Genomic DNA, 259,885 nt, shown 5'->3' on the forward strand with positions numbered 1-259,885 from the left:
ACATGAATGAGAGCATCAGCTGTTCCGGACGACTGTGTGATCACGTTCTCCACAGCTGTTGTGAGCAAGACCTTGAAACAGGTCAACATTCACGAGGCCGCAGGGCCAGACGGATTACTAAGACCTGTACTCTGAACATGTGCTGACCAACTGGCAAGTGTCTTCACTGACATTTTCAACCTCTCCCTGTCTGAGTCTGTAATACCAACATGTTTCAAGCAGATCACCACAGTCCCTGTGCCCAAGAACACTAAGGTAACATGCCTAAATGCCTATCGACCCGTAGCACTCACGTCAGTAGCCATGAAATGCTTTGAAAGGCTGGTCATGAGTCACATCAACACCATTATCCTAGAAACCCTAGACCCACTCCAATTGCACTCCACACTGCCCTTTCCCACCTGGACAAAAGGAACACCTATGTGAGAATGCTATTCATTGACTACAGCTCAGCGTTCAACACCATAGTGCCCTCAAAGCTCATCACTAAGCTAAGGACCCTGGGACTAAACACCTCCCTCTGCAACTGGATCCTGGACCTCCTGACGGGCCTCCCACAGGTGGTAAGGGTAGGTAACAACACATCCGCCAAGCTGATCTTCAACACGGGGTCCCCTCATTGGTGCGTGCTCAGTCCCCTCCTGTACTCTCTGTTCACTCATGACTGCATGGTCAGGCACGACTCCAACACCATCATTAAGTTTGCCGATGACACAACAGTGTCAGCCTATAGGAAGGAGGTCAGAGACCTGCCCATGTGGTGCAAGGACAACAGCCTCTCCCTCAACGTGATCAAGACATAGTAGACGATTGTGGACTACAGGAAAGGGAGGACCGAGCACGCCTCCGTTCTCATCGATGGGACTGTAGTGGAGCAGGTTGAGAGCTTTAAGTTCCCTGGTGTCCACATCAACAACAAGCACACCAAGGCAGTCGTGAAGAGGGCACGACAAAACCCATTCTCCATCAGGAGACAAAAACTATTGGGAATGGGTCCTCAGATCCTCAAAAGGTTTTACAGCTGCACCGTCGAGAGCATCCTGACGGGTTGCATCACTGCCTGGTATGGTGGTCCTGGAGCGTCAAGTCTAGGTCCAAGAGGCTTCTAAACAGCTTCTACCCCCAAACCATAAGACTCCTGAACAGCTAATCAAATGGCTAACCATACTATTTGCATTGCCCCCCACCTCTCTTTAACGCTGCTGCTACTCTCTGTTATTATCTATGCATAGTCACTTTAATAACTATACCTACATGTACATATTACCTCAATTACCTCGACACCGGTGCCCCCACACATTGACTCTGTACCGGCACCCTCTATATAAAGCACCGCTATTGTTATTTACTGCTGCTCTTGAATTATTTATTTTTCTTATCTCTTACTTTTTTATAGGTACTTTCTTAAAACTGCATTGTTGGTTAGGGCTTGTAAGTCAGCATTTCACTGTTGTAGTTGGTGCATGTGACAAATAAAAATGTATTTTATTTGAGTACTTTTCCACCACTGTTTACTTTATCCACGTGACTGGGGCAACATTACAGTCAGTCAATGTAAAACAACCCCATGAGGCCTGTTGTGTCCATTTCTTACCACAAGGTGTGAGTAATAGACCCTGTATGTACCTACACTGTGTGTATGTGTCTCTGTGTGTGTGTGTGTGTGTGTGTGTGTGTGTGTGTGTGTGTGTGTGTGTGTGTGTGTGTGCGTGCGTGTGTGCGTGCGTGTGTGTGTGTGTGTGTGTGTGTGTGTGTCATGGGGATTTGTCCTGAGCTTTTTCTTGAGTGATTTGTAAAAATGAAAAGGCCATTGTGAACACAGCTCCCTCCACAAGTAAATACAAATTAATGGCACTCTGTACAAGTGCATCAGGCCGTTATGTCAGGTGTCCCCCCTCTAATCTTTTTGCGCTCCACACGGGAGCTTTCTAACCCTGGGTATTAATTCTGAGTGGCAGGGATCAACTGAAATCCGCCCCTCCTGAATCCTCACAGGAGCGTGGGATTAAACCTTGTCGTCTCAAGAGTCCCTCCATCTCTACTCTACAACTTCAATATCATAAAGAAGTAGAGTACACGCACTTCTACTTCTACACACATGCAAGCGATGCACACACACGCACATACAAACATATACACACACACTCTCACACCTGGATTTGTCATTAATGTCTTTAGATTAATGAATGCAAGGATGACATGGATTCTGATAAAAGCTTTCAAAACTGTCTCTCTAAATTCCTTTCTGAAGTCCTTCTGTCGATATATTCCTAGACATAGGGAGACAGCTGACATTAAGAGATGTTCAGCCACGCCTCACTCCGAGCTACTCGCATTAGAGAGACAAGTAGTGGAGAAGCTCAGTATTTGACATAAACGTTTGCGGTATGCTCTTTCAATTCTTTGCTTGAGGTTTTCATCACCTTCTGTGAAAGTGAAGCATGCATAACCCCACCTATATCTTCACTTCTCGATCATTCTCATTATTTATCTATCTAAATATTATCATGATATTGCCTCCTGACCCAGAATGGCCAAGAGGTGACACTGGTAGGGATGTCCTGTTCTGGGTCATGTTCATTAGGGAAACGTCAAAACGTTATGCAAGGGAAAACAAAAAAGAGCGTTTGTTATTGGACGAATTCAGATTGTACCTTACCCTACTTCAGTCCATCATGCCTAACAAACACGACTCCGGTGTATCACGAACACACCTGCCGCCCGCTCTGCCTTAGGCTGCTGGCTGCAAGTGGCGAAGCATGTCTTGGTGCAATGGCAGGGTAGTAAATGCTCTCATAAAGGCCATTACCTTAGCTCCATGCCTCTGGGCCCACCTTTATTACACCAATTCCTATAAGATGGTAATTACACTGTCTCCCTGGCAACGCCTGGGGTCTCAATGACTAATGCAGAAATTAGGTCTGGCGAGTGTGGCATTTTGTTTCTATCCAGAGTGTGGTAGGCTTGCAATATTATGGGGGCACAGGGATGAGAGTGGGAGTGATAGAGAAAGTAGATCCATTTGCTCTGTACTGGGGGTTGTGTCACGGTAACCATTAGTTTCGCATGACTGGCTGGGTCCATCCAGATCAGTGGCCAGGAGCCGCCCCGGAGGCAGCAAGGCCTAAAACTAAACACTAAAAAGCATTCATCTCACTGACTCACCAGGCTGAACCAGATAGAGCCAAGGTGAACCAGACATGACCAGCATGACTCATGGGGTTTGGGTTGAAAAGGCATTCGACTAAGATTCTGTACAGAATGAGCTATAGTTCGTTCTTCAATTGATTCAGTAGTCAGTGTGCGTTATCAAAGGAGCCACTCACTCTGCATTCATTTAGTTTTATTTGAGAGCTTTCAAGTCTTAAAGAACCAATCTGTTCCACTGTGAGTTCAGTGCTATACTTAATTACTTTTATTATGTATCTCCGAAGTAGAGCTATATACGAACATGGTCTGAGGACTACAGAGATTAAGTCAGCCATAGCAGTAAAGTTTATCATTAGCTCCATTAGGTGACAGGGGATATAGCACTGCCACTGCCTGATCGGCACATCACTGATCCACCTGATCCACCTCCCTAGGAGAAAGTAGAGGAGACTCAAGGTACTACCCACCTACCTCCCACTCCTCCATCATACCTCACTGCTGAATGTTGCATTTCCATCACCCGCATGCACGCACACATGAACGAACACACACACACACACACACACACACACACACACACACACACACACACACACACACACGCATGCGCATACACTTACTGTCACTCAAATTATGCCCCATCCAGACCCACCTCAGACCGTACCCGGCTCCACGAGGGGCTAAAGAGGGTTTAACCCCCTCAGTTCAAACTTGTCCCTCAGTTTTAGTTTTATGTCCCAATATAAAAATAGCAAAAATCTATTAAACCTGAAAAATATGGCTGCTGTAGAGGGCAGGCAGTGGGCCCCCGGTGGTCAGACCTCACCACCCTCTGGAGAGCCCTGTGGTTGCGGACGGTGCAGTTGCCATACCAGGCAGTTATACAGCCAGACAGGATGCTCTCAACGGTGCAAATGATTGGGGGGGGCGTATTGAAAGCCACTGGGGTGGTTTGGTATGACTCCTTTGGGGTTCCATAAAAAGCGGGAAAAACGCTTCTAAGTGAACAAGGTGATATGCCTCCACCTGTAATATTTTATTTTGATTTAAAATGGTGGGGTCAAGTTTACCTGTCGGGCCCTGGTGAAGACGTTGTGTTGGAGGCCGCACTGTCTCCTTCCTACTCCTCTGCTGTTCCTATAGGGGTCGCTCTGCAGGAGTGTCTGCCCTATGATGGGGTGTGAATTTTTCATCCCATTCATGACTGACACTGAATTGACTATGACTGAGCTCTCTCCGGATCCTGGAGCAAAGAGGGTGTGCTCTGACCCTTTCCCGGGGCTTGGAGAGAAAATTATTGCACCGTAAAATGTTCCTGGGTGTGGCATGGAAGAAGTGTCACTGCTGGGGGGTCTGGAAACCACCCCCAGTCTCTACTGTGCATCGTTTGGGGGAGAATACTCCCTTACCTGCTTCAACTAAGACCCATGCGGGGAGGTTTATGCCCCCACATCACCAAAAGGTTAGTGGACAGTGTTTAGGGCCTGGGCAAAATGTTTATCTGCCTCGGGGCAACTGCTATGATGTTCCTTTATTTGCTCTGCCAATCTTCATTGGAATGTGCCATTTTGCCTTGCTGTCACATGTACATTTAAGGGGGGTGGTTAGAAATACTGAACCGTAATGATTTCAGTTGAAGTCAAAAGGACCACTGCTACTTCTTGACAATGTTTGTTATTACTGCTTATGTGTGAGGAATGTGCCTCGAGCATCATTGTCAGGCTTAGAAGAGTGATGGGTGTGGAGTCAGGCGCAGAGAGCAGAGGATTCGGAAAACCACTTATTCCGGACCAACAACAGCGAACAAAAGAGGGTAACGCTGAACACAGGCGTAAAACACTCCTAAATGTACAACACCGGTACACACGCTGTAAACGGACATAAATGAAAAGGACACTCCTGAACTAAAAACAGCAAACCAGCCCGCACACACACAGGCGGGCCAAGAGAACTTAAATAACCCAACCCAAACCCCCAAACAAGGAACAGGTGAAACCAATTAGACCAAACGAAACGAAAAGGGGAAAAGGGATCGGTGGCAGCTAGTAGACCGGTGACGACCACCGAGCACCACCCGAATGGGAAGGGGAGCCACCTTCGGTGATAGTCGTGACAATCATTTAAAATGTTGTGACCACAATAAGGGGAGGGTGTGTGGTAGTGCTGAGTGATTAGTGCTTTATGAGGTTGGTTTGATTATTACAAAATAATCACGGTTTTCGATTTCGGTTTAGATTATTTTGGTTGAATGATGTAACAACACAGAATAAAACAATGTATAAAAGTCTCATGATGGTCGTGACCGCCCATTACTGCTTATCACTTATTAAACATATATTCACATTACTTTAGTTTAATAAAATATGTCAGTTGTGTGTATTACATTTGTGTTATTTAATGACTTTATTATTTCAATCATCTCTATGTTTATTCCATGTGTAACTCTGTGTTGTTGTTCTTGTAGCACTGCTTTGCTTTATCTTGGCCAGGTCACTGTTGTAAATGAGAACTTGTTCTCAACTGGCCAACCTGGTTAAATAAAGGTGATATAAAAATCACTATTTTGTACTTCTTCAACAGTAAATAAGGCACGACTGTGCATTCTTCTGCCTCCTCTGTAGCAGGCATAAGACAAACACAGACCAGACAAGTAGATGCGCAATGGATTAAGCAATTGTATTTCATTCCCATGTTTTATGCGCTAAACTATGTAGAATATTGACCTGTTGGAAAATACAACTCCCTACTACATCTCACAGTTCAGACTGGCTCTGATTTATCTCTAGAGAACATGTGCGCATTGAGCTCACAGAAAAAAAAATGAATAAAATGCTTTTTAAATAATTGGACCGACTTTGGTCAATTAGTTGTTTAAAAACCGCAAAATAACAGAAATGTTGGTTAATCGCTCAGCACTATGTGTATGGTGAAGACTCGCTGTAGGCACGCCTCTCTCCACTATTGCGCTCGGACTCCTGCCAATTCGTGCACACTATTTGTCTTTGTTAGGAAAGCATGTGTCCGGTTTCTCCGCAGTGTTTAATGTTGTGTGAATGCTCACACGTTAGCGTGCATAGCACAGGAGGCAGATGAGGGGAGGAGGGCTCATAACAATGGCTGGAATAGACTGAATGGAATGGTATCAAACACATGGATGTGTGTGATGTGTTCCATACCAATCCATTAACTCGGTTCCAGCCATTACTATGAGACCATATTCCACAATTAAGGTGCCACTGGGCTGGCTTCCGCCAAGAATAGGTGTTGCCAAATGTATTTAATTGCCCATTTGGGGATGTTCTAGTCTAGTTAGTTCCCTTTTGGGTAACTCAAGGGGCGGCTGTATCTGAGCCTGGTAGACCCCACCTGTTCATTATTGGTTAAGACAGGTGTTGCCTGATGAGAGGCTTTTTCTTTTGAATGTGGACATTTTGAAGTCAGAACTTTGTGTATATATATATATATATATATATATATATATATATATATATATATATATATATATATATATATATATATATATATATATATATGTATTTATAAATATATATATATGTATTACCAACATCTTTGAAACACCAGCACTGAGTAAATAAATCCAACACTCATCAGCACCTCTACCTGCCTTCCTCCTGCTGAATCTTTGTCCTTACGACTGCTGCTATTTTACACTGATACAGCTCAGCGGAGAGAAGAAACAGGCTGCATCACATCCATTTGTGATTGGGAGTCCCAGAGGGTGGTGCACAATTGGCCCAGCGTTGTCCGGGTTTGTTCTTAACTGACTTGCCTAGTTAAATTAAAAAAATAGTGGGTGGAGAGGAATGGGGTTTATTGACATTTCTGTGCCCTTTTCCTCAGCTTTATAGGGAAGTGGAAGCGCATACATGTACAATGCCTTCAAAGTATTCACACCCCTTGACTTTTTACACATTTTGTTGTGTTATAGCCTGAATTTAAATTAAGCATTTTTGGTCAATGCACTATACACAATACACCATAATGTCAAAGTAGAATGATGTTTTTCAACCTTTTTACAAATTAGTTAAAAATGAAAAGCTGAAATGTCGTGAGTCAATAAGTATTCAACCCCTTTGTTATGGCAAGCCTAAATAAGTTCAGGAGTCAAAATGTGCTTGACAAGTGACATACACAAGTTTCATGGACTCACTTTGTGTGCAATAATATTGTTTAACATGATTTTTGAATGACCACCTCATCTGTAATGCACACATACAATTATCTGTAAGGTCCCTCGGTTGAGTAGTGAATTTAATGACACAAAGACCAGAGAGGTTTTCTAATGCCTTGCAAGGAAGGGCACCTTCCATGTAGATTAGTAAAAATAAAAAAGCAGACATTGAATATCCTTTTGAGCCTGGTGAAGTTATTAATTACACTTTGGATGGTGTATCAATACACCCAGTCACTAAAAACATGCAGGCGTCCTTCCTAACTCAGTTGCCGGAGAGGTAGGAAACCACTCAAGGATTTCACCATGAGGCCAATGGTGTATCCTGCTTTTGTGTGAAAATGTTCTCGGACAATCAAACCATATTCCAATCCTCTACAAAGACATTCTGAGATGCAGAGATTCAATGTGGACGAATACAATGTGGATGAATTGTGCAATAGTTGTGGAAAGCCTAATTTATTTGATGCATTTATTCATTTTTATAATTTGATGCTGACTCCCGGGCTCCTGGGTGGCAGAGTGGTCTAAGGCACTGCATCTCAGTGCTATAGGCATCATTACAGACCCTGGTTAAATTCCAGGCTGTATTACAACCAGCTGTGATTGGGAGTGCCATAAGGAGGTGCACAATTGGCCCAGCATTGTCTGGGTTAGGGTTTGGCCAGGGTAGGTAGTTGTAAATAAGAATTTGTTCTTGACTGACTTGCCTACTTAAATAAAGGTTACAGTGTTTTTCGATCAGTTCAGCATAACGTGAGTCTCTGACATTTTCAAGCCAAATAGATGAAGAAGGAGAATTGTAGCTAGATGTAACCTATAAGTATAGTGTTACACCCTGGCCATAGTTTGCTTTGTATGTTTCTATGTTTTGGTTGGTCAGGGTGTGATCTGAGTGGGCATTCTATGTTGGATGTCTTGTTTGTCTATTTCTATGTCTGGCCTGATATGGTTCTCAATCAGAGGCAGGTGTTAGTCATTGTCTCTGATTGGGAACCATATTTAGGTAGCCTGGGTTTCACTGTGTGTTTGTGGGTGATTGTTCCTGTCTCTGTGTTTTGCACCAGATAGGGCTGTTTTTGGTTTTCCATGTTTATTGTTTTGTAGTGTTCGTGGTTATCTTTTTTTATTAAACATGAATCAATATAACCACGCTGCGTTTTGATCCGCTTCTACTTCACCAAATGAAAACCGTTACATATAGCGTGTTTTGTGGTTCCTTGAAAAGCAGACGTTAGCATCTTCTAAGCCCTAATGCATAATTCAAAACCAATTATGAGGACAGAGCATCTCTAATTCAGTCATGCTGCACTGCGTTTATGTCTTCGCCTGTTCCCCCTGTTTGCGGTGTGTTTGATGCCTTCCTCTGTAGCTGTTACGGGAACCCAGCCCTGTGCTGTTTGACTGAACACGCAGCTAATCTTTGCATAGGAAGGCGGCCATCGATGACACAGCAGGTTACATTACCCGTTTTGTCTCTCTCTCTGGCTGTTACCTTTGTGTCGGGTTGTAATGATAGTAAATTGACTCATTTGGGTGACAAATTAACATCTAAATTATTTGAAGTGTTGGAACCAGCCCAACTAATTTTCACTGGGTAAGAAACTTTTGGTTTGTCTTCAGAAAGAAAGACAAGAAAGAGAGGTTTCTCTCCTCTCCCTCTGGCTCTCACCTGCCTTTAAAGGGGAATTGCACGCGGTTGGAGAAAAAAAATCTCAAATTTCGACTCATCAGACAGATTTCCACCGGTCTAATGTTCATTGCTTCTGTTTCTTGGCCCAAGCAAGTCTCTTCTTCTTATTGGTGTCCTTTAGTAGTGGTTTCTTTAAAGTAATTTGACAATGAAGGCCTGATTCACACAGTCTCCTCTGAACAGTTGATGTTGAGATGTGTCTGATACTTGAACTCTGTGAAGCATTTATTTGGGGATGTAATTGCTGAGGCTGATAACTCTAATGAACTTATCCTCTGCAGCAGAGGTAGCTCTGGGTCTTCCATTCCCGTGGCGGTCCTCATGAGAGACAGTTTCATCATAGCGCTTGTTGATTTTTTCGACTGCACTTGAAAAACGTTCAAAAGTCTTGAAATGTTCTGGATTGACTGAGTAATGATGGACTGTCGTTTCTCTTTGCTTATTTGAGCTGTTCTTGCCATAATATGGGCTTGGTCTTTTACCAAATAGGGTTATCTTCTGTATACCACCCCTACCTTGTCACAACACAACTGATGGGCTCAAACGCATTAAGAAGGAAAGAAATTCCACAAATTAACAAGGCACACCTCTAGTGACACCCCATCCCGGATCTGGGAGCGTAATCATCGACTGACACTAATTAGCATAATGCAACGGACATAAATATTACTAGAAAATATTCCTATTCATGAAAATCAAAAGTGAAATATATTGAGACACAGCTTAGCCTTTTGTTAATCACCCTGTCATCTCAGATTTTCAAAATATGCGTTACAGCCAAAGCAAGACAAGCATTTGTGTAAGTTTATCGATAGCCTAGCATAGCATTATGTCCAGCTAGCAGCAGGTAACTTGGTCACGAAAAGCAATCAAGTTAATCATTTACCTTTGATGAGCTTCGGATGTTTTCACTCAGGAGACTCCCAGTTAGATAACCAATGTTCCTTTTTTCCAAAAATATTATATTGTAGGCGAAATAGCTCCGTTTGTTCTTCACGTTTGGCTGAGAAATCGACCGGAAATTGCGGTCACGACAACGCCGAAAAATATTCCAAATTAGCTCCATAATATCGACAGAAACATGGCAAACGTTGTTTATAATCAATCCTCAAGGTGTTTTTCAAATATCTATTCGATAATATATCCACCGGGACAATTGGTTTTTCAGTAGGACTGATTGGAAAAATGGCTACCTACCGTATTTTACGCGAGAATCACTCTGAGAGCCATCAGGTGACCACTTACACAATGTAGCCGCTTACGGGTATTCTTCAACATAAAGGCGTAAAACTACGTCACAATGCTGTAGACACCTTGGGGAATACGTAGAAAAAGTAATCTGGTTGATAGCCCATTCACTGCTCAATAGGGCCGCATTGGAATGCAGAGCTTTCAAAACATGAGGCACTTCCGGATTGGATTTTTCCTAGGCTTTCGCCTGCAATATCAGTTCTGTTATACTCACAGACAATATTTTTACAGTTTTGGAAACTTTAGAGTGTTTTATATCTTAAGCTGTCAATTATATGCATATTCTAGCATCTTGTCCTGACAAAATATCCCGTTTACTTTGGGAACGTTATTTTTCCAAAAATGAAAATACTGCCCCCTAGTCACGAGGTTTTAATTGAAATGCATTCTAGGTGACTACCTCATGAAGCTGGTTGAGAGGATGCCAAGAGTGTGCAAAGCTGTCATTAAGGCAAAGGGTGGCTACTTTGAAGATTCTCAAATATAAAATATATTTTGATTTGTTTAACACTGTTTTGGTTACTACATGATTGTATGTGTTATTTCATCATTTAGATTTTTTATTACATTTTTTATTACATTTTTTTATTGAAGTTTTATGTAACTGGGCAAGTCAGTTAAGAACAAATTCTTATTTACAATGACGCCCTACTAAAAAGGCAAAAGTCCTCCTGCGGGGACAGGGGCCTGGGATAAAAAATAAAAAACAATATAAATATAGGACAAAATGCACATCACAACGAGAGAGACAACACAACACTACATAAAGAGAGACCTAAGACAGCAACATGTCAAGGCAGCAACACATGACAACACAGCATCGTAGCAACATAACATAGTGGCAGCACAAAACATGGTACAAACATTATTGTGCACAGACAACAGCACAAAGGGCTAGATGGTAGAGACAACAATACATCACACAAAGCAGCCACAACTGTCATTAGGGGTGTCCATGATTGAGTCTTGGAATGAAGAGATTGAGATAAAACTGTCCAGTTTGAGAGTTTGTTGCAGCTCGTTCCAGTCACTAGCTGCAGCAAACTGAATAGAGGAGCGACCCAGGGATGTGTGTGGATTGGGGACCTTTAACAGAATGTGACTGGCAGAACGGGTGTTGTATGTGGAGGATGAGGGCTGCAGTAGATATTTCAAATAGGGGGGAGTGAGGCCTAAGAGGGTTTTTATAAATAAGCATCAACCAGTGGGTCTTGCATATACAGAGATTACCAGTTTACAGAGGAGTATAGAGTGCAGTGATGTGTCCTATAAGGAGCATTGGTGGCAAATCTGATGGCAGAATGGTAAAGAACGTGTAAGAGCACCCTTACCTGCCGATCTATAAATTATGTCTCTGTAATCTAGCATGGGTAGGATGGTCATCTGAATAAGGGTTAGTTTGGCAGCTGGGGTGATCAAGGAGCGATTACGATAGAGGAAACCAAGTCTAGATTTAACTTAAGCCTGCAGCTTTGATATGTGTTGAGAGAAGGACAGTGCACCATCTAGCCATACTCCCAAGTACTTGTATGAGGTGATTACCTTAAGATCTAAACCCTCAGAGGAAGTAATAACATCTGTGGGGAGAGGGGCATTCTTCTAACCAAACCACATGACCTTTGTTTTAGAGGTGTTCAGAACAAGGTTAAGCGCAGAGAAAGCATGTTGGACACTGAGAAAGCTTTGTTGTAGAGCATTTACTACAAAATCTGTGGAGGGGCCAGCTGAGTATAAGGCTGTATCATCTGCATATAAATGGATGAGAGAGCTTCCTACTGCCTGAGCTATGTTGTTGATGTAAATTGAGAAGAGCGTGGGGCCTAGGATTGAGCCTTGGGGTACTCCCTTGGTGACAGGCAGTGGCTGAGACAGCAGATGTTCTGACTCTCAAAACTGCACTCTTTGAGAGAGGTAGTTAGCAAACCAGGCCAAAGCCCTCTTAAAGACACCAATACTCTTTAGCCGGCCCACAATAATGGAATGGTCTACCGTATCAAAAGCTTTGGCCAAGTCAATAAAAATAGCAGCACAATATTGCTTAGAATCAAGGGCAATGGTGACATCATTGAGGACCTTTAAGGTTGCAGTGACACATCCGTAACCTGAGCGGAAACCAGATTGCATACCAGAGAGAATACTATGAACATCAAGAAAGCCAGTCAGTTGATTATTGACAAGTTTTTCCAACACTTTTGATTAACAGGGCAAAATAGAAATAGGCCTATAACAGTTAGGATCAGCTTGATCTCCCCTTTAAGTTAAGGACGAACTGTGACTGCCTTCCAAGCAATGGGAACCTCCCCAGAAAGGAGAGACAGGTTAAAAAGGTTGGAGATAGGCTTGGCGATGATAGGGGCAGCAACCTTAAAGAAGATGTCTTCACTAATGTACTACAATGTAGAAAATAGTACAAATAAAGAAAAACCCTTGAATGAGTAGGTGTGTCCAAACTTTTGACTGGTACTGTATACAATACATAGCCTACCGCATATTATACATGGCAGAAAAACCTAAAAAAGATCTGATTTAAGATGTCTTTGGTACATAATTGGTCTAGCCTATGTAAATTCTAGTAATCGGCTTTGAGTTTGGACTGTATTATTATGCACACTGCATGGAATTGTTACCTTATGCTATGCCCCAAACCTTTATTTATTTTCTTTTGCATGACAATAACCAGCTGACAAAATTTCATGGCGGCCACAGCCCTAATGTCACGACTTCCGCCGAAGTCGGTCCCTCACCTTGTTCGGGCAGCGTTCAGCTCAACGTCACCTGCCTTCTGGCCATCGCTGATCCAGTTTTCATTTTCCATTTGTTTTGTCTTTGTCTTACACATCTGGTTTCAATTCCCCAATTAGTTGTTCATTATTTAACCCTCTGTTCCCCCATGTTTGTTTATGAGTGATGGTTTTTATGTAGTACGGTCCGTTTGTGGGCTCGCTTATTTTGTATTGTATTTGTCCATTTTGAGTAAATAGGTTGATCTACTCATATCTGCTGTCCTGCGCCTGACTCCTCTACACCAGCTATACACAGACTACATTACACCTAATAAATACACAATGAGTAACATTAAAAAGTAACAAGAAATTCTAAAATACTGTAAGAGTTTTGATCATTTTCAAATGTAGGTACATAGAATAAGCAACCCTACATTATACCATAGAAGCAGTGTTCTGCCAATATAACAATGTGCACCTTTCATCTTTCATTGTCATTCGATAAAGATACTGTGCCTATCGACATTTTGTCGGGTTACCTTGGCAAACATTTCAGAGCGGTCATACCTTCCTGTGTGGTGTCCTGTATAAAACAGCAGTTTTTTATACAGTGCATCTCCCTCCGCATATTGACTGATACCATTTTTTTACAATTTTTTTTAAAGATAATACAAATAATAGTTGTGTCTGGTAAAATTTTACTACGAAGTAGAGGTCCCTCTCCATTCAGCGAAATCCATATCAAGTCATTCTGGACTCACATCATCTTGCAAGTCTCCCTGTGCTAGCTTTAACAGGAACATACGTGTTTTCTGTTTTAAAACACAAACAGTTATGTTTTAGGGACTGTGTGTTATATTTGCCAAACACTAGGCAGAGCAATCCTCAGTCTCAACACAAAGCCTTGATACTGTAGGCTTATGTTCATTGCAGGTTGTATGAACTCTGGGCCGTGTCCTTCTCCATCGTTTCATGGTCAGCCAGGATGTAATGTGGACGAAGAAAGGATTTGGGTGTGTATGTGTTTCTGTGAACACATACACACACATAGTCACTGTTCTATTACCAATGGCAGTTAGGGATAGGTGATATCTGACACAAACATATACTAGTAAAACTAAATGTACTTAGCTCTGTTCTCCACAATGATGTTGGTGACCAGGCAAGAGGTGATGCTAGAGGTGAGGTCTTGCCAGATCCCCATTAATTCAGCCTATATCATCTCCTGGCCTCTCAACAAAGATACTGGTCGGTCACACAAACCCACACAGATGCACAGAGCACTGATTACATTATTAATGGTGGTTATGATTAGCCTGGTGGAACCAACCTGATCTCTGCATTCACCTTTCTATTTCACTTCAGATATCGTAAAATGTGAAGTGAAATGGAATGGTGAACACGGCGATCAGGATGGTACCACCAAGCTAGGTCATGCCCTGGACATTATATGCATCTAAGACGTAGAAAATAAGCAACAAATAATGTCAGTTCACATAAATTATGTTTCACAATTGGGTTATCAAATGTATCAAAATAATGAAGTGGGCTACCTTCTGTATTTGTACAAATGATGAGTCTGTGGAAGCTGTTGTCGCTGACAGGTGAAGGTTGCTTGCCGGATACTTGCCAACATGTGGCTGACTGTTCCATTCATAGGAACACTTTCAGCGAGGGCATGTCTGCGCGATGCTAATGAGGGTCCCCTTGCTGGTGTCGTGTCTCGGCTATGCCGGATTAAGTGATATGACATGCTATTCTATAAAATCCTTTCTCCATAATTAATATTACCTGATTGAGCTAATCATGTAAATGTAATTAACTAGATAGTTTATAGAGCTGTTATCTTCAGAATAAACTCTTAAAGACCTAGTAATATTTTATATCAATAGCAGTCAATATTAATCGTCACCTTATTTCAGTCTCATCTGAAAGTTGTACATTTTTGGTTATCTTCACGAACTCTGGCTAACAAGTTGAATCAGCAATACAACATTGTGTTTAATCATTTATTTACTAAATACCTAACTAATCACACAGAATTACATGTACAAAGAATGAATCATACCTTGATTACAAATGACGTCATAATGGAAAACGTCCCTAGCGGGTGGAACAGATATGACAGCTGGTTACACAAAAGAAAAGGGCTGGGTTTGAGTGAAAGAGCGGGAAGACTGAGGGACAAAGGGAGAAGCTGTGCTATCGTAAATACAATATCTTATGCATTCTAAATTACCGCCCATTTGGAAAAGGAAAATGCAATAAATATTTACTCTGAGCTGCCCTTCGGTAGGTTGGTGGTAGATGGAAGGCCGTGTTGCCCAACCGAGTCCTTTGAAGAATGTCTCTGGTGGTCAATTGAATACGTTGTAGTAACGTCATTGTGTGGTAGACGGGATACTGTCTGTTCTTTCCTAGACCACGTTTGCAGCTACTGTTGCTAACTCAACGGCTAGGAGGTATCACTTCTGTTGTGAATAAGAGTTCAAAGTTCATACCATTCGCAACCATAGCTCACGCTGAGGTTGGCTTAGTTCTGTTGTTAACATGTTAGTCCTTTTAACGCAGAGGCTGCAGCCCTCAGGTACTTGGAACAGGAGGTTACATTTTCGGCAAGGCTTTATATAGTGGAGCGAGAAGGGTGTGTCTGATAAGTTTTATAACCCATGTCTCTTCACAGGGGCGGGCCACTGATTGTGCAGAGCCCTAACCTTAAGAAAACCCAAATCTCTCATTTGGAAGCTAAAATTATATTTAATCTTTTCACCAATAATTTTAGATTCAAACATTTAAATTGAACAACAATTCCATGTGAATCCGATAACTCGGATGTGTAGACTTTCTACTGTAGAGTTTATGTCATCCTATCATCGATGAGAATGTCTCAGATGACAACCGAACTGACATCATATTCATTAAGTACCACCGCATATGTACAATTGGTCAGATTACCAGAATATAGTTCATTTCCCCCCACCTTCTGATGTTCCCAGAATCTCCATGTTAACCAAGGGATTTTCAAATGTCACATCAGTAGGATAGAGATAGGAAAAAGGGGGGAAGAGGTATTTAAGAGCGTCAGCTAAATGACTAAAATGTAAATGTAATGTTCTGCTGCAAACTGTACATCTCTCAAACAAGTGTAGCAGGCAATCTTATGAGCTGCTGTTGACTGGGAGGGCCTGTGACACAGGGTGATAAATAGCCAAGTGGTAAATTGCATTTTTTCTAAAGAAAGGACAAAGCTTTTTGCTAATGCACTTCACAACCAAAATGACTCTACTAGTTGTATCTGCTTGGCTTGGGAATTAGCCTACTATTTTGTCAAGCTAGGTATTTTTCACATAACACAAACTACCTGTTGTTGTTGATGAAGCCGTCTGTGTCATCGTTGCAGTAACTAGAGGCCTCATGTCGAGGGAGACTCTGGCAACATCGGAGGAGGTGTCACAAGCGTGAAAATAGCAAGTGAACAGTGAATTAAGTTATTTTTGGAGGTCTCTAAAACCATCGCAATTATATTGCTGGACATGTTAAGATACACACCTTTGCTCCTTCTGGTAGGTCCCGGCATGCATTCATGACCAGTGGATCAGTCTGGTACCCAACTGTGCACTTTGTCTAACAGAAAAACAGGGTCAACTATTGTCATCATCCGTCAATTATAAACATAGCTCGAGAAATAACGTAATCTCGTTTGGAAGATAATTCTATGCTTTACAAATGGAGACTGACTGGCTCCAGATTGGATTAGATTCAGGTCGGGGATGCCGTTACACTATGCAACCAACTGGCCCTGGGTTAGTTTGTGGTTGTTGCTACTAGTTAGTACACTTTTGTAGTCAGACTTGAGTTAGCTAGTACCACCATAGCTACGTCCAATATTTATTTGTGCCCAAGACATGGGTTGCACCTCGGAGGTTACTGTGACTGTTTCGTCTAAATAACGCTAATTTAGACTGGCATGGAAATACGATGACATTGCTAAAGTTGGCACATAATTAGTAGGAAACAACTTTGCCATATTATGGTGTCATCGAAATTATTTTAGAGATGGCAATGTTGCCATTACTGTTACTAGCAAAGTTTTTCAAAAATAGCTTGCAATGCAAATGTTAGCTAGCTAAAATCACATGCTGTTAGCGAGCTAAAATGACACGCTGATTCATGGGCATCCGATTTATACGGACCAACATCACATGCGCACTAGCACATAGTGTGCACAGCTAGCAGCACGAGCAGCGACGATGTTTTCACGTCACAAAAAAATTGTGCAGACATTGGATGAATATAACATGTTAATATCTTCTGCTGTGAGTGATCGGACTAAGCACAAATTATTTGAATAATTCAATTAATGTTTTGTGACTAAAGTGTCTTATTAGGTATTTTCAAATCTGACTTCTCTATGTGGCTGTCTATGGAATTTGTCTTTCTGGGTTAGCTGTCAGTTAAACTGCAGAAACAAAGCAAAACTGTTGAAGTAGCCAAAATTGTGCTAGACTGGAAACCTGGTCCCTTGTCCCTCACTCATTCACACACATTGTTCAAAGGTAAATGACCCCAGACAGAGTAAAATGCACATTATTATCTTACTTAGTTCTTTTCGGGTATCATTGAAATAGGCTAATAAATAGTTTAATGCATGGCTGATGTAGTGGAAATTTCCTGTATTTACCAAATCATGAGAGCAAACCACCACACAAGTCAGAATTATCATAAAGTCCATCTTTAATTATTATGAGCTCCATCACAACCCAGTGACTCTCAGATCAATCCAGTGTCTATAAATTAATTATCTGAGAGTCCTTACACATTGCAACTGAGATCCATAGCAAAGACACACATAGCCAGACAGCATTGGCTATAAATTATCGTTCAGCTTTGGTCTCCTAAACTATGTTCTTATCTCGCTCTTGGTACCACTCAAGACCAACACCATTACCTCACCCAATGGCATATATCAAATACACCCCCTCCTGGACAAGATCACAGAGACAGTGATTGGCACACAGACATTGTGGAGCCAAGAGATAATTGGTTCCCCCCCAATCATCCCTTAACATGGTTTAAAAGATATGTTTACATATGAAGACAAGCTTGACCTCTCCACTTTCTGTGGCCCAAGTAACTGAACCCTGATAGAGAACAGATAACTGCAAACAGCCAACAGTATTATCCAAAAGAAAACATTTTAATGACAAATATCTCACATAAGCATGCAATAAAATGAATAAAACATTTTATTTATAAATGTTACCTAAAGAATTTTGATTCTGCCACGACACTGACTACTACTGTCACGCCCTGACCTTAGAGAGCCGTTCTCTATTTGGTTAGGTCAGGGTGTGATTTGGGGTGGGCATTCTATGTTGTCTATTTCTTTGTTTTTTGCCAAGTATGGTTCCAAATCAGAGGCTGCTGTCTATCGTTGTCTCTGATTGGGAATAATACTTAGGCAGCCCTTGTTTTTGCACAGTTGCTGTTAGCCCTGCAGAACTTTACGTTCGTTTATATTTTGTTGTTTTTTGGCGTCATTTTTAATAAAAGAAAAATGTACGCCTACCACACTGCACCTTGGTCTCATTCTAACGACGGACGTAACAACTACTGCCTGCATTTAATCCAGACACAGATTTTTAAAGTTAAGCGAATTCACTTGCCCCATATACTGTATTGTTTCACTTTCAAGAGGAGCAAAACTACATTTGTAATTTTATTTTCAAATGATCTGTCTGGGCAAGAATAAATAATAATAGCCAACAAGCATGGGCTTGGATCACTACATAACAGACTTCGACAGCAATGTAATAATTATATGGACAAACAAAGTCAGCCTACTTAACAACTCCAAGTAGACATAACAACCATATGGACTCAACAACGATGACAGGAAATAATTAGATTGAACAACAATGACTAGCTACTGATTGTGATTCATACACAATGTTTGGAGAAGGGGAGACTTGTGCCCTGAGACGAGTGAATGTTAGTGAGTTCCGTGCGTGTATCTGTCTGGGGAAATGGGAGCAGATGGAGAGCGGCTTGTTCCAGTGGAGGCTCCTCAGAGGAGGAAGGGGAGGACCATCCTCAGTGAATTTCATAAAAATAAAAATAGTGAAACATTAAAAAAGTTATCCTTTTTGTCACCAGTGAATTGAAAAAAACACACACTGTGTTGCAATGAAGGTCTTCTGTAGCCTCAACAGCACTTTCCATGGTGCAGCCATTTCCTTACTCTACACTGTACTGCATGAATGTGGTGGCTTCAATAACATGTTAGTTCTCGTAGCTATGTTGACTACTTCCTTAATATGGTGACAATGATGTAGTGTCACACCTGCTCCCGCTCTTTCCCCCTGACGCTCGAGGGCGCCAGGCTCCTCAGCATTGCGCACTCCTGCCATAATCATTACGCCCCCCCCCCTGGTTGTAATATGAAGGTTTGGCAAATCAAGTTTTTTTTCCTGGACAGCTGATGTGTTGGGCACTGAAGTCCACAAGTGAAGGGAAAATGTGAGAGGAGGAGAGCGCGTAGATGCGAGAAGGAATTATACAACATCCAAAGGGATCATGCTGTTTGTAAGTGAACTGTATTTGCGTGTGATCAGGGGTGTATTCATTCTGCCGATTCTGTTGAAAAACGTTTCTTGAACAGAAGCAAACAGAACGAAACAGGAATGAACACATCTGAATTTGTCCAATCGAAACTTGTTTACAACTGTTGGACTAATGAATACACCCTAGATCAGCTAGATGCAGGCAAGTGTGCAAGGCGGTATGGAATTTGTCAATGTCTGTCACCTTGATTACTAAAGTTTCTCTCGACCTGTGCACTGAATTGTAAACATGAATTCATAGGCTAGGTTGTAGCAACCTCATGATTAGTATAGGGAAAATGTTTGAGTCACGTTAGCAACCTATTGCTGTTACATTGAGCTGGGTGAATGGAGTATGAACGACAGTCATCCAATATGCTGTAATAGAAAAAAGACCTTGCTCATAAAAAAAAATCATTATTTTCCCTCAACTTAAATGGCACTGACTGCAACTGGCTTGTTCTAATCCAATCATTGCAGTAGGCTCAACTGATACCCAGGCCGTTTATTTACAGACATAAGAAGTAGCAAAAAGTTGTTTAGCTCACACAGTGCTTCACACTGACAGTGTCTAGGGTTTACAGAGAATGGTACAACAAACAAAAAACATCCAGTCAGCGGCAGTCCTGTGGGCGAAAACAGCACGTTGATGAGAGAGGTGGAAGCAGAATGGCAAGATTCGTGCAAGCTAACATGCAGGCCACAAACAAGGCAAATAATGGCGCAGTAAAAACAGTGGCATGCAGAACGGCATCTCGGAACGCACAACTCGTCGGTCCTTGTCATGGATGGGCTATTGCAGCAGGCGACCACATTGGGTTCCACTCCTATTAGCTATAGTCATCAACACTGGACAATTGAGGAGTGGAAAAACATTGCCTGGTCCGACGGATCCCGGTTCCTAATTGAACAACATTTGAATGCCACACCATATAGAATCCATGCCCCAAATAATTTAGGGTGTTCTGCAGGCGAAGGGGGCTCAGGAACAACTCCAGGTCCCAGAAAAGACACATACACATTTTGTCACATCACTTTTGAACCTGTGGTGCCACCTCTGCTAACAGCAGACTACGATTCTTCATGTTGAATCAGGAAAGACAGACACTACTCAAGTTGCAACCACCCAGTAGGTGGTCCCTGGACAACACTACAGGGACAACAGGTGATGATTGGCCACTCACTGATGTTTGGTTTGTTTGGACATTTAGGTCAACTAGTGACCTTTTTGTATCTGCCCGTGTTTACATCTGACTCCTGGTTATTCTGATATGAGCTGTGCTGACACACCTGGTTGCCTCTCACAGGTGACCTTTGATGATGTCACAGTGGTCGTGGTCCCACATGCCCATTTTGATGAAGTCAGTGTGACAGAGCATGCGAGCCAATAGAGGTTGATTCAGTCCAAATATCAATAGGAGCTATGTTATCACAGATCACTGAGCCTTGCTATGCCAACCCTGCTGTATGAGGAATAAGGCCTGCCAACTATCACTATAACCAAGCCTTGATTACTTCCCTGACAGACATTCACTGTGGGAGATGGCTACTGTGGGAGAGGCCTAGCACTGGCAAGGCATGACAAGTCTGACAATCATTCAAATCAGGGACAGAGATGATGGGAATGCAGTGATCTCTGGAGGTAGGAAGATGAGGGGAAGGCAGATATATCTGGAGGTAGAGAGAGAAGGGGAAGGCAGAGATGTCTGGAGGTAGAGAGATGAGGGGAACGCAGATATCTCTGGAGGTAGAGAGAGAAGGGGAAGGCAGAGATCTCTGGAGCTAGAGAGATGAGGGGAAGGCAGAGATCTCTGGAGGTAGAGAGATGAGGGGAAGGCAGATATATCTGGAGGTAGGGAGATAAGGAGAAGGCAGAGATCTCTGGAGGTAGAGAGAGAAGTGGACGGCAGATATCTCTGGAGGCAGAAAGAGAAGGAGAAGGCAGAGATCTCTGGAGGTTGAGAGATGAGGGTAAGGCAGAGATCTCTGGAGGTAGAGAGAGAAGTGGACGGCAGATATCTCTGGAGGCAGAAAGAGAAGGAGAAGGCAGAGATCTCTGGAGGTTGAGAGATGAGGGGAAGGCAGAGATCTCTGGATGTAGAAAGAGAAGGGGAAGGCAGATATCTCTGGAGGTAGAAAGAGAAGGGGAAGGTAGACACATCTGTAGGTAGAAAGAGAAGGGGAAGGCAGATACATCTGTAGGTAGAGAGAGAAGGGCAAGGCAGAGATCTCTGGAGGTAGAAAGAGAATGGGAAGGTAGATACATCTGTAGGTAGAGAGAGAAAGGGAAGGCAGAGATCTCTGGAGAGAGAAAGAGAAGGGGAAGGCAGATACATCTGTAGGTAGAGAGAGAAGGGGAATGCCGAGATCTCTGGAGGTAGAGAGAGGAGGGGATAAAAAGACAGGGAGGGGTTGATATGTCATGATGACCGTCAAATACCATTTTCCTCACCTGTTTGATGTGGATGCTGTATCAGGCTTAAGTGTAAAGTGTTCATTGTTACTGAAGTTTAGCGGGGGGAAATGGTAGTGGGTTGTTGCCATGGAGACCAGGTTCCCATTTGACACACCACTGGTAATGACTGTTATCTGTATGTTTTTTTTTTGCGATCATGTTTGTGTTTGTCAGGTTGTGTGGGTGTGTATGAGTTTATTTGTGTTGATATCATTGTGATTTAATCATGTTATTATGGTCAAATTACCTGCTGGGGGGCCCCCATTGATTTTGTTAGTCAGTCTCACTCAGATAGCATTTCTCTCTGCCCCATTGCAAAATGAGAATAATTGCATGAAATTAGTTGTTAAATCTTATCTCTGCCCCATGGAAAAATGTGTAGAATTACAGCAAATTTAATTTAAAAAAAAAATTCTATACACTCCATGGTGAAATGTGTAGAATTACAGCAAACTTAATTTAAAAAACATTTTCGATACACTCCATGGTGAAATGTGTAGAATTACAGCAAACGTAATTAAAAAAGCATTTTCTATACACTCCATGGTGAAATGTGTAGAATTACAGCAAACTTAATTAAAAAAAACACTTTCTATACACCCCATGGTGAAATGTGTAGAATTACAGCAAACTTAATTACAAAAGCATTTTCTACACACCCCATGGTGAAATGTGTAGAATTACAGCAAACTTAATTAAAAAAACATTTTCTATACACTCCATGGTGAAATATGTAGAATTACAGCAAACTTAATTTAAAAAAATGTATTCTATACACTCCGTGGTGAAATATGTAGAATTACAGCAAACTTAATTAAAAAAACATTTTCTATACACTCCATGGTGAAATGTGTAGAATTACAGAAAAGTTAATTTAAAAAAAACATTTTCTATAAACTCCATGGTGAAATGTGTAGAATTACAGCAAACTTAATTAAAAAAGCATTTTCTATACACTCCATGGTGAAATGTGTAGAATTACAGCAAACGTAATTAAAAAAGCATTTTCTATACACCCCATGGTGAAATGTGTAGAATTACAGCAAACTTAATTAAAAAAGCATTTTCTATACACCCCATGGTGAAATGTGTAGAATTACAGCAAACGTAATTAAAAAAGCATTTTCTATACACCCCATGGTGAAATGTGTAGAATTACAGCAAACTTAATTAAAAAAGCATTTTCTATACACCCCATAGTGAAATGTGTAGAATTATAGCAAACGTAATTAAAAAAGCATTTTCTATACACCCCATGGTGAAATGTGTAGAATTACAGCAAACTTAATTAAAAGAGCATTTTCTATACACTCCATGGTGAAATGTGTAGAATTACAGGAATGCTGCTATCAAGAGGGGGACCACTAGAAGGGGGGGTGGGGGGGTGGGGGGGGGGATTGAACCGCAGTCTCCGGGGTCGTAATGTGCTTGGAGTTAGTAGTGTTGACACTCGACCACAGGTTCTGCACATGCCAGTGTTTATTTGGTGCAAGCCTGGCTGTTGCAGGCCCATGCCACTTTTGAATGCCGTGTAATAGAAGGGTTTGTAACAGGAGCTTTGTCCTGGGGGCTAATCACTCCATCTCTCCAGATGGAGAAAACCAATCCCAGCAGAGGTCTTCCTGCCTCAGGGTGAGAGGTGCATGGTACTGGGATCTGAAGGAAGGGGTGCAATGAGGGCTGAAAGAGCAGGTTAGCGTTTTTCGTCATGAATCTTGTTCTGGAGTCAGCTCTGCAGAGTGGTCACTAGCTGGCCCAGGCACAGTCATAAAATCAGATTTTAAACTGAACCCTAGCCTTAAGCCTAACCTTAACCACACTGCTAACTCTAATGCCTAACCTTAACCACACTGCTAACCCTAATGTCTAACCCTATCCTTAACCCTTAACCCCACTGCTAACCCTAATGTCTACCCTTAACCCCACTGCTAACTCTAATGCCTAACCTTAACCACACTGCTAACCCTAATGCCTAACCCTATCCTTAACCCTTAACCCCACTGCTAACTCTAATGCCTAACCTTAACCACACTGCTAACTCTAATGCCTAACCTTAACTCCACTGCTAACCCTAATGTCTAACCCTATCCTTAACCCTTAACTCCACTGCTAACCCTAATGTCTAACCCTATCCTTTACCCTTAACTCCACTGTTAACCCTAATGTCTAACCCTATCCTTAACCCTTAACTCCACTGCTAACCCTAATGTCTAACCCTATCCTTAACCCTTAACTCCACTGCTAACCCTAATGTCTAACCCTATCCTTTACCCTTAACTCCACTGTTAACCCTAATGTCTAACCCTATCCTTAACCCTTAACTCCACTGCTAACCCTAATGTCTAACCCTATCCTTAACCCTTAACTCCACTGATAACCCTAATGTCTAACCCTATCCTTAACCCATAACTCCACTGTTAACCCTAATGTCTAACCCTATCATTAACCCTTAACTCCACTGCTAACCCTAATGTCTAACCCTATCCTTAACCCTTAACTCCACTGATAACCCTAATGCCTAACTCTCCTTAAAGGTGCTTCACTTAGAATTTCGCAGAATGTCTCCCCTATGTGGAAGCTCGGTGAATTGCAACAGCACAAGGTTATATTCAAAACAATTCTCCCCCCTCCCCACATCCAATTTCCCGCAAAATGGATGACACTCACACTTGAGCCTTTTACTTTCGGGTTTAGACCACCAGCAACACAGCCACAAAGTAAATAATATATAAAGCCAATTTCGACTTTGCAGCTGGTCTATCTAGCGGAAATCACTCCGTTCTGCCTCAAGGACAAGACTCATCACAATAAATGTCAAACTGTGCTGAAAGAGAGGTGTGAGGCAGGGCTATTTTCACAGAGCAGCTCAGAGAGGAGTGCAGAGACAGGTTGGCCCAGATCTGTCCATGTGCTCAGAGTACACATACACATGCATGGAGGCGTGCACACAGAACATGCGCACACACAAAAACAAGCAAACACACAATGTACACAGATATATACACTTTCAATTATAGAGTGCATTTGGAAAGTATTCAGACCCCTTCACCTTTTCCACATTTTGTTACGTTACAGCCTTATTTTAAAATTGATTAAATAGTTTTTTCCCCGTCAATCTACACACACTACCTCATGATGACTAAGCAAAAACAGGTTTTTAGACATGATTGAAAATGTATAAGAAATTGAAATCTGAAATGTGATATTTGCATAAGTATTCAGACCCTTTACTCAGCATTTTGTTGAAGCACCTTTGGCAGTGATTACAGCCTCAAATCTTCTTGGGTTTGATGCTGCAAACTTGGCACATCTGTATTTGGGGAGTTTCTATCATTCTTCTATACAAATCCTCTCAAGCTCTGTCAGGTTGAATAGGGAGCATCACTGCACAACTGTCACTGCACAACTATTTCCAGGTCTCTACAGAGATGTTCAATTGGGTCCAAGTCCAGGCTCTGGCTGGGCCACTCAAGGACATTCAGAGACTTGTCCCGAAGCCACTCCTGCATTGTCTTGGCTGTGTGCTTAGGGTCATTGTCCTGTTGGAAGGTGAACCTTTGCCCCAGTCTGAGTTCCTGAGCGCTCTGGAGCAGGTTTTCATCAAGGATCTCTCTGTACTTTGCTCCGTTCATCTTTCCCTCGATCCTGACTAGTCTCCTAGTCCCTGCCACTGACAAACATCCCCACAGCATTATGCTGCCACCACCATGCTTCACCGTAGGGATGGTATTGGCCAGGTGATGAGCAGTGCTTGGTTTCCTCCAGATGTAACACTTGGCATTCAGGCCAAAGAGTTCAATCTTGGTTTCATCAGACAAGAGAATCTTGTTTCTCATGGTCTGAGAGTCCTTTAGGTGCCATATCAAGTTGTAGAAACATCTCAAGGATGATCAATGGAAACAGGATGCAATTTCGAGTCTCATAGCAAAGGGTCTGAATACTTACGCATTTTTATTTTGAATACATTTGCAAACATTTCTACAAACCTGTTTTTGCTTTGTTGTTCTGGGTGTTGTGTGTAGATTGATGAAAAATTATTTATTTTTAATCCATTTTGGAATAAGGCTGCAATGTAACAAAATGTGGAAAAAGTGAAAGGGTCTGAATACTTTCCGAATGCACGATACCTTTTAAAACACACACACGCACGCATGCACGCACACGCACACACACACACAGGAATGCCATGCTGCATAGATCTGCTGTGTTAACATTTGCCCCTCACACACATCTCTAATGGGTTTGCCAGAGGATGTGCTCGATACTGACCTGATTATCTTCTCCTAGACTAAAGTAGGCCTGCACTGTAGTATGAATAGGAGGAAGAATATTTGGGGATAGGGTTAGAAAAAGTGCTCAAAGGTGCAGATCTTGGTACTAGCAAATATTCTTGTTCACTCCTGGAGAAGGTAGAACGTGTCAAAAACATTTTGCAACATAGATGTCTTCTAAAATGGTGTGTCTCAAATGTTGTACTAATGCAGGGCCTGGAGCCCACTATCCTCTTCAAAATGTTGTACTAATGCAGGACTCCAGACTATCCTCTTCAAAATGTTGTACTAATGCAGGGCTCCAGACTATCCTCTTCAAAATGTTGTAATAGTGCAGGGCTCCAGACTATCCTCTTCAAAATGTTGTATGAATGCAGGGCTCCAGACTATCCTCTTCAAAATGTTGTATTAGTGCAGGGCTCCAGACTATCCTCTTCAAAATGTTGCATTAGTGCAGGGCTCCAGACTATCCTCTTCAAAATGTTGTATTAATGCAGGGCTCCAGACTATCCTCTTCAAAATGTTGTATGAATGCAGGGCTCCAGACTATCCTCTTCAAAATGTTGTATTAATGCAGGGCTCCAGACTATCCTCTTCAAAATGTTGTATGAATGCAGGGCTCCAGACTATCCTCTTCAAAATGTTGTATGAATGCAGGGCTCCAGACTATCCTCTTCAAAATGTTGTATTAATGCAGGGCTCCAGACTATCCTCGTCAAAATGTTGTATTAATGCAGGGCTCCAGACTATCCTCTTCAAAATGTTGTATTAATGCAGGGCTCCAGACTATCCTCTTCAAAATGTTGTATTAATGCAGGGCTCCAGACTATCCTCTTCAAAATGTTGTATTAATGCAGGGCTCCAGACTATCCTCGTCAAAATGTTGTATTAATGCAGGGCACCAGACTATCCTCTTCCCACCTTTGCACAAAAATTCTGTCACGGATGTCACACAATAGAAAGAAAATGTTATTTCACTTGCCATTGCATTCAAAGATTTTGTATAGATTTGCTATCAAATGTCCAGTCTTGTACGAAGACCAATTACCATCTGTACTTTTTTCACCTCAGTGTGACAGTAAAAGTGTGTGGTGGGCGATTGGCATTCATTGTGATGTCTGTACACTCACTGCTCTATACTAAAACCCTCCAAGGTCATTCCCTGTAAATTGCATCACAGGTTTCCTCCCTCATTCATACTCGAGGTCCCTTTAGAGAAATAAATCTGAGATGAGTCTAAGTCTGAGATGGTAAAGTTCGGTCTTGTCCGGTATTGTTCATTCTGTCTTTTTAATGTCTTCGGATTGCAGTGGTAATTGGGTTGTTGATGGGCTTCGCTCCTCTTTCTTACAAGAAGCTGAAAACATTGAATGAAACACAGTGCACTATATAGTAGTGGACTGCTAGTATGTTGGACTGAGGCCCTCTGGTGGCCAATGCATGTGCTGCAATTGGATTTAGACAAGCGGGAAAGTGGTGCAGACTAAATCCACTTCTCCAATGCAAAGCCTTCTGACAGAAACATCGTCATTAGGAAGTCAATATGTTCTCAGGAGCTCAGTGATGAGGATTGTTAAGTGATCAAAGAACAACATAGTGTGCTATTGTTATTTTACTGCTGCACTTTAATTATTTGTTACTTTATTTCTTATTTTTTGGGGTATTTTCCTTAAAACTGCATTGTTGTTTGGGGGCTTATAAGTAAGCATTTCTTTGTTCTATTCGGTGCATGTCACAAATTAAATTTGATTGGATTTTGATTTGAAAACATAATGAACATGAAGTAGTGGGGCTGGAGTTGGTGATCTGCATTAGAGGGTTGCCATCTAGTGCTTGTACAGGGGCAGCACAGTGCAGGACCGTGACCCTCATCTGCTGTGTGAGGTGAACAACAACAGAACTGGCTGCCGCGAGCTAGAAAAGCAACAGGTTCACAATCAGGATTGATAGAGTGAGGGAGTGATCAAGGGGAGGGAGAAGAGGAAAGAGAGGATGAGAGAGAGTGTATGACACCTCTCTGTTGGTGGTCACATTGCCGTACACACACACACACACACACACGCACACACACACACACACACACACACACACACACACACACACACACACACACACACACACACACACACACACACACACACACACACACACACACACACACACACACACACTGTGTTAGCCTACATGGCGCTGTGCAGTTGGATCATACTGTAGAGGTGTGCTCTTCACTGTCAAAAGTAGATTTGACATCTGAGAGATTGGCTGAGGTGACTGGAGTTAGCGCTAAAGGTTTTATCTTGTTTTTTATTTATTTGATTTATTTCACCTTTATTTAACCAGGTAGGCAAGTTGAGAACAAGTTCTCATTTACAATTGCGACCTGGCCAAGATAAAGCAAAGCAGTTCGACACATACAACAACACAGTTACACATGGAGTAAAACAAACATACAATCAATAATACAGTAGAAAAATAAGTCCATATACAATGTGAGCAAATGAGGTGAGATAAGGGAGGTAAAAGGCAAAAAAAAAGGCCATGGTGGCGAAGTAAATACAATATAGCAAGTAAAACACTGGAATGGTAGATTTGCAGTGGAAGAATGTGCAAAGTAGAAATAAAAATAATGGGGTGCAAAGGAGCAAAATAAATAAATACAGTAGGGGAAGAGGTAGTTGTTTGGGCTAAATTATAGATGGGCTATGTACAGGTGCAGTAATCTGTGAGCTGCTTAAAGCTAGTGAGGGAGATAAGTATTTCCAGTTTCAGAGATTTTTGTAGTTCGTTCCAGTCATTGGCAGCAGAGAACTGGAAGGAGAGGCGGCCAAAGGAAGATTTGGTTTTGGGGGTGACCAGAGCGATATACCTGCTGGAGCGCGTGCTACAGGTGGGTGCTGCTATGGTGACCAGCGAGTTGAGATAAGGGGGGACTTTACCTAGCAGGGTCTTGTAGATGACCTGGAGCCAGTGGGTTTGTAGGGAGGGTATGAAGCGAGGTCCAGCCAACGGGAGCATACAGGTCACAGTGGTGGGTAGTATATGGGGCTTTGGTAACAAAACGGATGACTCTGTGATAGACTGCATCGGAAGGAGAGTTGTATGGCATTGAAGCACGTCTGGAGGGTTGTTAACACAGTGTCCAAAGAAGGGCCAGAAGTATACAGAATGGTGTCGTCTAAGTAGAGGTGGATCAGAGACTCACCAGCAGCAAGAGCGACATCATTGATGTATACAGAGAAGAGAGTCGGCCCAAGAATTGAACCCTGTGGCACCCCCATAGAGACTGCCAGAGGCCCGGACAACAGGCCCTCCGATTTGACACACTGAACTCTATCAGAGAAGTAGTTGGTGAACCAGGCGAGACAATTATTTGAGAAACCAAGGCTATCGAGAACTTCCCGATGAGGATGTGGTGATTGACAGAGTCGAAAGCCTTGGTCAGGTCAATGAATACGGCTGCACAGTGTTGTTTCTTATTGATGGCGGTTAAGATATCATTTAGGACCCCGAGGTGCACCCATGACCAGCTCTGAAACCAGATTGCATAGTGGAGAAGGTGCGGTGGGATTCAAAATGGTCGGTAATCTGTTTGTTGACTTGGCTTTCGAAGACCTTAGAAAGGCAGGGTAGGATAGATATAGGTCTGTAGCAGTTTGGGTCAAGAGTGTGTCCCCCTTTGAAGAGGGGGATGACCGCAGCTGCTTTCCAATCTTTGGGAATCTCAGATGACACGAAAGAGAGGTTGAACAGGCTAGTAATAGGGGTTGCAACAATTTCGGCAGATCATTTTAGAAAGAAAGGGTCCAGGTTGTCTAGCCCGGCTGATTTGTAGGGGTCCAGATTTTGCAGCTATTTCAGAACATCAGCTGACTGGATTTGGGAGAAGGAGAAATGGGGAAGGCTTGGGCGAGTTGCTGTGGGGGGTACAGTGCAGTTACCCGGGTTAGGGGTAGCCAGGTGGAAAGCATGGCCAGCCGTAGAAAAATGCTTACTGAAATGTTCAATTATAGTGGATTTATCGGCGGTGACAGAGTTTCCTCTCCTCAGTACAGTGGACAGCTGTGTTCTTATTCTCGATGGACTTTACAGTGTCCTAGCACTTTTTTGAGTTTGTGTTGCAGGAAGCACATTTCTGCTTGAAAAAGCTAGCCTTGGCTTTTCTAACTGCCTGTGTATATTGGTTTCAAACTTCCCTGAAAGTTGCATACCACGGGGGCTGTTCGATGCTAATGCAGAACGCCATATGATGTTTTTGTGTTGGTTAAGGGCAGTCAGGTCTGGGGAGAACCAAGGGCTATATCTGTTCCTGGTTCTAAATTTCTTATTTAAGATGGTGAGGAATGCATTTTAAAAAAATAACCAGGCACCCTCTACTGACGGGATGAGGTCAATATCCTTCCAGGGTACCCCGGCCAGGACGATTAGAAAGGCCTGCTCGCGGAAGTGTTTCAGGGAGCTTTTGACAGTGATGAGTGGAGGCCGCTTGACCGCTGACCCATTACGGATGCAGGCAATGAGGCAGTGATCGCTGAGATCTTGGTTGAAAACAGCAGAGGTGTATTTAGAGGGCAAGTTGGTTAGGATGATATCTATGAGGGTGCCCTTGTTAACGGCTTTGGGGTGGTACCTGGTAGGTTCATTGATCATTTGTGTGAGATTGAGGGCATCAAGCTTAGATTGTAGGATGGCTGGGGTGTTAAGCATGTTCCAGTTTAGGTCACCTAGCAGCACAAGCACTGAAGATAGATGGGGGGCAATCAGTTCATATATGGTGTCCAGAGCACAGCTGGGGGCAGAGGGTGGTCTATAGCAGGCTGCAACTGTGAGAGACTTGTTTTTAGAGAGTTGGATTTTTTAAAATAGCAGTTCAAGTTGTTTATGTACAGACCTGGATAGTAGGACAGAACTCTGCAGGCTATCTCTGCAGTAGATTGCAACACCACCCCCTTTGGCCGTTCTATCTTGTCTGAAAATGTTGTCGTTAGGGATGGAGATTTCAGAGTTTTTGGTGGTCTTCCTAAGCCAGGATTCAGACACGGCTAGAACATCCGGGTTGGAAGAGTGTGCTAAAGCAGTGAATAAAACAAACTTAGGGAGGAGGCTTCTAATGCTATTAACATGCATGAAACCAATGCTATTACGGTTACAGAAGTCATCAAAAGAGAGCGCCTGGGGAATAGGAATGGAGCTAGGCACTGAAAGGCCTGGATTCACCTCTACATCACCAAAGGAACAGAGGACGAGTAGGATAAGGGTACGGCTAAAAGCTATAAGAATTGGTCGTCTAGGACATCCTGAACAGAGAGTTAAAGGAGGTTTTTGGGGGGCGATAAAATAGCTTCAAGGTATAATGTACAGACAAAGGTATGGTAGGATGTGAATACAGTGGAGGTAAACCTAGGCATTGAGTGATGATGAGAGAGATATTTCTCTAGAAACATCATTGAAATCAGGTGATGTCATCGCATGTGTGGGTGGTGGAACTGAAAGGTAGGATAAGGGGCCAGTTGGATAACTCCCTCGGGCAGATAACGTCGGTATTCCAGTCGTGAAGGCCCGGCGGGGCTCTGCGTTGGCAGTAAAACGGGTATGGATAGGTGATTGTAAATGGAACTCTTCAGCTGGCTAGCTCCAGAATAATTGATGTTTGCTCCGGGACCGACGTAAGCCAATAGTCACTTGAATAGCAGCTAGCTAGCTGCAAGATCCAGGTGTAAATGTCCAGAGGTTGTGGTAGAAATCTGAGGATATGGAGAGAAAATAGGTCCGGTATGCTCTGGTCTGAGTCGCGTTGTACAAAACTGGAGATAGCTTTTCGAGCTAAAGGATAGCTGATGACCCCTAGCCGTGGTTAGCTGAATACTAACGTTAGCCAAAACTGGAGATAGCTTTTCGAGCTAAAGGATAGCTGATGACCCCTAGTCGTGGTTAGCTGAATACTAACGTTAGCCAGTGAATTGGCTAGCTTCTGTTGTGGATTTCAGATTTGAGGTGTGAATAGTACTTTTTTTATATAAATTGGTGAGGCGGGTTGTAGGAGAGTGTTTTGAAGTTGAGTTTTTAGAAGAAAAAAAATATATATATTTGAAAAGATATGCGAAGAAAATATGTAAATATATATATACACGGGACACGACAAGATGAGGACAAAGGACGTCTGACTGCTATGCCATCTTGGAGGTTAAGTGAGAATGTGAATGGGGAATTGTGAGAATGAATGGGGAATTGTGAGAATGAATGGGGAATTGTGAGAATGAATGGGGAATTGTGAGAATGAATGGGGAATTGTGAGAATGAATGGGGCATTCAATTAAGTGATTGTCGTTGTTGTTTCTTTCTGTTTTCTTTCTTTAAAAAACAAACAAAAGGAGATCGGAATACCAATCTGACAGCCTGTATGTTTGGACTTACCTGTGGGGAGTAATAGGTTCTGTGTGGTGTGTGTTTTCAATGGTGTAACTGGGGAATAATACTGTGTGCGTGGTGTCTAGTTGTGCTGGGGTAACCTGTGGGGAGTAATACTGTGTGTGTGGTGTCTAGTTGTGCTGGAGTAACATGTGGGGTGTAATACTGTGTGTGTGGTGTCTAGTTGTGCCCGGGGTTAACCTGTGGGGAATAATACTGTGTGTGTGGTGTCTAGTTGTACTGGTGTAACATGTGGGGAGTAATACTGTGTGTGTGTGGTGTCTAGTTGTGCTGGGGTAACCTGTGGGGAGTAATACTGTGTGTGTGGTGTCTAGTTGTACTGGTGTAACATGTGGAGAGTAATACTGTGTGTGTTTGCTGTAGTTTAACGGGTAACCTGTGGGGAGTAATACTGTGTGTGTGGTGTCTAGTTGTACTGGTGTAACATGTGGGGAGTAATACTGTGTGTGTGGTGTCTAGTTGTACTAGTGTAACCTGTGGGGAGTAATACTGTGTGTGGTGTCTAGTTGTGCTGGGGTAACCTGTGGGGAGTAATGCTGAGTGAGTTTGCTGTAGTTTAAAGGGTAACCTGTGGGGAGTAATACTGTGTGAGTTTGCTGTAGTTTAAAGGGTAACCTGTGGGGAGTAATACTGTGTGAGTTTGCTGTAGTTTAAAGGGTAACCTGTGGAGAGTAATACTGTGTGTGTGGTGTCTAGTTGTGCTGGGGTAACCTGTGGGGAGTAATACTGTGTGTGTTTGCTGTAGTTTAAAGGGTAACCTGTGGGGAGTAATACTGTGTGAGTTTGCTGTAGTTTAACGGGTAACCTGTGGGGAGTAATACTGTGTGAGTTTGCTGTAGTTTAACGGGTAACCTGTGGGGAGTAATACTGTGTGTGTGGTGTCTAGTTGTGCTGGGGTAACATGTGGGGTGTAATACTGTGTGTGTGGTGTCTAGTTGTGCCCGGGGTTAACCTGTGGGGAATAATACTGTGTGTGTGGTGTCTAGTTGTGCTGGGGTAACCTGTGGGGAGTAATACTGTGTGTGTGGTGTCTAGTTGTACTGGTGTAACATGTGGAGAGTAATACTGTGTGTGTTTGCTGTAGTTTAACGGGTAACCTGTGGGGAGTAATACTGTGTGTGTGGTGTCTAGTTGTACTGGTGTAACATGTGGGGAGTAATACTGTGTGTGTGGTGTCTAGTTGTGCTGGGGTAACCTGTGGGGAGTAATACTGTGTGAGTTTGCTGTAGTTTAACGGGTAACCTGTGGAGAGTAATACTGTGTGTGTTTGCTGTAGTTTAATGGGTAACCTGTGGAGAGTAATACTGTGTGTGTTTGCTGTAGTTTAAAGGGTAACCTGTGGGGAGTAATACTGTGTGAGTTTGCTGTAGTTTAAAGGGTAACCTGTGGAGAGTAATACTGTGTGTGTGGTGTCTAGTTGTACTAGTGTAACCTGTGGGGAGTAATACTGTGTGTGGTGTCTAGTTGTGCTGGGGTAACCTGTGGGGAGTAATGCTGAGTGAGTTTGCTGTAGTTTAAAGGGTAACCTGTGGGGAGTAATACTGTGTGTGTTTGCTGTAGTTTAACGGGTAACCTGTGGGGAGTAATACTGTGTGAGTTTGCTGTAGTTTAACGGGTAACCTGTGGGGAGTAATACTGTGTGAGTTTGCTGTAGTTTAATACGGGTAACCTGTGGGGAGTAATACTGTGTGAGTTTGCTGTAGTTTAACGGGTAACCTGTGGGGAGTAATACTGTGTGAGTTTGTGTGTTTGCTGTAGTTTAAAGGGTAACCTGTAGGGGTAACCTGTAATACTGTGTGTGTTTGCTGTAGTTTAACCTGTGGGGGTAACCTGTGGGGAGTAATACTGTGTGTGTGGTGTCTAGTTGTGCTGGGGTAACCAGTGGGGAGTAATACTGTGTGTGTTTGCTGTAGTTTAACGGGTAACCTGTGGAGAGTAATACTGTGTGTGTTTGCTGTAGTTTAACGGGTAACCTGTGGGGAGTAATACTGTGTGTGTTTGCTGTAGTTTAAAGGGTAACCTGTGGGGAGTAATACTGTGTGTGTTTGCTGTAGTTTAACGGGTAACCTGTGGGGAGTAATACTGTGTGTGTGGTGTCTAGTTGTACTGGTGTAACATGTGGGGAGTAATACTGTGTGTGGTGTCTAGTTGTACTGGGGTAACCAGTGGGGAGTAATACTGTGTGTGGTGTCTAGTTGTACTAGTGTAACCTGTGGGGAGTAATACTGTGTGTGGTGTCTAGTTGTACTAGTGTAACCTGTGGGGAGTAATACTGTGTGTGGTGTCTAGTTGTACTGGTGTAACCTGTGGGGAGTAATACTGTGTGTGGTGTCTAGTTGTACTGGTGTAACCTGTGGGGAGTAATACTGTGTGTGGTGTCTAGTTGTGCTGGAGTAACCTGTGGGGAGTAATACTGTGTGTGTGGTGTCTAGTTGTACTGGGGTAACCTGTGGGGAGTAATACTGTGTGTGTGTGGTGTCTAGTTGTGCTGTCGTAACCTGTGGGGAATACTACTGTGTGTGTGGTGTCTAGTTGTACTGGTGTAACCTGTGGGGAGTAATACTGTGTGTGTTTGCTGTAGTTTAACGGGTAACCTGTGGGGAGTAATACTGTGTGTGTTTGCTGTAGTTTAAAGGGTAACCTGTGGGGAGTAATACTGTGTGTGTTTGCTGTAGTTTAACGGGTAACCTGTGGGGAGTAATACTGTGTGTGTTTGCTGTAGTTTAACGGGTAACCTGTGGAGAGTAATACTGTGTGTGTGGTGTCTAGTTGTGCTGGGGTAACCTGTGGGGAGTAATACTGTGTGTGTTTGCTGTAGTTTAACGGGTAACCTGTGGGGAGTAATACTGTGTGTGTTTGCTGTAGTTTAAAGGGTAACCTGTGGGGAGTAATACTGTGTGTGTTTGCTGTAGTTTAACGGGTAACCTGTGGGGAGTAATACTGTGTGTGTTTGCTGTAGTTTAACGGGTAACCTGTGGAGAGTAATACTGTGTGTGTGGTGTCTAGTTGTGCTGGGGTAACCTGTGGGGAGTAATACTGTGTGTGTTTGCTGTAGTTTAACGGGTAACCTGTGGAGAGTAATACTGTGTGTGTTTGCTGTAGTTTAAAGGGTAACCTGTGGAGAGTAATACTGTGTGTGTTTGCTGTAGTTTAAAGGGTAACCTGTGGAGAGTAATACTGTGTATGTGGTGTCTAGTTGTGCTGGGGTAACCTGTGGGGAGTAATACTGTGTGTGTTTGCTGTAGTTTAAAGGGTAACCTGTGGGGAGTAATACTGTGTGTGTTTGCTGTAGTTTAAAGGGTAACCTGTGGGGAGTAATACTGTGTGTGTTTGCTGTAGTTTAAAGGGTAACCTGTGTGGAGTAATACTGTGTGTGTTTGCTGTAGTTTAACGGGTAACCTGTGGAGAGTAATACTGTGTGTGTGGTGTCTAGTTGTACTGGTGTAACCTGTGGGAAGTAATACTGTGTGTGTGGTGTCTAGTTGTACTGGTGTAACCTGTGGGGAGTAATACTGTGCGTGTTTGCAGTAGTGTAGCGGTTAACCTGTGATTCTGTGGTGTGATGCGGGTGGCTCCGTGTGGGTGTGTGTCAGTCTGCATGCAGCCACGACCCCGATGTGGGAGAGGCCGTCAGGGCTCAGTGCAGCAATCTCGCTCTCCAAATAGATTCCATCTTACCAGTCACCACGGTGACCACAGACACTACTCGCTGTTCTCCCATTAGCCCCGGGCATCTTACTGGGAACCAGTCACATGACGACGTACCTGTCGAAATGTAAATCACTGCACTGATAGTATTGACATATATGGTAGGACTGGTAATATTGCTATTGCTAATGCCATCCCTTTTGTTCTTAGCTAAACTCCTTGCACAGTAATGACCTCCACTGATACATTAGCCATCAACTCTCTTCTACAGATCCCCCACGGTTTGAAGTGTATTTGTCACTGTATATACACACACACACACACACACACACACACACACACACACACACACACACACACACACACACACACACACACACACACACACACACACACACACACACACACACACACACACACACACACACACACACACACACACACACACACACACACACACACACACACACACACACACACACATACACACACACACATACACACACACACACACACACACACACACACACACACACACACACACACATACACACAATCATTGAATCACTGCTTATTGAATCTGTCTGTACCAGTCTGAACTTGTGAAGGCTGCTGCTTGACAAGGGGATCCATCATTTGCATTAGCATGACATTTTTTATCAAGGTTTTAATTATTGGGTACTAAGAGGTGTTTGCAGCTTTGTTTCAGCATGTTGTTGTGGTTATGGGGTCCTTCACTAGGGAGGGGCTAGAGTAACCCAGACAAAAAAAACTGTCTGTCTTGAGCTTTCGCTAGCAAACTTGTATCGACTGGGTCCAGCCCTCTAGCAAATTTGCAACATTATCGAACTGGGTCCAGCTCTGTAGCGAATTTGCAACATTATCGAACTGGGTCCAGCCCTCTAGCGAATTTGCAACATTATCGAACTGGGTCCAGCTCTCTAGCGAATTTGCAACATTATCGAACTGGGTCCAGCCTGCTAGCGAATTTGCAACATTATCGACTGGGTCCAGCCTGCTAGCGAACTTGCAACATTGTTTCAACTGGACCCTCACAGTTTCCATCGCCGATGAGTTCAGGACAGACACAGCTCTAGTTGGGTCCTGTATGTCAGCCCCTTTTCAGGGGTCCGGACTTTTCTTTTTAGAAAGAAGGTCAATTTTTCAGCAAGATGCATCAATTAATTAGTGTAGTGTAGGTGTAATGACAATCGCAGAATGACATCACACTTTCTGGTGTTTTGTAACAGGTGTGTCTTTCCCTTCATCAAATGGCAGGTGCACAGTGCACTGTTTGGAATATTTTGGAGTGGACCAACATGTGCTGGTAGCATACTTTTTGAAGTGATTTGTTTGACAATCAGATGAAAACATCTTGACTGGTTCATGCCACATTTAAAGGTAATCCATGTTGCCTGTTAAAGCACATGTCTTTGCTATTAGGCCCATCATTGTGTTTGTGCAGGTGCAAGAGTACGCACAAATAGGTGCGGGAATGTGTTGCTGTGAAAAAGTCCTATGAAACAAAAATAGACCCCTGAATGTCACGGTATAATTTGCACTACACACACACACACACACACACACACACACACACACACACACACACACACACACACACACACACACACACACACACACACACACACACACTGGAGAGAGTCAGTGGAAAGGGCAGAGAGAAAGAGAGGGAGGAGAAAGGGGGTGGGGATGGAGAAGAGGGACACTACAGAGAGTGAAATGGAGCAGAAGAAACATAGGTCTTTAGAGTATGGACATTTTTACTCAATATTTTTAAGTGGGTGTTTGCCAGCTTTAGCATTCTGGTGGTTTTATCAATATGGATGAGGATGACATATGCATTCGGTATAAAAATTATACTGATTTGAATGCCATATCAGTTACATTTCTCCATATTCATCTCCATTTCAAATGAAGGGGGCTATATCTGTGACACTCACTCCTCTCGTTGCATCTTTCTTACGCGCCATACCTCTCTCCATCTCTCCCCTCTTTCTCTCACTTGCTCGCTCGCTCTCTTCTCCTCTCTCATCTCCTGTCCTCTCTCTCCTCTTTTCGCATTGTGCTCAGGCTCTCTCATTCTCTAATTTATTTATATCTTCTCTCTTTCAATCTGCCTTATCCATTCTCTGCCTCATCCATTCTCTGCCTCATCCATTCTCTTTCCTTCTCCATTTCCCCCTCTTTCTCTCTCTCTCTCTCTCTCTCTCTCTCCCTCTCTCTTTCTCCCTCTCTCTCTCTCTCTCGTCTTGGAGACAGTGCTGTGCTGCTCCCTGTCACTCTGCTCAGTTGACGGGCTCTGCTCTGCTCTCCCGTGCTGTGCTGCTCTCCTCTCCTTTCCTCCTCTCCTTTTTGCTGCTCTCTTCTCTCTCTCTTCCTTCTCCATTTCCTTTTCTTTGTTTTTTACTCTGTTCTGGAACGTATGCTCCGGGTGGACTGGCAGACTGGGATACTGGGATACTGCAGGTGGAGAGAGGGCTGGATGCTCCAGGCGTTCAGAACTCGGCCATCGGACCCTGTGGATCTGTGGGGAGGGGAGGGAGGGGTGGGGGAGAGGGAGAGTGGAAGGATTGCACCCAGGTGAAGGAAGGGCTGAGCTGCCGGGGGACCAAAACAAAGGTGGTGGTCTGGTGTTAGGGGTCATGCTCTGCCGGGATCTGAGTTGTTCTATTTGGCCGGAGACTCTGCTGCTTTGCCCCCTCCAAAGGGCTCTTTTCTTGGAAAAGCCAGGCGGGAGGAGCGGGAACCATGAACCAGCAGCTGGATGCTCCGCGGCCAATCAACTGGACCATTAGGAAACTGTGCGCTGCAGCCTTCCTACCATCTGTACGCCTGCTCAAGGTATGGGTACCAGAGTGGTCTGGAGTGGGGAGGGAGAGTGGGAGGTCGAGGAAAGGTGTAGTAGGAGAGAGGGAGGTAGAGGAGATATGGGACAGTGAATGGAGAGAGGATTAGGAGCAGAGCAAGAAGAGGGGTTGATATTGACTTAAGGTGGGTAGTTTTTTTTTTTTTGCTCCATTCGGTATACAGGTAACTGCTGAAGCCACACAGGAATACCCTGGTCACAGATCTGTTTGTGCTGTCTTACCAATTCCTATTTGGTCATTGACAAGATGGGCCAAACAGATCTGGGACCAAGCTGACACAGGATGGGGTTGTGAGGAAGAAAGGCCAGCAGAGGATTATACTGTGACTGTTTGGTGAAGATATCTAAGCAGTTAGGTTCAGATGGTATTATAGCCAATCCACACCTTCCTGTTTTCTGTCTGACAAGTGTTTTATTCTGGATGTGACTTCCCTGAGGTTGTCCTTGTTGGGTGCAAGAGACCATACAGCCTTCTCTGGCATTGGGCTGTGTGTGTGCACTGAATGTGCACATGTGTGTGTCCACTGCATGAGGGGCAGTGAGAAAATGTACGAGGAAATGTATTGGTTGTCACAGGATATTTATAGACCTTGTTATAAGCTGGTTTTATTTATTGTCTGGTATAAACACATGACTGGTTGTTAGGGGCGGCAGGGTAGCCTAGTGGTTAGAGCGTTGGACTAGTAACCGAAAGGTTGCAAGTTCGAATCTCCGAGCTGACAAGGTACAGATCTGTCGTTCTGCCCCTGAACAGGCAGTTAACCCACTGTTCCTAGGCTGTCATTGAAAATAATAATTTGTTCTTAACTGACTTGCCTAGTAAAATAAAAAAAAATAAAAAAATAACCAGGCATTTGATACACAACATATTACAGGTTGTTAATAACCAGGCATTTGATACACAACATATTACAGGTTGTTAATAACCAGGCATTTGATACACAACATATTACAGGTTGTTAATAACCAGGCATTTGATACACAACATATTACAGGTTGTTAATAACCAGGCATTTGATACACAACATATTACAGGTTGTTAATAACCAGGCATTTGATACACAACATATTACAGGTTGTTAATAACCAGGCATTTGATACACAACATATTACAGGTTGTTAATAACCAGGCATCTTGTCTTGGTTCTCCCCAGTCTTCTTTTAATCACGCAACATCAAAGTCTCAAACCAAGTGTCTCTATGATGTTAAACCAGTCAAGATGTGTGTGTGTGTGTGTGTGTGTGTGTGTGTGTGTGTGTGTGTGTGTGTGTGTGTGTGAAACATTTGCATGTGTATGGCTCAAATAGATGATATTGTAATCACTGATGGTTTCTGTGTGCATCAGTGTAAGGCATTGACAGAGAAAGGGAAGTGTGTGTGCGTGTTGATGTGAGAGGATTTCTAATCACTGATGGGGCTAGATTGTGGGTCTGAGCCATCTCAGGAGTTGTCACAATGGCAGTGTAAGTTCATACATGTTCTGTATGCCTCTGGTTCTGTGTGGGTGTCCCCATATGAGGCTCTTTGATGCTACAGCCAAACTCTTGGACCTCATATCTCTCCCCCACACAAGCACCTTCACCTTCTTTCAACATATTTTAGAACAAATAGGGAATTATTTAAGAAATTTGCAAGGGTGCCATTATGCTGTTGTGTTGTCCATGGAGGTTCTTTCTCAGTGGTTGTAGATGGCTTTTGGGATTCACTACTTGATACTCTTTGCTCATGATGAAACAATGGTTAGAGGTTGTGATTAGAAATATTGGTTGTGCTTCTTTGGAAGTACTTCACTAGAATACAGCTCTTCTGTATACTAGTGCTTAATGTAGATAAATCATTTGTCACTTCACATTCCCTCAGATTCCAATAGTCCCATCATGTCACAGCCACAGTCACACCTCTAAATGTCACACTCACAATCCAACCTGCTGACACACCATGGCCAAGTGTTGATTGGTCGGCGCAGTTAATCAAAAAGCCATTACCACTCTCACCATGTGTTGCTACGGTAACAGCCCACCATGTGCCCTTTCACAGCCTGGGAGAGTAGCAGAGTGGATGATGTGGATTAGGTAGGTGACACACAGATACAAACCGATCGATTAAAGATTGATCATCTGGGGGACGTCAGGGGTTTTAACCTCACGGTGATGCTACTGGATCAACTGTAGGTCACCTGATCCTTTTAAAGGACAGCAGGTTATGTGGTGTGACAGGTTAAATTCCCTGGTGTTTGATTGGTGCTGTTATTGACCTATCATGGTACGTCTTCTAACCCAATTGTTCTCTTTGTCAGCACCCTTGCCCACATGGATTTACAGATCATTCAGAATAAGGATGAATGTCTGCCAGGGTGGATGTGAACAGTGAAAATAAAGCGTTGGACACTCATGGAGCCAGCGTGCGATGGTAATTCAGTGAGTCTGTGCCATGATTCATTCCCGAGACATACTGGCAATGAATCAAGTTCTCTGGCAGGTGTTTTCAACAAGTAATTAAATCCCCCATTATAACAGAGTTTCCTCTCGACCTTCCAGATGACAAGCAATTGGTCAAGTGTCGGCCCCCAAGAGAATAATGTCTCCATTATGGTGGGAAATAAGTGTTTGCTGAATTGGTGACTGAAATGATATCGTCTAGAGAGGAAACACCCATTAATGTAAGCTGCTGGACAGCACTCTCGTGAGCAATCACAATATTTTCATCTCACGCTTTTTTGGCATATTCTTTGGCTTATCGTTACAGATGACTTTTTGCTGAAAGTAAAAGGTGACATACAAAAAGACAGTTGCCCTGAAACTGAATACCTGTCCCCTTCAATCTGCTGTTGCTATTATATTCTTCCTCTTTCTATATTTAAGATTTCAGTGCTTTCCTCTCCTCTTTGTATCCCTTCTTCCTCTGTCCCTCTTCTGGGAGAGGTTCTTTCTTGGCACCTTTCTCATCCTCTCTGTTTCCTCTCCCTCTGTAGGAGAGAGACTCAGATAGTGAGTGTGTTATTCATTACTGAATTGTCTTCATGCCCCCTGGAGTTGCACAAGAAGTGTGAAATGCTCTCCTTTTATTCAGTCAATGTCTCCCACTCTCCCCCTTCTCTGTCTCTCCTTTGGTTTGTCTCTCTCTCTCTCTCTCTCTCTCTCTCTCATCATGCTCCATGGGTATGACGCCTTCCAATGCCAATTTTAATGCTCCATCTTATGCAAAGTGCATGGAAGGGAGAGACCGCCAAAGAATCCATTTGAGTATCACAGTAGCAGTTATGTAGCTACAGCTCCTAGGGTGAGGAAATGGAACTGCAGGATAGTCTTATACAACAGCTCCGGTGTCTATTTATCATTCTCATGTGCTATTTTTACACGGTTCATATACAAATGTACTTCTATACTCAGTGTTATCTATAGGTGGCACTCTTACTGAGTTGGTATTTGGAGTGGATGGCCTCTACAGTTTAAGTTAACCTTAGACAGACTGATCAGTTCAGGGGAGAAGGGTGTCCAAGAAATAGACAATTTGTCAATTATTGTAAACAGTTGTGGAATAGCTGGCGAGAATTCTGCATTGTTGTTGATTTTGTTGTGGACTTGGTTGTAGTCTAAACCCAGCTAACAATTTCTGTTTACCCTAAACTCTCTGTTTACCCTACTGTTTGCAAGGACGTTTTGAGAATGTTGTAATATTATAAAGTTTTCTAAAAGTTCCCCCGAAAGTTTGACAGAGGTTCCCTCGGATGTTCCCATGACATGGCTATAATGTTTTCTCAATGAGCGTTTGATTAACATATTCTAAAAATGTCAAAAACAAACATTCTCCAAATGTTATGAGAACCATTATGGCATGTACTTCTACTAATGTTTGTCATATAATATTACCCCGGGACATTTTTTAAAAATATTCATGGGATCTTGTCAAGCTAGTTGGAAACCAAATTGGGACCCCATTGGAACGTAAAGTTGTAGGAACATTCACTGTTTGCTGTGATTGTTTAATTCTTCAAAATTGCTGTCTCATTTATGTTGGGTAACGTACAGTGCCTTCGGAAAGTATTCAGACCCCTTGACTTTTTCCACATTTTGTTACATTACAGCCTTTTTCTAAAATGGATTAAAAACATAAAAATCATCAGCAATCTACACACAATACCCCATAATGACAAAGCAAAAACAGGTTTTTAGAAATCTTTGCAAATGTATTAAAGAAAAAACAGAAAACCTTATTTACATAAGTATTCAGACCCTTTGCTATAAGACTCGAATTTCAGCTCAGGTGCATCCTGTTTCCATTGATCATCCTTGAGATGTTTCTACAACTTGGTTGGAGTCCACCTGTGGTAAATTCTGTCTATATACGGTCCAACAGTTGACAGTGCATGTCAGAGCAAAACCAATTCATGAGGTTGAAGGAATTGTCCGTAGAGCTCCGAGACAGGATTGTGTCGAGGCACAGATCTGGGGAAGGGCACCAAAACATTTCTGCAGCATTGAAGGTTCCCAAGAACACAATGACCTCCATCATTCTTAAATTGAAAAAGTTTGGAACCACCAAAACTCTTCCTAGAGCTGGCTGCCTGGCCAATCTGAGCAATTGGGGGAGAAGGGCCTTGGTCAGGGAGATGATCAAGAACCCGATGGTCAGTCTGACAGAGCTCCAGAGTTCCACTGTGGAGATGAGAGAACCTTTCAGAAGGACAACCATCTCTAAAGCACTCCACCAATCAGGCTTTTATTGTAGAGTGGCCAGACGGAAGCCACTCCTCAGTAAAAGGAACATGACAGGCCACTTGCCAAAAGGCACCTAAAGGACTCTCAGACCATGAGAAACAAGATTCTCTGGTCTGATGAAACAAAGATTGAACTCTTTGGCCTGAATGCCAAGCGTCACATCTGAAGGAAACCTGACACCATCCCTATGGTGAAGCATGGTGGTGGCAGCATCATGCTGTGGGAATGTCTTTCCGCGGTAGGGACTGGGAGACTAGTCAGGATCGAGACAAAGATGAATGGAGTAAAGTACAGAGGGATCATTGATGAAAACCTGCTCCAGAGCGCTCAAGACCTCAGACTGGGGCGAAGGTTCACCTTCCAACAGGAGAATGACACTAAGCACACAGCCAAGACAACACAGGAGTGGCTTCGGGACAAGTCTCTGAATGTCCTTGAGTGGGTCAGCCAGAGCCTGGACTTGAACCCGATCGAACATCTCTGGAGAGACCTGAAAATAGCTTTGCAGCAATGTTCCCCATTCAACCTGACATAGCTTGAGAGGATCTGCAGAGAAGATTGGGAGAAACTCCCCAAATACAGGTGTGCCAAGCTTGTAGCATCAAACCCAAGAAGACTCGATGCTGTAATCGCTGCCATAGGTGCTTCAAGAAAGTACTGAGTAAAGGGTCTGAATACTTATGCAAATGTGATATTTCCATTTTTATTTTTTTTAAATGAGCAAAAATGTCTAAAAACCTTTGTCGTTATGAGGTATTGTGTGTAGGTTGATGAGAAAAAGTAACAACACTTTCTGAATGCACTGTAGTTAAAAATAGAAAAATCACTTTGATATGTGTGTTAGGCCTTTTCGCTCTAGGCTTATCAGTAATCTGTATACTGCATTCATCAGGGTTAAATCAAATAAATGAATAGGTTGGGCTGAAGCCTCTCCTGCAGATTTCTTGACTGCTGCACAGAACAAATGTTGTACTTCATTACCAACCCAGATGAATAATTTAGATTGTGAGAGGGATTGTTTCAATTGTCGTGGCTTTTGGAAAACTAGTGGTTATCACATTCAATTAGCCATGTTGCGTGATACTGACACGAGTCACAATGCATGTTATGTTCTCTCTGTTTGTGTTCCGAGAACACTCACAACAGTGTCATTTCTGAGTCAGAGCAATCTATTTGTAAAATGATTTGAGTGAAGGATGCTTTACCGCACTATGTGTGGTGCTCACATTTAACAATGCACAATTTTTCTGTTTTGGATGGAGGTTTAATTAACCACATTATATCTCACTGTATCAGTCTTTCTCCTCGTCTCATTGGAGTAGCCTATTCCTTCATCTCTTTCACTCACTCTCTCTTGCCTTCCTCTACACATCCATGTTCTTATAACCTAAATAAGTAGGTGCAAATGAGAAATGTTATTTGAAAGTCAGTGAAGTGAGAGTCCTACAGGTGTGAACTTAGCTAGGGTATGTGAAGAGTGTTGTACAGAGGACATGTAATCATGGAAACGTCTCTGTCACGACTTCCGCCGAAGTCGGTCCCTCTCCTTGTTCGGGTGGCGTTCGGCGGTCGACGTCACCGGTCTTTTAGCCATCGCAGATCCACTTTTCATTTTCCATTTGTTTTGTCTTTGTTTTCTACACACCGGGTTTCTATTCCCCAATTACATGTTCATTATTTAACCCTCTGTTTCCTACATGTTAGTGTGCGTGTTTATATATTGTTCATGTCGGTTCTTGTCGGCTGGTTATTGTTTGCCGGGTTATGTATTTACGCCCGTTATTTTCGAGTGACTGGTATTTCTCTGCACCGTGAGTATTGTCTGTATACTGGTGCAGTCGTGGAATTAAATACCTTGTACACTCATCTCTGCTCTCCTGCGCCTGATCCACCTCCTGACAGTCTCTAACTTCTGTGCACTTTGGTGTGTAAACACACTTCAGCCTACTCCAGGAGCCTTGGAAAGCTTTCACCTTCATGTCTAAATTAATCAAACGCTACACGCATGAAATTACAATTAAGACATTATTTCACTAACTAGGCAAGCGAAGAACACAAGCTCGCAATTAAGACCTCAGTCGTTTGTTTTCACTCTCAGACGTTTATTTCCCGTTGGCATGGCTCCCACTAGGCATCTGAAATGAAAGGGCCCGTTCTCAGACAGTATTTGCTTTCAGATTTGAAACGCTTTCTGAGAAAAGAAAGTAATAGTTGGAAATAAACAGTCTGAATAAGATGTTGTGCCACTTAAATATGGGCTTACTGTAACTGTGTTTTGTCTCTATTTCCAGTGCTGTATATCACCTGTCTATCATGCTCTGAAAACTTCCAAAACAGAAGCACGGTAAAGATGATTGCTATTGGGGCACTGAGGAGGGGCCTGGGTCCGATGCTTGGTGAACCATAATAACCCCAATGTGCGCATGTTCAAATCTCACTCCTGTGGCCCTGGAAGAAAGTCATTTTCAAGCCCCTGCCCACGCTCCCTCTACACTCTTAGAAAAAAGGCTTCCAAAAGGGTTCTTTGGCTGTCCCCATAGGAGAACCCTTTTTGGTTCTAGGTAGAATCCTTTTTGGTTCCTTGTAAAACCCTCTGTGGAAAGGGTTCTACATTGAACCAAAAAGGGTTCTTCCAATGGTTATCCTATGGGGACAGTCAAATATCCTTTTTAGGTTCTAGATAGCAATTAGTTTTTCTAAAAGTGTACCAATCCACCCCCACTCCAACCCCTAGCCCATTATCCATGACATCGGCAAATGTATGTCTCTCTGTGTGGAACTTTGACCCCAGGACTGTCTCTCTGTGTGGACCTTGAACCCCCAGGACTGTCTCTCTGTGTGACCTTTGACCCCAGGACTGTCTCTCTGTGTGGACCTTGGACCCCCAGGACTGTCTCTCTGTGTGGTCCTTGGACCCCCAGGACTGTCTACCTGTATGGACCTTGGACCCCCAGGACTGTCTCTCTGCATGGACCTTTGATCCCCAGTACTTTGTCTCTGCTGCCGTCAGTCAGCGGGTGGGAAGTTATGGGTCTTTCTTGGGATGGAAGACTATTTGATCATGTATAAGGAGGAAGTAATGTATCTGCCACCAGAGCTGTGCTTTATGGAATCTCAGTAGACAGTTCAACATGTAGTACGGTACCCTGCAGGGCAGTTAGAATAAAATGTACTTGTGTTTGTTTTTGAATGTGTGTGTGTATTTGTGTTGTGTTGTGTGTGGGTGTGTGTGGTGCCTGCGTGCATGTGGTACGTACATGCGTGAGTGTGTGTGGCCTGTTTGGCCACTGGTTCGTGGTCCCAGAAGTCATCGCCCCTTGTCATGACTCTCTTATGCACCCTCTACACACACACACACACACACACACACACACACACACACACACACACACCCTATGCACACACCAGGGTTTCACACACACACACACACACACACACACACACACACACACACACACACACACACACACACACACACACACACACACACACACACCCTATGTCACACACCAGGGTTTCATACACACGCTCACACCCTATACACACACCAGGGTTTCACACACCCTATACACACACCAGGGTTTCACACACCCTATGCACACACCAGGGTTTCACACACACACACACACACACACACACACACACACACACACACACACACACACACACACACACACACACACACACACACACACACACACACTATTTCATACCCCAGGGTTTCATACACACACACACCCTATGCACACACCAGGGTTTCACACACACCCTATACACACGCCAGGGTTTCACACACCCTATGCACACACCAGGGTTTCACACACCCTATGCACACACCAGGGTTTCACACACCCTATGCACACACCAGGGTTTCACACACCCTATGCACACACCAGGGTTTCACACACCCTATGCACACACCAGGGTTTCACACACCCTATGCACACACCAGCGTTTCACACATAACCTATACACACGCCAGGGTTTCACACACCCTATGCACACACCAGGGTTTCACACACCCTATGTACACACCAGGGTTTCATACACCCTATGCACACACCAGGGTTTCACACACACACACACACACACACACACACACACACACACACACACACACACACACACACACACACACACACACACACACACACACACACACACTATTTCATACCCCAGGGTTTCATACACACACACACCCTATGCACACACCAGGGTTTCACACACACACACACACACATACACACACACACACACACACACACACACACACACACACACACACACACACACACACACACACACACACACACACACACACACACACACACACACACACTATTTCATACCCCAGGGTTTCATACACACACACACCCTATGCACACACCAGGGTTTCACACACACCCTATACACACGCCAGGGTTTCACACACCCTATGCACACACCAGGGTTTCACACACCCTATGCACACACCAGGGTTTCACACACCCTATGCACACACGAGCGTTTCACACATAACCTATGTACACACCAGGGTTTCATACACCCTATGCACACACCAGGGTTTCACACACCCTATGCACACACTAGCGTTTCACACACAACCTATGTACACACCAGGGTTTCACACACCCTATACTCTGGACCCTGATCTCTCTTTTGACGAACATATCAAGACTGTTTCAAGGATAGCTTTTTTTCCATCTACGTAAACTTTTCTACTATGGGGGATAGTAGATTGGCATAGACTCATAGGCGGCGCATCCATAAGTCTAGGGGAAGCTAAGCTTTCCCTAAGTAAATTGAATTAAATTGCCAAGATTATATAGCCTAATTAGCCTACTCCTGTCTAAACTGAAATAAATCTAATCATTCTAAATAGGCTACTAAAGCATGACTTGGCCACAGAGGATCATTAGCTTCCCCTTTTCATGTCCTCCTCCAGTTTAGATGGATGTCATATTCTGTATGTCTCCCCTTCACCTTCTCATAGGCCTATTATACGGACAAGGTCGTTTTTATTGATCTGTTTGTCAATGTCAGCAGAGTAGGCTACTAAAAAATATTCTGCTAATGTCTTCAATCAGATAAAGTGTAGTAGAATTGCATGAAATGTGTTTTCCTGAGCAAAGAGAGATGAAGCTTACCTGATTTAGCCTATAGCCTGTTCTGTACGTGCTCAGCCATGTGTTTTCCTGAGCAAAGAGAGATGAAGCTTACCTGATACAGCCTATAGCCTGTTCTGTACGTGCTCAGCCATGTGTTTTCCTGAGCAAAGAGAGAAGAAGCTTACCTGATACAGCCTATAGCCTGTTCTGTACGTGCTCAGCCATGTGTTTTCCTGAGCAAAGAGAGAAGAAGCTTACCTGATACAGCCTATAGCCTGTTCTGTACGTGCTCAGCCATGTGTTTTCCTGAGCAAAGAGAGATGAAGCTTACCTGATTTAGCCTATAGCCTGTTCTGTACGTGCTCAGCCATGTGTTTTCCTGAGCAAAGAGAGAAGAAGCTTACCTGATACAGCCTATAGCCTGTTCTGTACGTGCTCAGCCATGCATTGAACGGTATTTTTTGCAAATAGTGATTTACATTATTAGCCTAAATTATGAATATCAAATCTACATAAGTCTGCAAATGTAATGATGCATGGAATGCTTTAATATGAAGGTGCATTTTTATGGTGAAAATGTGTTTCCCCAAACCTGAAACTCACGCACCTCCTATGATTAGGCTAGTGATGTTGCTGTTTGTTACTCATCTTGTTGGCTGAGCAAACGTACATGTGGACAGCTATTCTAACATCTTCAAAGTGCGCGGTAAGGAAGCACATCATTGCATCCTCGACTTGCATGTTCTGTTAAGATGATTTACCATAATATAAATATTATTTCAGTCATTCTGAGCACCGTGGGTGGACGCCCAGTGTCATTCTGAGCACCGTGGGTGGACGCCCAGTGTCATTCTGAGCACCGTGGGTGGACGCCCAGTGTCATTCTGAGCACCGTGGGTGGACGCCCTAATCTAGTTACACACCCAATGCATATGGGTCCGGTAAACTTCTCAAATGTCTGGTAAATGTTTTATTTAACCTTTATTTAACTAGGCAAGTGAGTTAAGAACAAATTCTTATTTACAATGACGGCCTACCAGGGAAGACTGGGTTAACTGCCTTGTTCAGGGGCAGAACGACAGATTTTTACCTTGTCAGCTTGGGGATTTGATCCAGTAACCTTTTGGTTACGCACACACTCACTCACACACACACAGGCACCCACCCACAACATACTTACATCTAGATGAAAGTGCCTCATTCCACATTCTAAGCACACAGTAAGAAGGTAGCACTTAGACTAATCGATTAGACTGATTTAATAATGCTCAGTGCACCCAACCAAAACCTTTTCCCTCTACAAGATTTACTTCCATCAAGCAGCTAGCTCACCTCATGTTGAAATACAGGGGGGCAGGGTGTGTGTGCGTGTGTGCCTGTGTGTGTGTGTGTGCCTGTGTGTGTGTCTGTCTGTCTGTCTGTCTGTGTGTGTGTGTGTGTGTGTGTGTGTGTGTGTGTGTGTGTGTGTGTGTGTGTGTGTGTGTGTGTGTGTGTATGTGTGTATGAAACCCTGGTGTATGCATAAGGTGTGTGTGTGTGTGTGTGTGTATGAAACCCTGGTGTGTGCATAGGGTGTGTGAAACCCTGGCGTGTGGATAAGGTGTGTGTGTGTGTGTATGAAACCCTGGCGTGTGCATGGGTGTGTGTGAAACCCTGGCGTATGGATAAGGTGTGTGTGTATGAAACCCTGGTGTGTGCATAGGGTGTGTGTGAAACCCTGGCGTGTGGATAAGGTGTGTGTGTGAAACCCCTAGGGGTGTGTGCATAGGTGGTGTGTGAAACCCTGGTGTGTGCATAGGGTGTGTATGAAACCCTGGCATGTGCATAGGGTGTGTGTGAAACCCTGGCGTGTGGATAAGGTGTGTGTGTATGAAACCCTGGTGTGTGCATAGGGTGTGTATGTATGTTTTCTACGGTGTGTTTATTCTTGAATGTTTAAATGTTCTTTGTGTTTGACATGCATGTTATTGAGTGTGTGCATTCATAGCTTTCCAATTGTCCATAGTCAAATCAATTTATCAATACAATTCTGTTTGATGATTTATCTATGTTCATGTGGTATATTACACTCAAGGCTGTTAGAATAAGGAAGATTTAAGGGAAGCAAGAGGATAAGTAGAAAACTGTACACATGTCCAATTTACACTTTTAGCTTGTACCAAAGGTTGTTTGCTCTCTCTGGGTTATAAAACACCAAGAGCGAAGTCAAGTTGTATTGTGATTCTAGTCACAGATAAGGGGTTTCGTTAGGTCTAATGAGACAAAGCGAAGTGCTTTTTAAGGAGTATTACCGTTGGGGAATGTCATAATGGGACAAACTTTTAATTTCATCACTCTGGACAGCGAACAGTGCGGTAGAAGTATGTACTTTAGCCGTTGTGTGGAATGACTCTGAATAGCCTTGGTCCTCTATGACAGGCTGGCCATTAGAAGCCTGATGGAGTCCGTGTTAATAATTGAGGTATCTTTGGTAAGCTCAGTATGAAACACTTAAGACCGGGACTGGTTCATGTCATGATCTGACTGCTGTAGACTGATTAAAAGGCTGGAAACGAAAAGGGAAACGGTGGCAGCGTCTGCTAGCTGGCTTCGCTTCTTGACCCAGTTTAATTAACACTACAGCTCAACTGTGGGGGGAGAGCTCGACTCCACTCCACGTACAGAGTGTCATGCATCTATCATACAGTATCTAGGGGCCAGGAATGGTTTTTATCTAGGGGCCAGGAAGGGGTTTTATCTAGGGGCCAGGATGGGGTTTTATCTAGGGGCCAGGAAGGGGTTTTATCTAGAGGCCAGGAAGGGGTTTTATCTAGGGGCCAGGAAGGGATTTTTCAGTCTATAGATAGGGCCCATACAACCCTGTCCCTTTGTATCATGTCAATATCATGGTCATCTCTATTTCTATCTCTATTTTCTTTGCCACTCCCAGTGTTAGGAGCCTGGTTTAGTACTGCAGTGTGAAACCCAAAAGCAGAACACTGAGCCAGATGGGTTTTCAGTGTAAGGGGGTGTGAAAGAGAAAAGGATGTTTCTAGACAGACATACTTGGCTTTGATCTGAGAGCGCTTAGCTCTCCGCCTGCTCTCTCGCGCTCTCTCTCTCTTTGTCTTTGTCTCGCTCTCTCTCTCTCTCACTCTCTCGCTCTCTCTCTTTGTCGTTGTCTTTGTCTCTCTCTTTCTCGCTCTCTCTCTTTGTCTTTGTCTATCTCTTTCTCGCTCTCTCTCTTTGTCTTTGTCTCGCTCTCTCTCGGTCTCTCTCGCTGTTTGTCTCTCTCGCTCTCTGTCTTTTTCTCTCTCTCACCCTTTCTCGATCTCTGTCTCTGTCTCTGTCTTTGTCTCTTTCGTTCTCTCTCTCTCTGTCTTTGTCTTTGTCTTTCTCTCTCTCTCTCTCTCTCTCTCTCTCTCTTTCTCGCTCTCTGTCATTGTCTCTCTCGCTCGCTCTCTGTCTTTGTCTCTCACTTTCGGTCACTGTCTTTCTCTCTCTCGTCCTCTCTCGCTCTCTCTCACTCTCTGTCTTTGTCTCTCTCTCACTCTCTGTCTCTGTCTTTGTCTCGCTCGCTCTCTCTTGCTCTCTCGTTCTGTGTCTTTGTCTTTTTCTATCACTCTCTGTTTCTGTCTTTGTCTCTCTCTCTCACTCTCTGTCTCTGTCTCTCTCTCTCTCACTCTATGTCTTTGTCTCTCTCTCATGCTGTCTTGCTCGCTGTCTCTGTCTTTGTCTCTCTCTCATGCTCTCTCACTCATTGTCTTTGTCTCTATCTCTCGCTCTCTGTCTTTGTCTCTCTCTCGCTCTCTCTCGTTCTCTGTCTCATTCTTTGTCTCTCTCGCGCTCTCTCTCGTTCTCTGTCTCTGTCTTTGTCTCTCTCTCGCTCTCTGTCTTTGTCTCTCTCGTGCTCTCTCTCTTGCTCTGTGTCTCTGTCTTTGTCGCTCTCTCTCTTGCTCTGTCTCTGTCTTTCTCTCTATCTCGCTCTCTGTCTCTGTCTTTGTCTCTCTCGCTCTGTCTTTGTCTCTTTTGCGCTCTTTGTCTCTGCCTTTGTCTCTCTCTCTCGCTCTCTGTCTCTGTCTTTGTCTCTCTCTCTCTGTCTCTGTCTTTGTCTCTCTCTCTGTCTCTGTCTTTGTCTCTCTCTCTCGCTCTCTCTCTTGCTCTCTGCCTCAGTCTTTGTCTCTCTCTCTCGCTCTCTGTCTATGTCTCTGTCTTTGTCTCCCTCGCACTCTCTCTCGCTCTCTGTCTGTGTCTTTGTCTCTCTCTGTCTCTGTCTTTCTCTCTCTCTATGTCTCTGTCTTTGTCTCTCTCACGCTCCCTGTCTCTGTCTTTGTCTCTCTCTCTCGCTCTCTTTCTCTGTCTTTGTCTTTGTCTCTCTCTCGCTCTCTGTCTCTGTCTTTGTCTCTCTCTCTCGCTCTCTCTCTTGCTCTCTGCCTCAGTCTTTGTCTCTCTCTCTGTGTCTATGTCTCTGTCTTTGTCTCTCTCGCGCTCTCTCTCTGTCTCTGTCTTTGTCTCTCTCTGTCTCTGTCTTCGTCTCTCTCTCACTCTCTTTTTTTTTCTCTGAGATTAAACATGCAAATCTCTTTAATGTCTAACATATGTTTGACTCTTCACATTAAGGCTACATGTCTATTTCTCTTCCTAGGTTCGCTCTTTCCCTTCCAAGGTCTTTCTACCCATATATATCTCTCACATTCTGTCCATTCTGCTAATGATGTCCCACTGTGATTGATGTCACATGCATCGTATTACTCATGTGCTCTCGCACCCGTAAGTGCACTAGAATGGTTTGAGATTGTTCTACCATGGCAACTATAGACATCCTCTGTAGGGTTTCCATCCTCACTTGTGTATATTCAGCTTAGAGTTTTTCAGACATTTTGACAATGTCAACCACAGAATAAGAAATGATATCTAGCATTGTAACTCTTTGATGTCCAGTCCGTCTCAGTTGTGTGCATGTTCGCATAGTGATTCAATGGAAACAGATATTGTAGTCTTTTCTTCCTTCAAAATATTTTTGTGTAATCCAAGGCTTCTGTGAACTGTTTATAGGGAATCAATACCTTGATCTTTTTTGGTCCCAAGCCTGTAGAATACCTGAAATCTCTCTCTCTCACTCTCACTCTCTCCCGCTCTCTCGCGCACTCTCTCTCTCTCTTGCCCACTCTCTCGCTCTCTCTCTCTCTCTCTCTCTCTCTCTCTGTCTGTTTCTCTCTCTCTCTCTCTCTCTCTCTCTCGCTATCTCTCTCTCTCTCTCTTGCCCACTCTCTCTCTCTCTCTCTCTCTCTCTCTCTCTCTGTCTGTCTCTCTCTCTCTCTCTCTCTCTCGCTATCTCTCTCTCTCTCTCTCTCTCTCTCTCTCTCTCTGTCTGTTTCTCTCTCTCTCTCTCTCTTTCTCTCTCTCTGTCTGTCTCTCTCTCTCACACTCTCTCTCTATCTCTCTCTCTCTCTCTCTCTCTCTCTCTCTCTCTTGCTCTCGCCCTCTCTCTCTCTCTCTCTCTCTCTCTCTCTCTCTCTCTCTCTCTCGCTCTCGCCCTCTCTCTCTCTCTCTCTCACCGCTCCAGCAAAGCGTATTGTCTTAGTGGTAATTGTTTCTCTCAGGTCATTAGCAGTGATTCCTGTAGAGCAGCTTTATTACTGTTCTGCTTCCTCCTATATATTTCCCAAATCGAAAAACACACACACACACACACACACACACACACACACACACACACACACACACACACACACACAGGAACAGTAGTGGAGAGGGTAGCAAGGGTAGCAAGTTTTAAGTTCCTCGGCATACACATCACAGACAAACTGAATTGGTCCACTCACACAGACAGCATCGTGAGGAAGGCGCAGCAGCGCCTCTTCAACCTCAGGAGGCTGAAGAAATTCGGCTTGTCACCAAAAGCACTCACAAACTTCTACAGATGCACAATCGAGAGCATCCTGGCGGGCTGTATCACCGCCTGGTATGGCAACTGCACCGCCCTCAACCGTAAGGCTCTCCAGAGGGTAGTGAGGTCTGCACAACGCATCACCGGGGGCAAACTACCTGCCCTCCAGGACACCTACACCACCCGATGCTACAGGAAGGCCATAAAGATCATCAAGGACATCAACCACCCGAGCCACTGCCTGTTCACCCCGCTGCCATCCAGAAGGCGAGGTCAGTACAGGTGCATCAAAGCTGGGACCGAGAGACTGAAAACAGCTTCTATCTCAAGGCCATCAGACTGTTAAACAGCCACCACTAACATTGAGTGGCTACTGCCAACACACTGTCAATGACACTGACTCAACTCCAGCCACTTTAATCATGGGAATCGATGGGAAATGATGTAAATATATCACTAGCCACTTTAAACAATGCTACCTTATATAATGTTACTTACCCTACATTGTTCATCTCATATGCATACGTTGATACTGTACTCTATATCATCGACTGCATCCTTATGTAATACATGTATCACTAGCCACTTTAACTATGCCACTTGGTTTACATACTTATCTCATATGTATATACTGTACTCGATATCATCTACTGTATCTTGCCTATGCTGCTCTGTACCATCACTCATTCATATATCCTTATGTACATATTCTTTATCCCTCTACACTGTGTATAAGACAGTAGTTTTTTTTTGGAATTGTTAGTTAGATTACTTGCTCGTTATTACTGCATTGTCGGAACTAGAAGCACAAGCATTTCGCTACACTCGCATTAACATCTGCTAACCATGTGTATGTGACAAATAAAATTTGATTTGATTTGACACACACACACACACACACACACACACACACACACACACACACACACACACACACACACACACACACACACACACACACACACACACACACACACACAACAATATAAACACCCTCAGTGCAGACCCCAGCTGGTTTTTGAAAGCTGTGTTGCAGTATTAAGCCTTCATTCTCCTTAATGAAGCTGTTGTTCATGAGACGTTGTTCATTTTCTCTCACTCTTATCTCTTCTCCTGTTTGGGGAAATGGTGCGATAGGACAGACCATTTGAGAGTGCTGTCAACGACTATGTAGCATATGTTCATATCTGTGTGTGTGTGTTTGTTCTCAAGTGTGTGTGTGTGTGTGAAACTGGCTCTCATGAGGACCGCCACAGGAAAAGAAGACCCAGAGTTACCTCTGCTGCAGAGGATAAGTTACCAGCTTTAGAAATTACAGACACATCTCATCAACTGTTCAGAGGCCGAATTGCTGCAAAGAAACCAACACGAATGGACACCAATAAGAAGAAGAGACTTGCTTGGGCCAAGAAACACGAGCAATGGACATTAGACTGGTGGAAATCTGTCCTTTGGTCTGATGAGTCAAAATTTGAGATTTTTGGTTCCAACCGCCATGTCTTTGTGAGACACAGAGTAGGTGAACGTGATCTCCACATGTGTGGTTCCCACCGTGAAGAATGGACGAGGAGGTGTGAAGGTGTGGGGGTGCTTTACTGGTGACACTGTCAGTGATTTATTTAGAATTCAAGGCACACTTAACCAGCATAGCTACCACAGCATTCTGCAGCGATACGCCATCCCACCTGGCTATTTGACCAAGAAGGAGAGTGATGGAGTGTTGCATCAGATGACCTGGCCTCCACAATCACCTGACCTCAACCCAATTGAGATGGTTTGGGATGAGTTGGACCGCAGAGTGAAGGAAAATCAGCCAACAAGTGCTCAACATATGTGGGAACTGTTGGAAAAGCATTCCAGGTGAAGCTGTTTGAGAGAATGTCAAGCGTGTGCAAAGCTGTCATCAAGGCAAAGGGTGGCTACTTGGAAGAATATAAAATATACTTTGATTTGTTTAATACTTTTTTTGGTAACCACATGATTTCATATGTGTTATTTCGTAGTTTTGATGTCTTCACTATTATTCTATAATGTAGAAAATAGTTCAAATAAAGAAAAACCCTTGAATAAGTAGGTGTCCAAACTTTTGACTGGTACTGTATGTGAGTGAGTGAGCAGAGCGAGAGAGAGACAGATGGTGTGGAGAAGGTAAATGAGATTGTGTGTCATGAGTTGTAGGCCACGCATAAAAAAGTTGGTTTGAGTTGGTCTGTCTGTGTGTGCGTGAGTGAGTGAGACAGGGAGGTAAGTGGGATATTGGAATGTGGAAAATGAAAGTGACTGCCATGGAACAAGGCTATTTCTGTCCCCTGTTCCTTCTCTCCTCCCGTTTCCTGTTCGTTTCCCACACCCATCTCCGGTGCTGTGGTTACATCTATCCACCTCTTCAACTCCTCCATTCCCTCGTTCTCTCCCTCACATCTCTCTTCTCTTCTCTCTCTCTCTCCCTCTCCCTCGCCCCTCTCTCTTTATCTCCCCCTCTCTCTCTATGTTCCTCTCCTCTCTCAATACAATTCAATTTAAAGGGTTTTATTGGCATGGGAAACATATGTTTACATTGACGAGGCAAGTGAAGTAGATAATAAACAAAAGTGAAATAAACAATCAAATGAACAGTAAACAATTACAACATTACACAAGTTTCTAAATAATTACTATGTACAGTGTTGTAACAATGTGCAAATAGCTGAAGAAAAATAGGGAAAAGAAATAAGCACATATGGGTTGTATTTACAATGGTGTTTGTTCTTCACCGGTTACCCTTTTCTTGTGGCAACAGGTCACAAATGTTGCTGCTCTGATGGCACACTGTGGTATTTATCCAATGGATATGGGAGTTTATCAAAATTGGATTTGTTTTCAAATTCTTTGTGGGTCTGTGTAATCTGAGGGAAATATGTGTCTCTAATATGGTCAAACATCTGGCAGGAGGTTAGGAAGTGCAGCTCAGTTTCCACCTCATTTTGTGGGCAGTGTGCACATAGCCTGTCTTCTCTTGAGAGCCAGGTCTGTCTACTGTCAGCAGTGTGTGCAACTGGTTAACTGAAGTCAGGTGCAGGAGAGCAGAGATGAGTGAACAGGCACACTTTATTTGGCAGAAGGAAAACAGTCGGACGCAACTGCGTAACGACACACCCGCCAAAGGCAAATGCGAATAGCGCTCTCGTCACACAAATAATGTACAGCATACAATACCATGGGTTCCAAACCCGTGGGTTCCAAACCCAAAGACCCATTGAAAAACCAGCATGAAACGTCACACATGACACATAACGAACAATTACACACACAGACATGGGGGGAACAGAGGACAATATACACATAAAGTGATGAGGGGATGTAAAACAGGTGTGTGGAAAAACAAATGGAAAATGAAAGGTGGAGTGGCGATGGCTAGAAGACCGGTGACGTCGACCGCCGAGCGCCGCCCGAACAAGGAGAGGAGCTGACTTCAGCAGGAGTCGTGACACATACTGTATGTGTTCAAGGCTATGTTCACTGAGACTGTACATAGTCAAAGCTTTCCTTCATTTTTCATCAGTAACAGTGGTCAGGTATTCTTTTTAGGGCCAAATAGCACTCTAGTTTGCTCACTTTTGTTGTTAATTCTCTCCAGTGTGTCAAATAGTTATATTTTTGCTTTCTCCGAATTTGGTTGGGTTTAATTGTGTTGCTGGCCTGGGGCTCTGTGGGGTCTGTTTCTGTTTGTGAACAAAGCCCCAGAGTCAGCTGGCTGAGGGGACTCCTCTCTAGGTTAATCTCTCTGTAGGTGAGGGCTTTTTGGTGGAATTTGTGGGCATCGCTTCTTTTTAGGTGGTTGTGAAATTTAACGTCCCTTTTCTGGATTTTGATAGCGAGTATAGTCCTAATTCTGCTCTGCATACATTGTTTGGGGTTTTGCTTTGTAGACATAGTATATTTTTGATGAATTATGCATGCAGAGTTTCAGTTGGTTGTTTCTCCCATTTTGTGAATGAATGGTTTGTGAGTGGACCCCATACCTCACAACTAGGCCTGTTGCAGTGACCATATAGCAGCCACACTGGCATTCATGAGTCATGACCGCAGTCAAATTCAACATGACCATTGATTCATGGTAATCTCCTTTTATGCACTCTGGACATATGTTAGTAGTACTGAGGGCTGTGGCAGTCATGACATTTTGTCAGCAGGTGATTGTCAAGCAAATAACTGCTGGTCTCACGGTAATTGACCGTTAATTAACGTAAAGAAGTTTAGCACATCCTGGCTTTTCACACATAGCCTACAAGCCACTGATGCAGACCTTGGGAACATCTGCATTTTAAAAAGTCTAATAAATCAATGTAATATAGCCTACACCATCACAATAAATCCACTATTTATTTTAGACAGGTCTAAAGAAACATGATATGAAGAAAATGTAGTCTATTTCAGAAGAACAGAGTAGCATACTCTGAGTTGTCCTTATGTTAGCGTTTCACTGTAAGGGCTACATAAATCAAATTAATTTTTATTAGTCACATATTAGTCACAAATACCTTCCAGTGAAATGCTTACTTACAAGCCCCTAACCAACAATGGGGCTCGCAGTTTAAAGAAATACGGATACACCTGTTGTATTCGGCGCATGTGACTAATATAATTTGATTTGATTTGATGTTAGGCCCTGATCTGGCTATGCCATATGGTTGTGGGCTGTACTAGTTCATTTAGCAGACAAGATTTGCTTAGAATTCCATTGTATTATTTTGTATTATTTTATATTATGATTGAATTCCATGCAATTGCATTGCTGAATAAAATAGAAAGCATATTTTCTCCAAGGGAAGTGTGCACATGCTGCTACTTTATGTTGAGAGGATAACAAACAAACAGGTTCTCCTATATGCTTCATTTTGAGTTATTAATACAACTTTAGGCTGCATGATGCGACTCTAATGATGATATGAAAAAAGTTTCATGAAAGGAATGAGCTCTGATTTATTTATTGTGCAGGCTCCACACACTTCATCAGTCTCTCATTCACAATTTGACAAGCACTAGATAATATTCTCACCAGGCTTCGAATTTCCCGGCGGCATCCGGCTTGTGTGGTCATAATGCCGCAAATAAATCCATGCCTTTTGCGGCCAAATTGGACGTTTTGCCCTTGGGCTAAATATAATAATTATAATTCCATTCTCCTAGCTGCGGTGCTCTGAAGCACTTCCCACTCACATGGCTCTCTCAGATATTTCATTTCTTATTAGCCAATGCCCGTAACGGGATCGGTTCCTTCTCACAGGCATCTCAGCTAAGAAGTTGGCTAAGTGAAGACAAACATTCGGGACGCAACTGAGCGCGTATTGGAAGAACTGTCCACATTTCCTTTTCGTCAGCCAACAAGATGAGTTGACCTAAAGAACAGCAAAAACACTAGCCTATGTCAATCTAATATCCCCCATAATGCAAAAGTTGACCTATTATATTGGTCAACGTGTCCTTCTGTGCAAGAAAATAAATATTCCAAACTTGCTCTGCGAGAGTTGTAGGATACGATAGATCCCAAATTAATACAACCAATCGCATCAAAAAACCTTTTCAAAGCAATGAAGCAAACGCAACCAATCAAAATGTTTAGCTTATAATGTTGATAAACTATTAGGCTATTTCTTCATATTATAAGCACAGCAATGCTCACACAGCAGTAGGCTATAAGCGTGAATGTTCCAAAATGCAATTAGAAAGAAAACACTGACCTCATATGCGATTATTAATGTAATGCTTTATTATAAAGGTGCATTTTTATCGTTAAAATTATTTTCTCCAAACTTCCCCAAATCTCACACACTTCCCATGTATGCCAGTTAGGCTCTACTCTGGTTTTAATGTGGATTAATGTACTTCATTTGAAGAAGTTATTTGTCCACTTTAGTTGTGGTACAAACCTCATCAAACATATGCCTGTGGGCTAGGCTACATGAGGAGTGCGACTATGATTTGAAAAAGTTGCAAAAAAAGCCTTGCGTAGTTTCTTGCCTTTACTGCACAGGCTCGGCATCATTCACAAGTGATAATACATCATTCACAAGTGATAATACATCATTCACAAGTGATAATACATCATTCACAAGTGATAATACATCATTCACAAGTGATAATACATCATTCACAAGTGATAATACATCATTCACAAGTGATAATACATCATTCACAAGTGATAATACATCATTCACAAGTGATAATACATCATTCACAAGTGATAGGCTAATATTGTCACCCACCAGACTATTCTTAATGTAATGTTGTCTTTACATATACTAAATAATATACAGTGCATTTGGAAAGTATTCAGACCCCTTGACTTTTTCCACGTTTTGTTACGTTACAGCCTTATTCTAAAATGGAATAAATAAATAAAAATCCTCATCTACCTACACACAATACCCCATAATGACAAAGCAAAAACATTTTATTTACACATTTATAAAACATTTAAAACTGAAATATCACATTTACATAAGTATTCAGACCCTTTAGTCAGTACTTTGTGGAAGCACCTTTGGTAGCGAATCATCTTGGGTATGACGCTGTTTGGGGAGTTTCTCCCATTCTTCTCTGCAGATCCTCTCAAGCTTTGTCAGGTTGGATGCGCAGCGTTGCTGCACAGTTATTTTCAGGTCTCTCCAAAGACGTTTGATCGGGTTCAAATCCAGACTCTGGATGGGCCGCCCAAGGACATTCAGAGACTTGTCCCGAAGCCACTCCTGCATTGTCTTGGCTGTGTGCTTAGGGTCGTTGAATCTTTTCCCCAGTCTGAGGTCCTGAGAGCTCTGGAGCAGGTTTTCATCAAGGACCTCTCTGTACTTTGCTCTTTCCCTTGATCCTGACTAGTCTCCCCAGTCCCTGCCACTGAAAAACATCCCCACAGCATGATGCTGCCACCACCATGCTTCACTGTAGGGATTGTACCAGGTTTCCTCCAGACGTGATGCTTGGCATTCAGGCCAAAGAGTCTTTCGGTGCCTTTTGGCAAACTCCAAGCGGGTTGTCATGTGCTTTTTACTGAGGAGTGGCTTCCGTCTGGCCACTCTACCATAAAGGCCTGATTGGTGGAGTGCTGCAGAGATGGTTGTCCTTCTGGAAGGTTCTCCCATCTCCACAGAGGAGCTCTGTCAGAGTGACCATTGGGTTCTTGGTCACCTCCCTGACCAAAGCCCTTCTTCCCCGATTGTTCAGTTTGGCCAGGCGGCCAGCTCTAGGAAGAGTCTTGGTGGTTCCAAACTTCTTCCATTTAATAATGATGGAGGCCACTGTCTTCTTGGGGTGTCACGCCCTGGTCTTAGTATTTTGTGTTTTCTTTATTTATTTGGCCAGGCCAGGCTGTGACATGGGTTTATTTTGTGTTGTGTTTATGTATGGGGGTTTTTCGTAGGTTTCGGGATTGTGGCTTAGTAGGGTGTTCTAGCAAAGTCTATGGTTGCCTGAGGCGGTTCTCAATCAGAGGCAGGTGATTCTCGTTGTCTCTGATTGGGAACCATATTTAGGCTGCCATATTCTTTGAGTGTTTCGTGGGTGATTGTTCATGTCTCTGTGTGTGTTAGCACAAGATAGACTGTTTAGGTTTTCACGTTACGTTTGTTGTTTTGTTCATTTTTTTCTTTGCTATTAAACATGTATCTAACTTACCACGCTGCATTTTGGTCCGACTCTCTTTTGACGGAAGAAAACCGTAACAGAATCACCCACCACACCAGGACCAAGCAGCGTGGTGACAGGCAGCGGTAGCAGGAGCAACCAAGGTTGGAATATACGACTTGGGAGGAAATAGACAGGTGGGCGGTCGACCCAGAGAGAGTGCCGGATCCCGCCTGGGATTCGCTGGAGCAGTGCGAAGAGGGCTATAGGAGAAGGGAGTTGAAGAGAAAAGCACGGCGGCGCAGAAGGAAGCCCGAGAGTCAGCCCCAAAAATGTCTTGGGGGGCTCAGGGAGAGTGTGGCAGAGTCAGGGTTCAAACCTGAGCCAACTCCCCCTGTTTATCGTGAGGAGCAGTGATCACAGGACCTCTGGACTTGGGAGGAGATATTGGACGGAAAAGGACCATGGGCACAGCCTGAGAATATCGCCGCCCCAAAGAAGAACTGGAGGCGGCGAAAGCGGAGAGGCGCTGGTATGAAGAGGCAGCACGGCAACGCGGATGGAAGCCCGAGAGTCAGCCCCAAAATGTATTGGGGGGGGCTCAGGGAGAGTGTGGCAGAGTCAGGGTTCAGACCTGAGCCAAGTCCCCCTGTTTATCGTGAGGAGCCAAGGAGGAGACCAGAACCAGAGCCGGTGTTGGAGGTGAGTGAAGCAGAGACTGTGAAGGAGTTAATGGGGAAAGTGGAGGAGAGAGTTATGAGGGAGTTGCTAGTTTGGTGCTTTAGGTACGATATTCGCCCGACGGAGCGTGTCGGGGATTTGATGGCACATGGGTCAGCGCTCCATACTCGTCCTGAGGTGCGTGTTAGTCGGCTGGTGAAGATTGTGCCAGCCTCACGCACTAGGCCTCCTGTGTACCTACCTAGCCTTACATGTCCTGTGCCAGCCCTGCTCTCAGGCTCTCCAGTACACCTTCACGGTCCGGTCCATCCTGTGCCACCTTCACACACCAGTCCTCCGGTGGCAGCTCCCCGCACCAGGCTTCCTGTGCGTGTCCTCGGCTCAGTACCACCAGTGCCAGCACCACGCACCAGGTCTTCAGTGCACCTCGCCTGTTCAGCGGTGCCAGAGCCTTTCTCCTCTCCAGCGCTGTCGGAGTCTCCCGCCTGTTTAGCGCTGCCAGAGCCTTTCTCCTCTCCAGCGCTGTCAGAGTCTCCCGCCTGTTTAGCGCTGCCAGAGCCTTCCTCCTCTCCAGCGCTGCCGGAGTCTCCTGCCTGTTCAGCGCAGCCAGAGCTGCCAGTCTGCATGGAGCAGCCAGAGCTGCCAGTCTGCATGGAGCAGCCAGAGCTGCCAGTCTGCATGGAGCAGCCAGAGCTGCCAGTCTGCATGGAGCAGCCAGAGCTGCCAGTCTGCATGGAGCAGCCAGAGCTGCCAGTCTGCATGGAGCAGCCAGAGCTGCCAGTCTGCATGGAGCAGCCAGAGCTGCCAGTCTGCATGGAGCAGCCAGAGCTGCCAGTCTGCATGGAGCAGCCAGTCTGCATGGAGCAGCCAGAGCTGTCAGTCTGCATGGAGCAGCCAGAGGTGCCAGTCTGCATGGAGCAGCCAGAGATGTCAGTCTGCATGGAGCAGCCAGAGCTGCCAGTCTGCATGGAGCAGCCAGAGCTGCCAGTCTGCATGGAGCAGCCAGAGCTGCCAGTTTGCATGGAGCAGCCAGAGCTGCCAGTTTGCATGGAGCAGCCAGTCTGCATAGAGCAGCCAGAGCTGCCAGTTTGCATGGAGCAGCCAGTCTGCATAGAGCAGCCGGAGCAGCCAGTCTGCATGGAGCAGCCGGAGATGCCAGTCTGCATGGAGCAGCCGGAGATGCCAGTCTGCATGGAGCAGCCGGAGCTGCCAGTCTGCATGGAGCAGCCGGAGCTGCCAGTTTGCATGGAGCAGCCAGTCTGCATAGAGCAGCCGGAGCAGCCAGTCTGCATGGAGCAGCCGGAGGTGCCAGTCTGCATGGAGCAGCCGGAACTGCCAGTCTGCATGGAGCAGCCGAAGCTGCCAGTCTGCATGGAGCTGCCGGAGCTGCCAGTCTGCCAGGATCCGCCAGTCAGCCATGATCTTCCAGATCTTCCAGTCAGCCAGGATCTTCCGGATCCGCCAGTCAGCCAGGATCTTCCAGATCCGCCAGTCAGCCATGATCTTCCAGACCCGCCAGTCAGCCAGGATCTGCCAGAACCACCAGCTATTCAGGATCTGACAGAGCCAACTACCTGCCTGAGCTTCCTCTCAGTACTGGGCTTCCTCTCAGTACTGGGCTTCCTCTCGGTACTAGGCATCCTCTCAGTACTGGGCTTCCTTTCAGTACTGAGCTTCCCCTCAGTCCCGAGCTTCCCTCAGTCCCGAGCTTCCCCTCAGTCCCGAGCGTCCCCTCAGTCCCGAGCTCCTACCTCAGTCCCGAGCTGCCCTCAGTCCAGTGGGGTCCTTGGTGAGGGTTATTAGGCCTAGGTCGGCGGCGAGGGTCGCCAATCAAAGGACGCGTTACAGGGGTACTAAGACTTGGTTGGAGTGGGGTCCACGCCCCGAGCCGGAGCCGCCACCGTGGACAGACGCCCACCCGAACCCTCCCCTATGCGTTTAGGTGTGCGGCCGGGAGTCCGCACCTTGGGGGGGGTTCTGTCATGCCCTGGTCTTAGTATTTTGTGTTTTCTTTATTTATTCGGCCAGGCCAGGGTGTGACATGGGTTTATTTTGTGTTGTGTTTATGTATGGGGTTTTTTCGTAGGTTTTAGGATTGTGGCTTAGTAGGGTGTTCTAGCAAAGTCTATGGTTGCCTGAGGCGGTTCTCAATCAGAGGCAGGTGATTCTCGTTGTCTCTGATTGGGAACCATATTTAGGCTGCCATATTCTTTGAGTGTTTCGTGGGTGATTGTTCATGTCTCTGTGTGTGTTAGCACAAGATAGACTGTTTAGGTTTTCACGTTACGTTTGTTGTTTTGTTCATTTTTTTCTTTGCTATTAAACATGTATCTAACTTACCACGCTGCATTTTGGTCCGACTCTCTTTCGACGGAAGAAAACCGTAACATGGGGACCTTCAATGCTGCAGATTTATTTTGGTACCCTTCCCCAGATCTGTGTCTCAACACAATCCTGTCTCGGAGATCTTTGGAAAATTCCTTCGACCTCACGACTTGTTTTTTTGCTCTGACATGCACTGTCAACTGTGGGACCTTATATAGACAGGTGTATGCCTTTTCAAATCATGTCCAATCAATTGAATCTACCACAGGTGGACTCCAATCAAGTTGTAGAAACATCTCAAGGATAATCAATGGAAACAGGCTGCACCTGAGCTCAATTTCGAGTCTCACAGCAAAAGCTCTGAATATTTATGTAAATAAGGTATTTCTGTTTTTCATTTTTAATAATTTCTATAAACCTGTTTTCGCTTTGTCATTATGGGGTAGAGTTTCCTGATTAGCAAGAGGCAGTCTGTATTTAGCTTCATTGTTTATTGGAAACACAGTTTGAGATCATTGTGAAGGGATTTCGCCAGTGGTTGAATTGGGAATTGGGCTTCACAGGAAAATGTTGTCCAAGGTTGAAACTGTAACTGCACATACATTCTAAGTGGGATGCTTTGTGTGGATATTCGAACATACACTATATATCAAAGTTAGTGGATTAAAATTAGCGGATTCGGGCTAATTCAGCCACACCCGTTGCTGACAGGTGTATAAAATCGAGCACACAGTCCTCGGTTGCAACAATCACTTTCAAGTTTCAAACTGCCTCTGGAAGCAATGTCAGCACAAGAACTGTTCGTTGGGAGCTTCATGAAATGGGTTTCCATGGCTGAGTAGCCGCACAGTGTAACGTCTGCTTCCAACTCACCCTCTCAAACACATAGATCCCCTGAACGCAGCTCAATCTCCAGATCCCCATCAACTGAATTCTGATCACCTGTTCAGACACTTGTATGTCATTTTCACACACTATTTAATTCAGTCCTTTGCATCCCATCATTGTGAGGTATTGTTTGTTTTGTGACACACTTCTATTCAGAGCTCTATTTTCCTGTAATTTACTCCTCCTGTGTATGATAGTTTTGGCCTGCCTCACTAACGAAGCCCTTAGTTCCAGTAAAGGGAGATCTTAACGTTACAGCATACAATGACATTCGAAACTATTCTGTGCTTCCAACTTTGTGGTTACAGTTTAGGGAAGGCCCTTTCCTGTTTCAGCATGACAATGCCCCTGTGCACAAAGGGAGGTCCATACAGAAATGGTTTGTTGAGATTGGTGTGGAAGAACTTGACTGGCCTGCTCAGTGCCCTGATCTCAACCCCATTAAACACCTTTGGGTGAATTGGAACGCCGACTGCAAGCCAGGCCTAATCAGCCAACATCAGTGCCGACTTCACTAATACTCTTGTGGCTGAATGGAAGCAAGTCCCAACATCAATGTTCCAACGTCTAGTTCAAAGCCTTTCCCGAAGAGTGGAGGCTGTTATAGCAGCAAAGGGTGACCAACTCCATATTAATGCCCATGATTTTGAAATGAGATGTTCTATGAGCAGGTGTCCACATACTTTTGGTCATGTAGTGCATTATAGCCAAAGATTGGCAGAAAGAATGGCCCTATCATTCAGGAGCTGCTAACTAATCTCTGCCATTACACACAGGGGTATAATCCTGTTGATGTGTTGCCAATGCACATTCACACACACACACACCCAGTGTTGTATAACTGACCTTGTGGGGACACACAATTCAGTCCCATTCAAAATAATATTAACCTTTACCCCAAAACCCAAACCTAACCCTAGCTCCTAACCCTAAAACTAACCCCAGCTCCTAAACCTAATTCTAAACCTAACACAAATTTTAACCTTAACCCGAGTGGTGCAGCAGTCTAAGGCACTGCATCTCAGTGCTAGAGGCGTCACTGCAGACCCTGGTTCGATTCCAAGCTCTATCCCAACTGGCTGTGATTGGGAGTTCCATAGGGAGGTGCACAATTGGCCCAGCGTTGTTAGGGTTTGACCGGGGTAGACCATCATTGTAAATAAGAATTTGTTCTTAACTGACTTCACTAATTAAATAAATTAAATAACTAAACCCCCTAGAAATAGCATTTGGCCTTGTGGGGGACTAACAACATGTCCCCAGTTGGTCAAATGTTTGTTTTTTTACTCTTCTTGTGGGGACTTGCCCTTGCTCTAGCCTTCTCTTTAAGACTAGCTCTAGCCTTCTCTCTAAGACTAGCTCTAGCCTTCTCTTTAAGACTAGCTCTAGCCTTCTCTCTAAGACTAGCTCTACCCTTCTCTCTAAGACTAGCTCTAGCCTTCTCTTTAAGACCATCTCTAGCCTTCTCTCTAAGACTAGCTTTAGCCTTCTCTTTAAGACTAGCTCTAGCCTTCTCTCTAAGACTAGCTCTAGCCTTCTCTTTAGGACTAGCTCTAGCCTTCTCTCTAAGACTAGCTCTAGCCTTCTCTTTAAGACTATCTCTAGCCTTCTCTCTAAGACTAGCTCTAGCCTTCTCTTTAAGACTAGCTCTAGCCTTCTCTTTAAGACTAGCTCTAGCCTTCTCTTTAAGACTAGCTCTAGCCTTCTCTCTAAGACTAGCTCTAGCCTTCTCTTTAAGACTAGCTCTAGCCTTCTCTTTAAGACTAGCTCTAGCCTTCTCTTTAAGACTAGCTCTAGCCTTCTTCCATGCCATATGTCTCTTCAAGGTTTCTCTAAAGTCTCTACAGTCACCACAGTGTCTACTGTATTCATAGTCCCTGAGGATCTGTAGTCCGTGAGCATCTATAGTCCCTGAGCATCCATAGTCACAATAGCATCCATAGTCCCTATAGTTATAGCGTCTATGGTCCCTACAGAATCTATAGTCCCTCAGCATCCACAGTATCAATAGTCTATATAATAGTCATAACTGCTGTAGTCTCTATAGACTCTATAGTCTTGCCGCTTCTCATACATATAGAATAGCACCTTGTGCTATTACTTAATACTATATTTATTGGTTTTATAATATTTGTATTTTATTTTTTATACAAATGATTTCAAATTGATTTCAGTTGCCACCCCACAATTGTTTGCGGACGATGTGTCTCCTCCTGGGCAGCTAACAGTAAGGGGCAGGTCTGAGCAGATCTCGTGGTCTTTTGGTCGGTCGGGAATTTCCCTCATGCTTCATAAAATGCGCCACTGGTTTTAGTCAAAGACCCCCACTGAAAAGCTCAGCAGGCAGAATCAATCATACAGTTTGTGACACCAAATTGTTGTGGAAATTCTTACACAGGCACACTCAAAGTCAATCTTAAATGAATCATTGTTTATTATCAGCGCGCTGGAGAGGTTCCAACCATCTCGATACACCATGTACACATGACGATCAGGAGCTCCAATGGGGCAGTCCCATTTAGTTCTCTTATATCCTGCAGATAATTCATATTTGCATGATTTATCTTATTCATAATTAATGAATCATTAACATTTGCTTCATTCATGTGACCAACCAATACTGGGTCATGCATGTGACAGACCAATACCTCACGAGGCTTCTTCTCTCCAAGCTCAGATCTTGAAATTGAGATATCCTTTTCTCTAAACAAGGTTTAGAGAAAATTACAGACACTGATAGTGAGGATTCGTTCAATTTATAGAAAATCACAAACAGGGAACACAGAAATGTATACATAGAAAAGCACCAACATAAAATGTTCCATCACAATAGTTAAACATATCTACACACACACACACACACACACACACACACACACACACACACACACACACACACACACACACACACACACACACACACACACACACACACTGTACTCTGTACTGTAACACTGTTAACATATGGAAGTCATATTTCATCTGGTTTCATGCATTGCAGCAATAGGCAGAATTGATCTGAGCCATAACTTCTAATACGGTCATAATTGCAGGGATTTCACTCTATCCCAACCTCTCTCCCCCTAACTCTCTCTTTCTCTTTCTCTCCCTCCCAACTCATCTCTCTCTCTCCCACCCTCTCTCCCACTCTATTTCTCTCCCTCCCAAGTCCTTTCTCCCTCCTACCCTCTCTCCCTCTGTCACTACATTCAGACACTTGCAGCAACTTAGCAAGTAAACTGGTAGATTGCCATTGGGCATCATGGGTAAATTCCCAGTGCCTACACTGCGTTTGCTATTGCAGAGTGCGAATGAGTAGAAAATAGGACAGTGCTCTATTTTTTTCTTCTTCTGTTAAGCGGTGAGCCAATCAGAGCAATGCAGGAGATCCAATAGGATCGCTCGTAATATACCACTGGATTTGTCCTTGAATATAGCTAAACCCTAGAAATATTGGGGAAAAAATAAATGTTGCAGCTGGCTATTATAGCTATTTATAGATGATGCAGGATGATCTCTTATGTTTGGAAGTTAATGAGTTGATGATTATAACCTATTCTAGTCCTCATTTAAATCAATGTATCTAATGTTAGTAGTTGCCTCCCGCTTTAACTTGTGGAATCAGAAATGGAAATCCTGCGGATGTGTGATCATGGTCTCTCTCAGTCTCTCCCCCTTCTCTCTCTCTCTCTCTCTCTTTCTCTTTCTCTTTCTCTCTCTCTGTCTCTCTCTCTCTCTGTCTCTCTCGCTCTCTCTCTCTTTCTCTCTCTGTCTCTCTCTCTCAGTCTCTCTCAGTCTCTCTATGTCTCTCTCTCAGTCTCTCTCTCAGTCTCTCAGTCTCTCTCTCTCTCTCTCTCTCTCTCTCTCTAAATGGGCAGCCTTGCCATCTAATCCTGTCACATTCTCAGCCTGTCAGCCTGGGAGCCAAGCTCCTGAGCGAGATGGAGGGCGAGAGAGCCACAAACCAAAGAAGGAGGGAAATGAAGCGAGGGAGAAAAATAGAGAGAGAAATGACAAGGGGGGAAACGCAGGACAGAGCGGTCTTGGAACCCAGAACCAAATCTTGTGTGAGCTGACCAGCTATTCAGTTCAGGATTTTAGGGCTGAGATGTTCAAATCTGCACCGAACAGAGGTAGCAGACAAGTAGCACTCCCTCAAAAAGCTCTGCCAAAGCCCATCCCCAAACACCTTCCAATGTTTTCACCACCACAAAGGTGGTGCTTGACACAACGCTAACATGAAAAAATGGTCAGCGTCGTGTCAAGCACCACCTTTGTCGACCCTAGGAAGAGCAGATGCTGCTTTAGAAGTAGCAAATGGGGATCCTAATAAAATATGAAATGTCACTCTGCACGGTGAGGGACAGAGGACAGGAGAAGGGTGGTGGGGGACAATGAACAAAAGCAAGAAATAAAGGTCAAAAAGACAGAGTAGGAAATGGAGAGAGTGGTGAAGAGAGATGAGGAGAGAGGCAAGGAGTGGTGAAGAGAGATGAGGAGGGAGGGAAGGAGTGGTAAGAGAGATGAGAGAGATGAGGAGGGAGGGAAGGAGTGGTAAGAGAGATGAGGAGGGAGGCAAGGAGTGGTGAAGAGAGATGAGGAGGGAGGGAAGGAGTGGTAAAGAGAGATGAGGAGGGAGGAAGGAGTGGTAAAGAGAGATGAGGAGGGAGGGAAGGAGTGGTGAAGAGAGATGAGGAGGGAGGAAGGAGTGGTAAGAGAGATGAGGAGGGAGGCAAGGAGTGGTGAAGAGAGATGAGGAGGGAGGGAAGGAGTGGTAAAGAGAGATGAGGAGGGAGGGAAGGAGTGGTAAAGAGAGATGAGGAGGGAGGGAAGGAGTGGTAAAGAGAGATGAGGAGGGAGGGAAGGAGTGGTGAAGAGAGATGAGGAGGGAGGAAGGAGTGGTAAGAGAGATGAGGAGGGAGGCAAGGAGTGGTGAAGAGAGATGAGGAGGGAGGGAAGGAGTGGTAAAGAGAGATGAGGAGGGAGGGAAGGAGTGGTAAAGAGAGATGAGGAGGGAGGGAAGGAGTGGTAAAGAGAGATGAGGAGGGAGGGAAGGAGTGGTGAAGAGAGATGAGGAGGGAGGAAGGAGTGGTAAGAGAGATGAGGAGGGGAGGCAAGGAGTGGTGAAGAGAGATGAGGAGGGAGGGGAGGGAAGGAGTGGTAAGAGAGATGGGGAGGGAGGCAAGGAGTGGTGAAGAGAGATGAGGAGGGAGGGAAGGAGTGGTAAGAGAGATGAGGAGGGAGGCAAGGAGTGGTGAAGAGAGATGAGGAGGGAGGGGAGGGAAGGAGTGGTAAGAGAGATGGGGAGGGAGGCAAGGAGTGGTGAAGAGAGATGAGGAGGGAGGAAGGAGGAGTGGAGAAGAGAGATGAGGAGGGAGGGAAGGAGTGGTAAAGAGAGATGAGGAGGGAGGGAAGGAGTGGTAAAGAGAGATGAGGAGGGGGGTTGGAGTGGTAAGAGAGATGAGGAGGGAGGGAAGGAGTGGTGAAGAGAGATGAGGAGGGAGGAAGGAGTGGAGAAGAGAGATGAGGAGGGAGGGAAGGAGTGGTAAGAGAGATGAGGAGGGAGGCAAGGAGTGGTGAAGAGAGATGAGGAGGGAGGAAGGAGTGGAGAAGAGAGATGAGGAGGGAGGGAAGGAGTGGTAAAGAGAGATGAGGAGGGAGGAAGGAGTGGTAAAGAGAGATGAGGAGGGAGGGAAGGAGTGGTAAAGAGAGATGAGGAGGGAGGGAAGGAGTGGTAAAGAGAGATGAGGAGGGAGGGAAGGAGTGGTAAAGAGAGATGAGGAGGGAGGGAAGGAGTGGTAAAGAGAGATGAGGAGGGAGGGAGGGAGGGAGGCAAGGAGTGGTGAAGAGAGATGAGGAAGGAGTGGAGAAGAGAGATGAGGAGGGAGGGAAGGAGTGGTAAAGAGAGATGAGGAGGGAGGGCAGGAGTGGTAAAGAGAGAGAGGAGGGGGTTGGAGTGGTAAGAGAGATGAGGAGGGAGGGAAGGAGTGGTGAAGAGAGATGAGGAGGGAGGAAGGAGTGGAGAAGAGAGATGAGGAGGGAGGGAAGGAGTGGTAAAGAGAGATGAGGAGGGAGGGAAGGAGTGGTAAAGAGAGATGAGGAGGGGGGTTGGAGTGGTAAGAGAGATGAGGAGGGACAGAAGGAGTGGTAAAGAGAGATGAGGAGGGAGGGAAGGAGTGGTAAAGAGAGATGAGGAGGGAGGGTGGAGTGGTAAGAGAGATGAGGAGGGAGGGAAGGAGTGGTGAAGAGAGATGAGGAGGGAGGAAGGAGTGGTAAGAGAGATGAGGAGGGAGGCAAGGAGTGGTGAAGAGAGATGAGGAGGGAGGGAAGGAGTGGTAAAGAGAGATGAGGAGGGAGGGAAGGAGTGGTAAAGAGAGATGAGGAGGGAGGGAAGGAGTGGTAAAGAGAGATGAGGAGGGAGGGAAGGAGTGGTGAAGAGAGATGAGGAGGGAGGAAGGAGTGGTAAGAGAGATGAGGAGGGAGGCAAGGAGTGGTGAAGAGAGATGAGGAGGGAGGGGAGGGAAGGAGTGGTAAGAGAGATGGGGAGGGAGGAAGGAGTGGTGAAGAGAGATGAGGAGGGAGGGAAGGAGTGGTAAGAGAGATGAGGAGGGAGGCAAGGAGTGGTGAAGAGAGATGAGGAGGAGGGGAGGGAAGGAGTGGTAAGAGAGATGGGAGGGAGGCAAGGAGTGGTGAAGAGAGATGAGGAGGGAGGAAGGAGTGGAGAAGAGAGATGAGGAGGGAGGGAAGGAGTGGTAAAGAGAGATGAGGAGGGAGGAAGGAGTGGTAAAGAGAGAGATGAGGAGGGGGTTGGAGTGGTAAGAGAGATGAGGAGGGAGGGAAAAGTGGTGAAGAGAGATGAGGAGGGAGGAAGGAGTGGAGAAGAGAGATGAGGAGGGAGGGAAGGAGTGGTAAGAGAGATGAGGAGGGAGGCAAGGAGTGGTGAAGAGAGATGAGGAGGGAGGAAGGAGTGGAGAAGAGAGATGAGGAGGGAGGGAAGGAGTGGTAAAGAGAGATGAGGAGGGAGGGAAGGAGTGGTAAAGAGAGATGAGGAGGGAGGGAAGGAGTGGTAAAGAGAGATGAGGAGGGAGGGAAGGAGTGGTAAAGAGAGATGAGGAGGGAGGGAAGGAGTGGTAAAGAGAGATGAGGAGGGAGGGAAGGATGGAAGGAAGGAGATGAGGAGGGAGGGAGGGAGGGAGGCAAGGAGTGGTGAAGAGAGATGAGGAGGGAGGAAGGAGTGGAGAAGAGAGATGAGGAGGGAGGGAAGGAGTGGTAAAGAGAGATGAGGAGGGAGGGAAGGAGTGGTAAAGAGAGATGAGGAGGGGGGTTGGAGTGGTAAGAGAGATGAGGAGGGACAGAAGGAGTGGTAAAGAGAGATGAGGAGGGAGGGAAGGAGTGGTAAAGAGAGATGAGGAGGGAGGGGTGGAGTGGTAAGAGCGATGAGGAGGGAGGGAAGGAGTGGTAAAGAGAGATGAGGAGGGAGGGAGGGAGGGAGGGAAGGAAGGAGTGGTAAGAGAGATGAGGAGGGAGGGAAGGAGTGGTAAAGAGAGATGAGGAGGGGGAGGGAGGGAGGGAAGGAAGGAGTGGTAAGAGAGATGAGGAGGGAGGGAGGGAGGGAGGGAGGGAGGGAGGGAGGGAGGGAGGGAGGGAGGGAGGAGGGAGGGAGGGAGGGAGGGAGGGAAGGAAGGAGTGGTAAGAGAGATGAGGAGGGAGGGAAGGAGTTGTAAAGAGAGATGAGGAGGGAGGGAGGGAGGGAGGGAAGGAAGGAGTGGTAAGAGAGATGAGGAGGGAGGGAGGGAGGGAGGAGAGGGAGGGAGGGAGGGAGGGAGGGAGGGAGGGGGAGGGAGGGAGGGAGGGAGGGAGGGAGGGAGGGAGGGAGGGAGGAGGGAGGGAGGGAGGGAAGAGGGAGGGAGGGAAGGAAGGAGTGGTAAGAGAGATGAGGAGGGAGGGAGGGAGGGAGGGAGGAGGGAAGGAAGGAGTGGTAAGAGAGATGAGGAGGGAGGGAAGGAGTGGTAAAGAGAGATGAGGAGGGAGGGAGGGAGGGAGGGAGGGAGGGAGGGAGGGAGAGGAAGGAAGGAGTGGTAAGAGAGATGAGGAGGGAGGGAAGGAGTGGTAAAGAGAGATGAGGAGGGAGGGGTGGAGTGGTAAGAGCGATGAGGAGGGAGGGAAGGAGTGGTAAGAGCGAGGGAGGAGGGAGGGAAGGAGTGGTAAAGAGAGATGAGGAGGGAGGGAAGGAGTGGTAAGAGAGATGAGGAGGGAGGGAAGGAGTGGTAAAGACAGATGAGGGGTGGAGTGGTAAAAGAGATGAGGAGGGACAGAAGGAGTGGTAAGAGAGATGAGGAGGGAGGGAAGGAGTGGTAAAGAGAGATGAGGGGTGGAGTGGTAAAAGAGATGAGGAGGGAGGGCAGGAGTTGTAAGAGAGATGAGGAGGGAGGAAGGAGTGGTGAAGAGAGATGAGGAGGGAGGGGTGGAGTGGTAAGAGAGATGAGGAGGAGGGAAGGAGTGGTGTAGAGAGATGAGGAGGGAGGGAAGGAGTGGTGAAAGAGATGAGGAGGGAGGGAGGGAAGGAGTGGTAAAGGGAGATGAGGAGGGAGGGAGGGAGGGAGGGAGGGATGAGGAGGGAGGGAGGGAGGGAGTGGGGAGGGAGGGAGGGAGGGAGAGGGAGGGAGGAGTGGTGAAGGGAGGAGGGAGGGAGGGAGGGAAGGAGTGGTGAAGGTAGATGAGGATGGAGGGAAGGAGTGGTGAAGAGAGATGAGGAGAGAGGTAGGGAAGGATTGGTGAAGAGAGATGAGGTGAGATGGAAGGAGTGTTGAAGAGAGATGAGGAGAGAGGGAATTAGGGAAGGAGTGGTAAAAAGAGATGAGGAGGGAGGGAAGGAGGGAAGGAGGGAAGGAATGGTGAAGAGAAATGAGGAGGGAGGGAGGGAAGTAGTGGTAAAAAGAGAGGAGGAGAGAGGGAAGGAGTGGTAAAGAGAGACGAGGAGAGAGGGAGAGAAGTAGTGATGAAAAGAGATGAGGAGAGAGGGAGGAACGAGTGGTTAAGAGAGATGAGGAGGGAGAGAGGGAAAGAGTTGTGAAGAGAGATGAGGATAGAGGGAGGGAATGAGTGGTGAAGAGAGATGAGGATAGAGGGAGGGAACGAGTGGTGAAGAGAGAAAGGATAGAGGGAGGGAAGTAGTGGTGAAGAGAGATGAGGAGTGGTGAAGAGAGATGAGGAGAGAGGGAGAGAAGGAGTGGTAAAGAGAGATGAGGAGAGAAGGAGAGAAGGAGTGCTAAAGAGAGATGAGGACAGAGGGAAGAAGTGGTGAAGAGAGATGAGGAGGGAGGAAGGGAAGGAGTGGTGAAGAAAGATGAGGAGGGAGGGAAGTAGTGGTGAAGAGAGATGAGGAGGGAGGGAAGTAGTGGTGAAGAGAGATGAGGAGAGAAGGAAGTAGTGGTGAAGAGAGATGAGGAGAGAAGGAAAGACTGGAAGCAGAGGATTGCCCCCACTAATGCTGTGCCAGCTCTCCCTTGCCTTTTCTGACTCTGCCAGACATTGAAGACGCACATGTACTCACAGTGTGCCTCTTACCCCGTGAGCATGGTCAGAGGCCCTATCCCCATCTCATCAGCGAGACGGGGTTGCCTGCCAATGCACAGGGTTCTCCAATTCTTGTTCCAATGGTCTAAGAGCTTTACATGCCCTACAGATACATGGCTTGTTTCGGATGTGTGTCGCATCACAATTTGCGTCATTATCAGCATTACACTTCTAACCACATTCCACAAGGAAGCACCACTACTGCCATCAACATAGTTCATTTCATTAAGAGACATCCAAATGTGTGGCTAAATACTGTAAGGTTTGTGTTAACAGGCGGGTCATGTTGTAGGCGCCGCGTTTGCATTGTCAGAGGTTACGATGTGTGACACAATAACCGATGCAGATTAACCCGTGGGTTGATGAGTTTCAGAAGCCGTTCCCTAGTTTCAAGGGGCCAAAGTCACTGGTGTGTGTGATGTCATTTTGCCCACCACAGGCGTGAAAATGGTCATAAAGTGTTTTCAAATCGTTTGTTTTCCATTTGAAATTGGATAAATGGTTTGAAATGTGTTTGTGAAAGAGCAAGAGAGAAAGAGAGAGATAAAGAGTTAGAGAGAGTTATGCTAATCCACTGTTAAATTCCCAGAGGAAATTACAGAGATGAAATGGATTCTCCCTGTTTCAGCAGGATGCTAATTGCTACGCGAATCAAGGAAGCAGGAGTTCCCCGGAATCAAAACATTGTCCATGTGTCAACATGTCTCACATTTGAAGCTCAGAGCTGTGGACACGGTTTCATTTCATTCTGTTCAGTACCTGATGCAGCACCACTTGCTGAATTGCTGCAAGTGTCTGAATGTAGTGACAGAGGGAGAGAGAGGGTAGGAGGGAGAAAGGAGTTGGGAGGTAGAGAAAGAGAGGGGGAGAGAGGGTAGGAGGGAGAATTTCAGTTGGGAGGTAGAGAAAGAGAGGGAGAGAGAGGGTAGGAGGGAGAAAGGAGTTGGGAGGTAGAGAAAGAGAGGGAGAGAGAGGGTAGGAGGGAGAAAGGAGTTGGGAGGTAGAGAAAGAGAGGGAGAGAGAGGGTAGGAGGGAGAAAGGAGTTGGGAGGTAGAGAAAGAGAGGGGGAGAGAGGGTAGAGAGAGAGAGATGAGTTTGGAGGTAGAGAAAGATAGGGGAGAGAGGGTGGGAGAGAGAGAGGAGTCGGGATGTAGAGAAAGAGAGGGGGAGAGAGGGTGGGAGAGAGAGAGGAGTCGGGATGTAGAGAAAGAGAGGGGGAGAGAGGGTGGGAGAGAGAGAGGAGTCGGGATGTAGAGAAAGAGAGGGGGAGAGAGGGTGGGAGAAAGATTTGAGAGAGGAGTCGGGATGTAGAGAAAGAGAGGGGGAGAGAGGGTGGGTGGGAGAGAGAGAGGAGTCGGGATGTAGAGAAAGAGAGGGGGAGAGAGGGTGGGAGAGAGAGGAGTTCGGGATGTAGAGAAAGAGAGGGGGAGAGAGGGAGGGAGAGAGAGAGAGGAGTCGGGATGTAGAGAAAGAGAGGGGGAGAGAGGGTGGGAGAGAGAGGAGTTCGGGATGTAGAGAAAGAGAGGGGGAGAGAGGGTGGGAGCGAGAGGGTGTGAGAGCATGAAATCCCTGTAATTACTACCATATTAGCAGTTATGTCCCAGATGAGTGTAGGTATTTTACTATGTCAATAAAGCAGACAAATAAATATCAGATCATTTGACTTTGACTCCACTTTCACTAGTTTAGCTGTGTATTAGAACACATCTACTAGCTCACTTGGTTGGTTTAGTAGACAGCTGTGCATTATGGTAATTGATTGCGCTGTCCAAACTAGAGTTTAGCTGAATCGCTGCTTAACTGTCTATAGTTTGCCAGTCAGGTGTCTGTCTAATAACCGGCCTCTTATGGCCAGGTGTCTGTCTAATCACCGGCCTCTTATGACCAGGTGTCTGTCTAATCACTGGCCTCTTATGGCCAGGTGTCTGTCTAATCACCGGCCTCTTATGGCCAGGTGTCTAATCACCGGCCTCTTATGACCAGGTGTCTGTCTAATCACCGGCCTCTTATGACCAGGTGTCTGTCTAATCACCGGCCTCTTATGGCCAGGGGTCTATCTAATCACTGGGCTCTTATGGCCAGGTGTCTGTCTAATCACCGGCCTCTTATGACCAGGTGTCTGTCTAATCACCGGCCTCTTATGACCAGGTGTCTGTCTAATCACCGGACTCTTATGGCCAGGTGTCTAATCCTCTTACGACCAGGTGTCTGTCTAATCACCGGCCTCTTATGGCCAGGTGTCTGTCTAATCACCGGCCTCTTATGACCAGGTGTCTGTCTAATCACCGGCCTCTTATGACCAGGTGTCTAATCACCGGCCTCTTATGACCAGGTGTCTGTCAAATCACCGGTCTCTTATGACCAGGTGTCTAATCACCAGCCTCTTATGACCAGGTGTCTGTCTAATCACCGGACTCTTATGACCAGGTGTCTAATCACCGGCCTCTTATGACCAGGTGTCTCTTTAATCACTGGCCTCTTATGACCAGGTGTCTGTCTAATCACCGGCCTCTTATGACCAGGTGTCTGTCTAATCACAGGCCTCTTATGGCCAGGTGTCTAATCACCGGCTTCTTATGGCCAGGTGTCTAATCACCGGCCTCTTATGACTAGGTGTCTGTCTAATCACCGGCCTCTTATGACCAGGTGTCTAATCACCGGCCGCTTATGACCAGGTGTCTAATCACCGGCCTCTTATGACCAGGTGTCTGTCTAATCACCGGCCTCTTATGACCAGGTGTCTGTCTAATCACCGGCCTCTTATGACCAGGTGTCTGTCTAATCACCAGCTCCTTATGACCAGGTGTCTTTCTAATCACCGGCCTCTTATGACCAGGTGTCTGTCCAAACACCGGCCTCTTATGGCCATGTGTCTCTCTAATCACCAGCTTCTTATGACCAGGTGTCTGTCTAATCACCGGCCTCTTATGACCAGGTATCTAATCACCGGCCTCTAATACGACCAGGTGTCTGTCCAAACACCGGCCTCTTATGGCCATGTGTCTGTCTAATCACCAGCTTCTTATGACCAGGTGTCTGTCTAATCACCGGCCTCTTATGACCAGGTATCTAATCACCGGCCTCTTATGACCAGGTGTCTAATCACCGGCCTCTTATGACCAGGTGTCTGTCTAATCACCGGCCTCTTATGACCAGGTGTCTGTCTAATCACCAGCCTCTTACGGCCAGGTGTCTAATCACCGGCCTCTTATGGCCAGGTGTCTAATCACCGGTCTCTTATGGCCAGGTGTCTGTCTAATCACCGGCCTCTTAAGGCCAGGTGTCTAATCACCGGTCTCTTATGGCCAGGTGTCTAATCACCGGCCTCTTATGACCAGGTGTCTGTCTAATCACCGGCCTCTTATGACCAGGTGTCTGTCTAATCACCGGCTTCTTATGACCAGGTGTCTTTCTAATCACCGGCCTCTTATGACCAGGTGTCTGTCCAAACACCGGCCTCTTATGACCAGGTATCTAATCACCGGCCTCTTATGACCAGGTGTCTAATCACCGGCCTCTTATGACCAGGTGTCTCTTTAATCACCGGTCTCTTATGGCCAGGGGTCTATCTAATCACTGGGCTCTTATGGCCAGGTGTCTGTCTAATCACTGGACTCTTATGGCCAGGTGTCTAATCATTTTATGACCAGGTGTCTGTCTAATCACCGGCCTCTTATGGCCAGGTGTCTGTCTAATCACCAGCTTCTTATGACCAGGTGTCTGTCTAATCACCGGCCTCTTATGACCAGGTGTCTAATCACCGGCCTCTTATGACCAGGTGTCTAATCACCGGCCTCTTATGGCCAGGTGTCTGTCTAATCACCGGCCTCTTATGACCAGGTGTCTGTCTAATCACCGGCCTCTTATGGCCAGGTGTCTGTCAAATCACCGGACTCTTATGGCCAGGTGTCTAATCCTCTTATGACCAGGTGTCTGTCTAATCACCGGCCTCTTATGGCCAGGTGTCTGTCTAATCACCGGCCTCTTATGGCCAGGTGTCTATCTAATCACCGGCCTCTTATGACCAGGTGTCTGTCTAATCACCGGCCTCTTATGGCCAGGTGTCTAATCACCGGCCTCTTATGACCAGGTGTCTGTCTAATCACCGGACTCTTATGACCAGGTGTCTAATCACCGGCCTGTTATGGCCAGGTGTCTGTCTAATCACCGGACTCTTATGGCCAGGTGTCTAATCCTCTTATGACCAGGTGTCTGTCTAATCACCGGACTCTTATGGCCAGGTGTCTAATCCTCTTATGACCAGGTGTCTGTCTAATCACCGGCCTCTTATGGCCAGGTGTCTGTCTAATCACCAGCTTCTTATGACCAGGTGTCTAATCACCGGCCTCTTATGACCAGGTGTCTAATCACCGGCAACTTATGACCAGGTGTCTAATCACCGGCCTCTTATGACCAGGTGTCTGTCAAATCACCGGTCTCTTATGACCAGGTGTCTGTCTAATCACCGGCCTCTTATGACCAGGTGTCTAATCACCGGCCTCTTATGACCAGGTGTCTGTCTAATCACCGGTCTCTTATGACCAGGTGTCTAATCACCGGCCTCTTATGACCAGGTGTCTCTTTAATCACCGGTCTCTTATGGCCAGGGGTCTATCTAATCACTGGGCTCTTATGGCCAGGTGTCTGTCTAATCACCGGCCTCTTATGACCAGGTGTCTATCTAATCACCAGATTCTTATGACCAGGTGTCTGTCTAATCACCGGACTCTTATGACCAGGTGTCTAATCACCGGACTCTTATGGCCAGGTGTCTAATCCTCTTATGACCAGGTGTCTGTCTAATCACCGGACTCTTATGGCCAGGTGTCTAATCCTCTTATGACCAGATGTCTGTCTAATCACCGGCCTCTTATGGCCAGGTGTCTATCTAATCACCAGCTTCTTATGACCAGGTGTCTGTCTAATCACCGGCCTCTTATGACCAGGTGTCTAATCACCGGCATCTTATGACCAGGTGTCTAATCACTGGCCTCTTATGACCAGGTGTCTGTCTAATCACCGGTCTCTTATGACCAGGTGTCTAATCACTGGCCTCTTATGACCAGGTGTCTGTCTAATCACCAGCCTCTTATGACCAGGTGTCTGTCTAATCACCGGCCTCTTATGACCAGGTGTCTGTCTAATCACAGGCCTCTTATGGCCAGGTGTCTAATCACCGGCTTCTTATGGCCAGGTGTCTAATCACCGGCCTCTTATGACTAGGTGTCTGTCTAATCACCGGCCTCTTATGACCAGGTGTCTAATCACCGGCCTCTTATGACCAGGTGTCTAATCACCGGCCTCTTATGACCAGGTGTCTGTCTAATCACCGGCCTCTTATGACCAGGTGTCTGTCTAATCACCAGCTCCTTATGACCAGGTGTCTTTCTAATCACCGGCCTCTTATGACCAGGTGTCTGTCCAAACACCGGCCTCTTATGGCCATGTGTCTGTCTAATCACCAGCTTCTTATGACCAGGTGTCTGTCTAATCACCGGCCTCTTATGACCAGGTGTCTAATCACCGGCCTCTTATGACCAGGTGTCTGTCCAAACACCGGCCTCTTATGGCCATGTGTCTTTCTAATCACCGGCCTCTTATGACCAGGTGTCTGTCCAAACACCGGCCTCTTATGGCCATGTGTCTGTCTAATCACCAGCTTCTTATGACCAGGTGTCTGTCTAATCACCGGCCTCTTATGACCAGGTGTCTAATCACCGGTCTCTTATGACCAGGTGTCTGTCTAATCACCGGCCTCTTATGACCAGGTGTCTGTCTAATCACCGGACTCTTATGACCAGGTGTCTAATCACCGGCCTCTTATGACCAGGTGTCTAATCACCGGCTTCTTATGACCAGGTGTCTGTCAATTCACCGGTCTCTTATGACCAGGTGTCTAATCACCGGCCTCTTATGACCAGGTGTCTGTCTAATCACCGGACTCTTATGACCAGGTGTCTAATCACCGGCCTCTTATGACCAGGTGTCTCTTTAATCACTGGCCTCTTATGACCAGGTGTCTGTCTAATCACCGGCCTCTTATGACCAGGTGTCTGTCTAATCACCGGCCTCTTATGACCAGGTGTCTGTCTAATCACAGGCCTCTTATGGCCAGGTGTCTAATCACCGGCGTCTTATGGCCAGGTGTCTAATCACCGGCCTCTTATGACTAGGTGTCTGTCTAATCACCGGCCTCTTATGACCAGGTGTCTAATCACCGGCCTCTTATGACCAGGTGTCTAATCACCGGCCTCGTATGACCAGGTGTCTGTCTAATCACCGGCCTCTTATGACCAGGTGTCTGTCTAATCACCGGCCTCTTATGACCAGGTGTCTGTCTAATCACCAGCTCCTTATGACCAGGTGTCTTTCTAATCACCGGCCTCTTATGACCAGGTGTCTGTCCAAACAACGGCCTCTTATGGCCATGTGTCTGTCTAATCACCAGCTTTTTATGACCAGGTGTCTGTCTAATCACCGGCCTCTTATGACCAGGTATCTAATCACCGGCCTCTTATGACCAGGTGTCTGTCCAAACACCGGCCTCTTATGGCCATGTGTCTGTCTAATCACCAGCTTCTTATGACCAGGTGTCTGTCTAATCACCGGCCTCTTATGACCAGGTATCTAATCACCGGCCTCTTATGACCAGGTGTCTAATCACCGGCCTCTTATGACCAGGTGTCTGTCTAATCACCGGCCTCTTATGACCAGGTGTCTGTCTAATCACCGGACTCTTATGACCAGGTGTCTAATCACCGGCTTCTTATGACCAGGTGTCTGTCTAATCACAGGCCTCTTATGGCCAGGTGTCTAATCACCGGCCTCTTATGACCAGGTGTCTGTCTAATCACCGGTCTCTTATGGCCAGGTGTCTGTCTAATCACCGGTCTCTTACGGCCAGGTGTCTGTCTAATCACCGGTCTCTTATGTCCAGGTGTCTGTCTAATCACCAGCCTCTTACGGCCAGGTGTCTAATCACCGCCTCTTATGCCTCTTATGGCCAGGTGTCTAATCACCGGTCTCTTATGGCCAGGTGTCTGTCTAATCACCGGCCTCTTAAGGCCAGGTGTCTAATCACCAGGGTCTCTTATGGCCAGGTGTCTAATCACCGGCCTCTTATGACCAGGTGTCTGTCTAATCACCGGCCTCTTATGACCAGGTGTCTGTCTAATCACCGGCTTCTTATGACCAGGTGTCTGTCTAATCACCAGCTCCTTATGACCAGGTGTCTTTCTAATCACCGGCCTCTTATGACCAGGTGTCTGTCCAAACACCGGCCTCTTATGGCCATGTGTCTGTCTACTGAATCACCAGCTTCTTATGACCAGGTGTCTGTCTAATCACCGGCCTCTTATGACCAGGTATCTAATCACCGGCCTCTTATGACCAGGTGTCTAATCACCGGCCTCTTATGACCAGGTGTCTGTCTAATCACCGGTCTCTTATGACCAGGTGTCTAATCACCGGCCTCTTATGACCAGGTGTCTGTCTAATCACCGGACTCTTATGACCAGGTGTCTAATCACCGGCCTCTTATGGCCAGGTGTCTGTCTAATCACCGGCTTCTTATGACCAGGTGTCTGTCTAATCACCGGCCTCTTACGGCCAGGTGTCTGTCTAATCACCGGCCTCTTATGGCCAGGTGTCTAATCACCGGTCTCTTACGGCCAGGTGTCTGTCTAATCACCGGTCTCTTATGGCCAGGTGTCTGTCTAATCACCGGTCTCTTATGGCCAGGTGTCTGTCTAATCACCGGCCTCTTACGGCCAGGTGTCTAATCACCGGTCTCTTATGGCCAGGTGTCTAATCACCGGTCTCTTATGGCCAGGTGTCTGTCTAATCACCGGCCTCTTACGGCCAGGTGTCTCATCACCGGCCTCTTATGGCAAGGTGTCTAATCACCGGTCTCTTATGGCCAGGTGTCTAATCACCGGCCTCTTATGACCAGGTGTCTGTCTATTCACCGGCCTCTTATGGCCAGGTGTCTAATCACCGGGCTCTTATGGCCAGGTGTGGGCCACATGACCAAATGCGGCATGCTTTGGTATATGGTAAAAATACTTTAGTTCTCTGATTAGAATTTACACACAACCTGTGACACGGCATTGGAAATCAAGGTCAAATGCAATGCGCTCTAAACCACAGGTGCTGAAGACACGTTTGCACAGCGGTGAGGCTTGTTTCTCTGTAAATATTTTTTTACATTGCTTCCCATATTGCAACGAACATATGCTGTACAGTCAAGAGACTGCAGCACTCCATGCTCTTGTTGTTTCTGTCCATACTGTCCATATGGATCTAACCCAGGCCCACCTGCCAGAGCACTACCACATCCAGGCTACGTTGTCTGTTTGGTTGATTTTGAGATCCAGACAGTTATTTGTGGGGTCACAATAATAACAGTGTGAATGACTGTTCATTTTGAATGCAGAAGGAAATGCCTGTGTGTGTTAATGTTTTTGTGTGGGTGTGTTGGTACAACAGTGTGTGTCAAAGAGAGCTTGTAAGTCTGTGCTGACAAGCGCGCGCACGTGTGTGTGTGACATTGCGTCTGTGTGTCTATTTGAGTCTGTACGGATGTGTGTGTGTGTGGGAGTGTTGTGTGGTCCCACTGATTGGCCGAGGTGATGGTGCTGTCTGCTGAAACCTGGCAGGGCTGACAGTTCATTTTCGGGGACACAGCGTCGGCGTCACACTGCTAATCTGGGCAAATCAAGTCACCCAGCGATACACAACACACATGGGAGGAGGGAAGAGGTGTCAGTAAACAGCCTCTCTTCATCCTCCTCCTCATCCCTCTGTCTTAAACATTTAAAGGGCAATCTGGGATTGGTTAACTTTGGTGTTCTTTCAATCCCAGATTGCCCCTTTAAAGCAGATCATTGCAGTACAGGATGCTTCACATTCCAATGGACATTAGAGGTAAAGCCACAGGATAGGAACAGCCAACATTGTTCTGTGATTATTCCACCACTGTTCTGTTATTCCACAACTGTTCGGTTATTCCACCACGGTTCTGTTATTCCACAACTGTTCGGTTGTTGCACCACTGTTCTGTTATTCCACCACGGTTCTGTTATTTCACTGCCATTATTTTAGTCCACCACTGTTCTGTTATTCCACAACTGTTATGTTATTCCACCACTGTTCAGTTATTCCACCACTGTTCAGTTATTCCACCACTGTTCAGTTATTCCACCACTGTTCTGTTATTCTTCCATTGTTATAACTGTTTTTACAGTAGTAACAAGTAATCTAGACAAGTTGGAAACACAGCAATGTTTCCTTGCCGTCTTAAGTTCATCGATGCTTGATGCATTCTGAAATGTGCAGTAAAATCATACACCTGAAATGTAGCAGCTGAATCATACTGATGTAGAGCGTACTGATGGCAGATTGCAGGTAGAGTGAGTGGTAATATCTCCTGACAGGGACATGGTGAGGTGTTAGCTCTTTTCTCAACAAAGGTCATTCCCACCAGTGGGTGATGTCATCCATCTCTCACTCCTCCAGATCTCTCCTCTGACCTGCATGGCCCGAACCTTTAAAAAGAAATGCTGTGAAAACCTCTGTGTGTGTATGTGTGAGTGTGTGTGTGTGTGTGTGTGTGTCTGCATGTGCCATTGAGTGCTGTCCTCACAGCAGACGTGTCAACGGAGCTGGCAATTTTTATAGATTTATCAAAGGATCATATAAATCATGTAAGGGTTTCTCTCTCTTCTCTGTCTCTCTTCTCCCTCTCTCCTCTACCTCTCTCTTCTCTCTCTCTTCTCTGTCTCTCTTCTCCCTCTCTCCTCTACCTCTCTCTTCTCTCTCTCTTCTCTGTCTCTCTTCTCCCTCTCTCCTCTGTCTCTCTTCTCCCTCTCTCCTCTACCTCTCTCTTCTCTCTCTCTTTTCTCTCTCTTCTCTCTCTCTTCTCCCTCTCTCTCTCTCTCTCTTCTCTGTCTCTCTTCTCCCTCTCTCCTCTACCTCTCTCTTCTCTCTCTCTTCTCTGTCTCTCTTCTCCTCTCTCTCTCTCTCCCTCTCTCTTCTCTCTCTCTTTTCTGTCTCTCTTCTCCCTCTCTCTTCTCTCTCTCTTCTCTGTCTCTCTTCTCCCTCTCTCCTCTACCTCTCTCTTCTCTCTCTCTTCTCTGTCTCTCTTCTCCCTCTCTCCTCTACCTCTCTCTTCTCTCTCTCTTCTCTGTCTCTCTTCTCCCTCTCTCCTCTACCTCTCTCTTCTCTCTCTCTTCTCTGTCTCTCTTCTCCCTCTCTCCTCTGTCTCTCTTCTCCCTCTCTCCTCTACCTCTCTCTTCTCCCTCTCTCCTCTACCTCTCTCTTCTCTCTCTCTTCTCTGTCTCTCTTCTCCCTCTCTCCTCTACCTCTCTCTTCTCTCTCTTTTCTCTGTCTATCTTCTCCTCTCTCCTCTCTCTCTTCTCTGTCTCTCTCCCTCTCTCCTCTACCTCTCTCTTCTCTCTCTCTTCTCTGTCTCTCTTCTCCTCTCTCCTCTACCTCTCTCTTCTCTCTCTCTTCTCTGTCTCTCTTCTCCCTCTCTTTTCTACCTCTTGCTGCTCTCTCTCTCTTCTCTCTCTCTTCTCTGTGTCTCTTCTCCCTCTCTCCTCTACCTCTCTCTCCTCTCTCTCTTCTCTGTCTCTCTTCTCCCTCTCTTCTCTACCTCTCTTTTCTCTCTCTCTTCTGTCTCTCTTCTCCCTCTCTTTTCTACCTCTCGCTGCTCTCTCTCTCTTCTCTCTATATATTTTCTGTCTCTCCTCCTCTCTTCTCTACCTCTCTTCCCCGTGCTGTGAAAGTCTTTCAGTGGAGTTGTGTAAAAGTGTGGGAGGGCACTGCGTTTTAATGAACCTTTAAGTGTGTTGTGTCTCCAGCACACGTGAAGAAACCACCCACAGAGAAACACTACACGCAATAAAACCACCCACAGAGAGACACCACACGCAATAGAACCACCCACAGAGAAACACCACATGCAATAAAATCACCCACATAGAAACACCACACGCAATAAAAACACTCACAGAGAAACACCACACACAATAAAACCACCCCCAGAGAACTACCCACCCTTCAAGTATGAAGAGAAAGTAGTGTGTGTGTTGGTGTGTGTGTGTCCGCAAACGGAGAATGAGTCAGAAGATCTGCAAACAAGATGTGCGAGTCATGTTAAGCCCCGCCCCCTTTTTTACTCTATATTTCCTCTGTCTCTCTCTCTCTTTGTCTTTCCTCTGTCTCTCTCTCTCTTGTCTTTCCTCTGTCTCTCTTTCCCTTGTCTTTCCTCTGTCTCTCTCTCTCTTTGTCTTTCCTCTGTCTCTCTCTCGCTTTGTCTTTCCTCTGTCTCTTTGTCTTTCCTCTGTCTCTCTCTCTCTGTCTTTCCTCTGTCTCTCTCTCTCTTTGTCTTTCTCTCTCTTTGTCTTTCCTCTGTCTCTCTCTCTTTGTCTTTCCTCTGTCTCTCTCTCTTTGTCTTTCCTCTGTCTCTCTCTCTTTGTCTTTCCTCTGTCTCTCTCTCTCTTTGTCTTTCCTCTGTCTCTCTCTCTTTGTCTTTCCTCTGTCTCTCTCTCTTTGTCTTTCCTCTGTCTCTCTCTCTCTTTGTCTTTCCTCTGTCTCTCTCTCTTTGTCTTTCCTCTGTCTTGTCTTTCCTCTGTCTCTCTCTTTGTCTTTCCTCTGTCTCTCTCTTTGTCTTTCCTCTTCCTCTTTGTCTTTCCTCTCTCTCTCTTTGTCTTTCCTCTGTCTCTCTCTTTGTCTTTCCTCTGTCTCTCTCTCTCTTTGTCTTTCCTCTGTCTCTCTCTTTGTCTTTCCTCTGTCTCTCTCTTGTCTTTGTCTTTCCTCTGTCTTTCCTCTGTCTCTCTTTGTCTTTCCTCTGTCTCTCTCTCTTTGTCTTTCCTCTGTCTCTCTCTTTGTCTTTCCTTGTCTTTCCTCTGTTGTCTCTGTCTCTTTGTCTTTCCTCTGTCTCTCTCTCTCTTTGTCTTTCCTCTGTCTCTCTCTCTTTGTCTTTCCTCTGTCTCTCTCTTTGTCTTTGTCTTTGTCTCTGTCTCTCTCTCTCTTTGTCTTTCCTCTGTCTCTCTCTCTCTCTTTTCTTTCCTCTGTCTCTCTCTCTCTTTGTCTTTCCTCTGTGTCTTTCTCTTTGTCTTTCCTCTGTCTCTCTCTCTCTTTGTCTTTCCTCTGTCTCTCTCTCTTTGTCTTTCCTCTGTCTCTCTCTCTCTTTGTCTTTCCTCTGTCTCTCTCTCTTTGTCTTTCCTCTGTCTCTCTTTCTCTTGTCTTTTCTCTGTCTGTCTTTCTTTGTCTTTCCTCTGTCTCTCTTTCTCTTGTCTTTCCTCTGTCTCTCTCTCTCTCTCTCTCTCTCTTTGTCTTTCCTCTGTCTCTCTCCCTTTGTCTTTCCTCTGTCTTTCTCTCTTTGTCTTTCCTCTGTCTCTCTTTCTCTTGTCTTTCCTCTGTCTCTCTCTCTTTGTCTTTCCTCTGTCTCTCTCTCTTTGTCTTTCCTCTGTCTCTCTCTCTTTGTCTTTCCTCTGTCTCTCTCTCTTTGTCTTTCCTCTTCCTCTGTCTTTCCTCTGTCTCTCTTTGTCTTTCCTCTGTCTCTCTCTCTTTGTCTTTCCTCTGTCTCTCTCTCTTTGTCTTTCCTCTGTCTCTCTCTTTGTCTTTCCTCTGTCTCTCTCTTTGTCTTTCCTCTGTCTCTCTTTGTCTTTCCTCTGTCTTTCTCTTTGTCTTTCCTCTGTCTCTCTCTCTTTGTCTTTCCTCTGTCTCTCTCTTTGTCTTTCCTCTGTCTCTCTCTTTCTCTTTGTCTTTCCTCTGTCTCTCTGTCTCTCTCTTTGTCTTTCCTCTGTCTCTCTCTTTGTCTTTCCTCTGTCTCTCTCTCTTTGTCTTTCCTCTGTCTCTCTCTTTGTCTTTCCTCTGTCTCTCTCTCTCTTTGTCTTTCCTCTGTCTCTCTCTCTTTGTCTTTCCTCTGTCTCTCTCTCTTTGTCTTTCCTCTGTCTTTGTCTTTCTCTCTCTTTCCCTTGTCTTTCCTCTGTCTCTCTCTCTCTTTGTCTTTCCTCTGTCTCTCTCTCTTTGTCTTTCCTCTGTCTCTCTCTTTGTCTTTCCTCTGTCTCTCTCTTTGTCTTTCCTCTTTCTCTCTTTGTCTTTCCTCTGTCTCTCTCTTTGTCTTTCCTCTGTCTCTCTCTTTGTCTTTCCTTGTCTTTCCTCTGTCTCTCTCTCTCTTTGTCTTTCCTCTGTCTCTCTCTCTTTGTCTTTCCTCTGTCTCTCTCTCTCTCTTTGTCTTTCCTCTCTCTCTCTCTTTGTCTTTCCTCTGTCTCTCTCTCTTTGTCTTTCCTCTGTCTCTCTCTCTCTTGTCTTTCCTCTGTCTCTCTCTCTTTGTCTTTCCTCTGTCTCTCTCTCTTTGTCTTTCCTCTGTCTCTCTCTCTCTTTGTCTCCTTCTTTGTCTTTCCTCTGTCTCTCTCTCATTGTCTTTCCTCTTTCTGTCTGTCTCTCTCTCTGTCTTTCCTCTCTTGTCTCTTGTCTCTTCCTCTGTCTCTCTCTCTCTCTTTGTCTTTCTCTCTTTGTCTGTCTTTCTTTGTCTTTCCTCTGTCTTTCTTTGTCTCTCTCTGTCTCTCTTCTTTGTCTTCCTCTCTCTCTTTGGCTTTCTCTGTCTCTCTCTTTGTCTTCCCTCTGTCTCTCTCTTTGCTTTCCTCTGTCTCTCTCTCTCTTTCCTCTTTCTTTGTCTTTCTGTCTCTCTCTCATTGTCTTTCCTCTGTCTCTTTCTTTCTCTTGTCTTTCCTCTCTGTCTCTCTCCCTTTCTCTCTCATTGTCTTTCCTCTGTCTCTCTTTCTCTTTGTCTTTTCTGTCTGTCTTTCTTTGTCTTTCCTGTCTCTCTTTCTCTTGTCTTTCCTCTGTCTCTCTCTCTGTCTCTCTCTTTGTCTTTCCTCTGTCTTTGTCTTTCCTCTGTCTCTCTTTCTCTTGTCTTTCCTCTGTCTCTCTTTCTTGTCTCTCTGTCTCTCTTTTGTCTTTCTCTCTGTCTTTCCTCTGTCTTTCTCTTGTCTTTTCCTCTGTCTCTCTCTCTCTCTTGTCTTTCCTCTGTCTCTCTTTCTCTTGTCTTTCCTCTGTCTCTCTTTCTCTTGTCTTTCCTCTGTCTGTCTTTCTTTGTCTTTCCTCTGTCTCTCTCTCTCTTGTCTTTCCTCTCTTTGTCTCTCTCTCTCTGTCTCTCTCTATTGTCTTTCCTCTGTCTCTCTTTCTTTGTCTTTCCTCTGTCTTTCTCTCTTTCTCTTTGTCTTTTCTCTCTCTGTCTCTCTTTCTCTTGTCTTCCTCTTGTCTTTCTCTTCTCTCTTGTCTTTCCTCTGTCTGTCTTTGTCTTTCCTCTGTCTCTTTGTCTTTCTCTTGTCTTTCTCTCTGTCTCTCTCTTGTCTTTCCTCTGTCTCTCTGTCTCTCTCTTTGTGTTTTTGTCTTTCCTCTGTCTCTTCAAATCTTTGTCTTTCTCTGTCTCTTTCTCTGTCTCTCTCAAAATCTTTGTAAAATAAGAAATCCAAATCTGTCTTTTCTCTGTCTCAGTCAAAATAACAAAGTCAAATTGTAACCGTCACATGTTAGTTGAGGAATACAACAGGTGTAGACCTTACAGTGAAATGCTTACTTATGAGCCCCTATCCAACAATACAGTTGAAAAAAGAGAGAACAGTCTATGACTAGTGTGGCTGGAGTATTTGAAAATTTTTAGGGCCTTCCTCTGTCACCGCCTGGTATAGAGGTCCTGGATGGCAGGAGGCTTGGACCCAGTGATGTACTGGGCCATACGCACTACCCTATGTAGTGCCTTGCGGTCGGAGGCCGATCAGTTACCAGGCAGTGATGCAAACAGTCAGGATGCTCTCGATGGTGCAGCTGTAAAACCTTATGAGGATCTGAGGGCTCATGCCAAGTCTTTTCAGTCTCCAGAGGGGGAATAGGTTTTGTTGTGCCCTTTTCATGACTGTCGTGGTGTGGTTGGACCATGTTAGTTTGTTTGTGATGTGGACACCAAGGAACTGAAATCTCTCAACCCACTACAGCCCCGTTGATGAGAATGGGGACGTGCTCGTTCCTCTTTTTTATGTAGTCAACAATCATCTCCTTTGTCTTGATCACGTTGAGGGAGAGGTTGTTGTCCTCCCACCACATAGCCAGGTCTCTGACCTCCTCCCTATAGGCTGTCTCGTCGTTGTCGGGATCAGGCCTACCACTTTTGAATCATTTGCAAACTTAATAATGGTGTTGGGGTCGTGCCTGACCGTACAGTCATCAGTGAACAGGGTGTACAGGAGGAAGCTGAGCACGCACCCCTGAGGGGCCCCTGTATTGAGGATCAGTGTGGCGGATGTGTTATTACCTACCCTTACCACCTGGGGGCGGCCCGTCAGGAAGTCCAGGATCCAGTTGCAGAGGGAGGTGTTTAGTCGCAGGGTCTTTAGCTTTGTGATGAAGTTTGACGGCACTATGGTGTTGAACGCTGAGCTGTAGTCAATGAATTGCATTCTCACATAGGTGTTCCTTTTGTCAAGGTGGGAAAGGGCAGTGTGGAGTGCAATAGAGATTGCATCATCTGTGGATCTGTTAGGGCGGTATGCATATTGGAGTGGGCCTAGGGTTTCTGGGATAATGGTGTGATGTGAGCCATGACCAGCCTTTCAAGCACTTCATGGCTACAGATGTGAGTGCTACGGGTTGGTAGTCATTTAGACAGGTTACCTTAGTGTTCTTGGGCACAGTGACTTTGGTGGTCTACTTAAAACATGTTGTTATTATAGACTTGTACAGGGAGAGATTGAAAATGTCACTGAAGACACTTACCAGTTTGTCATCACATGCTCCCAGCACACGTCCTGTAAATCCATTTGGCCCTGTGGCCTTGTGAATGTTGACCTGTTTAAAGGTCTTACTCACATCGGCTGTGGAGAGCGATTTCACACAGTCTTCCGGAACAGCTGGTGCTCTCATGCATGTGATAGTGTTATTTGTCTAGAAGCGAGCATAGAAATAGTTTAGCTCGTCTGGTAGGCTCGTGTCACTGGGCAGCTCTCCACTGTGCTTCCCTTTGTAGTCTGTAATGGTTTGCAAGCCCTGCCACATCCGACAAGCGTCATAGCCGGTGTAGTCCGGTTCGATCTTTGTCCTGTATTAAGCTTCCGGGTTCTTGAAAGCTCCTTGAAAGCGGTAGCTCTAGCCTTTAGATCAGTGCGGATGTTGCCGGTATCCATGGCTTCTGGTTGGGCTATGTACGTACGGTCACTGTGGGGATGATGTCATCGATACACTTATTGATAAAGCCAATGACTGAAGTGGTATACTCCTCAATGCCATCGGAGGAATCCCGGAACATGTTCTAGTCTGTGCTAGCAAAACAGTCCTGTAGCTTAGCATCTGCTTCATCTGACCACTTTTTTATTGATCGAGTCACTGGTGCTTCCTGCTTTCATTTTTGCTTGTAAGCAGGAATCAGGAGGATATAATTATGGTCAGATTTGCCAAATGGAGTGCAAGGGAGAGCTTTGTATGTGTCGCTGTGTGTGGAGTAAAGGTGGTCTAGAGTTTTTTTCCCTCTGGTTGCACATTTAACATGCTGATAAAAATTTGTTAAGACGGATTAAAGTTTCCCTGCATTAAAGTCCCTGGCTTCTATGAGCGCTGCCTCTGGGTGAGCATTCTCCTGTTTGCTTATGGCGGAATACAACTCATTCATTGTGGTCTTAGTGCCAGCATCAGTCTGTGGTGGTATGTAGACAGCTACGAAAAATACAGATGAAAACTCTCTAGTTAGATAGTGTGGTCTACAGCTTATCATGAGATACTCTACCCGAGGCAAGCAAAACCTCAAGACTTCCTTAGATATATTTACAAAAATACATAGTTCGCCACCCCTTGTCTTACCAGACGCCGCTGTTCTGTCCTGCGGATACAGCATATAACCAGCCAGCTGTATGTTGATATTGTCGTCGTTCAGCCATGACTCCATGAAGAATAAAATATTACAGTTTTGAATGTCCAGTTGGTAGTTTAATCTTCCGCGTAGGCCATCGATTTTATTTTCCAAACGTTGCACGTTTGCTAGCAGAATGGAAGGAAGTGGGGGTTTATTCGATCGCCTACGAATTCTCAGAAGGCAGCCAGGCCTCTGGCCCCTTTTTCTCCACCTTCTCTTCAAGCAAATGACGGAAATCTGGGCATGTTCTCGGGGAACCAGTATTTCATTCACGTCGGGCTAGTCGGACTCGTTAAAGGAAAAAAAGGATTCTGCCAGTCCGTGGTGAGTAATCGCAGTTCTGATGCCCAGAAGTTATTTTTGGTCATAAGAGACGGTATCTGCAACATTATGTACAAAATAAGTTTAAAAAAGTTACAAACAACGCAAAGAAAGTAACAAAAAAAACACAATTGGCTCGGAATACGTAAAACATCAGCCTTGTTCTCCGGCACCATCTGTCTCTTTGTCTTTCCTCTGTTTCTCTCTCTCTTTGACTTTCCTCTGTCTCTTTCTCTCCTCCTTCTCTCCTCATTACTGCAACCGGTAGATTCGGGGCGATCGGTACATAGCATGCTTTTCCATATGGGAGGACAGAGAGAGAGGACAGCAGATCAATACCATTCGCATGTCGGGATGGATCTAAGCATGGATAAGTCATAGCAACGTTGAGCCAACGCAGACAGAGCGGAGCTCTGATGGAGAGGGATCGAAGCAACGGACCTCACTGTCTATGGGAGTTCCATGGGGAGATCACACACATTACTGTCCCCAGAAGTCCTCTACAATCACCTAAAACCATGTCCCTTTTCAGAAGGGACTTTTAGATTTGAATGACATTCATCAATTATGATTGTCAGATAATTTGATTTTGCCTCACCACAAATCAAATCAAATCAAATTGTATTGGTCACATACACATGGTTAGCAGATGTTAATGCTAGTGTAGCGAAATGCTTGTGCTTTTAGTTCCGACCATGCAGTAATATTTAACAAATAATCTAACAATTTCACAACAACAAAGGAATGAATAAGAATATGTACATATAAATATATGGATGAGCGATGGCCGATCGGCATAGGCAAGATGCAGTAGATTGTATAGAGTAGAGTATATACATATGAGATGAGTAATGTAGGGTATGTAAACATTATATAAAGTAGCATTGTTTAAAACTTGTTATGGCTGCAATCCCGATATCGGGATAAGTGTCATCAACAACCGCTGAATAGCATAGCGCTACATACAATAAATATTACTATAAATATTATATTCATGAAATCACAAGTGCAATATAGGAAAACACAGTTTAGCCTTTTGTTAATCCACCTGTCATGTCAGATTTTGAAATGATGCTTTACAGCGAAAGCAATCCAAGCGTTTGTGTAAGTTTATCGATCGCACGATAAAACATTAAGTATACTTAGCATCAGGTAGCTTGGTCATGAAAATCAGAAAAGCAATCAAATTAATTGTTTACCTTTGATGATCTTCGGATGTTTTCATTCACGAGACTCCCAGTTACACAACAAATGTTCCTTTTGTTCCATAAAGATAATTTTTAGATCCAAAATACCTCTGTTTGTTTGTCGCGTTATGTTCAGAAATCCACAGGAAAGAGCAGTCACGACAACGCAGACGAAAATCTGGTTCATATCTCTTTAAATCCAGCAAAGGAAGGCTATGGAACATGGAGTTTTCAAAATAGAAGCCACTTCCTGTTTTGATTTTCCTCAAGGTTTCGCCTGCAATATCAGTTCTGTTATACTCACAGACAATATTTTGACAGTTTTGGAAACTTTAGAGTGTTTTCTATCCAATACTAATAATAATATGCATATATTAGCAACTGAGACTGAGGAGCTGGCCGTTTACAATGGGCACCTTTTCATCCAAGCTACTCAATACTGCCCCTGCAGCCATAAAAAGTTAAAGAGGCATTTTTAAAAAGTGACTAGTGATACATTTATTACATCCAATTTGTAATTATTAAAGTGGCTAGAGATTTGAGTCAATATATTGGCAACAGCCACTCAATGTTAGTGATTAACAGTCTGATGGCCTTGAGATAGAAGCTGTTTTTCAGTCTCTCGGCCCCAGCTTTGATGCACCTGTACTGACCTTGCCTTCTGGATGATAGAGGGTGAACAGGCAGTGGCTCGGGTGGTTATTGTCCTTGATGATCTTTATGGCCTTCCTGTGGCATTGGGTGGTGTAGGTGTCCTGGAGGGCAGGTAGTTTGCCCCCGGTGATGCGTTGTGCAGACCTCACTACCCTCTGGAGAGCCTTATGGTTGTGGGCGGAGCAGTTGCCTTACCAGGCATTGATACAGCCCGACAGGATGCTCTCGATTGTGCATCTGTAAAAGTTTGTGAGTTTTTGGTGACAATCCAAATTTCTTCAGCCTCCTGAGGTTGAAGAGGCGCTGTTACGCCTTCTTCTCAACGCTGTCTGTGTGGGTGGACCATTTCAGTTTGTCCGTGATGTGTACGCCAAGGAACTTAATACTTTCTACCTTCTCCACCATTTATCCCGTCGATGTGGATAGGAGGGTGCTCCCTCTGCTGTTTCCTGAAGTCCACGATCATGTCCTTTGAGGGCCCTCACCTCCTCCCTGTAGGCCTTCTCGTCGTTGTTGGTAATCAAGCCTACCACTGCAGTGTCATCTACAAACATGATGATTGAGTTGGAGGCATGCATGGCCACGCAGTCATTGGTGAACAGTACCCAGTACAGGAGAGGGCTGAGAACACACCCTTGTGGGGCATCATTGTTGAGGATCAGCGGAGTGGAGATGTTGTTTCCTACCCTCACCACCTGGAGGAGAACCGTAAGAAAGTCCAGGACCCAGTTGCACAGGGCGGGGTCGAGACCTAGGGTCTTGAGCTCAATGACAAGTTTGGAGGGTACTATGGTGTTAAATGCTGAGCTGTAGTCGATGAACAGCATTCTTCCATAGGTATTCCTCTTGTCCAGATGGGTTAGGGCAGTGTGCAGTGTGATTGTAATTGCATCGTCTGTGGACCTATTGGGGCGGTAAGCAAATTGGAGTGGGTCTAGGGTGTCAGGTAGGGTGGAGGTGATATGATCCTTGACACAATGGATAGAATCTAGTTCTGTTCTGTTCTCACAATTCACAGACTGGTGTTGATGAAGTGTGGTCTGACCATGGATATAAATGAATAGGCCTGGGTCATTCCAGTCAATCACTGGTGTGCACACACTGCTGTGCACACACAAACACACAGACACACACACCACGTACACACACAGATTGGTCCATTTTCGATGTGAAAAGAGGCAATGAAACGATCTTTGCTCATAAAATCTCAAACATCATACGTTGAATGTGACATCATTGTAAGATTATTTTTGATGATAAGTGACTTAAAGGACATTATTGATTAGGTGCTGATGACACATTGATACAGTGTTGATATAGCGCTATGGCCCTGTCCCGCCCACAGCCAGATTGATTGACAGATTACTCTTTGCTTGTGAACCAATGATTTGATGCGTGTCACTTTTCTGGTGTTCCAACAGTTAAGTCTGTGCATGTGCATGTAGTTTATTTTGGTTTGACCCTTTTTTCTCCCCAATTTCGTGGTATCCAATTGTCTCATCGCTGCAACTCCCGTACGGACTCAGGAGAGGCAAAGGTTGAGTGCCATGCATCCTCCGAAACCCAACCAAGCCGCACTGCTTCTTGACACAATGCCCACTTAACCCGGAAGCCAGTCGCACCAATGTGTCGGAGTAAACACAGTACACCTGGCAACCTTGTCAGAGTGCACTGCACCCTGAAGTCGCTAGTGCGCGATAGGACAAGTACATCCCTGCTGGCCAAACCCTCCCCTAACCCAGACGATGCTGGGCCATTTGTTTGCGGCCGCATGTGTCTCCCGGTTGTGGCCGGCTGCGACAGAGCCTGGACTCGAACCCAGAATGCCTGTGCATAATTGATCAAGTCTGTGCATGTTTGATCAGGTCTGTGTATGTTTGATCTGGTCTGTGCATGTTTGATCAGGTTTGTGTATGTTTGATCAGGTCTGTGCATGTTTGATCAGGTCTGTGCATGTTTGATCAGGTCTGTGCATGTTTGATCAGGTCTGTGCATGTACACGTGTGTATGTTTCTGACATGCTGTGACATGCACTGCCCCCATTCCCAGCTGTGTCAGAGTGGGTTTGGGAGGAAAGATGGCGGTGAGCCTCCTAGTTTTCAGTATCCATAGCAACACACCAGCACATGGCAGGACAGGAGCTATGTCAGTGGTTCTGACACTGGTTTGAGAGAGGGAAGGGAAAGTGGGAAGTAGGGGAGGTGGCAGGTTGACAGAGGAGAAGAGCTGATAGAGTAGTGGAGATGAGAGGAGAGATGAGAGGAGAGAGGAGAGAATGGTGGGCTAGGAGGGTTGAGTGTATTATATAATATGAGATCACCCCATCTGCTCAGGGATTTGGTCCAGACAGACACCCTGAGGGCTGGGGCTAGGCCAGTACTTAACCTCTCTTGCTCTCTCGCGCTCTCTCTCTCTCTTCCTCTCTCTCTCTCTCTCTCTCTCTCTTTTCTAGCTCCCTCTCGTTCTGCTTTCTCTCTCTTACTTTCTCTCACTACTCACATTCCCTGTTTCTCCTCCCCGTGTTTTTCTCACTTCTCAATTTACCTCTCCCTCGCTTTCTCTCACTTTCCCTGGCTCTCTTTCTCCACCTTCCTTCCTTCCTTCAGCTCTCTCTCTGTCTAACTCTCTCTAGCAGAAGGCTCAGAGTGTTAGCAAAAAACAATGTTTACACAACTTAGAAATTCACAACTACGAAGGCAAAAAAGTAAAAGTAAAATGTTTCTGTAACCATTACTGAGAATGTCATTGTAGTTAAAGTGGTCTGTTGGTTGGTTGACATTGCTATGTGCAATGCCAGTTTTGGCGAAACTGGCGAAAAAGCTCACACAGGAGCAAGAGACAGATGGGAGCATAATGTTCCTTACTGAATTCTCTATTATTTCATTGCTTAGGTTGGGGTTGTTTAATCAATGTATATGTAATCTACTTAACTTGATAGTAAGTTAGACTAATTCAAAATATGAAGTCATTTCAAAAGGGAGGCTAGTTATCTCTACTAAAACATACATTGACTCAACTAAAAATAGTAGATTATACTGACTTAACTATCTTTAATTAGTAAAACACTTGTTGTCAATTATGAAAGCTTGAAATATAAAGTTGCCAAAGCTTGAAAAAAGGCCATGTAACTTCATGCATGGAAATAACACGTTGAAACAACTAACCATTTTTTACATTGTAGTGTGCTCAAGTGAGTATTTTAGCAAAGATTCCTGGCAGTGGTCAGCCAAAACCCAGCAGTGGCTGAATGTCACCCAGTCTTTTTGATGTGCTCAAGGCAAGCCCTTAAGAAACACACCAGTTCAATAGACTGAATGTTATAGATTTATTAGCATTGAAACATGTGAAACTCCTTGGTTATTACTGTACAACAGAAGAAGTGAGCTGGTATAATGTCAATGGGAATACAGTAGTTAATAGAATTGTGAATGTTGTAGAGTAGCCATCAAGGTCTAAGATGTGATGTGGTATTTCCCGTGAATGGCTACTGGTGCTGATGTAAGCAGTATGAAATGGCTATCTAGTTAGCGGTGCACGCTAGTAGTGTTTCAATCGATGAGGTCACTTGCTCGGAGATCTTAAAGTAGTTGTTTCCGCGGCTTTTGTGGAGCAACAGGTAATGATGCTTCGAGGATGTCTGTCGATGTGTTCAGAAGGTCCCTGGTTCTAGCCCAGGTTGGCAAGGAGTGGGACGGAAGCAACACTGTTAAATTGGTGCCGTGACCCGGATCAATGGTTGCTTTGGAGAAGAGGGGGTCAAAGGGGGTGAAGTGCACCCCGTCTGAAATGGCTAGCTAGTTAGCAGTGCACGCTAGTATTGTTTCAATTGGTCACGTCACTCGCTCATAGATCTTGAAGTAGCTGTTTCCCTTGCTCTGCAAGAGCTGCTGCTTTTGTGGAACGAAAGGTTATGATTCTTCGAGGGTGACTGTTATCAATATGTTCAGAGGTTCCCTAGTTTGAGCCCAGGTTGGGGCGAGGAGAGGGGCAGAAGCAACGCTGTTACATTGACAGTGTCATTTCTTGAAGGCTGTCTGGTCTAGTCTCTGTGGCACTTTCAATGGGGCTAATTATGATGTAATTTGGTTGGATCCACTGTGGTGTGAGATGCTTTCCATCTGTCAGTCTCCACCCCCAGGGTCTCTAGCACAATGATATGGACATTTCTGTGAACGAGGGATAACTCATCACTCAAGACAAACCAAGCTTATTGATTGGATGGGCTCCAACAAGAGCAGAATTACAATGAATTCAATGCTCAATATTTTGCCTTTGATTATGTGATTAGAACAGGTTGAGACTTGCATTATTGAGTTAGTGTATGAGTGTGTTCACGGGGCTCTCAGACAGTGTGTGTGAGTGTGTGTGCCTGCGTGTGGGTATCATTGACAGTGTGCCAGAAGAGACCTGTTGGTGTCAGCTGCTCTGCTGTGCCAGAGAGAAGACAGGAAGAGGAATATAGAGGAATACGCATGATAATGAATATCCCAGGGATGTGTACAGTAGGACTGTGTATGTATATGTGCGTGTGTGTATACGTGTGTGTGTATAGGTACGTGTGTATGTGTGTGGTAAATTGATTTAGGCCTAGCTCTTCATCTCTCCTTTTGCTCGGTAACTCCAAATTCTAGTTCCATTAGGTCCACGAAATTGAAACTGCACTTTCACTTTTGTCCCCAAAATGGGACGTGAGATGAAGACCGTTCTGTGTTTTTCCTGGAGAGACCCAGAAATAGAGCTGTTGTTTCAGAAGACAGCGAGTATTTCTGATGCACTCTATTTTGTCAGTAATGATTTCCCTATGCTCCAGAAATAGCAATGATTTCCTACATTTTAAATTGACAGATTCTGATTATTCTATTGGACTCAAATGACTCATAAAGGGCTTTTTGATAAAGGCTATTCAGTGAGATTCACCTGAGAAATGTGGTGCTATAAGGTGTTTGTTTTACCTGTAGCTTCCTGAAGAACATTGGATTTTGTCCCAGTGAGATTTGTGACAGCTGTTCTGCCCAGAGGCTACGGACAATGGCGTCAGATGCGAATCGCTGTGTGTGTCTACGGCTAAACGTGTGATGTTTAAAATGAATCACCACCATGTGCAATTGAGCTGCACCAGTACATTCACCACGAGAGAGTGAGAATCAATTTCGCAGCTCTCACAGCCGTGCCACGTCAACACCTGAAACTAAATTGCACACTATTCTATAAAGCCATAGAACAGCACATCAGAGCACACAGAGACCCATAACACAGACTGAAGCTACATCAACACACGGCTGTGCAGAATACATGGTGTAGCACAGCCCAGTGGTTAGTGTAGAATCTCTGGTTGTGTGGTGTAATGCTGGGGAACTGTGGTGAACAATTCAATTGAAAGGCCATCAAAGGAGAAAGGAGCATTTGTCCAGTGGTGTAAAGTACTTAAGTAAAAATACTTTAAAGTACTACTTAAATTGTTTTTTTAGAGTACCTGTACTTTGCTTTACTGTTTATATTTATGGAAACTTTTACTTTTACTTCACTACATTCCCTGACTCCCAAAAGTACTCGTTACATTTTGACAGGAAAATGGTCCAATTCACATACTTGGTCCAATCACTAAACACAAATGCTTTGTTTGCAAATGATGTCTGAGTGTTGGACTCTGCCCCTGGCTATCCGTTTTTTTATTTCAATGGTGACGTCTTGTTTGTTTAATATAAGGAAGTTGAAATGATTTATACTTTTACTTTTTGTACTTGAAGTACATTTGAGCAATTACATTTACTTTTGATACTTAAGTATATTTAAAACAAAATACTTGTATACTTTTACTCAAGTAGTATTTTACTGGGTGACTTTTACTTTTTCTTGAGTCATTTTCTATTGAGATATCTTTACTTTTACTCAGGTATGAAAATGGAGTACTTTTTCCACCACTGCATTTGTCTCATCGACAGGGCTAGTGTTCACAGAGAAACAGTTTCTCATTGGTAGTCCCTTCCTGTTTCAGTCAGTTTTATTCCATTTGGTACCAAATTAACATGACCCACGGGGAAATATCAGTCATGTCATGCTGCAAGGACACTGATTATGCTTTTTTGTTAAATGGTGTCTTGGCTATACAGTATAAAGATGCAGGAGTGTGGGTGTGTAGGCTCATGCATTATTATGTTAGATATTATGTTTGATGTGTTCTCTCGTATGTAGGTGTCCACATTGATTCTCTGCATGTCAGTTCAAACACACACACACACAGCAGGAGGGCTGTTTCCATGGTTATTGCAGTGTATTACCTAACAGGATATTCTGCATTTTTATCCTTTTTATCCTTTCCTCTGTTAGCCAACATTGCCTCTCCACCTCCCGCCCCCAAGCTGTTTCATAATGAGGGTTACTTGCACTGACTGGCCGACAGGTGTCCATCAATCTGTTATCACATACACTTTGTGAGTTAATATGATCTTTAGATAAAGAATGATGGGAGTCCAAGGCCCTGTCACTCTCCATGTCTCTCGATTTCTCTTACATTCACTCAATCATCTCTCTCGTTTTCTTTCTCTCACATCAGCCAGGTCACCGCGATACAAGTCAGTATTCGACGTCCATCCGTGTCTGAGGACGTCGGGAGATGACGTGCACTAGGGGCAACAGTGAGAACTGTTACCTTCAAGTAGTTTTGGTTTTGCTACATTGGGGATGGCAGATGAGTGTAAGTATCTGCCTCTGATTCCAAAGGTTGCAAGTTTGAATCCAGCATTAGAATGTTATTTCTGAGACTTTTGTTTTAAGCATATCCCAAACCTTAACCCTTACTTTAACCGTTCAGAGTTAATGCCTAACCTTAAGATTGAAGAGTTAGTGCCTAAACTTAACACTAACCTTAAACATTTGGAGATAATGCCAAAACTTAACCACTTCTGCATTTTCAGTTTGCAACAACTTAAACATTTGATGTTTGAGAAACATGGATGAACGTCTAATTCTGACGGGAGATTGTGAGAGCTAGTTCATTGCATACTGCACATTGCCTCTTTATCACCACTCCTTTGTATCTCTCTCTCTCTCGCTCTCTCGCTCTCTCTATTTCTCCATCTACCCACTCTCTTGTATTGTATCTCTCCTTACCTTTTCATTTGTTTCTGGCTCTCTGCCCCACCACCATCTCTCTCTCTCTCTCCCTCTCCCTCTCTCTCTCGCTCTCTTTTTTCTCTCTCTTTTTCTCTCTCTCTGTTTTTCTCTCTGTCTCTCTCTGTCTCTCTATTTCCCTCTGTTCTCTGTGAGGGGGTCAGGGTTATCACCTCTCATGTTCTCAGACAGAATGGCCTTGCCACTCCTGATTAGCAGTCGCTCGGGCAAGCGGCTAGTGCGGCTTAGTGAAGGCCTATGGGAAAAAGAGCTGCTTATTCTACCCTCAGGAAATGGATTGGACACGATGGGGCTAAAACAAGCGCCCTCTATCACACACACACACACACACACACACACACACACACAGAGAGAGAGAGATGCACACGCACACACCCACACACACAGATGCACACGCACACACACACCTTCTGCCCTCTTCTTATTTTAAAATGTGATGTGGCATGGTACATTCATTGTAAGGGGATTTAAGTGGCTGGCTAATCACACCCTGTTGCCAAGGATTAATGTTTGTTTGTTGTGGTTGGCAAACAGCCTATAGTCAGGGTTTAAGTAAATGCCTTCCCTTCCCCTTTGAAAGACGGGCTTTACGGCCTGTTTGGATTTCTTTATCAAATCAAGTGTTATTTATATAGCAAATTTCAACACAATGCACTTCACAAGAAAAAAACAAATAAACAATGAAAATAAAAACTGAAATATTTACTACACAAGAAACAAAAGAGGACAAAAATGATTTAAAACTGAAAGACAAATGAAAAGCCACCCCAAGGAAAATCAAAGCTAAATAAGTGTGTTTTAAGATCTATTTTAAATATGTCCTCATTTTCGGCCCCTCTCAGGTTCTCTATGACAAGCCAATAATGTCTGTAACACAGTGTACACTCTAAAGGGGCTGACAAAATGAGCACAGCTCTCTCTCTGTTAGCTCGCCCACTGACAGATGTGTGACTGATTAAAAAGACCCATCCTCCACTCCTCCGTCCATCCCTACCTCAAATCACATTGGATTTGTCACATGCGCCGAATACAACGGGTGACACGAGGAATAAAATACACAAGAACGACGCTACATACAGGGCACAGGAGGTTGGTGGCACCTTAATTGGTGAGGACGGGCTGGTGGTAATGGCTGGAGCGGAATCAGTGGAATGGTATCGAATATATCAAAAACATGGTTTGATGCCATTCCATTTGCTCAGTTCCAGCCATTGTTATGAGACGTCCTCCCCTCAGCAGCCTCCACTGATACAGGGATTACCAGTACCTGATCAATGTGCAGGGGTACGAGCTATTTGAGGTAGATATGTACATGAAAGCAGGTAAAGTGACTAGGTATCACGATAGATAATAATAAGAGTGAAATAAAGAACAGAGTAGCAGCAGCATATGATGAGTGTAAAGTCAAATCAAATCAAATTGTATTTGTCACACGCCCTGAATACAACAGGTGTAGCCGCGAAACGCTTACTTATAAGCCCTTAATCAACAATGCAGTTTGAAGAAACATAAGAGTTCAGAAAGTATTTACTAAATCAACTGAAGTGAGTACCAGTCAAAACTTTGGACACACCTTTTTCTTTATTTGGACTATTTTCTACATTGTAGAATAATAGTTAAGACATCAAAACTGTGAATTAACACATATGGAATCATGTAGTAACCAAACAAGTGTTAAACAAATCAAAATATATCTTAGATTTTAGATTCTTCAAAGTAGCCAGCCTTTGCCTTGATGACAGCTTTGCACACTCTTGGCATTCACTCAACCAGCTTCATCAGGAATGCTTTTCCAACAGTCTTGAAGGAGTTCCCACATATGCTAAGCACTTGTTGGCTGCTTTTTCTTCACTCTGCGGTCCATCTCAGCCCAAACCATCTCAATTGGTTTGAGGTCAGGTGATTGTGGAGGTCAGGTCATCTGATGCAGCAATCCATAACTCTCCTTCTTGGTCAAATAGCCCTTAGGTGTGTTGGGACGTTGTCCTGTTGAAAATCAAATGATTGTCCCACTAAGCACAAACCAAATGGGATGGGGTATCGCTGCAGAATGCTGTGGTAGTCATGCTGGTTAAGTGTGCCTTGAATTCTAAATAAATTACAGACAGTGTCACCAGCAAAGCACCATCACATCCTCATCCATCCATGCTTCACCATGCTTCATCCATGCTTCACGGTGGGAACCATACATGCAGAGATCATCCATTCACCTACTCTACGTCTCACAAAGACACGATGGTTGGAACCAAAAATCTCAAATTTGGACTCAAAGGTCAGATTTCCACTGGTCTAATGTCCATTGCTTGTGTTTCTTGGCCCAATCAAGTCTCTTCTTATTATTGGTGTCCTTCAGTAGTGGCTTCTTTGCAGCAATTTGACCGTGAAGGCCTGATTCAGTCTCCTCTGAACAATTGATGTTGGGATGTGTCTCTTACTTGAAATCTGTGAAGCATTTATTTGGCCTGCAATCGTAGGTGCAGTTAATGAACTTATCCTCTGCAGCAGAGGTAACTCTGGGTCTTCTTTTCCTGTGGCGGTCCTCATGAGAGACAGTTTCATCATAGCGTTTGATGGTTTTTGCGACTGCACTTGAAGAAACGTTCAAAGTACTTGAAATTTTCCGCGTTGACTGACCTTCTGATATGAGAATTATGTTCTTAAGGTACATAACCCAATTTAATTATATTACTCAGTCTGCAAACCAGAATTTGTAAGATCCTGGTAGAAAGAAACAGACGGAGGCCCAGCTAAAATAGTCAAAATCGGGGTATTCACGGGAACATTCTAAAGTCAAGAATACAAAGACATCCATTTTATAGCTGCGCACATATATACACACAAACAGTAGATATCCTACGCACATACTTCCACACAAACAGTAGATATCCTACGCACATACATCCACACAAACAGTAGATATCCTATGCACATACATACACACAAACAGTAGATATCCTATGCACATACATACACACAAACAGTAGATATCCTACGCACATACTTCCACACAAACAGTAGATATACTACGCACATACTACACACAAACAGTAGATATCCTACGCACATACATACACACAAACAGTAGATATCCTACGCACATACATACACACAAACAGTAGATATCCTACGCACATACATACACACAAACAGAAGATATCCTACACACATACATACATACACAAACAGAAGATATCCTACGCACATACTGTCTCACTACCCAGCTGACAGAGATCAGGGAGACCTTGACCTTGAGACGTACTCCCCGTTCTCTCCCAAATCTCTAGTCAGGTCGGCGCCGAATTTTGCTCAGACAGTCTGTGTTTAAAATACCATAAAGACATAAACATGAGCTATATTGTTTTACCCTCATTCTGACTAGAACTACACATTTATTGATTATAATTGTATACATTCTAATCAATTCCATACAATTTTATGGTTTCAGGGTGGAATATTCTAATCATTCAATTAACAGATAAATCCCATTAACACCTTCATGTCTTAATGTAATGATGGACTGTTGTTTTATTTAGCTTTATTTTGCATATTTGAAATTCCACAAATGAACTTTTATCAAGGCACACCTGGTAATTGAAATGCATTCCAGGAGACTACCTCATGAAGCTGGTTGACAGAATGCCAAGAGTGTGCAAAGCTATTATCAAGCAAAGGGTGGCTACTTTGAAGAATTTGTTGAACACTTTTTTGGTTACTACATGATTCCAAATGTGTTATTTCTTAGTTTTAATGTCTTCACTACTATTCTACAATATAGAAAATAATAAAACTAAACAAAAAACATGCAATGAGTTGGTGTGTGTCCAAACTTTGGACTGGTACAGTATATATATATATATATATATATATATATATATATATATATATATATATATAAATAATTTAACAAATAAAATAACAATAACGAGGCTATATGCAGGGTTGTACCGGTAGCGAGTCAATGTGCGGGGATACAGGTTTGTCAAGGTAATTGAGGTAATATGTACAGTTGAAGTAGGAAGATTGCATACACTTAGGTTGGAGTCAATAAAAATTGTTTTTCAACCACTCCACAAACAAACTATAGTTTTGTACTGTATCACAATTCCAGTGGGTCAGAAGTTGACATACACTAAGTTGACTGTGCCTTTAAACAGTTTGGAAAATTCCAGAAAATGGAGGTCATGGCTTTAGAAGCTTCTGATAGGCTAAAAAAATGTAGACCTCCACAAGTCTGGTTCATCCTTGGGAGCAATTTCCAAATGCCTGAAGGTCCCACGTTCATCTGTACAAACAATAGTATGCAAGTATAAACACCATGGGACCACGCAGCCGTCATACTGCTCAGGAAGGCATTCAAAATTATCTATATCCACAGTAAAACGAGTTGTATATTGACATAAAAAAGGTCCGCTCAGCATGGAAGAATCCACTGCTCCAAAACCGCCGTAAACTGCACTTGGGGACAAAGATTGTACTTTTTTAGAGAAATTTCCTCTGGTCTGATGAAACAAAAATATAACTGTTTGGCCATAACTACCATCATTATGTTTGGAGGGAAAGGGGGGGGCTTGCAAGCCGAAGAACACCATCCCAACCGTGAAGCACAGGGGTGGCAGCATCATGTTGTGGGGGTAGATGGCATCATGGGGTAGGAAAATTATGTGGATATATTGAAGCAACATCTCAAGACATCAGTCAGGAAGTTAAAGCTTGGTTGCAAATGGGTCTTCCAAGTGGACAATGACCCCAAGCATACTTCCAAAGTTGTGGCAAAATAGCTTAAGCACAACAAAGTCAAGGTATTTTAGTGGCCATCACAAAGCCCTGACCTCAAACCTATAGAAAAGTTGTGGGCAGAAATGGAACAGAATGTGCGAGCAAGGAGGCCCACAAACCTGACTCAGTTACACCAGCTCTGTCAGGAGGAATGGGTCAAAATTCACCCAACTTATTGTGGGAAGCTCGTGGAATGCTACCCGAAACGTTTGACCCAAATTAAACCATTTAAAGGCAATGCTACCAAATACTAATTGAGTGTATGTAAACTTCTGACCCACTGGGAATGTGATGAAAGAAATTAAAGCTGAAATAAATAATTCTGTCTATTATTATTCTGACATTTCACATTCTTAAAATAAAGTGGTGATCCTAACTGACCTAAGACAGGGAATGTTTACTCTGATTAAATGTCAGGAATTGTGAAAAACGGAGTTTAAAAGTATTTGGCTAAGGTGTATGTAAACTTCCAACTTCAACTGTATGTTGATATTTTTCTCATTTGATGGCTCAGCGGAGATCGTAGCAGGACTTCTTGTACTTGTTCTTGTCCTCAACCGTAGCTTCAGTGTTGGCTGCGATAGTGCTGTTCTCTGTGTTAATCCAGGGTTTTGGATTGAGGAAGCAGTGAACCTTCACTGTGGGGACAACGTCGGGGATGCATTTCCTAATGAAGCCGTTGACTGAGGTGGATAGCTCACCGAAGCTATCGCCCGAGTCCTGGAACATATTCCAGTCCATGCTAGCAAAGCAGTCCTGCAGCATAGCTTCCAATTCGGATGATGATTTCTCTACGAAGCCTCAGGGTTCTTCCTGTTTTGAGCTTCTGCTTGTAGACAGGAATCAGGACTATAGAGTACCAAGATCTGATTTGCCGAACAGGGGATAAGGGAGGGCCTTGTATGCTTGCTTGTGGGCAGAGTAACAGTGGTCTAGGACTTTATCGCCCCTAGTGGAGAAGGAGACATGCTGTTGGAAGTTGGGGATCATGTATCTTAATGACGTGGAATTAAAATCACCGGCAACAAGAAAAGCAGGATCTGGGTGCATAAAAGTGCCAGCTTGATGTTTTTCTTGTCCTGAGGTGGAATGTATACAGCAGTCATGATAACAGCTGACAACTCTTAGGAGGTAGAATAGTAGGCATTTGACCATTAGGTATTCCAAGATGGGTGAACAATGGGTCGAGACCTCCACTACGCTAGAGTCACCACACTATTTGCTGTTGATGAAGAGGCTATTGATTTTCCTGAATACATTGTCCTCTCTGCTCGGTGAATGGACAATACATTGAGTTGGATAGCCATGGGGCGTATCTGGTCCAAAACCCATGTTTCAGAAAAGCAGAAGATATTGCATTTACGATAGTCCCGTTGATAGCAAATCTGCGATCGGAGGTCAACCATCTTATTATCAATTATATTTGCCAATATAATGGAAGGAATAGGTGGCCGGTTTTCCCTTTGCCATTATCAAAAGAATCACAGAATAGCAAAGTTGGGTCGGAGCTCGCGAGACAGCAGCCATACTGTATGGCACCATCGTACAGATTGAATAAGCTAGAGGGCCCTCCTCTGAAGTGGCCAAGTCCTGTCTAGGCCCAGGGTTGAGGGCAGGTTCAGGTGAAATACATACACATAACTCAGCTCATGAGATGTTGATGACAGGCACCTGGAGGCATGGGTCTAGAACTTTCATTGGGAGAGATGTTTGCAACCCACCCCTCTATTCTATTGCCTTGCAGAGTAACCAGCTTGCATTCTTCCAATGCAATGACCTTGACCAGAGTGGGCCTATGAAGGAGCGATAGTGTGAGAATATGTGTGTGTGTGTTTGCGTGTGTTTATGTGCATATCTCTGTGCGTGTGTGTGTGTGTGTGTGTGTGTGTGTATGTGTGTGTGTGTGTGTGTGTGTGTGTGTGTGTGTGTGTGTGTGTGTGTGTGTGTGTGTGTGTGTGTGTGTGTGTGTGTGTGTGTGTGTGTATGCGTGCACATGTGTGTGTGTATGCGTGCACGTGTGTGCGTAATGAATCGGAGACAGTGCATGGAGTTTATGTCAGGGTATGCTAACAATAGTGTCTGTGTTCTAATGAGTGTGTGTACACTTGAACCATCATGGTGTATTTCAGATCATCTCCTGAAATCTTCCCCATTAAAGCATTACAACAGCTTCCAGGTGTTTTCACACAATATTGTTCACTTTTCCACCTGTCCTCAAGCATTCAGGTCACAGCAAAATCAACAGGAAGGAAGACAACCATTTGGGGTTTTGTTTGGGTTAAAGGGGCCTTGAATTCTCCTCTGGTGAGGCACATTAGATGCATTAGGAATGGAATTTCAACACGACAAACACATCCTCACAACGCTTAATCCATTACAAGTTCATTAGGAGAAAACCAACAGAATTCTTAATCTGTTTGTGTGTCCTGTTTATAATATCACAAACACTCTTGCTCAGAGGAATAGAGTACTGTCTGGCTTTTGTTTTGATGTTGGCATCCATTTTGTGGCATATTGAACATGGGAGTTTCAAGAATAGGAAAGGCTTTGTCTGAGAGTTTCTATAATGTCCTTGTAAAGGGCTTTGACTTTGTGTCATATCATTAGCTGCGCTCTCCACTCCCAATCACAGTATTGACATGGAAGCTGGTGATGCTGGCCACCTTATGAATGAGACTGAGGAACTGATCTCATTCTATAGGACCATTAGGCTAGTGTGTCTGCAGGTTTCCTCAACTCTAATTGGCTCTCTGAAAGTCACTGCTCACAGACTCAGCCTTCCTGACCTCCCAAGAGACCTGTCACATTCTGACTGTGGATTCTAACAGGGCCTGTCACAAAATCTGTATAATATTCCCAGTAGAATTTGTATATAATCTAAATCTGAGTTAACACAGACCATCACACAGAGAACATCTACACTTGTCTCAACTGGACTGGTTCAGATTTGATCAGTTGTGTTCTGATTTTAGAACTTTGAGTTCTCTTGAAATCTGAGACTCTACATAAATTGAACACATTGAATCCTCAAAACGGAGAAAATCTCAACTGGATTTCATTACCTGGCCACACTGCTCGACTCAATAATCTTTTTCATGTTGTTTAACTTGACGGGGTCAAGATGCCATCATTACTTTGCCCAATTATACACTAGTAGAATGCTATAAGTATAATACACATTCGATGTCTATGGCTAACTCATGATATGTTGCCAAATATACTTTTTTCCCTCCCAGCCATTTCTTTGAGTGGAACGTTTCTCAGAGGGCAGGTCGGTTGGGGGTAGATGCTGAGGTCAAGCTGTAACACTGCTCTTTTGTAGTGCTGGTTTAGAACCTGTCTGTTCTTGGTCTCCTAATCCAGGGATTATACAGATTTAAAGTAATCTGGGCAAGTTTTAATTAGTCTGAACAGTGGGGAGACCAGGAAAATAATACTCTAATCTGCACTAATTTAAATCCTACTCAAACAAACACACGTACACAGGGAATTGAGGGAAATACACCTTTTGTTTGATTTTTTTTTACCTAGGCAAGTCAGTTAAGAACAAATTCTTATTTTCAATGATAGCCCAGGAACAGTGTGTTAACTGCCTTGTTCAGGGGCAGAACAACAGATGTGTACCTTGTCAAATAAGCTAGTTAAATAGTTTGTTGTCTTGCAAATCTGCCAATATGAAAACCGAATTCAAAAATATCAGTTGCTGAAAACAGCTGGTCAAACTAGAAAAACGTGGGAGAATTTGACAGCTTTAGTGGCAGAGGGGACAGGAGAGGTTTATCACTCACTGCGTTTACAATGTATCCAATTTCATTTTGTGTGGTTGTTGGTTTAGCTTTCTGTAACTTTGTAACAAGTACGGTCTGCATTTGTAGGCGCATATTATTGGCTCATGATTGCAAGGTGTCCCGAATTATTTTTCAACTGTCCCATTATCTTATCTGGTTTTAATGTCCATTCTAGAATGCCCTTCCAGACAATCAGGAATTAGATTTCAACAATGCTGTGGTATAATGTTATAATAATCTGGCTAAACCCAAGAAGAATGTCCCCATTACTCAGAAGTGCTTTGTGGTGTCAAGAGCTGTTATATGCTGCTCACACACACCAGGAGCTGCACAGTAGCTGTGGAGGCCGGAGACAGACAGGTGTGGTGTGCACTGATAGAGAGGACACACTGCAGTGCATATCTGAGTGACATGGTAGTCGGGCTTAAATGGCCACTCTCCCTGGTGGGCCATCTCCTTGAGGGAAAGATGCCCAACGCCATTACAGGCATAACTAGAAAAAAGACATATTCAAGCATCCATAGTGGAGGGGAGACTTGTAGTGGTTTTACAGTGGAGAAACGTCAGCAGTTGTATTGTTGTTCTACATGTACCAATTGTGCATGTTTGTATGCGACTGTATCTATGTGTGTGTGTGTGCATGCATGATGGAAATGAACAGAGTTCCTTCTCTGATACCGTAGTGAGGGATTAGTTTTTTTTGGGGGGCTTGTGATTGGACATATGGGGGTGTTTCTGATCAGGCTAATCCCCCTACAACACCAGACACACACACACACACACACACACACACATTCCAGTGGGCTCATAGGGCCACAGTGGCTCTGGTTTAGCCCTAATGTCCTTAGGCTGCGGGGTGGACTGGACAGGCCTGGTGTCAGGATCCAGTGAGGGTGTGAGGTTTAGAGATATAGAGATGCCCTCAGCACTTGCCCTGCTTTTCACAGGACGCTCCCATCAATGCAGCACAGCAACACACTCAGGTAAGTGTCTGGCTCAGGTGTACTGTTTTTGATGTACTTTATTCTTTCTAGTCCGACAGAGTCCCTAGTGAAGGTTCTGATGACAAAACTTACCGTATTCTAATAACAAAGAAATGCTTTTTATTGAATTAAAATGTTCTTCGAAGAGGGTCTGAATAGGCTTATCTCTCACCACTGATGTAGTCTCATAGAGAACAGCACAGAAATAACACATTCTCTGCGCAGAGACATGAGAGGAGAAACTGTTGTGAATTCTCACTGTGGTGCAGATTTTTATTGAATGGTATTTTGAAGTAGCCTAGACTTAACTACCGCAAGAAACTGAAAAAGATTTAAACAGAGGGTTCTATTTGTCGTTGATCCATTGTCTTTGCTCTGTATCCCGGTATTGTTTCTATATTCAGTTCAATTGCTGCAATTTGTATTCATTGGGAAATTATTTTTTATTTTTTTCAAGAGATTCTGTTTGCTAGTTGCCTTCCTTTGAATAATTGATGTACCTTTCTACGAACAGAATTTACTTTTAAAGACTGTTGTGGACACAGGAGAGTGCATGAATGATTATTATTGTGATTTAAAAAAAGCGTAGTCCTCTCAAATTAAAAACATACTGTTCTGACTATAACTCAATGTTAAATCATTTAGAAACAAACATTTTCTCTCAAATAGGCAACAGAACATCTTTTTTAATTTGACCCTTTATTTAACTAGGCAAGTCAGTTAAGAACAAATTCTTATTTACAATGATGGCCTACTCCAGCGACGCTGGGCCAATCGTGCGTCGCCCTGTGGGACCCCCAATCACGCCCGGATGTGATACAGCCTGGATTCAAACCAGGGACTTATATGAACCCTCTTGCACTGAGATTCAGTGCCTTAGACCACTGTGCCACTTGGAGCCCACATGTTTATGTGTTTCCCTGTATGCTAAGCTAAAGGGTAAATGTGTGTGGTAAATGGTTCTGATGAGGACATAGCAGTGATGGTGTAAAATATAAAAAGCTCAACACACATTTATTAAGGTTGAAGTTATTTATTTCATAATGTTTTCTCATGTATCTTCTTCAGTCATGAGACACCTAACTGGGATAGTCAATTAAAAGAAGATGCTCACCCATGCAAGCAGTGTGTCTTTTAGTATGGATATCACGAAAGAAACACAATGGAAATTGTGCTTTGACGTTAATTGGAATCTTCCACTGTTTGCATTTGTTCTAAGATAAAGGAAAAGTAATGGAAAAGACAAAAAAAAGTTAATAAAGATACTTTATTTGATATACATGGTAATTAAAAAGTGTGAAGTGCAATTGAGACAAGTAGCTAAGAATCTAATCCTATGGCTCAGTGCTTCCGCCGACGCTCCAATTAGTTTGACAGCAATTTTGTTAGAGAGAATATTTTTGCACAGTAAGAAAACAGATGAAGAGAAATCCATAATTTCAGTGAGATCTCTCCAGAGTTCAGACGTAATTCTCTTTTTATTAATATTATTATTTTCATTTTCATGAAGTTAAGTACAAATAGCATTCTATGTCAACCAAAGAAGAAAAACATGTTGCATACCTGCTCAATGTGTTAATGTGTGTTTATTTTGGAACAGATCAGTTAGACAGTTGGCTGTTCATTTGATGTGGTGTTTGAACAGACTCCCCACTAGTATTAGTAATGAAAAAGAGAGGGAGAAACAAGGAGAGGGAGAGAGAGAGGGGGAGAGGGGGTGGAGAGAGATATATAGTCTGTAATGTTGTCTTGACCCATGACAGGTTGTCTGATTTCCCTTACTCACAACCAAGACAACCAAGACACTACCAGCCAGCCTGACACACACAAACAAACACACACACACACACACACACACACACACACACACACACACACACACACACACACACACACACACACACACACACACACACACACACACACACACACACACACACACACACACACACACACACACACACACACACACACCGTCTTTCCCATGCCTTGGCACTAGTTGGCAGACGTCAGGTATGCACCCCAGAGACAAATCTTAATTACACAATGGGGTTTGGGCCACCCCATCATACCATGTCAAAACTCATAAACAAAACCAGTGAGACGGAGACAGAGAGAGAAAGCAGGGGGAGACAGAATGTTCAATATACTAGAGAGAGAGATACATAGAGAGAGAGACACACACAGAGAGTGAGAGAGAGAGAGAGAGAGAGAGAGAGAGAGAGACACACACACAGAGAGAGAGAGAGAGAGACAGAGAGAGAGAGAGAGAGAGAGAGAGAGAGAGAGACAAAGAGAGAGAGAGCCATAGAGAGAGCCACAGAGAGAGAACCACAAAGAAGATTGTGGAGGGTCTCCTTTTCTACCCCAGGGGTGGTTTTCTGTTGTTTGAGGCTTTGGCAAAGGTTGTGTTGTGTTTTCCGTGTTGTGTGGTTTTCTGGTCTTATCTTCTTTTTACTGAGAACACGAGAGCAGTGCCAGTAGGCTCATGCCAACACTGTCACGCCTAATTTAGTCAAAAACGGGAGGGAGAGATCTACTTTGTGCTTGTGCGCAGCGGCGTATGAATACATTGGTCGCAGCCTGTCGGGGGAGGGGAGGGGGGCTGCTTGCTGAGTCATCGCGGTCAGGTTGACCTGTGTAAAGTGGCCCCCCTACCCCTCCCCTTCCCGTGGCTTGACTTGTTCAGAGTAATGGTTTATCGTGGGAAGTCTGGTGTTAGGGTAAGTGTGCCTGTGTGGAGGGAGGCCTGCCTGGGGGGTTGGAGGTCGGTGCCTGAGGGGGTTTTGGCGTGCCGTGGGGGGACAGGGCCAGTCAGGCAGAGAGACAGTGTGTTGTTCTTTTTCTGACGGAGGGGAAAAGCCCTGTACAAGCAGAGCAGGCTGGGAACAGGGGACGCAAATTCTCCCGGAATAAAGCAGAGAAAAGTCCTCCTTTTGTTTTGCCTTGTGGTGTTCCTGCCATAGCTGCTGTGGGTTTTGGGAGGCTCGGTTCCCCTCCTCCAGTGTCTTTTAGCTGTCCCGTCCTGCTGTCGGGAGGCGACAGAGTGTTCCGGACACTCCTACCATCATGCTCATCTCCACAACACCTCATGTCCACTAACACTTCCTGTGTGGATGGGGTCAATGTGCATCTTTGTACAGAAAATGCTTTCACATTATATCCCCCCAGCGGTGTTGTTGGAGTCTAGGCTCTGTTCACCAGGCTCTGTTCACCAGGCTCTGTTCACCAGGCTCTGTTCACCAGGCTCTGTTCACCAGGCTCTAGCAGAGTATAATTGACTCTCTCCTTCAGACCCTGCAGTAGACATGACAGCCGCATGCCCCGATACACACACTTGTTTCCATTGGCTGTCAGTTGTGCTGTAATCCCATGGAAATGAGGAAATATTTCATATTCATGGACTCCGCAGGGGCAGGATGAAGAACTTCACATTTCTGAGAAACTCAAACAGAATTTACTGCCTGGGTGCACAGACCATCCGCTTACTCTCTGCACTTTATCTCAATGGGGAAGTAAACTATACTGAACAAAAATATAAACGCAACATGCAACAATTTTAACAGTTTTACTCAGTTACAGTACATATAAGGAAATCAGTCAATTGAAATACATTTATTACACCCTAATCTATCATTTCACATGACTGGGAAGACAGATAAGCATCTGTTGGTCACAGATACCTTAAAAAAAGGTAGGGGTGTGGATCAGAAAACCAGTCAGTATCTGGTGTTACTACCATTTGCCTCATGCAGTGAAACACATCTCCTAAGTATAGTTGATCAGGCTGTTGATTGTGGCCTGTAGAATGTTGTCCCACTCCTCTTTAATGGCTGTACAAAGTAGCTGGATATTGGCGGGAACTGGAACACGGTGTCGTACAGGTCGATCCAGAGCATCACAACCATTTTCAATGGGTGGTAGCTATGTCTGATGAGAATGCAGGCCATGGAAGAACTGGGACATTTTCAGCTTCCAGGAATTGTGTACAGAACCTTGCGTCATGTGGCCGTGCATTATCATGCTGAAACATGAGGGGATGTCGGTGGATGAATGGCATGACAATGGGCTTCAGGATCTCATCACGGTGTCTCCGTGCATTCATATTGCAATCGATAAAATGCAATTATGTTCGTTAGCCGTAGCTTATGCTTGCTCATACCATAACCTCACCGCCACCACGGGGCACTCAATTCACAATGTTGACATAGCAAACCACTCGCCCACACAATGTCACATGTCTGCCTGGTACAGTTGAAACCGCTATTCATCTGTGAAGAGCACACTTCTCCAGCATGCCAGTGGCCACCGAAGGTGAGTGAAGACAGATCAAGAACCCTGGTGAGGATGACGAGCACGCAGATGAGCTTCCCTGAGACAGTTTCTGACAGTTTTTGCAGAAATTATTTGGTTAATCAAACACACAGTTTCATCAGCTGTCCGGGTAGCTGGTCTCTGACGATCCCGCAGGTGAATAAGCCGGATGTGGAGGTGGGCTGGTGTGGTTACACGTGGTCTGTGGTTGTGAGGCCAATTGGACAAACTGCCAAAATCTCCAAAATGACGTTGGAGGCGGCTTATAGTAGATTAATGAACATTCAATTTTCTGGCAACAGCTCTGATGGACATTCGTGCAGTCAGCATGCCAATTGTACACTCGCTCAAAACTTGAGACATCTGTGGCATTGTGTTTTGTGACAAAACTGTACATTTAAGAGTGGCCTTGTATTGCCCCAGCACAAGGTGCTCCTGTGTAATGAGCATGCTGTTTAATCAGCTTCTTGATATGCCACACCTGTCAGGTGGATGAATTATCTTGGCAAAAGAATAATGCTCATTAACAGGGATGTAAACAAATTTGTGCACAACATTTGAGAGAAATGCGCTTTTTGTTCTTATCGAACATTCTGGGATCTTTTATTTCAGCTTATTAAACATGGGACCAACACTTTACATTGCGTTTATATTTTTGTTCAACATATATTAAATATTTGCATTCGAGTGTTTGTTAGTTTGCATGGTTGAGATTGCATGCACATCTTTGATAGTCATTTCCAACACAATTATTTTATTTTTCTTTATTTAACTAGGCAAGTCAGTTAAGAACAAATTCTTACTTACAATGACAGCCTACTGGGAAAAAGTGGGTTAACTGCCTTGTTCAGAACAACAGATTTCTACCTCTAGCTCGGGGATTCGATCCAGCAACCTTTGGTTACCGAGCTGACAAGGTAAAAATCTGTTGTTCTTCCCCTGAACAAGGCAATTAACCCGCTGTTCCTAGGCCGTCATTGAAAATTATAATTTGTTCTTAACTGACTTGCCTAGTTAAATAAAAGTCAAATAAAAAATAAAAAATTACTGGCCCAACGCTCTAACCACTAGGCTACCTGCCGCCCGTTTCAAGACCTCAAATTATGCATCTTAAATAGGCCTAGTCGATATCAGATAGGAAACCTGTGGCTTGTATCTATGCACTTCAAATTCTCAAGAAAAACAAAATCCTTCTTCCCATTCTAATGAATAGCTGTTGTTGTTTGGTAGAGAAATGCCTCTTATCTTCCCAGGGCCGACTGGGCTCCGACTCAGACTGGGGCTTAGCTGGGTACTAGCTGCCTGCATGCCTCCTGATGTGCCGCCTGTGATTCTCTCGTCTACCTCTCTTAAGTTAAGAGTCCTGTGGTCTGAGTTTGAGTAACTAGCTGACTGAGCATCTTCTCTTCTCTCCGCAGGCACAGAAATCGTGGATTGAGAGAGCCTTCAACAAGAGAGAATGTGTTCATATCATAGTGAGTGCCAAAGACCCCCATAGGTATGTGAAAAGTACTAAAAGACAACTTTGTTGTTCAATGTGAATGGGAAATTCATATTTTTGCTGTCTTACACCATATATACAAATGTATGTATGCTATTTCAGCCACTCCCGTTGCTGATGTTTATAAAATTGAGCACACAGCCAGACAAACATTGGCAGTAGAGTGGCCTTACTGAAGAGCTCACTTTCCAACAAGTCAGTTCGTAAAATTTTCGTCAAACTGTTATTGTGAACTGGAAACGTCTAGGAGCAACAATGGCTCAGCCAGAAGTGGTAGGCCACACAAGCTCACAGAACGGGACCGCCGAGTGATGAAGCGCATAGTGCTTAAAAATCATCTGTCCTTTGTTGCAACAATCACTACCTAGTTCCAAACTGCCCCTGGAAGCAATGTCAGCACAAGAACTGTTCGTCGGGGGGGATCATGAAATTGGTTTCCATTGCCGAGCAGCCGCACACAAACCTAAGATAACCATGCACAATGCCAAGCGTTGGCTGGAGTGGTGGAAAGCTCATCACCATTGGACTCTGGATCAGTGGAAATCCGTTTTCTGGAGTGATGAATCACGCTTCACCATCTGGCAGTCCGACGGACAAATCTGGGTTTGGCGTATGCCAGGAGAACGCTACCTGCCCCTATGCATAGTGCCAACTGTAAAGTTTGGTGGAATAGTAATAATGGTCTGAGGCAGTTTTTCATGGTTCGGGATAGGCCCCCTAGTTCCAGTGAATGGAAATTATAATGCTACAGCATACATCGACATTCTATACGATTCTGTGCTTCCAACTTTGTGGCAACAGTTTGGCATGACAATGCTCCCTTGCACAAAGCAAGGTCCATACAGAAATGGTTTGTCGAGATCGGTGTGGAAAAACTTGACTGGCCTGCACAGAGCCCTGACCTCAACTCTTTGGGATGAATTGGAAAGCCGACTGCGAGCCAGGCCATATGGCAAACATCCGTGCCCGACCACACTAATTCTCTTGTGGCTGAATGGAATCAAGTCCCTACAGAAATGTTCCAACATCCAGTGGAAAGCATTCCCAGAAGAGTGGAGGCTGTTATAGCAGCAAAGGAGGGACCAACTCCATATTAATGCTCATGACTTTGGAATGAGATGTTCGACGAGCAGGTGTCCACATACCTTTGCTCGTGTATTGTATGTTAGTCCCAATCTCCCGGACACCACACAAGGCATAGTGGAAGCAGCATCCAAAGCAGCTGTGTTCAAAATTAGCAGCAATGTTAAATATTTCTTAGCCAAATCAACTCAAAGACTTTGTTTGAAGTAACATAAAGGTGATTAGCCCCCAAACAATGTACATTACATGGTTGCCCCCAGCTCCCCAATTGATTTGTAGCTACAGATGGCTAAAGTTAGCTGTTTAAAGAAATCAGAACTGTGGATTACAGTCTCTCCTGGCCTATATAATACTGCCAGGGTAAGGAACCATATAACTGTAATGTCTAAAACACCAAAAATTCTAAACTTCACCACACACACAGTCTCATTCACATTGTATTTTACATTTATTTTAGCAAGGGAGCCCTGCAGATGTTTCATTCTCTAAAAAAAAGGAGGTATCTCTAAAGGACCTTATTAAATATATGAATATTTAATGAATCTGCGATATGTTCTGTATAAGTGGACATTCAGAACAAGCATAACAGACACACAATAAAATGCTGTGAATTACCAAAATCACTCCATTTCTAGGGAGCTACATCACACTGACATAAAGCATGCTATTGGCAGAACGTAACACCTGTCACAGACATATTTCTGCAGTAAAGAAACCAAGAATGATGCTTTCAAAAATGACATGTAATGAAGCAGTGAACACAGAATAAGTAAAGCTCTGGAGGGAAAATGAGGGGGCTCCAGGATCAAATAGTTACTCATCTGGAAATACTGGGTGTTTTTTCTTTGATCTCAGGCCGGTGTTTCCATCATCTCAGAATAAAGATTCCAGTTGTCTGCCCTCAGGGACTCCTGTCTGGACCTGTCACATTTCAACTCCATTATGTCCAATGTATGTGACTATTGACTACTAGTATGTCTAATGGCTATGATATTATGAGCGTAATTCTAGCACATTTACAGAGGCTTTATCAGAGATTTGTACAAAGCAGAGAGAGTGGGCTGCATGGGGTTTGTGTGAACGGCCTTTGAACTCCATTCTCTCACAGTAGATGAACGGGAACCTGCCCGACATGTCACCTCCTCCTTCCCAGCTCTAGTGCACATCTGGTGTCTGATCAGAAGGATGCAATGTTCAGAATGTTTCACCTCACATCTGACTACCTGTCCCCTCTCTTGCGCCTCCCCAGGTGCTGCTGTGGCCGTCTGATTGGTCAGCACGTTGGCCTGCCCCCCGGCATCTCCTCCAGTCAGAATGACAAGACGGAGCGTCTGGCTAAGAATGACAGCCTATCAGAGAAATGGTCAATCAGCAAACACACCCAGCTCAGCCCCACCGACGCCTTCGGAACCATTGAGTTCCAGGGAGGGGGCCACTCCAACAAAGCCATGGTGACCACTTTATACCTAGGGTTGAATGATATAACACATAAAGGGTGGATAGACAGATAAGGACATGTTTATATTACCATATAGATAGGGCCTATCCACATTACTGCAGACAAAGATATTGATGAGAGTAAACAATTCTTATTCCACTGAGGTCATATGTATGCAATCAAATGCATTGAACAGCTTTACTGTACTTAGCCTTTCACAAAATATCTCTCATTGTAATCTATATTACACGTTGATGTTATACCAAACAAATGACCGCTATTGGTTGTTTGTATGATCATTTGCAGTATGTGCGTGTGTCCTACGACACCAAGCCAGACCTCCTGCTGCACCTGATGACCAAGGAGTGGCAGCTGGACCTTCCCAAGCTGCTCATCTCGGTGCATGGGGGCCTGCAGAACTTTGAGTTGCAGCCCAAACTCAAACAGGTCTTTGGCAAGGGCCTCATCAAGGCTGCAATGACAACCGGAGCCTGGATCTTCACCGGCGGGGTCAACACAGGTGGGCTGGGTGGGTGGAGGCATGAAAAAGGCCCACTTAGTGGGCTAATAACAACCACGTGCTGTGACATTGTTCCCCATTAACCCTACGCTTCTGTTTATGACTGCTCTTGTGTTGTGTTGTGGGTGTGAAAAATCAATACTAGTGTTAGTAAAAAAAATATTTAAAAAAAATGCTCAGCCTAACCTTGACCCCAGCCACAACATTACATTTGGGTTGAATCTGGTTGGCGGGTGGTAACCTCGAAGGGTTAGGTAACTGTATAGATGTAGGTCATAAACAGAAAGAGAAGAGAGAAACAGAGGGGCAGAGGACAGAAAAAGAGTTGGGGAGATGGGAGGGTGAATAATTGACGGAGAGGAGGAAGTGGACAAAAGGAAGTGGACAGTGAGTGTCAGGTAGAGGGATGAAATGAGATTCCCCTCAGGTGTGACTGGGGGGAGAGGGAGAGAGATTGAGAGAGGGTGGTGGGGCCGAGATATACCTTTCTGTCGCTCTGTCTCTGGGTGCAGTGTAAATGTTTTTATGTTTTCGTAGTCTGTGTATTATTTATCTAAGATTACTCTATGTATCAATCCTGACAGAATGGCCCTCTTTCTTCATCTCTCTTTCAAACACACATACAACTCTCACTCACATGCATAATCTATTCTCTCTCGTCTCACACCCATACACACTTTCTCTCACACACTTTCTCTCTCTCTCTCTCTCTCTCTCTCTCTCTCTCTCTCACTTTCTCTGTCTCTGTCTCTCTCTCTCTCTCACACACACACACACACACACACACACACACACACACACACACACACACACACACACACACACACACACACACACACACACACACACACACACACACATCACAAACATACACTCAGGGGTGATCCGGCATGTGGGTGATGCGCTAAAGGACCATGCCTCTAAATCTCGGGGGAAGATCTGCACTATTGGCATCGCCCCCTGGGGCATCGTGGAGAACCAGGAGGACCTGGTGGGAAAAGACGTAAGTTACAGTGTGTGTGTGTGGGGGCACGTGTGTTTGTGAGTCAAATCAAATGTATTTGTCATGCTTCGTAAACAACAGTGACATGCTTACTTACGGGCCCTTCCCAACAATGCAGAGAGAAATATTTAACACGAGGAATAAATATACAATGAGTAACAATAACTTGGCTATATACACTTTTAGAAAAAATGGTTCCAAAAGGGTTCTTCGGCTGTCCACATAGGAGAACCCTTTATGATTCCCAATTAGAGGCAGCTGGTAATCGTTGTCTCTAATTGGGGATCATATTTAAGGAGCTGTTTTTCCCACCTGTGTTTATGGGATATTGTTTTGAGTTAGTGCATGTAGTAACTCTCTCTTTGGTTAGTTTCACTTTCTAATAAAAATATGTGGAACTCAACATTCGCTGCGCCTTGGTCCAATATTTATTCCAGCGGGGGTGATCTAGTTTATTTATTTCTATTTGGTGTTCCAGTTTATTTTCTATGTTGGTGATTTGTGTGATTCCCAATTAGAGGCAGCTGGTAATCGTTGTCTCTAATTGGGGATCACATTTAGGAGCTGTTTTTCCCACCTGTGTTTATGGGATATTGTTTTGAGTTAGTGCACATAGCAACTCTGTAGTCACAGTTCGTTGTTAGTTTGTTGTTTATTTGTTTTTGTCTTTGCTTAGTTTCACTTTCTAATAAAATATGTGGAACTCAACATTCCCTGCGCCTTGGTCCGATATTTATTCCAGCGAATGTGACATTAGGGTACCAGTACCGAGTAGATGTGCAGGAGTACGAGGTAATTGAGGTTGATATGTACATATAGGTAGGGGTAAAGTGACTAGGCAACAGGATAGATAGTAAATACTAGCAGCAGACTTGGTGCATCAGTCCTGCTTGCTGTTCGGTAGCAGAGAGAACAGTCCAGGACTTTGGTGGCTGGAGTCTTTGACAATCTTTAGGGCCTTCCTCTGACACCGCCTGACATAGAGGTCCTGGATGGCAGGGAGCTCGGCCCCAGTGATGTACTGGGCTGTAAGCACTACCCTCTGCCGCGCCTTGCGGTTGGATGCCAAGCAGTTGCCATACCAAGCGGTGATGCAGCTTTTTGAGGATCTGAGGGCACATGCCAAATCTTTTCAGCCTCTTGGGCTGCCTCATCGCTGTCAGTGATCAGGCCAGACACTGTTGTGTCGTCAGCAAACTTCTTTATGGTGTTGGACTCGTGCGCTGACACGACTATTATATTCAACTGCTGAGTAAACAAAATATGTTGATGAAAACTTTGTTGTGGTCCAACAGGTGGTCCGACCGTACCAGACCATGTCCAACCCACTGAGCAAGCTGACCGTGCTCAACAGCCTGCACTCCCACTTCATCCTGGCCGATAATGGGACCACAGGGAAGTACGGTGCTGAGGTCAAACTCCGCAGACAACTGGAGAAACACATCTCCCTGCAGAAGATCAACACACGTAAGTGGAGCTCGCCACTGTCAATCACACCAAAAGCCAATGACTGGCTGTGAAAAGAAAGGGAAATACCTGCACAGTGCACACTGTTCAAATGACAACCTCCTAACATTGCTGTATTTACTTCTGGGAGAGTGGATAATTAAATATTGTGCAGGTATTTCCCTTCACATCCCTTAAGTCATATACCGGCTGGATGTTGGTCACTGCTAAGAACCAATGACTGTCCAATCCTAGACCTCCATTGCTCTTACAGTGAAATTTGGTCATAGATCTCCAGTGAGATCATGGCATCATGATGAACATAACATTATTTAATGGCCCAATGTAATAACTAGATTGCAAATGAAGTCAAAACATACTGCGGGTTTACTCTGAATATTTACACTTTATCTGAGGTGTCCAGTGAGCAAGCTGTTCCTCGTTGTCATTGTGTATCGACACAAAACCACCCCTGTAAACATGCTGAGTGAACCAACAGTGCCTTTATCTCCAACTGATTGAATTGGGCCCCCGAAGTACTACCATTTTATCAGGTAGGTTAATTGAGTTCACATTTCTGTTTTAACAGAGACAACCTGGCCAATATTCCATGTTCATGGTAGGTAGGCTGTCAGACTTAGCCCAAGGTGATTCTCCTCAAAAGGCTTTGAAACTATCCCTCTCTCTCTGAGGTTTTTCCCTCAACCAAGTATTTAACCACCTGACACAGCTCATCATCGCCTCAACTGAAGCCAGTAATCCTCCCCTTCCACTCCCTCGTGTGTGTGTATGTGTGCACGTGTGCATGTGTGTGTGTGTGTGTGTGTGTGTTTAAGAGAGAAATAGGTCTGAAAGGTTTTTTACTGATGCAGAGCTTGTGCATGTAATCAACACAGCCACTGCTGGCGATGAGAGCACAATGAATGATTTCAGATGCTCAGAATATATCTGTGTGTTAGTTATAAATTGCACAACGGTATTATTCCTGAAGAAGGATTGTGTGCTCCTCTGTGTGAGGACCTTGTCACATCACATTTATCCTACTTCAATTTCCACTGTATCATGGAGCCTGATAGCCCAATTAATTTGCATAAACATAAAATAAATTATGTGCACATCTCGTTGCCTCCACTCTTGACATAGACTTCTCAATTGTATGATTTCAAATGGAGCAAATCCAGGAATGAACCTGCATCTGAAAACTGTTTCTTTCAGCTATAATTGATTGTATCTGTCTGCTAGTTTTATCAACAAATTGCCTTATTAATTATTTATTTGTTTTTTTTTTACCCCCTTTTTCGTGGTATACAATTGGTAGTTACAGTCTTGTCTCATCGTTGCAACTCCCTTACGGACTAGGAGAGGCGAAGGTCGAGAGCCGTGCGTCCTCCGAAACACAACCCAACCAAGCCGCACTGCTTCTTGACACAATGCCCACTTAACCCAGAAGCCAGCTGCACCAATGTGTCAGAGGAAACACAGTACACATGGCGACCGTGTCAGCATGCACTGCGCCCAGCCTGCCACAGGAGTCGCTTGTGCACAACAAGAACATCCCTGACGGCCAAACCCTCTCCTAACCCGGACGATGCTGGGGCAATTGTGCACCACCCCATGGATCTCCTGGTCGCGGCCGGCTGCGACAGAGCCTGGACTCGAAACCAGAATCTCTAGTGGCACAGCTAGTACTGCGATGCAGTGCCTTTGACCACTGCGCCACATGGGAGGCCCTATTCAAGTTTTTAGCCTTTATTTAACTAGGCAATTAAGAACAAATTCTTATTTACAATGACGGCCGAAAAGTATTCTATGCTTATGAATAAACTGAAGCAACAATTTATAGGCAATATTTCCCATTTTGCACAGTATACCTTAAAGGAAATAGGACTGCTATATCTCATCATCTCATGTAATTTCTGTCCATAACAGGGATTTGGTGCCCAGTAAGCCTATCCTGTTTGAGTAAACTGATACAATGGCTGACTTTTCTAATAATGTTGCACTAACGCTCAGGGCCTGTTTCCCGAAAGTTTCTGAAAGCTAAGTTCATCATGGATCTAACATTTTTTGGAAACCGGCCCTGTCTGTTTGTACTGTCAGTCATCCAAACTCCTTCGTGCCCTCACCTTGCCTAATGACTCCATACATTCCCCTGTGTATAACTTCACATACCATGTCCTGTTACACTACAAACACTTATGCAATGTGATACTGTATTATTGGTATACACATAAATGTCAAAATGTTTCATATGTATATAAAAAAAATAGAAAATGTTGTGAGCATTCAACCCTGACCTTTTGACTGCATCAGTGTTGTACTTTTTAAATATCCATCAGATACTGTAGAGTTTATATAGCCCCTGTTTTTACCATCCAGTCAAACAGACAAACCCGTAACCCTAGCCCACAGGCTGAAATTACACTCACAAATGTCAACTGTGAAGTCAACAGGAAGCAGGAAGAGGGAAGAGATGTGCCTTCTTTGTCCATCCTGTCATGTGACCTATGGGCTTCCCTTTGTCATCCTATGCCTGGGCTCATATAAAGGGGGCTGGGGAGGCAAAGGGACGCCCAGTCGTCATAACAGCATCTCAACCGACCATATATAGCGTAATTAACAACATCCTCAACCAACTCACCATCATCAAATCAAGCAGTCCACAAACCATTCCAAACCAGAACAGTAACCATCACTACATTAACAGCATCTTTTTCATCCTCATTTAAAGCCTGGATGCATTTAATTAATTCAGTTGTTAGAAAAGCTTACTGCTGGTTTGTTGAGTGACACTGATAGTGCTCAAATCAAATCAACTTATATTTGTCACATGCGCTGGAGACCTTACCGTGAAGTGCTTACTTACATGCCCTTAACCAACAATGCAATTTTAAGAAAATAGAGTTAACAAAATATTTACTAAATAAACTAAAGTAAAAAAATTATAATAACAATAACGAGGCTAACACCAGGGTAGTGGTTCGCGGGTCAGCTGTTTGTTCACCCGCACCCACCCGCAATTGCTAATAACCCATCCGCAACCTCCCGACTGTATGTGATAAAGTGAATATCTGAGGCCTGCACACAACCCTAACCTGCAAATATAGAACATGCTCTTTAGGCTACAGTCAAAGACTGCAGAACAAACATTTTGATAGGTTGTACAGAATTTTTTTTTGCCTGATTTTAGATATGTTTCTGCTTATAATTTCCAACATTTTGGTAGGCTATTTGTTAGTCAGCTTGTTTATAATTAGATACTTGTAGTTTCTCTTTGTTGCCCTAGAAGACAAAATAAACTCTTGCTCAACAGAATAATGTAATAGATCGATAGAATGAATGCTTCAATCTAGTTGACATCGGTAAAGTTTCTCTGTCATCTTTCGCGGAGCAAAGACGTTTAGGGACTGGGGATAAAATAAAATAAAGCAAACATGCCCAAATGACATCAGTTTGACCAGTTGTAAGGAAATAGAAAGTAGTGAAAATGACCCAATGTGTTTTTGACAAGGTTTCAGTTCGACTTCGATACATATTTTATGTGGTTGAAAAACTTTCAGCTTTTATGATGCTTTTATGATTTTTTATTTTATTTATTTATTTAACCTTTATTTAACCAGGTAGGCTAGTTGAGAACAAGTTCTCATTTACAACTGCGACCTGGCCAAGATAAAGCGTAGCAATTCGACACATACAACAACACAGAGTTACACATGGAATAAACAAAACATACAGTCAATAATACAGTAGAACAAAAGAAAACAAAAAGTCTATATACAGTGAATGCAAATGAGGTAAGATAAGGAAATAATAGGCCATGGTGGCGAAGTAATTACAATATAGCAATTAAACACTGGAATGGTAGATCGGCAGAAGATGAATGTGCATGTAGAGATACTGGGGTGCAAAGGAGCAAAATAAATAAATAAATACCAGTATGGGGATCAGGTAGGTAGATAGATGGGCTGTTTACAGATGGGCTAAGTACAGGTGCAGTGATCTGTAAACTGCTCTGACAGCTGGTGCTTAAAGCTAGTGAGGGAGATGTGAGTCTCCAGCTTCAGAGATTTTTGCAATTCGTTCCAGTCATGGGCAGCAGAGAACTGGAAGGAAAGACGACCAAAGGAGGAATTGGCTTTGGGGGTGACCAGTGAGATATACCTGCTGGAGCGCGTGCTATGAGTGGGTGCTGCTATGGTGACCAGTGAGCTGAGATAAGGTGGGGCTTTACCTAGCAGAGACTTGTAGATAACCTGTAGCCAGTGGGTTTGGCGACGAGTATGAAGCGAGGGCCAACCAACGAGAGTGTACAGGTCACAATGATGATGATGAAGAAAGCACTTCTGCAGATGGTATCTAGTTGAGCATTGCATTCTCTCAAAATGCAGAAAGAAATAAACCATTTTTCTCTACTTCTGTTCCCAAGTCCAAATTTTGCCTACATTTGGCGTATAATTTTACTGCAATAAATGCTTCATTGTACAGGAATTATTATTAAGGCTATGGCCTTAACTTCTTACAAGGCGTGAAGATATTTCAAGAAGTCCTGGCGATAATAGGCAACATTGATAACTCCAGCTTGGTTCCCAAGTTTGTAAACTATACCAAGCTTTCTCTGATATAGTGTCACCATAATATTTGAACTGAGAAACTGTAATCATAATCATTGCGATCTCAGTAGAAGATGTCCTAACAGAAATGCAATGGTTCATCGGATCAGTCGAAAACTTTGCACATGCACTGCTGCCATCTAGTGGCCAAAATCTAAATTACGCCCGGGCTGGAATAATACATTATGGCCTTTCTCTTGCATTTCAAAGATGACAAAAAACAGTTTGTTTTTCTTTGTATTTTCTTTTACCAGATCTAATGTGTTATATTCTCCTGAATTCATTTCATATTTCCACAACCTTCAAAGTGTTTCCTTTCAAATGGTATCAAGAATATGCATATCCTTGCTTCAATGCCTGAGCTACAGGCAGTTAGATTTTGGTATGTCATTTTAGGCGTAAATTGAAAAAAAAGGGGCGGATCCTTAAGAGGTTTTTAAGCAAACCGGACGGAACGATTTTCTTGTTGTTTTAATATACTGATAGCCAGGGGCACAGTCCAACACTCAGACATCATTTACAAATGAAGCATTTGTGTTTAGTGAGTCTGCCAGATACGAGGCAGTAGGAATGACCGGGGATGTTTTCTTAATGTGTGTGAATTGGACCATTTTCCACAAGTACTTTTGTGTGCCAGAGAAAATGTAAGGAGTAAAAAGTACATTGTTTTGTTTAGGAATGTAGTGAAGTAAAAGTAATAGATGTCAAAAATATAAATAGTAAAGTAAAGTACAAATACCCCAAAAAACGACTTAAGTAGTACTTTAAAGTATTTTTACTTAAGTATTTTATGCCACTGCACAAAACGTATAAACAAAAGGATTCCCTGTGGAAGTTGATACATGTAGGCCCTTCATATACTGTATAGGGTATGCGCAGCACTTCGTTCAATTTATTGAATCAGTTATTGTTTTCTTGCTCAAACCGCGAGCAACACCTGTCAAACTCAGACGTTTCTCTCAAAACACAAGGATGTCGATTCGTACCGGACTAGGGTTATCAGAGGATTTATTCTGGTTAGTCAGTGTCCAGATTTCAGTTTCCATTTAATTCATCTAAACCGGTGGCTTCAGTTCCCTTGACGTGCCATAGGCCTATTTGAAGTCCCTTCTTGTGACTGTCAAATTCGTATAGCGCCTCACAATCATCACACATAACATAACACATACTGCCATCATCCTCTTTTACCACCACTTTTATGGCCCTCCCTTCTCTTTATTTTCAACTCTTCTTTTGGCATCTTTTGTCTTTTTGAATAAACTTCCACAATGTCCTTTTTGCCTCTGAGGATTGATGTTAAGTTTTTCTGTCATTCCCAAAAGCATGATTAGTTGTGTATGCTATTTGGTGTGCATATCAGCCTAAAATAATGAACAAAAATCTCAATGTAACCTACAGAAATTGCACAATAATTATACATTTATGTTTTTTAAGGTATTATATTTCTTTATTCAACCCGCCCGCCATCCACCCGCCCTTCTGCCACACAATATTTAATGACCCTAAACCTGCCTGCTATGAATCAACCTGCGCATCACTATAGCAGGGTCATATTTATTAGCTCACAACGTAGCAAAACATATTGCGACAGAAAACAAAAATGAGCCTTTCTGGGACAAGCTCCAATGGTACCTCCACGTTTCAGACAGTTTGCTTCCATTTTGTGCCTAATGAATACCACCCAGGGTTCTAGAAATTGACAATTTCTTTATTTGATTATCTGTCCACAGTCAATAAAGATGCACATATTACTGAACAAAAATATAAATGCAACATATGAAGTGTTGGTCCCATGATTCAAAACATGGGTTGGTCCCAGAAAAATCCCAGAACTTTTCCATACTCACAAAAAGCTTATTTCTCTAAAATGTTCTGCACAAATTAGTTTACATCCCTTTTATTCAGCATTTCTCCTTTGCCAAGATAGTCCTTCCACCTGACACGTGGGGCATGTCAAGAAGCTGATTAAACAACATTATCATTACGAGGTGCACCTTGTGCTGGGGACAATTAAAGGCCACTCTAAAATGTGCAGTTTTGTCACACAACACAATGCCACAGATGTCTCAAGTTTTCATGGAGCACGCAATTGGCATGCTGACTGCAGGAATGTCCACCAGAGCTGTTACCAGAGAATTGAATGTTAATTTCTCTACCATAAGTCGCCTCCAACGTCGTTTTAGAGAATTTGGCAGTACGTCCAACTGGCCTCATAACCGCAGACCACAAGTAATCACGTCAGCCCAGGACCTCCACATCTAGCTTCTTCACCTGCGGGATCGTCTGAAACCAGCCACCCGGACAACTGATGAAACGGAAGAGTATTTCCATCTATAATAAAGCCCCTTTGTGGGGGAAAACTAATTCTGATGCCCTCCCAGGCCCACCAATGGTTGCGCTCCTGCCCAGTCATGTGAAATCCAAAGATTAGGGCCTAATTAATTTATTTCAATTGACTGATTTCCTTATATGCACTGAAACTCAGTAAAATCTTTGAAATTGTTCCATGTTGGGTTTATATTTTTGTTCAGTATAAATGTCCCTCTCAGTAGGGTCCTCTGGGATGCGTCATGCCCTGAGGTTTCTCACAAAAAAAAGAGGATAATGAAATAAGAGGAAAAATCATTTAGTTTGAATGGCCACATGTTGGAATGAAAGTGATACTTAGAAAAATCTGCCCCAAGGTCCCATTGTACTGTATATGCAAACCTGTGGTTGGTTACACAATACCTGTCAGGAACATTACTTCAAGACTAATACAATCAATATATATTGTCCTGGATATTAGTCATTTTTTACATTGTGTTTTGTGGACACAAGCACGAAACTATGTTAGGTCAGATCTAATGAATAAAATATTCTCCTAACATTTCTCCTATAGCTAAAACTAAAAAAAGTAATTTTTCAGTGAGTACACCCTCCCACTCCATATTACATGCGCCTGTGTTGCCTCATGTGCTATTGTGACTGAGGATCGAGGTGACAGCTCGGCTCCAGCTGAGGGTAACAGAATAAATGGATAAAGACAGGGCTTTGGGTGAAGTGCTGTTTATGGTGGCTGTGGCCAACACAGTCACACACCAGGTTGGATACATTCCTGTCTCCTTCTGGCACGGTCCCTCAGCAGCTGGAGATATGCCTGAGCAGCTTCCTTCAAAACCAACGGTATCCTCCCATCTCAGCCATTGTCCTTCCCTTCTTCCTCTTGTCCTCAGTCTTTGGTCTTTCTCAGTGAAAGTATGGATTATTCTTTTCAACATTATGTTACGAAACCAACTAGCCAGTCTACGAATAGGTACATGTTGCAGATTGTCCCTTTAAGATTAGAGAGATCCCTGTATAACCATACACAGGAATAGCCGATAGATCTTCTAGCCATAGTCATCCATCCCCCTGTCCTCTAGCCCTCTTAGATCATAGCCATGGTCATAATCCTCCTGTCCTCTAGTACTCTTAGATCATAGCCATGGTCATCCATCCCCCTGTCCTCTAGTCCTCTTAGATCATAGCCATGGTCATCCACCCCCTGTCCTCTATTCCTCTTAGATCATAGCCATGGTCATCCATTCCCCTGTCCTCTAGTCCTCTTAGATCATAGCCATGGTCATCCATCCCCCGTCCTCTAGTCCTCTTAGATCATAGCCATGGTCATCCATCCCCCTGTCCTCTAGTCCTCTTAGATCTTAGCCATGTTCATCCATCCCCCTGTCCTCTAGTCCTCTTAGATCATAGCCATGGTCATCCATCCCCCTGTCCTCTAGTCCTCTTAGATCTTAGCCATGGTCATCCATCCCCCTGTCCTCTAGTCCTCTTAGATCATAGCCATGGTCATCCATACCCCTGTCCTCTAGTCCTCTTACATCATAGCCATGGTCATCCATACCCCTGTCCTATAGTCCGCTTGTGGACTCATCCCTTATTTGTGCACTTGTCATATCCCCTTGTCCTCCCCTTTAAACAACTCATCCTCACACACCCTCGTTCCCATGTGTCAATGTCAGACGACTACAGGAATCCTTGAAGAACAGTGCTGTCTCTGTTCCCACCAGACTCCCATCTCTCCCCGTGGCACCAATTCAAACAGCCAGGCAGATAGAAGAGTGAGACAGCAGACGGCCTCAGGTGACGGTCATAGCTCTCTGCTGTGTGTGGTAATGCACTAGTCTCAGAGAGGGAAAGGGAATGAGAGACGAAGTGGAAAGAGAGGCGATGAGGTTACCTTGAGGGGTCTCTTCTGAATAGGAGGATGAGAATATACGAGAGGACGGAGAGAGAAAGAGGGATCCTTTTCTCTTCATGTAGCCTTCACCTACTCTCTCGTCAGCACTAAGGTGTGTGTGTGTGTGTGTGTGTGGGGGGGGGTTCTCTGTCTGTTTTTAGGTGTGGGGGGGGTATCTATACCATTTTTAATCACAGTCATATGTAAAGTATGAGAAATGGCCCATGCAGGAATTGGATTCTAATCAAATGCTATGAAGCCCTGACCTCAGCTGGGACCCACAGGACCAGTGTTTCCGCCACACTCATTTTGCTGTGGCGCTGGGCCAAGGGCAAAATCATTGCCACCAGTGAAAAAAATAAGGAAGATTCAAAAATATTTCTGCTGAGGTGCACTTTGAAGCTGCTAGAAAAGTCCACATTTACTTTTCCTCTGCATAATGGCGATTTTAGCATGTAAATCTTGGTGCGGCAACTCAACCAATTTGTTTTAGATGCATGCCAGCAAAAAAACATAACACTAAACTGCCTTTTTAAAAACCACAGCTTATATGGCTGACTTGCTTTAGTAAATGTGGTTTCTACTGACTCTGTCGATTTGTGTAACTTGATAAGAACCACATTCTTCTTCATTAGTAAGGAATTTTGACTTTTGAACCATACACAAACATCATTACATTTATGTTCAGTAAATTCACAATGTTTGTTCTTATATAATCAACACTTAGCTGTAAGTATAAGCAAGTGCAAGCTAACAAGCTGTGATGAGTTGGGACTATTTGTTCAGCACTTTCAAAATGGACACTGACATCAATTCAGATAGATGTTAGTTCAGATCAATTCAGCAAGATGTTGAGGCCATAACTTTACTATTCTTTGAGGAGAGAGAGAGACAGAGACAGACAGACAGAGAGACAGGCAGAGAGAGAGAGAGAGTTAGCCTACCATGTGAAGTATTTACTAGGCCGATGTGGCCTAAAAAGGAAGCAAAATTAAATCACGAGGATCCACTTTTATAGACAATATACCGATGCACAGACAGCGCATTGCACAAACAAAACAACTCTCGCAATATCAAGTGGAATTACATGGGTCTATTACCCTACTGTAATTTATAAAATATATAAAAGAGACTGTCACCGGCAAACATGGTTACAGACTCAACAACATGGAGAAAAGCACATGAGCTAATTATAATACACAAAGTAAGCAAAACAATGAAATGCAGAATTCCAACTTTGCCTAAGATGGTGAATAAGATACTAATGAGATAGACCTATATAAGCGATATATTGTAACAATTGAGATTTACAAACTATGGCATAAGTTATCGATGAGCGGATAGGAGGCAATCCATAATTTCGATTAAGACATTAAGCTACATTTGAAATGTACAGCGACAGACTTACAGCATTCTCCCTGTACACCAAGTCAGAACTGTAGGATAAATAACGGGGGCATATAATGAAGTCTCTTACAATATTCAATGATGACATTTCTCTAAAATAGGCTACATGTGCACCTCTAAGTCAGAACAGTAGGCTAAGTTCTGAGGGGGAGAGGGATCAAATTCTTAGGGTGAGACACATGGGCTACTAACAGCTTACTGCACAACATACACTTAGTATTACTTTCTTAGCTAAAGTATACAGTATCTCCCTGACTTATTACATTTACACTTCCGGCGCCGACAGAGATGGCCGCCTCGCTTCAAGTTCATAGGAAACTATGCAGTATTTAGTTTTTTTTTACATTGTTACCCCAGGAAATATTAGGTTTCATTACATACAGTCGGGAGGAACTATTGGACATAAGAGCAACGTCAACTCACCAACATTACGACCAGGAATACGACTTTCCCGAAGCGGATCCCCTGTTTGGTCCACCACCCAGGACAATGGATCGGATCCCAGCCGGCGACCCAAAACCACGGCCGCAGAAGGGGGAGACGGAGCGGTCTTCTGGTCAGGCTCCGTAGACGGGTACATCGAGCAACGCTCCCGAGCATACTACTCGCCAATGTCCAGTCTCTTGACAACAAGGTAGACGAAATCCGAGCAAGGGTTGCCTTCCAGAGAGACATCAGAGATTGTAACGTTCTTTGTTTCACGGAAACATGACTCACTCGGGATACGTCATCAGACTCGGTACAGCCACCTGGCTTCTTCACGCATCGCGCAGACAGAAACAAACATATTTCTGGTAAGAAGAAGGGCGGGGGTGTATGCCTTATGATTAACGAGACGTGTTGTGATCAGAACAGCATACAGGAACTCAAGTCCTTTTGTTCACCTGACCTAGAATTCCTTAGAATCAAATGCCGACCGCATTATCTACCAAGAGAATTCTCTTTGATCATAATCACAGTCGTGTATATCCCCCCCCCCCAAGCAGACACATCAACGGCCCTGAAATAACTTAATTTGACTCTATATAAACTGGAAACTACATATCTGAGGCTGAATTTATTGTTACTGGGGATTTTGAAAACAAGGCTCCCTAAATGTTATCAGCATATCGAATGCGCGACCCGGGCTGGCAAAACCCTGGATCATTGTTATTCTAACTTCCGCGAAGCATATAAAGCCCTCCCCCGCCCTCCTTTCGGAAAATCTGACCATGACTCCATTATGTTGCACCCAGCCTATAAACAGAAACTAAAACAGGAAGCGCCCGTGCTCGGGTCTGTTCAACGCTGGTCCGACCAATCGAATTCCAACCTTCAAGATTGCTACGATCACGTGGACTGGGATATGTTCGCATAGCGTTGGACAATAACATTGATGAATACGCTGATTCGGTGAGCGAGTTTATTAGCAAGTTCATCAGTGATGTTGTACACACAGCGTCTATTAAAACCTACCCTAACCAGAAACCATGGATAGATAGCAGCATTCGCGCAAAACTAGTTCAGTTACCTTTGCTTTCTTGGGTACAGAAACAATGGTGGTCATCTTGAAGCATGTGGGGACAGCAGACTTGAATAGGGAGAGATTGAATATGTTAGTAAACAAACCAGCCAGCTGGTCTGCGCATGCTCTGAGGACGTGGCTAGGGATGTCGTCTGAGCCTTGCGTGGGTTAACACGTTTAAATGTTTTACTCACGTCGAGAAGGAGAGCCCACAGTTCTTGGTACCGTGTCGCATTCGTGGCGCTGTGTTGTCCTCAAAATAAGGTGTTTAGCTTGTCTGGAAGCAAGACGTTGGTGTCTGTGACGTGGCTGGTTTTCCTTTTGTAGTCCATGATTGTCTGTAGACCCTGCCACATACGTCTTGTGTCTGAGCCATTGAATTGCGACTCCACTTTGTCTCTATACTGACATTTTGCCTGTTTGATTGCCTTACAGAGAGAATAACTACACTGCTATATTCCCAGTCACCTTGACATGGTTAAATGCGGTGTTTCGTGCTTTCAGTTTTGCGCGAATGCTGCTATCTATCCACGGTTTCTGGTTAGGGTAGGTTTTAATAGTCATAGTGGGTATAACGTTTCCTATACAGTTCCTGATAAACTCAGTCACCGTATCCGTATTTTCGTCAATGTTATTCTCGGAGGCTACCCTGATCAAAACAATCTTGAAGCGTGGATTCCCATTGGTTAGACCAGTATTGAATAGTCCTTAGCACGGGTACTTCCTGTTTGCCTTTCTGCAAATAGGAAGGGAGGAGCAAAATGGAGTCGTGAGGGAGGGTGGGCCGAGGAGGGCCTTGTAGGCATCCCGGAAGTTGGAGTAGCAGTGGTCGAGTGTTTTAGCAGCGTGACTACTGCAGTCAGTATTTGGATAGAACTTTAATAATGTTTTCCTCATTTGCTTTGTTAAAATCCCCAGTTTGCATATAGTCCAGTGAAGTTCTTTGAGGGCCGTCATGGTATCGGCTTGGGGGAATATACACGGCTGTGACTATAACCGAAGAAAATTATCTTGGGAGGTAATACAGTCGGCATTTGATTGTGAGGTATTCTAGGTCGGGGTAACTCGCCCTCAGCTTTTATCCAGAGACGGAACATTAGCGAGTAATATACTCGGAAGAGGTGGGCGGTGTGCAGGTCTCCTGAGTCGGACTAGAAGTCCACTCCGTGTACCTCTTCCCCGCCGGCGATGTTTTGGGTCAGCCTCTGGAATCAGTTCAATTCCCCAGGGGAGTACAAACAAAGGATCCAATTCGGGGAAGTTGTATTCCTGGTTGTAACTAGTCAAAAGATCACATTTGGGATCTGTTTGGTCTCTAGCTAATGATTAGCCCAATAGGGTAAATGTAGATAAGCAACTCCATGCTTCAGCCTATTTATTTGCACTTTGCTGCATCAGTTGGGCTACAGGTGCCAATGTTTATTGCTAATAGCATATCTGATCATATGGACCATGCATAGGCTATGGACCTTGCACAGTCCTTCTACATAAGAAGTCTAGGAGGGACCCCCCATTCAGCCCCCTCCACGACCTTTCCCCCCCACTGCTACACATTTTTTCCAGAGGAAACACTGCACAGGACTGATTAATTATTAAAAGGGAGGGACAGTAGAGGAAGTGATGATTGGAGTGGTTAGAACAGTGGACTCAAACTCAGATACTGGAGGGACTGGATATTCAACCCAGCACTAATACAACCCATATAACTAATCAACCAATCATGATCTTTAATAGACAACTTCTTTGATTCGTTCCATGTGGTATGCTAGTGCTGGAACAAAATCATGCGTACTGGCCTGGCAGGTAATTGAGTTTGATAGCACAGGGTTAGGGAGAGGTGAGTGAACGACCACCTGTCACCTGTCATGGTGGAATTGCCGTGCTTGAGAGAGAGAGAGAGAGAGAGAGAGAGAGAGAGAGAGAGAGAGAGAGAGAGAGAGAGAGAGAGATACTGTCTCTGAAACTCTGAGACAGCCAGGTAAATCAGTAGGGAAGCTGCTGTGTACCCATGTATTGGGGAGTAGTGAACTACATGTAGGTCAACTAGTAATTTAACTGCATTTTGCTTTATCTTGGTGGTAGTTTAAATCAATTCTAATATGGGAATTATTTTTAGTACTTAATTACTTTTTAAATATGTACAGTAGTTGTGTGGCTAACTATTATGACTTTTTTGCTAAAAATAAAACATGGGTGAAGTAGGCAATAATTGGCATCAGACCTGCCTAATTATTACTTGAAACATAGTTTTTGTGTTTAATAGACTAAATACATTTTGCAATTTGTAGTCTATGACATTTCAGATTTACATATGATAATCTTTCACAAAGTAGTTTTTAATTAAGTACAGTAAACTAAATTTTTCTTAAGGGTAGCTTTAGTGAAGTAATTGGTAGCTTGCAAACTATATTTTCAGAGTTGCTTCCCCAATATTTATAATGGGTGTCATTTTCCAGTAGACAATGTCCCACAATCTGGTGTTCTAGCGGTTAGTGCCACCACCTCCACTAACAGCCATACCTGTGTTGGCTTGGGTTCAAATTAATTCTGTAGCCCTTTGACACTCTCACCCATCTTATCCCTATTCCTCTGAAAGTGTCCCCCAACCCAACTAATTATCTAATCTCAACTGCAGCGCCTACCCAACGCAAAAATAGAAACGAATGGATTATATTCAGAAGAGAACAGAAGAACAAGGAAAGTCAAAGTGTGACAGAGACATAACTAATCGAAATGGAGCGGTGGCGTTGTAGAATCGGCCCTTTACATCTGCCTCTGACCTTCTCTTCTCTACCTTTCATGTCTTAATACTTTCACAGCTCCAATTTGCCAGTCCACTCTGGGGAAATAGGTGCTAGCGAGTGCAGTGTGGATGCCGAGGGAAGGCCTAGATGTGTGAAAACGACCCACATAGAGAAACCTCCTCCAGCCTTGCTAATGTTTCTCTGGGTGAGTCAACGGCTCCATAATGAGGTCCGTTTAATCATGTTACATGTGTCCCCCTCACAACCCTCCCCCCCTCTCTCCCGGACTAAAGATAGATATTGGGGGCTGGTGAGGCTCGCACTTTTACTCTCCTCCTCCCCTCTTCTGGGCTGTCTCTCTCTCTCTCTCTCTCTCAAGAGCTGTGAGCAGGGGCCATAGACGTCAGAGAGAGAGAGGGAAGACAGTAGATACATAGAGGTGGGTGTGTGGAGAGTGTTCAAAGAGAGGAAGGGATCGATCTGCTCCAGTTACGAGCTACTCTGACCTATCACTAGTAAAGCCTCCACTAATCTGATACGGAAAACCCCAAAGGATTTCTCTTATATAAACCGGATGGTAGTGAACATGTGATTTATTATCCATTATTGATGGGGTACTGGCATTTGTAATGGAATCTATTCAATGTCCGGTTCTAAATGCCCTGGTGTTATTTCATCAACATGACTGTGAGCTGTTGTGGAAACTTGATCAGAGGGGCAGTGAAATACAGTGTGTGCTGACAATGACTCGTCTTGCAAAGCACAACGATCCACTCTATAGACTCGAGAGTAATCTCATCAAAAAAATGGATTCCATCTCCCCATACAGCTATGGCAGATTTGTTCTTTAAAAAAAAAAAAATTAGCATTTGGTCCATTTTGTAAGGCTATTTTCAAATATTTTCAACCCTACACAGCAAAGAGCACAAAGCTAACTTTTTATCTGTTTCCAATGTGATGTGATTTAAGAATGAATGCTCAATCTGAGGTCCCCACTCTACCTGAGAGACCATAGATATTCATATAATAACAATATAACATGGTCATTTAGCAGACCGCTTTTATCTAAAGCAACTTGCAGAACTGTCAGCATTGCCAGTTACACAAATCTTGCTCTATCCCTCAGACATATGAACTGGCTTTAAGACCACACGTACTGTGAGTGCAGTCTACTCCTGCTCTTTGATTGTGTTGTGTAATGTGGCATATGCAGGTACCACGCTCTAGTGATGGGCGGGTTGACTCATATCCCTCAGTCCCCGCAGCTATATCCGCAGTTGGGTTAGGTTAGGGTCACAAAATATTGTGTGGATGGCGGGTGGGTGTGTTGAATAAAGAAAAAACAATACCTTAAAAAAATCCATAAATGTATAATTCTTGTGCAAGTTATATCTATAGGCTACATAGGTTTATCTTCCATTATTTTACTTGGTTACTTGGCATTGGTGCGTAAGCCTAAGATTCAGGGCCTAAATCTATGTGTGCCAAATAGCCTACACACCAATCACCAAATGCTGGGATCAGGCAGATAAGGTTATCGTCGATCCACTGTGGCAGAAAGGACAATGTCGGGGTTTAATTCAAAAAGAGAAAAGCTGTGAAATGGAGAGTTGAAAATAAAGAGAAGGGAGGGCCAGAAAAGTCATGTTTGGTGAAGTGGTAAAAGAGGATGATGGCAGTGCCGACTATGTTATGTGTGATGATTGTGAGGCGCTATACAAATTTGACAGTCTCAAGACGGGAACTTCAAATAGGCCTATGGCACGTTAAGGGAACTGTAGCCTATTGTTCAGATGGGTTATAACCTCTCACATAGCCTTAAAGTTGCAATATTTTACTTTTTGGGCTACTGACAAAATACACATAGAAATGGGAGTTATATATCTATCATTCTCATTGAAAGCAAGTCTAAGATGTGGTAGATCTGTTCTATGTGGCTATTTCTGTTTCCCATTCATACGTTTCACTTTTGCATCTTTGACTTTTGGTGTTGTACACCAGCATCAAACAGCTGAAATGACAATATTTTGGGTTATTGAAAATCTATTTCACAGCGGTTCAGATGGTACAATGATTCTCTACATAAACAGAAATTATGCAAACTATTAGAATGTTAGCAACTAAGAAATGGCATAGCAATTTCTGCATATTGCACCTTCAATATTTACTCCTGCAGAATTTTGCATTTCTTGCTGGTAAATGATACAACAAATTGTAGGCTACTGTACATTTTGACTCAGGAACAGAAGCGGAGAAATATGAGTTATTTCTTTCAGCATCTTGAGGGAATGCGAATGCGCAGTTAGATACCATATGTAGAGGGGCTATATTTATCAGTATCATAAAAGCTGATATTATTTCAACCATATAAATTATGCATCCAAACTGAACTGAAATCTTATCAGAAAACATTTTGGGTCATTTTCTCACTGCTTTCTATTTCCTTACAACTGGTCAAACTGATGTCATTTGGACATTTTGCACAGAAAATCTTTCCTGTTATCTTTAGAGTTATTGCATTTTCTCCCCGGTCCCTAAACATCTTTTCTCCACAAAAGAAGTAGAGATGACAGAAAACTTTCCTGATGTCAACTAGATTGAAGCATTCAATTTTATAACTTGCACTTAATGTGGGAAAAACGAAATATGTTGTTCTCAAATTCTCGCAAAAAAATAAATAATCAGGTGGACTACATATGTGTTAATTCAATGGTTGTCCCATCGATCAGGTTCCCACCAAGAAATATGTGGGCTTTGGGATTGACAAAGATTTAGCATAAACAAAAACATACTGATGAGCTAGTTAAAAGCTATATTAAGATTTAAAATGGGCTTATTTTTTAAAAATAGATCTTGCTTCTCCCTAAACAGCAGGAAGCAGATTGTACAGTCAACTTTTCTGCCAGTACTTGACTATGGTGAAACAATTTACCAGAATGCAGCAGCCACTGCTCTTAAACCCATGGATGCTGTCTACCATAGTGCCCTTCGCTTTATCACATGTGACAGTTTTAATACTCATCACTGCATCCTGTCTCAAAAGGTTGGCTTGTCCTCATTGAATTCCCGGAGATCACTTCATTATTCCCTTTTTGTTTACAAAGCTCTACTATACAAGCTTCTGACTTCACTTCGTTGTTGAAGTATAAAAACATGATTTACCAAACCCATTCACAGAGTTGGTTAACTCTTGAGGTTCCTTGGGACTCTACCGAATTAGGTAAATCTGCTTTTAGTTTTAATGCGCCTCACTGCTGGGACAATTTATAGACTCATTACAATTAGATGTTCTGGTGCCGCTCGGGCAGTTCAGAGTTTTGATTGAGGACCTAGTAGCAGAGGAATGTAACTGTTTTTGTTAAATGTTGTTTTCTATTGATTGCTGTTTTATTTGACATTCTATTAGAAAGGCACAAGGTGAGACCCAGATGCAGACACAGGAGGCAGATGGTTAGAGTTCAAGATGTTTATTAACAATCCAAAAGGGGTAGGCAAGAGAATGGTCGTGGACAGGCAAAAGGTCAAAACCAGTTCAGAGTTCCAGAGGTACAGAATGGCAGGCAGGCTCGAGGTCAGGGCAGGCAGAATGGTCAGGCAGGCTCGAGGTCAGGGCAGGCAGATTGGTCAGGCAGGCGGGAATGGAGTCCAGAAAAACAGGCAAAGGTCAAAACCGGGAGGACTAGTAAAAGAGAATAGAAAAGCAGGAGCACGGGAAAAACACGCTGGTTGACTTGAACATACAAGACGAACTGGCACAGAGAGACAGGAAACACAGGGAAAATACACTGGGGAAAATAAGTGACACCTGGAAGGGGTGGAGACAATCAAAAGGACAGGTGAAACAGAACAGGGCATGAAACTATTGGTTGTTGTATTGCTGTGATCAGGGCGCCCTTGGGAATGAGATTGTGGTCTAATTGGGTTTTCCCTAAATAAATAAATAATTCTATTGTTTTATGACATTATTCTGGTGAGGAAGGGTTTATTTAGTCTTCTAGGGCCACATATAGTAACAGAAGAGAAGCTGTGTGTATCTAATTATAGACAAGTTGACTTACAAATAGCCTACCAAAAAGTTGGAAATTAGAAGCAGAAGCATTTCTAAATCTCTTGACTGTAGCACATCTTCTATATTAGCGGGTTAGGGTCGTGTGCTGGCCTCAGAGTTTCACTTTATCAAGTATATTGGGGTGGTTGCGGATGGGTTATTAGCAATTGCAGACGGGTGCGGGTGAACAAACAGCTGACCCGCACTCACCACTACCATGCGCTCTCTTTCTCTCTGTCTAGCCAATTAGCAACGACACAGCTGTGCTTTCCCTTCCTCATCTGCCCGCTGGCGTCTTTCAATTGGAGTGTAATACCTTCAGGTTCTGGAGATGACCGCCAAAGCAAAGCAGCCATTATTGTGACACATGCAGAGGTGAAGACTAACAGAAGAAGTCAAATAAAACCGATATGAAAAGAGAAGACTATCACTCCTCTGTTCTTATTCTCCTCTGTCTGACAATGTGCTGGTGTTCTGGGCTTTGAAGTAGACAAGGCCCTAAAATAGGTCCTTCTTTATGTAACTGTGCCTGTAGCAAGCGAGACACAATGATGGCACGTGTGTGAGCGGGCCCTGAGTCTTTGGCCCACCTATCCCCAGTGAAATTATGAAGGCTAGGATGGGAGGGAGGATCTGGCAGGACACAGCTTTTAAATTTGAGTCAAAACACTGATCAGTGGCAGCCAAATGAGAGATAGAGAGAGTGACAGAGAGGGAGAAAGAGAGAGAGGGAGAAAGAGAGAGAGAGAGAGAGAGTGACAGAGAGCAAGTGAAAGAGAAAGGGGGGAGAGAGAGAGAGAGAGACAGAGGGAGAGGGAGAGGGAGAGAGAGAAGGAGAGAGTGACAGAGAGAGATTAAGAGTGGGTGGGAGTGGGAGAGAGGGAGAAACGGTGACGGAGGGAGAGAGAGAAGGAGAGAGTGACAGAGAGAGAGTAAGAGTGGGTGGGAGTGGGAGAGAGGGAGAGACAGTGACGGAGAGTAGGTTGGAGCGAGAGAAAGAGAGTGGGAGACAGAGACAGAAAGAGAGAAGCAGTGACAAAGGAACTGGGCGTCCTTGTGAGGGTTTGGTACTGTAGGGCTGCATCCTTTCTCTTTCCATGTCCATTATCCCAGGCAGGCCTGTGTGTGAGCACCAGAACCCACCTGTTAATTACCTCTAATAACTGTTAATAGCTTCTGATTAGCCAGCATGAGGCTCTCCCTCTGTGCAGCAGGAGGGTGCTCGCTCCAGGGCTTCTATGCGGCTCAGTGTGGATCTGTGCTTTCGTTAACTTCTCAGAAAAACACAGCGAAATAGGAAACTCTCTCAGAATCAAGACACACCAGTGTGCTGCCGACTATTTTTAACGTGTGTCCCAGATTTCTCTGTTGGTTGCAGTTCTATTTTAATTGAGAGGTGAGATATAGGGGCACTTGTTGAATCGGGGAACAGCACGCAACATGGACCCCGTTGAAATGTTGTCAGTCACACCTCTCTCTTCTCCCCTTCCTCCCCTTTCTCTCTCTCTCTCTCTCTCTCTCTCTTTATCTCTCGCTCTCTCTCTCTCTTGCTCTCTCTCGCTCTCTCTATCACTCTCTCTCTACCCCGTCCTCCGCCCTTCCTCTTCCCTCTCTCTGTAGGTATTGGTCAGGGAGTGCCGGTGGTGGCTCTGATAGTGGAGGGGGGTCCTAATGTGATCTCCATCGTGTTGGAGTACCTGAGGGACACTCCGCCTGTCCCCGTGGTGGTGTGTGACGGGAGCGGGCGTGCCTCAGACATCCTGGCATTTGGACACAAGTACTCCGAGGAGGGAGGGTACGTGTCACATATCAGATACACAGGTTTGCTACTGTATTGCCGGGGATGCAGAAACCGTTCCAAATATCTGTATAGTAAGATGCATTTTTAGTGTTTCCCAAATACAGTCCTAATACTTATGCTAAATGTTAGCACTTCAATTTTAAAACCTGAATTTAAGTTTTGGCTCCAGGTCTCTTTTACACTTATCCTTCTCCCTATCCCTCCTTCTCATCAGGATCATAAATGAGACTCTGAGGGACCAGTTGCTGGTGACCATACAGAAGACATTCACGTACAGCCGGACCCAAGCCCAACACCTCTTCATCATCCTCATGGAATGCATGAAGAAGAAGGAGTTGGTGAGTGTTCAAACTTGCTCACGAGTCACCATGGAAACATACCCCCCCCCCAGTGTGATGGGGATTATTAAGGAGAAAAAAACTGAGATTTAGAAGTATTAGATGTAAGCAGAAGGAAAACCCATTTAGCTCCTACCCCTTATACCCTACCCCTAAACTGTCCAGAAACAACCCCTACACTGTCCAGAAACCCCCTACACTGTCCAGAAACAACCCCCTACCCCCTACACTGTCCAGAAACAACCCCTACCCCTAAACTCCAAACAACCCCACAGTCCAGAAACAACCCCTACCCCTAAACTGTCCAAACAACCCCTTTAACCCCTACACTGTCCAAAACAACCCCTTTACCCCTACACACTGTCCAAAACAACCCCTTTACCCCCCCCTACACTGTCCAAAAACAACCCCTTTACCCCCTACACTGTCCAAAACAACCCCTTTACCCTACACTGTCCAAAACAACCCATTTCCCTCCAAAACAAACCCCTACACTTCCAAAACAACCCATTTACCCCCTACACTGTCCAAAACAACCCCTTTACCCCCTACACTGTCCAAAACATCCCCTTTACCCCCTTTACTGTCCAAAACAACCCATTTACCCCCTACACTGTCCAAAACAACCCATTTAACCCCTACACTGTCCAAAACAACCCCTTTTACACTGTCCAAAACAACCCTACCCCACACTGTCCAAAACAACCCATTTACCCCCTACACTGTCCAAAACAACCCATTTAACCCCTACACTGTTCAGAAACAACCCATTTAACCCCTACACTGTCCAAAACAACCCCTTTACCCCCTACACTGTCCAATACAACCCCTTTACCGCCTACGCTGTCCAAAACAACCCCTTTAATCCCTAACTCCTACCCCCTTGAAACTCGTGGAGATCTGAGAGGATGAGACATGGTAATAGCTCCACCCTGCCCCCTAATATGCTTTTTTTGTCATATTTTTGTCACACACATGTCCAAACCTTTCAAATCTCAACAAGTATCTAGGTGATCAGGGCTGTGAAGGGGCTGGGAGTTCAAAGGCACTCTGACATAGTCCAGGACCAACTGGTTTGGCTTTAGGTTGTTTTCCTCTCTTTTCCTTTCTATTTTTTCTCCCTGCAAGTGTCACATCCATTCAAAACCATTCAAAATCCATTCAAAACATACCCCACTCGCTGTGTTAAGTGCAAGACACAGCAGTGGCTGTCAGTCACATGAATGAACTTCCCCTCAGGTGGTGACAGGGTCTCTTCAGGTCAGGGTCTCTTCAGGTCAGGGTCTCTTCAGATCAGGGTCTCTTCGGATCAGGGTCTCTTCGGGTCAGGGTCTCTTCAGGTCAGGGTCTCTTCAGATCAGGGTCTCTTCGGGTCAGGGTCTCTTCAGATCAGGGTCTCTTCGGATCAGGGTCTCTTCGGGTCAGGGTCTCTTCAGGTCAGGGTCTCTTCAGATCAGGGTCTCTTCGGGTCAGGGTCTCTTCAGATCAGGGTCTCTTCAGATCAGGGTCTCTTCAGATCAGGGTCTCTTCAGATCAGGGTCTCTTCGGGTCAGGGTCTCTTCAGATCAGGGTCTCTTCGGGTCAGGGTCTCTTCAGGTCAGGGTCTCTTCAGATCAGGGTCTCTTCGGGTCAGGGTCTCTTCAGGTCAGGGTCTCTTCAGATCAGGGTCTCTTCAGGTCAGGGTCTCTTCAGATCAGGGTCTCTTGTGGAGAGAGCTCATCCTCAATATTTGGTAGACAGTCCCGCTACACACACAACGATACATATTATCACAACACTTTCCCTGACACAGAGTGACATTTCACAGGGCATGCCACATGCTCTATGGTAAGTGGATGATGATGGTAATCACATTATATTGTCCTCATACATAGTGAAATGAAATAGTCACTGGATAACTTCAGCCTCGATTAGCCCACATGCACTGAACAAACACGTCTTTGCTTTGCAATAGCTGATTTACCAGTTCAGTGCACAAGCACAAGTATAATGTCATGTGCATGGAATGTCGGCCACAGTAAGCAAATGCACACTCTGGTACATGTAAATGCACACTCTGGTACATGTAAATGCACACTCTGGTACATGTAAATGCACACTCTGGTACATGTAAATGCACACTCTGGTACATGTAAATGCATACTCTGGTACATGTAAATGCACACTCTGGTACATGTAAATGCACACTCTGGTACATGTAAAATGCATACTCTGGTACATGTAAATGCACACTCTGGTACATGTAAATGCACACTCTGGTACATGTAAATGCACACTCTGGTACATGTAAATGCACACTCTGGTACATGTAAATGCACACTCTGGTACATGTAAATGCATACTCTGGTACATGTAAATGCACACTCTGGTACATGTAAATGCATACTCTGGTACATGTAAATGCACACTCTGGTACATGTAAATGCACACTCTGGTACATGTAAATGCATACTCTGGTACATGTAAATGCACACTCTGGTACATGTAAATGCACACTCTGGTACATGTAAATGCACACTCTGGTACATGTAAATGCACACTCTGGTACATTTCCAAGCCCAATATGTTTGGAAAGTCGATTACATCACAATCGTTGAATCATAACCACAACTGGAGACACCTCGTCAAATTGAGGACTTGTATTTTACCAAACAGCATTACAGTAGCTAGCAAAACAGTGTAGGAGCACATGTTATGTAAAAGGCAGGTAGCCTAGCGGTTAAGAGCGTGGGGCCAATATCTGAAAAGTCACTGGTTTGAATCTCCGAGCTGACTCGGTGAAAAATCTGTTGATGTGCAAGGCACTTAACCCTAGTTGCTCCTTTTTTTTACTAACTGCCAAGAATAAAATTGCTAGCTAGCTAACTTTGAAAACTATGGGGCAAAACAATTTACTTATTTGCAGTTGCTACTGCACCATACTTTGCAAGCAAACCTTGAGATTGAAATCATGGTTGCATGTGTTGTTGTCCTACTTTTTTGTAATTGTAAATCTCTTTAAATTAAACTATATATATATTTTGGAATGTTTTGTGTCATTTTGTTGTGTGTTCTTTTGTCTCTCCTTTGTTCCTTTTCCATAAAATATTCAAATTTTTATGTGATGATTAGGAACCTTTTTGTGTCTGTGTTGGTGTTTCTCCTTTTCACTGTGCATCCCATGTTTCTTCCTACCATACAGACAAACTCACACACAGATAGGGAACTGCATATTCCCACACAGAGGGAGGGGGAGGGAGGAAGAGAGATGCTGGTCACGGATGTGGGTGTGTAAGTGGATTGTTTTGAGCTCTGTGGGGTTTACAATGTGATTGATGCTCACTCAGATGCATCTCCAGAACACCCAGTTGAATGGAGTCGCTGGAGAACTTAGAGCCAAGAAAATCTGATAGACAAAAGAGTCTACCTCTTCCTTAGCTACTGGCACCACTACCTACGCTACTACTACTTTACTATAGTACGTCCTCTATGAAATGGATCATACTGAGGAGGTTTGTATGTGCTGCCACCTTGGTCTTGCTTGACTTAGGCTGATGCAGGGTAATGCCAAGCACAGTAGTGTGGTGTTGGCTGTATAAAGCTAGAGCAAGAAAATCCTGTAAGATTTCTGATGACTTGGGACTAACGAGTTTGCATGAAGGAATATAATTGGGAATCCCTTGGATTTGTAGCCTACCGTGTCATCATGACATTCTAATCTACGCTGTTTCACACAGCAGGTTCGGTGCTCTTTCGTTTAGTCAGTGTTTAGATTAAGATACATATTAGTAGCCTTCTACCATGTAGACATCCATAGCGGGTCATGTTGAGAACAGGGTAATTACTGCTTGCTGGCCCACTGCCAGCACTGCCCTATAATGCTATCCCTGAATTATTCTTCTGGCAAGCCGAGAGGTTTCAATCTCTCTCTCCGTGTTTTCCAGCATGAGCGACGCCGTTCCTATTAATCAAACTGACAGGCCTCGGAGTGTTCGTTCCTGAATCCTGTTTGTAAACACATGGTTCCTACCAGGAATACCTCGTTCCTTTTCCTTATAAAGACTCATGGTGGTGAGGGTGTCTTCCAAAAAGCATGTACTCATCAGCGAGCTGAGCAGTGGGCTTCCGCTGTGCATTGAATCCCTTCAAACTTTTGCTGTTCCCCGTGCAGTAGGGAAATCACCCGACCATCTCTCTCGGCTGGAGGTGTCAGACCTGCTCTGCGTCAGGTCTCTGGCTCTCTGCTTGACAATCTTCCTCCCCTGTTGCACATGCTAATGCCCTCACAGGCCCTACACCACTCCCATATCTTCATTTAGCAGCCGTCTCTTTCGTATCCATGTCAGTGATGGTAAATCCACCGCAGTGACACTGCTGAAAGAACCACTGTTGGAAAACGATATGAATTCAAGTCATCCACAGTGCGTAAGAAAGAGTCTTTGTTCGTTAAAATAAGTCTCTATGACGATAACACCACTATGATGCCTTTGTAAGAATGGCATGTCCTTTATATCTCAGTAGATTACTCCTCTCTTATATTTAAGTCTCAAAGGGGTTATTATATGTCATACCCCCACAACACGGTCTTCATTATGGGCTTGGCTATGGCAGAATCCTTTTCTAAGATGTTTCTCCTCTTTTCTGTGTCACTGGCTTCTCTCTCAGATGAATAATTAAATGCAGGATAGGCTTTATATGTTTATTTCCCATTAATGACTGAGTATGAACCACCAGCCCTCAATGTTCCTCCGCCTCTCTGGCAATGAGAGGACTCATCCGGCTTTTACTTGATTATGTTGAGGCTGGTTTATCACATTAACATTTCATGAAGACAGTTTCAGCCACAAGACAGTTGTTTCCGTCTCTCTGTTGCTTTGTGTGTCATATTGATTGAGGGGTGTGTGTTTTAAACCAAACACACACCTCAGCCCTGATACAGACTGACTGACTGACTGACTGATTGAAGTGATCAGGGGGAAAATGGATACAGTTAAATATCAGGATATAATTGTTTACAATATCAAAATCAAAATGTTGCGCTAGTCAGCTGTACCTACACCAAAATCAAATCAAATCAAATGTATTTATATTGCCCTTCGTACATCAGCTGATATCTCAAAGTGCTGTACAGAAACCCAGCCTAAAACCCCAAACAGCAAGCAATGCAGGTGTAGAAGCACGGTGGCTAGGAAAAACTCCCTAGAAAGGCCAAAACCTAGGAAGAAACCTAGAGAGGAACCAGGCTATGTGGGGTGGCCAGTCCTCTTCTGGCTGTGCCGGGTGGAGATTATAACAGAACATGGCCAAGATGTTCAAATGTTCATAAATGACCAGCATGGTCGTATAATAATAAGGCAGAACAGTTGAAATTGGAGCAGCAGCACGGTCAGGTGGACTGGGGACAGCAAGGAGTCATCATGTCAGGTAGTCCTGGGGCATGGTCCTAGGGCTCAGGTCCTCCGAGAGAGAGAGAGAGAGAGAGAGAGAGAGAGAGAGAAAGAGAGAATTAGAGAACGCACACTTAGATTCACACAGGACACCGAATAGGACAGGAGAGGTACTCCAAATATAACAAACTGACCCTAGCCCCCCGACACATTAACTACTGCAGCATAAATACTGGAGGCTGAGACAGGAGGGGTCAGGAGACACTGTGACCCCATCCGAGGACACCCCCAGACAGGGCCAAACAGGAAGGATATAACCCCACCCACTTTGCCAAAGCACAGCCCCCACACCACTAGAGGGATATCTTCAACCACCAACTTACCATCCTGAGACAAGGCTGAGTATAGCCCACAAAGAACTCCGCCATGGCACAACCCAAGGGGGGGCGCCATCCCAGACAGGATGACCACATCAGTGAATCAACCCACTCAGGTGACGCACCCCTTCCAGGGAAGGCAAGAGAGAGCCCCAGTAAGCCAGTGACTCAGCCCCTGTAATAGGGTTAGAGGCAGAGAATCCCAGTGGGAAGAGGGGAACCGGCCAGGCAGAGACAGCAAGGGCGGTTCGTTGCTCCAGAGCCTTTCCGTTCACCTTCCCACTCCTGGGCCAGACTACACTCAATCATATGACCCACTGAAGAGATAAGTCTTCAGTAAGGACTTAAAGGTTGAGACCGAGTTTGCGTCTCTGACATGGGTAGGCAGACCGTTCCATAAAAATGGAGCTCTATAGGAGAAAGCCCTGCCTCCAGCTGTTTGCTTAGAAATTCTAGGGACAATTAGGAGGCCTGTGTCTTGTGACCGTAGCATACGTGTAGGTATGTACGGCAGGACCAAATCAGAGAGATAGGTAGGAGCAAGCCCATGTAATGCTTTGTAGGTTAGCAGTAAAACCTTGAAATCAGCCCTTGCTTTGACAGGAAGCCAGTGTAGAGAGGCTAGCACTGGAGTAATATGATCAAATTTTTTGGTTCTAGTCAGAATTCGAGCAGCCGTATTTAGTACTAACTGAAGTTTATTTAGTGCTTTATCTGGGTAGCCGGAAAGTAGAACATCGCAGTAGTCTAACCTAGAAGTGACAAAAGCATGGAATAATTTTTCTGCATCATTTTTGGACAGAAAGTTTCTGATTTTTGCAATGTTACGTAGATGGAAAAAAGCTGTCCTTGAAATGGTCTTGATATGTTCTTCAAAAGAGAGATCAGGGTCCAGAGTAACGCCGAGGTCCTTCACAGTTTTATTTGAGACGACTGTACAACCATTAAGATTAATTGTCAGATTCAACAGAAGATCTCTTTGTTTCTTGGGACCTAGAACAAGCATCTCTGTTTTGTCCGAGTTTAAAAGTAGAAAGTTTGCAGCCATCCACTTCCTTATGTCTGAAACACATGCTTCTAGCAAGGGCAATTTTGGGGTTTCACCATGTTTCATTGAAATGTACAGCTGTGTGTCATCCGCATAGCAGTGAAAGTTAACATTATGTTTTTGAATAACATCCCCAAGAGGTAAAATATATAGTGAAAACAATAGTGGTCCCAAAACGGAACCTTGAGGAACACGAAATTTACAGTTGATTTGTCAGAGGACAAACCATTCACAGAGACAAACTGATATCTTTCTGACAGATAAGATCTAAACCAGGCCAGAACTTGTCCGTGTAGACCAATTTGGGTTTCCAATCTCTCCAAAAGAATGTGGTGATCGATGGTATCAAAAGCAGCACTAAGGTCTAGGAGCACGAGGACAGATGCAGAGCCTCGGTCCGATGCCATTAAAATGTCATTTACCACCTTCACAAGTGCCGTCTCAGTGCTATGATGGGGTCTAAAACCAGACTGAAGCATTTCGTATACATTGTTTGTCTTCAGGAAGGCAGTACGTTGCTGCGCAACAGCCTTTTCTAAAATTTTTGAGAGGAATGGAAGATTCGATATAGGCATATAGTTTTTTATATTTTCTGGGTCAAGGTTTGGCTTTTTCAAGAGAGGCTTTATTACTGCCACTTTTAGTGAGTTTGGTACACATCCGGTGGATAGAGAGCCGTTTATTATGTTCAACATAGGAGGGCCAAGCACAGGAAGCAGCTCTTTCAGTAGTTTAGTTGGAATAGGGTCCAGTATGCAGCTTGAAGGTTTAGATGCCATGATTATTTTCATCATTGTGTCAAGAGATATAGTACTAAAACACTTGAGCGTCTCTCTTGATCCTAGGTCCTGGGAGAGTTGTGCAGACTCAGGACAACTGAGCTTTGAAGGAATACGCAGATTTAAAGAGGAGTCCGTAATTTGCTTTCTAATAATCATAATCTTTTCCTCAAAGAAGTTCATGAATTTATCACTGCTAAAGTGAAAGTCATCCTCTCTTGGGGAATGCTGCTTTTTAGTTAGCTTTGCGACAGTATCCAGAGTATCCATGTCCAGAGACATGTTGGACAAAACCCACTGAGTCGATGATGGCTCCGAAAGCCTTTTGGAGTGGGTCTGTGGACTTTTCCATGTGAATATTAAAGTCACCAAAACAACAGTATTTTCCTTCATAGCTTGTTCTCCATCTTCTATTAAATAGTGAGACAGTTCATTTTCTCATGGCCCTCTAATGTCCCTCTGCAGCCGACATAGTCCAGCACACCGGGAACATTCCCAGAACATTAGCTAAGATTCCCATCAAGTTCTAGTTAGGGTTTTATCTAACATTAGGATGATAACATCCCAAAAACATTCAAAGAATGTTTTGATAACAAAATTCATTTTTTATTCTTGGAACGTTCTAGCATTCACTAAAATGCTGTGCACAACATCTGTAACAACCACCACAGAACATTCCTCAAAGGTTCTCATTAAGTTTCCACGTAATGTAATAACTCAATGTGCCAGTAGTGTTTTCCCAGCAAACCAAAATTGGTTCTGTGAAAGTTCCCAGAACATTCGGTAGGTACCGGCAAATGTTCACATAACACAAAAACTGTCCAGTCGTGCTGATGATTATGAAACAGTCACCTAATGTTGCAAGAACATTCCCAGAACACATTTGGTTCATTCATTTGGTCTTTAAAGGTTCCTAGAATGTTTCATTAGGTTGTGGGAACAGTCTGGTGAGAACATTGTGGGGACATCACAAAATACATGTTCCCAAAACACAAAAACTGTCCAGTTGTGCGAATGGTTCTACAATGTTTCTTTTAGGGTGTAAAAAACATTCACCTGAACACATTTAATCTGTTCTTTAATGGTTCCCAGAATGTTTCTATAGGTTGTGGAAACATGACGATATGAGAAGCGATAGGTTCCCAAAACACTAAAACTGTCCAGTTCAGATAATGTTTGTATCAGGTTGCAAAAAATATTCCTTTAATGTTGCAAGAATGTTGACAGAACCGCCTTTCTAAGTTCTTTAAAGGTTCCCAGAACATTACATTAGGTTATGGGAACAGTCTGGATACATTACAAGAGATAGGTTTCCAAAACATAAAATATGCTCAGTTGTGATGACAGTCATACAATGTTTGTTTTGTTGCACAGGAAATTCCCTTAATGTTGCAAGAATATTCTTGTGATATTCACGAAGGTTGCACAGAACATTCCCACAATGTTCATAAACAATATTCTTGTAATATTCATGAAGTTTGCACAGAAAATTCCCGAAATGTTGCATAATGTTCCACAATTTCCAAATATATCTTTTTTTATGACGGTCATGGCATATTTGTTTTAGGTTTAACATAATATGCCATTGATTTTCATGTAATACATATGTCTACCTTCTTTTGGAGGTCATCAGAACATTTCAAGAACATTTAGAAAAGTGTATTTTTAAGTTTGACTTAATATTACCACAACATTCTCAGCGTGCTAATGTGTATTTACTTAATGCAGATTGGAATACATCCCCATCATGTTTCTCAACAGATTAAATGGCCATTTGCATTGTAGGCCCACTACAAGGTGGTATAGACACACAGCACTTTCATTTCATCCATAGGACTTTTGAACAGCATTCAAACATCTTTCTTACACTTTCTATGTTGACAGTCTGCACATATGGGGTTTGAACCTGAGATGGTTGGTTCCTAAGGTTGATCTTTTATCCTTTTTGCCACCAGGGAGTGACACTTATGTCTTCTTTTTTCAGTATATAGCACATGGCTGTATGGGCATTCAGGAATTCCATGCTTCCTTCTTAGCCTTCTTAGACATAATTAACCCAGGGAAATACTGATAACTGAGTTATTCAACATCACTTCACCCATCCTCTTTATATGCAGCACATATCTACAAGGTATCCAAGACTGTGCTGATCTAGGATCACTTTTGCTTTTCTGATCATTAAAAATCAAACGGGGGCGACGATGTCAAGTGTCTCAAAGTAGGAATTATATTGTTTGATTTTTTTACAGATAGTCTTAATTCTGCATTTCATTTAAAGAATTCCTCTCTTTTAGAAGAATGTATTTGAGCCTCAATTTCACTGTTTTTTTTTTTTAAAGGAACACGGTTAAAGAATATGTGGGATTGAACCTACAATCTTTGGATCTGCAACCAGATTGTTAACCCTCTATAATCATCAGAATATGTGGGATTGATCCTACAATCTTTGGATCTGCAACCAGATTGTTAACCCTCTATAATCATCAGAATATGTGGGATTGAACCTACAATCTTTGGATCTGCAACCAGATTGTTAACCCTCTATAATCATCAGAATATGTGGGATTGAACCTACAATCTTTGGATCTGCAACCAGATTGTTAACCCTCTATAATCATCAGCACAACTGGACAACTTTTGTGTTATGAGAACATTTGCCGCAACCTAACAAATGTCCTGAGAACTTTCACGGAAACAATTTTGGTTTCCTGGGATTGACCAATACGTTTGTAACATCGAATCGTAATAAAATTGCAGTATCAAATATTAATACATATAGAATCTTGAGAATCATAATACATATCATATTCCCATGATAATATCATATCTTGAGGTCCCTGGCAATTCCAATCCCTAATAGAAAGAAAGAGAGACAGAGACAGATGGACAGAGAGGCAACATAATTAGGTTAAGCAGTAGGAGCAGTGAAGTGGGTCACAGGGCTTGTGTTGAGACTGGTGGAGGGGAGAGAAGAGGAGACCACCTACAGGCAGGGTCGGCAGGGGGCTGGTGTGAGGGGAGGGTTGGCGGGGGGCTGGTGTGAGGGGAGAGTAGGCCACCTACAGGCAGGGTTGGCGGGGGGCTGGTGTGAGGGGAAATATTTCCCTGCTAAATTAAGAGGAATGTCTTCCTATCAGCCTGAGCCATTTGGCCGTGAAGAGCATTCTCTTGATTCCTAGTCATGTTGAGTGTTTAAATATGCACTAGCACCATGATCAAAAAGCATCCAATCTCACTTAAAAGGGGTGCTTCTTACTAGTTTATCTCTTCTTCCTCTGCCCTCTCCTCAACGCTTTAGTGTGATGGCTGTCAATGGCCTGTCTTCTTCATCAGTCCTAGTCGAGCGACACGTGTCAATCAATAGGCATGAATGTTCTATCTGCATTTTTGTCCAAATGGAGTTATTGACATATCCTTCTTCTCTACCTATACAGTACTCTAAATACTCAAATTCATGTTGTTATTGACATATCCTTGTTCTCTACCTATACAGTACTCTAAATACTCAAATTCATGTTGTTATTGACATATCCTTGTTCTCTACCTATACAGTACTCTAAATACTCCCATTCATGTTGTTATTGACATATCCTTGTTCTCTACCTATACAGTACTCTAAATACTCCCATTCATGTTGTTATTGACGTATCCTTGTTCTCTACCTATACAGTACTCTAAATACTCCCATTCATGTTGTTATTGACATATCCTTGTTCTCTACCTATACAGTACTCTAAATACTCAAATTCATGTTGTTATTGACATTTCCTTGTTGTCTACCTATACAGTACTTTAAATACTCCCATTCATGTTCTTAAGCTCAAAAGAATACAAGATAGAAATTGCTTACACCATTCAAACAAATGAGTGGTCAGAACATAAAAGTTATCTAATTTCAGAATCATCTTTTTGCAGAAATAACCTTATCAAGCTCTTCAAGTGTCAAAATATGCCAATCATCTATTGAATGAGATATAAATACTTGCTTCACAAAGACTGTTGACCAATCAGCATTAAAAGTTGGGGCATTTCTGAAAAACATGTATGGTGGCCTGTGCACGCACACATCACTACTAAATATATAGAGTTAAAGTCAGATGTTACCATACACTTAGGTTGGAGTCATTAAAACTCATTTTTCAACCACTCCACAAATTTCTTGTTAACAAACTATAGTTTTGAGAAGTCGGTTAGGACATCTTCGTGCATGACACAAGTAATTTTTCCAACAATTGCTTACAGACAGATTATTTAACTTATAATTCACTTTATCACAATGCCAGTGGGTCACAGTTGACATACACCAAATTGACTGTGCCTTTAAACAGCTTGGAAAATTCCAGAAAATTATGTCATGGCTTTAGAAGCTTCTGATAGGCTAATTGACATCATTTGAGTCAATTGGAGGTATATCTGTGGATGTATTTCAAGGCCTACCTTCAAACTCAGTGCCTCTTTCCTTAACATCATGGGAAAATCAAAGGAAATCAGCTAAGACCAAACGCCTGAAGGTACCACGTTTATCTGTACAAACAATAGTACACAAGTATAAACACCGTGGGACCATGCAGTCGTCATACCGCTCAGGAAAAAGATGCTTTCTGTCTCCGAGAGATGAACGTACATTGGTGCGAAAAGTGCAAATCAATCCCAGAACAACAGCAAAGGACCTTGTGAAGATGCTGGAGGAAACAGGTACAAAAGTATCTATACCCACAGTAAAACGAGTCCTATATCGACATAACCTGAAAGGCTGCCCAGCAAGGAAGAAGCCACTGCCCCAAAACCGCCATAAAAAAAAGCCAGACTACGGTTTGCAACAGCACATGGGGACAAAGATCGTACTTTTTGAAGAAATGTCCTCTGGTCTGATGAAACAAAAATAGAACTGTTTGGCCATAATGACCATCGTAATGTTTGGAGGAAAAAGGGGAAGGCTTGCAAGCCGAAGAACACCATCCCAACCGTGAAGCACGGGTGTGGCAGCATCATGTTGTGGGGTGCTTTGCTGCAGGAGGGACTGTTGCACTTTACAAAATAGATGGCATCATGAGGTAGGAAAATTATGTGGATATATTGAAGCAACATCTCAAGACATCAGTCAGGAAGTTAAAGCTTGGTCTTCCAAATGGACAATGGCCACAAGCATACTTCCAAAGTTGTGGCAAAATGGCTTAAGGACAACAAAGTCAAGGTATTGGAGTGGCCAGAATTGTGGGCAGAATTGAAAAAGCATGTGTGAGCAAGGAGGCCTACAAACCTGACTCAGTTTCACCAGTTCTGTCAGGAGGAATGAGCCAAAATTCACCCAACTTATTGTGGGAAGCTTGTGGAAGGCTACCCGAAACATTTGACCCAAATTAAACAATTTAAAGGCAATGCTACCAAATACGAATTGAGTGCCTACTGGGAATATGATGAATGAAATAAAAGCTTAAATAAATCATTCTCTCTACTATTATTCTGGCGTTTCACATTCTTAAAATAAAGTGGTGATCCTAACTGACAGGGACTTTTTACTGGGATTAAATGTCAGGAATTGTGAATAACTGAGTTTAAATGTATTTGGCTAAGGTGTATGTAAACTTGCACTCAAGTAAACATTTCCATGTAGGATACAAATGGAGAAGAGGAGGGGTGTGTTTCATATTCCTGCATTAGAGGGAAATCTAAGCCCCTAGTGATGGACACTGATTGTGTGGCATTATGGTCACAAACACAGACATTCAGTGATACAGTGCACGCCTGGCACACACACACATCCTTGATTACAATGTTTTGGTTGAGCAGATGGCTTGCAGGGTTGCTTGTTAGTGTCTCCCATAGTGAAATTGCTATAGTCTCTTGGACATAGATGGTCCAGTCCAGTCCTGACTCCACAGGTCATCAATAACCTTCACTGGAATAATCTCTCTCTGACCACACACTGGCCTTCACTCATTCCCTCATTCCCCTCACTCTCTCACTCCACCCCCCCAAAACACACACACACACACACACGCAAAGACAACATACACACAACATTAACACACACATTTCAATAATCTGTTCTTATACAGGCAATGAAGACTTGGATCGATACCATCACATCTAATTTACTCTCCAATTTCACCTGGAGGCCTTTCAATTACACACCATGCACTCTCTCACAGATTGACAGATTCATCCATGTAATCTCAGCAGAAAAAGAAACGTCCCTTTTTCAGAACCCTGTCTTTCAAAGATAATTCGTAAAAATCCAAATAACATCACAGATATTCATTGTAAAGGGTTTAAACACTATTACCCATGTTTGTTCAATGAACCATAAACAATTAATTAACATGCACCTGTGGAATGGTCGTTAAGACACTAACAGCTTACAGATGGTAGGCAATTCAGGTCACAGTTATGAAAACTTAGGACACTAAAGGCCTTTAAACTGACTTTGACAAACACCAAAAGAAAGATTCCCAGGGTCCCTGCTCATCTGCGTGAACATACCTTAGGCATGCTGCAAGGAGGCATGAGGACTGCAGATGTGGCCAGGGCAATAAATTGCAATGTCCGTACTGTGAGACACCTAAGACAGCGCTACAGGGAGACAGGACAGACAGACCACGTGTAACATCACCTGCACAGGATCGGTACATCTGAACATCACACCTGCGGGACAGGTACAGGATGGCAACAAGAACTGCCCGAGTTACACCAGGAACACACAATCCCTCCATCAGTGCTCAGACTGTCTGCAATAGGCTGAGAGAGGCTGGACTGAGGGCTTGTAGGCCTGTTGTACGTCACCTATGGGTACAAACCCACCGTCGCTGGACCAGACAGGGCTGGCAAAAAGTGCTCTTCACTAACGAGTCGTGGTTTTGTCTCACTAGGGGTGATGGTCGGATCCGCGTTTATCGTCGAAGGAATGAGTGTTACAACGAGGACTGTACTCTGGAGCAGGATCAATTTGTAGGTGGCGGGTCCGTCATGGTCTGGGGCGGTGTGTCAGAGAATCATCGGACTGAGCTTGTTGTCATTGCAGGTAATCTCAATGCTGTGCGATACATGGAAGACCTCCTCCTCCCTCATGTGGTACCCTTCCTGCAGGCTCATCCTGACATGACCTTCCAGCATGACAATGCCACCAGCCGTACTGCTCATTCTGTGCGTGATTTCCTGCAAGACAGGAATGTCAGTGTTTTTCCATGGCCAGCGAAGAGCCCAGATCTCATTCCCATTGAGCACCTCTGGGACCTGTTGGATCAGAGGGTGAGGGCTAGGGCTATTCCCCCCAGAAATGTCCGGGAACTTGCAGGTGCCTCGGTGGAAGAGTGGGGTAACATCTCACAGCAAGAACGGGCAAATCTGGTGCAGTCCATGAGGAGGAGATGCACTGCAATACTTAATGCAGCTGGTGGCCACACCAGATACTGACTGTTACTTTTGATTTTGACCCCCCTTTTGTTCAGGGACACATTATTCCATTTATGTTAGTCAAATGTCTGTGGAACTTGTTCAGTTTATGTCCCAGTTGTTTAATCTTGTTATGTTCATACAAATAAGTTTGCTGAAAATAAATGCAGTTGACAGTGAGAGGAGGTTTCTTTTTTTGCTGGGTTTATATCATGCAGATGATATAGTATGCAGATACTTACATTATTCACACATTAAACACAATAATGAATATTCATACACAGACTCATGTAGAGACCGTAGAGATAGATAGAGATTACTGTTTGCAAAATAACCTGTTTTTACATGGACATTGCCATTGAGGACTTCCAGTGGATTAAGGACAGATCACAAAATTATATCCAGGTCATCAGGAGGGATCAACCAATGAATTATACTTGTGAGAAAACATTCCATAACTGCAGGTGGCAGTAAACCACCAACCTTTATACCTGTTCAAACAACACACCTCAGGTAGCAGTTTGTTCATCAACTCATAGACTTAGTAGAAGAAGAACATTCACTACTTTAAAATGGAGATGCCTCAATGGCGCTGCTCACACACACCATGATGGGACAGATACAAAGATGTGTCATCTAACAAAGTTTATGGTAGAGGTACACAGGACAAGAGATAATCCTAACACACACATACAGTATGCCCATTTCTCTTGCTCCAGGAGATCACACAGTCCAATCCAAGGGGACAATGTGTGCCATCTCAGTAGCGGAAAAATAATGAACGAGCTAGCGTCTAAATAAATAATAATGTTTGAGTTAAATTATTTGCCATTTCTCTCGCATCTTTGGTGTCTGAAGGGCTTTTTAAAAAATAGAGAGGGAGAGAAGGAGAGAGAGAGATACTATATTGCATCATCGCCTGAGGGGAGGCGGGAGTGAAAGCCAGCTGAAATCCTGGTGCTCCACCAAATGAAGCCTTGTATAGGGGGAGATGGGTTTGGCGATGTGATGGAGGGGAAAGGGAGAAGGATAGAGGGATTAGAGGAATAGATTTATGACCGTGTGGCGGGGGTTCATAGTGCGCTCTGGCATTGCGAACACGCAGCTCATACATGGAGCTGCAAGGTGCCCTTCACACACATGTCATCATGCGACAAAATCTGGAGGAACTGCCGCATTCCCTCTCTCTTTTACCCTCCCTCTGCTTTCCCTCTCTCCTTCCCGGTCTCCTACTCCCTCTCTCTTTTACCCTCCCTCTGCTTTCCCTCCCTCCTTCCCAGTCTCCTACTCCCTCTCTCCCACTGTCTTGCTTTGTGCCCTTCTTTTTTCTCTTGCCTAGTGTATGGTACTATACTGTACTATACTGTACTATACTATACTGTACTCCACAAAAGGGTCTCCAGTCACTATAGAGCTCACTCACTCACTCACTCACCTCCCTCTCTCTCTCTCTCTCTCTCTCTCTATATATATATATCCATTCCATTTTATCTCTCCCCTTCTTTTCTACTGGGACCACACTGCATACAAGCTACATTACACTGTTTGTAATAAAGTGAGTCAGCTAGGAAGCATATTGTACAATCCTCTGTTCAGAACTTCATGAAACATCTTAGTCATTTACAGATGCTTTCTAATCCCATGTATTAAAATCACTGCGCTATGACGTGACTGGTTTACTTACAGCGCTAATTATATCTATGGGTAAAAACACTTCATTCATTCAGCAAGCAAGAAAGAAATAGATGAATAATGATGTACAGATTACATACATATTATATTCATATCTCCCTCCCTCCCTCCCTCTCACTCTCTCTCTCTCTCTCCCTCTCTCTCTCTCTCTCTCCTCTCTCTCTCTCTCTCTCTCTCTCCTCTCCCTCCCTCCCTCTCTCTCTCTCTCTCTCTCTCTCTCTCTCTCTCTCTCTCTCTCTCTCTCTCTCTCTCTCTCTCTCTCTCTCTCTCTCTCTCTCTCTCTCTCTCTTCTCTCTCTCTCTCTCTCTCTCTCTCTCTTTCTCTCTCTCTTCCACTTTATTTTCTCTCTCTGTATGTCTCAGATAACAGTTTTTCGGATGGGGTCTGAAGGACACCAGGACATTGACCTGGCCATTCTCACTGCTCTGCTTAAAGGTAATTGTCTGCGTGTGTGTGCATGTGAATGTGTTGGTATTCCATGTGTTCCCTTCAGTGGTAACCTTAGGGAATTCTCTCTGTTTATCTGTGTATCCTGAGAAGTTAAAAGGAGGATATGAATTCATTTCAGAAAGCTTTACTCCTGCTGAGGCCCCAATTACAGTTTAATCTACCAAAGCATACCTCCATGGTCCTTTACAAGGTCCTTTGCAAGGCACGAGGAGGAGATAACCCACACAAGAATACATGAACACAAACACAGGTAACACACACTATGATACACAAACACCACACAGAAAACACACACTACAATCTAAGAAAAAAGAGCTGTCCCCATTTTTTCGGCTGTCCCCATAGGAGAACCCTTTTTGGTTCCATGTAGAACTCTTTTGGGTTCCATGTAGAAACTTCTGTGGAAATTGTTCGACGTTGAACCCAAAAGGGTTCTACCTGGAACCAAAAAGGGTTCTTTAAAGGGTTCAACTATGGGGACAACCAAAGAACCCTTTTAGGTTATAGATAGAACCTTTTTTTCTTAGAGTTTAGGATACACAAACACAGTTTCTTGTTCTTAGCTCAGGACTATCTTTCAATAGTGGAGGTGCATAAAAATGTCGGCCCCTATGCACTTACCACAAATTCCTTGTTTTCTTCACCATGTTGAACATTGCTCTCCATTACTATGTTTTAATTAAACCGAAGAGGTAGATTGTGCAGATTTTTTGCCACATTGAAACATATGACACGCCGTAGTTTAAAAACTCAGGGGATAGTGCTAAAACAAGGACGTCATATCTACATTTTGCCATCTTTAAACTTTTGCCATTGCCCAAATCCAGTTCGAAAACACTCCGACTAGAACCATTTCAACAATACAGCAATTTTAGGAAATCGTTTTCTACAGTGATTTTCCATACATGCACACTATATAAACAGAGGCCCCTTAAGTCAGACAGTTGGCTTCAGAAGGTAATGAAACAAAAGCCTCATGTCTCCTACACGCTGCCAAGAAATAATGCATTTTTGGCAGCCTGTAAGAGACATGATTAACTCTATGCATCTATCTCACTCACACTCATTCTTTTTTGCATCTTCTATTCATATCTCTCTGTCCATCTCCCTCTCTGTGAGTGATCTCTGTATCTGACATGGACTGTCACAAGCATGACCAGTAAAGAGTACAGACTTCATTATGCATACTGTGTCTTTTTAGAGCGAGAGTGAGAGAAAGATTGTGATTGTGTGAGAGATAGTGACACAGGGAAACAGAGAGGGAGAGAGAGGGAAAGAGAGAGAGTAATTGATGAACTATGTCGGAAGGAGTCCATAAACTCCAGCGACTACAGAACTGTGGAGAGCTAAGCTATTTAAGTGCTGTACGCCAGCAGTCCCTTTTAAAAATACTTATTTATTAAACTCCTATTACACTAGTCTGCATCTCATTTCCAAGCTCTGTTAAAGCATCTCATTACCAAGCTCTGTTGTAGCATCTCATTACCAAGCTCTGTTGTAGCATCTCATTACCAAGCTCTGTTAAAGCATCTCATTACCAAGCTCTGTTAAAGCATCTCATTACCAAGCTCTGTTGTAGCATCTCATTACCAAGCTCTGCATCATTACCAAGCTCTTAAAGCATCTCATTACCAAGCTCTGTTAAAGCATCTCATTACCAAGCTCTGTTAAGCATCTCATTACCAAGCTCTGTTAAAGCATCTCATTACCAAGCTCTGTTAAAGCATCTCATTACCAAGCTCTGTTAGCATCTCATTAGCATCTCATTACCAAGCTCTGTTAAAGCATCTCATTACCAAGCTCTGTTAAGCATCTCATTAGCTCAAGCTCTGCTTGTTAGCATCTCATTACCAAGCTCTGTTAAAGCATCTCATTACCAAGCTCTGTTAAGCATCTCATTACCAAGCTCTGTTAAGCTCTGCATCTCATTACCAAGCTCTGTTAAAGCATCTCATTACCAAGCTCTGTTAAAGCATCTCATTACCAAGCTCTGTTAAAGCATCTCATTACCAAGCTCTGTTAAAGCATCTCATTACCAAGCTCTGTTAAAGCATCTCATTACCAAGCTCTGTTAAAGCATCTCATTACCAAGCTCTGTTAAGCATCTCATTACCAAAAGCATCTCATTTCCAAGCTCTGTTAAAGCATCTCATTACCAAGCTCTGTTGTAGCATCTCATTACCAAGCTCTGTTGTAGCATCTCATTACCAAGCTCTGTTAAAGCATCTCATTACCAAGCTCTGTTAAAGCATCTCATTACCAAGCTCTGTTGTAGCATCTCATTTCCAAGCTCTGTTAAAGCATCTCATTACCAAGCTCTGTTAAAGCATCTCATTACCAAGCTCTGTTAAAGCATCTCATTACCAAGCTCTGTTAAAGCATCTCATTACCAAGCTCTGTTAAAGCATCTCATTACCAAGCTCTGTTAAAGCATCTCATTACTAAGCTCTGTTAAGCATCTCAACCACTAGGGGTGGCAGGTAGCCTAGTGGTTAGTGTTGGGCCAGTAACTGAAAGGTTGCAAGATCAAATCCCCTAGCTGACAAGGTGAAAATCTCTCATTCTGCCCCTGAACAAGGCAGTTAACCCACTGTTCCTAGGCTGTCATTAAAAATAAGAGTTTGTTCTTAACTGACTTGTCTAGTTAAAGGTAAAATTACTTAGCTCTGTTATTAAAGCATCTCATTTCCAAGCTCTGTTAAAGCTCCCATTCTTAAGCCTGTGCAATAGCTCTGCTGACCTGCTGAGTAAAACTGTCAGTCATCATAAAAGGTGTGCAGACGCAACCTTTCCTCCTGTTTGAGGTTTCAAAGTACTGGTTAAAGTGCTTTTCGCAAAACAATTTATCACGTCACAGACCACTTGACAAATGTCCTTTCTCAAAAAGAAAGAAAGTGGTAGGTGTCGGAGGACAAGAACAAGCTGTCCTTTAAGAACAACCGCACAAATACAGCAATCTCCTTTTTGCTTGCTGAACAATGATGTTTTGCCCTTCCAATAAAAAATAAGTAAATACCTCCATCTACCTGCAGCAAGAAAAGTATAAATGTATGAGTTTGAGATTGTAGTCGGCGACTTCAGACTGACTGATCTAAAAATCACTTTGCATCCTAAAAAACAACAATATGTAGATCAAGTGAAAACAAGTGATGATCTCTGTTCGTCTTCCTAGGAGCCAACGCATCGGCTCCTGACCAGCTCAGCCTGGCCCTGGCCTGGAACCGAGTAGACATCGCTCGCAGTCAGATCTTCATCTATGGACAACAGTGGCCTGTAAGACTCAGCCTCACTTCCTACTTTACAGTATAGACTACAGCACTGTGCAATGGATCATGAAGTTATTGTACTTAGAGTTTAGGGAGCGTTTAGTTCTATATTACCCACAGCAGTGGCCTGAAAGATCCAGCCTGTAACTTATCACTTCCTTGTTTACAATATAGACTACAGACAGCACTCTCCAAGTGAAAATGTGAACGTATCCTCTGTCAATCAGTATTTAGGTTGCATTTCTCGATGGTTAACCTTGAGTTGACTGACTGGCTGTGCCTTCCCTGTGTGTACGGTAGGTGGGTTCTCTGGAGCAGTCTATGCTGGATGCCCTGGTGCTGGACAGAGTGGACTTCGTCAAGCTGCTGATCGAGAACGGAGTGAGCATGCATCGCTTCCTCACCCTCTCCAGACTGGAGGAGCTCTACAACACGGTACTACACTGCACGGCGGACAGCGCTCAACTCTCTGTATTTCAATCCAGTGTTTTTGTAACTGCTCCAACCCCTGGTGGGTGTAGAACACAAGTTGTATGTCACTATTACTTCTATACTCTCTCCTGGTGAGTCTGTTAGAATAATGAAATGGTAACTCTGCGCTGTATGTACAATTATGCATTCATTCCTAAAGCCTTTATAACAGCTACATAAGACATTGTAGCATCCGTCGTAGGTGGTTATTATCAACAATGACATAATACTATGCCTACAGTGTGGTACTGTATTCAAGTGAGCCGTCTGTCATAGCTCTACAACGTGCTGGAGGCCGTGGACTAAACTCTGCTTCTGTTTGCTTTGTCAGAGACATGGACCATCCAACACTCTATACCACCTGGTCAGAGACGTCAAAAAGGTACGCTTATCGTGTACAGTAAGTGTGTGTGACTGCGTAGGCGTTTGTGGGAATGTTTGCTTGTGTGTGAATGCAAGTCCAGCAAATGCCTTATTTGTCTAGACTTGTCTTGCTTTTGTTTGCAGAGTGTGTGTAGCTCTGTAGATTGCTATTGTTGCTAATGGCGCATCTAGGAGACGGCTTTTCTCCTTTCCAGCTAGGGTTACAGCAGTGGCTGATTAGAGCTGTCTCTGCATTTTGTCTGTCTCTACCAGTGGAGGCTGGTGGGAGGAGCTATAGGCAGACTGGCTCATTGTAATGTCTGGAATGGAATTAATGTAATGGAGTCAAACGTGGTTTTCATATGTTTGGTGTGTTTGATAACGTTCCATTTATGACCATTCCAGCCATTACAATGAGCCTGTCCTCCTATAGCTCCTCCCACCAGCCTTCACTGGTCTCTACCCCTCCCATCACTCTTTCTTTTGCTCTGTACACACTCACTCCCATACAAATCCAATCCATTACTACTCCATTTGGGTCCAATGTGTATTATGTATCCGTATGCACACTAACCCTGCACTGTTGGAACGTATAGTAGTCTTGCATCTCTGACATTAAACCGGGGAAAAACACTCCTGAAAGCAAATGTGCACAGTATTCTAGACTACTTCCAATTGTAGCTGTCACAGTTCACTTAGCCTTGACACAATTATTTAAAATGAGCTACCATTATGTATTGCTATCTCTCTGCAATTGACACCAAATTGGGTGTCTCATTGAGGAGTGAGTGTGTACAACATGCCATTCATTATGGAGAGTTAGTCTGAGATTAGACTGTTGACTGTATATGAGGCATTACTTGTTCTACTACTCTCTGCCTGTGTCTGTCTTGCTTGTTCCTTAGCCCTCTAATACTGATACCTCATTCTATTCTATAATATACAAAAGCCACTAATATTTTACAATAACTTTCATGAACAAGCCTTTATGCTTGTAATTGCTTGCATTATAAATGTTATACATGTTTATGATTTGTAAGGCTAATAATACTAATGGCTTATAAATGCATATAAATGTGTATAATGTTTACAAATAGTGGACTGCTATTAATAGTTTATAAACATTTTATAAATGTTATGTCATACAAATTATGCCAATGTTACCCAAAATCCTTTAGATAATTCTATGACAGAACTACAGTACCATGTAACAAAACAAATGTAGAAAAATGTTCTTCCTTAACTTGAGATGATGACCCATTACACTCTTGATCTTCCTTTAGTGAAAGCTCAAAGAAGGTCATAGGTCAGCAGCATCTGTATTTAGTTCTGATGAATGGAATCATAGTTGATTACAGTAACATGTGCTCCTATGGGAGAGCTGTAGAGGTTACTGGAGGTCATGGTGTAATCATCCCTCATTTAACAGTTCCCATAACCCCCTTAGCTCTGTAGGCAGGGTGAGGACCGTACAGGCACTTTGGAGGATTGGACTAATGAGTCTTGTGCACACACACATGCTCAACACACATAACCAAGCAACATGCACACACACGCACGCATACACACATATACCAATAAATGGATATTGGAATATACAGTACCAATCAAAAGTTTGGACACACCTACTCATTCAAGGGTCTTTCTTTCTTTTTTACTATTTTCTACATTGTAGAATAATAGTGAAGACATCAAAACTATGAAATAACACATATGGAATCATGTAATAACCAAAAAAGTTTTAAACAAATTAAAATATATTTTATATTTGAGATTCTTCAAAGTAGACACCCTTTGCCTTGATGACAGATTTGCACATGGCTGGCATTCTCTCAGCCAGCTTCACCTGGAATGCTTTTCCAACAGTCTTGAAGGAGTTCCCACATATCCTGAGCACTTGTTGGCTGCTTTTCCTTCACTCTGCGGTCCAACTCATCCCAAACCATCTCAATTGGGTGGAGGTCAGGTGATTGTGGAGGCCAGGCAATCTGATCCAGCACTCCATCACTCTCCTTCTTGGTCAAATAGCCCTTACACAGCCTGGAGGTGAGTTTCGGGTCATTGTCCTGTTGAAAAACCAATGCACCTCCACACCATCACACCTCCTCCTCCATGCTTCACGGTGGGAACCACATATGCGGAGATCCTCCTTTCACCTACTCTGCGTCTCACAAAGACATGGCGGTTGGAACCAAAAATCTCAAATTTGGACTCATCAGACCACAGATTTCTAATGTCCATTGCTCATGTTTCTTGGCCCAAGCAAGTCTCTTATTATTATTGATGTCCTTTAGCAGTGTTCTTATTTTGCAGCAATTCGACCATGAAGGCCTGATTAAAGCAGTCTCCTCTGAACAGTTGATGTTGAGATGTGTCTGTTACTTGAACTCTGTGAAGCATTTATTTGGGCTTTAATTACTGAGGCTGGTAACTCTAATGAACTTATCCTCTGCAGCAGACGTAACTCTGGGTCTACCATTCCTGTGGCGGTCCTCATGAGAGCCAGTTTCATCCTAGCGCTTGATGATTTTTGTGACTGCACTTGAAGAAACTTTCAAAGTTCTTGACATTTTCCGGATTGACGGACCTTAATATCTTAAAGTAATGATGGACTGTCGATTCTCTTTGCTTATTTGAGCTGTACTTGCCATGATATGGACTTGGTCTTTTACCAAATAGGGCTATCTTTTGTATACCACCCTTACCTTGTCACAACACAAGAGATTGGCTCAAACGCATTAAGAAGGAAAGAAATTCCACAAATAAACTTTTAACATGGCACACCTGTTATTTGAAATGCATTCAAGGTGACTACCACATGAAGATTGTTGAGAGAATGCCAAGGGTGTACAAAGGTGTCATCAAGGCAAAGGGTGGCTACTTTGAAGAATCTCAAATATTATTATGATTATTTTTTAATTACACTTTTTTGGTTAATAGATGATTCCATATGTGTTATTTCATAGTTTTGATGTCTTCACTATTATTGTACAATGTAGAAAATAGTAAAAATAAAGAAAAACCCTGGAATGAGTAGGTGTGTCCAAACTTTTGACTGGTACTGTATATACTATCTATTAGTTATTTATATTTTATCAAATTAACGTATGAACGTATGATAAAGCTCACACAAACCATAGAGCATGGCGGTTTAGGCTTTTGCCCAATATGTGTGTTTTTATTCTCTTCCTCTTGTCTTGCTGTGTGAAGGTGTGGTATTGAGTGTGTGGAATTGGTGTGCAGTATAGTAGGATGCATTGCTTTAATCAGGATGGCCCAAACATCCTGTCCTCTTCCCCTGTTCTCTCTCTGGAGGAAATCTTAGACTATCATTGGCTATGTCATGATTCTCCACACATTATGGATTTAAAAGCATTGAATTTATGTAAGCATCGGATGAAGGGAAACCATCTTTAAGTCCACGAGAGGGAGTGTGCAACTGCTATTGGCTTTAGTGTGTAACTTTGGCCCCTGAACTCTAACCCTTGGATCCTCTGGTGCTGGAATAAATCAACCTGACATGACTTGGAGTGATGAAACTAGCTGACATCTTTTGGCTTACTGCATGACTACAGTTGTGTACAGGCTTTCGTACCTAGCATCATAAAAGCAAGTTGAGGTGTTACAGCTTTTTACAATAAAAGTTCATCAGTTAGTTGACATATATAGCGGGGTTCCAAATAAAATATATAACATTTTACTTGTTAAACAAAATCTCTTTCCCTGAGCAACTGTATTAGTATAAAATAATACTATATATTTTTTGTTGTTGCATACAAAATAGTTTATAAAGTAATTTTTGCTCATCTTTATCAAGGGTATCAATCATTTCGGACCCACTGTACAATGGCCCCAATGCAAACAACTGAAGATAAAGGAGAAGGGCACTGCAAGCTCTATCATAATAATTATGCAGTATGGGAGGTGTTAACCTTGTTAAAACTGACACACCCAGGGTGACATTTTGTGAAGAAACCACACCTGCCTACAAAATGCATGTCACGGCTGGCTGAAGGACTGGACCAAGGTGCAGCATGGTAAGCGTACATTTGAACTCTATTTAAAAATGACGCCGACAAAACGAAGAACAAAACACCAACCGTGAAGCTTTGGGCTCTGTGCCCTGAACGAAGACAAACCGTGAAGCTTTGGGCTATGTGCCCTGAACAACTACAAAGTTAACTTCCCACAAAACAGGTGGGAGAAAAGGGTACCTAAGTATGGTTCTCAATCAGAGACAACGATAGACAGCTGTCCCTGATTGAGAACCATACCAGGCCAAGACATAGAAATACAAAACATACAGTGCCTTGCGAAAGTATTCGGCCCCCTTGAACTTTGAAACCTTTTGCCACATTTCAGGCTTCAAACATAAAGATATAAAACTGTATTTTTTTGTGAAGAATCAACAACAAGTGGGACACAATCATGAAGTGGAACAACATTTATTGGATATTTCAAACTTTTTTAACAAATCAAAAACTGAAAAATTGGGCGTGCAAAATTATTCAGCCCCTTTACTTTCAGTGCAGCAAACTCTCTCCAGAAGTTCAGTGAGGATCTCTGAATGATCCAATGTTGACCTAAATGACTAATGATGATAAATACAATCCACCTGTGTGTAATCAAGTCTCCGTATAAATGCACCTGCACTGTGATAGTCTCAGAGGTCCGTTAAAAAAGCAGAGAGCATCATGAAGAACAAGGAACACACCAGGCAGGTCCACTGTTGTGAAGAAGTTTAAAGCCGGATTTGGATACAAAAAGATTTCCCAAGCTTTAAACATCCCAAGGAGCACTGTGCAAGCGATAATATTGAAATGGAAGGAGTATCAGACCACTGCAAATCTACCAAGACCTGGCCGTCCCTCTAAACTTTCAGCTCATACAAGGAGAAGACTGATCAGAGATGCAGCCAAGAGGCCCATGATCACTCTGGATGAACTGCAGAGATCTACAGCTGAGGTGGGAGACTCTGTCCATAGGACAACAATCAGTCGTATATTGCACAAATCTGGCCTTTATGGAAGAGTGGCAAGAAGAAAGCCATTTCTTAAAGATATCCATAAAAAGTGTTGTTTAAAGTTTGCCACAAGCCACCTGGGAGACACACCAAACATGTGGAAGAAGGTGCTCTGGTCAGATGAAACCAAAATTGAACTTTTTGGCAACAATGCAAAACGTTATGTTTGGCGTAAAAGCAACACAGCTCATCACCGTGAACACACCATCCCCACTGTCAAACATGGTGGTGGCAGCATCATGGTTTGGGCCTGCTTTTCTTCAGCAGGGACAGGGAAGATGGTTAAAATTGATGGGAAGATGGATGGAGCCAAATACAGGACCATTCTGGAAGAAAACCTGATGGAGTCTGCAAAAGACCTGAGACTGGGACGGAGATTTGTCTTCCAACAAGACAATGATCCAAAACATAAAGCAAAATCTACAATGGAATGGTTCAAAAATAAACATATCCAGGTGTTAGAATGGCCAAGTCAAAGTCCAGACCTGAATCCAATCGAGAATCTGTGGAAAGAACTGAAAACTGCTGTTCACAAATGCTCTCCATCCAACCTCACTGAGCTCGAGCTGTTTTGCAAGGAGGAATGGGAAAAAATTTCAGTCTCTCGATGTGCAAAACTGATAGAGACATACCCCAAGCGACTTACAGCTGTAATCACAGCAAAAGGTGGCGCTACAAAGTATTAACTTAAGGGGGCTGAATAATTTTGCACGCCCAATTTTTCAGTTTTTGATATGTTAAAAAAGTTTGAAATATCCAATAAATGTCGTTCCACTTCATGATTGTGTCCCACTTGTTGTTGATTCTTCACAAAAAAATACAGTTTTATATCTTTATGTTTGAAGCCTGAAATGTGGCAAAAGGTCGCAAAGTTCAAGGGGGCCGAATACTTTTGCAAGGCACTGTAGATAAAAAAAGGACATAGAATGCCCACCCTAGTCACACCCTGGCCTAACCAAAATAGAGATTAAAAAGCCTCTCTATGGCCAGGGCGTGACAATGCAGAGTTAAACATTCTGAGTGAACCTGTAGTGTGCTTTTCCTTTATCTGCAATTGATTGACTTGGGGGCCTATACCTAATCAATGTGATTGCCGCTACGATGTACAACCGTATGAGCGTGTAAGCAGACACGGTAAACAAATATCATTTATTTTGGTTAAACTACTTTAGGTGTGTTTGACTGAGCTTGTTTGGTGCACTGGAACCAATACAATAGCTAGTTCCATACGGGCAAACCCTGCCCATATGGAATTTCAGACATGCTTGATTTAACGCTCAAAATATTTGACAGGAAATAAATACTATTTGTATTCAGGTCTCGGCATCATAAGACTGTATAAGTGCACCTCTAGGACCCCAGAGTGATGGTGAGGTCAGGTCACTCATTGTAGGGATAGTTTGTTTGAAGGGAGCAGCAGGGCAGTGCTCTGACATGGTAATAGATGTAGCCAATAATGTAGCCAACATGGGATAGAGTATGTTCACCCAGCAAGGTTTAGAACGTTCTATGTAGAGGACGGGGAATGGCATAGTGCTGCGTTTAATCGGAACTTGTGAGAAAAAACACAAGCGCATCCTCCTTGGGAGTTCTCCCACTTCAAAGGGTTGCCTCTGAACTTTGGCTGGATAACTGAGGCTTTACTGGGATAACAGAAACAAAATAGAGTACGTTTTGATGGGGCATATAGGGAGCTTCCCACTAAAGTAACCAGGGGCAGTGGATGAGATGGTCCGTAGATGTATGATAATTGGCCCAGCTCTAAGGAGCAGCGGGAGCCCAACTTCCCTATTTTTCCCGCTCACCGGCCTCCACTGGTTTGGACCTAATGGCCTCCTGGTAAATTACAGTGGGCTCATAGAGTTCTGCCTACTAGCTGAAGTGGATGATGAAGGCCTATTTCTAACAAGAAACGTCTCTCATTTGTTCTCCTTTTATCCTCATCTTCAGACTTCTGGTTGTCTCTCTCTTCCAGCACTGAACCCCTGATAAGATCTGGTCATATATTACATATGCAAATTAGTACATAGCAATCAGACAAATTAAGTAAGCATTGATCTGATTTTTAGATTTTTCCATTTCCTCAAGATTAGTATTTTTTCCATCTTCTCCTTAACCTTTTCCCTATTTTCATGGTCTCCCTCTTCCTCCTACCTCCTTGACTCCTCCACCCCTCTCCTCTCAGAGTACAGTATACTGACGTCGAGCTCAGTGCTGTTGAAATAACCTAAGTTAAACTGAGCTAAGTTATGATAAATTAAGCTAAGCTAAACTGCTAAATTAAGCTAAGCTAACTTCATTTAAATTAAGCTAAGGTCATTTAAATTAGGTTAGCTTATAAACTCTGTGATCTTATCTGGGGGTCTGTGTCTCCCATCTCTCCTTGGCCTTGTGCTGTATACTCACTGACCTTGTGTGCTCTTTCCAAGCAAGAATATCCAGGGTTCAGTTGGATCTACTTCAAGGTGAATCAACTAATCACCTATTCTTTTTAGCACAAAACAAATGTGTGTGAATGTGTGACGTGAAGTGTGTATGATTTGTGTGTGTTGTTTTCTCTTCCTTTCACCTTCTTATGCTCAACTGTCGTGGGAGTGTGCGGCGTGGTCTCACCAATTTCTCGGTCCCCAGGGTAACCTCCCACCAGATTACCGCATTAGTCTCATTGACATTGGATTGGTCATCGAGTACTTGATGGGCGGAGCTTACCGATGCAACTACACCAGGAAGAGGTTTAGAACGCTGTATCATAACCTCTTTGGACCCAAACGAGTGAGTGGCAGACCAGCTTTACACTTTCCTATTCTGCAAATGAAACAGTGCCTTCAGAAAGTATTCACACCCCTATACTTTTTCCACATGTAGTTGTGCTACAGCCTGGGTTTAAAATGTATTAAATTAAGATTATTTTGTCACTGGCCCACAACCCATGATTTTAAAGTGGAATTAATTAAAATAATAGATCATGAAAAGCTAAAATGTCTTGAGTCAGCAGAGTTAAAGATAAGATAAAAATTTAATAAAAAATAGAAATAGTAACACAAGGAATAAATAAATAGTGAATAACGAATAAAAATAACAAGTAAAAATAGCTATATATGGCTATATACAGGAAGTAGAAAATAACATGGCAATATACAGAGAGTACCAGTACCAAGTCGATGTGCAGGTGTACGAGGTAATTGAGGTAGCTATGTACTGTACATATAGGTGGGGGTAAAGTGACTAGGCAACCGGATAGATAATATACAGTAGCAGCAGCGTATGTCATGAGTGTGAATGTGTGTGTGTAGGTAGAGTCCAGTGTGTGTGCATGGAGTCAATGCAAGGGAGTTAGTGCAAAAAAGGGTCAATGCAGGTAGTCCAGGTAGCCATTTGAATAGCTATTTATGTCCTGAATACAAAGCGTTATGTTTGGGGCCAATAATCCAACACAGCACATCATTGAGTACCACTCTTCATATTTTCAAGCATGGTGGTGGCTGCATCATGTTATGGGTATGATTGTCATTGGCAAGGACTAGGGAGTTTTTTATGATAAAAATAAACGGAATTGAGCTAAGCACAGGCAAAATCCTGGAGGAAAACCTAGTCCAGTCTTCTTTCTAACAGACAATGGGAGAAAAAAATATATCTTTCAGCAGGACAATAACCTAAAATACAAGGCCAAATATACACTGGAGTTGCTTACTAATACAACACTGAATGCTCCTGAGTGGCCTAGTTACAGTTTCGACTTAAATCAGCTTGAAAATCTATGGCGAGACCTAAAATGTCTGTCTAGCAATCATCAACAACCGACTTAAAGAATAGTGTGCAATTATTGTTCAATCCAAGTGTGCAAAGCTCTTAGAGACTTACCCAGAAAGACACTTTTGTAAATGCTGCCAAAGGGGATTCTAACATGTTTTGACTCAGGGGGTCGAATATTTATCTAATCAAGACATATTAGTGTTTTATTTTACATGTATTTTTTTCTTCCACTTTGACATTACAGAGTATTTTGTGTAAATCGTTGACAAAAAAATCACAATGAAATCCATTTTAATCCCATTTTTTCGGACACAACAAAATGTGGAAAAAGTCAAGGGGAGTGAATACTTATTGAAGGCACAGTATGTGCATAAATGTCAATGACTGTATATGTATATATATGTATATATATGACATAGTAAGTGGACAAAGCCATCGATCACGTGACACCATCCATATGTGGGGACTCAATAGCGCATTGAAGCCAAATGAAGTCGGTTAAGATAGCGTCTCATGGAGACATAACATACACAGTTTGACCTACTCCAGGAAGTGACCTTGCAGGCTAGCTCAGTGCTGCTCCCTCTCATTGATTAACTCAAGTTAAAGGCTGACCAGGGTACTGCAAGGTGCCATTAGCAACTAAATTATCCTTATCACCTCTTCTGTGTGAGATTGTCAAATAATCGGTTAAAGGGCATACAGTATATCTGGTGAATTGGAAGCAATTATTGGCATCATGATTGTCTTCAAAAAAGAATCATATTTACACGAAGTTTGACCACGAAGATTAAACTTTTTCCATTCACTATAATTGAGGATCCTGTTTTCTGCTAACAATGTCTGCAGTACCGCGGTCGGCCTTGAACTTTCGTAGCTTCAATGAGTGGGGACAGTTGTTGTCCCCGATGTTTACCATGTCTACTTGTCTCTGTGGGCTCAATTTAATCAAACCTGCATTGTAGTATTTATGCAGTAACTCTTTTTCCCATGTTCAAATAAACTAACTGACTGGTCTTAGGTACTATATACAAACCTACAACTACTAACCTGGTGGACTCACCTCAGGTAGGCTTTCAGTTTTCAGAAGAAGAAGAGAAGCATGTGTCCATGTGGGATGACGTTTGTAAAGAAATGCACTGTATTGATTTTGCTATGGCAGGTTTAATTCCAGCCCATGTATCTGTGTCTGTGTGTATGTGTGATGGATATGAGGCTGAACTGAATGCTTGTGTGTGTGAGCTGTGAGGGTATGATACGCAATGTGTGGGATTAGGTTTTGCCTAACGGTAGTGGGTTGTGTGGTGATTTTTGTCAGTTTATTCGGGGCTGAATGCAGGTGAAGGGATGGTTTGTCGTCTGTTCAGACGGAACAGTTAAAGAAGGTACTGCTGTGTGGACAGGTGCTCTGTAGTAACAGTAACACAAACTGACAAGCCAACTGAAAGCCAACCCGAGCCTCACTTTTGGAGTGATGGAAATGTGGTACTTAATGAACCAGTTTTTTGTATGATCAAAGGTTCTGTAAATGAATATGAATCACTATGCAGTCCCTCTGAATTCAGGATGTACATGCATGTCACTCTAACTGGAACCTGCACTAGGGATACGGCCTCATTTTCTCCCTCTGTATCTCTCACACACTGCTAATAGAAAGCAGTGCTGAACTGCACTACATTATACTGTTAGGAACAATGGCTGTGAGATAGAAAGGAGATATTTTATTGTTGATTGTGCTGTTTCAAGGACTCCTTCAAGACAAGGCTCCTTAAAGAACAGTGGAACAGTCCACGATAGAAGGACTATTGTGTAGAGCAGGATTTTCCAACCCTGTTCCTGGAGAGCTACCATCCTATAGGTTTTCACCCCGACCCTGTTACTGGAGAGCTACCGTCCTATAGGTTTTCACCCCGACCCTGTTACTGGAGAGCTACCGTCCTATAGGTTTTCACTCCGACCCTGTTCCTGGAAAGCTACCGTCCTATAGGTTTTCACTCCGACCCTGTTCCTGGAGAGCTACCGTCTATAGGTTTTCACTCCGACCATGTTCATGGAGAGCTACCGTCCTATAGGTTTTCACTCCGACCCTGTTCTTGTGGAGCTACCGTCTATAGGTTTTCACTCAGACCCTGTTCCTGGAGAGCTACCGTCCTATAGGTTTTCACTCTGACCCTGTTCCTGGAGAGCTACCGTCCTATAGGTTTTCACCCCGACCCTGTTCCTGGAGAGCTACCATCCTATAGGTTTTCACTCCGACCCTGTTCCTGGAGAGCTACCGTCCTATAGGTTTTCACTCCGACCCTGTTCCTGGAAAGCTACCGTCCTATAGGTTTTCACTCCGACCCTGTTCCTGGAGAGCTACCGTCTATAGGTTTTCACTCCGACCATGTTCCTGGAGAGCTACCGTCCTATAGGTTTTCACTCCGACCATGTTCCTGGAGAGCTACCGTCCTATAGGTTTTCACTCCGACCCTGTCCTGTGGAGCTACCGTCTATAGGTTTTCACTCAGACCCTGTTCCTGGAGAGCTACCATCCTATAGGTTTTCACTCCTACCCTGTTCCTGGAGAGCTACCGTCCTATAGGTTTTTACTCCGACCCTGTTCCTGGAGAGCTACCGTCCTATAGGTTTTCACTCCTACCCTGTTCCTGGAGAGCTACCATCCTATAGGTTTTTACTCCGACCCTGTTCCTGGAGAGCTACCGTCTATAGGATTTCACTCCGACCCAAGTCTAGTGCACCTGATTCACATAATTAGCTGGTTGATAAACTGAATCAGGTCAGTTAAAACTGGGGTTAGAGCAAAAACGTACAGGAGGGTAGCTCTCCAGGAATAGGGTTGGAGAGCCCTGGTGTAGAGCAATGACTATTCCAGCAGTGTGTGTGTGTGTGTGTGTGTGTGTGTGTGTGTGTGTGTGTGTGTGTGTGTGTGTGTGTGTGTGTGTGTGTGTGTGTGTGTGTGTGTGTGTGTGTGTGTGTTTGTGTGTGTGTGTGTGTGTGTGTGTGTGTGTGTGTGTGTGTGTGTGTGTGTGTGTGTGTGTGTGTGTGCGATAGACTAAAAACAGATGGCAAAAGTGAAGGATAGAAAAAGAGAGACAGAGGATGCAAGAAGAGGAGGTAGCCATCTAGCTTATCTTTGATCTGTTTTGAAAAGATTTGGGCACACTGACAGTCTCATGTTAGATAAAACAGCAGTGGGAAAGCTGGCACGCACACACACAAACACAGACACACACACAGACATACACAGTGGTAGGAACACAGCCCTGAAATAGATGCAGATATCAACATCCCCACATGAGGCCTGAGTTATTTTACCAGCAGTTGGGGAAGTAGATCACATGATGGCTGATGAATACATAATTCATACACGGCCTGCTTTAATACGCCTTAGAGGGCCTGCCGCTGCATGGAACTCCACTTAGCCAGCCTTGCCCTCACACACAAACACACACCGATGAAAGAGAGCAGGTTACGTTAACAGGTTACTTCACTGAAGAAAAATAGAAATGCAACATGTAAATGTTGGTCCTATGTTTCATGAGCTGAAATTTAAAAAATCCCCAAAATGTACGTACAAAAAGCAGATTTTGTCTCAAATATTGTGTACACATGTGTTTACATCCCTGTTAGTGAGCATTTCTCCTTTGCCAAGATAGTCCTTTCACCTAACAGGTGTGGCATATCAAGAAGCTGATTAAACATTATGATCATTACACAGGTGCACCTTGTGCTGTGGACAATTAAAGGTATTTAAAAAATGTGCAGTTTAGTCATATAACACCATTCCACAGATGTCTCAAGTTTTAAGGGAATGTTAATTTCTCTACCATTAGCTGCCTACAATATTGTTTTAGAGAAATTGGAAGTACGTCCAACTGGCCTTACAACCACAGACCACGTGTAACCACGCCAGCCCAGGACCTCCACATCTGGATTCTTCACCTGTGGGATCGTCTGAAGGGGGGGTGCACTGAGGAGTATTTCTGTCTGTAATAAAGCCATTTTTTGGCGACAAACTCATTTGGATTGGCTGGGCCTGGCTCCCCAGTGGATGCCAACCAAGGCCCACCCACGGCTGCACCCCTGCTCAGTCATGTGAAATCCATAAATTAGGGCCATAAAAAATGTACTTCAATTGACTGATTTCGTTGTATGAACTGTAACTCAGTCAAATCTTTGAAATTGCTGCCTGTTGCATTTATATTTTTGTTCAGTATACAGTGGCTTGCGAAAGTATTCGGCCCCCTTGAACTTTGCGACCTTTTGCCACATTTCAGGCTTCAAACATAAAGATATAAAACTGTATTTTTTTGTGAAGAATCAACAACAAGTGGGACACAATCATGAGGTGGAACAACATTTATGGGATATTTCTAACTTTTTTAACAAATCAAAAACTGAAAAATTGGGTGTGCAAAATTATTCAGCCCCTTTACTTTCAGTGCAGCAAACTCTCTCCAGAAGTTCAGTGAGGATCTCTGAATGATCCAATGTTGACCTAAATGACTAATGATGATAAATACAATCCACCTGTGTGTAATCAAGTCTCCGTATAAATGCACCTGCACTGTGATAGTCTCAGAGGTCCGTTAAAAGCGCAGAGAGCATCATGAAGAACAAGGAACACACCAGGCAGATCCGAGATACTGTTGTGAAGGAGTTTAAAGCCGGATTTGGATACAAAAAGATTTCCCAAGCTTTAAACATCCCAAGGAGCACTGTGCAAGCGATAATATTGAAATGGAAGGAGTATCAGACCACTGCAAATCTACCAAGACCTGGCCGTCCCTCTAAACTTTCAGCTCATACAAGGAGAAGACTGATCAGAGATGCAGCCAAGAGGCCCATGATCACTCTGGATGAACTGCAGAGATCTACAGCTGAGGTGGGAGACTCTGTCCATAGGACAACAATCAGTCGTATATTGCACAAATCTGGCCTTTATGGAAGAGTGGCAAGAAGAAAGCCATTTCTTAAAGATATCCATAAAAAGTGTTGTTTAAAGTTTGCCACAAGCCACCTGGGAGACACACCAAACATGTGGAAGAAGGTGCTCTGGTCAGATGAAACCAAAATTGAACTTTTTGGCAACAATGCAAAACGTTATGTTTGGCGTAAAAGCAACACAGCTCATCACCGTGAACACACCATCCCCACTGTCAAACATGGTGGTGGCAGCATCATGGTCTGGGTCTGCTTTTCTTCAGCAGGGACAGGGAAGATGGTTAAAATTGATGGGAAGATGGATGGAGCCAAATACAGGACCATTCTGGAAGAAAACCTGATGGAGTCTGCAAAAGACCTGAGACTGGGACGGAGATTTGTCTTCCAACAAGACAATGATCCAAAACATAAAGCAAAATCTACAATGGAATGGTTCAAAAATAAACATATCCAGGTGTTAAAATGGCCAAGTCAAAGTCCAGACCTGAATCCAATCGAGAATCTGTGGAAAGAACTGAAAACTGCTGTTCACAAATGCTCTCCATCCAACCTCACTGAGCTCGAGCTGTTTTGCAAGGAGGAATGGGAAAAAATTTCAGTCTCTCGATGTGCAAAACTGATAGAGACATACCCCAAGCGACTTACAGCTGTAATCGCAGCAAAAGGTGGCGCTACAAAGTACTAACTTAAGGGGACTGAATAGTTTTGCACGCCCAATTTTTCAGTTTTTGATTTGTTAAAAAAGTTTGAAATATCCAATAAATGTCGTTCCACTTCATGATTGTGTCCCACTTGTTGTTGATTCTTCACAAAAAAATACAGTTTTATATCTTTATGTTTGAAACCTGAAATGTGGCAAAAGGTCGCAAAGTTCAAGGTGGCCGAATACTTTCGCAAGGCACTGTATCTAAAGACAACTGTTAATCTAGGTTAATGGTTCAAATCTATCTGGAACAGGTTACTGTCTGGTCTAGAACAAGTTACTGTTAATCTAGAACAGGTTACTGTCTGGTCTAGAACAAGTTACAGTTAATCTAGAACAGGTTACTGTCTGGCCTACAACAGGTTACTGTTAATCTGGAACAGGTTACTGTTAATCTAGAACAGGTTACTGTCTGGTCTAGAACAGGTTACTGTTAATCTGGAACAGGTTATTGTTAATCTAGAACAGGTTACTGTCTGGTCTAGAACAGGTTACTGTTGATCTAGAACAGGTTACTGTCTGGTCTAGAACAGGTTACTGTTAATCTAGAACAGGTTACTGTTCATCTGGGACAGGTTACTGTTAATCTAGAACAGGTTACTGTCTGGTGTAGAACAGGTTACCGTTAATCTAGAACAGGTTACTGTTAATCTGGAACAGGTTACTGTTGATCTAGAACAGGTTACTGTTAATCTAGAACAGGTTGCTGTCTGGTCTAGAACAAGTTACAGTTCATCTAGAACAGGTTACTGTCTGGTCTACAACAGGTTACTGTTAATCTGGAACAGGTTACTGTCTGGTCTAGAACAGGTTACTGTTAATCTAGAACAGGTTACTGTCTGGTCTAGAACAGGTTACTGTCTGGTCTAGAACAGGTTACTGTTAATCTAGAACAGGTTACTGTCTGGTCTACAACAGGTTACTGTCTTGTCTACAACAGGTTACTGTTAATCTGGAACAGGTTACTGTTAATCTGGAACAGGTTACTGTTCATCTGGAACAGGTTACTGTTAATCTAGAACAGGTTACTGTCTGGTCTAGAACAGGTTACTGTTCATCTGGAACAGGTTACTGTTCATCTGGAACAGGTTACTGTTAATCTAGAACAGGTTACTGTCTGGTCTAGAACAGGTTACTGTCTGGTCTAGAACAGGTTACTGTCTGGTCTAGAACAGGTTACTGTCTGGTCTAGAACAGGTTACTGTTAATCTAGAACAGGTTACTGTCTGGTGTAGAACAGGTTACTGTTAATCTAGAACAGGTTACTGTCTGGTCTAGAACAGGTTACTGTCTGGTCTAGAACAGGTTACTGTTGATCTGGAACAGGTTACTGTCTGGTTTACAACAGGTTACTGTTAATCTAGAAGAGGTTACTGTCTGGTCTACAACAGGTTACTGTTAATCTAGAACAGGTTACTGTTAATCTAGAACAGGTTACTGTTAATCTAGAACAGGTTACTGTCTGGTCTACAACAGGTTACTGTCTGGTTTACAACAGGTTACTGTCTGGTCTACAACAGGTTACTGTCTGGTTTACAACAGGTTACTGTCTGGTTTACAACAGGTTACTGTTAATCTAGAACAGGTTACTGTTAATCTAGAACAGGTTACTGTCTGGTCTACAACAGGTTACTGTCTGGTCTACAACAGGTTACTGTCTGGTTTAGAACAGGTTACTGTCTGGTTTACAACAGGTTACTGTTAATCTAGAACAGGTTACTGTTAATCTAGAACAGGTTACTGTCTGGTCTACAACAGGTTACTGTCTGATTTACAACAGGTTACTGTCTGGTCTACAACAGTTTACTGTCTGGTTTACAACAGGGTACTGTGTATCTGGAACAGGACAGCTGTATTATTTAGTTAATGCATATATTTCTGTATTTGAACATCTGGTTTATTGAGTGTGTGTACATTTGTTCCTTTTGTGTCACTTTATGTGTGTGCATATTTTAAATGTGAAACGTTTCCCTTGAGGGTGTTGATTTCTCTATAACCATGTTTTTGTTACCTTTCCAGCCCAAAGCCCTGAAACTGCTGGGGATGGAGGTGAGTTCCGGGTCACAATGTCGTTATGATTCATTTACAGTTCAGCCTGGTCTCATAGACTAGACGTAACATAGTAAAAGTAAATCAAGGACACTCAAATTAGTATGATATGTTACGCTTGGTGTGGTTACATAAACCGAAAGGAGGGTGGTTGGTCAGGGTGAATGGGTGGGCGTATAACACAAATGTCTAGCAACCCAAATGTTGCAAGTTTGAATCTCATCACAGACAACATTAGCATTTTAGCTAAACCTTCCCCTAACCCTAAGCCTATCTCTTTAACCTAACTCATAACCTTAACCCTTAACCCCAACCCCTAGCCTAGCTAATGTTAGCCACTTAGCTAATGTTAGCATTAACCACCTAGCAACCTAGCTAATGTTAGCCACTTAGCTAATGTTAGCATTAACCACCTAGCAACCTAGCTAATGTTAGCCACTTAGCTAATGTTAGCATTAACCACCTAGCAACCTAGCTAATGTTAGGCACAACAAATTGGAATTCAGAACATATCATACATATTGCAAAATGTTAACATATTGTACGAATTGCAATTCGTAACATATACGAAATGGATGATGGACATACACAAATGAATACATACCATACAAAACGTAAAATATCAAACTAAATGGTTGGAGACAGATTCACGTTTACTATGTTACGTTCTACCAGCTCTCACAGTCTCGCATCAGAATTAGATGTTGTTCCATGTTCCTCAAACGTCAAATTTCAAAGTTGTTCCAAACGTTGTATTTCAGAGTGTTTTAGGGTAAGAGTGTGTTTCAGAGTGTGTTAATTTTAGGCAATAACTCAGAATTTTTAAGGCTAGGGTTAAGTTCAGGCATTAACTCCAAATTCTTAAGGTTAGGCATTAACTCTGAATGGTTAAGGTAAGGGTTAAGGTTTGGGATAGGCTTAAAACAAAAGTATCAAAAACAACTTTCTATCGCTGGATTCGAACTTGCAACCATCCGCCATCCCGGTCCACAACGCCCTAGCAAAACTAAAACCTACATGAAGGTAACAGAGCTCATTGTTGCCCCAAGTGAACAGTTTCCATGTCATCTCCCGACGTCCTCAGTCATAGCTGGACATCGAATACTGACTTGTATCACAGGTGACTTGGCTAGTTACGTCCAGGTTGTACAGTTTGGTGTTTTCCCCTGGTTAGAATAACAGAATGCCCCGATATGACATCCTGTCTGTGTACAGGGTTTATGACAATGTAAATACTTTGTGTGACTTGTGTTATTATTTCTTATACAGCATTCTGATACCTTGTATGTTTGTGTGTGTGTCAGTGAAGCAGGCATTACCATGGTGATACCATTACCATGGAGATCTCTAAGTAGAAGTCTTTAGTCGATGGGGATACTTAAGGCAATCTGTGAACAAATCAAAATTGAATATATTATTCAATCTAAACTAATCTTCCTCATTTTCACACAGTTTAGCTGAGATCAGTTAAATTCACTCCTTTATCCAAAAATCGAAAATGAATTAATCTTGACTCAGCTGAAGTCTCCCTGTTTAATGAGATATGGAAGTAGTAGGGAAATATCAGAATAAATATTGGAATAAATGTCAGAATATCCTAAGCAGACAGACATAAAACACCAAGGCCTTTCTCAGTTCTCAATTGTCAGTACTTTCCACTTTCACTCTGACATGAGTGTAAACCAATAGGCCTTTATCAATACGTGGCCATGGTACTACATCCATCTCTCCAAGACCATAGCCAGTGTGAATAATATTACTTGATCACAGTCTCTCTTAATGTCCATCTCTCTCCCTCAAGGCTGAGCATCACATTCAAAAACCCATTAATCCATTTCTCTGCTCTCGTCCTGTGTGCCATGCGTAAGGATGACATGCCGATCCGAAGGGGTCGTCAGAAGACTACGCGGAAGCGGGAGGAGGAAGTGGACATTGACCTGGACGACCCTGAGATAAACCACTTCCACTTCCCCTTCCATGAGTTGATGGTGTGGGCTGTGCTGATGAAGAGACAGAAGATGGCACTGTTCTTCTGGCAGCACGGGGAGGAGGCCATGGCTAAAGCCCTGGTGGCTTGTAAGCTGTGTAAGGCCATGGCCCACGAGGCCTCCGAGAACGACATGGTGGACGACATCTCACAGGAGCTCAACCATAACTCCAGGTACTATAGACCACAAGACAGGCACGCATAGAGTTCAAAACAAACACAGATACTCACACAGAGTCAGACAAGCAATCACAAACATGTAAGCATTTGTAGAGTTTGCCACACGTGTGCATACCCTCAAATTAACCCCTCGCACACACCTTCTCAGCATGCTGAGCTAGATGCTAACCAAGTGGTCAGAGTCTATTTTCTAGGCTGAGTGCCACCTATTTCAAGGAAAGTTTTCTTCTAAATGATTAATGTGGAGTTGAGCTGGGAGTCTGGACTGGAGCGGCATCCACACTCCTCCTCTCAGCCTGACCTGCTTTAGATAACACACACATCTCATAGGACTGCCGTACATTTATAGAGCTAATGATAACACATATATGTGTACATATATGGTACTCTAGCCAATGACACACATGTAGTTTAATTAATGGTATGTGTGTGGGATGGACCTTCGTGTTAGTTCTTCGTGTGTTCTTGCTCAAGTAAAAATACTGTAATGAAAATGTTGGAAGTTGATTAGAGGGAAGAACTGCCAGGTGGCGCACACACACACACACACACACACACAATCTCTTCAAAGCCCTGACACCTCTCTTTCTGTCAAGTACAGACGATATTGGTATGTTGGTTCCTCAGAGTTTGGCTGTTGAAGTCTTATCCTAATCCTCTGACTAGTGTTTGGTGTGTGTTTGTGTGTGTGTGTGTTTGTGTGTGTGTGTGTGTGTGTGTGTGTGTGTGTGTGTGTGTGTGTGTGTGTGTGTGTGTGTGTGTCTGCGTAGCAGTGCATTTATCTGTACGTTATGTTGATATGTCCAACTGCAATGTAGCCTAGTCCACCTCAAACATTCACTGTGTGACATCCTATATGTGTGTTTCAGTGAGTTTGGCCAGCTAGCCGTTGAGCTGCTGGACCAGTCTTACAAGCAGGATGAGCAGATGGCCATGAAGCTGCTAACCTACGAGCTGAAGAATTGGAGTAACGCCACCTGCCTTCAGCTGGCTGTGGCCGCCAAGCACCGCGACTTCATCGCCCACACTTGCAGCCAGATGCTGCTCACCGACATGTGGATGGGACGGCTGCGCATGCGCAAGAACTCTGGACTTAAGGTCAGAGGGTTAGGGGTCACACCATGCATTGTCTAAATGGAGTTGACCAGCTGGCAGACAGATAGATAGACGAAGAGAGACAGACAGACGAAGAGAGAGAGAGAGAGCGAGAGAGAGAGCGAGAGAGAGAGAGAGAGAGAGGGACGGACGGACGGACGGAGACAGAAAGACAGACAGATGGAGACAGAGAGAGAGAAAGAGACAGACAGACAGACAGACAGACAGACAGACAGACAGACAGACAGACAGACAGACAGACAGACAGACAGACAGACAGACAGACAGACAGACAGACAGACAGACAGACAGACAGACAGACAGACAGACAGACGGATGGAGAGGTGAAAGTGTATACTGAAATAGATGCTGCAATTACCCCGCTTGGCCTGATGGGAATAATGGCTAATGATATCCCATATCTGAGCTATTGCTTGACCGTCCCTAACGCTTTCAATGTTGATTTACGACAACGCACCTAAAATTACACTGTAAAGGCTTGTGCTATTATTCAGCCCAGTCAAGTAGGTTAGCCAGTGAGTTGGCTATGGTTTGATAGCATTCAGCTGCTTAGATCATGAAAGGCCACAGTCATGTATTATTATGAGTAGCTGTGATTGGAGACCGGTGGGTGGTTGTGTAGTGTAAGGAGGATGAATCCAGGTGCAGTATAGAACTGGTTGGCAAACAGATTCAATGGAGCAGAAACCAAAGGTAGAGCAAACAGGATGGTATACCATGAGTAGTAGATCGCACAACAAATAGCACTACACACGCACTCATCATGACCCCTAAAGCCCCACCACACACACACCTTTCTGTCTGGGTTGTATTCACCAGGCACCAAATGGTAGAAAACGGACTGAAACAGGAAGGCAATACCTAAACTTTTCCAATGAGAAACACTTTGTTTTCGTACTTTAGTTGCAAAACTGTTTTTCCACGGTGTGCACTAATGAATACGACTGGCCTGCTGCCACAGGTCTGAAGCAGAAAGTCAGGTAGAGAGTGGTGAGAAGATGGATTGGGTCCTTATCCATTGATGCAGCTTCCTTATACAGCTTCCTTGACACTACATGTCCTTTCCTTCACTCATCTGAAACATTTTAAAGTTTTACATTTCAGTCCTTTATCATCGCTCTTATCCAGAGTGACTTACAGTTAATGCATTAATCTTAAGGTAGTTAATAGAGACTGGACCCGTACAAATCAGATGGGCTAGAAAATCTGGACCCTCTCTTTCTAAAACTATTCGCCGCCATTGTTGCAAGTGTAACGGATGTGAAACGCTAGCTAAGTTAGCGGTGGTGCGCGCTAAATAGTGTTTCAATTGGTGACGTCACATGCTCTGAGACCTTGAAGTAGTGGTTCCCCTTGCTCTGCAAGGGCCACAGCTTTTGTGGAGCGATGGGTAACGATGCTTCGTGGGTGTCAGTTGTTGATGTGTGCAGAGGGTCCCTGGTTCGCGCCCGGGTGTGGGCGAGGGGATGGTCTAAAGTTATACTGTTACATTGATGCTGTTGACCCGGATCACTGGTTGCTGCGGAAAAGGAGGAGGTCAAAAGGGGGGTGAGTGTAACGGATGTGAAACGCCAGCTTAGTTAGCGGTGTTGTGCGCTAAATAGTGTTTCAATCGGTGACGTTACTTGCTCTGAGACCTTGAAGTAGTGGTTCCCCTTGCTCTGCAAGGGCCGCGGCTTTTGTGTAGCGATGGGTAACGATGCTTCGTGGGTGTCAGTTGTTGATGTGTGCAGAGTGTCCCTGGTTCGCGCCCGGGTATGGGCGAGGGGACGGTCTAAAGTTATACTGTTACACAACCCATATTACCAGCCTGTTCAACCTCTCTTTCGTATCGTCCGAGATCCCTAAAGATTGGAAAGCTGCCGCGGTCATCCCCCTCTTCAAAGGGGGTGACACCCTAGACCCAAACTGTTATAGACCTATATCCATCCTGCCCTCCCTACCTAACGTCTTCGAAAGCCAAGTTAACAAACAGATCACTGACCATTTTGAATCCCACCGTACCTTCTCCGCTGTGCAATCCGGCTTCCGAGCTGGTCACGGGTGCACCTCAGCCACGCTCAAGGTACTAAACGATATCATAACCACCATCGATAAAAGACATATTAAACATTTCCAATCAAAAATCAAATCTAGAATCGTCTTTCTATTTTGCAACAAAGCCTCCTTCACTCACGCCGCCAAACTTACCCTAGTATAACTGACTATCCTACCAACCCTCGACTTCGGCGATGTCATCTACTAAATAGCTTCCAACACTCTACAAAGCAAACTGGATGCAGTCTATCACAGTGCCATCCGTTTTGTTACCAAATCCCCTTATACCACCCACCACTGCGACCTGTATGCTCTAGTCGGCTGGCCCTCGCTACATATTCGTAGCCAGACCCACTGGCTCCAGGTCATCTATAAGTCTATGCTAGATAAAGTTCCGCCTTATCTCAGTTCACCGGTCACAATAACAACACCCACCCGTAGCACACGTTCCAGCAGGTATATCTCACTGATCATCCCCAAAGCCAGCACCTCATTTGGCCGCCTTTCCTTACAGTTCTCTGCTGCCAGTGACTGGAACGAATTGCAAAGATCGCTGAAGTTGGAGCCTTTTATTTCCCTCACCAACTTTAAACATCAACTATCTGAGCAGCTAACCGATCACTGCAGCTGTACATAGTTCATCTGTAAATAGCCCACCCAATCTGCCTACCTCATCCCCATACTGTTTTTATTTTATTTACTTTTCTGTTCTTTTGCCAGTATCTCTACTTGCACATCATCATCAGGTCATTTATCACTCCAGTGTTCATCTGGTAAATTGTAATTATTCGCTCCTATGGCCTATTTATTGCCTACCTCCTCATGCCTTTTGCACACACTGTATATAGACTTTCTTTTTTCTACTGTGTCATTGATTAGTTTATTGTGTTATTGGCTTGTTTATTGTTTACTCAATGTGTAACTCTGTGTTGTTGTCTGTGTCACACTGCTTTGCTTTATCTTGGCCAGGTTGCAGTTGCAAATGAGAACTTGTTCTCAACTGGCCTACCTGGTTAAATAAAGGTGTTCTCAACTAGCCTACCTGGTTAAATAAAGGTTAAATAAATCAAATAAAAATAAAAGACAACCGCATATCACAGTCATAGTAAGACATGTTTAAGGAATCAAGGTGCTTACCCAGGTCTAAGCCATCGACGGGTCTGTTGTGAAGCGGGTTGAGAGCTTCAGGCTCCTTGGTGTCCACATCCCCAAGGGCCCAACATGGTTCAAACACACCTGCACAGTCGTGACGAGGGCAAGGCAGCGCCTCTTCCCCCCTCAGGAGGCTGAAAATATTCTACATGTGCCCTCAGATCCTCAAAACTTTACAGCTGCACCATCGAGAGCATCTTGACTGGGTGCATCACTGCTTGGTATGGTAAAGTCACCGCCCTTGACCACAAAGCGCTATAAAGGGTGGTGCGGACAGCCCAGTACATCACTGGGGCCGAGCTCCCTGCCATCTAGGACCTCTATATCAGGTTGTACCAGAGGCGGGCCCAAAAAATTGCCAAAGACTCCAGCCACCCAAGTCATAGACTGTTCACTATGCTACCGTCCGGCAAATGGTACCGGAGCATCGTCTCTTGGACCAACAGGCTCGAAGGCAGCTTCTACCCCCAAGCCATAAGACTGCTATACAGCCAGACTGCTAAATAGTCAATTCATGGTACCCAAACTATCTGCACATCAGACATAGAATTATGCAATTTCAGAGTGTCGAGCTCAGAAATATGGACTTGTGGGATAAGAATAGTGTGTGTGTGTGTGTGTGTGTGTGTGTGTGTGTGTGTGTGTGTGTGTGTGTGTGTGTGTGTGTCTCTTTATACAGATCCACTGGTTCAAGAAGACAGTTGAGCAACTTTTAAACCTTTACTGCAGGGTGCTAAATCAGGGTCACACAGAGTGTTTCTTGGTAGACTTTAACAAATCTACCTTGAAACAACAGAATACATGTCACACACATGGTTGTGGGCTTAAAAAAACAAGACACCTGTTCCATGTCAGATATAGAGTTGGAATGTATTCAATTTTGAGTTTGCATCCAAATATGACACTTTATACACATCACAGAAGTCTGAAATATACAAAAACTGTTTGACATAGAAACACTGGATTTTTCATGTCATTTTTTTGTTGTGTTTATTAATTTTGAGATTATGAAAAATATGAATAACATTCCACCCGTGAGGCCACTGTTGGTCATTTGACTGCAGGAAAGAAAGTTGCAAGGTGAGGAATTTACTGCAGTACGTCAGGTATGTATTACATTTGCTTTGGGAGCAATGAAAAAATCTACAGTATATGTTTGACACTTTAACGGACCCACGCGTTATGACCATAGCTCTCCCGACGCCGTGCCACGTGACAACTGTTGAAGAAGCGTCTCTGCTGTGTGTATTGCCTGTGTGCAGGTGTTTAACTCCACACTCCTGTACAGGTGATCTTGGGCCTGCTGCTGCCTCCGTCCATCCTGAGTCTGGAGTTCAAGAACAAGGATGAGATGTCATATATGCCCCAGGACCAGGACACTTACCTGCAGGAGAAGGAGGAGGAGCCTGAGAAGCCTGCCAATGAGAAGGAAGAAGAGGACATGGAGTTCACAGTAAGATCCTACTGTGAGACGCAGTACAACTCCGTGGTGAGAGCACCCACCTCAGCCCCGCCTTCAGACTATACACACGCAGGCTGTGTCTCAAATGGAAGCCTATTATTATTCCCTATAGGAAACAGGGCGCCATTTCGGATGCACCCTTAGCCAGCAATATAGGCCCACAGTTAACAAACACACACCATTGTTATTGTCCCTACACACCCATCCAAGCCTTGTCCCTATTCTGACCAACCGGAGGGGTAGTAAGAATGCCCCTCCCCAAAACCTACCTGTCATCCTGCTTCTCGTTTCCTGTCGTGTCGGCGAAGACGTGGTTGTGGAGTTGTAACGTCTCAGTCTGTTTGCCTCGCCCGGCTCCTTGTGGATGTCCCTCTTCCACCTCTCTCGCTTTCCCTTCTCTTTCACTCTCTCTATCTCTCCCCTCCCCCATCTCTCTCTTCCTCTGTTCTGTTTCTTTCCTAGTTAAGGTCTTACTAGAGGTACAGTATCGTATGCGACTGCTGCCCCTCACTCTCCCCTGTGGCTCTGGCAACAGCGCATCACTCCGCATGCTGCTGACAGAGGGTGTCTCATCTGATCTATGGCAGCAGCTTCAGCTGCTCAGGTTACATAACTGTGCCTGCCTGCCTATCTGCCTGGTCTATGCAGATGCACATTCTGTGGCTGTGTCCGAAATGGACCCCTATCCCCTGTATAGTGCACTACGTTTGACCACGGCCCATAGAGCGTTAGTCAAAAAATAGTGCACAATATAGGAGGTAGGGTTCCATTTCAAACACTGCCTGACTGTTTGAACACTCTCTCTCAATACAGAACAGGCAATTGGTAACTCGGTCCATCTACATAGACATTGCGATACATATTGTCATCTGCATTCAGTCAGCCAGCCGGCACCAAAACTCACTGGAATCAGGAGCTTCTGAGAATGCTGATGAGAGTCTTCCCAAAACACTCACAGGATTACATCTGTCATGAGCTCTTCCGCTTGCCATTGTGGGCTGCTGGTTTCTGATTGTTCAAATGCAGCCCAGAACACAAACTATATGAATCAGACAGATTCATACAAATATATACTAGGCTACAATACACCCAGGGGGGATTGTATTGCAAGTCAGCCTCAGATGCGTCAAAAAACACACTGTAATTGCCAACTCTCCCAGTCCATATGCAGTTAAAATAAGCACGTAGGCATGGCAGTGTGATTTTCACACCGCAGGGTGTCTCTCCCTTATCCCTTGACATGCAATACAATACAATACCATTCACTGACTCCCCAACTGTGTGGTGTAGTTTGGGCATCCATGATCATAACCTCTGGGATTTGACTCCCCCATTATGGATGGCAAACTGTGTTAGAGTCCTAGAAATGGACCTCAGACATGTTTATTTTTCCTATCTGTCCTCTATCTCTCTCTCTCCTTTCTCTTTTCTTTTCTCTCTTCTTTTCTATCTCTCTCTCTTTCGATCTCTCTTCTTTTCTATCTCTCTCTCTTTCGATCTCTCTTCTTTTCTATCTCTCTCTACTGTCCGTCACTGTCATCTGAGACTCAATCCATAAGTGTTTGTCTGCGACATGTGTGTCATCATCCCCACCAGCACTTAATGGCGCTAACATGACACATTCAGAATGAGTTTGTCTCTGCTTGCTACTGCTCATGCAACTATGTATATGAACAGCTCTAATGCTCTTTCATGATTTCCTCCCTCTCTCCTGTATTTTTGTATCTCTCTCCCTTCCTCCATCCCTATCTCTCTCTCTCTCTGTCTCTCTGGGTGTGATGCACCAGGCCATGCTGGGTAAGGTAAGCACGGAGGCGTCTCGTAAGAAGGGCGTGGGGGAGGTCCAGAATAGACACCGGCTCATCCCCATGGGCCGGAAGATCTACGAGTTTTACAACGCCCCCATCGTCAAGTTCTGGTTTCACACAGTGAGTCTGCTGTCAGGGCTTGTTGCTACCTAAGAACCAGAACATTTTGGGGGGGATTAGAATGTTTTTTTAACAGAGAACCCAGTAGATAGATGCAGTGTGTGACACAGCGTGTCTCTTTCTGTGTCGTTGTCTGTGTCTGTGTCCGTGTATGTGTCTGTGCCAGTGTTTGTGTCTGTGTCAGTGGCTGTGTGCAGTATCTTTGTACGATGTCTGTGCCTGTGTATGTGTTCAGTGTCTGTGTCAGTGTCTGTGTGCAGTGTATGTGTCAGTGTCTGTGTGAAGTGTCTGTGTCTGTGTGCAGTGTCTGTGTGTAGTGTCTGTGTCTGAGTGCAGTGTATGTGTCTGTGTGCAGCATCTGTGTGCAGTGTCTGTGTCTGTGTCTGAGTGCAGTGTCTGTGTGCAGTGTCTGTGTGTAGAGTCTGTGTCTGTGTGCATTGTCTGTGTCTGTGTTGGGTGTCTGTGTGCAGTGTCTGTGTGTAGTGTCTGTGTCTGTGTCTGTGTCTGTGTCAATGTCCAATGAAAACATCACAAGCCCTGCTCAATAGGGAGCATCATCTCTTATTCGTGGAGATAAAAAACACTCAAAGGAAAGCCATTCTCTCCCTCCCTATAACTGTATGGGGCAGAAAAACCCATATCAAATAAATTTATTTATTTTAGGAACAGATATACGGAAGTGGTCAGATGACGCGGATGCTTCACTAAATCAAATCAAATCAAATCAAATCAAATCAAATTTTATTTGTCACATACACATGGTTAGCAGATGTTAATGCGAGTGTAGCGAAATGCTTGTGCTTCTAGTTCCAACAATGCAGTAATAACGAGCAAGTAATCTAACTAACAATTCCAAAAAAAACTACTGTCATACACAGTGTAAGGGGATAAAGAATATGTACATAAGGATATATGAATGAGTGATGGTACAGAGCAGCATAGGCAAGATACAGTAGATGATATCGAGTACAGTATATACATATGAGATAAGTATGTAAACCAAGTGGCATAGTTAAAGTGGCTAGTGATACATGTATTACATAAGGATGCAGTCGATGATATAGAGTACAGTATCAACGTATGCATATGAGATGAACAATGTAGGGTAAGTAACATTATATAAGGTAGCATTGTTTAAAGTGGCTAGTGATATATTTACATCATTTCCCATCGATTCCCATGATTAAAGTGGCTGGAGTAGAGTCAGTGTCATTGACAGTGTGTTGGCAGTAGCCACTCAATGTTAGTGGTGGCTGTTTAACAGTCTGATGGCCTTGAGATAGAAGCTGTTTTTCAGTCTCTCGGTCCCAGCTTTGATGCACCTGTACTGACCTCGCCTTCTGGATGGCAGCGGGGTGAACAGGCAGTGGCTCGGGTGGTTGATGTCCTTGATGATCTTTATGGCCTTCCTGTAGCATCGGGTGGTGTAGGTGTCCTGGAGGGCAGGTAGTTTGCCCCCGGTGATGCGTTGTGCAGACCTCACTACCCTCTGGAGAGCCTTACGGTTGAGGGCGGTGCAGTTGCCATACCAGGCGGTGATACAGCCCGCCAGGATGCTCTCGATTGTGCATCTGTAGAAGTTTGTGAGTGCTTTTGGTGACAAGCCGAATTTCTTCAGCCTCCTGAGGTTGAAGAGGCGCTGCTGCGCCTTCCTCACGATGCTGTCTGTGTGAGTGGACCAATTCAGTTTGTCTGTGATGTGTATGCCGAGGAACTTAAAACTTGCTACCCTCTCCACTACTGTTCCATCGATGTGGATGGGGGTGTTCCCTCTGCTGTTTCCTGAAGTCCACAATCATCTCCTTAGTTTTGTTGACGTTGAGTGTGAGGTTATTTTCCTGACACCACACTCCGAGGGCCCTCACCTCCTCCTCCCTGTAGGCCGTCTCGTCGTTGTTGGTAATCAAGCCTACCACTGTTGTGTCGTCCGCAAACTTGATGATTGAGTTGGAGGCGTGCATGGCCACGCAGTCGTGGGTGAACAGGGAGTACAGGAGAGGGCTCAGAACGCACCCTTGTGGGGCCCCAGTGTTGAGGATCAGCGGGGAGGAGATGTTGTTGCCTACCCTCACCACCTGGGGGCGGCCCGTCAGGAAGTCCAGTACCCAGTTGCACAGGGCGGGGTCGAGACCCAGGGTCTCGAGCTTGATGACGAGCTTGGAGGGTACTATGGTGTTGAATGCCGAGCTGTAGTCGATGAACAGCATTCTCACATAGGTATTCCTCTTGTCCAGATGGGTTAGGGCAGTGTGCAGTGTGGTTGAGATTGCATCGTCTGTGGACCTATTTGGGCGGTAAGCAAATTGGAGTGGGTCAAGGGTGTCAGGTAGGGTGGAGGTGATATGGTCCTTGACTAGTCTCTCAAAGCACTTCATGATGACGGATGTGAGTGCTACGGGGCGGTAGTCGTTTAGCTCAGTTACCTTAGCTTTCTTGGGAACAGGAACAATGGTGGCCCTCTTGAAGCATGTGGGAACAGCAGACTGGTATAGGGATTGATTGAATATGTCCGTAAACACACCGGCCAGCTGGTCTGCGCATGCTCTGAGGGCGCGGCTGGGGATGCCGTCTGGGCCTGCAGCCTTGCGAGGGTTAACACGTTTAAATGTCTTACTCACTTCGGCTGCAGTGAAGGAGAGACCGCATGTTTCCGTTGCAGGCCGTGTCAGTGGCACTGTATTGTCCTCAAAGCGGGCAAAAAAGTTATTTAGTCTGCCTGGGAGCAAGACATCCTGGTCCGTGACTGGGCTGGGTTTCTTCCTGTAGTCCGTGATTGACTGTAGACCCTGCCACATACCTCTTGTGTCTGAGCCGTTGAATTGAGATTCTACTTTGTCTCTGTACTGGAGCTTAGCTTGTTTGATAGCCTTGCGGAGGGAATAGCTGCACTGTTTGTATTCAGCCATGTTACCAGACACCTTGCCCTGATTAAAAGCAGTGGTTCGTGCCTTCAGTTTCACACGAATGCTGCCATCAATCCACGGTTTCTGGTTAGGGAATGTTTTAATCGTTGCTATGGGAACGACATCTTCAACGCACGTTCTAATGAACTCGCACACCGTATCAGCGTATTCGTCAATGTTGTTGTCTGACGCAATACGAAACATCTCCCAGTCCACGTGATGGAAGCAGTCTTGGAGTGTGGAGTCAGCTTGGTCGGACCAGCGTTGGACAGACCTCAGCGTGGGAGCTTCTTGTTTTAGTTTCTGTCTGTAGGCAGGGATCAACAAAATGGAGTCGTGGTCAGCTTTTCCGAAAGGGGGCGGGGCAGGGCCTTATATGCGTCGCGGAAGTTAGAGTAACAATGATCCAGGGTCTTTCCACCCCTGGTTGCGCAATCGATATGCTGATAAAATTTAGGGAGTCTTGTTTTCAGATTAGCCTTGTTAAAATCCCCAGCTACAATGAATGCAGCCTCCGGATAAATCGTTTCCAGTTTGCAGAGAGTTAAATAAAATTTGTTCAGAGCCATCGATGTGTCTGCTTGGGGGGGGATATATACGGCTGTGATTATAATTGAAGAGAATTCTCTTGGTAGATAATGCGGTCTACATTTGATTGTGAGGAATTCTAAATCAGGTGAACAGAAGGATTTGAGTTCCTGTATGTTTCTTTCATCACACCATGTCACGTTGGCCATAAGACATACGCCCCCGCCCCTCTTCTTACCAGAAAGATGTTTGTTTCTGTCGGCGCGATGCGTGGAGAAACCCGCTGGCTGCACCGCTTCGGATTGCGTCTCTCCAGTTAGCCATGTTTCCGTGAAGCAGAGGACGTTACAGTCTCTGATGTCCCTCTGGAATGCTACCCTTGCTCGGATTTCATCAACCTTGTTGTCAAGAGACTGGACATTGGCAAGAAGAATGCTAGGGAGTGGTGCACGATGTGCCCGTCTCCGGAGTCTGACCAGAAGACCGCTTCGTTTCCCTCTTTTTCTGAGTCGTTTTTTTTTTTTTTGGTCGCTGCATGTGATCCACTCGGTTACACTGGTTGTAAGGCAGGACACAGGATCCGCGTCGCGAAAAACATATTCTTGGTCGTACTGATGGTGAGTTGACGCTGATCTTATATTCAGTAGTTCTTGTCGGCTGTATGTAAAGAAACCTAAGATGACCTGGGGTACTAGTGTAAGAAATAACACGTAAAAAAACAAAAAACTGCATAGTTTCCTAGGAACGCGAAGCGAGGCGGCCATCTCTGTCGGCGCCGGAAGTACATCTATTTTGACTATTTTGCTAGCACAGACTGGAATATGTTCCGGGATTCATCCAATGTCATTGAGGAGTCCACCACCTCAGTCATTGGCTTCATCAATAAGTGCATCGGTGACATCGTCCCAACAGTGACTGTACGTACAGTACATACCCCAAACAGAAGCCATGGATTTCAGGCAACATCCGCATCGAGCTAAAGGCTAGAGCTGCTGCTTTCAAGGAGCGGTAGACTAATCCAGACACTTATAAGAAATCCTGCCATGCCCTCAGACAAACCATCAAACAAGCAAAGCGTCAATGCAGGATTAAGATTGAAACCTACTACACCGGCTCTGACGCTCGTCGGATGTGGCAGGGCTTGAAAACTATTACGGACTACCAAGGGAAACCCAGACGCGAGCTGACCAGTGACGAGAGCCTACCAGACGAGCTAAATGCCTTTTATGCTCGCTTTGAGGCAAGCAACACTGATGCACGCACAAAAGCACCAGCTGTTCTGGATGACTGTGTGATAACGCTCTCTGTAGCCGAGGTGAACAAAACTTTTAAACAGGTCAACATTCACAAAGCCGCTGGGCCAGACGGATTACCAGGACGTGTACTCAAAGCATGCACGGACCAACTGTTACAGTATGTGTCTTCACTGACATTTTCAGCCTCTCTCTGACTGAGTCTGTAATAACTACGTTTCAAGCAGACCACCATAGTCCCTGTGCTCAAGGAAGCGAAGGTAAACAGCCTCACTGGGGCAAGCTTTCTACCATCCAGGACCTATATAATAGGCGGTGTCAGTGGAAAGGCCAGTGTCAGAGACTCCAGTCACCCAAGACTGTTTTTGTACGGCAAGCGGTAGCCGGAGAGCCAAGTCTAGGACCAAAAGGCTCCTCAACAGCTTCTACCCCCAAGCCATAAGACTGCTGCACAATTAATAAAATCGCAACAGGACAATTTACGTTGACCCCCCTCCCTCTTGTACACTGCTGCTACTCGCTGTATGTTTGTTACCTATGCATAGTCACTTCGCCCCCACCTACATGTACAGATTACCTCAACTAGTCTGTACCCCTGCACACTGATTTGGTACAGGTGCCCCCTGTATATAGCCTCGTTATTCTTATTCTTATTGTGTTACTTTTTATTATTATTTTTTATTTTAGTCTACTTGGTAAATATTTTCTTAACTGTTCTTGAACTGCAGTATTGGTTAAGGGCTTGTAAGTAAGCATTCCACGGTCAAGTCTACACTTGTTGTAATCGGCGCATGTGACAAATAAAGTTTGATTTGATTTGATACTCGGTCAGGGAATCATCATGATCTGCTTTGCATTCAAAACCATCCTCTGTGATATTACCTCTCCTGTAGTAGTCTTATCTCCAAAGCAGCCATGAAAATGAATATGAACACAGTCTTGTCACACTGCATTGTACTTTTTACCTCTGACATATATAATAGTACATTTTTTAGGCTGGGGAAAGGGATTCAAACTAGCTTAGTTCATAAATCAGGCTTCATGAGGTCACTACATTACGTGAATCGCCTCTAGATTTTGATGAGACCCTGAAGGTTTGCTGCGATTCTGTGCAGTTAGTTTTTTGACAAACTATCACTTGTTCTGCCTGTACCTAACTTGTCTGTGCTAAAACAATTTGAATGCCCTCTAAGACTACCTAAGACCCACTTATGTTGTCTGGAAGACCCTCTGCGTGCACTGAAGACTCTTCACATGCTCCGGGAGGCCCTGACACTGTGTGTTTGTCCCCAGATGGCCTATGTGGCGTACCTGATGCTGTTCAACTATATTGTGCTGGTGAAGATGGACCTGTGGCCCTCACCGCAGGAGTGGATAGTCATCGCTTACATCTTCACCAATGGCATCGAGAAGATGAGAGAGGTAGGGCAGGACACACATATACAAAGAGATGGTTCAACTCCAGGATTTCTCAATACAACTCCAGGATTTCTCAATACAACTCCAGGATTTCTCATGGATATTTCAATACAGTCAAGCATGCGCAGGTCTATAACACAGACACATGTTAGAGAGGTGGGTGGGTTGCATGTTATGAAGTGTGTCATTCTAGTAAATCAACACAGATGTTCCAATGCAAGATCAAATAAAGTACAGGAGCTAAATGCCAGTGACCATATGAAATGATCCAACTAAGAGCCCTGCACTCTATGTCATCCTCCTAAAACAACATACATTTGCATTCGTCATCAGTTCCAAACCTGTACCTATTTATGTAGAACAAATTCTTCAGTGACCTTTTATAGGCCAGCACGGCTCTCTTTCTCTTTCCCTCTCTCTCCCGCTCTCTCTCCCTCCATCCCTCCCTCCTTGTCTACCGCCCCCAGATTCTGATGTCGGAGCCAGGGAAGCTGTTGCAGAAGGTAAAGGTGTGGCTTCAGGAGTACTGGAACATCACGGACCTCATGGCCATCCTCATCTTCTCTGTGGGCATGGTGCTCCGCCTCCAGGAGCCGCCCCTCATGAGTTACGGCCGGGTCATCTACTGCGTTAACATCATCTATTGGTACATCCGGCTGCTCGACATCTTTGGCGTCAACAAATACCTGGGCCCCTATGTCATGATGATCGGCAAGATGGTGAGGGGGGCGGAGTCTGTCACTGGCAGGGTGCACTTGCACACTCCCAGTCATGGATTTAACAATAGCGGAAAATCCCTCCAACTAATGCTTACACCAGTCCAATGCTTTGAATTCCATGATGTGGAGTGTGCAAATGCAGCCTTCGGGAGAAGGGTAGAGAATCTGGTTGCAACCTATCTTTTGGTTTGCCTGTCTCTCTTTCTCTCTGTCTGTATGTCTGCATGTCTGTCCATCTGTTTTTCTGTCTGTCTGTCTGTCTGTCTGTCTGTCTGTCTGTCTGTCTGTCTGTCTGTCTGTCTGTCTGTCTGTCTGTCTGTCTGTCTGTCTGTCTGTCTGTCTGTCTGTCTGTCTGTCTGTCTGTCTGTCTGTCTGTCTGTCTGTCTGTCTGTCTGTCTGTCTGTCTGTCTGTCTGTCTGTGTATGTCTGCCTGTCTGTCTGTCTGTTGGTTGGTGTCTAATGTTCTACTTAATTGCTCACTTAATGAGAATTCTATGAAGATGAATGAGTATTATCAGGTTCCAACATTCTCCCTGTCTCCCTTTTTGTCACACTCTGTCTCCTCCCTCCCACTCCTTCTCTCTCTCAGATGATTGACATGATGTACTTTGTGATCATCATGCTGGTAGTGTTGATGAGTTTCGGAGTGGCCAGGCAGGCCATCCTGAATCCCAATGAGGACCCGTCCTGGATGCTGGCTCGGAACATCTTCTTCATGCCTTACTGGATGATCTATGGAGAGGTGTTCGCTGATCAGATCGACCGTAAGCCCACAAGGGGTGGTGGATGTGGGGGGAGGGAGTGAGGGGGAAAGGGTGGTGGAGTGGTGTAGAGTCGAGCTCGGAGTGTAAGGCTGCCCACCCCTCCAACACATACACACACACTCGGCAGACTAGCTGAAGTCATCCAGGTGCTGAAATGCCATGCACTTGGAACCTCTCAGTTCCCCCTGGTTTCAGGGGGAACTATATTAGTTCAATGAAAGACATTGGTGGCCGGATTAGTTCTTATTCACACTGGTCATGCAAATTTTAAATTGCGGTAAAAAAAATACCAATTTTCTGACAACAGCAGAGGACAGATCACTAACACCTCACCTTATCTTAGTGATGAGGTCAGGTGATGTCTAACAGCAGGTAACATTTCTTAGTAATTTAGTAATCGACTCAAATAAGGAACATGACTGCTCTCTGAATGCACCATCTGTTTTGAGGGAGTGCGTGTGTGTGCGTGTGTGAGAGTGTATAGAATGGAAGGACTAGCCCAAAGCTGGAGATCTGAAATAATGCTGTCATTCTTTGTTTCAGATGTACATAGTAGGAAGCTAAAGCACAGGCTGAATTCAAAACTCTGGATGATCGAAAATCAGTTTCGAGCTCATGGAACCTGGCGTAATAATGGTCCATACCAACATTGCTATGTTCAATCAGAATGCCAGTAAATCGATAATTAGACCCACCCCCGTCCCGTCCCCTCCCTACACCATTCCAGCCTCACTGCCATACCATCACTGCATCCTCATCTAGGGGCTGCTATTGAGTCAGATATGCACATAGAGATGGATAGAGGGTACACTTTCCACAAAGCCTGTTTTAGCATGGGCAGCGTCATTGAAGGTTTTCACCATTTTAATGTAGTCAACTGGGTGGGACTTTCTATGGGTTGTGGAGGGAAGAATTCCATACCGGTCAGCAGGAGGGATCAGCCAATGAATTATACTCCTGAGCAAATATTTCAGCACTTCAGCTGGCAGTAAATCCCCAACCTTCGCGTTATGCTTGTTCAGATTATATACACTGCTGCACAGTAGGTGGCAGTATGCAGCTTTTCAGTTTTTTTATGGACCGCCAATGAACTCATAGAAGTAGAAGAGATGGAGATAGCCCTCAGTGGCGATGCCCATGCTGTCACAGATGCTATAATGGCCCAGATATAAAGATGAGTCCTCTATCTATCTCTATGAGATAGCCCTCAGTGGTGATGCCCATGCTGTCACGGATGCTATAATGGCGCAGATATAAAGATGAGTCCTCTATCTATCTCTATGAGATAGCCCTCAGTGGTGATGCCCATGCTGTCACGGATGCTATAATGGCCCAGATATAAAGATGAGTCCTCTATCTATCTCTATGAGATATCCCTCAGTGGTGATGCCCATGCTGTCGCAGAAGCTATCAATGGCAAAGATAGGAGGCGTGTCCTCTTTACCATCTCTATGGTTAAGCATGCAGCACGACATACTGACAGGTCAATAACTGTGTTTCATGGCAGTAGCACTCTTGTTTGGTTTATTTTTGTTTATTAATTTGTTTATTTTAATGACATTACTAAATCTGAAAGGGAACTAGGATTGTTACAGACATGTTACTTTGACATTTTCACTATTTTGTTTGATTTTGGAAAAGTAAGCCTGCCAGGTAAACCCAGTCATTATTGCCATCCCCCAACGCCAGCTCTGCTATCACTAAAACATGATTGTAACATCACTACAATGTCATCTAGACACAAACTCACAATAATGCACTCTCAACCATACTCTCATGGATGTGCAAATACTTGTGCACACTTGCAAATACAACCAAACACACACACACACACACACATATATATTTAAAGCACACCTACACATTTCAAAAGCACACCTAAACTCATATGCACTTAGACACAGAAAATGATTCTGCATTTACACACACACACACACAGACATGAACATATCATACCCTGTCATCATCTGCAATCTGTTTTTTCACGTGGTTCAGTTGTCAGAGTTTTTAACCCAATTTATTTGAGTGTAAAATTGTGAGATAGAGAGATAGCAAATTACTTCAGTTCTCTACCTTTGGGCTGCCTTGTGTGATCAATTGAAATCCAGAGATGAGTATGAATATAATGATTCATAGGCAAACAAACGAATGAGCATCCAAAGTGAAAGTGCTGAGTGTCCCCATTATAAGCCACAGCAACTGAACCATCACTGATGGAAAAAACATATGATGTATCTTAAATACATGTCAATGTATCTTAAATACATTTCAATTGATCTGTAGTATAGTCATTATTCAGCTAGGCTATGGCACGCATATGTGACAATATATTTTAAACATCATGCCATGTTTAAATATATTGGGAATGCAAGTTATTGACAATATATTTTAGAATATATTGTGAGATACACATTTCAGCACATAACACCTTTCCATTCTAGAGCTCACTCCTTCCTATCCCCTACAAAAAAGATGCATATATTCAGTATATTATGCCTCTTGCTTGTTTGCTAAACTTGAAGTATTTGTTGTTCTGTTTATTTGTTGGTTTGTTTATTTTAGATGTCAGCGTAGTGATTGTCTGTTTGGTGGGAATGCCTGGGTTTGCTTGTATGTACCTTGTTTGTGTTGTATGTTGACATCTTTCTTTCATTTGATTTTATGTTCGTTTTATGTTGGCTTGCTTGTCTAGTCGTTGTCTGTATGTGAATTTGTTTTGACACACAACTGGCTTTTACAATATGTTTGTCTTTATTAATAATGTTTTGTCGGAGAAACTCTCTTTAGGCTGGCTACTCTTTTGTTTTGTCATATGACAAAATAAATGGGGTAGCTTTAAGAGAATTTGTCTTGTGACACAATCTGTGACACCTTGTGTGTCATCCTGACCCTGTGGTTGTGTCATTGTGCTTAGCTCCATGTGGCCAGAATATCACCACAGAGGACGGGCATGTTGTGGCTCTGCCACCCTGTAAGACGGGAGCCTGGATCGTTCCTGCCATCATGGCCTGCTACCTTCTGGTGGCCAACATCCTGCTGGTCAACCTGCTCATCGCTGTTTTCAAGTACGTTCTCTCTCTCTCTCTCACTCGCTCTGTAGACCTACACTCTCCTTACGCCCACTCAGTTATACATACCATTGCCTTGTCCAGAGACCACCCCAAGCCCTTACCCTCCAGACACTTGTGGAGATCTGAGAGGATTTGATAGGTTTAAGCAAATTGATTGGTTTAGGCCAGGAGGGAATTTTCCCCATATTGCTTACACCTGCCCAATCCTGTCAGACCTCCACAATTGCGGGGAGGTAGGGTCTCTCAAAGTTGTTCTTTCTGGACACGGCCAAAAATGTGCATAGGATGGGTTTATTTTACTCTCCCACACCCACTCTGTTTACTGATGTGTGTACCAGGGCCCATGCACAGCATACTTGTATATCACCAGGGTTAGTTAGCTACCTAACTTATTTCCATCTGTGATCCTTGTTTGTTTATATAGCTTAACAAGTGATTACTTTACTAATTACAAAACATTGCGTATGAGAGGAAAGTTCCAGTACAGATAGAGATTAAGTGTAAGAAACATACTGTTAATACACCTCTGTTTTACTGGCATTTCCTTTTAACTGTAAATGTAGGAAGATTTTGGTGATTTTAGTAGTAGAAGTAGTTGCAGCCATAGTCGTAGTAGTGGCTGTAGTGGTAGAAGTTGTGGTGACGGTAGTAGCACTAGCAGATAGGTGGACAGAAGGATGAATGAATGAACATTTGGGTTAGATGAGTGGATAGGTGATTAAAGGGTAAGTGTTTCAAAACTATACTGAACAAAATTGCAAACTCAACATGCTAAAATGTTTCAGATTTTACTGAGTTACAGTTCATATCAGGAAATCAGTCAATGGTAATAAATTAATTAGGATCTCATCACAGTATCTCTGTGCATTCAAATTGCCACCGATAAAATGCAATTGTGTTCATTGTCCGTAGCATATGCCTGCCAATACTATAACCCCACCGCCACCATGGGGCACTCTGTTCACAACGTTGACATCAGCAAACCGCTGGCCCACACGACTCCATACACGTGGTCTGTTGTTGTGAGGCCAGTTGGAGTTACTGCCAAAGTCTCTAAAACAATGTTGGAGGGGGCTTATGGTAGAGAAATGAACATTAAATTATCTGGCAACAGCCCTGGTGGACATTCCTACAGTCAGCATGCCAATTGCACAGTCCCTCAAAACTTGAGACATCTGTGGCATTGTGTTGTGTGACAAAACTGTACATTTTAGAGAGGTATTTTATTGTCCCCAGCACAAGGTGCTCCTGTGTAATGACCATGCTGTTTAATCAGCTTCTTGATATGGCACACCAGGCAAGTGGATGTACTATCTTGGCAAATGAGAAATGCTCACTAACAGGGATGTAAACAAATGTGTGCAAAACATTTGAGAGAAATAAGCTTTTTGTGCATCTAGAAAATTTCTGTGATCTTTTATTTCAGCTCATTAAACATGGGACCAATGTTTTACATGTTGAGTTTATATTTTTGTTCAGCGCATATTCCATCTGCATAGGGTTGGTTTGACATTTTGGTTGTTACTGTCTGTTGTCACAGCAACACCTTCTTTGAGGTGAAGTCCATCTCCAACCAGGTGTGGAAGTTCCAGAGGTACCAGCTCATCATGACCTTCTACGAGCGGCCCATCCTCCCCCCTCCCCTCATCATTTTCAGTCACATGACCATGGTCCTCAAGCACCTGTGCTGTCGCTGGCGTAAGCACGACGATGACGAGAGAGACTATGGGCTGAGTGAGTACATGGCCTAGGTCTTTAGAAATGTATCCTTCCTTCTTTCCTTTTACACTTCATGTTGCTTTTCTTCATCTTTCCATCACAGAGCTCTTCATCACTGAAGACGAGCTGAAGAAAGTGCATGACTTTGAGGAGCAGTGCATCGAGGAGTACTTCCGCGAGAAGGATGACCGCTTCAACTCCTCAAATGACGAGAGGATCCGAGTGACATCAGAGAGGTTGGGCATGGGCAAACATAATCCTGTCATACTTAAGTGCAACATATTTCCTCACTCTCTATCTCTCTGCGTGTCTCTCTCTCTCTCTCCCTCTCCCTTATTTTCCATCCATCTCTCTCTCTTTATCTCCTTTTTCTCTGTCCGTTTCAGAGTGGAGAACATGGCCATGCGCCTGGAGGAGGTGAATGAGAGAGAACACTTCATGAAGTCATCTCTGCAGACCGTGGACATACGGCTGGCCCAGATGGAGGAGCTGATTGGTCGGATCGCTGTGGCTCTTGAGCGAGTCACAGGGGTGGAGCGGGGGGAGGTCAACAAGGCCCGCTCACGCACCTCCTCGGACTGCACAGACTCGGCCTACATGCTGCGTCAGGGTGAGTGCCCAGATGCGGCTTACATCCTGCGCCAAAGCAGCTTCAACAGCCAAGAGGGGAACTCCTACCGGCTCAATGAGGGTGCAGAGGGCTCCATGTCTCCGCCCTCCCCCACCGGCCTGGCCACTCGCACACGCAGTCACTCCTTCTACGTGGGTGGAGGTCTTGAGCGAGCTGGGGCCGACAGGGCCGAAAGGGCCGACCGTTTCCTCAAGGAGCGCTCCTTCAGCCTGCACCGAGCCAATAGCTCACAGTCGGTGGCCTCGGGTACCGCCCCCAAGGAGTCTAAGCCCCTCCCACTGGCCACGCTGTCCATCTCCCAGCAGCACCGCCCCTCTTCCTGCATCGACATCTATGTGTCGGCATCCGAGGAGGCGGGGCCAGCCGAGGTCTTCTCGGACCCGCTGAGGATGGGCCCTCCCCTCCGGCACGACTCTTCGCTCCACTCTGAGATTATGGAGGCGGTGCTGTCGAGCGGGAGGGACTACAGCGGAGGCAGCGGATTGGGCGACAGACACTCGGAGGGTGGTGCAGTGTTCGAGGACAGCGCGGCTGCAGACCTGTCGCTATGCTCCGCCCACCTTCTCCCAGATAACACCATGCCGACCTGGGACCTGGACCCCTCCCCACCCCCGTCAGCGGGGCCACTGGAGCGCTCCAAGAGCAGCCGCTACCTGTCCACTGGCGGCAGGGGCTACCTAGAAGAGACTCAGCTGGTCAAATCTCACAGCCTCATGTTTACACCGCGAGGCTGCTACGGAGGCCTAGGGGCAGGTGTTCAGGTCAAAGCGGCTGAGTACACCAGCATCACCGACTGCATAGACACCAGGTGTGTCTCCGCCCCTTACTCCACCGCAGAGCGCTCCCACTCCCCCGGAGGCTCCACCTCATTCCCCTTCAATAAGCCCCCGGACTTGGGCTCCTCCCACCCAGAGCGCGAGGCCGAGCTCAGCCACACAGAGTCAGACCCTGAAGACCCAGAGGACCTGGCCCCGGCCCCCGAGCCCCATCGCATGGGGAGGGGCTTAAGAGGGGCGAGTGGGACCCCATTCTGCTCACCCTTCTCCAGAATGGAACGAGCCAACAGCTGCTCCTCAGATGACTCCTCCCACCCATCATTGGCCCCTCCTTCACACAGAAAAAGCCTGTCGGTCAGTGAGAGGATGGAGAGGGGTGCAGACCGTGGGGTTCTGGGGGGACCCAGGAACCCCTTCCTGAGGAGCAAGTCAGGGGCACGGCCCGACACCAAGACAGACAGCCTTTCCATGAGAAAGCTGACCACCCCCTCTGCGTTCAGCAGCTTCGACAGTAGACACAACTACACGTGACAATGATGAAGAAAACAGGACAGGGACAGGGCACACTCTGTTACTATACAGGACCATAGGGCCAGCCAGGGGTAAAGACAAGGGTCATGGGGAGGGCTCCTACCAGTGTAAAACAAAGTGCTATGAAGCTAGGGTAGTTCTTACCTCCTCCTGAAGCTGACTCTTGTTGTATGTTTGGTGATGGAGGGTATGTGCCGTGTCTGTCTACCATCTTTTTAGTCAAGTCAACACATTGTTACTGTAATGCATCACGTCACAGAACACTGGTGTAGCCCAAATAGAAAGTATAAAAATGAAATCTCTGATAGGACAGTTTAGTCAGTCTTTAGAAAATAATAAACTTGGCCACCTTGACAATATAAGACTGGAGGTCAGAATTGTCACCTCAACCCAAATTTCCTCAGGTTCCCTAGTTTCCTCTTTGCCCTTAAACTGCCCATACTCAAGGATATGACTCTATACTTCTGTGCTTCCACCACTGAAATAGCACTCTGTCTTTCCACCACTGAAATAGCACTCTGTCTTTCCACCACTGAAATAGCACTCTGTCTTTCCACCACTGAAATATCACTCTGTCTTTCCACCACTGAAATAGCACTCTGTCTTTCCACCACTGAAATAGCACTCTGTCTTTCCACCACTGAAATAGCACTCTGTCTTTCCACCACTGAAATAGCACTCTGTCTTTCCACCACTGAAATAGCACTCTGTCTTTCCACCACTGAAGTAGCGTTCAGTCTTTTCACCACAGACATAGCACTGCATGCTACAACAGTAGCAGCAGTAGTAACCTCATCCCCAGGGTAATTGTACATACCGCATATAAGCCTGAAACACCACCGACTCAAATCTGGCCTATGTGGTAGTAAAAAATAAAAACCACAAAAACATTTTTGATCTTAGCGAATCACACGACTGGGCGTTGTGTCTCCTACGACGACGCTAGCAAGACGGAGATGGGAAGTGCTCAGAGGGAGGTGATTGATTACAAATAAAGCCAATGGCTATGGATTATAACTTTTTCCTGATCTTTCTGTTGGGATAATGAAGGCCACGTTTAAAGTTTTGGTCCACCAGACTGTCCTAGCATGCATAAGCGACTTAAGCGGTCGCTTCCTGGGGGCCCCGACCCCCCAACAAAACTCAGTCTGGGAACTCAGTTGGGGTCTCAACCTACTGTTGAGAGATAGAATAGAAGAATACACAGGGTGCAAGTTCGAAATTTGGTTGTGCATCAGCAGTTATTTTTTTCTTGTTTTGTCATTCACTGACAGTCATTCAATTAGCCGTGTCAGCTAACAATTTTTAGATTGATAAGTTAGTCTAGCCAGTTATCTAAACAGTGCCCAGGGGCCCAAATTGATTTTGTTAGTCACGCTCACTCAGATATCATTAACATTTCATAAATCATGGCAAAATGGGTAGATTTGCAGGAAATTAGATTTAAATTGCAAAAATGTCTCTCTGCCCCATGGCAAAATGAGTAGAATTGTATGAAATATGTTATAAATTGCAACATTTTATCTCTGTCCCATGCCAAAATGTGTAGAACGGCAGAAAACATACTTAAAAACTGCAAAAAGTTATTGCTGCCCCATGGCAAAATCAGTAGAATGCATGAAATGTGTTATAAATGTGCTACATTTTCTCTCCGCCCCATGGCAAAATTTGTAGAAAATGAAATGTAAAATTACTAAAATTATCTCCACTGTCAAGAGGGGGGCCACTAAACATTTTGCCCTGTGTCAGAGCATTGGGGGGGGAGTGTCTGCTGAACTAAATTACAGCAGTAGTGACTATAGTAAAACACATGGACAACACAAAGTAAAACACAAAGACAATGAGCATTGTGCCGGTTGAATTTCTAGACATAATAGGGCTCTATTATGTATAATGCATGTCCCTGGTTTAAAATCCATGCACATTGACAGTCAAGTAATATTGACTCAATAGATTTCAGGGGTCAAAATCAGGGCAGTAAAATCGATTACCTACAGGACCTGAGTAACAGGGAAGATGGGAAATTTGATTAAATGTAGACTCATCATGTGCCTATCTATTTACTTGTTGTCCTATCCCCAGTCACCCGGGCTTAGTGTCATTGTGGCCTACAGTGTAAAGGTATGAACAAAGTGTTAACACATACACATAGTCATACATGCACTCTAATGCCAGCAAGGTGTGTGGAATGGCTGAAGGAAAGCCAAAACAATTATTATTATTTCCCTTGGGTTAAATCTGCTCAGTGCAAAACTATAAACTGGGCACCAGAGGGGGCTGTGACCCTGTTTAAGGAGTCCTTCATCTCAAGCAGTAAACCAATGTTGAAATTAGAACACATCAAGATCAGCCTTTTCAGCAAGAAAACATCAAGCATGTCTGGTAATGGCATTGCCCGTTCCTTTCATTCCTCTGGCAGCAGCATTTTGTTGCTTGGATCTGACACCTGCTAGTCTCGGGTAGCCAGATATGGTAAACTACGATCATTGGATCCATACTTCCTACTTTGTTTGGACGTTCATTCATGATTTATTCTATTCAAATCGAAGCACCAGACTAACCAGAGTAATCGTTTAGAATGATCTTCTGAAAACAGCAGAGAATAGTCTGCACAACATGTAAGAATACATAATAGTGTACATTGTATGTGTAGGCTAGAAGAGAATGGTTAGAGAACTGAATTCCACAAGATGGAGTTATTTGAAACATTTGCAAAAGAGTCAACTCTGTGAATCATATGCATTTTAAGAGACATAGAGGCACCTTTCAAGTTGATGTAAATGGCAGAGAACCAGATTTTTTTCATTGCTTAATTTATTACAACTAAAAATATCTGACAGGAGTGGAATACATGTTACAACATGTTTGTAATAATGGAACATGATGAGTAACATTTACATCACAGGTTCTCAAATTAGTTCTTTTTTATATTTGATCATTATTAAATCACTTCAATTTAATTGCACTGCAATTGTTTTGATTGATTATATTTGACTATTTTGTTGCTTACAATGAATAATTGAATGGCTGTTTGAAATACAAACAGAATATTTATATCTTTTCAGTGCTATTTTGTCTAATTGAAAGTATTTTGAATTATTACAAGGTTTTAACATTAATAAAAGGTGTCACCTATAAGCACTAAAAACGTATGTATTATATGATTCACTTAATATATTATGTAATAAATTACTATATTGTACATCACAATCATATTTAAAGTATTTAATAATTTGCTATATTGTATGTTCATGAGCAACTGTCAAAAAGAAATACAAATATATATATTTTTAATGTAGGTTGGATATTTCAATGCAATACTCCACTGCAAGCATTACCAAACTGAGGGTGTCTTTCAGGCCTGGAGTAACTATTTGAAATTCACAGTAACTTAAACATCTACATATATCTGCACATTTCATTTGTTAGTAATTCTTCTCACAAATCTACTTACCCATGGTATCCTTTTCCTGTATTTCGCAACTGTTGGGATAATGCATTTCTGAAGTGTTTACAACATTTTTTCTGACACTGGAGAAAGGCATTGATTTCATGGCTAAGAACATGCGTAAGAACTAAGAGAGAGAACTAGGAGAGATAACTACTTGATGCCTTTTGAGGGGAGGGCTAGCGGCTCTCTGTGTATCTTCATTATTGATCTGAATGTTTAATTTTCCTTATCAATGTCCAATACCATTGCAGGGTGTTTTCACACATTTCCTAAGCAGCTTCTTTGTCTTGTAAGGTTGTAGAGTCGCGAGTGACGCTCAGCAAATGAAGGAAATGTGTTGTATGAGCTGAAAACCAAAAAATAAGGAATATTTCAATCTCTCTTGAGCAGACAGGCCTCCACTAATCACTGTGCTTATGCATTCAACCCACATTTTCATGGGACTCCCACATCAGTTGTGTTCCATGAAACCCAACCCTCCCATCCATTTTGTGGGCACAGGAGTCAAAGTTGAAACCAACTATGAGCTTCAATACGATCACAAAGTGTGAAGAATAGTTTGCTGGGCTTGGAGTTTTGTTGAAAACTAGTGTAAGCACATCCAACTTTCAGGTGCAGGGGTGCGTAAAGTATAGTCCTGAAAAATAAATAAATACCCGCACAATGTTGGACACTCCTGTTGTTAGTTGTCGTGAGGTTTTGTCTCACAATACATGGGATAGATCACTTTTTCAAATTTGTAGTCGAAAAATAAGCTTTAAAATAAGTTAACAAACTTTTTAAAAGATGTCTGAACATCTCATTGAACACGCTCATTGAAGGAACATTAGGTGACAATAGAGGAGAGATAAGGTGATAGTTTGGTTACTCCTTGGCTTTTTGTCCAGGCACTGGTTTGGGTCCTGGGTCCTTTAACTAACCTCAGTGAATGGGCTGTCAGCCCTCCAGGGGACATAAGAGATATTTTTATTTTCATTATGGAGAGGGACATGCAAGGACAAACATGTCCATAGCACTTCTAACTCATGTGTAAATGCTCTGTAAATGTTTTGTACATGTTGCTGTGGCTGTTGTACAATATATCAATATATAAAATAAAAGGGAGGTCTATGTATGTCTGAGGACTCTGACACAGAAATGACAGTAGCCTAATACTGAGAATTGTGCCAATGTGATCCAACAAAACCTAATGTACAGTATTTTTTAAATATTTTCCTATACTGTAGCATACAGCTTTGTGAATCATAGACTATGGTTATAATTCAAATAGGTTTTTATTTCCCCTCAATCTGTTGGTGAGTAGGCTACTCGTATGCTAAAGAGGAGTCCAAGCACATGTTTTCTGCAATAATGCTGATATTGTAGTTTTACTTGAGGGGACTTATCTTCCAGCAGTCTCACTTTATTTAGTGTCCTTTAATGCATGCAGCTCTTCCACTGATGATGTACAAAAATACATTCTGTGAAATTGATGAAAGAGAGAGAGTGCGAGATAGAGAGATTATAAATTGTGTCACAGTGGTGAGTATTTGGATGCAAATGCAAATCTGTATTCTTCAATATGAATAGGATCATGTCTGGCATGCATTATTAAATAAACACATGAATGCATAACCATGGTGTCCCCGTTGTAGGCTATTTTTCAATGTGTTATGAAATGGGTGCATCATGTTTGAACTTTCGTTAACACCAGAGCAACCATGCTCAGTCAATGGAGGAAAATTCTCTGCAGTCTAAGGGCATTTTCACACATAGTTCGGAGCTATAGTTTGAATCGGAATTAGATTATTTGTTACACTGTATTTTAATTTTGGGGGGGTCTGGTTGGTTTCACAATGCCAAATGTCAAACGAACTTAAATGCCTTAACAAAACCACATGTTCATGCAAGTAATTTGTTTATTGGAGAAAAATGCTCACATTAAATCCATCTATGATTATCAAAGAGCATAACTTGTGTCCCAAACTTCATATTAGGCTACTTTTGCTTTGGTCTTTCAACAACATGTGGGAGGAAACAATAGCAGCTTTAAGTGCAATGTGAACTGTCTTTATTCGGCAGGGTAGCCTAGTGGTTAGAGTGTTGGACTAGTAATTGGAAGGTTGCAAGTTCAAACCCCTGAGCTGACAAGGTACAAATCTGTCATTCTGCCCCTGAACAGGCAGTTAAACCACAGTTCCTAGGCTGTCATTGAAAATAAGAATTTGTTCTTAACTGACTTGCCTAGTTATATTAAAATAAAATTCAGTAGCCTATATATACAGTGGTGATTTTAGCATGTAAATCTTGGTGGGGCAAACTCATTTATTTTTTATTTTTATGCATGCCAGCAAAGCCACTACACAACACAATACCAAACAAAACATTTATTCCACTATAACAGTGACTATAAATGTGCCCACAAACTGTTAGGGCCTACATAAAGCTGTCCCAACAGCAGAGCTTTCTTTTCAGCAACATGGAGCCTTATCTGGCAGTGAAACAGTTCATTCAGCCTTATTTACTGCCTTAAAAAAACAATTGCTGATATGGCTGACTTGTTTAAACAAATGTTGCTTCTACTGACAATTGAGATGTATAAACTATGTCATAAAGGAACGATTAGTGGATAAGAGGCAATCCGTAATTTCAATTAAAACAAACATTAATGAGCGTGCTAAGACGGACATAGTCAATATAACTATTTGTTCAGCACACGGGCCACTAACAGCTTACTACACAACATACACTTAGTATTACTTTCTTTGCTACAGTATACATACAGTGTGTTAGGAAAGTATTTAGACCACTTTACTTTTTTCACATTTTGTTATGTTACAGCAGGTTATCATCAATGATCTCTTGGTACTTTGCTCCATTCCTCTTTCCCTCGATCCTGACTCGTCTCCCAGTCCCTGCTGCTGAAAAACATCCCCACAGCATGAGGCTGCCACCAGCCTGTCATCAGACCAGAGAATCTTGTTTCTCTTGGTCTTTGTGTCCTTTAGGTGCCTTTTGGCAAACTCCAAGCGGGCTGTCATGTGCCTTTTACTGAGGAGAGGCTTCGGTCTTGCCAGTCTACCATAAAAGCCTGATTGGTGGAGTGCTGTAGAGATGGTTGTCCTTCTGGAAGGTTCTCCCAGCTCCACAGAGGAACTCTGGAGCTCTGTGACCATCGGGTTCTTGGTCACCTCTCTGACCAAAACCCTTCTCCCCCAATTGCTCAGTTTGGCCGGGTGGCCAGCTCTAGGAAGAGTCTTGATGGTTCCAAACTTCTTCCATTTAAGAATGATGGAGGCCACTGTGTTCTTGGGGACCTTCAACACTGCAAAAATGTTTAGCTACCCTTCCCCAGATCTGTGCCTCTCCACAATCCTGTCTCTGAGCTCTACAGACAATTCCTTCGACCTCATGGCTTGGTTTTTGCTCTGACATGCACTGTCAACGGTGGGACCAATTCAATCAATTGAATTTACCACAGGTAGACTCCAATCAAGTTGTAGAAACATCTCAAGGATGATCAATGGAGACAGGATGCACCTGAGCTCAATATCTAGTCTCAAATTTCCCATAGGGCGGCGCACAATTGGCCCAGCGTTGCTCGATTAGGTCGTCATTTTTTAATTAAAACCTCTTTGGGCTAGGGGGCAGTCTTTTCACGTCCGGATGAAAAGCGTGCCCAAAGTAAACTGCCTTTTTCTCAGGCCCAAAAGCTAGGATATGCATATAAATGGTAGATTGAGATAGAAAACACTCTAAAGTTTCTAAAACTTATTTGGCAGGCGAAACCCCGAGTACAAACCATCCAGGAAAGAGAAATGTTGAGATCACTGTGTTTTCAATAGGGAACTAGATTTATGAGGCACCTGGTTGCAGTTTCTATGGCTTCCACTAGATGTCAACAGTCTTTTGAAATTGGTTGATGTTTTTCCTTTGAGAAATAAAGAAGTAGCCCTTTCCTTTCTGAATGTCAAGCCAAGTGTACTTTTATGTTTGGTGTGAGCGACCTGGAACTCGCTCCACTTTCATTTTATCCGCTATTGAACACTTTCTTAAATTGTATCGATTATCTAAGGTTAAAATACCTAAAGTTGGATTAGGAAAGTTGTTTGCAATGTTTGGACCAAGTTTACAGGTAACTTATTAGATACTTTGTAGTCATGTTGGGCGAGTTGGAACCGGTGTATTTTCTGAATCAAACGCACCAAATAAATTGAGATTTTGGGGATATAACAAAGAAATTTATCGAACAAAAGGACCATTTGTGATGTTTCTGGGACATATTGGAGTGCTAACAGAGGAAGATCTTCAAAGGTAAGGCATGAATTATTTCTGACTTTAGTGTCGCACCGCCCGGGTTGAAAAATGTTTGTCATGCATTTGTATGCGGGGTGCCTTCATCAGATAATCGCATGGTTTGCTTTCGCCGTAAAGCCTTTTTGAAATCTGACATGGTGGCTGGATTAACAAGAAGTTAAGCTTTATTTTTATTTATTACACTTGTGATTTCATGAAAGTTAAATATTTATAATAATTTAATTTGAATTTGGCGCTCTGCCATTTCACCGGATGTTGTCAAATCGATCCCGCTAAAGGGATTTGATCCCTAAGAAGTTTTAACTGACTTGCCTAGTTAAATAAAACAATATTGTAAAAAATTCCACAAATTATGCAGCAGCATATAAGCCATTTTTGGACTCACCTTGTTGTGCTGTGCTCACTTGAACAAGAAGGTGGCGAAGTGGTCCTTCTTGTGGGCAAATTTTTTCATAAAACTTTGTCAACGAAGTCTTGCATTCTCTGTATGTATGGTGCTTTCAAGACATCTGGGAACTCTGAAAAAAGCAAGGTTGAATTATGACGTCAGCGATCTTCAGGTCAGAGCTCTAGAAAGAGGCCAGAGTTCCCGACTTGGAGTTGGATGACCATTCAAAATGTATTTTCCCAGTCTGAGCTTGTTTTTTTCAGAGTTCCCAGTTGTCTTAAACTTACTGGAGTCTGAGATTTCTCAGTTCTGAGTTTCCAGTTGTTTTGAACACGGCAGAAGTCATGTTGGATTGACAGCATGGCCAATGTATTCAACCTTTTCTGGCCCATAGTGTTGCATGTGAATGTTTTTCCTTTTAAGCTTGAAAAAGAGACCCTTAAAACCAGACTAGGACCACACACCCTCTCCACCGAATAGCAGGGGAAGCAAAATAGTGATTGCTTTGCAACGATTGCAGTTAGACACTGATTCCTTCCAAACCACCAATTGTTGAATTTGCGATTTCCAACTTGTTGTGTAATGTTTATGTCCAATGCCCGATGAGCACCGACAAGTTTTATCTATAATTTCTCTTCATTATTTATCTTCATATGACAAGGATTAAAAATGATTTGCCAGTAGATTGTCGACGTGATCCATAAGGACAACTTCTTGTCTAGCTAAGATTTTGAAAGTATGTTGTTGACATGATCAGTCCAATCAAAGCTACAGTAGACTTGATTTGACGTCATTTTATTTATGGCCAATGACCTTGAGCCTTCTTGGATGGGCACATCTAATGTACATCTATGGTAGCGCCCAAGGGTGCATGAACTTTCTAGCTCTCCCTGTAGATTTTGCGGTGATGTAGTGTCCCCATGAGTGACAGAACACTGAGCCAATAACGGCGCAACTAGAGAAGATTACCAACCCCTATGCTCTGTATTTTCCAATGGCTGCCCTTCCACCCCAGAAAGCACTGCGCTAGGCTAAAACAGCTGCATTTTGAAGCTGCCTTACTCAAGAAGGCAAAAAAATATACTGTTTGTATGTGGCTTATTAACTCAATGTTTTTTTAGTTGTTTTTTTTGTTTGCAAACTGATATGTGACACGTATTAATGCCAAAATAACATGCAAAACAAGCAACAAACATAAAAGAAAATATATACAGTGCATTCGGAAAGTGTTCAGACTTTTTCAACATTTTGTTACATTACAGCCTTATTCTAAAATGTATTAAATTGTTGTTTTTCCCCTCATCAATCTACACACAATAAATAGCCCATAATGACAAAGCCAAATCATTTTTTTTCCATTGTTGTAAATTTATAAAAAATTAAAAGCTGAAATATCACATTTACATGCATGCCAATAGAGAGAAATAGTAATGGCGTCTTTTTGTAGGCACTAACTCTGCCATGGTTCGTTGAACAAAGCCTATGAAGTAAAATCAATGGCGTTTTTGTAGGGGGGTTTGATAATCGACGAAAATAAGGTATGTGGTAAACACGGGAAGTTTATGAGATCTTATACGTTTTGTTAAATGAGACAATATTCATCAACTAACGTCACTTTTTGTACATTTTGAATAATTGATGTAATGATAAAAAACACAAAGGCTTCATAATTCATAAAGGTCATGTTAACTGACTGCTATTATCTCGTACAACAAAAACGTATAAGATCTACTGAGACCGTATTTTCGGTGTTTAGCCTATTCCATAACCCTATTCTTTCCCCATTCATTTTCCTATAAGGATGACTGAACGAACCAGATACGTTTTTTCTGGGTATTAGGACTACAAACTGGGGAGCTCTATAGCTGTAGCCTAATCTTCGAGGAACTTGGCCCTCTTAACTGCAATGGCGCACGAGTTCATACTCAGTTCACGGAAGAGAACATTCTGTTCTACAGTCGCACGTGGATACACACAGGGAGGCGGTGTTGGTTAGAATAACATGTTAGAGCGTACCAACGTGATATGCTGTCGGTAAGGGGTGTAGCGGCAATAACAGACATCCAATGACGTGTTTATGGGCAATGGAGAATTCCAGTGCAGACTGTAGATTCAGGCGACAGCCTATGGTCACGACGTCTTCCCACACTCGTATAGCCTATATCCTGCTATAGGCTATACTAGGCCACCAGACATGGGTGTGTTGGGGGGGCTATAATTTAATTCTGATATTAGGCTAGGTCCTAGGCATAGTCTAACCGGGTTGGGGTAGAATAGAATAAGCCTCAAGCCTAATTAAACCAGGCACGTGGCTATCACGGTGGGGATTGTAGCAACATATTCTCTCCTGACAAGTGGCAACACTGTTTATTTTTTCTTCGAACTGTGTCCTGGTGAGCTCGGAGAAAGGGGTTTACATTTGGAGAGGCTCTTGTTACAAGCAGCCTCATTGGCTGATTTCTCCACCCTCTCAGGACCTGGACTTCAGGCTATGTATGCATTTGCAGATGGGTATGCCATAGTTGTAACAGAGAAATGTATTATCAGAAACTCAAGTAGAGCAACATTGTTTTAAATTAGTGAGTTCCCTTGAGAGTAAAATGACAAACCACTGAAACATCATGAAGACTCGCTGTGGTTATAATAGGCTATGCAAGGTTAGTAGATTCACATGTAGCCTATAGCTTGTGTTGGTAAATTAAAATAGAATGATTATTAGGCTATACGCTGAGTGAACAAAACATTAGGTACATCTTCCTAATATTGAATTGCACCTCCTTTTGCTATAAGGGATCAGTCTCTCATGGAAAGAGAATGTGTTCCAAATGTTTTGTACACTCAGTGTATAACCCTGAGCTAAGAAAATAACCCCAAAAGTTCAAAGTAGGCTACAGTTCGGGATTTGGGAAGCTGTTCAATAGTATTGTAGTGACCTTAACACAACACCTAGTGACCTCGTCAAGAGGTTCGGGCCTTAAGGTGTTGGCTTGACAGTAGCTTGATAGTAGCTGGACCAATCAAGTCCTAATTGGGGCTACACCTCGAATTCGCTACAGTATTTATAATTCTTTAAATTTTCCCAATGATTCTTGAAGAATGTAATCCATAAATGCCTCATGAGTTTAGCATAAAACAGGGTCAGAACTATGTCGACGTCATGGATCTAGTCAGTACTTGCATCTTGAGCGCTGGATATTCCCAAATAAATGTAACTTTTTAATTGTCATGTGAGGCTATAGGCTACGCTGGAGAGCAACACACTTACATTTAACGGGAAAAAAATATCGTTTTTCTCAAAGAGACGTGTTCGGTGCTGAAGAAATGTGTTACGGAAATGAGCTAGAGGAATTGTGTTGCAATGCGCCTTGTCTTAACCCTTGAAAAAGAACACTCGCGCAGTCTGGTCAACAATGATGTGTGGCATGGCAGAAACAGTCCCCCTTTTCATATTGTTCATCCGGTGATTGGCCGACCATCCCTTCCATCAATGAATATGAACGAGCTATTCCAAGTTGTGTGTACAAAAAATACGTCACCTCTACTCGTAGCCAATTGCAGCCCTGTTTTATTATGACACCCTGGGATTCCGCGAATTTGTTTCTTGGAGTTGGGAACAGCTTCATGCTGTAAAATAGGACAAGTTGACGCATTTGCGAGGAGAGAAAGAAGACAGCAGAACCTACAACACTATTCCAGGACCGTATTAATTATTTACAGGCTACAGAGGAGTAAATCAAACATCAAGATAACGATCTAGTTAGTAGCCTAGTTACAAAAGAGCGTTTATTTGATCCGTTTCTGTAAAATAGTATTATTTTGAGACACAAAGACGACACATGTGAAACTGAAAACCACATGTTTCCTAAAATCCCTGTGGTGTGAAGATAACCCACCTGATAAATTACAAGGAGAGTCCATTTATCAAAGGCAAAAATATCAGCATCCGTTAAGGGAACATATTTTTGTCACCGGTTAAATAAATAAAGGCTTCGGCAATGTCGGAGGTTGATCTCGCTGCTGAGTGTTTAGTCTCCATCGCTAACCGCCGGCCACCGGAGGACCGCTGTCCCGATGCCAAACCGAAAGAAGACATGTCGAAAGACAACCAAGAAAACAGGACTTTGTTAATGGTGGCGATGATTTTGCTCGACCTGAACAACTGTAACCAGATAACACGCAGTGAGACATGTGGTGGGGGTAGTAGATGTCTGGGCCAAAGTGATGCCAACAGCATGGTTAACGGATCCCTGTGCGGTCACAGGGTGAGCGGGGACACAGCAAGGGCGCAACCTATCTCGACAGAAAAGCAGTCACGGAACAAGAAGGCTGTGATTGTGCATGTGTCCTCAGAGAAGAGACATTGTTGCCCGTTCAGCGGCTGTGGGAAGATGTATGGCAAGTCTTCCCACCTTAAAGCCCACCTTAGAGTGCACACTGGTAAGTGTTGTAAAGGTTAGGCTACATAGATACATACATACATAGAAGTAAACTAGATAGTCTATACTGGTATATAGCCTAGCTCTGTATGCCCACACTGGCGCAGAGATTATTGAGAACATAACTTTGACCAGTCAGTTTTTCAGTAGAACATTGCAAAATGATATGGCTCTCATAGTTTGTACTAAAGCCAATTCGATTTAGTGTATTCTAGAATCTAGATAACCATCGTGCCTAGCTCTGTAGTATGTGTGCGTGTTGTACATAACTCAACTTATACATGAACTGTCTTCCTGTGTGTTTTTAATGCGGAGGTGTGTCCATGGGCAGAGAGGTGTGTGCGCAAAGGGCGGCGTGATTCTTGTTGACACCATAGAGAATCATAGAGGCCTCTAGTGACCAAAAGGCAGTATTAGCATTGGCAGCGCAATTGAGGGCTTCCACCACTTTAACCAACTGGGTGGGACTTCCGACTTCATTGGCTGATCCCTCCGGATGACCCTGTTGGTGTCATGTCCAAACAGGTCGTCAGGAGGGATCAGCCAATCATGACGAACAAAATGTACTACTTCAAAATGGAGATTGCCTCAATGGAGCTGTGCATGTTGTCACAGATGCTATAATGGCACGGATACAAAGATGAGTCCTCAATCTCTCACAATGGTTGACACAAATTGTTGAGCAAGAAATGAGAACAGTGTGCATAGTAGTACAGAAACTGACTTCCTAGACACGTAGATACGGCACATAGAGTGGAGGTGTTATAATACCCATAAAACCTAGTGGTTTTGGGACTTTCAGGGACTTGTAGTCTTGCATGTTTACTTTGATGCTAATTTGCATTTTTGAATATGACAGTAAATAAATAGAGCTGAATATATTGATCAAAGTCACCTTGTCCTAGAGAGATTTACACGGTTATCGAAATGTAACGTAAGCCAACACGAAACACAGCCCTTATTTTAAGTGTTTCTAAAATCCCCTATGGGAAAGATGAAAGGTGGAAAAACGATTGGAACTATTTCCATGTTTGACTGCTAGGTTTTATGGGTATTATGACTCATACTGTGGTACTCTATTCAAAATTCTACTAGGCTGCATAGGCCTTGTTCACGTACTAGTCAGAATTAGGAAACTCTGAGATTCCTGACTTGCTAATTGGTTGTAGTTCTATACGTGCCGCATTCAACCATTTACAAGTCGGGAATTTCAGAGTTCCGACTAGATTGTGAACGCGTCATTATAGACGGGTTGGTCGACAACGTCACAAAAATGATGCGCGCTCATGGATGTGTCCGGAAGACGTACGTTGTTATGATTGTGAATGGTCCGATAGCTAGCAACAATGACAAGAAGCTGTCCTGCGGAATCGTAGGTGATCGTTTCAGCTCTTTGTATCTTGTTATTGATACCTTGTCTTGTTTTGAGGTGTTTTGACTAGCTAGCTAGCATTTCATTTGTACATTTGATTTATTTTCATATTAATATAAATTGTATTTGTCACATGCGCCGAATACAACAACCTTACCTTGAAATGCTTAACGTTACTTGCAGAGTTTTAAAAAAGTAAGTAAGAAAAATGAATAAACTAAAGTAGTAACAAAATAGTAACACAATAACGAGGATATATACAAGGGGTACCAGTACCGAGTCAATGTGCAGAGGTACAGTTTAGTCGAGGTAATTGCGGTAATATGTGCATGTAGGTAGGGGTAAAGTGACTATATAGATAATACCAACAACTGTAGCAATGTATTAGAGGCAACAGGTACTCATTGTTCAAATGTATTTATGTTATCAATAAACATTTGGAGAAGAAATATAGTTTGCATGTTGTCAACGGTCTAAGTAAACCCTGTCTATTTTGCCCCATAGTTGCGCACACGTCAGTTTTGTTGCTAATCAACCAGCCTGTCTATAGCGCACCATTTCAACCAAGTGTTAAGGACCTGTTACCTATGTTTAATGTGCAGCCTGGATATATTATTGTAATAAACCCATTCAAGCCCACATATTGTCCTTGGTATCCATGCAACACCCCTTCCTCTTACATCACATATTTCACTACACTCATATTTTTGTTTCTAGACAGGCTACCTGGTCATGAAGGAATTCAACACTTGAATGAATTAGGCCCATTTGTAGTACAAATGCTATTGATCAGTCAGTATAATAATGAGCATGTAGAATCCCCTTAAGATAATTTTATACAAATCTTATAATGTTCCTGACATATCTATAATTTCGTATAAATGTTGATACATAGAGAACATATTATTGTTATATAGCCTTGTTATAAGAATTCAATATTATAACAGCTCTTGAGTGCTTAATGGTAAGTGATGTCTCATAACCTGAATTTTCACTCAATTGCACACCTGTAGAGATGGAATGTTAGCCAATTTGATTTATTATGAAAAATGTTGACCTTCATTCTGTCATTGAGAACTCCTCAGAATGACTCCACTTATTCCCTCTTCCTTCTCTTTGTCCTCTTGGTGGCTATGATTCTTCAGGTGAGAGGCCATTCCAGTGTACCTGGCCAGACTGCACTAAGAGGTTTTCGCGTTCAGACGAGTTGACACGCCACTACCGAACACATACGGGGGAGAAGCGCTTCACCTGCCCGCTATGTGACAAGTGTTTCATGAGGAGTGATCATCTGACCAAACACGCCCGCCGCCACGCAGGCTTTCACCCCAGCATGCTTCAGGGCCCCACAGTCAGAAGAAGCCGCTCCTCCGCCTCCTTCTCCTCCTGCGACTCTGGAGACCAGAGCCCTACTGAGGTGTGAGACACACACACGCACAACCAAAATACACTACAGGGAGGTGAAAGTAGGCTAGTTACTTTATTTACCCAATAAACAAACACACTTTTTTGGGGGGCAAAATGTTATGAAAATGTTTTGTCTACTATTGGCCCAGTGCCCTATTGAACAGTGCCCTGTTGGTTTTGTTTGGTAATAACTGGTCTCTAGTGACCCCTAGTGGTGTGAGCAATATTATCACTGGAATGAGAAAAGCGGTATAAATCGTAGAACCATTCACCTTTTCGCTTAATATTTAATTTACTCATTCTACAAGGAATACTGTACATCAAGTAGCAATGTAATAATATATGTGAAATATGTCATATTTTTTTATTTTGACATTTTGTTTTTACACTACCAGACAATGAGAGGCCTTATATATTAAAGTGCTCCATAATGTAATGGTATAAATCACCTTGGTAGTTGTGTGTGTGTGTGCTAGTAGTTGATAATGAATTGCCTAAATTATGGTTATGTTATAACACAAAGCAGTGCAGTGAAATTTGTGTTCCAAGTCACAGACGGGTTACTTGTACAACTGAGATAGGTGTCAAATTGCCAACTGAAACTATCCAAATAGAATGTAAAGTTGTGTGTTGCAGCTTAGATTACTATTACAACATTTGCAGTATTGCAACATTTTTTGAACTTTGTACATTATTTTTTTATTGTTATGGTGGATTGTGTAATACTTCGTGCCTTTCAGATTGAATTCATGCTCAGTATTCTTGGACGTTTTGAAGTTGTTCTAATTTTCTGAAAGTCTGAAGCTCCATCTGTCAACCTGTGGATAACTAATTTATGATAGTATTGCTCACTGTAAATACCTGTGTAGTTAATTATGTCAGATATTTTTAACATTAAAACAATTCTTTGTACATCAGTATGATCTATGTGAGGTTGCGTCATTTTATAGGGAGCCAAGATGGTGTCATCATTTTGTAGGCCAAATTTCATCCATTCTTTTTTCCCCATATGCATTTTTTTATGTAGCTAAATACATTCCAGTCAGCATGTAGGCTTACTTATTTCAACAATGTATTCCATTACATGTTCATTGTTAGATTGCTAATGAACTTAGTACGCTTACTTATTTCAACAGTGTATTCCATTACATGTTCATTGTTAGATTTCTAATGAACTTATTACCTGCCGTCACCCTGTGAGAGAGTTTTTGCTACATTATCAATGCACCTGGCTACAGAAATGCATTTAGAAAAATTCCCCAGTATGCAGTAGACACCCCAAGCAGGTTCAGTTGGCTTTGTGTTTATTGATGTTATACACTACACAGGACAGTAACATTGTTAAATACTAGAATGTAAGTGTCTACATGAGAACACAATAGTAAAATAAATCATAATAATCACCTGTCTAACTGAAAAAAATTAAATGCGTACATTCATACTGCAAATCCCTTTAAAATACATTAGGTCATGAGACTGGCAATAAATACACACATTTTGTTTGAATATTCTTTACTTTAAGGCATACTCTAATCGCAAATCAACTCTGAGTTGGTCGAGTGAAGGACTCAGTGAGGGATTAGTACTCAAAGTTAATGATACTTATGATCCTTTGATCACTTTCCAACCAATCACGAGAGGAAAATAAACTGCATCCCACCCCCTGCTGCGTGTCTGCTCTATTGACACTATTTAGAATGATTGTGCCAATCAAGATAGCAGGAGTGGTTAGTTAGACACATTGTGGGAGGGGCATGGTAGGATGTCTAAAAAAGCTATCTAAAGTTGGCTTATACTTTTACTTAACAAAACCACTTGTTCCCTTTGGCCTCTACTGGGGTGAATTGTGTAAGCAAACTGGAAAAGTATTGTGTTGTAGAATGAGTCCAATGATACAGAGTGCTGTATCATCCTCTTGAATAAGGGTCATCGCAGGTTAGCAATCACCTTAATCACCATACACATATTACCTTAGAACCCAAACAAACTCAAATGTGCAAGAATAACACATTCAAATGTAATAAATCAATGAAGAATGGACAAAGTAGCAGAGTGTGTAAGATGTGGGAACAAACAGCCAATTCAGATACATTTCCCAATCCCTTTACAGTAGGTGCTCATCATGAATGTCATCCCTTTGCAATGCATTCATTCCTAAAAACCATAAATACCTCCAACCAGTACAATAAGAAACAGGGCAAGAGTGTCAAGGTAGACTGAATGAGTCTGCTAGACAGGCCGGTGCTAGACAACCCTGCTTTCAGGACCAAATTACAGTATCAGATACCAGATATTCATCTTTACAACACACCCCAGTACATACAATCATACAGATCCTTTAAATAAAAAGTATATAACTACAAAAATGAACTAAATAAAATGCGATAAATATGACAAAGTCAAGTAAGCAGAGCAGCTTTATCACCAGCAGTTAAGATAATATTTCCTATTTAGGGACATGAAAATTATATTTGAAATCCAATGACCTTGTTTTTATTTTTGCTTGTATTACACAATATTGACCAGGAAGAGGCATCAGAGAGGCCTAGACTAGTGTGTCTCCTCCCAGATCTCAAACACAAACAGAAGTGCATGTCCTACCATAGGAGGAAGTAATCACTGTTAGTCGTATTTTAACATTTTTTTGTTTGTCTTAATTTTCCTTTTTTTCTATTTTTTCTTTTTACATTTAACTTTCTGCCCGATAAGTTGATTATTTGTTTTCATATAATTATCATATTCTATCAATGCTCTCTGTCGCCGCTCTAATGGCAGAGTAAACTCACAGATGTGTGGGCTACTGGATTTGACAGGCGGTGGAGGAGGTGGCTTGGCAGCACATGCAGGTGGGGTTGACAGATTTGGGCAGGATCAGGTCCAGGTCTTCGTCGTCAGGGATCTCGTCCAGCCGGTAACCATCCTTCAACAGCTGGATATTCAGGTCCTGGTTGATTTGCTGCAAGGGTGGACATATGGACATGTGACTAGGGGGTATAAGGTATGGTCAGTCATGTTACTAAGGGGTGTAGGGGATGGTCAATCATGTTACTAGGGGTTGTAGGGTATGGTCAGTTATGTTTTAAGGGGTGGTAGGGGATGGTCAGTCGTGTTACTAAGGAGTTGTAGGGGATGGTCAGTCATGTTAATAAGGGTCGTAGGGGATGGTCAGTTATGTTCTAAGGGGTCGTAGGGGATGGTCAGCCATGTTACTCAGGTGTTGTAGGGAATGGTCAGTCATGTTACTAAGGTGTTGTAGGGGATGGTCAGTCATGTTACTAGAGGGTGTAGGGGATGGTCAGTCATGTTACTAGAGGGTGTAGGGGATGGTCAGTCATGTTACTAGAGGGTGTAGGGGATGGTCAGTCATGTTACTAGAGGGTGTAGGGGATGGTCAGTCATGTTACTAGAGGGTGTAGGGGATGGTCAGTCATGTTTCTAGAGGGTGTAGGGGAATGTCACAATACTGGGGCTGCAGAAACTCTACCATAGACTTAAGACTATTAAGTAGTCTTCAATGAGTACCCATGTAACTAAAGGCTAGTCATATTGTTACACTGTGAAAGCCATAATCACTGTTTTATCATAAGTTGTTGAAGTTGACTTAATTCAGCGATCATATCAGGCTTTTGAAGACAGTCTTGTTACAGTAGCTAAATGGTTTAATGACAAAGACATAAGGCTAAAATATGTAATGTAAGTGGTTTTGAGAATGGGTCAGTTGTGATGACCTTAAATGAATAAAGGTAGCCTGAGATTTTATCCAACAGTAATCTGCATTTACTGTAATGAGGTTTGTGAAGGGAGAGAACATGAAGATTGTAAGTGTGGTGGGGATGAGTAGCAATGGCCAGGCATGACTGTAAAGTCCAGTACAGATACAACAGCTGAGACGAGACAAGACCGTTTTTATGCAGTTTTAGAACCGAGGTTTGCTTGATCTAGTTTTAGAACGTCTCATGTCAGCTGCTGGAGTTTCTAAGATTCAATATCTAAAATATTAGCTAAAGAAGAGACGTGTCCATTTAACAGTGTGCAGATGTTCTGTGTTTAGCCAAGCCGTTAGCTAGTTAGCCTACCAGACAGATAGCTATTTTGCTGCAGTTAGCTAGCCTTACTTGCTGATATTTCTCTGACAAGTCACGAAAGTCCACCCTGTTTCTGGTGCATGCATTTCACGATACTAATTTGCTACAACAACTTGTTACAACCAGAGGCAGCTTTGTTTCAAAGTACATCAGTCATTGTGATCCAGGCTGTATCACAACCGGCCGTGATTGGGAGTCCCATAGGGCGACGCACAATTGGCCCAGCGTTGTCCGGGTTAGGGTTTGGCCGGGGTAGGCCATCATTGTAAATAAGAATTTGTTCTTAATTGACTTTCCTTGTTAAATAATGGTTAAATAAATTAAAACTAAATAAATTGTAAAGAAGCAACATCACAGTGGAAACAGTCGCAACCACATGTATTGTCTTTTTGATCTGAATGCCCCTTCTTTAGGCAGCTGTTCTACAACACAAAATTCTAAAACTGGTTAGTTTTGTCTCGTCGCGTTTCTCCTTATGTCGGCTGTTGTATCTGTTCCGGGCTTAGGTAGTGTTACCCAGAGTGCATAGGTACCTGGTCCCTCACACATCTCACCTCGGCTGAGGAGTATCCCGATGAGGAATATCTGGACATGTCGAAGTCATCGTCACTGCAACATAAAGGGAAGTGGATGGTCATTTACATATAAGATCAACAGTGATGACATGAATCTATGTACATTCACCTCATGCCTGTCACAATGGCGCCGAATGGGAAGGCTGCAGTTTTACGGGCTCCTAACCAACTGTACTATTTTGTTTGTTTTTTCGCATTGTTTGTAACTCATTTTCTACATAATGTAGCTGCTACCGTCTCTTATGACCAAAAAGAGCTTCTGGACATCAAAACAGCGATTACTCACCTCAAACTGGTCGAAGATTTTTTCTTTAATGAGTCCAACGCAAAGGATATACTGCTTCCCGGAGACCAGGCCCTCATCCTTTCATTCGCGTGAAGAAAAGACGGAAATACAGGGTGCGCAGGTCTGGGTGCCTTGTGAGAATTTGTTGACGAGTGAGTAAACCACCACTATCCTCAGTATTATTGGTCAATGTGCAATCATTGGAAAACAAACTGGACGATCTACGATTAAGACTATCCCACCAACGTGACATTAAAAACTGTAATATCTTATGTTTCACAGAGACTTGGCTGAATGACGACACAGATAATATAGAGTTGGCTGGCTTCTCCGTGTTTCGGCAGGACAGAGAAGCTATGTCTGCTAAGACGAGATACGGGGGTGTGTGTCTATTTGTCAATAACTACTGGTGCGCAATGTCTAATATTAAAGAAGTCTCACGATATTGCTCACCTGAGTTAGAATACCTAATGATAAGCTGTGGATCACCCTATCTACCAAGAGAGTTCACATCTATATCATTCGTAGCCGTCTATTTACCACCACAAACCGATGCTGGCACTAAGACCACATTCAACAAGCTTTATAAGGCCATAAGCAAACAAGAAAATGCTCATCCAGAAGCGACGCTCCTAGTGGCCGTGGACTTTAATGCAGGCAAATGTCACGTGCAACCAGACCACCTTAACTCCATACACGGAGATGCATACAAAGCTCTCCCCTGCCCTCCATTTGGCAAATCTGACCATAATTCTATCCTCCTGATTCCTGCGTACAAGCAAAAACTAAAGCAGGAAGTACCAGTGACTCGCTCAATACAGAAGTGGTCAGATGACGCGGATCCAAAGCTACAGGACTGTTTTGCTATCACAGACTGGAATATGTTCCGGTATTCATCCAATGGCATTGAGGAGTATACTACCTCAGTCACCAGCTTCATCAACAAGTGTATCGACAACATCGTCCCCACAGTCGATACACTACATTTTTTGTCCATTAAAATAACATCAAATTGATCCGAAATACAGTGTAGACATTGTTAATGTTGTAAATTACTATTGAAGCTGGAAATGGCTGATTTGTAATGTAATATTTACATAGGCATACAGAGGCCCATTATCAGCAACCATCACTCCTGTGTTCAATTGGCATGTTGTGTTAGCTAATGTCTACACTGTATTCCTGTATTTCGGATCAATTTGATGTTATTTTAATAGACAAAAAAATTGCTTTTCTTTCAAAAACAAGTCACCCTAAACTTTTGTACAGCAGTGTACATTTCCCAACCAGAAACCATGGATTACAGGCAACATCCACACCAAGCTAAAGGCTCGAGCTGCCGCTTTCAAGGAGCGGGACATTAATCCAGACGCTTATAAGAAATACTGCTATGCCCTCAGACGAACCATCAAACAGGCAAAGCGTCAATACAGGACTAAGATTGAATCCTACTACACCCGCTCTGATGCTCGTCAGATGTGGCAGGGCTTGAAAACTATTATGGACTACAAAGGGAAACCCAACTGCGAGCTGCCCAGTGATGCGAGCCTACCAGACGAGCTAGATGCTTTTTATGCTCGCTTTGAGGCAAACAACACTGAAGCAGTGTGATCACGCTCTCTGTAGCCGATGTAAGCAAGACCTTTAAACAGGTCAACATTCACAAAGCAGCAGGGCCAGACGGATTACCAGGACGTTTACTCAAAGCATGCGCGGACCAACTGGCAAGTTTCTTCACTGACATTTTCAACCTCCCCCTGGCCGAGTCTGTAATACCTACATGTGTCAAGCAGACCACCATAGTCCCTGTGCCCAAGAAAGTGAAGGTAACCTGCCTAAATGATCACACTCTACACTGCCCTTTCCCACGTGAACAAAAGGAACACCTATGTGAGAATGCTGTTAATTGACTGTAGCTCAGCGTTCAAGACCATAGTGTCCTCTTCTGGTTGTGCCGAGTGGAGATTATAAGAGAACATGGCCAAGATGTTCAAATGTTCATAGATGACCAGCAGGGTCAAATAATAATAATCACAGTGGTTGTTGAGGGTGCAACAGGTCAGCACCTCAGGAGTAAATGTCCAGTACATGGCCAAGCACGACTCCCAACACCATCATTAAGTTTGCGAAACAACAGCCTGATCACCGACAACAATGAGACAGCCTATAGGGAGGTCAGAGACCTGGCCGTGTGGTGCAAGGACAAAAACCTCTCCCTCAATGTGAGCAAGACGAAGGAGCTGATTGAGGACTACAAGAAAAGGAGGGCCGAACAGGCCCCCATTAACATTGATGGGACTGAAGTGGAGCGGGTTGAGAGTTTCAAGTTCCTTGGTGTCCACATCACCAACAAACTATCCAAACACACCAAGACAGTTGTGAAGAGGGCACGACGACACTTTTTCCTCCCTCAGGAGACTGAAAAGATTTGGCATGGGACCCCAGATCCTCAAAAAGTTCTACAGCTGCACCATCGAGAGCATCTTGACCGGTTGCATCACCGCCTGGTATGGCAACTGCTCGGCATCTGACCGCAAGGCGCTACAGAGGGTAGTGCGTATTGCCCTGTACTTCACTGGGGCCAAGCTGCTACCACATGGCAAGCAGTACCGGAACGCCAAGTCTAGGACCAAAATGCTCTTTAACAGCTTCTACCCCCAAGCCATAAGACTGCTGAACAACTAAACTAATCAGATGGCTACCCAAACTATTTACATTGAATCCCCCTTTTTTTTTACACTGCTGCTACTCGCTGTTTATTATCTACGCATAGTCACTTTACAAATGACCTCGACTAACCTGTACCCCCGCACATTGACTCGGTACCGGTACCCCCTGTATATAGCCTAGTTATTGTTATGTAAATGTCTTGTGTTACTTTTTGATTGATGATTTATTTTTTTTTACTTGAGTTTATTTAGTAAATATTTTATTAACTGCATTGTTGGTTAAGGGCTTGTAAGTAAGCATTTCACGGTAAGGTCTACCTGTTGTATTTGGCGCATGTGACAAATAAAATTTGATTTGATTTGATAACCTAAATACTGTATCCATGTTGGTAGGTCTGATAGTAAAGGGTGATGGTGGACACGTGACATTATGTGTGTACGATATCACCTACCTGTCTGTATCTAGGGCCACCAGGGGCTTCTCATCAGGGCTCTGGTCTAAGGAGGAGTAGCCCTTATTGGGCACCACCAGCCTGTGGAGAGGAGAGAGGGAGTGAGTGAAAAAGAGGGAAAAGGTAGAGGTGGGCAGGATAGTGAGAACACAAGAAGGAAGAGGTAGAACAGACCAGAATGAAGAGAGTGAAAGAAATTAGAGGGGTTGTATATACCAGTGAAGAGGGACATAGGGAGAAAGAAAACAATGAATGAAGGGCCAAAGGGGAGGAGGCCCCAGTCAGGACCGAGGTCAGCTCTCACCGTGTTCTGGCCATGACATTGTTCTTCTTGGGCTGCTGGTTCACTGGACTTCCTGCATTGCCATTCTTCAGTGATCCCTTCCTGGCCAGCTCTCGCTGTTTCTCTGCACATCACAAGATGTGACATCAGAGGATTGAGAATTGACAAATATAGAGGGCCACAGACACAATCCTGCCATGGCAGCTCTCAGATAACCAGTCTCCTGACACCATTCAACTGGTCATCTGGTTTTGAGTCAGAGATGTGTCAAAGATGACAGACCAAGGCCATCACCAGATCCCCAGACTATACACACACAGCACATTCACATCTGGTGCAAGAACGACTCAATTCTGGCCCTAATGAACTTACTGAGTCAACTTTCTGAGTGAATTTACAGAGTAAGGTATTTTGTCATTATTCGATCTTAGCAAATCACATTACTAGACCTACAAGGCGTGGTTCCAAATAGAAAAATATAAATGGTAGCTAGTTAGCTACCTTCTAACTAAAGGGCGAAGCTTCACATAGACAAAAAATAATGATAGTATCCTAATCTGTGGGTGATGTGTCACACTTGTGGGGAAAACCTTCCCCATAAAAAAGAAAGAACACAAATACATTTTCTAAAATCTTCATGTTGCCTCACAAGAATATGGATGGGAATAGGGGGTACATAAGTCAGGCTAGAGACTGCAGCTTGCTAGTTTGAGGTTTTGATATAACAGACCTTCTGGGCTTGGCAAGGAAATATCTGGTGTGCGGGACTAGGGCCATCCAACAGTAACAGTGACTTCCTCCCTCATCCCAGATGTTATGGGAACATTTGTTAAAAGGGGATCATGAGTAGGGTTTGCTCATCAAAGACATGTCTTTTTACAAAATTGTTAAATTGAGTCATTATTTTACCATGTCATTTTCTAGACATCCCAATGAGGTGTTTCAATGTGTTTATACAGGTATGTATGCCTTTTAAGCCTTGACACTAAACCTAGCCGTTGTATTGCTCCCTTCTACAGAACCTTGTATTGCTCCCTTCTACAGAACCTTGTATTGCTCCCTTCTACGGAACCTTGTATTGCTCCCTTCTACAGAACCTTGTATTGCTCCCTTCTACAGAACCTTGTATTGCTCCCTTCTACAGAACCTTGTATTGCTCCCTTCTACAGAACCTTGTATTGCTCCCTTCTACAGAACCTTGTATTGCTCCCTTCAACAGAACCTTGTATTGCTCCCTTCAACAGAACCTTGTATTGCTCCCTTCTACAGAACATTGTATTGCTCCCTTCTACAGTATCTTGTATTTCTTCCCAAAACATCTTTGTATTGCTCTCCGGACATGTTACCACTGTCCAAGGTGCTGAAATAAACAGAGGTACTAGGTTCTGCTGAGACCTCTTATGCTCACCTATCTTCATCTGCAGAGGAGAGGGCTTGTAGTTAATAGTGACTGGCTCGCCCTCCCTCGTGTCTGAGTCTGCCTCCGAAGAAGCCGTGGACGATGCCGGGTCCTGGATAGAGAGAGAGGTTCTAAATTGCATCACAGTAGTGAGAGATTGGTGTCACACGACTCACGTTCTGGGATGTTTACATGACATTGTCTTTATGTATAGGCTAGTAAATACAATAGGCCTATTGCTATTGTATTAGAAAAATATACTTGTGAGATTTCCTGTCCGGCTAACACACACATCACATCTTAATTGTACACAGTCCATTCATTGACTGCCATGACACACATTACACTCACAGATACAGACAAACACTTTCGCTGAATCATGGTATTCCAGATAGGTTCCACCAAAGCAGGGGTGGGCAACATATGGCCCACGGACCAAATCCGGCCCTTCAATCTGGCCAGAGGGAGGTTTGAGTAAAAATGGAAGACCACTCTTGAATGTCTAAAACTAGACATCAAGTATGTAGAAATTATAATGGACCTATACTTTTAAAATAACTTCCCCTTTTCAGGCCCGCAAATTGCTTCTGATTAACAAATTGCTCAGGAAAAAATTGTGTGGCCCTCCACTGAATTTTAAAATCTAGATGTGGCCCTTAAGCCAAAATTATTGCCCACCCATGGACTTGAAAAACGAACTCGATACAGCAAACTAACATGGTCTACTGAGACACAACACTAACTATATGCCTACAGCATCTGATGCAACGAGCGGGTTTGATTCTGAGTGAAACGCCATATGCTGCCGTGGAGGGTACCGCTCCACGCAGTCACCGCATGATGAAGTAATCGAAGGGGGGCTAGGCCTTACTCGCTCCGATAGGCCAGCCAATTGCTTGGTAATATTCATAAATAGCAAACAATTAAATAATAACATGATCTGTTACATACATGCCAATCCACTACCTACGATTTTTGCAATGACAGGCTTTGTCTCATTTGTTTGTCCCAAGAGCGGATGGCTCTGCCAGGTTGGGATGGTTGTTTTCGCCAAGCATCATCGATGCTCACTACGCAGCTCGATCACTTGAAAAACGGATATTGATCAAGGTCGTCTTAAATTCGCTTCTCATCGCCATAAAGCCATGCATACTCTCGTGACCTTATGGTTGCCTACCAATAATGCGACATTTTCTACATTTATCAGACAGCTAAAACAAAATGCAACAAATTAACACCAGGCCAATATCGAAATTCAACAATACATTACAGGCAAAATTGATAGCGTCAAAAATGTAGTAGCCTAGTCTAACAATATAGGAACAGACTTTATTAGCCAATGCATTAATTTATCATCACAAGTTGTAGCCTATAAAAAACATCCCACTTACAAGCGGCTGCATCTCCGCCTGAACAGCGCTAGGCACCTGAAATCTATCTACCGGTATCTCTTCCATCATTTTGGCGAGGTGTTATTTCTACCGTTTATGCCAAGGTCATTAATAATACGGCAGCGCCGTGTGTTTTAGTGTGATCAATTATGGCTGAGATTTTCGGTTTCTCAGATTTCTATCAATCTCTGCGATTCTCCGGTTCTTTGCCTCATCCCAGCAGGCAGTATCTGTAGTGACCAGTCGGTGACTCAACCACCCACTTCCGGGTACGGATCCGTTAATCGGTCTCGCCCATAATGGTCTCGCCCGCCTTACTGCCGCCCGAGAATGAGCATAAACCTGTTCCACAATGGCCTGACAATGTGGACCAGTGATTCTTTATGGCATAACTCCAATAAAGATACTACTATTTATAAACTGAGTGGTTCGAGCCCTGAATGCTGATTGGCTGACAGCCGGGGCATATCAGACCTTATTCCACCGTTATGACAAAACATGTTTTTTTTACTGCTCTAATTACGTTGGTAACCAGTTTTTAATATCAATAAGGCACCTCGGTTGTTTGTGGTATATGGCTAATATATCACGGCTAAGGGCTGTATCCAGGCACTCCGAGTTGTGTCGTGATAAGAACAGCCCTTAGCAGTGGTATATTGGCCATATACCACACCCATCGTGCCTTGACGCTTAAATATAGGCTATATAAAAAAATTAAATGACAAAATATATTTTATAAATCCCTTTTTATATCAGCAGTTGTCACAAAGTAAATAACATATATTTGGCCTAAACCCCAAAGAGAAAGCAATGCATAAGCAGAAGCACAGTGGCCAGGATGAACTCCTTAGGAAAAACCTAAAGATGAACCAGGCTCAGAGGGGTGCCAGACCTCTTCTCTAATATTACATTTTTATACTTGTTTTTTAATAAAAAACTAAGTGTTTTTTTATAAACATATTTAGGCCTAATTCTTTGTCGGATCACATCTATTATAGGCTGCCTATTCTCCCCAATTAAAACAACATGTTGTCGTTGCCATTACAGCAGAGAGCAGCAATATCATGTACTAACTGCAAACTAATCAATACTAATGAAGACGATATAATATTTTTTTAAATTATAATTTCAAGGGCCAGTTGTCTTGGCCAGTATGAACCAGCAGATGGCGCTCCAAACATAGGTTTTGTGATAAAAGTCAACTGGGGGCAATGAGACAAACAGCAGAGGCTGTGGTAGGCTTATGGTCCCTCATATTGACCCAAAGCATTGTGTGTGTGTGTGTGTGTGTGTGTGTGTGTGTGTGTGTGTGTGTGTGTGTGTGTGTGTGTGTGTGTGTGTGTGTGTGTGTGTGTGTGTGTGTGTGTGTGTGTGTGTGTGTGTGTGTGTGTGTGTCAGTGGAGGCTGCTGAGGAGAGGACAGCTCATAATAATGGCTGGAATGGCACAAATGGAATGGCATCAAACACATGGAATCTATGTAGTTAAAAATCTTCAAATGTATTCCCTATTAGTTTACAATTCAACATTCGTGGGGAAAGGGCAATGGGAACAATAGCATAAGGAAACATGGCTGTCACTACAGGTGCGGCTCTGTCCACAAGCCAGCCGGTTGTGACTCGTGGAAACTGTCCATTGATTGTCACACGTACACTTAACACAGGCCAATATTACGTTCTATTAGGACTCCTTCCATATACTGTATAGTTACCATAGAGTGTGCGTCTCATTAGTGTGCGTCACTACTATAGGTGCTGTAAATTGCTGAATTAGACTGGTCCCAGATCTGTTTTGGCCATTGTCGCTCAGGCCTGGGATCCTGGGATACCTATAGTATATCTTCAATCTGTTCAGAAATCATTTTCATAGGTAAGTCTATGACGTCTTTTAATGTACATTCATGGCATCTTTGTAAAAAAGAAAACAACTGTGCATGTTCTCACCGCTCATTAATATTTCAGGACCTCTGAGCTCCGCAGGTCATTCAGTGTCTCATGTTCATGTGCTCCAGCAACTCCTGATTTACAAATGAATCACTGTTACTGGAGGATACAGTCAACTCATAGCAATTAGTTAATAAGCCTTCTACACACATACACACACGCGCGCGCGCATGCACACACACACACACACACCATTTTGCATACTTGTTTTATTTTGTAATCTGTTGGCAGAATACTTTCTGCTCTTTCCAGAATTAGACATCTATATCATTCTTAGAGAACATTATGTTGAATCATAGTGATTTGCGATTGTGAATTGGCTTGATAAACCCAATTTCAGAATGGTTATCTATCTCTGGGAATCTCAATGCCACCCACTATGCAGATGTGATGTGATTAGAACCTTAGTGCTGCATGGTGACTCATTCATTATTCACTTCCACTACTCTGTTTCCCATGCCTCATTATCTTTCAATAACACACACACACACACACACACGCACGCACACACACATGCACGCACGCACGTACGCATGCACACACACACACACACACACACACACACACACACACACACACACACACACACACACACACACACACACACACACACACACACACACACACACACACACACACACACACACACACACACACACACACACACACACACACACTGACCTCTATCTTCAGTGACTTCATCCCAGCTTCTCTACCTGGATGTAGGTTATGCAATGCCTCCAGCGGTGCAGATGGAGGGGCAGATTATTGTGCGGTCCTCTGTTTATTAGGCATTCTGCTTTTGCAATATATTCTCAACGTGTTATGTAATGCCATGCTGAGTCCAGCTCTTAAATCTCCACCAGGATGGGTCAATTGGAGAACTGAATGAGTAAACACCACCAATCCTACTGGCTTATGTACTCCTTTCCCAATCCTGGAGGGATGCCATGGATCCAAGCTTACCATGTTGATATGAGTGAGTGGTAGAGAATTGGCAGTTTCTTCTAACCCCAACAGAGAAGGTCAGATTTTCAGGGTTCAGGTCGGAACACGTCATTTCAAATTTGTGACAGTAAAGTCAACTGTCCTCCATAAGACCTTAGTGCTTCTTTGCGAGTGGGAAATTTCAGCCTTTTGTGCTTAAAACATGGTGGGACATATCACATTAACTCAAGTCACTATTTTGGTGGTACAGATGTAGGATCTTAATTTGATCACCCTGTTGCAGGATAACTTTATTTTTAGCAAACTGGCTCAAATTAAGATCTTTCATTTGTAGGAGCTCAATCCCACATTGTATTTTATTTTAAATTTCCTCCTCTAGCCTAAACAATGAATATCTCCTTAAAACCTTTACCTATATTTTCCAATATCCAACATATTCAACATGTATTATATAGTAATCGTTGTACAACAATTACACATACTATAGTTGAAAAAAGCTTGCCCAGTTTTCTAATATCTTTTTTTTTTTTACAGATTCCAGTTCTGTATTTCATCACTAGGTGGAGACTTTGACCATATTACCCCACAACCCTGAGCACCAACCTACATGTCTACCGCCGTCTCTCATTAGCATCACCAGCTGAAGAGAGTTTTGTCCCTAATTGTTTTCCCTAAGCTCTATATGAACTTGACCATTCCCTTTGTGATAATTCTGAAGGAGGCCATTATTGGCCGAAAGTCAATCTTTTAAACCTAATTAAACAAACAAAAAATGTAAGGTGAGCGAGTGTTGCTCCTTTTCCAGTCCAATGATGTTTACACATTTTTAGGTTGCACCTCTACTCAAGTTAGTTGAGCACCTTTCAGACATAATTGGTGAAGTCACCTGAAACATTTTGACAGAGAGAGACAGACAGAGAGAGAGAGACAGGCTGCAAGCAGCTAAAGAGCAGACTGTAGTAGAGGTGGTTGAGGGGACAGCTGTGGAGAGACTCCCCTCTGATAAACATGCTGATCTAGTGAAACCACAGGAGGCTGCTGAGGGGAGGACAGATTATAATAATGTCTTGAATGGAGTGAATGGAATAGTATCAAACCATGTGTTCGATATCATGAGTTTGGTACCATGTGTTTGGTACCATGAGTTTGATATCATGAGTTTGGTACCATGAGTTTGATACCATGAGTTTGATATCATGAGTTTGGTACCATGAGTTTGATACCATGAGTTTGATACCATGAGTTTGATACCATGAGTTTGGTACCATGAGTTTGGTACCATGAGTTTGGTACCATGAGTTTGGTACCATGAGTTTGATACCATGAGTTTGGTACCATGAGTTTGGTACCATGAGTTTGATACCATGAGTTTGATACCATGAGTTTGGTACCATGAGTTTGGTACCATGAGTTTGATATCATGAGTTTGATACCATGAGTTTGGTACCATGAGTTTGGTACCATGAGTTTGGTACCATGAGTTTGATACCATGAGTTTGATATCATGAGTTTGGTACCATGAGTTTGATACCATGAGTTTGATACCATGAGTTTGATACCATGAGTTTGGTACCATGAGTTTGGTACCATGTGTTTGTGATAAAATAATGTATATGTTGAAAGATAATGATAAAATAATTCCACTCTGAAACCTTCTAATTGTATGATATTGATTAGAATCATAAAAATATAATCTGATGATGTGTGTAGTTTTAGTCAGAATTAGATTAAACAATGTATCTGAATAGTGGAAAAACACAGACTGTCTGAGCAAGACTTAGCTTAGGATTTGAACTTGTATGTGTGTGCCGAAGAAAAACACAGAAAACAGTTCAACTGTGTTTGGACCGACCTGGCTAGGCCTCTGAGGAATTTATAATAGCATAAGGAGTACTTCTCAAGGTTTCCCTAATCTCGGGGGAATGGAACTGTCGGCTGGGTAGTGATAGTGGTAGCCTATCACTATCGATGTGGCGGCAGGGTATCACCACTGGTGCGGCAGGGTAGCCTAGTGGTTAGAGCTGTTAGACTAGTAATCGGAAGGTTGCAAGTTCAAATCCCCAAGCTGACATTGTACAAATCTGTCGTTCTGCCCCTGAACAGGCATTTAACCCACTGTTTGTTCCTAGGCTGTCTTCAAAAATAAGACTTTATTCTTAAACTGACTTGCCCTGGTTAAAAAGGTTTAAAAAAAATACACAGTGGTGATAACTATGGAGAAGGATAAAACTCACCTACTGTTTGTGTGGAAGTATGTGCTTAGGATACCTACTGTTTGTGTGGAAGTATGTGCTTAGGATACCTACTGTTTGTGTGGAAGTATGTGTGTAGGATACCTACTGTTTGTGTGGAAGTATGTGCGCAGCTATAAAATGGATGTCTTTATATAATGGAATAAACTGTACAGACCTTTTGCATAAAGCTGAGTGTTTGCCTAATTATTATTATACCCATGGTCTTACAAACCTCGGGGATTTGGTCAAAGCTATTGATTGAAAGTTGTTATCATTGGGATTGAAAATTCTCGTGACAGCTTGGTCCTTCGAGACGGATTTCAATACCTGTTTTCTGTCCTCCCATGGGAGCCCCAAAAACCGTGCACGGACGGATCAGAGATCCATATGTTAAAGACCTGCCCTCTGGAAATTGAGGTTCCATTTCAGGCCGGTGGCAAACTGGTACCCGACAGAAAACGGTGACGAAATCTAAACCATAAATCTAAATAATAAGGTCGGTGCTCTTTATTCACGGATATAGGGGATAATATCTGTATGATTGAATTAAATGAGGTAAAGGATTTTAAGGGAATGCCGGAATTAACCGGAGATGAGTAAAGAATTGTAATGTATTCTGGGTGTTAGACGCTAAAATATCCATAGGAGTTTATATCTGGTGACCGTTCTTTAGAATTTTGTGTGGAAAAAAATGTTTTAAAGGGAACCAAGTATTCTGTGCAAATGGAAGATAGGAATCGGGTATAAATTCAAATAGGAGGAGGGGGGTCCGTAATGACTCCAAGGTATCTGTGGCCACTACCAAAATAAACTAGCTAAATGTTGAGACCTTAAACGTAAAATTGGTTGAAAGACATTGGCACAAAAACGTAGATTGGGAGGCGAAATATAATAATATAATTATGAGAGAGGAGGTCAGAGACTTGATTGCATTAATATAGGTTCCCTGTCTAAATACGCTTAGGAGGGGATGTTCAGATCTTTAGGAGGCGCATGTCTAGGTCTGATTATCCATTGAAGAAGGGAAGCCTAATATAGTGCAGTGAGATATGAGATATTAACGAGTCAAAAGCACAAGGAACAACAGAAAAATAGGCTGTTATTAAGTAGGACATTACAAACCCTGGGAGATAGCTTATAGGTTGTATACAGGTGAGACCTCATGTCTGACCGAAAGACACCTCTATAGATAAAGTCTCAAGAAAGGAAAAGCACACAGGTTAAGAGATACACATAGATTGTGAGCATAGAGTGTGAGCACACACATAGGGAGTAGTGACATCCACATCAATTGTGAGACACATAGAGGTAATTGAATCAGTCTTAAATGCACACACATAGAATAACAAGATAAATATATCTCTCACACGCAAATAATTATCAGTCAAAAGTCACAAGGAACAACTAAGAATAAGTAGAACTTATGGTTGTATAAAGTGTGAGATCTAAGGGGGCCAGAAAAAGGGAGCTACTAAGGAGGAAGAATTAGGTAGCCAGGAGCTGACAGAGAGGACTCCCACATCTCCCACAGAGACATCACCTAAACTCAAATTATACCCAGACCAGGGGGGGAGGGGAAATCCAGACGACGAGGTGGAGGTAATGAAACGGAGGCAGCCACATCAGGTTCCGCCCGTCCCATTACCCCCTACCCCTTATGTTGGTCCTCAGGGAGCTGAGGGAGGAAGAGAGGAAGAGGCACAGAAAGGAGGACAGGATTTAGCAACCTTATTGACAAAGTGGATAGAGGTGGAGAAAAGGAGAAAGTCGAGAAAAGTGGATAGAGACAGTCAATAGAAAGGGGGAGATAGATGCTTTAACTGTCACAAACCGGGTCATTTTGCTAGAGATTGTGAGGCCCCGTGTAAACACTGCAACAAAGTAGGCCATAATCACTGAGACTGTAAAAAGAGAGAACAGGTTGAGTCAGAGCATCTGACAGTAACTATCGGGGAAATTGTAGACAAACATAAAGGAGGCTTTAAAGGGAATGGACCTAAGAGAGAAAGGGAAAAAATGGACAGGATCAGACGATAGAAAATATTTCAATTGCGATAAGACGGGACATTTCGCCCAGGAGTGTAAGGCTCCCTGTCAACATTGTGACCGAGTAGGACACAACCACCATAATTACAAACATAAGAGGAAGGACAGGTGCGACAAATCGGGAGAGAAAGAGAGAGGCAGAGACAACGAGAGTGAGATTAATGAGAATCCTCGCTGGGGAAACGCTTGGACCTTTAAATTAGGGCTATTTTCTGGGAATTTACGACTACAGGCAATTATAAATAGGGTTATTTGCGAGGAGTCTTCGTAATTTAAAAAGTGTTGGTGGTTCAGCGGTAGAATTTTCGCCTACCACACGGGAGACTCGGTTTTGTATCCCAGCCTATGCACCAATAGACTAAAATTTGGGTTTCTGATTGTAATTCAACTATTGATATGTTTTGCCTGGAAAGATATGGTTGTTAGTGTTTGTTTAAGATAAAAACGGAACATTTTAATAGCTTGTTTAGGTTCAATTGAAAGACTAATTCATTCAAAATAATAGCGAGGTGATTTCGATGTAATATGGAGTCGTATTTAAATAACTGAATCACAGATAGTGGCGATAGAGTTAAGCCCACCAAAATGTTTTTTATTCTTATGGATTGACTGATGTAGGTTATAAATTTGGCGACTTACATGTTACTTTTAAGTATAGAACATTTCATGAGGGTGAAGCCGAAAGAGAAGGGACAGTTGTAATGTTTTGTTTTAATCGTATGATAGAGGTAAGGCAGAACGTTGTTTGAGTAGAGGTTATATTTTTTCCACTGGTAAGAAGAGGAGAGTTAATAGTGCTCACTGGGCTATATTTGACTGTAAGGGATTCAGGTCTGAATAGTTGAATCGTAAAAGTTCTGATAGTTTCTGGTTATTGACTCTTGGTTTGATTGTTTAGGTAATACCAGTGAATTTGAACAGGAAGTTAATGTATTCTAACATTATAATCTGTTTCCATTACGTGGAACAATGTCAGGTCAGTAAAGTGGATTGCAGGTTGAGTTAATTTTATTTTACAGGGACAGTGCTCATTAATCACAGTTGTGTGTGTCTAATGGCAGGGTATTCCTATCAAGCACTTTGAGAGACTGTTTGCAGACAGACTGACTGGGTTTTAATGTTGCAAAGCAAGCTTGGGCCAAACTAGTCAAGTAGTATGTTAAGTAGGGGAATTTCATAGATTTCAAGTACAGTATTGTATCCAAGGGTAGCGCATGTTCAATTAAGTACATACAGTGGGGAGAACAAGTATTTGATACACTGCCGATTTTGCAGGTTTTTCTACTTACAAAGCATGTAGAGGTCTGTAATTTTTTATCATAGGTACACTTCAACTGTGAGAGACATTGTATGATTTTTAAGTAATTAATTAGCATTTTATTGCATGACATAAGTATTTGATACATCAGAAAAGCAGAACTTAATATTTGGTACAGAAACATTTGTTTGTAATTACAGAGATCATATGTTTCCTGTAGTTCTTGACCAGGTTTTGTGATAACATGCGTCTTGGTGAGAAGTGTAGGAGTCAGGCGCATGAGAGCAGGGATGTCTGAGAAGCGTGTATAATAATATAGTCCACCAATACAAAACGGCACAGACAAAAATCCCAAAACTACGCTCTCGAATACTCAGAAACTCGTGCAAACGCACAGAGGAACAAACACAGTTCCGACACTTTACATACACGTGCTTAATAGCGAAAAAACAACAAACATCAAATACAATCGAGCGCAATACACACAAATCTAATCCTGCACGAATTACGGCAGGTAACAGGTGCCCTATATACCCACAGAAATCAAAGCAATTGAAAACCAGGTGTGAAAAGGAACACAGACAAAACAACTAGAAGAAAAAAAGGGATCGGTAGCGGCTAGTAGACCGGCGACGCCGAGCGCCGTGCGCCGCCCGAACAGGGAGAGGAGTTACCTTCGGTAGAAGTCATGACAGGTTTGCACACATGGTAGCAGGGATTTTGGCCCACTCCTCCATACAGAACTTCTCCAGATCTTTCAGGTTTCGGGGCTGTCGCTGGGCAATACGGACTTTCAGCTCCTTCCAAAGATTTTCTATTGGGTTGAGATCTGGAGACTGGCTAGGCCACTCCAGGACCTTGAGACGCTCAATGACATTTATTATAATCAACAGAGATTCGTGAATGATACTGGGGATGCAGTAAAGAGGTTCTCTGAACAATTATCCACCACCTCCCTCATGACCTTGTAAAATAGACTGACTCTCGATAGGTTATTGGCAGAAAAGGATGGGGTATGTAGAATGATTGGGGTTCATTGCTGTATGTTTATTTTTTAATAACACAGCTCCAGAGGGATCAGTGACCAAGGCCCTGGTAGGTTTTACCACATTAGCTCATGAGTTAGCAGAGAACTCTGGAGTGGTTCGATAGCATGTTTGGGAAATGGAAAAATATTGTAAGTACTGTATTGTGGGCTGCTTTCACCTGTATGAGTGTTTTGGTTCTGTGTGGATGTTGTTTGGTCCCATGTGTGAGAGGTTTGATCACCAGGACTCTGGAGAGGTCAATGACACAACAGATGGTGAGATATGGACCGATTCCGAGCATCAACCAGTGGGATGACGAATACAAGAGCTCCAGGCCTAGGAGAAGGCTCCATTTCTTTTAACTACGAGGAGCCCGTGTTGGATGAGATCATTTTTAATGATTAGGCTGTTTTTTTAATGAAGATTATGATGAAAATCCTGAAAAGAAGGGTCATAATTGGATATAGGCCTAGAACAGTCATTGATGAGTATCGAATGTAAATACATGTATTGGTTTGTTTATTCTTGTATAACATGTATGTTTCCCTATAGTGTTTGATATGTCCCTGTGTATTATTTAGTCATTAACAAAAGGCTAAGCTGTGTCTCAATATATTTCATTTGTGATTTTCATGAATAGGAAGATTTTGTAGGAAGATTTATGTCCGCTGCGTTATGCTAATTAGTTTGAGGCGATGATTACGCTCCCGGATCTGGGTTTGAGAGTCACAAGAAGTTTTAATACGGTGCCACTCCTTAGTTGCCCTGGCTGTGTGTTTTGGGTCATTGTCATGCTGGAAGACCCAGCCACGACCCATCTTCAATGCTCTTACTGAGGGAAGGAGGTTGTTGGCCAAGATCTTGCGATACATGGCCCCATCCATCCTCCCCTCAATACGGTGCAGTCGTCCTGTCGCCTTTGCAGAAAAGCATCCCCAAAGAATGATGTTTCCACCTCCATGCTTCACGGTTGGGATAGTGTTCTTGGGGTAGTACTCATCCTTCTTCTTCCTCCAAACACGGCGAGTGGAGTTTAGACCACAATGCTCTATTTTTGTCTCATCAGACCACATGACCTTCTCCCATTCCTCCTCTGGATCATCCAGATGGTCATTGGCAAACTTCAGACGGGCCTGGACATGTGCTGGCTTGAGCAGGGGGACCTTGCTTGCACTGCAGGATTTTAATCCATGACGGCGTAGTATGTTACTAATGGTTTTCTTTGAAACTGTGATCCCAGCTCTCTTCAGGTCATTGACCAGGTCCTGCCTTGTAGTTCTGGGCTGATCCCTCACCTTCCTCATGATCATTGATGCCCCACAAGGTGAGGCCTTGCATGGAGCCCCAGACCGAGGGTGATTGACCGTCATCTTGAACTTCTTCCATTTTCTAATAATTGCGCCAACAGTTGTTGCCTTCTCACCAAGCTGGTTGCCTATTGTCCTGTAGCCCATCCCAGCCTTGTGCAGGTCTACAATTGTATCCCTGATGTCCTTACACAGCTCTCTGGTCTTGGCCATTGTGTAGAGGTTGGAGTCTGTTTGGTTGAGTGTGTGGACAGGTGTCTTTTATACAGATAACGAGTTCAAACAGGTGCAGTTAATACAGGTAATGAGTGGAGAACAGGAGGGCTTCTTAAAGAAAAACTAACAGGTCTTTGAGAGACGGAATTCTTACTGATTGGTAGGTGATCCAATACTTATGTCCTGCAATAAAATGCTAATGAAGTATTATGTGATTTTCTGGATTTTTGTTTTAGATTCTGTCTCTCACAGTTGAAGTGTACCTATGATACAAATTACAGACCTCTACATGCTTTGTAAGTAGGAGAACCTGCAAAATCGGCAGTGTATCAAATACCGTACTTGTTCTCCCCACTGTATAACCCTTGAGGAAGTTTAAAACTAGTGATTGGAGTACAATGGAATTATCATTAGGTTTTGTTTGTAGTCAACGTTTGAGTTTCTGAATCGGTGTAGTATAATGAAATGCTGACCAAGTGGTTGTGTTTTTTTTCTGGGAAAAGGAGTGCTTCATTGTCTCTTTGGAAATGTTTTCTGAGGGATGTAATCTTGAAGGGAGAGAGTGAGATAGAGGCATATTGTCACGATTTCTACCGAAGGTAACTCCTCTCCCTGTTCGGGCGGCGCTAGGCGCTCGGCGTCGCCGGTCTACTAGCCGCTACCGATCCCTTTTTCTTTTTCTGGTTGTTTTGTCTGTGTTCCTTTTCACACCTGGTTTCAGTTGCTTTGATTTCTGTGGGTATATAGGGCACCTGTTACCTGCCGTAATTCGTGCAGGATTAGACTTGTGTGCATTGCGCTCGATTGTATTGGATGTTTGTTGTTTTTTCGCTATTACGCACGTGTATGTAAAGTGTCGGAACTGTGTTTGTTCCTCCGTGCGTTTGCACGAGTTTCTAATTATTCGAGAGCGTAATTTTGGGGTTTTGGTCTGTGCCGTTTTTGTATTGCTGGACTATATTATTAAACACGCTTCTCAGACATCCCTGCTCTCTCCTGCGCCTGACTCCTACACCTCTCACCAAGACGCATGTTATCACACATATTTCTACCAAATTGAAAAGGCCTGGACATTTTTTGTTTGTTTAGAACCTGGGGGTTGCCTTTGGGTTGAGGAGATTTCCATTTTTCCTAGAGACACAATATTTTAATGGGGTACACAAACATATGGAATTTTAGAAGTTTGTCACGGTCGTCATAAAGAGGAGACCAAGGCGCAGCGTGATAAGCGAACATAACTCTTTAATAAAAGAGAGAACACTGAACAGAACTAAACAAAACAACAAAACGAACCGTGAAGCAATATGGCTAGTGCAGAACAGGCAACTAAACATAGAATAACAACCCACAAAATAACCAAGGAATATGGCTACCTAAATATGGTTCCCAATCAGAGACAACGATAAACAGCTGCCTCTGATTGAGAACCAATCTAGGCAACCATAGACATATTAACACCTAGACTAAAAAAATCTGTAGACAATACAAAAACTAAACAAACCACCCTTGTCACACCCTGACCTAACCAAATAATAAAGAAAACAAAGATAACTAAGGTCAGAGCGTGACAAAGTTTTATTTTCTGCGTTTTAATTAAACACATAAATAATAACTAAGGTCAGGGTGTGACAAACCTTAACCTATATGGGAGGGTCTGGGTGGGCATCTAACCTTGGTGGCGGCTTTGGTTCTGGATGCCGCCCCCCTGCTTTACACTGAGTCCGCTCTTGTAGCACTGACCCATGGATCATCGCCGGATGCTCTGGACTGGGGACCGTCGCTGGAGACCCCGGACTGGGGACCGTCGCTGGCGACCCCGGACTGGGGACCGTCGCTGGAGACCCAGGGCTGGGGACCGCCGCTGAAGGTTCCGGACTGTAGCCCGTCATTGGAGGTTCCGGACTGTGGCCCGTCGTTGGAGGTTCCGGACTGGGTACTGTCGCCAGACGCTACGGACTGGGCACTGTCGCCAGACGCTACGGACTGGGCACTGTCGCCAGACGCTACGGACTGGGCACTGTCGCCTGACGCTACGGACTGGGCACTGTCGCCGGACGCTCCGGACTGGGCACTGTCGCCAGACGCTCCGGACTGGGCACTGTCGCCGGACGCTCCGGACTGCCGAGGCGCATTGTAGGCCTGGTGCGTGGTGCCGGAACTGGTGGTGCCGGAACTGGTGGTACCGGGCTGGGGACACGCACCTCAGGGTGAGTGCGAGGAGCAGGAACAAGGCGTACTGGAGCCTGGAGGCGCACTGGAGGCCTGGTGCGTGGTGCCGGAACTGGTGGTACCGGGCAGGGACACGAACCTCAGGGCGAGTGCGGGGAGGAGGAACAGGACTGGACTGTGGAGGCGTACTGGAGGTCTGGAGTGTAGAGCTGACACAACCCGTCCTGGCTGGATGTTTATTTTCGCCCTGCAAATGCAAATGCGCTGGCACAGGACGCACTGGGCTGTGTAGACTCACCAGAGACACAGTACGCAAAGCCGGCGCAGGATATCCTGGTCCAAGGAGGTACACTGGAGACCAGGAGCGCTGAGCCGGCACCCTCCTTCCTGGCTGGATGCCCATTCTAGCCCTGGCCAATGCGAGGAGCTGGAATAGAGCACACCGGGCTAGAATAGCACACTGGAGACACCGTGCGCTCCACCGCATAATATGGTGCCTGACCAGTAACACTCTCCCCACAGTAAGCATGAGGAGTTGGCTCAGGTCTCCGACCTGACTCATGCAATCTCCTCATGTGCTTCCCCCCCAAAAAATCTTGGGACTGCCTCTCTGGCTTACGTGCCAGCCGTGTACCCTCATATCAACGCCGTTTCTCCTGTGCTATCTCCACCTGCTTCCATGGCAGGGTCTTGTCCCCTGCCATTACTTCCTCCCAGGTCCAGGATGTCCTCCACTCCTCTTTCTCCCGGGTACAAGGTGTCCACTCCTTTTTAGCACGCTGCTTGGTCCTTTTTTGGTGGGTTGTTCTGTCACGGTCGTCATAAAGAGGAGACCAAGGCGCAGCGTGTTAAGCGAACATAACTCTTTAATGAAAGAGAGAACACTGAACAGAACTAAACAAAACAACAAAACGAACCGTGAAGCAATATGGCTAGTGCAGAACAGGCAACTAAACATAGAATAACAACCCACAAAATAACCAAGGAATATGGCTACCTAAATATGGTTCCCAATCTAGGCAACCATAGACATATAAACACTTAGACTAGAAAACCCCTAGGCATACAAAAACCCATAGACAATACAAAAACTAAACAAACCACCCTTTGACTTTTTACCTCTATCATAGCTCTCCTGTGTGGTCTGATCAGCCTCATGGGAGGGCCATTTGGATAATGAATTTGAGGTCATTTGTGTAATTGATAATTATGATGGAGTTTATAGTTCTTTGACATATTTGTCATTTGAACCAATGAGAAGAAAGATAGGGCATAACCTTTGACGATGAGAAGACTTCCTTAATTAAGTCTCTCTTCCTATGGCCATAAGGGTACAATAATTTTTCTCTGTGGAGGGTTTCAGAGCGGGGATTTTGATCTGATTATGTTATTTGAAACTTTATTTTATCTTTGGACCAGTAGTAGTATTTTTTATACAACACTCATGGAGAATTATGGGTTAGAAATGGGGCGAAGGTGGGTTTATTAAAAACTGTCATAAGGTTATTTTGAAACTCCCACTATTTTGGCTTAAGAAATGTTTAGTAATCTAGCAAAGTTTTTATTTCAGCCAGCTGTTGTTGTATGCAACAAGGCTGTGAATTTTTATTTTATTTTATTTTTTAAATTTTACTAGGCAAGTCAGTTAAGAACAAATTCGTATTTTCAATGACGGCCTAGGAACAGTGGGTTAACTAGACTTATGTTAAGTATTTAGAACATATTCTAAGCCAACAGGACAGGGATATATGAAATCTGTGGTGATTTAGGATCATTGAGAGTAATCGAGATAAACTTTATCAACCAGGTAATAATCTTAGAGATTACTACCATAGACATGTTGATTTAAAAAAAAAAATCCCTGCAGACAGGGAGACAGTGAGGCATTTAGTCAATATTTGGAAACAACCCATATTTGATACGGACTGTTATAAGAAAGAGCAACAGACAGATAGTAGAAGAGGCAGAAGGAGAAGGGCTCCCCCACCCTATGTGGAGGCCTAAGGTGACCTTGATGGTTTGGGAGTATTAGGAGGAGGGGGGGGGCAGTAAGTGAGCAAGATAGAGAGAGAGAGCAGAAGGAATTTGAGGAGAATGAGAGGGAGAGACTGGGAATGAGGAGCAGGAGACCTGGAGAGTTACGAAGGTTAGAATGTGATAATAAGCCAGGATTAAGAGAAGATAGAAGGGACACAGAATAGTTAGATGACGATGAGAAGATACCCCAATTCCCACTCATAGCCTTATCCAACCCCAGAGCTGGGGACGGAGCATAACCAGACACGATAGAAGTCTATAGGGCATGGACACAGAGGGATGTAGCGAGGGCATTAGAAGGAGTCGCACATCCTAGACAGGAATAGGGGGATTCAGAAGAGATTTGGTACAAGGATAAGTTGCCCATACTACCTAAGTCATTGTTTAGATATGCAGAAATATTGACACATGGGCAGAGCCAGGTGTCAACAGGGAGGAAGGATGGTAGAGCAGGTTAGGAAACACTGCAGGTTAGAAGAAGGATGGTAGAGCAGGTTAGGAAACACTGCAGGTTAGAGGAAGGATGGTAGAGCAGGTTAGGAAACACTGCAGGTTAGAGGAAGGATGGTAGAGCAGGTTAGGAAACACTGCAGGTTCGGAAAGACTTAATGGCCTAGAGGATAATTACTTCACAAAAATATATATATATTTGTAGAATAATGGACTTGGAAATGGACTTCATTGAATTATTCCGAAGGGAGGGAAATAAGGGGTGTTTAACAATAATAGATAAGTATATTAAAAGGGTAGAAGCATTCCCAACTTACTTGGCGGACACGATTATGGTAGCTAAAATATTAGGTCAAGATATTATCCCTAGAGTTGGTTTACTAAGATCTATTTCTTTAAATAATGGATGACATTTTAGCTAATCAGGTAGAACAAATAGAAGGCCAGAGTTAGGGACCAGAACAGGTAGACATGGAAGTTGAAGATATACTAGTAGAACACATGAGAAGACTGTTTGTTAACCAAACCCGTATGTCCAAGATTTTGTGTCCAACAGGTGAATTACAGGGGAAGGTGATTCACTCAATCCAACCAGGAGACTGGGTGTGGATCCAGTCCCTGAGGAGAATAGACTGGAAGTAGCCCTGTTGGGAAGGCCCATACCAGGTTCTGTTAAACCACCGCCTTTGCCATTAGAATAGCTGAGAGAGTCACTTGGGTCCATGTCACCAACTGCAAGAAGGTATGTACACATATGAGCACGGCTGATCATACACAGAGTTAGGAGAAAAACCGAGTACCAACAGGGTCCGGGGTTACCTCCTTAACAAGTCCAATACAGCAAATGATAGATAAACATCTTGTTAATCTACCCATCGTGTCCAATTTCAAAAATGCTTTACAGCTAATGCACAACATATGATTATGTTAGGTCATAGCCAAGTCGAAAAAACACACAGACATTTTTCCAGCCAAAGATAGGAGTCACAAAAAGCAGAACTATAGATAAAATTAATCACTAACCTTTGATGATCTTCATCAGATGACACTCATAGGACATCACGTTACACAATACATATATATTTTGTTCGATAATGTGCATATTTATATCCCAAAATCTCAGTTTACATTGGCGCCTTACGTGCAGTAATGTTTTGATTCCAAAACATCCGTTGATTTTGCAGAAATACTCATTATAAACGTTGATAAAAGATACAAGTGTTATTCACAGAATTAAAGATAGACTTCTCCTTAATGCAACCGCTGTGTCAGATTTTTTAAAAACTTTACGGAAAAAGCATAATCTGAGAACGGCGCTCAGAACCCAAAACAGCCAGAGGAATATCCCCCATTTTGGAATCAACAAAGTTAGAAACAACACGATAAATATTCACGTACCTTTGATGATCTTCATCAGAAGGCACTCCCAGGAATCCCAGTTCAATAATAAATGACTGATATGTTCCATAAATTTCCATCATTTATGTCCAAATAGCCACTTGTTGTTAGCGTGTTCAGCCCAGTAATCCATCTTCATGAGGCGCAGGTACTTCATCCAGACAAAAACTCCAAAATTTCCATTACAGTCCTTTAGAAACATGTCAAATGATGTATAGAAATCAATATTTAGGATGTTTTTAACAAAAAACATCAATAATGTTCCAACTGGAGAATTCCTTTGTCTTCAGAAAAGCACTGGAACGAGAGGTAACTCTGTCGGGAGCGTGCGTCATGAGACCAAGGCTCTCTGCCAGACCACTAACTCAAAGAGCTCTTATGAGCCCCTCCTTTATAGTAGAATCCTCAAACCAGTTTCTAAAGACAGTTGACATCTAGTGTTAGCCATAGGAAGTGCAACTTTATCCATATCTCAATGTGTATTTGGTAGGCCAAGCTTTGAAAAACTACAAACCAAAGATGTCCCACTTCCTGGTTGGATTTTTCTCAGGTTTTTGCCTTTAGAACGTTCTCTGAATAAACTGTACAGACCTTTTGCATAAAGCTGAGTCTTTGCCTAATTATTATTATACCCACAGTCTTACAAACCTCGGGGTTTGGTCAAATGTATTGATTGATTGATAGTTATTGTCATTGGGATTGAAAATTCTCTTGACAGTTTGATACCATGTGTTTGATACTATGTGTTTGATACCATGAGTTTGATACCATGTGTTTGATACCATTCCATGTATTCTGTTTCAGTCATTATTATGAGTTTGTCTTCCCCAATGAAGGTGCCACCAATCAATCAATCAATCAACCGATCAATCAAATGTGTTTATAAAGTCCTTTTTACATCAGCCGATGTCACAAAGTGCTTAGACAGAAACCCAGCCTAAAACCCCAAACAGCAAGCAATGCAGATGTACAAGCACAGTGTCTAGGAAAAACTCCCTAGAAAGGACAGAACCTAGGAAGAAACCTAGAGAGGAACCAGGCTTTGAGGGGTGGCCAGTCCTCTTCAACAGCAGGTCCTGGACAAGGTAGCACATCCAGTGAACAGGTCAGGGTTCCATAGCCACAGGCAGAACAGTTGAAACTTGAGCAGCAGCATGAACAGGTGGACTGTGGACAGGTGGACTCAGGCCAGGTAGTCTTGATGCATGGTCCTAGGGCTCATGTCCTATGAGAGAAGAAAGAGAGAAAGAGAGAGAGAAAGAGAGAGAGAGAAAAAGAGAGAGAGAGAGAAAAAGAGAGAGAATTCAACCCAGCCTCGGGTGAGTGAAATACCGCCAAGCAGCAGAACAACACATCACCAAAGGCCTCTGACATTCTGTCTGAAGAACTGTGTGGACTGTTCCGTTCACACACAGAAGTAAGGGCTCAAAGCTATGGAGTGTAGAGGAGTTAGAGACACCAATCAGACTGTATCGACTGCAAACTGGCAAGCAAACAGTCAAGGAGTCAGGAATGTCAAAAGAACAGGTTGGGATCAAAGATAAGACAGTTGTGTAGAGAGATAGAGGAAGAGTGATGGAACCGAGGAGGCAATGGATGAGATGTCCACTGCACGGGAGGAACTCCACTGCACTCTCAAGCAGTGTTCTAGTAATATAGATTAGGAGGTTTGCTAGGGTATCTCAAAAGAGGGAAAGATCAATCGAGGAGTCAAACCTCACAACAGGTTAGCTGTCATGAAGCCTTAAAGCTGTGTGGAAGATGTTAACCTGTGTGTGTGTGTGTATAGGCTACAAGGCTTATTATCTAATTGCTATGAGTTGACTGTGTATCCTCCAGTAACAGTGATTCATTTGTAAATCAGGAGTTGCTGGAGCACATGAACATGAGACACTGAATGACCTGCGGAGCTCAGAGGTCCTGAAATATTATTGAGCGGTGAGAACCTGCACAGTTGTTTTTTCATAGGTTTCCAGAGATAATTCAGGCTAATTCAGCAACTTAAAGCTCCGACAGTAGTGACACACACTAATGAGATGCACACTCTATGGAAAACGTGCTTCAAGACCTGCTGGCTCCTGTCTTTACCACATTGTAATAGTTGCACTTTCCTTCCAATATTGTGATGGATAATCATGCACTGTTAACACAATGTTATGGTTGTAATTTTGTGCTGGTTGTGGTGACATGATTTATGTAGGTCAGTAATATACACCCCCAAAGGTACACATAGGTAAAACATTTTATTGAGTTAATAAAAAATACAATGAAAATGTCCATGTCCATGATTCTTACAGAACAGCATCACCGTCATAATTACATGTATGGAATGCTGAATGACATGGCACAGTACATGGTAGATCCATCTGTTTCAGGAAGTCATTTTGATTTTCTGCGTTACACCACCGTTAGCTACAGGAGACTTTTTAAAATAGTCACATTGAGTCTCATTATCTCTTTGAGTGTCACTCCTTTGGAAGCTTGTCTATAAATAACAATACTTTTGTGTTTTATAGGAGCCCATTCAGTGGCAGACAGACATATGAGAGTTTTCCTTTCATTTCCCTCAGTCGTTGTTTTTCATAAACCCTTGAGAGTTGATCTGTGGGTGCTGGAGACTTCGAAGTCACAGTTTGCCTTGAGCGTTCTTTTAGTAAACAACACCTCATCAAAACATCCTTTTCTCCCTCTCTGCTCTGTCTCTCTTGTGGTCTATTTCACTATCCCTGGCATCATCTATCTCTCTATCTCCCTCTCTGCTCTGTCTCTCTTGTGGTCTATTTCACTATCTCTGGCATCATCTATCTCTCTATCTCCCTCTCTGCTCTGTCTCTCTTGTGGTCTATTTCACTATCCCTGGCATCATTATTTCTCCAGTTAGTCAACATCAAGTTGTCTCTGATGAGATGAGGGCTGTTCTCTTTCCCTCTATCACTCCCTCTCTCTCTCCTCATTTCCTTTCTCATTTACCCTTTTCCTCATTCCCCAGATTGTGGTTTAGTGCAGATGAGCAGGGGGAGGCCAGACTGCTGAGTATAAACAGACTGACAGATGGACAGTCCCAGAGCAGAGCCAAGGAGATAAGAGGATTTATGCTGGTGTTTTTGTTTACGTAATGTGGTAGGGAGAGACAAAGAGAGGCAGAAAGAAAGAGGTGTGGAGAGGGGGGTGATAGAGAGATCGATGGAGAGAATGACTTGACAGATAAGGACCCCGAAACATTGGTTTTTTAGTGTTCACTCATTGTGTTAGTTAACAGTCAGTGGCAGTCTGTTTGGCCAAGAAGTGTTTTTCCTCTGTGCATACATCATCAGGCTGTAGTCAGTAAGCATTTCTGCTCGCCCCTCATTTCTGCTCCCGGGCTACTGTCAGCACTGCTGACCTCTCTTGGCAAGAGGGCACCTTGCAGGCCTTGTAGAGGATGACGAAGAGGATAAGGGTGAGGATGCCCACTACAGAGTTACACACAATGGCCATGATGGTCCATGCAGAGAGACCAGTGCTCAGCTCTGTCTCCATGGTCAGCGTCCTGGTTCACACTAAATTTCAAGTTCTATGAATACAAATCCTCCAAGTTCCACTCAAGCCCGACTCAGAGGTTTACTGGCACATCCTAGTCCACGGTCCACTGTGGGCTTCATACTCTGCTGTCTCTTGTGTTAGCCCCAACAAGTGGCCCCTGAGCAAAGAGGAAAATGTGAGATTTAATGCATGAACATGTACACACACATTTTAAACATGTTGATGCACCTATGTGAACAACCGTCTTACACACAAACATATAGTACACACTGAGATAATGGGCAGTCTTTCCCCGGGTCCGGACCTCCCGGAGAGGGGACAATGTACTCAAGGTGATCATGCACTTTCCTAAGGGGACCTGTTCTCCAGGCCAGACTAGCACACTACAGGTTTTAACTGGGGATGGATGACCATATCACTAACAGCTGATTCACTACATGAGGTGTCTTAAGAGCAATAGATGTCATTGAACTTGATTCAAACACTGAAAGCAGTCTTCTTAAGAGTCCACAATACTTAAAACATGTCCAAATGTAATCTACAGATATTATAAATATGTAATCTAACTGCAAATTCTTATTTGTTTGTGTAGTGGACCCTGTGAATGTGTGTTTAGATGCAGGTTTGTGGATGTGTTGATATCAACCTGAGCTGTATGTGTGTGTCTGAGTGAGTGTGTGTGTGTTTAGATGCAGGTTTGTGGATATGTTGATATCAACCTGGGCCTGTATGTGTGTCTGAGTGAGTGTGTGTTTAGATGCAGGTTTGTGGATATGTTGATATCAACCTGGGCCTGTATGTGTGTGTCTGAGAGAGTGTGTGTTTAGATGCAGGTTTGTGGATATGTTGATATCAACCTGAGCCTGTATGTGTGTGTCTGAGTGAGTGTGTGTTTAGATGCAGGTTTGTGAATGTGTTGATATCAACCTGGGCCTGTATGTGTGTGTCTGAGTGGGTGTGTGGTGGTTGCTGTGTCAGTGAATGATATTCCAATCACACTTCAATATAGAGAACCAACTCATTAATCTCTCTATGCATCCCTCTACAATGCATTCCAATGAGGCCACACATTTCTCCATGCATGGACTGAGTGAGGCAAACTAATTTCAAACTTCTCTCCTCTCTCCCTGCCACTCTCAGCCAATCGTAATCAAGACAGGTATTTTTTTGAATAAGGGTCGTGGCAATGATGCACTTGATTGACTCCTGGTAATAGAGGTTATCATTTTAAAGGAGTCATTTCATGTGCAACATACAGTATGGAAAGCCAAATGGTTTGCATCAATATACATTCATTCTTGAGTCTGTTCACTTCCGATCTGAACTGTGGTAGTGTTAGAGAATGCAAAGTAGTAGCGCAGAGTTAATGATCATCTCACATCATGTTTCACACATCAGTCATTCATTCTTTTTGGGATCCTACTTGGTGGACTGGTGCGTATTGGATCTATTGAGGATGACACACGTCCTGTTACAGGGATGCGCAATTCCAGTCCTCGAGGGCCTGATTGGTGTCACAGTTTTGTCCCAGCTCCAGATATCACAGCTGACTCCAATAATCATCTAATCATGATCTTCAGTTTAGAATAACATTAGTTTAATCAGCTTTGTTTGCTAGGGATGGAGAAAAAGTGTAACACCACTCCGGCCCCCGAGGACTGTAGTTGCACATCCCTGTAAGACTGTCAGTGGTGCCACTGGTGTTGATGTGGAGGAATTGCATGCTGGTACCACTCTCCATATTTTCAAGCATAGTGGTGTCGGCATCATGTTATGGGTATGCTTGTAATCGTTAAGGACTGGGGAGTTTTTCAGGATAAAAAAGAAACGGAATGGAACTAATCACAGGCAAAATTCTAAAGGAAAACCTATCTCAGTCTGCTTTCCACCAGAGACTGTAGACTGCGAGATGAATTCACCTTTCAGCAAGACAGTAACTTAAAACACAAGTCTAATCTACAGTAGAGTTGCTTACTAAGAAACAGTGAATGTTCCTGAGTGGGCGGGTTACAGTTTTGACTTAAATCTACTTGAATCTATGGCAAGACCTGAAAATGGTTGTCTAGTAATGATCAACCACCGATTTGAATAATGGGCAAATAATGCACAATCCAGGTGTGGAAAGCTCTTAGAGACTTACCCAGAAAGACTCACAGCTGGGTATCATTGCCAAAGGTGCTTCCACAAAGTATTGAATCAGGGGTGCGAATACTTATGTAAATTAGATATTATTTGATTATTTTTTTCAATAAATTTGAAAAAAAACAAAAACAAACTTGTTTTCACTTCGTCATTATGGGATACTTTGTATAGATTTGTGTGTAGACATTTTGAATTCAGGCTGTAACATGACAAAATGTGGAAGAAGTCAAGGGGTATGAAAACTTTCTGAAGGCACTGTATCTTTCTGATAGAACACATAGGGTTTTCTTTAATGGAAGCTTCTTTCATGTTAAACATGTCAAATGAGGTGAATTGAAGGGCAGCTCTTTTGGCACTCTACTCTATTTCTACCAATGACCTGCCACAAGCATTAAACAAAGCTTGTGTGTCTATGTATTCTGATGATTCGACCTTATCTGCATCAGCAACCACAGCTAGTGAAATCACCAGTTGCAGTCAGTTTTAGAATTAGAATTAGAACGGAACATCTCCATAACTAAGAGCTTTGTATTTGGTACAAAACATTTCCCAAGTTCTAGACCTCAGCTGAATCTGGTAATGAATGGTGTGGCTGTTGAGTTAGTTGAGAAGACTACATTTATTGTTGTTACCTTAGATTACAAACTCTCATGGTCAAAACATATAGATTCAATGGTTGTAAAGATGGGCAGAGGTCTGTCTGTGATAAAGAGATGCTCTGGCTTTTTGACACCACACTCCTCAAAGCAAGTCCTGCAGGGTTACGTTTTATCTGGATTATTATCCATTCAAATGGTCAGGACCTCGTTAAGCTGCAGCTGGCCCAGAACAGACCAGCAGGTTTTGCTCTTCATTATAGTCAGAGGGCTAATATCAATACTATGCATGCCAGTCTCTCTTGGCTAAGATTTGTGGATAGACTTCTTGTTTTCATAAGAAACAATGTTTTGGAAATTCCAATTTGCTTGCATAGTCAACTTACACACAGCACTGACACACACACTTACCCCAGCAGACATGCCGCCAGGGGTATTTTCACAGTCCCCAGGTCCAGAACAAATTCAAGGAATCGCGCAGTATTATACAGAGTCATGATTGCATGGAACTCCCTTCCATCTCATATAGTGCAAGAGGGCAGCAAATCTGTTTTTTAAAACAAATACAGCAATATCTCATGACACAACTGTGACCTACTATATGTGTGCATGTATTGACATGTATGTGTAACTGATAGATACACACATGCACACGACATGTTAATGTTTTTTAATGTATGTAATTTGTAAAGTATTTTGTCAGTAATGTATTTTTCGTTATGTATCGGACCCCAGTAAGACTAGCTGTCACCATTGGCTTCGGCTAACGGGGATCATAATAAAATCATATGAATTCAATTTATCCATATAGGCCAAATTCCCACGAGTGTAAAGGGTTAATGAGCCAGAAACAACAATACCACGGACCCACTAGTGGTCTAAAGATTTTTAGCGATCCATAGATTTGGTTTGGTACTGTATTCTGTGGGGTGGAATTACAGCACCATTGGAAATACAGCAAATTTCCCACAATGTACCATCATTTACAGTATGCTTCAGTAAAACATCTCAGAGTATTTTACTGTTGATAATACCTAAAACCACTCTATAAATTACAGTTTCCGTCACAGTGTGGGAAAATCTGAGAAAAACATTTTGTGCTACTGTTGTTCAACTTGTTCTATTCTAATGATAGTCATCATCAATAACTTAGACCAATAGGCACTTAAAAAATGCGCCCACAAACCCTCGCTCACTCACTCACCTGTTCCCGCTACATTCAGCAGATCGCACCATCCGGAATCAACATATACACAGATCCAACGTCGAGCAGACTCTGCAACGGATTCTGTTTCAGTCTCAGGAATAAAGTTAAAGGCACAAAAGTGCATTTTTATTGTTTGACAAGGCAGTTGCCACCAAGTACCAGGCACATTTTCTTGACAGTTAGGTAGTGATTCAATATCCACAGCACACTGCTGGAATGAGAAAGCCTGCGAAGTCCCACCCGTTAGTTGAGTAGTGATGTCACTGTCAATGTGGATCACTGTGATGTCGCACACTCCCTCTCTCCCTCTCCTCCCTCTCGCTGCTCAGGCACCAAGGAGATTCAGCTATTTTAAGTAGCCTATAGGCTAACTCCAAGAACATCCCATCAATGGCTTTCTCTCTCACACACTGTGGTGTATAGGCTAACTCCAAGAACATCCCATCAATGGCTTTCTCTCTCACACACTGTGGTGTATAGGCTAACTCCAAGAACATCCCATCAATGGCTTTCTCTCTCACACACTGTGGTGTATAGGCTAACTCCAAGAACATCCCATCAATGGCTTTCTCTCTCACACACTGTGGTGTATAGGCTAACTCCAAGAACATCCCATCAATGGCTTTCTCTCTCACACACTGTGGTGTATAGGCTAACTCCAAGAACATATAGGCTACTGTAATATACACTGTCCCGTTATATATAACACCCTAGAAAACCATCATAGTGAACTTCCTGACATTGAAATGCTGCCGCCTGAAATGAAAACAGCTATGTCATTGCACGAATTGGTAAGGCGGGCATTGCACATTTAGTATGCAAGGCGGCAAGCTGTCCCCCTGTGCTCCTTTCAGAGCGTGGGGGGGGGGGTGAAGACAAAAGCTCTTTTCAGACCAGACCCCGCGTCAGACAAAATCTCCCCCGGAAAAGCAGGATAAACCCCGGAGCAACAACAGATTCAATCAACTATTTTAAAGGTGTGATCTGGGATCTGTCCAATGGTCATAACACACTGGGCACAGAGGTCAATTCAACATTCATTCCACCTTGGTTCAAAGCAAATTCATTGAAATGATGTGGAAACAAGGTTGATTCAACCAGTATGTAGAATTTTTTATGTAGTCTAGGCCTATATATTCTTGAAGAATAGAAAGTTAAAATTCAGCTTGGGCTTAGCACAAAATAGGTTTGTTTACACACAAACAGTTTAGCTTGGGCTATTGTTTATTGAAAACACCAAACAGCAAGTAATACTTCTTGTATTGGATGACTTTAATTGACCCCTTGATGTGTAGGTTCAAAATATGTTTACAACTATTATGTGCACTCATAGACACAGAAAACATACACTAAGAGACTGATAAACTCCATGTATGCACTCACATACACACCACATGCACGCACATGCACACACGCACATGCACACACATACATACACACACAAACACAGTCGGTGTGACAGTGACCTGCTCTAATCGGACACAACATACTGTCTGCCTATCAATGTCTTCCCTCAAATACGAATTTCCCTGTCAAAACACAGCAAGTTGGTGTGTGTGTGTGTGTGTACGAGCAAGCGAGTGTATACAGTATGTGAGTAAGAGAGGTAGAGAGAGAGACTAAATTCAAATTTAAACTTAATTTCCCCTTGCCTTTGTTCTGTGGCTTTCTCATCCACAGCCTGTCTGCCAATTCTGTGTAGTGTAATCACATCAAAAGCTGAAGATGAAAGAAGACTGTTGGGAGAGCATACCTCAGCCTGGCTCACCCAGATGCATATTAGGGTTTTAATGAAACCTCTTTATTCCCAGAATATGCCTGACAGAATAAAGTGTAGAACTAGATGTCTATCTTTCTGCAGTGGGGTGAACACACAGAGTTCCATTTTACTGTTCTTAAAACAGGCCCAAATTGCGCAAGAAGAAAATAATCTTCACAAATCGTCCAGAGGAATGTCTCAAAACTTTCCTATTAGCAAATATTAAGTAAACAGCATGAACAAAACAACTTATTTTGAATTGTGAAATCATTAAAGTTCCACAAAGCCATTTTTTATTTCGATAGCAAATAATTTCTGGGTAACAATTAAGTACCTTAGTGTGATTGTTTTCAATTAAAATGGTAACTTATTTTTAAAAAATGGCTTCTTAGCAAAGAGTAATTTTTCAATAAATAATTTTGCTAGGACTGTCTGGGACTGTCTGAGTGGGGAGTGGAAAACTGAAAACTAGCTGTTATTGGCAGAGAGGTGTGGGACTCTCTTTCTTATTAGTCTATTGACTAAATTATCACCTGGTGATATCACCAGGCAGGCCAATACTCCATGCTACCAAACAGGCTGAAATTTGAGGTGATCTTTTCAAACAGCTTACACTAAAAGGGCATTATCATCATTTTCACCATTCCACAGTATTATACCAACCTTATAGTGTGGAAATATATTTAAAACACAGGACAATCACATTTTAACTGCACTGGGCTTTTAAGTGTGTGTGAAGATAAATGTATAGGAATATATATCTCCCACAAAGCAAACATCTTATAGAAATCCTTTATTTTTCTCATGAGTGACTGAGGACATCTTGTGGTGACTGTTAGAACGTTTTGTGAACTGGAGTAGATGAAATGATTCCTGAAATAACAGAATAAGCACAAAGACATCACAGAGCCATTTTTCTAAATCCTTTTTTATTGGAGTCAATTCACCATTCTGTCCCGCTTTAGTTGCTGATCATAGCCTGAAAAAAAATAGATAGAACAGGACAAGTCCTTGGAGAAATTTCCAGCAAATATTTTCCCTCCATCCAGCAAAACCTTGTACCTCACTTTGGTGATTTCATTTTTTTTAAACTTGAAAGTAGTCCTTCCCCTCCATGTTCTGTGACAGTTTCATAACTATAGAATAACTAATAAAAGTCATTCAAACACCTCATGAATTTCCATTAAATCATCCATCTGAAAATAAACCTTTTATTTTCCAGGACGCCAAGATCATGCTGATCAGTAAGGCCTAATTCTATCTTAAAACAAATCCTTAGGTTAGTAGATATCACCCCCTAGAGGCTTACATTCTACACCTAGAGACTAGGGGTTAATTACAGTTTTTCTCAATTGCTAAAACACTAAAACCCATTGGCTGAACAAAGTTCTCAGTTGCCTAGACTCATTTAGCTAATTATGCAGGCTGTTGTCAATACCTTAAACCATTTCACATGGTAAAACACAATTTTCAGATCTCACTTAGACTTT

General features: G+C 43.5%; 3 protein-coding genes and 1 long non-coding RNA gene across 5 annotated transcripts; 2 read left to right on the top strand and 2 right to left on the bottom strand.

Moving 5' to 3' along the window:
- The first annotated feature begins 39,015 nt into the window (after positions 1 to 39,015).
- On the top strand, positions 39,016 to 208,702 carry trpm3 (transient receptor potential cation channel, subfamily M, member 3). The gene is made up of 25 exons (XM_042320427.1): positions 39,016 to 39,273; positions 117,548 to 117,627; positions 119,963 to 120,164; positions 120,458 to 120,671; positions 121,550 to 121,674; positions 122,970 to 123,141; positions 143,273 to 143,447; positions 143,668 to 143,791; positions 160,808 to 160,880; positions 164,068 to 164,168; positions 164,462 to 164,596; positions 164,964 to 165,014; positions 172,650 to 172,790; positions 181,441 to 181,470; positions 183,339 to 183,631; positions 184,507 to 184,735; positions 189,231 to 189,431; positions 191,192 to 191,332; positions 197,310 to 197,438; positions 197,903 to 198,154; positions 198,744 to 198,918; positions 201,833 to 201,983; positions 203,530 to 203,723; positions 203,812 to 203,944; positions 204,095 to 208,702. Exons 1-25 carry the CDS (start codon positions 39,181 to 39,183, stop codon positions 205,644 to 205,646), a joined length of 5,166 nt encoding a protein of 1,721 aa, XP_042176361.1. The 5' UTR covers positions 39,016 to 39,180; the 3' UTR covers positions 205,647 to 208,702.
- Positions 208,703 to 217,390: 8,688 nt separating this feature from the next.
- On the top strand, positions 217,391 to 221,913 carry klf9 (Kruppel-like factor 9). The gene is made up of 2 exons (XM_024402949.2): positions 217,391 to 218,218; positions 220,735 to 221,913. Exons 1-2 carry the CDS (start codon positions 217,777 to 217,779, stop codon positions 221,010 to 221,012), a joined length of 720 nt encoding a protein of 239 aa, XP_024258717.1. The 5' UTR covers positions 217,391 to 217,776; the 3' UTR covers positions 221,013 to 221,913.
- LOC112248293 (protein FAM219A-like) lies at positions 221,371 to 232,510 on the bottom strand. Of its 2 annotated transcripts, none has more exons than XM_024417199.2 (6): positions 232,137 to 232,510; positions 230,755 to 230,857; positions 229,368 to 229,470; positions 229,064 to 229,144; positions 225,615 to 225,690; positions 221,371 to 223,952 (listed from the first exon to the last, which is right to left on the bottom strand). In XM_024417199.2, exons 1-6 carry the CDS (start codon positions 232,203 to 232,205, stop codon positions 223,794 to 223,796), a joined length of 591 nt encoding a protein of 196 aa, XP_024272967.1. In that variant the 5' UTR covers positions 232,206 to 232,510; the 3' UTR covers positions 221,371 to 223,793. The 2 variants fall into 2 exon arrangements, with proteins under 2 accessions (XP_024272967.1, XP_024272968.1); XM_024417200.2 differs by having other exon boundaries at positions 225,636 to 225,690; positions 232,137 to 232,504.
- An 18,889-nt stretch (positions 232,511 to 251,399) lies between these two features.
- On the bottom strand, positions 251,400 to 257,297 carry LOC112249666. Its single transcript, XR_002953379.2, has 2 exons — positions 256,634 to 257,297; positions 251,400 to 252,848 (listed from the first exon to the last, which is right to left on the bottom strand). It is a non-coding gene; the product is annotated as an uncharacterized LOC112249666 (long non-coding RNA).
- Between the last annotated feature and the right edge of the window lie 2,588 nt (positions 257,298 to 259,885).

Source organism: Oncorhynchus tshawytscha, linkage group LG04, assembly GCF_018296145.1.
Source record: "Oncorhynchus tshawytscha isolate Ot180627B linkage group LG04, Otsh_v2.0, whole genome shotgun sequence".
Taxonomy (NCBI): domain Eukaryota; kingdom Metazoa; phylum Chordata; class Actinopteri; order Salmoniformes; family Salmonidae; genus Oncorhynchus; species Oncorhynchus tshawytscha.

Bases quoted from the DNA above. Each gene is read 5' to 3' on its own strand.
- klf9 (XM_024402949.2), top strand. From the start codon at position 217,777: ATGTCGGAGGTTGATCTCGCTGCTGAGTGTTTAGTCTCCATCGCTAAC. The intron at 218,219-220,734 runs GTAAGTGTTGTA...ATGATTCTTCAG, and splicing joins CCACCTTAGAGTGCACACTG to GTGAGAGGCCATTCCAGTGT.
- trpm3 (XM_042320427.1), top strand. From the start codon at position 39,181: ATGAACCAGCAGCTGGATGCTCCGCGGCCAATCAACTGGACCATTAGG. The intron at 172,791-181,440 runs GTGAGTGGCAGA...TTACCTTTCCAG, and splicing joins ACCTCTTTGGACCCAAACGA to CCCAAAGCCCTGAAACTGCT. The intron at 184,736-189,230 runs GTCAGAGGGTTA...ACTCCTGTACAG, and splicing joins GCAAGAACTCTGGACTTAAG to GTGATCTTGGGCCTGCTGCT.
- LOC112248293 (XM_024417199.2), bottom strand. From the start codon at position 232,205: ATGATGGAAGAGATACCGGTAGATAGATTTCAGGTGCCTAGCGCTGTT. The intron at 229,145-229,367 runs GTGAGAGCTGAC...TCCTCTCCACAG, and splicing joins AATGTCATGGCCAGAACACG to GCTGGTGGTGCCCAATAAGG. The intron at 223,953-225,614 runs GTACCTATGCAC...CCACCCTTGCAG, and splicing joins TGAGATGTGTGAGGGACCAG to CAAATCAACCAGGACCTGAA.